We start from the raw sequence: 288,358 nt of genomic DNA on the forward strand, positions 1-288,358 counted from the left end.
TTGGCTTGGAAAATGACACTTCAGTGTCTGTAATGCATCTGTGATCATACAGGTAACCAGTGGTGCATTCCACCCCCTGATCATGTTTCATAATTCCACCCTCTAAAAGTCTGAACAATTCAAAACACTTGGGAAATTTTCAATGAAGTTCACATTGCAGATTCTGCTTCTGATTCTCCATTCTGTTATTCCTCTAGAGAAACACAAATTCTTCTATTTCCTTACTTGCTGCCTCTTGATGGCCTTCACTGTGTCCTCCCTTCCTCTTCATCCATCATGTGGGCAAATCCTTCTCCACCAACTTATCCTGTAGGAATTATTTTTCTAACTTTCATTGACTCCCAGGAAGCCCTTAAAGATCATTCACTCCCTAAGTCTTTCTAGCAGACATTTACAGTTTCTGGTTTCTGTCCTCCCTTCATAGCTTTGATGAATGCTATGCATCAGCAGGAATAAACTATATCTAGCAATGCATTATGTCTGGAATCTGCATCAAATGCTGATCTAATGTGATCAAATACCAGGTGGGTGTATGTGGCCTTGATCAAGGTTCTGAAGCAATGGGGTAGCATTTTGGAAGTAAAAATAACAGCCTCCACTTGCTCCCCCTACACACAGAACCTAGCCCAGTGAACCTGAACCAAGATAAGTGGGCACCAAGAGGAAACAATTACATAGCTCAGCTCCATGCAGGTGTGCCAGAAACCCACTCCAAATGATTAGCTAGTGCTGTTGGCAGTTTGGAGCTGAAAAACTGTGTATATGTGTGTGTTTCTTCAGTTTTATGTCAGCTGCTGTGATAAAATACCCTAACAAAAGCAACTTGAAGGCAAAATGGTTTGTTTGGCTCATAGTTCAAGATGTGATGATACTATGGATAATGGCAGGGAAGGAACGAAGAGAGCACATAGCCAGCCGAGTCACAGCAGTGCATCAGCAGTCTGCAATTAGAGAACAGTAAGTAGGCCAGACTATGAATCCTGAAACTCCACTCCTAGTGACATGCTTTCTCCAGCAAGGTTCCAACTGCTAAAGGTTCTGAACATGACCTTTCCAAACAGCACCACCAGCTGGGGACTCTGAGCCTCTGAGGGACATTGATTCCCTACTCTCCTTGAGGATCTCTAGGCAGGTTACTGGGGAAAGAGATATTCTCTTCAACTGTGTAGCCACTTAGAAGTTGTCTATCAGTGTGTTGGGCCTAAAAAGTCTCGGACATGAGGCCCAGTGTAACCTCCTGAGCCTGACTAGAGTTTGGTGACTGTCTTTGGCCTGTAACCCCCACATGGGGGTGACTCAGCAAGGTCAGATGTAAGACTGCCCCTGCCTAGCTACCTGCCAGCTTGGTGGAATATTATTGGCCCTTACTCCCCACATTACCTTACCCCATCCTAAGATTCCCATCCCCTACCTCAACCCTATATAAGTTCCTGCCTGTTGCAATAAAACAAGATCCTGCTTCAACAAGTCTCCCAACTCAGTGTTTTTCTTCCCAGTAACTAGGAGCGGGGAGGCCTGGGTCATCAACACTCATCATCCCGCTCACCCTCAGCTCTGCGTGCTGGAGAGCCCAGCACACCTGTACATAACTCCTTACACATACTCCTGTAAGTAAGCCTATTTAAACTCATTTGGGTCATACATACACACACACACACACACACACACACACCAAAATAAATGGGGTACTAGTTAAGAAAAAAGAGGCTCAGCAATGGAGAAGGCACAGGACAGGGTAATGGGGAATAACTATGATCAAAATATACCCATGTAGGAAAATATGTATAATTAATATGTTAAGATATATTTTAAAAAATATCACCCCTCTGTTTCCATAACAAATACACTCAGCTCTTCTTTATTTTTAGTCTGCTGAGATGCAGTGGCAACTTACTTGTCAGAGGATATAGCCTCTCCAGTTACTGTTTCTACTGGGAGTGATGGTTAATATTGCCAACATCCCTAAGGGTCTAGAATCACCTTAGGGCATTACCTGAAGGATTGTCTAGATTAAGTGATATGAAAAACTCACTCAAGTACTAGACTAAATATGGTGGTTCGAATGAGAATGGCCCGCATAGGCCCTATCTGACTACTTGATCTCCAGTTGGTAGAACTGTTTGGGAAGGATTAGGAAGCATGACCTTGTGAGAGGCGGTGTGTCACTGCAGGGTGTGCTTGGAGGTTTCAAAGCCCCATGCCCTTCCCAGTTCACTCACTCACTGTCCCACAGTCGTCGTCTTAACATGTAAGCTCTCAGCTACTGCCATGTCTGCCTGCCAGGTTCCATACTTCCTACCATGATGGTCATGGACTCACCCTCTGAAGCTGTAAAGCCAATAAACTCTTTCTTCTTTAATTTGCCATAGCTATGGTGTCTGCACAGCAATAGAAAAGTAACTAAAACAGTGAGGGAAGAAAAGAAGATAGCAAGCTAAGCAGCCACATTCATCCTCTGCTTTCTGGCTGTGGGTATAGGCTATCACAACCTTTATCTGCTTTGCCTTCACTTTACTCTTAAAGCATTAGCCAAAATAAGCTCTTCCTTTCTTAACATTGCTTTGTCATTTGGTCACAGGAATGAGAAGGGTAACTAATACATAATGTAGAGCTATTATTTTTTTTTAAATTTTTCCCCCCACAAGAATAGAGGACCTTTCTAGTTCTCATTGAATTTACTCACAACTGCATGTCTATCCGGTTCTGTGTTAAGACCTTTTAAAATCTCAGGCATCTATTTATAAATACGCAATACTATTTTTTAGCTATAGTTACCTCTTGCAGAAGGTCAGAGTTCATTCCCAATACCCATATCAGGTGATGCAATCCAAGGGCATTCAACATCTCTGACCTCAAAGGGCACACACACACACACACACACACACACACACACACGGGTAAACACACTCACACGGGTAAACACACACACACACACACACACACACACACACACACACACACACACTGAGATTTGTTTCTCCTATTTAACTAATTTTGTGCCTATTAACCAGTCTCTCTCCATCTTACCACCCACTTGCCTTCCCACACTCTAGCAGTGTCTCCAATAGTTTTCATATTTTTCATCCCAAATGTGTGGCTAATTCTGTACAACTGTCCTTTGCAGTGAGATTTTGCAGTGAGATAGTTTCTATGTCTCATTTCTAGGCACTCCTCGATTTAGCAAGTCTTTATGCTTTCTGGAACAAAGCAGTTCCACCCAAAGAAGTATCACCCATAAAATCATGCTTTCTGTTCATGTTTTTCATTCAAAAATTTAATGTCTTTTTAATGCATCTTAACCAAACACTTAGAAAGCACTGTGAGCATAATATTGGAGTTTGAGATTCAACAGCAAAAATAGCGTGGATTTATTTTTCTTCACAGTTTCACAGGTAGAAGATTCATTCTTGACCACAGATCTTAGCAACTATAGTGGAGAGCTTTTTCTTACTTTGTATCAAGTCAAGGAATTGTATTATGTTGTTTCAAGGAAGCACTTGAGCTGGGGATATGGCTCAGAGGAAGACCACTTGTTTAGCATACCCTAGGTTCAATAATCACTACCATGAAAAATAATTAAAAGAAACTCTTCATGGCTTCCCTTGGGCATATTCAAATTTCCCACTCTTGTGGTTTGAGACAATTATAAAAGTAACTATTACATAAACATAAACATTTCATTACAGTGAAAGTCAATTTGATAACTTAGACAATTATCAAATGACTACTGGGCAAGTAACATATATAAGTTGGACACAGTGTACAGAAGGCTGAGTCACATTCCAGGAAGGACAGAGTGGGTATACTAGGTTTTGTCATGCTACTTTGAATGACGTGAAATTTGAAACTTAGAAATTATTTACTTTGGGAATTTTCTGTTTAATATTTTTCAGGCCTTCCAACCTTCCAGTGCCCTGCTTGGAGCCTGCTGAGGCTTGGAGCCTGCACACAGGGGATCCTGTCCTGGCTGAACAGCCCATCCAGAATCTGCCAACATCACGATATTAGTCCCACCTCCACCTACAGGAAGACGAGAGCCATTGGAGTATTAGACATTCTTGGACCCACCAGAAGAGAACCTTGGACCCACACCCACTAGGAGAGGAGGAGATCTCACCTGCACCCACTGGAAGAAGGGATGGGAAGACAACAATATAAAAACACATTTAACAACAGAAAAACCAATATGACACCACCAGAGACTAGGGACTCTATACCACCAAGACCTGAACATCCCAACACAGATGAAACAAGAAAACGACCCTCAAAACAATGTTATGAAGATGATAGAGACCCTCAAAGAGGTAATGAGAAAATCCCTTAAAGAAATGGAAGAAAAAAAAACAAAAAAAATCAGTAACTGGAGGAAAAGACAAACAAAAAATTGCAAGAAACAATCCAAACAGTGCACAGTTTGAAAGCTGAAATAGACACACACACACACACAGTCTGAAGGAAAACAACACACACACACACAGTCTGAAGGAATGCTGAAAATAGAAAAGCTGGGTAAACCATCAGGAACTACAGATGCAAACATAACCAACAGAATACAAGAGATGGAAGAGAGAATCTCAGGGATTGAAGATATACTATGACAAATAGATTAATAGAACAAAGAAAATCTTAAGTCCAACAAATCCCTAACACAAATATCAGGAAATATGGGACACTGTGAAATAAAACCAAACCTAAGAATAAGTAAGAAGAGAAGGTGAAGAAACCCACCTCAAAGGTGCAGAAAACATATTCAACAAAATCATAGAAGAAAAATTTCCCAACCTAAAGAAAGACATGCCAATGAAAGTGCAAGAAGCTTACAGAACACCAAATAAAGTGGATCACACACAAAAACAGTTCCCTAGCTACATAATAATCAAAACCCCAAACATACAGAATAAAGAAAAAATATTAAGAGCAACAAAGGAAAAAGGCCAAGTAAAATATAAAGGCAAACCTATCAGAATTACACCAGACTTCTCCATGGATATTCTGAAAGCCAGAAGGTCTTGGATAGATATTCTACCAACACTAAGAGACCATGGATGCCAGCCCAGACTACTATACCCAGCAAAGCTTTCAATCACTATAGATAGAGAAAACGAGATATTCCATGACAAAACCAGAGTTAAACAATTCATATCCACTAATCCAGCCCTACAGAAAGTTCTGGAAGGAAAACTCCAACCCAAGGAAGTTAACTACACTCACAAAAACATAGGCAATAGATAATCCCACTTTACCAACAGCCAAAAGTAAAAAAAGAGGGGGGGGGGAATTCACACATAATACCAACAACAACAACAAATCTAAAACAAAGAAGAATGAACAATCAATGGCCATTAATATTTATGGGCTTAACTCGCCTGTAAAAGACACAGGCCAACCAAATGGATATGAAGACAGAATCCATCCTTCTGCTGCATACAAGAAACACACCTCAACTTCAAAGACATTACCTCTGAGTAAAGGGTTGGGATAAGATTCTCCAATCAAATAGACCCAACAAACAAGCTGGTGTAGCAATCCTACTATGTAACAAATTAGACTTTAAAATCAATCAAAAGAGATGAAGAAGGTCATTTCATATTCATCACAGGAGAAATCCATCAAGAAGTCTCAATTCTGAACATCTATGCCCCAAATACAAAGGCATCCACATTCATAAAAGAAACATTACTAAAACTCAAATCACACATAAAACATCTCACACTTATAGTGGAAGACTTAAACACCCCACTCTCACCACTAGACAGGACCACCAGACAGAAACCTAGCAAAGAAACAAAGGAACTAACAGAAGTTATGATCCAATTGGGTTTAAAAAACATCTATAGAACATTCCATCCAAACACAAAAGAATAAACCTTCTTCTCAGCGCCACATGGAACTTTCTCTAAAATCAACAACATATTTGGCAATATAGCAAACCTCAATAGGTACAAAAAATTGGAATAACACCCTGTATCTTATCAGACCACCAAGCTTTAAAGTTAGAAATCAACAACACAAATTTCAGAAACCCTACAAATTCATGGAAATTGAAAAATGTACAATTGCACCATTCCTGGCCAAGAAAGAAATTTAAGACTTCTCAGAATTCAATGGGAATGAAGACACAACATACCCAAACTTAGAGAAACGTTGAAAGCATTACTAGGAGGAAAGTTCATAGCACTAAGTGCCCACATGAAGAAACTGGAGACTAGTCACACTGGAGAATTGACAGCACAACTGAAAGCTCTAGAAAAAAAAAAAAAAAGCAAACACACCCCAGAGGAGTAGATGCCAGGAAATAGTCAAATTGAGGGCTGAAATCAGTAAAGTCTAAACTAGGAAAACAATACAATGAATCAATGGAACAAAGAGTTGGTTCTTCCAGAAAATCAACAAGATAGACAAACCTTTATCCAAACTAACCAAAAGGCAGAGAGAGAACATGCAAATTTGCAAAATCAGAAATGAAAGGGGGGACATAACAATGGACACTGAGGAAATCCAGGGAATCATCAGGTCATACTTTGAAAACCTGTACTCCAGAAAATTTGAAAAGTTAAAGGAAATAGACAATTTTCTGGATAGATATCACTTACCAAAACTAAATCAAGAACATATAAGCAATTTAAATAGACCTATAACTAACCCCTAATGAAATTGAAGCAGTCATCAAAAGTCTCCCAATCAAAAAAAGCTCAGGGTCAGATGACTTCAGTGCAGAATTCTACCAGAAATTCAAAGACGAGCTAATACCAGTACTCCTTAAACTGTTCCACACAATAGAAGCAGAAGGGTCATTGCCAAACTCCTTTTACGAGGCTTCAATAACCTTGGTACCCAAGCCACACAAAGACACAACTAAGAAAGAGAACTGCAGACAAATATCCCTCATGAACATTGATGCAAAAATACTCAACAAAATACTGGCAAATCGAATCCAAGAACATATCAGGAAAACAATCCACCATGATCAAGTAGGCTTCATTCCAGGGATGCAAGGATGATTCAACATTTGAAAATCTATCAATTTAATCCACCATATAAGCAAACTGAAAAAGAAAAACCACATGATCATCTCACTAGGTGCTGAAAAAGCATTTGACAAAATCCAACATGCCTTCAGGATAAAGGTCTTGGAGAGATCAGGGATAACAGGAACATACCTCAACATAATAAAAGCAATATACAGCAAACCAACAGCCAACATCAAACTAAATGTAGAGAAACTCAACGTGATTCTTCTAAAATCAGGAACAAGACAAGGCTGCCCTCTCTCTCTCTCTCTCTCTCTCTCTCTCTCTATATATATATATATATATATATATATATATATATATATATATATATATATATATATCGTCCTTGAAGTTCTAGCTAGAGCAATAAGACAACAAAATGAGATCAAGGGGATACAAATTGCAAAGAAAGAAGTCAATTTGCAGATGATATGATAATTTACATAAGTGACCTGAACAACTCTACCAGGGAACTCCTACAGCTGATAAACACCTTCAGCAAAGTGGCAGGATACAAAATTAACTAAAAAAAAATCAGTAGCCCTACTATATACAGATGATAAACGCACTGAGAAAGAAATCAGAGAAACATCACCTTTTCCAATAGCCACAAATAACATAAAATATCTTGGGATAACACTAACCAAATACATGAAAGACCTGTATAGTAAGAACTTTGAGTCTTTAAAGAAAGAAATTAAAGAAGATACCAGAAAATGGAAAGACCTCCCATGCTCTTGGATAGGTAGGATCAACATAGGAAAAATGGCAATCTTGCCAAAAGCAATCTATACATTCAATGCAATCCCCATCAAAATCCCAACACAATTATTCAAAGACCTTGAAAGAATAATACTTAACTTTATATGGAAAAATAAAAAAACCAGGATAGCCAAAAGAGCCCTGTACAATAAAGGAACTTCTGGAGGCATCACCATCCCTGACTTAGAGCTCTATTATAGAGCCATAGTCCTGAAAACAGCTTGGTATTGGCATAAAAGTAGACAGGTAGACTAATGGAGTCTAATTGAAAACCCAGATATAAGCCCACTCACCTATGAACACCTGATCTTTGACAAAGAAGCTAAAGTTATACAATGGAAAAAAGAAAGCATTTTCAACAAATGGTGCTGGCGTAACTGGATTCGGGCATATAGAAGACTGCAGATAGATCCATATCAATTGCCATGCACAAAACTTAAGTCCAAATGGATCAAAGACCTCAACATAAATACAGTCACATTGAACCTCTTAGAAGAGAAGGTGGGAAGTGCCCTTGAACGAATTGGTACAGGAGACCAATTCCTGAACATAACACCAGTAGCACATACATTGAGATCGACAATTAATAAATGGGACCTCCTAAAACTGAGAAGCTTCTGTAAGTCTAAGGATATTGTCAACAAGACAAAATGGCAGCCCACAGAATGAGAAAAGATCTTCACTAACCCCACATCCAATAGAGGGCTGATTTCCAATATATACAATGAACTTAAGAAGTTAGCCACCAAAACACCAAACAATGCAATTAAAAAGTGTAGTGCAGAACTAAATAGAGAATTCTCAACAGAGGAATCTAAAATGGCTGAAAGACGCTTAAGAAAATGCTCAGCATCCTTAGCCATCAGGGAAATGCAACTCAAAACAACTCTGAGATACCATCTTACACCAGCCAGAATGGCTAAAATCAAAAACACCAATGACACTCTATGCTGGAGAGGATGTGGAGAAAGAGGAACACTCCTCCACTGCTGGCGGGAGTGCCAACTGGTACAGCCACTTTGGAAATAAGTATGACAATTTCTCAGGAAAATGGGATTCAGTCTACCATAAGATCCAACAATTCCACTCTTAGGCATATACCCAAAGAATGCACATTCATATAACACAGACATCTGTTCAGCTATGTTCATAGTAGCGTTGTTTGTAATAGCCAGAATCTGGAAGCAACCTAGATGCCCCTCAACTGAAGAATGGATAGAGAAAATGTGGTACATTTACACAATGGAGTACTACTCAGCAGGGGGGGGTGGGAGTCTTGAAATTCCCAGTCACAAAAAGACAAACATGGTATGTACTCACTCATATATGGATTTTAGACATAGAGCAAAGGATTACCAGCCTACAACCCACACCGCCAGAGGAGCTAGGAAACAAAGAAGACCCCAAGAGAAGAATGCATGGTCCCTTGAAGAAGGGGAGGGGGACAAGTACCCCTGAGCAAATTGGGAGGGGGGGAGGAAGGAGGTGGGAAGGGGAGAGGGGGATAAGGGAAGAGGGGGAGGAGAAGAGGAGGTCTGAGACAGGGGAGGAATAGAAGAAGGCAAGAAATGAGATGCCTTGATAGAGGGAGACAGTACAGGTTTGGAGAGAGGTCTGGCACAGGGGAAATGTTAGGGGATCCACAGGGATGACCCCAACTAAGAAGCTAGGCAGTGGTGGAGAGGATGCCATTGATGCCCCTCCCCTATAATGAGATTGATGACTACCTTGGTTACCATTCCTAGAGCCTTCATCCAGTAGCTGCTCACAGCAGAACAGGCACCCACAGCTTAGCACTGAACCATACTCCTGGAATCCAGTGGTGGAGAGGGAGGAGAAATGAGCAAAGGCGCCAAGACGGTGCTGGAGAAACCAACAGAAACAGTTGACCTGACCTAGTGAGAGCACAGAGGCCCCAGTCGTGAAGCTGGGGAACCAGCATTGGACCAAACTAATACCTCTGAATGTGGGTGCCAGCTAGGAGGCCAATACAGTCTATGGGACCTCTAACAGTGGAGCCAGTCTTTAACCCTAGAGAACAAATGTATTTTGGGAGCCCATTCCCTATGGAGGGATACTATTGCAGACCAGATACAGCAAGGAGTGCCTGGACCCTCCCCCAAATGTTGTGACTCTCTGGGAAGGGGTTGGGTGTTGGGTTGGGGGTTTGGTGGGGAGTATGGGAGGATTCAGGGCAAGAAAATGGGGGAATGGGTATGTAAATAAGAGTGCTTCTAAAATTAAAAATATACAATTTTATAACAATTTATTATTTTATAATAATTTTATAATTTTAAGACTTCATAAGTTTATTTAATAATTTTATGATTTAATAATTTTCATAATTTTGTAATTTTATCAGTTTTATAATTTTATAACTTTATCATACTTTTATCATTTTATCATAATTTTATAATCACCTCATAATTCATAATTAATAACTCATAATCCATATTTCATAATTCATGAGTCAATTTATATTGTATATTTCAGAATTTGCATTTCATATTTTGTAATTCATTTTGTGTTTTATATTTCATATTTCACATCTAATAATTCATAATTCACATTTCATAACTCATATTTCATATTTCATAATTCATGATTAATGATTCATATTTCATAATTCTATTTTGTATTTTCTAATTTGTAATTCATATTTCACATTTTGTTATTCCTATACCATATTTCACATTTCATAGTTCATATTTCATAATTCATAAATCATAATTTATATTTGTAATTCACATTTCATAATTCATAATTCACATTTCATAATTCATAATTTGTATTTCATGATTCATAATTAGTATTTCATATTTCATAATTCATATTGTATATTTCATGATTCATATTTCATAATTCTACTTTGTATTTCATAATTTGTAATTCATATTTCATATTTCATCATTCATAACTAAAGTTCATATTTCACAATTCATAACTCATAATTCATGATCCAAAATTCATATTTCATATCCCATAATTAATTTTTATAACCCATAATTCATATTTTATGATTTATAATTTGTATTTCATATTTCATAATTCACATTTCATAATTCACATGTCATAGATCATCGTTCATAATGCACATTTCATAATTCATATGCCAGAATTCATAATTTAAATTTCCAATTTCTTGATTCATAATCACATTTCATAATTCATAATTATTACTCATAGCTCATAATTCATATTTCATATTTCATAATTCATATTTCATAACTCATGGCCCATGGTTCATATTTCATATTTCATAATTCATGATTTATAATCCACATTTCATGATTCATAAATCATATGTTGTAATTCACATTTCATATTTCATAATTCATATTTCATAACTCATGGCCCATGGTTCATATTTCATATTTCATAATTCATGATTTATAATCCACATTTCATGATTCATAAATCATATGTTGTAATTCACATTTCATATTTCATAATTAACATTTTATATATCATTATTCATATTTCATAATTCTATTTCATGATTCATATTTCATATTTAATAATTCATAACTAAAGTTTATATTTTACAATTCATAGCTCATAATTCATGTCTCACAATTCATGTTCTATATTTCATATTTTATATCTCAATTCATTTTTCATAAATTATAATTCTTATTTCATTATTCATAATATGTATTTCATATTTCATGTTTCATATCTCATAGTTCATAATCTACATTCCATATTCATATTTCAGAATTCATAAATCATATTTCCTTTGTCTTGATTCATATACATATTTTTTAATTCATAACTCATGATTCATTGTTCAAAATTAATATTTCATAACTTATAATTCATACTTCATTATTCACATCTCATAATCATAATTCACATTTCATAATTCACAATTCATGATTCATAACTCATATTTCATATTTCATGATTCATGTCAATTCTATTTCATAATTAATAATTCTAAATTGTATATCATAATTCTATTTTTATTTCATAATTCGCAATTCCCATTTTATAATTCATAATTCACATCTCACAATTCATGTCTCATATTTCATGATCCATATTTCATAATTCTATTTTGCATTTAATAATTCATAATTTATATTTTGTAATGCATATTTTATATTTTGTAATTTGTATTTCATAATTCATAACAAATAATTCATATTTCACAATTCATAGCTCATTGCTCATAATTCATTATTCATATTTCATAATCCATATTTTATATCTCATATTTCATGATTCATATTTCATAACTCAAGATCTATGACTAGTATTTCATAATTCATGAGTAATAACTCATATTTCATGATTCATAATTCATGTCATGATTCACATTTTATATTTCACAACTCACATTTCATTATTCATATTCCATAATTCTATTTTATATTTCATAATTCATAATTCATATTTCATAATTCATAACTAAAGTTTATATTTCACAATTCATAGCTCATAATTTATGATCCATAATTCATAATTTTTATTCATAATTCATATTTCATTATTCATATTTTGTTTTTTATATTTCATATTTCATTTTATTTTGTGATTCATATTTTGTAATTCATAATTCATAATTCACATTTCATATTTCATCAAACAAATGTCAAGAGTGTTTTCCAGGCCCCTCTCTCCATGTTTCCAAAGTGTTTCTCAGAATACTCACAGCCTCTATTCTGGCCCCAATCGGGATCCCACACACACCTCAAGGGGCTCTGGATATCCTGTTTTCTTTCTTAATTTGATTATTATTATTACTAGGAGAGGGAGGAAGGTTGTTTCTGAAGATGCAATCCCCAAAATTCATAGTAGACAAACACTCTTGCACTCAACCTCATCGGCAGCCCCCATGCTCCGTCTGTTACTTCCCAAGATCAGGCTTCCATCATTGGAATGCCATCCTCATTTATGTAAATCTGTCGAGGATCAGCCTTTCTTAAGTTGTTCTAATGTTTCCCCCAAGAGAGCAAGTCTGTAGATTTCATGCCCTGTTGCAAACACACAGCTGGAGTGGATGGTTGAGGGTCCCAAATTGCAACATGAATGTTTTAGGTCATATGCCTTATGTCATAGTCTCCATTCCTTTGCCTGGGAATAATTTTCCAATGCAGAGCTGCTTTTTAGCTTTGGAGATTTAAAACTTAAAAATGAATCAGTGAATTCATTATTTTAGTCATAGGCCATGAGAAAATACATTATAGTCTTTAAAATAAATGAGAAAACACAGAATGAAGGCTTAAGTTGTAAATGCAGGAATTCGTAACAGACCACTTACATTCATTGGAAATATACACTTATCTAATCAAAACATCACAAAGAGAAATACATCACTGAGCTGTTGGACAACAGACTAAACTTGAGTGTATCAGTCTATGAACTGTTTAAATGCTATGAAGAGAATAGGAGAGAGAGAGGGGGGAGGGGGAGGGGGAGAGGGAGGGAGATAGGGGAGGGAGAGAGGGAGTGTGTTTGGTTGAAAAATAAAACTGAAACAAAAGCAAAACACTAAAGCATCTTGTCCATTTCCTTTCACAACGTGGTGGAGGATTTCCTTGTTCTTATTTTCACCCTGAAGCATGTTCATCAAGATTTCTTGTATATCTTACTATTTTATATATTAGATAATAAGTAGAAAATGGATTTACTTAAGGAATATGAATGATGGGTCACAAAATCAAGGCTCCAGGATTCATACTTAAGAAAGCATCAGAAAGTCTTCTTGGCAGTGGTAACTACAGTCTACAACACTGCAAAGAACCATGGCTGCCTCTCTGACCCATAGCTACATCGATGGAGACGCTGCCTTGATGCTCTTGAAAGTGGGCATTAGTATGACTGCTACCAACAACAGATTCTCCCCAGTCCTTCTCCTTGTATTACTGCTTGCAGTTCAGTGAGTTTGCCTCTGATTGGCTGCGCTTTTATCATATGGTCATCCTCTTGAGGCAAAGTGTTATGTGACAAAACTTTTCCTGGGGAGATGCAACACATGTCTTCTCACTCCAAAGAGGGAGCACAAACAGACCAAAGTACAGACACCACCAAAGTCCAGCTTGGTGAACCGTGAGTTTATTGGGATTACTTACAGGAAGAAGGGTGAGGGGTTATTCACAGGAAGAAGAAATGACTCAAAGACAGCTGCATCACCAAAGCCCAGCCCAGCATGGGTGACAGCTCACAAAACTGGGAACCTGGGGCACACTGCATAGCTCAACAGGTGGGAGAGTGTCTTTTCTAAGTGATTCAGTTCAACTAAACCTCTTCTGGGCAGCTCAGCAGTTTCTCCTTCTTCCAGACAGCTGGTCTGGTCTCAGAGTCTTCTTTGCCCCTCATCTTCATTTCATCTGAGAAGTTATTATTATTATTATTATTATTATTATTATTATTATTAGTTATTCTCTCATAAAATATATCCCCATCCCTGTTTCTCCTCCCTGTGCTACTTCCAGGTTCCCTCCCCACCTCCCATCTCCCCCCATCCACTCCTCTTGCATTTACCTCCAGAAAAGAGTGGGCCTTCCAGGGGTATCAAACATATATGGCATAACAAATTACAATAAGACTTGGTACAAACCCTTACATCAAGGCTGGACAAGGCAACCCAGTAGGAGGAAAAGGGTCCCAAGAGTCAGAGACACTCCCCCACACTCCCACTGTTAGGAGTCCTACAAAAATGCCAAGCTAACAACCATAACATATGCCTCTTCAGTCTTTATGAGTCCCCATGAGTCCCCATGAACCCTGCTTAGTTGATTCTGTGGGATGTGTTCTCCTGGTGTCCTCCCCATCTTCTAAGGGAAGGGACCTGATGGAAATCTCTAATATGGGTTCACTTTGTACCTAATGTTTGGCTGTGGGTCTCTCCATCTGCTCCTATCAGCTACTGGAGGAAGCCTCTCTAATGACAGTTGAGCTAAACACCTTCCCATGAGTATAGCAGAATAGCACCAGGAATCATTTTACTGATTTTTTTTTCCATCCTAAGTCTCTGGACTGTCCAACCTTCAGTTCCTGGTCACCCAGGCAGGATTGGACATGGGATCTCTTTGGTAGCATGTGCCTAAACTTAGACCAGTCATTGGTTGGCCACTCCCACACAACTAGCAGGCATGACAGATTACAGGTTGAAGGTTTTGTGGCTGAATCAGTATCCCAGTCCTGCCACTGGAAGTTGCTTGGTTATGGAAGGCAGCTGGTTCAGGCTCTGTATCCTCCATTCCTAGGAGACTCTCAGCTTTTATTGCCTACTCTGGCAGGGAGGGGCCTAGTGAATCTGGTCAGTTTCAGGAACTTCATGGAGCTATTTTGAGTTGTTCACCTTACCACTTAGGGAGTTTCCCCGCAAGATGGAAATGTTCCAGTCTTAGAGGAAAACTTCTATACAACACAAGGAAGACTAGAAAATGAGTGTGTATGGCATTGTCCCATCTTTTTCGTGACCTAATCTTCTCAGCATTTTATAAGCAAAAAGGGGGGGCTCTGTACTTTTCCATACTCACCAGTGGAGAATTCAAAAACACAGTAAGGACAGACAAATTACACACACACCCTTTTACCCTTTTTGATCCCAAGCCTATATACTTTTTTAAAGGATACTTAACCAAAATACACAATAAGAACATTCATTTAGCCTCTCCATGTTGGGATCCAACTGAAAGCCCTGTCAGTCACCACAGACAACTTCATTCTTCCTTGAGTTTAGGGAAAGTCTTAATGGTAATTTATAACCTATTTGTGTTCCACAGTCAATGACACACCTTATATTGAATAATATAGAAAAGGAGAAAAATGCCTTCAACTTCATTGAAATAAATATATTCATGCAGTTAAAGGGGAAAGAGGCACTATTCATCCTATGCATTCACCAGAAAACTATCAATCACAGGGAGAAATGCTGATCCATATAGAACCTTTGTGTTCTATTAAAATGTGCACACATGAAAAAAATGAATTCCAAAACTGTTTATTTCCTGATTTATCATTCAAGTGAAAATTCAGATATAGCTACAATTTTATAATTCTATGATGTAGTTTCTCTTGAGAGATTGTTGTTTATTGTGATTTTTGAACTCATTGTTTTAATGTTATTTAATTAGATAGTCTTGCCTATGTTTTGCATATAGCACTTCAATAAAAGATCTTTAAGAATCAAAAGGATTCAAATGCATCATAAAGCTATGGTTACATTATAAATATAATAACAATAAAAAGCCACAAGTATGAAACGTGCATCTAAAATAAGTAACTACTTTAAATAAAATAGGAATATTCTTTTTAAGTAAAAAAATAAAATTTCTTAAAAATTCTTCCCAGAACTGAGTACCAAGGTTGTGACTTCATATAAACTATTGCAATTCCCAGCAATGTTTCTATATCTTGAGGAAAATTTCATCAGCAACATTTTGTTCTCTATTATGAGCAAAATCACTGCTTTAGAAACTGTAAAGGTCAATCAGGAATAGACATACCACTGGGATATATACTCTGGTCCAAGAACATATGCTTTTCTCCTTGCAGACGGCAACAAAGATCAATAGATGAGACTGGCCATAATTCCTTACAGATCTTATGATGTGTAACTCTAGAAATCTCGGTCAGTGATGGTTGAAACAGGTTTGGAGGCTACACGAGGCACAATTCCTCTCTGAAGAATCTCAGTATCTCACCTCCCTCAGTTCATCTCACATCTCCAACTTTTAGAAAACACTACAGTCTTTGGGTTTGGAATGCTATCAATCAAATGCCAACAGCACAAATAATGCCTTCTTTTAGAATATTGCCTACTATTTTATTTAGAGTTGTTTCATTTTCCTAGTTGAATGGTGCCTCATGGTTCTCAGTCTTGGTGGTAGAGTGTAACCATTTGAGGAGAGTTCAAAGTCACTGGTGTGGTTTAACCAAACAGCATCTGGTTGAGTTGGTTTCAGGTGTGGTTTGGGTATTGCTAGGCTTTTAAAACATTGCCAGGTAATTCTGGTGCTCTGTGAACTTTGGGGACTCCTGAACCAGTCCAGGGACTGTCACCCTTCTTCCACATCATTTCACAGAATAAGCCAGACTTGGAAAGCTTGTGGGCTGCCCCTCATCACCAGATGGCCAGTGGCATTTAGCTTAAGACATTGATTTGTTTTCTTTTGAGGACTGAGACCAGCGTGTGAACTTGAGACTTTGGGTAGCAGGATTCCTCTAGGATAAATCTGGATGCTGGGAACCCGTATTGTTGAATCAAAATACCTCTGTCATGCTGATGCAGATAATTTCCACTTGGTAGTAGTTAAAATTGATGTTCATATAGATTTTGATAAAAGGGTCACATATTTATGTCTTCAATATTTTAAACAAAATAGTATTGCAGTTGTCCCTACATCCAAATTATTTTCTTTTTTAGAGTTATTTCTCTTGTTTCCACACTTAAAAATGAACTGGCTTCCAGCCTCACTCATGAATTCAGTGGAAGAAATTATTCTTAAAATAAATAATGAAGAGGCTACAATCCACAGCCCCAGAGAAGCTAGGTAACAAGGACGACCCTAGGAGAGAAAGCTGGATTGCCCTATGAAGGAGAAATAGATGACATCTCCTGGGTAAATTAGAGGCAGTGGGGGTGTAGGGGATAGGGCCTGAGAACATGAGAGAATGGGATGGGCAAGTTGGGGGAGGGATGGAGAGGAAGAGCAATGAAAGAGATATCTTGATCCAGGGAGCCATTACGGGATTAGGGAGAAACCTGACACTAGGGAAATTCCCAGGAATCCACAAGGATGATCCCAGCAGCTAGGACTCCTAGCAATAGTGGAGAGGGTGCCTGAACTGGCCTTCTCCTCTAATCAGATTGGTAACTACCCTAATTGTCATCATAGAACTATAATCAGATTGGTGACTACTCTAATTGTCAAAATGGAAGTAGATGTAGAGATCCACAGCCAAGCACTGGGGCAAGCTCTGGTAGTCCAGTTGAAGAGAGGGAGGAGGGATTTCATGAGGGGGGGCACAGTCAAGATCATGACAGGGAAACCCACAGAGACAGCTGACTCCAGCTTATGGAAGCTCATGGACTCTGAACCAACAGCTGGAGCCTGTGTGGGATGGAACTAGGCCCTCTGCTATGAGTGATAGTTGTATGGCTTGCTCTGTTTATGGAGCCCCTGGCAATGGGACCAGGATCTATCCCTGGTGCATGAGCTGACTTTTTGAGCCCATTCCCTGTGGTGGGATGCCTTGCTCAGCCTTGATGCAGTTGGGAGGGGATTGGTCCTGCCTCAATTTGATGTGCCAGGCTTTGTTGACTCCCCATGGGAGGCCTTACCCTTTCTGGGGCGTGGATGGGGGTAGGTTGGAGTGAGTTGGGGAGAATTGAAGGAGGGGTGTAGCCAGCCCCTAAGTAGGCGTGGCTACAGCTTCCCCTACAGAGGGGAGGTGGGGGAACTTTGGTTTGTGGTGGTATCTTGTTTGTACTCTAACAAATAAAGCTTGCCTGAAGATCAGCGGGCAGAGCTAGCTACTGGCTAACCATAGAGGTCTGGAGATCTGTACAGACATACAGGAAGTGAGATGGCTGGGCGGAGAAAGGAATATAGGCAGGAGGAGATAGGAACTCAGTCTCTTTTCAGCTGGGATGTTGAGGAGGTAAGGTGTGGCTGTGGTTTGCTCCTTTATCTCTCTGATCTTTCAGCATTTAACCTTATATCTAACTCTGGGTTTTTATTATTTATACCTATTAGAAGCCAGGCAGTGGTGGTGTACACCTCTAATTCCAGCACTCAGAGGCAGAGGCAGGTGGATCTCTGTGAGTTGGAGGCCAGCCCGGTCTACAGAGTGAGTTCCCTGATAGCCAGGCTGTTACAGAGAAACCTTGTCTCAAAAACAAACAAACAAACAAAACCTATTAGAACTTGTGCTACAGTGGTTGGTATGTAAAATGAACTTAAAAATTTTAAATAAAAAACTACTGCTTGGAAAAATTGTGATAAAGATGCTGAAGTATAGCTCTTCACAGTTGTTGGCTTCTGGTGTAGGGGGGTAGGAAAGGATTTGGTTTTCTTTTAAGGTTCTGGCCACTGGGAGTTTGATCATGCTCCTCTAAGTATATGGGCAACACAAACTGGTCTTGATGGAATTTTGGTGGGAGGATGGGCAGTGAGTATGACTGGGGTGTATTGTATTAAATTCTGAAATAATTAATAAAATTATATTGGGGGAAAATAGTGAAAAGTATGTTCACATAATGGGGTAAATAGTTCCACCGTTGTGGCAATATGGAATTTGAAGGCTCCTTTTTTATGCCAATTTATAATGGTATTAATATAAGAGAATTTTACTTATAGTAAGATCTCCTAAAAAACAAAATCTCTTGGGAAATATTCATTAGTAGGAGTGAAATGTATCAGATCGTGTGTAAAATGGAGGTATATAAATAACCACATTTGTCAGTCCTATTCTGGGAGTGGGAGGTAATTTCTGTTTCTCTGGGAAGGCTTGTTTAAATAAGTACTGATCAGCCAGCCCACTGGCATTTAGAAGCTGTTGGCAGAAGTCCCTCAGCAGCACCAGAGCCCTGGAGGGCGTGACTGGGTTAATGGCAGATGAGTACATTCAAAAGGGCCACTCTGGACTGCCTGATTCATAGTGACAGGCATTCTGAACTCTGAAAACTAAGTCAGATATTTCACACAGTTACATATAGCAACTTTTGGTCATTAATCTAATGACGAGTGGAAATATGCCTCTCTGTGTGACACTATTTCTTCACCTCTTCAGGGTCCTTCCAGTTGCTGCCTGAACATTTGTTTCTTGTTCAACGGAAGCAAACGTTCCTGGCCATCTACCTATTGATGGATTTTGCTGATACCCACCCTGCATGGTGAGTATCCACTTATTATAGCCAGAGAAATCTGAAAACATGCCCATAAGAACCCACTACTCCACCCATTGTCTTCTGGTCATCAAGATGAGAGAAAAATGGTGTAAGAGCTTCTGTTTCCACTGATGCTATTGATTTCGAGATTGTCAGTGTCTTTGTCCATTTTCAATTGCTCTAGTGGATACTGCACAGACTGATTGACTTGTAAAGAAAAAAGGTGTATTTGACTAGTGACTTTGAAATTTCAGAAGAAAAACCTGTGCCTGGTCAGGATCCTATTGCTAGTGGGGACCTTGCAGAGACTCAAATCATATAAGAGCATACTAACTGGGTCTCTGTTTCTCTTAGAAAGCCATGGCTCTAGACTCGGGGTATAGCTCAGGGGAGTACCTGCCTCGCATGCTGGAGGCTTTGTTTTTCACCCTTAGCCCTACAAATCACAAAATAAGTAGAAAAAGGAATAAAACCCATTGTCCCCAGTTGAATTGGCCTCTTTTGACTTCATTTTACTTTAAATATCTCTCCAAAGTCCCAGCTCTGAATATCAAAGCCTAAATTACTATCTTAACCCAAATTTCAATACGAATTTTGGCAAGAACATTCAAATCATAATGGTAACAAAATCAATATGTTTATAAATAAGCATATAGATCTATGGATATATAAATTCTGTTTTTGTTTCTTAGTGAAGAATAGGGTTGTAAGGAAATAACCAAGTCAGTAAGTAATGATAGCTAAACTCTGCCCTATTCTTTGTTCTTGTGCATTCTAAATATTCTATAATGAGGTATTTTATTTCTATTTGTAAAAGAGTATATAGAATCTTTTCCTGCTGCAATATAACCATCCTGTCTTCTCCATCTGAAGCAATCTAATTACCTAAGTGCTGATTTACCTTAAAGCCAACAGATGGGTTCTTCACAGATTAAAAGAAGGTTTGGAATAGCCAAGGAAACATATTTAAAGAGTCCCAGGAAGGTTTAAAAGATATCACTGTCTATAAACAGTACCTGGTGGTGGTGAGAATGTCTGTGTCGTGACTGCTTCCATGTTGATGCCCTGACTCTGAATTTGTGCAGTGGTGTTGCAAGACTGGAGAAACTGCATGAAATGCACATGGGGCTCTCTGTCATTTCTTACAAGTATTTATGAATCTTTCATTATCTCAAAGTGAAGCTTTAAGTTTTTAATTCATATTACTTTCAGTGTTGGAGATCAAACCCAGGACTTCACCTAAGCAGTGGTGCAAGTGTTGTGCCAATGAGCTCTAACCCCAGCTTTCAAAAGTTTAACTTGGTTGCCTTCTAAGTATTTATGTGTATATCCACGGGCATGGGCTGCTCTCAACCTGGGTCAGAAGAACTTTTTGCAGAGGGCAGCAGTCAGAATGCAGGAGAATAACTGTTCAAATCGATGGCAATAAGAGACTGAGTGCCCAGTCCTACATGGGACATCTTTATCAGCCACTCACTCCCACAATCCCACTCCTGCCAAGGTTGACAGACATCCAGGAGGCAGAAAGTCAAACCAGGCAATGGGGAAAATAGTGTGAAATGTCATGCCTGGACATGACATGGCTGTCACACTTAGCAATTCACAGCAGTTACACACAGAAGATCAAACAAGCCAAAATCTGACATAGATAGGGGCGGTCTCTAAGCCCCACAACTTTGCCTTCAAGACTGAGTTCAATTCACCTCTTTCAGAGGTAAAGGTGGGCATGTTGCTGTCTGTTTAGAAACTGTTGGCTTACCCAAGCTCAGAGTCACCTCCTGTAACTCAACCCATGGTATGTGCTGGTATCTCCTGGCCTGTTATGTCAGCCTGTAGGGATTGAGTCTCACAGAATCCTATGGTGAAACATTTTCCTTCTGTTGTTTTAAATAACAACTTATCTCTTCTCTCTGACCCAGAAGTCTCATGTCTCCTACTGGTGTCCATCAGACTGCACCAGCCTAACTTGCTAACCTGTGAGGGCAAGAGCTGACCCTTCCAAGTTCTCAAAAGAATTTTGGTTATAGAGATGTTACTTTCTGCAGAAGGAAGGAGAAGAGCCCTCTAAGTCAGCTAATGTGGTCTACAAGAAGCATGTTGACTAAACTTCACAGTAAGCAGTGCAATAAATGGTCTTCCGCATGATTGCCCACAAGTCAGGAGAATTTGGTGAGTGGTTTCGGGTGGGTTCAAAGACAGCTACTCAAATAGCTAACCATCCTCTGGATGGGGGACTTACTTGCCAACCTGGCAATAGTCTTGAGTCCACTAATAGTTTAATGACTATTACAAAGGCTTGTCCTAGGTGGACAAAAGAGTTTTCCCCCTTTTGCAACAAAGGTGTCATGGAATGTGGTCCACCAAGTACAAAGGGGGACTCACGAAACCTCACCACTCCTGAAATTAAAGCAGTTAAGAAGTGCTGGGTGGTAGAGACATTTCTTCAGTGGTGTAACTGCTCATACATTGCCCACACTCCTGTAGGTAACTTGCTCCCCATCCCCCAACCAAAGCCATGCTGCTGTAAGAAAATGTTAAACTCATTGGCTTATCAACCCAGACTTGGTTTGAATCATTTCTTTGGTCTGTCATCAGTGCCATATATGGGGTGAATAGATATTTGTCTCCCTAAGAAAAGATCACAGAACAAGAAGGTATCATTGCCAACCAAAATAGAGTATTGTGAAAGCCAAAAAAATGTTGCAATTTTGCTGGCTTGAGTGGTGACACATGCCATTTACAATCACAAGCAAACAGTCCTTTAACAGACAAAGCCACTCTCTGCCTTTGTCCCAAATCCTTCCCTCCACTACTCCTGCCCCAACCATGCTCAAGAGAAAAACAGAGGAGAAGTTAAGGTCTTCCTGTACACAAGGGGCATTTGAAGACTTGGATTTTTATGGCTCTATCAAATATCAAATATGGACACTAAAGTCTCCATCCTAACTAGTATTGTGGGAGAAAGGGGCTGGGATTGCAGTGGGAACAGCAGACAAAGTGATCTTGTGCCAGGATATTTGTGCCAATTTACTGTACTGCTAACATCTAATTGATGTTGATACTAGTTGTTTTGCATATTAGAATTGTAAATGTTCATTCAGTCCAGATGTTGAGCCACAGACTTGTGACTCCTGCCATAAGTTGACCAATTTGTCTTGTGGCAATGGAGGCCACACTGCATGATGAGTCTCTGTAAACACCCGGGAGATGACATTAACTCAGTGTGTAACCTCCTCTAGGAGCTATGTGACTTTCCCAGCACTGTTGACACATGGGGTTACAGTGCTCTACTTGCATTATGAACATCTGGCTCTACACATGTCACCGCAGCTCTTTTAAACAGAGCTGTGACAAGCTTTTGGCTTCCTAGGGAACTTGCAGTCTGGCAATGGCTTGCCTATGGACCCTCTGCACTCTACAATCCCCAGCTACTTGACACTGACAGAGGATGGCCTCCTCAAAATCAAACTCAAGAATATATGTGACTCAGCCTCCTTGTCCAGCTTGCACAAGACTCTTAGGTTGTCACTGGATGTGACTGCCACCATAAAGTGATCACCATTTGGTTGGTTTCTAGGCAGCAACTTGGAAATGGGAGACATCTTTCTGTTTCAATTTAGTTTTATTTTTTCCTTTGATTAAAAATAGAATTTTTCTCACATAATATATTCAGACTACAGTTTCCCCCTCTACTCCTCCCAGTTCCTCTCAACTCCCCCTCTGATCTAGATCCATTCCCTTTTTCTCTCATTAGAAAACAGACAGGCTTCTAAGGGATGATAGTAAAATAAAATAAAGCACAATGCAATAAAATATAATAACACAAATCAGAAACTGACACATTGGAATTGTACAAACCAACAGAAGGAAAAGAGCCCAAGAGAAGGCACAGGAAACAGAGACCCGCTCATTAGCACACAAAGGAATCCCATAAGAACACTACAGGAAGCCATAATGTATGTGCATAGGACCTCTAGTATAAAAGGAGAGAAGAGGGGCTGGAGAGATGGCTCAGAGGTTAAGAGCACTGACTGCTCTTCCAGATGTCCTGAGTTTAAATCCCAGGAACAACATGGTGGCTCACAACTATCTGTTATGATGTGATCTGGTGCCCTCTTCTGGTGTAGAGATATACATGGAAGCAAAATGTTGTATACGTAATTAATAAATAAAATCTTAAAAAAAGGAGAGAAGAAAAATGAACAAAATAAAATTAAAAAGTAAGATATTTTTTTAAAGGAAATAAAAAAATCTGGTACAATATTATGAGACAAGGAAGCTCCAGAGATGCCACTGAGTTTGTTTCCTGTTGACCATCTACTGCTGGGCATGCCATCTACCCTTAAGAGTAGTTTGTTTTCCTAGTGAGACTCCCTCGACAAAAACTACATTTTCATTTGCAAATGGTTATCAATTGAAGGTTGCTTCTCCTTTCACCTCTAGGACCCCATCTGGTGCAGAGTCATGCAGGTCCTGTGCATGCTGCCACAGTCTTGTGAGATCATATGTTCACCAGTCCTGTTGGGTCTAAAGGCCTTGTTTCCTTAATGTCCTCCATCCCCAATGGCTCTAACACTCTTTCCTACTCCTCTTCTGCAGGGTTCCTTGAGGAGAGGGATTTGATGGAGACATCCTGTTTAGAAATGAGCGTGGTGATATCTGGGTTATACAAATAAAGCCTGTCTGAAGATTAGAGAACGGAGCGTACCACTAGCTAACCATCGAGGCCTGGAGATCTGTACAGGCAGTCAGGAAGTGAGATGGCTGGGTGGAGAGAAGATATAAGTGCAAAGAAGAGGAACTCTATCTCTTGTCTGCTGAGAAGCTAGGAAGTAAGTTGTGGCTTTGGCTTGCTCCTTCTCTCTGATCTCTCAGCATTTTCCTCTATATCTGACTCTGGGTTTTTATTATTTAGAGCAATTAAGAACTCCATTTACAAATGAGTGTCCAAGGTCTTTCACCCTCTGCATGATGTCTGGCAGTGGGTCTCTGTATATGTTCCCATCTGTTGCAGGAGGAAGCTTCTATAATGATGGCTGAACAAGGCATTGATCACATACCACCGAGTATGTTAAAATGTCATTAGGAGTTATTTTATTATGTCATTTTTAGAAGAAAGAATATTTGGTTTTTCCCTAGTCCCTGGGCTATCTAGTCTCAGATTCTTGGTCACCCAAGAAGTATTGGATGTGGGTTCTGATTTGTGGAGTGGGTCTAAATTAGTTGGTTACTCCCACAAAATTACACTAATACATCTTGCAGTCAGGTCACCATTGTAGATAAAATTGTTTATGGCTGGGTTGGTGCTTATGTTTCTCTTTGGTTGCATGTAGAGTATCTTTTGTACCAAAGATGCTAGAACATAGGGGTGAAGGCTCTGTGTGGACACTAGCTTGACGACTCCACTTTCAATGAGTTGTATGGGTGTTGTTTTAAGCAATGGGACCATGTCTTTAGTTTGTGAAGAGAAACCTATAGTCTTGGCAAGAACCTGGATTGTTTGGGGATTCCCATGGGCTCTGTCTCTCCCATCATTTGGTGATTTCATTTAGATTGCCTTCGTGTATGTATATATTTCAGGAAGCTTCTACTGTATAAGGTTCCCATACTACTCCTCAAATGGTCCTTAATTTTAGCTGTCTCTTTCCATTTCCCTTCCCTTATCTCCCTCTTCTGTCCTACTCTCCTGCTCCAGTCCCCACCCCATCTATTCATAACTATCTATTCTATTTTCCCTTCCTAAGGAGATCTATTTGCCCTCACCACCAGAACATTACTCTATAACAAACCTCTATGGTTCTATGGACTATAGGTTGATTATCACTGACTTAACAGCTAATAGCCAATATAAGAGAATACATACCATATTTTTCTTTCTGGGTCTGGGTTACCTCACGAAGAATATTTTTTTTCTAGTTCCACCCATTTTCCTACAAATTTCATGATTTGACTTTTTCAATGGCTAAGTAATATGCCATAAATATACCACATGTTCTTTATCCCTATATCTGTTGAGAGACGTTTATGTTGTTTCCAATTTCTGGCTATTATGTACAGAGCATCCATGAGCATGGTCAAGCAGATACCTCTATGGTAGAATGAAGAGTCCTTTGGGTATATGCCCAAGGATGGTAGATGGATTCCCATATTCCTGAGGGATTTTCATAGTGGCTGTGCAAGTTTTCACTCCCACCTTCAGTGAATGGCTTCTCTTTACTCCACAGCCTCACCAGCAGGAGCTGTCACTTGTGTTATAGATTGTACCATTCTGATGGGTAAAGTACTTTTGATTTATATTTCCCTGATGACTAAGGATGATGAATATTTCTTCAAGTGTTTCTCAGCCATTTGAAATTCCTTTTTTTTTGAGAATTCTTTGTTTGGATTGGGTTATTTGTTTTCTTAGTATCTGTTTTGAGCTCCTTACCTATTAGCACTCTATCGGATGGATGTGCAGTTGCTAAAAAATCTTTTCCCATGTTATAGGCTGCCATTTTGTCTGAAAGACACTGTCCCTTGTCATGAAAAAGCTTTTCAGTTTCATGAGGTACCATTTATTAATTTTTTATCTTAGTGCCTGTGCTAATGGTATTTTGTGCTGAAAATCTAATTCTGTGCCAATGAGTTCAAGGCTGCTCTCCACTTATCTATCAGCTCCAGTGTAACTGATTTTATGTTGAGGTCCTGATCCACTGGGAGTTGAGTTGATTTTTTGGTGTCTGTTGCTATGTCCCCTTTTAACCTCTAATTTTGTTAATTGGGATATTCTCTCCATACCTTTTAGCTTATTTGGATAAGGACTTGTCTATTGATTTTCTCAAAGAACCAACTCTTTGTTTCATTGATTCTTTTTATTTTTTATTTGTTTGTTTCTATTTTATTGATCTCAGCCCTGAGTTTGATTATTTCCTGCCTTCTACTCCTTTTGGGTTTGATTTCTTTTTGTTCTAGAGCTTACAGGTTTGTTAAGTCAATAGTTGGAGATTTCTCCATTTTTTAATGTAGGCATTTAGTGCTATGAACTTGCCTCTTAGAGACACTTCCATTGTTTCCCAAAAGTTCTTAGTTTCTTTCTAAATTGATTGCATGTTTTCATGAGGAAGTGTATTAATTTCATAACATAATGATTTGTTATGACTTGTAGTGTATTTTTGTCATATTCACCTGCTACCTTCTATGATCCTACTCCCACAGAAGCCCTTCCTCTTCCCAACTCTTCTCCTTCAACTTTCATGTCTGTTTTTTTTATTTTTAACAGCTCTCTCTCTCTCTCTCTCTCTCTCTCTCTCTTGCTCTCTCTCTCCCTCCTCCCTCTCTGTATGTATATGTGTATGTGTGCGTATGTGTGTTTGAGTGGTGTATATGTGTGGTATATATGCACATGTTGGGACTGTACACATCTATATATGAACACAGAGACAAGAGGACTTCAAGTGTTTTGATCTATCACACTCTTCCTTATTCCCTTGAGATGGGATTTCTCACTGAACCTGGAGCTAGGCTGGTGAGCAGCATGGACACACACAGACACATGTTCACACACACACACACACACACACACACACACACACACCACAAAAAAAATCATAGTCAGCAATTCTGCTTTACTGGAAATGCTAATGTCTCATAAATTAGCAGGAGAATCTGTTTGAGGCATCATCAACCTATGGTCCACAGCTGCTTTGGGTGCCACTTAAGGAGCACCAAGAATTTTAAACAACTTTCTCCAGCAGGGCACCTTTGTCTCAGGGACTGTACTAACATGTAGGCCATGCCGTGACAACTTCCTTCTGGGAACTGTGACATGTGAATTAGATAAAATCATGAAAAAGGCTTTCAGGTGACCTCAGTTCACTGGCCAGGATTCTAATAGATGACAGCATTCAGGAAGAGTTCCTCTTGGGCAATTACTAATGTTTTTGCTGAACCTGAAGCAATCACCGCTAGCCAAAGACCAAAACAGGAAGGCAATCCACCTGGATCTCTAGAGTGGACCCTGGCAGGTTATAGGATTGGATTCAACTTGATCTAAGATGTCAAGTAGAGATAGAGGGAGGTTATGGTAAGGCCAAAGTTATAATTTTGCTCTGCCTTTAGAGTCCCATGAATAATAAGTTTAATTAAAGCCTGTTTCAGACAAGCTGAATGGATTTGGTCTTAGCCCTCTCAAATAATCAGAATAGTTGATAAAGTAAGGTATTTGTGGGAAATTTACCAGAAGCTCAGATAACTGGGCTGACCAGTGACCTTCAAACAGATATCTATAATGAGCTTTTCTCTGTTCCACCAACCAGGTTCCAAATAATGACACAGAAACTTATTATTAATTATGAAAGCTTAGACTTGTTTCTAACTAGATGTTATAACTTAAACTAACCCATTTCTATTTTTTTGCATTCTTTCTTTCTTTTTATTTATTCTTTGTGCCTTTCACATCATACATCTCCATCCCATGCATTTCCCTGTCTCTTTGTATCCACCCTCTGCCTTTGCAACCTCCCCCCAAAATAAAATAAAATAAAATTTAAGAGAAAAAAGGAGAAGGAAAAATCAGTCTCATCATGGAAGTTGTAGTGTAACACACTGAGTCATGAAATAAAACCTTTTATCCATATATCTTTACTTCCAAGTGTTCATTGAAAAGAGTCATTGGCCTGGTTTCTGCTACACTATCGATACTGGTCCCTCACTGGAACTCCTCTTGGTTATCCTGCTGTCGCCCCGTGTTGTGGAAATTCTGCAGCTTTGGGTCTGAAGGACCAGTCCCTTCACATGCTCCAGCAGATCACAAATGGGGTGGATGTTGGAGTGGACCAAAACATAATCCTGATTCTGGGCCTGGGTAGTTGCAAGGTTGGTCAGCCTGCCAGCTTTCCCTTGTCCTTACCGTCAGGGTGAGCTCTCCTGCATTATCCTGGTGAGTTCACCCTTGCAGTGATCAGCAGGGGATGGGGCCATTTCTCCTGTGTTCATGACCTCAGGGTCAGCTTTACCATACCAACACCTTCAGGGCTAGGCATGTCATAGTGAGGCCACTCTCCCAAATGCTACAGCTGATGAGGGACAGGGACAGCCCTCCCGCTCTTACGACCTCATGACCAGCTTTCCCACCTGCCTCAGGCATTGATGCGGGAGGGTAGCATCTCTCTCCTGCCCAAGCAGCCACCTGACAGATGAGTAATGGGGACAGCTTTCCTATGCTCAAAACGTTGGGGCTGGCTCACCTCTGCAAATGGGGTTGGCTCTATTGTGCTGCCCACATGAGGTGCAGGGCCTACTCTCCTGAGTGTGGGAGACAGGGGCAGCTCTCCTGCCCTTATGACTCAGGTCCAGCTGTCTCATGCTGCCACATAGCAGATGTGTAATGTAACCCATTTCTACTAATTTCCATTTTATCATGTGGCTTTTTACCTTTCTTTTATTTTGTACATCCGATTCCCTCCATGTCTCGTTGGCATCTCCTGCATGCCTAGATTCTTCCTCCTCCTTTCTCTCCCTGGAAATCCCACCTATACCTCCTGCCTAGCTAATGGTCGTTCAGCTTATTCCACCAATCACAGCAATATATCGTCACACTATGCATAAATATCCCACAACAGATATCTCTTTGTGTTAATGCTCAGACCCTAGAATGTGACCTTAATTAGAAAGGGGGGGAGGGTTCCCTGCAGACTCATTATCTCAAGTGAGAGCCCCTAAATCCAACAAGATGTCCTTATGAGAGACACATGGAGGAGAGGTGTGAGAGGAGAGGAGAAGGCCATGTGAAGATGGAGGAAGAGGTTGAAATGGTACAGCTACAAACCAGGAAATGCCTGGAAGCACCAGGATCTGGAAGGAGCAGGGAACAAGACCAAGCCCTGTGAAACTGCAAGCAAACAGCTTCACTTGCTTTCAACATCCACTTTGTGGTATTTTGTCACGCAGTCTCAGGAAGCAAATGAAAGGAGTACTGGATAGTGCTGGGAGAAACTTCCTCCACGATTTCTCATGCCCCTGAACAGCTTTCAAGCAAGCTGATAACTGCCCTCCACTCTGCATTATCTTTTCAAGGACAATTGTGAGCAGGCAGTGTTTCTCTGCAGAGCATGGGCATGCAAGGCTATTGTTTCTTTAAAAGATATGGGTTCTCCTCACATGTCCATTACTCCACAAAGACCCGCACAAGGTCTAGCCATCCAGAGTTCCCTGGGGAATGGAGAAGGACTCATGAAATCCCACCCCTAGTGAAGGAGCTATTGGCAGTTTATGGCTGCTGGGGGAAGGAGACTCAGTATTTCTTCAGGGATGCAACCCCAGCCAGGTTGCTACACCTCAGGTGGTGTCTGGATACTCATGCACACATGGGCTGCACAAAGTGGACTCAGTAGATTAAGAACACAAGAAGTTTAAAGGATGAAGTGATGGGGAATATGGGAGGAGTTGGAGGGGACAACATGGTGATACATTTGACCAAAACACATTGTGTACATGTATGAAATTAATTTAATATCAATATTTTTAAGAGATGAGTTCTGTAAGCACAGGCTCCTTCCCTGTAAACCAATTGTGTGCTTGCCATCCATATCATACCACTGTGGGAAGTAGGGCCTTGGGAACAGATAGAAATTTATTGATCCCTGGGAGTTATGAATGGAGCCAAGTTGTAGAATGCCTGCCTAGCACTACAGGGGTTCAGTCCTCAGGCAGGTGGGTAACAAAACACCTTTTGTCTAGAAACCCAGGACTCTTCTGTCATGTATCCATAAAACCACAGACAGTGGCTTGTTAGAATGATGACTGTATGTCAAGCCTCAGACTCGCCACAGTTAATAGCACATATTATCCCTAAATCTTCTATAATGAGGCTGTGTCACTTAGCTGCCCCCTCACTTCTTGGAAATGCCTAATTTAATTCTATGCCTTCTCTACAATTCTCTAAAATTATATCAATGTTATTGGCAGAAGACGAATATTGTAAGGAGATTGACCTGCCATGTTGCTTTTCATGTTCATTAGTGACAAGAGAGAGGAAAGAGGAAGAATTTTACACATGAAAAGTAGCCAAATAGGCACTGGAGAGATGGCTTAGTGGTTAAGAGAACTGACTGTTCTTCCAGAGGACCTGGGTTCAACTCCCAGAACCCACATGGCAGCTCACAACTGCCTGCAATTCCAGTTCCAGGGGACCCAGCACAGAGACATTCATGCAGACAAAACATCGGTGCACATAAAATAAAAATAAATAAAAAAGAAAAGTAGCTAAATAAAAGCAAAACTATAGATGAACATAAGAAGATGGACAGCCTTTACTATCCTCATGAAGTTATAAGGAATCAGATACGCCTGGCTTAGAATATATCATCCCTGCCTGTCACCTTCAGTTAAATGTAGAGACCACTTGCTGACAACTTTTCTTCAGGCGGTAGATGTAGATTCCAGTCTTCACCTCCCAAACCCATATAGCTGAGATAAGACACCATACTAGAGTACACTGCACTTTGTGAAATAAATAACTGATACCACTTGTGGTTAAACATTGTTAATATATCATATCAACAATGCTGTCATCATTCACAACTAGGCAGAAGGAAACAGAAGGATGCTTCAGCCAACAAGCCTGAGCCAGTCAGAGAAGGCCATATGCAAAGTCACAAAGCTGTTCGAGTGTGTCTGTGGTACCATCCACTCCTATTGTTTTAGTGCCTTTCCCCCAGAGCCCCTGGGCTACCTCCTAGCAGTCTCAGCCAGTCATCTTGGTGCAAGTATTTTGATCCTCCTGGAATCTCCATAGCATTCTCAATTACACCTGACTGGGAATTTCCCAGTTGTCACTGGTGCAAACTAACTCCAGTGGTTCTTTCTTGACCTCCAATAGAGTCACTCAGAGAGAGTCCCAGAAGACCAACTGGCAACATTAGCGATTGAAAGCCACATGTTAAACACTGGAGGATATGTTCGTTGAGGGGTTGAGTTGAGAAACAGCTATTTCCTGTGGTAGTGAGGCTTTCGCTGCTGTGACCAACTACCTGAGGAAACAACCGAAAGGAAGGGTTCCTTTAAGGTCGTTTTGTCACAAGTTTCAGTCCTCAAGTCTTTAGCTCTATTGATTGTGGGCCTGTGTTGAGACAAAGTGCATGCAGCAGGAGCATGTGACAGAGGAGGTTCATCGCCTCACAGTGGCCAGGAAGTGGGGTCGGGGTGAGGAGCCAAGTTTTAGTGATACCTTCCATAGCACACTGTAAGCAATTTACTTCCTCCAGCTGGGTTGCACTGACTACCATTTCCAGCCTCTCCCCAAATAACACTACCATTGAAGAACCAAGAGTTCAGTACATGAGCCTGTGACAGACATTTCACACACAACATCCATGTCGTATCCACTTGAGCTTTCTCATCAAAGAATGGGGGTGGGGCACTAAAGAAGTAGGAAAGGGTTACAATCTTGCTACCATTGTCCTAGTTAGCTTTAACTGTCAACTTGGCATAACCTAGAGTCACCTGAGAAGGGAATCTCAATTGAAGGATTGCCTAGGACAGGTATGTCTGTCTGGGGTGGGGTGTCTTGATTACTAGTTGATGGAGGGGGGGCCCAATTCTGTGGGCGGCACTATCATTGGGCAGGTGGTACTGGGCCTGTAAGAAATCTACGTAAGCATGGATCTGTGAATGAGAAGCAAACCCCGTTCCTTGATGGGTCCTGTTTCCAGCTGCTACTTGAGTTCCTGCTCTGACTTACCTTAGAGATGAACTGTGACCTAAAATGAAAGCCAGGTAGATCCTGTCCTTCTCTAAACTGCTTTTCTTAAGAATGTCTTACTACAGCAACAGAAGGAGACAGACAGAATTCTTCCCTTGGTTTGAGTCAGCGGGGGGGTGGGGATGTTATGTTTTTGTTTAAATTAGATATAAAGAAAAAGAGGAAGGCGCAAGATGAGACATATTAACTAGTTTATTATAGGCCCGGTAGAGTAGGGAAACTAAGAGAGAAGAGAAACAGAGTTAATGACTGACCACCATGGCCGGTCGCCATAGAGAGGCAGAGAGAATGGGTAGGTAAGAGGGCAAAGAAGAGGCAGAGAGAGTAGAGAGAGAGCAGCAGGGAAGTTGGAAATTTTAAAGGGAAGACTGCTCATGAGCACTGAGGTTCCACACATACCCAGAGTCCTCACGCAGGCTGTAAATGCATGGTGGGTGATGTGGTGATGGCACGTCCCTGTGAGTGCCCTGACTGTTGTCAGGGGGCAGTGTCTGTCTCTTAAAGAGGTAGAGCTGATCAGCATTAAAGCCTGAACCTTTGGGGTGGGGGGCTTAACCACAGGCAAGAGGGCCACTCCACACTCTAGAACTCTTCTTAGCCACAGAAAGCATCACCTTCCTGAAGGACTCCTCTCAATATATGCATTCCATGACTTCCTTTTCCTGTGGGCAGGTGGTTTCGGGAGGAGGGATTACTTCTGACATCTAGAAAATGGTGTCTGTGCTTGTGAATATAGTCTTTGTTTGTCTGTCCCTCCTAAAACAGATACACTTGCTGACTCTTAATGAAAGAATTATCAAGACTCTTTCAGTGATGAGGGAACAAACCCCAGTCAAAATAGCACAATTAAAAATAGGTTTACTGACTCACTCAGCCGAAGTCCAGAGATGCATGGAGTACGTATCAAAGACTCAGGAAACTGCAGCTATGTTACCAGGTGTCCCCTCTCTCTGTCTGTGCCTCTGACTCTCTCTTGCCTCCACTTTTCTCTTTCTCCTTTCTCACTTGCCTCCTTTCTCACAGCCCATGAGCATCTTTTCTTTAAAGGGCATTAGAGTGGTCCTGGCTTCTGCTACCCTGGTGTATAACTCTAAAGGAGAGAAATGGTTCCCTCCAAGTGCTCACATAGAGAATCTACATGAACTCTCAGGTCCAGCTTAGGTCACATGACCTTTTAAGGGACCACTTTCTGAGCTACAAGTAGGCAGACTTGGGTCAGGTAACAAATGCTGTGCAGTGAGACCCTCACCACTTCTTCACAGGATGAGGAAGGCTAAGCTCCCCCAAAGGTAAAAAGAGAGTGGAGTATGGGGAATATGGAAATAGAGGTTCTAGCCTGCCAATAGATGGTCCAAGCAAGGGCTTACACTGACACAGGTCTGATAGGGCAGTTCTTTAGTTGCACAGATCTGAACACATAGCCTAGATATAAAACACCAAGGCCCATCCAAGGGACTCACTCTTTCCACTGAGACTCCACCATTTAGAGGTTCTACAACTATCCAAAACAGTGCCACCATCTGGATACCAAATGTTCAAACATATGAGCCAGTGTGGAACATTTTACAGACCAACTATAGCAGGCTGGGTGCTAGGTATGCACATTCCCGATCAGAGCTCTGCTCAGGCAAATGACCACTTCACCACTTTCTTGGCAGGGATTCAGGCTGCCAATCTTCCTGCACCCTCAGCCTACTCTGGCTCGCTAGTAGTGTTCTCATTTGAGTAGGAAGCACACTATTTCCAAAAGCTCACAGATTGGAGATTTGGCCTTTGGTTAGAAGGTAGAAATGAGTTCCTTAGACATGCTAAGGAGGCCAAGGCCCTTTACATGCTGATGCTGATTACTATTGAATTTCATGTTGTGTGTCATACCTAGTGACAGTCATTAGGACAGGGGCAGCAAATACGTGCTATGCACTCTGCCTCTCTTCATTCATATCCTCCTAGTGGATGTAACTAATTAGTCAGTGTACTTGCACACTAAGTAGAAAGGGTATCAGAGTCATTTTCTACAAATCTTCAGGCAGGCAGCAACCCCAACTGAAGCTGGAGATGGTGTGTGAATGAGGTCTGTTTATCTCAATTATACAATCAGACACTAGTTAATTCTCTGCCTCTTCCCTCTTCCTTCTTTTCCTCCCTCTCTTCTTGACCAACCAGCACAAGGAGGACCTATGTCAAATTCTCATGATACTAGAAGGATACTGCTATCATCTGAATCTGGAGTGTACCCCAGAGGCCCTGATTTAAAGACTTGGTCTTCTGTTTGGTACTATTAGGAAGTGATAGCTGGGTATGGTGGCACACTCTAAGCCCAGCACTCAGAAGCAGAGGCAGGTGGGTCTCTCCGAATTCTAGGCCAGCTTGGTCTACATAGTGAGTTCCAGGATGGTCAGAACTACATAGAGAGACCCTGTCTCAAAACACACACAAAAAAAAAGAAGGGAAGGAAGAAAAGAAAGAAGAAAAAGAAAGAGGCAGCTTAACATATGAGTTACTTTTCTCTTGTGATAAAATCCCATGACCAAAGCAAATGATATAGTCCATCATGGCAGGGAGATAGAGCATGGCAGCAGGGCAGGAAACTGAGTGCTCACCTCCTTTTCTACAAGCACAAACAGAAAGAACAAATAGTAACTGGGGCCAGACTATAAACACTTAAAGCCCACCACCAGTGACATCCTTGTTCTATCAAGGCCACACTGCTTAAGCTTCCCAATGGGGACACCAAATATTCAAATGCCAGAGCCTATGGAGGACATTTCTCATTTAAATTGCCACACTGAGGGAGACATTTTATATCATTGGGTGTATGCTTCTAAAAGAAGTTGTGAGATGTCTCTCTCTCTCTCTCTCTCTCTCTCTCTCTCTCTCTCTCTATCTCTATCTCTATCTATCTGTGTGTGTGTGTGTGTGTGTGTGTGTGTGTGTGTGTGTGTGTGTGTGTTTCTCTCTATAGCCCTGGAACTCACTCTGTAGACCAGGTTGGCCTTGAACTCACAAAGATCTTCCTGCCTCTCCTCCTGAGTGCTGGGATTAAAGACGTGTGCCACCACCAGTAATCACCAGTCTCTTTTTCTCTCTCTGTTTTACTTCATTGCTACCATAAGGTGAGAACCAAAGTTCAGCCTCACTAGAGGCCTGAAACCACAGGCCAAAGTTAACCTTTCTTCTTTTTGTGTTGATTCTCTTAGGTATTTTATTACAGTAACAGAAAAGTGACTGACACAGGTAAGTACATTTTCTACTGCTTATGAGTAATAGATTTCCAGATATTTGCCAACTAACAGTATAAATATGACCTTTCTAGCTTTCCTTAAGAATAAATAAATTGGACAGCAGTATAGTGATCAGAAACATTGAGGAAAGAGGAACAAATGGGAAAGCATAGCTCTGAAGATATATAACAAATGCACCCTTATGATAGTTTACTAGATAAATATGGAAATAACCTTTGGAAAGTAACTTCTTTGTGTCATCAACTATAAGAAAATATTAGCTTTATCCAGTAATGTGGAGCTTGGCATGGTGGTGCAAATTTGTAGTCCTAGCTACCAGGGATCCTGGGGTTGGGGGGTGGGGAATGAATTCAAGGCCAATCTGGGCAACATAGCAACACAGATCTCATTTTAAAAAAGAAATCGAATAGATAGTGAGGTGCCTCAACCTGTAGTTTCAGCCCTTGAAGGCTGAGGCAGGTGGCCTGCCATGAGTTGGAGGCCATCTTGGTCTATGTAACAAGTTCCAAACCAACATAAATCATAAAGCGAGACCCTGTCTCAAAAAACAGCAATAACACTAGCACACACACACACACGTGTTTGTGTGTGTGGGGGGGTGGGGTGTGTGTGTGTGTGTGTGTGTGTGTGCGCACAGGTAATACTGCAGGCTGAGATAAAACTGAGATTGTATCAAGAAGATAACACAAAATTGGTCATAACAAATAGTTATTTGGGGAACTAAAGAAAACAGACAATGTAGAGAACTGAATTTGAAAAGTAAAAAACAAATTAAGAGTTCCTGTAGAACTACAGATGCATAAGGACACAGGAAAATAGAACCAAACAATGAATAGTCTTTAGGTAATAGATATTGATACATATGCAGATCCATGGGTTAGTTCTACCAAATGTTTAGGGATCAGACCATCCTTATCATGTTCACCCTGCCGTAGAGAAGACATGAAGCAAAAAGTTCTCCAACTCATCTGATGGAACAGACAGACTTAATTATACTAACTAGAGTTAACAGATAAACTGTCAATGTGTTAATAATACACAACAATGAATGTAAAGAAACAAGAAGATTTCAATATTCAAAAAACATAATTCAAACCACATAGGTAGAAGAAAACACCAGGAAAGCCTACCATTTGTTCAAAAGCCATAAAAAGGATACTTTTGTAAACTAAGATTGGAAGGTAATTTCCTTAACCAGATAAAGAGTATCAGTCAAAAAACTGTATCACACATGATACTTAACACTGAAATGCTAAGTCTTTCTTTTATAAATCAGGTCCAAGGCTTCACATGGTAGTACACTCTTGTCATTCCAGAGCTCAGAAAGAGGAGGCTGGGGAGTTGAAGTCAGCCCAGGCTACACAGAAAGAACTTCCTTCAAAAAATAAAACAGAACAAAAATCAGAACCCAAAAACAGATAATAGAAATCTGAATTGTAATCAGGTACAAAGAGGACCTTAGAGATCAAAGGGATTACGACTAAAAATAAAGAAAGGAGCTGGGTGTGATGACACATGTAATCCCAGTTCTAAGAAGACAGAGGCAGGAGGATTACCAAAAGTTTGAAACCAGCCTGAGACACAAAACAAGTATCAGGACAGCCAGGGCTACATAGACCTGTCTAAAACAAACAAAAACTAAAGGATTACTTCTCACAGACAATACTGATTTCCACATGTAAGACATTTACAATTTATTAAACAGTTCGCATGGCATAGATTGCTGTATTGGGAGATTCATAATTCACAGACATTTAGAGACTGCAATGGCATTCCAGACTTTGGTCAACTTGTAGAAAAGAGAAGAATCCTGCCTTCAAAGTTTACAATCTGCTGGAGGAGATAAGCAGTTAAAATGGTATCACAGTGAGATTGGTGTCACCACAGGAGGACTGGAACGGGTTCCAGGAATCTCTGATCTTCGGAAGATATAGGGAGAGGGTCCATCGAAGCTTCCCGAAAGACCTGGGACACCACTGGGGTGTGAAAGCTGAAAAGTGGTCATGCAAAGATCCCGAGTAGAGTTTAGCTGAATGAATGGCACTCAGGGTGTGAGAGGCAAGGAGAGCTTGAAGGCTTGAGAGGGGAGAAAGAGGTGGGAGGTGAAAGGCCTTCAAAGGAGTTAGAGTGCTGTCTATCCCAAGGCCCTGGCAAGCTGTCCAAGGCAATGAAGCAGGTAATACCTTAGAAAAATAGCTATGCCTGCCTTGTAGGGAGCAAGTGTGGGGAGCAGGAGCCAGGCTGGTGCTAAAGAGACAGATTACTATGGAGAACAGGGAAGTCTATGGAGAGATGAGGATGGCTGACAGAAAGGCTGGGAGGAAGCAAGTAGGCTCAGAAGATAGGGACAAGGGCTAGGACGGGGTAAATGGGATGCATGGGAGAGCAACGACAGCCATGCTGTACATGACATCAAAGGCTGGGAGGAAAAGCACCCGAATTGTAAGAACCCCCTCTTCGCTGTAAAATTATACTTGCTTTTGTTTCCTTGTCTGTTTTTAAAAGTTTTGTATTAATTAGAGTGCTTTCACTATCAAGAAATAAATTACTGTTTTATTCTGCTGACATTATTACTATTCCTCAGTGCTTGGCTCTCAGCGCCAGCAGAACGGCTTATTACAGCCCATGCTAACACAATATCCTCTTGGGGAAAATGTTCTGCTCTTCATTGGTGACTTCGGATGGTGACTCCTAATCCCTCGGGGCTTGGTGTTTTAGAAGCTTGCAAATCACACAAAAAGGAGGGAAAGCACGGGCTTTTGCAGGAACAGAGACCTTGATTGCTAATACGTGACCGGCTTGGGAAGCCTCTTAATATCTTTAGAAATACCAACTATCGCTCTCTCAGTGCCAAGCGAAGTAAGACTAATAAAGCACTCCTCAAACGCACGCTGATGTCAGCAGCCACGTGGTGCTACCTGCAGGCTAACGCAGAAAAGCCTCTCCTGGAATTGATGGCCCTCAAAGTCCTACTCTAAATCAGCCCTCCATAGCTGTCTTTCCACCCGGCATTGTCCTTTAAACACTCCCATCAGGGCTTAGAGAGGTGGCTCAGTCCTTAAGAGTTCTTGATGCTCTTCATAAAGATCCAAGTTCAGTTCCGGCCACCCAAGTCAAGGCTACCCATAAGTGCCTGTATCGGCAGATCCAGGAGGGTTGACACACCCTCTGGCCTCTGCCGGCACCTGCTCTGTATACACAGAGGCACACATGTATACATGAAGATAAATAAAATCTTAGAAAAAAAAAAGGCAACGTGCTCAGACACTCCTGTGATGTTTAATTTCAATCTCACCCTGACTGGATACGTTATGGTCTAGGGCATGAGTGCGGCTTACCTTGTCGTGTTTCTGTGAGGAAGTTTCCAAAGAGGATAAGCTGAGAGAGTAAAACTCCCCTGAAACACAGGCACCACCCCTGAATGCAAAGGGAACCCCCAGAAAGTCAGCCGAGCAATGGCATTCCCAATTTTCTGATTACATGTTCCTGCAGACATGAACATGCAGCCCTTGGCTGCCATACTTGCCCCACCGAAATGGGAGCCCAATAAAGCTTTTATTCCGTAAGGTGCTTCTCCTCTGGTGTTCCATTCCAGCACTAAGAATAGCTGCAGTTCTTTCTTAACAAGTTATACCTTTGATTATCTGCAAAGGAAGAGAGAGGAGAGGGGGTATTTCTAAGATACCTTTTCGAATATGCCTGATGAGCCTCCATCGCGGATAACTGTGACCTGTATTGTATTCACCTTCAGGAGCCTCAAGCTTAACAGATATGATAAAGCTTAATGAATTTTGGGTTCAGTTCCATGGGCACAAATCATCCCATAAGGGCTATTTTTTTATTAATTTGTTGATTCTATATTCTTAAAAAAACAAACAAAAAATGAGCTTTATTTTGTTATTTTGCTTTGTGGTTTTCAGTACTGGGTATTGAATCTAGGACCAGTGCACGCTAGGTGAGTATTCTACCACCAATTTATGTGTTTATATCCCACGCTCTTTTTCTTTTTTTTTTTAAGGGAGATAAATTGTTCCTCCTGGCTCAGCCTCCCAAGTATCTGGGATTGCAAGCCTGTGCCAGTAGGCTTGACTAAAAATATACTATTTTCATTCATATGACCAGCTTTCCGATGGGGCAGAAATACAGGCCTATACTGAAAAGCCTCTTTACATATGCTTCTCCCCGGATGAGCTGTGTAGTTCTTGCAAGAGTGTGAATATTAAGACTCTCTGACGTGCAGCCATTGAGTCAGTATGAGCAATGCCCCAGATCCTCAGCATCTGAAGAATAAATTATCTAGGAATAACTGCACCCTTTCATCTCTTCCTCCTCTTAACCCATTTTCTGAAGTTCAAAGTAGATTTTCAGCCGTGGACACCCAAGGAAAGGAGAAGTTTCAGAACATAAACAATCAGAGAAACATCTACCATCATCGTCACCACCACCACCCCCATCCCTAAGCCTTCATCCCTTCATGCCACAGGATGACAAACAATTTTAAAGACTACATGGCCCCTGGGAAGCTGAGAATAAAAAGACTAAGCACACACAAATTAAAAAGTCCTAATACAATGTCACCCTGAAACACCCCAATTGTGGACATAGCCTGAGAACCTGCAGAAGAAGCAGCTTCCTCTCTCGGGATAAGAAAGTTGGTGTAGCAATGGCTGACAACTCCTTGTTTCAAAGGGCTGGGCTGAGATAAGGCCCAGCGGTGTCTCTAGACTCCAGCAGCCCGTCATCGGAAGGCCTGTAACTTGAAGGTGCTGACTGCCTCTCACAGCAGAAGACTGAAGGCTGGACTTTGGGGCAATAGGACACTTTTCAACGAATGTTTGGAGGGAAAAAACATCCTATTGGCCTTATCAGAGCCCAGGGAAGTAAAATTCCATTGTTTACTTTCCCCAGGAATTCCTCCAGAGTTTGCTGTGGACCTTGGGGAGCCCATTCTATGGGGCACCAGATCAACAACGTGGCCCACAAGAAGAAAAAGACTAGGCAGGTCAGTGTGATATGAGAGAAACCCTACCAAGGAATCTGGGCTGGACGCAATCTTTCTAGAAAAAGTAAAAATAGTCCTGTGAATTTCCCCTCTCTGAGATGGTATAGCTTTATCTCTTGGCAAAACAAGTCCTTCCTTTATCATTGTTTGCACAGCCCAGTGAAAACAGGTCAAACAGAAACGTCAGCTGTTGGCAATGCCAAATCATACGCTTTTTTTTTTTTTTTATAAGGTCTTACACTCCCAGGTAGCCTGAACTGGCCCTAAGTGATAACCCTCCTATCCCAGTTTCCTCAGCACTGAGATTATAGGCCTGTAGTACCACACTCAGCTTTCTTGGTATACATTCTGATGCATTTCTTGAATGTTTAAGAAATAATTTAAGAAATAATTTATTTAGACATAGGAGTGGCCTGAAAGTAACTTTTCCTAAAGGAAAAACTTCCATGATGGGCTGTAAATTAAAATAATAGATGTGTTATTTTTCCAGAGATGAATCGAGTTTCAGTGTTTAGAAGACCTCATATGGAACTTCCAAGACCCTCCAAACTATGCCTTCCTCTCACCTCTATTTTTAGAGTTAGAAGGGTGAAGACACTTGGACACTCGAGTGTAAAGAAATGAAATGAGATTCTTGAGAATTGGATGTCAGTGGGTCTTTGGGTGAGCATAGGATACAGGACAAACACGTGCCCACCTGTCACATATTCACACCAGGAGTCCAGGCCACTTAGCTGCAAATTCAGGAGAGCACGTTGCTGGCCTAGAGCCAGAATCAGGAGCTGCAGAAATGTTCTTTGGACTGCCTGGGAAGTTCCAGTTGATCCTGAAGCATGCTCATACTCCTGTAGAGGTCTTATAACCTCTAGCTGGTCCTGATCCATGTGTCCCTTCACTCTCTGGTTGGTAAACAGAGGCATAGTCCCATTTCCGTAGTCTAGTTTTTAATGGAAAACTGGGGTGATGTCTATCTCCTTACACTTTACTTACAGGTAGCATCTGATGGATCAAATTAATTTATGAGCTGAAAAGGCGTGTGCACTGCTTCATAGCTCCTTGGATGAGATGTGAAGTACAGGGGTGACACTTTGCTTGCATCAGAAGCATGATGTGCAAATCCCCTGGTTTGACATCTATCTGTTTCACCACAACAGAAAGGGCAGGACATTTGAAGCCTTTGGCAACAGAAGCAGAGCTGTTACTTACCAGCTCTGGGATGCCCGGTGAGCTACTTGCTTTCTTTGTGTGGATCAGTGTTGGGGATAAAGACACAGAGCTCCTAGGGTAACAATACCTAGTGGATAGCAGATTATAGTAGGTTCTTTTGGTAACCCCAAATTTGACCCAGTGATTCTGGAATGTGTTACTCCAATCCATTTGTTAAGTGTAAGATAAAAACCATGGGCTGGAGAGATGGTGCAGTGGTTAAGATCTCTGGCTGCAGAGAAGTTAAGGTCATGATGGGGAAACACACAGAGACAGCTGACCTGAGCTCCTGGGAGCTCACGGGCTCTGTATTGACAGCTAGGAAGCCTGAAGCCTGCCTAGGATTGACGTAGGCCTTCTACATGTGTGACAGTTGTGCAGTTTGGTCTGTTAGTGGGGTTTCTAGCAGTAGGATCAGGACCTGTCCCTGGCTCTTGAGATGGCCTTTTGGAACCTGTGGTGATATATTATTTATGATTTATTAAAGCTTGCCTAAGGATTCAGAAAGCAAAGTCAGCCACAAGCCATAGAAACCAGGCACACACTTTTAATACCAGCAGCCAGAAGCTAGGAAGTGGTGGTGAAGGGACCAGCTCCCCATTTCGGCAGCCATTAACAGCCGAACACGTACATGCCTGACCTTATCTTGGTCACTAGGAGGTCAGATGCCTGCCTTGTGGCAAGGAACCAATCAGAAGTTAGCTGGTGGTGCTATGCTTTACCACTCTGGGTGTGCTTTATGGATAAGTGCACAGCAATGACGCGCAGAGCATAGCAACCATCCTGGGAGGGCCTGTGGGCCATAACAACCAGTTGAACAATCAACACAGGGCAAACCCTCCAAGCCTGGAGACACACCAATCCTAAGTCTGTGTGTACTCCTAGACACTCCCCTTATGCTGCCCTATAAGATCTCTATGCAGAAGCTTCAAGCCATCTTTCCTAGCCACCCTCCATAGTGGGTGGATGAAAGACCCAAGCTAATATGGGGTTAGTTCATTAAACAACTACAATAAAGCCTCTTGCTGTTTGCATCAAGTTTCCACCTCCACCTGGTGATTGGGGTAGCCACGTTCCTGGACCAAGATCCTGAGGGCCTGAGCCTTCTGGGGGGTCTTTCAGTGGTACACACCTTTAATCCTAGGACTCCGGATTAAGAGATAGTCAGATCTCTGTGAGTCCAAGGCCACCCAGATCTACACAAGATTGATCCAGTCCTAAAGAGGAACAGCTCACACAAAGATGATCTCAGCACCTGGGATCATACACCCTTAATCCCAGCGTTGGGGAGATGTATAAGACAGGAACAAGGTCTTAGTATCAGGTATTCATCTCCAGTCACATTGAGGATAGGAGGAATTCATTCGGCAGCCACATTGAGGATTGTAAGACATTCAGTCTCAGGATTCAACAGCCACACTGAGGAGAGGCAGCAGGTTCAGCCCATTCAGCCCAAGGTAGTGGTAAGAGCTTGTGGCCCGCTACTTCGCTTTTCTAATCTTCAGCTTGAAGTTTGAACCCCAACATCAGTCTCTGGGTCTTTTCTTTTTCTTGTTACAGGAACCTATTCCCCATGCTGTGTTGCCTTGATCAACCTTGATGCATGGGGAGGAGCTTGGTCCTGCCTCAACTTGGTATGCCATGCTTGGCTGACTCCCATTGGAAGCCTGCCCCTTTCTGAATGGAGGAGGAGGGGATGTGGGGGTGTAGACAGGAGGTTGGGGGAGGGAATGGGAGGAGAAGAGGGAGGGGAAACTGTGGTCTGTATGTAAAATAAATGAAAAAAAAAATCTCTGGCTGTTCTTCCAGGGAAACCAGGTTCAATTCCTAGCACTTACATGGTGGCTAACAATAATCTGTAGCTCCAGTTCCAGGAATCTGACGCTTGCTGCTGTGGGCACTTAGCAGAGACATACAGGCAGGCAAAATAGTCATATACATAAAGACAGAATACTGTTACACTTCACAACTCTGTAGTAGCTGGCTGGCATTTGATCTTTGCTAAGGCCTGTGGTGATGGCCTTCTCTACTTCTAATTCTGTTAGGAAACAAAAGATTGAAAGAAGTGACTCTCAAGTGTATGTAGCCTGAGTGTGTGTCTCAGGGCGAGGATTTCCCACATTTATAAGAAGTGATCCCACAAACACACACTTTTGTCAGGAACGTCAATGGATCTATGGTAGGATTTAAATCAATGTGAAAATTAGAATTTAAATATATGTGAAAAATACTGTGAACCCCCGAGTTCCTTGGTATAAAGCAAGGCAGAAATCGTTTGGCCTGAAAAAAAATTCAAAGCCAAAGCCAAATGTTTCCTCCTAAGGGCATGAAAAACTTCAGGAGTGACTTGTGTGTTGGTGAGCAGCCCTGCTAGAGCTAAGAGCCACCGCAGCAAGTTAATCATAGAACATGCTCCATGATTCTTATCCCAGCTTTTCTCCTGCTTGCTTTCACAGCTCTGGGGGGAATCATGTCCACACCTTCTGACACCTGAAGCTCAGCAGCCCTTGTGGCAATGTCCCTCCTTCTTGTTGACAACTTGTAGTGACCTCACTTTGCTGAACAATAAAGAGAGCCAAGCTTTTAAAAAGTAATTGCCTGTGAATGGAATTCCCACAGCGCTGTTCCAGGTAGCCTGAAATTACTCAGAATGAAACTAAAGGTACTTTACCATCATCTAATGGTTTTGTTGCTGCCCTGAATACATTCATCCTTCCTTCCTTCTCCCTCCCTCCTTCCCTCCCTCCCCCCTCCCTCCCTCCCTCCCTCCCTCCCTCCTCCCTCCCTCCCTCCCTTCTTCCTTCCTTCCTTTCTTTCTTTCTTTCTTTCTTTCTTTCTCCCCTCTTCCCCCCTTCCTCCTTCTTCTCCTCCTCCTTCTTTCCATTTTATTAAACCAATTTGCTGAGCCAATTTCCAATTTCTTGATTTGGATATCTATGATTCCTACATTGATGGACAAGTTCCTGGACAGTCTTTTTTTTGGGGGGGGGCGTTTTGAGACAGGGTTTCTCTGTGGCTTTGGAGGTTGTCCTGGAACTACTTGTAGACCAGGCTGGTTTCCATCTCACAGAGATCCACCTGCCTCTGCCTCCCAAGTGCTGGGATTAAAGGCATGTGCCACCAACGCCCAGCTGCCCAGTCTTTTTGTGCCCAGTCTTTTTGTTTGTTTGTTTTGTTTTTAAGGGATCTTTCTATCTATCTATCTATCTATCTATCTATCTATCTATCTATCTATCTATCTAGTGTGTGTGTGTGTGTGTGTGTGTGTGTGTGTGTGTGTGTGTGTGTGATACATGTGGCCTGCAGACATCGGCATCAGAAGAGGGCATTGGATCCCTAGAGTTTCAGGCAGACTGGTGTGGGTGCTTAGAACTGAACTCCAGTCCTCCAGAAGAGCAGCAAGCACTCTTTTTATGAGCTATTTCTCAGGACCTTCTGGCCAGGCTTAAGATAGTGGTCTTGACACAAAGTCTGTCCATCCCTAAAGGAGTTGATCTTATTAGAGAAGGCATTTGGAGGTTCTAAAGCTACAAACATTTCAATAAGTCATTATTTCTCCAAAGGTTTTTTGTAAACAAAGTATGAACTCAGTCATTCTATGAATTGTGAGCCCACAATGACTTGGATAAACTTGGACATAAATACCAAATTAGATTGCATTTTCCTCAGAGCAGAAAGAACTTCTGGAGCAACATAAGCATGGTGCAAGATCCTTTTAGACAGGAGCTACTGTGGCCCTACTTCATTGGACGGTAAAGAAACATGGATACAGATGGAACACCGAGTGTCCTTTGCCAGATCTAACTCAATGTCCTTCACATGTTACTTCACTAAAATTGTTGACATATATGAATCTATACCTTTGAAGAGCAGGAAACAGGCTAAAGAAAATAGATAACTTTCTTGGAGCTATATGTCTAATAGCTGTAGAGCCAGAATTCACATCTGGGACTGTCTGATGTCACACTACCACAACAGTGTATCATCACTATGAGAATATTTGTAATCACTTTCATCATCTAATACAAAAACTACCAGATTAAAAATGCATTCCTCTCTCTGTGTATAGATACACTGACGTTTATCATTTGCTCTTCGGTGATGTTATTGTTTTGAGTGGAATTTTTGTTGTGTTGTTATAGACAGCATAAAATTTACTACTGTAACCACATGAAAGACACAGCCCAATACATCAGTACATTCACATTGTTGGCAACCATTATGGACAACCATTCTTTACTTCTCCCATCTTCCCAAACAAAAATCCATTCTCATGGGATATCAACTCCATCTCTCTCTTCCCTTGTGGATTGTTCGTGTAAAGCTGGATGCACATAAAACATCAGGCTAGTGACAGAGTTTAGGTCTAGATTACTCTTCTTCTTTCCCTCCAGAGCTTTCAGAGGCAGGAACACAGTGAAAGACCCACTGCTCAAGCGTGGGACAGAGCACAAACTGTACATAGTAAGGAGAATTCTTAGGAAGCTGTATTTTACAATGAATCTTAAAGCTGAAGCATGTTGGGGAGCTCTGCTCCCTCATGCGTCCCTCCCGATTTGGACTCCGGGGCCTACTCAGTTCACTTACATAGCACCCTCCCAACTGCCAGAAATGAGGGAGGAAGATCACTTTACAGGCAGATCACATGACAAGGAAGTCCCGGGCTGCCTGACAGGCACAGGTCCAACAGAGCCACAGGCTGGACCCTCTGTAGCCAAGACACATCATCCTATCTTTTAGTCAGGCAAGGCTCAGGGAATGCCAGGTGCCTGTCATGGGCATGGGAAAGGCGACAGGTGCCAACAGCCTGTATGCCTCTCTAACCCCAGGGAACAGCAAATCCTGTCCTCTTTGGAAACATTAACAAGGATGATAAATATTCTCAAGCATTTGAGTTATGCCGAGGGCATGTCTGAAAACCAGAAATAAACAAGAGGCTTTAAGTCAAGATGAGGTCACGGGGACAATCTCACAATCCCAGAAAACCTCAGGCTCATAGGATTTCAGGACTTGGTGTCCTCTCAGAAGCAGGTGGCATCATGGTCTGTCAGCAAAAGTGTGTGTGTGTGTGTGTGTGTATTCTATAAGTGTATATTGCTCTAAATATTTTTGGAGTGAAATACAATGTTTTATTGGAAAGTATTACCCCACTTACAATAAGTTCTCCCTAAACCAATTTTCTTCCTTAATTTGCACACTCTTCAAGTGGATTCCAAGTACTCACGAAGCCTTGGTGTGTGGCTGTTTGTAACTGCTCCCACATACAGTAGCCATGGGATTTTCTTTTTCTTTTTGTGTTTCAGTTGTGTAATGGTATAATTTCCCGTGGTAATGATGAGTTCACATTATTCCCTTTTCCGGTTTGATACTTTGGATCACTTTTGTAATATGCAAAGCCTTGTTATCCTTCATGAATTTCCATGGCTGGCTCTGCAGTGGTGCTGTTCTCCACCATTAGCTCCTGTAAACCGCCCCCACAATCACTTAGCTTCATTTAACACATGAAAAAAACGAAGAAAGTAAACATTTCAAATGTTAATTTGCTTTTTATACCAAGAGATATTTTCCAATTGGGATTTCCTTATTAGGTAAAATAGTTTTAAATAGATTTAGAGCAACTTTAGGTTCACACAAAAATTGGAAAGATACAGAGATTTCCCATGTAGCCCTGCCCCCATGCACACCTCCCCATTCCTAGCCTCTCTTACTAGACTGGACTATTTGTTAGATACCATGAGCCTGCATTGACATTGCCACACAACACCCACAGCTTACATTAGGGCTCATTCTTGGAAAATTTATAATGATATGTATCTATGATAAGAGATAGCTCAGATCCTCTCTGCCTATTCATCTCTCCACCCTCCTAACCCTTGGTTGCCACCAATTTTCTTATTGTCTTAATACTAGTAGCTTTTCATTTTTCAGAATATCATTCAGGTCAAGTTACCTGTGGGACTGTGTGGACTGTTTAGACAGGTATGCATTTAAAGCCTCTCTGAATGTCTTATTTATTTGTGTATGTGTTTTTATGCACACATGTGTGTATGTGGGTGCCCACAGAGGTGAGACGGTGACATCAGATCACCTGAAGCTAATCTTACAGGTTTTGAGCTACTTGATGCTGGGGCTGGGAATTCTGATTCTGACCCTTTGGTAGGGCAGTCGATGCTCTCAGGCACTGAGCCGTCTCCACAGCCCATTCTCTGGATAGTTCATTTCTTTTAGTAGCTAAATGGTATTTCCAGACAGTGGGGATCAATCCATTTACTTATCCAATTATTGAAAGATATTTTGATTTTTTATAAGCTTTGGCAATTAGGAATAAGGCTGGCTATTAGGTGCAGGGTTTTGTGTGGAAATAGAATCTATCTCCTTTGGGTAAATTTCAAGGAGCTCAGCTGCTGGTTATATGGTAAGAACATCCTTTAGCTTTGTAAGAAATTGCCCAGTTATCTTGGCTGTACCATTTTCACTCCCTCCAGTAGTGGATGAAAGTTCCTGTGTGGGAATATGCCACCCAATGTTATAGCAGCATTGTCTCAGTTAAGGTTCCCTCCTCTCAGATGACTCTAACTTGTGTCAAGTTGACATACAACTAGGCAGCAAGGGGCGAATGAGTAAATTTTGTTTTCTTTTCTTGCTTATTCTCTTACAGTAAGATAAGGTATATTGGTTTAATATCATAGTATTTAAGTCTTATTAACCTTACATCATAATATTTCAAATATGGGATATCAAGAAATGTAAATATGACCGGAGGGCTTTCCTTTTTCTGGGAAGCAGTTATTATGTTTTTTATTGTACATAAAATGTATATATTATATTAGGCAGGAATATGACTTGCTGTTACCTTTTTGTGGATATTATGGATTAAGGAGATCCCTACAAGTATCAAATTGGCTGAGATACATTTATAATGGTTAATGTTTTGGATCAGCTCTAATGAGTCAAGATGAAATGGTTTCTGTATATTTCTGTGAAGTGTATCCATGCTTCATTATAAGGAATCTGTGAGCACAATAAAGAAGGCTTCCCATTTGTAAGTGGCTGGGCATCACCCAGTCTTATAAAGGAATAGTAGAAGAAAGTGGAAGAAAGGAACCCCTGCTCCCTCTGCTTTTCCTTGCCTTACTTTTGGAGCAGGGACATCTTATATAATTTTCTCCTGCCCTCAGACTGCATCTTACATGACTGACTCAGTCCCTTGGACTTGAAGTATATCATGCCACTTGTTTTCATTATGCTACTAGCTTTTCTGGATCTTCAATTTGAGACCATATTATAGGAATTCTCAACCTCTGTCATCATATGAGCCAATTCTCTAGAATAAATCTCTTTTTGTACCTGTGGGTTCAATTTCTCTGGAAACTATTGGATTTGAAATTTGATGTTTTGACTATTCCAATAGGTGTGTATCTCACTGATGTTTTAATTTCCTTTCCCTGATTGCATGAATTACAGAGCACATTTTCACATATTCCTTTGCTATCTGTTGCTATCCTTCAGTGAAGTGTCTACTAAGATAAGTGGTCTTTTCAAGGTTTATTTTATTATTCTTAATTATGTATATGTTAAGGGGATCTCTGTGTGGGTATGTCAGTGTGAGTGCAAGTGCCCAAGGAAACTATAGGTATCAAATCTCCTGAAGCACCAGGTGGGGAATTAGAAAAAAAAATCTCCTGAAGCTTGAGTTACCAGTGGTTGTGGTAACTGATGTAAGTGCTAGGACTCAAAGTAGGGTTGTCTTAGTTAGGGTTTTCTATTGCGGTGAAGAGACACCATGACCATGGCAACTTTTATACAGGAAAACATTTAATTGAGCTGTTTTACAGTTCAGAGGTTAAGTACATCATTATCACAGCTGGTGGGAACATGGCAGCTGGGAGCACGGTGATGTACAAGCAGGCATCGTGCTGGAGAGGGAGCTGAGAGTTCTTACATCTTTACTCACAGGCAACAGGAAGTAGTCTGAGACACTGGCCAGTATCTTGAGCATATAGGAAACCCCAACTCTACAGTAACACACTTCCTTCATCAACACCACACCTACTCCAACAAGGCCACACCTAATAGTGCTGCTTCCTTTGGGGACCATTTTCTTTCAAACCACAACAAAGATAGGGGTCCTCTGCAAGGGTGGATATCCTCTTGGCCTCTGAGCCATCTCTTCAGTATCATCCTGGTATTGAACTTAGAAAAGACTTTGCATGTTTTAGATAATGGTCTTTTCAAATCCATTTCTAAATGTTTTCCCTCTGTCTGGGACCTGCTTTCTTGAAAATGTCTTTCTCAGAACAGGGATTTTTAAATTTGCTTTTTTAAAAAAAAATCCAGCTAATCAGTTATTTCTTTCATAGATTATATTGTTGATTTTGCATCTAGGTATCATTGGCAAACCCAGAGATAGCAAGATATTTTTCTATGCTATTTTAGGAGTTTCCTATTTTAGGAGTTTCCTAAATTTTTTGAACTATATGTCTGTGATCCATTTTGAATTGTTTTTTATGACAAATAAAAAAATTTGTCTGAATTCTGTTCTTTGTTGGTGTGTGTGTGTGTGTGTGTATGTGTGTGTGTAGTTGCTGTTCAGTTGTAACGTTATTATTTGTTAAAAAGACAGTTTTATCCGTTGTCTCAGGGTTCTTCTTTATCAAGAAAACTTGTATGTTTGGGGGGTTCTGTTTTGTTTCACTGATGTGCTTGTCTACTATTTTGCTAGTGCAGTTCATGTCTTGGTAACTTGAGTTTCAGCCCTCCAACTTTCTTCTCCTATAATACTGTGTTGGTCATTCTTAGACGTTTGCCTGTTGATATTAACTTCAGCATCAGTTTATCAATGTTCACAAAATCATTTGCTTTGATTTTGATTTGCATTGTGTTTAATCTACAGGTAAGGTTGGGAAAAACTATTATTTTGACAATGTTGAGTCATCCTATCCATGAACAAGGAATATCTTTCTATTTATGTTTAATTTTGTGTTTTGTTTAGGGTTTTTATGTTGTTTTTGTTTTTGTTTTATTGAGACAGAGTTTCTCTGTGTAACAGTCCTGGCTGTCCTGGAACTTGCTTTATAGACCAGACTCAGCATTGAACTTGGAGAGATCTGCCTGCCCCTGCCTCCTGAGTGCTGGGATAAAGGCATGTACCAACATTGCCTGACTTATCTTTGATTTTTAAAAATCAGTATTTGTGTATTTTTTTTCTTTTCTTCAGAATTTTTATTGTGGTAAAACATACATAAAAATTTCTATTTAATCATCTTTACTCCCCTCATAATTTTTATTAATTATTTGGGAATTTCACATGATGCACCCCAATCACACTCATTTCATAGCCCTCTCAGATACACCTTGTGACCTCCCCCTCGCCCCCCCCAAAAAACCCAGTCCAATTTGTGTTGCCCCTATACTTACTGGAGCATGGTCAAATTCCTAGTGGCCACACATTAAGAAAACTGAGTCCTTCCTCTTCCACACTCCTCCCTCAAGCCATCAGTTGTGGAGAGCTACACTTCAGCATCCTTACCATGGTTTTAAACCTTCTTTTTATTTGTTCTTTGTGTCACATCGTGCATCTCAATCCCAGTCATCTCCCTGTCCCTTCGTATCTGCCCTCTGCCATTGCAATCTCCCCGCACAAAATAAAATAAAATTTAAGAGAAGATTTAAAAAAAGAAAAAGAAAACCCTCATCATGGACACTGTAGGTATATACACTTTTGTCTATATATCTTTAATTCCATGTGTTCATTAAATAGTCATTGGTCTGGTTCGAGGGCTCTGGTTTCTTTCACACTCTCAATGCTGGGCCCTCACTGGGGATCCTCTTGACTATCCTGTTGTTGCCCTATGTCTTGAAGACCCTGTAGAGTTTTAAATGGCTTGAACCTTGTGCATGTGGCCTTACCTATCACATATCCTTTCTGCTCCCCCTGGAAGGTGAGGCCTTCCATAGGGTGTCATCAGAGTCTATCATATCCTTTGGGATAGGGCCTAGGCCCACCCCTGTGTGTCTTGGCTCAGGGAGTATTCCTCTATGTGGAATGGGCTCCCATAGTCCACACCTATGCTAGGGATAAGTACTGAACTACTACAGGAGGTCCCATAGATTTCAGTGGTTTCCTCACTGAAACCGATGTTCCTGGAGTCTGGATCAGTCCCATGCTGGTATCCCAGCTATCAGTCTGGGGAGCAAGAGCTCCCCGATGTTCAGGTCAGCTGTTTCTGTGGTTTTCAACAGCCTGGTCTGGACCCCTTTGCTCATCACTTGTCATTCTCTGCAAGTGGATTCCAGTTCAGTTCAGTGATTAGCTGTGGGTGTCTGCTTCTACTTCCACCAGCTGCTGGATGAGGGCTATTGGGTGGCATATAAGTCAGTCATCAATCTCATTATCAGGGGAGGGCATTTAAGGTAGCCTCTCCTCTGTTGCTTAGATTGTTAGCAGGTGTCATCTTTGGGGATCTCCAGACCTTTCCCTAGTGCCTGATTTCTCTGTAAACCTAAATTATCTCCCCTATTATGGTATCTCCTTTATTGTTAACTTCTATTCTTCCCTTGACTCAACCTTTCTGCTCCCTCATGTCCTCTTCTCTCCTTCTCATTCTCCTAGCTCCCTCCCCCCTCTTCCCATGCTCCCAATTTGCTCAGGAAATCTTGACCCTTTCCCCTTCTCCAGGGGACCATGTCTGTCTGTCTTAGGGTCCTCCTTGTTTACTAGCTTCTCTGGCAGTGTGGATTGTAGGCTGGTAATGCTTTACTCTATGTCTAAAATCCACATATGAGTGAGTACATACCATGTTTGTGATGGGTTACCTCACTCAGAATGGTTTCTTCTAGTTCCATCCATTTTCCTGCAAATTTCAAGATTCCATTTTTTTTTTTCTGCTGAGTAGTACTCCATTGTGTAAATGTACCACATTTTCTCTATCCATTCTTCAGTTGAGGGACATCTAGGCTGCTTCCAGTTTCTGGCTATTACAAATAGAGCTGCTATGAACATCATTGAACAGATGTCCTTGTTGTATGAATGTGCTTCTTTTGGGTATATGCCTAATAGTGGAATTGCTGGATCTTGTGGTAGACTGATTCCCATTTTCTTGAGGTCGCCATACTGATTTCTAAAGTGTCTGTACAAGTTTGCACTCCTACCAGCAGTGGAGGAGTGTTCCCCTTTTCTTCACATCCTCTTCAGCATAAACTATCATTGGTGTTTTTGATTTTGGCCATTCTGACAGGAGTAAGATAGTATCTCAGAGTTGTTTTGATTTGCATTTCCCTGATGGCTTTGGATGTTGAACACTTTCTCATGTGTCTTTCAGCCATTTTAGATTCCTCTATTGATAATTGTCTATTTAGTTCTGTACCTCACTTTTTAATTGGATTATTTGGTGTTTTGGAGACTAGCTTCTTGAGTTCTTTGTATAGTTTGGAGATCAGCCCTCTGTCAGATGTGGGGTTGGTGAATATCTTTTCCCAGTCTGTGGGCTGCTGTTTTGTCTTACTGATTGTGTCCTTTGCCTTACAGCAGCTTCTCAGTTTCAGGAGGTCCTATTTATCAATTATTGATCTATCTCAGTGTCTGTGCTACTGGTGTGATGTTCAGGAAGCAGTCTCCTGTAACAATTAATTCAAGGGTATTTCCCACTTTGTCTTCTAATAGGTTCAGTGTGGCTGAATTTATGTTGAGGTCGTTGATCCATTTTGACTTAAGTTTTTTGCATGACGATAGACTTGGATCTATCTGCAGTCTTCTACATGCCAGCATCCAGTTATGCTAGCAACATTTGCTAAAGATGTTCTCTATATTACATTGTATAAAATTAGATTGTTTGTCAAAATTCAGGTGCTCATAGGTATGTGAGTTAATATCAGGGTTTTCCACTCTATTCCATTGGTCTACCTGTCTATTTTTGTGCCAATACCAAGCTGTTTTCAGGACTACAGCTCTGTAATAGAGCTTGAAGTCAGGGATGGTGATGCCTCTGGAAGTTCTTTTATTGTACAGGATGTTTTGGCTATCCTGGGTCTTTTGTTTCTCCATATAAAATTGAGAATTGTTCTTTCAAGGTCTGTGAAGAATTGTGTTGGGATTTTGATGGGGATTACATTGAATCTATAGATTGCTTTTGGCAAGATTGCCATTTTTACTATGTTGATCCTGCCTATCCAAGAGAGTGGGAGGTCTTTCCATTTTCTGGTATCTTCTTTCATTTCTTTCTTTAGAGACTCAAAATTCTTATGGTACAGGTCTTTCACTTTTTTGGTTAGCATTACCCCAAGGTATTTTATGTTGTTTGTGGCAATTGTAAAGGGTGATGTTTCTCTGATTTCTTTCTCCACCAATGTGTCATCTGTATATAGTAGGGCTACAGATTTTTTTGAGTCAATCTTGTATCCTGACACTTTGCTGAAGGTGGTTATCAGCTGTAGGAGTTCCCTGGTTGAGATTTTGGGTCACTTACATAGACTATCATATAATCTGCAAATAGTGAGAGTTTGACTTCTTCCTTTCCTATTTGTATTCCTTTGATCTCCTTTTGTTGTCTTATTGCTCTAGCTAGAACTTCAAGGACAATATTGAAGAGGTATGGAGAGAGTGGACAGCTTTCTCTTGTTCCTGATTTTAGAAGACTTGCATTGAGTTTCTCTCCATTTAATTTGATGTTGGCTGTAGGCTTGCTGTATATTGCTTTTATTATGTTAAGGTATGTTCCTGTTATCCCTGATTTCTCCAAGACCTTTATCATGAAGAGCTGTTGGATTTTGTCAAAGGCTTGGTTTGCATTTAGTAAGTTGATCATGTGGTTTTTTTCTTCCTCAGTTTGTTTATATGGTGGATTACATTGATGGATTTTTGTATGTTGAACCATCCTTGTATCCCTGGGATGAAGCCTACTTGATCATAGTGGATGATTTCTCTGATGTGTTCTTGGATTTGATTTGCCAGTATTTTATTGAATATTTTTACATCTATGTTCATGAGGGATATTTGTCTGTAGTTCTCTTTCTTAGTTGTGTCTTTGTGTGACTTGGGTATCAAGGTTATTGAAGCCTCGTAAAAAGAGTTTGGCAATGACCCTTCTGCTTCTCTTGTGTGGATACTTTGAGGAGAATTGGTATTAGCTGTTTCTTGAATTTCTGGTAGAATTTTGCAGTGAAGCCCTCTGGCCCTGGTCTTTTTTTGGTTGGGAGACTTCTAATGACTGCTTCAATTTCACTAGGGGTTATAGGTCTATTTAAGTTGCTTATCTGTTCTTGATTTAATTTTGGAAAGTTAAATCTGTCCAGAAAATTGTCCATTTCCTTTAGATTTTCAAATTTTGAGGAAAATAGGTTTTTGAAGTATGACCTGATGATTCTCTGGATTTCCTCAGTGTCTGTTATTATGTCCCGATTTTCATTCCTGATTTTATTAATTTGCAAACAGCAAACTCTCTGCTGTTTGGTAAGTTTGGATAAAGGTTTGTCTATATTGTTGATTTTCTGGAAGAACCAACTCTTCGTTATATTGATTCTTTGCATTGTTCTTCTAGTTTCCATTTTATTGATTTCAGCCCTTAATTTGATTATTTCCTGGCGTCTGCTCCTCCGGGGTGTACTGGCTTCTTTGTGTTCTAAAGATTTCATTTATGCTGTTAATTCTCTAGTGTAATTATTCTCTTGTTTCTTCTTGTGGGCACTTAACGCTATGAACTCTCCTCTTAGCACTGCTTTCAAAATGTCCCATAAGTTTGGGGATGTTGTGTCCCCATTCTCATTGAATTCTAGGAAATCTCTATTTTATTGTTTTATTTCTTCCTTGACCCAGGAATTGTGCAATTGGGTGTTACTTATTTTCCATGTGTTTGTAGGCTTTCTGCAATTTGTGTTGTTGTTGAATTCTAACTTTAAAGCATGGTGGTCTGATAAGATACAGGTTATATCAATTTTTTTGTACCTGTTGAGGTTTGCTATGTTGCCAAGTATGTGGTCAGTTTTAGAGTAGGATCCATGTAGTGCTGAGAAGCAGGTATATTATTTTGTATTTGGATGGAATGTTCTATAGATATCTGTTAAGCCCAATTGCACCATAGCTTCCTTTGTTCACTTTCTGTCTGGTGTTCCTGTCTAGTGGTGAGAGTGGGGTCTTGAAGTCTCCCACTATAAGTGTGTGGGGTTTTATGTGTGATTTGAGTTTTAGTAATGTTTCTTTTACAAACGTGGATGCCTTTGTATTTGGGGCATAAATGTTCAGAATTGAGACTACATCCTAATGGATTTCTCCTGTGATGAGTAGGAAGTGACCTCCTTCATCTTTTTTGATTGATTTTAGTTTAAAGTCCAATTTGTTGGATTGCTACACCAGCTTGTTCTTTGGTCCATTTTATTGGAAAATCTTTTCCCGACCTTTAATTCTTATGTACCATCTGTCTTTGAAGTTGAGGTGTGTTTCTTGTATGCAGAAGAAGGATGGATTCTGTCTTCTTATCCATTCTGCTAATCTGTGTCTCTTTATAGGCGAATTAAGGCCATTAATGCTGTTGGATATTAATGACCATTGTTTTTCATTCTTGTTTGTTTTTGATTTAGTGATGGTGTCGAAATTATGTGTGGGATTCTATCCTTTTTTCCTTTTGGCTGTTGTTAAAGTGGGATTATCTATTGCCTATATTTTTCTGGTTGTAGTTAACTTCCTTGGGTTGCAGTTTTCCTTCCAGAACTTTCTGTAGGGCTGGATTGGTGGATATGTATTGTTTGAATCTGGTTTTTCATGGAATATCTTGTTTTCTCCATCTATATTGATTGAAAGCTATAGTAGTCTGGGCTGGGATCTGTGGTCTCTTATTGTAGGTAGAATATCTGTCCAGGACCTTCTGGCTTTCAGAGTTTCCATGGAAAAGTCAGGTGTAATTCTGATAGGTTTGCCTTTATATGTTACTTGACCTTTTTCCTTTGCTGCTATTAATATTTTCTCTTTATTGTGTATGTTTGGGGTTTTGATTATTATGTGTTGATGAGACCTTTTTTTTTTTTTTTTTTTGGCTCAGTCTATTTGGTGTCTGTAGGCTTCTTGTACTTTCATTGGCATGTCTTTCTTTAGGTTGGGAAAGTTTTCTTCTATGATTTTGTTGAATATGTTTTCTGCGCCTTTGAGTTGGATTTCTTCACCTTCTTCTATACCTATTATTCTTAGGTTTGGTCTTTTCACACTATCCCATATTTCCTGGATATTTTGTGTTAGGGATTTGTTGGACTTAAGATTTTCTTTGATTGATGAGTCTATTTCTCTTAGTGTATCTTCAACTCCGGAATTCTCTCTTCCATCTCTTGGATTCTGTTGGTTATGCTTCTATTTGTAGTTCCTGATCGTTTCCAGCATTCCCTCAGAGTGTGCTTTCTTTATTGTCTGTATTTCAGTGTTTAGGTCTTGAATTGTTTCCTTGAGACATTTGTTGATATCTTGTATTTTTTTGTTTGCTTGTTCTTCCATTTCTTTAAGGGATTTTCTCATGTTCTCTTTGAGGTCCTCTGTAGGGAGACACCGTAACCATGCCTCCTAAGGGCTGGCTACAGGTATTCCTGACCACACCTGTCAGGGTGTGGTCAAGGTGAGGTCAGGATGATGCCGGATAGGTTCTTAAGGGACTTCGATCACATGGGAGGCCCCTTTGCTCTGGCCTCCCTGCCTTGCTGATCCTTTCACACTATGGCTTGTGTTTGGCTGGCGTTTATCTAAATAAAGATATCTTGACCATACAGACTATGGATCATCTTCGTTCTCATTATAGTCCTCTATCATTTTCATGAAGTTTTTTTAAGGACATTCCACTCTGCTTCATCTGCATTGTGATGTTCAGGTCTTGCTGGTGTATGGTTCCTAGTCTCTGGTGGTGTCATATTGGGTTTTCTGTTGTTGAATGTGCTTTTACATTGTCCTCTTCTCATCCTTTCTTCTGGTGGTTGTAACAGGAGTCTCTTCCTCTCCTGGTGGGTATCGGACAAAGGTTCCCTTCTGGTAGATGCAAACAGTTCCAATACTCTGATATCTGTCCTATTCTCCTGGATGGAGATGGGACTGTTGCCGGGGTCTTGGCAGTGTCTGGGTGTGTTGGATCCTGCCACCGAGTTCGAATCCAGTAAGTAGACCCCTGGCATCAGATGTCCTCATTCTTCCTTCTATAACACTCTTCCATTCTGGTGTGTGTGTGTGTGTATGTGTGTGTGTGTGTGTGTGTGTGTGTGTGTGTGTGTGTGTGTAACTTCTTTTGATATGCCTTGTAAAATAACAGTGTTATCAATGAATGAGTTTCTTCAAAATTTTTAAAGATAGGTTTCATGTAGCCCTGGCTGGCCTTAAACTCACCATGTAGACAAGAATGACCCTATCCTTCAAGGGCTGTGATCACAGGAGTAAATCATGAAACCATCTTTCTCTTTTATTTTTTATTTTATTATTTTGAATTTTTGAGATGAAGTTTCACTATGTAGCTCTAGCTGTCCTGAAACTCATCATGTAGACCAGGCTGGCCTTAAGCACACAGAGTTCTGCCCACCTTTACCTCCTGAGCACCTGGGATTAAAGGTGCCTAGCTTTCTCTTTTACTTTTGAAGAGGTTCACTGAATATAGAATTGAACCCCAGAATGTGTTTCGGCCAACACTTCAATATTTCATTCTCCTACTCTTTTCTTGGTTTCCTGATTTCTGAGGAGATGTCAGGTATAATTCTAATCCTTTTTTCCTCTATAACAGAATGCTGCTTTCCCTTTCTGGCTTCTTGAAGAATTAAAACATAAGAATTTCATTTATTCTTAACTCTAAATGCTATTTATGCCCAGGTGTCACTTTTCTGCTTGCTCTGGTTTAGCTACATCCTGCTTTCTGAGATTCCCAGATCTGTAGTTTTGTGTCTGACATTAATTTGGGGGGAATTTCTCAGTCATAACTGCTCAAATACGTCCTCTGATCCTTTCATTATTCTCTGTGTGTTCCCCGTGTGCACCCGTCACAGCCTTTGTAGGGTCCATACACTCAGGCTTGGCCTGACTGCCCCCTGGGTCAGCTGCACAGCCAGACCCTTGGATTCTGGGTGTCTCTGGAGTACTCCCCTTCTCCCATCTGCTTTTCAGCTTGGGAATTTTTGTACTGAGATGTCCTCCAGCATGGAGATTCTCCCTTCTGTGTTCAGTCTACTAATGAGTCCACCAAAGGCATTCTTAGCTAGTTACAATGCTTTTGACTTCTGGCACTTGCTTTGGTTCTTACAATTCTCACCTCTGCCTAAATTTTCTGCAGAGTCTGCTTTGTCTATTATGTCCCTTAGCATATTAGTACATGGCTTATTTATGCATTTATTGTCTTTTTCTCTTGAGACCGAGTCTTACTCTGTAGCCCAGGTTTGCCTTGAAGACACTATGTAGCCCTAGCTAGCCTTCAGATCACTGTGATCCTCCTGCCTCAGCCTCCCAGGTGCTGGCCTTAAAGCCAGGAGCTATCACAGGCAGCTATTTGTGTTTGTTTTGAATTCTCAGTCTATAACTTCATCATTTGGGCATATTTGAAACTGATTCTCACTCATGCCTGCTTTTCCTTGTCACACCGTGCTTTTCCTTTTCATATTTCTTGGACTTCACAGGTACTTCTGAACGCTCCACACCCTTGGGCAGAACGAGATGACTAAAGTGAGCTGAGTTAGAAAGTTCCCTTTCCTGGGCTATTTAGGCTCAAAGGAAACCCCAGCTGGCTGGGCTCTGCCCAGACAGACATTTCTCCCAAGGCAGGCCTTGCTAAGAAGAGTGCAGCACTTGGGATATTTTTGAATATTCCTTTCCCTTCCCCTGCAGAAGCAGAGGGGGATTTTCTCTGGCTCACAGGGTGCTAACCTTGTTGAGCCAGAGGGGTGGACTCAGTTTCCCCTGAGTTTTTCACTCTCTGATTGGTTTGCATAGAACTTCCAGAAGTTTATCAGTTATAGTTCAAGTTTCCCTGTCCTGGTTCTGGCAGAGATTATGAGCTTGGGAGATCTCCTCACTTTCTCTAATTTAGGGTGGTGGTTTCCTGGTGACTTCACATCCCTAAGTTTGCTGCTTAGGACAGAATGGCAATACCAACATTTCTATGTTTGTTTGTTTGTTTGGTTGGTTGGTTTGCAATTAGTGAAGGCAGAACAAACATGAAATCTCAAGCTTTGAAGGAATTCTGAAACCTGAGAAATCTGAATTTGAGCAAAATTTATGCATTGATTGGCCTATTACACAAGTCCTATCTCAATTTTCAGAGACTAGTTTGATTTCAACTTGACCCAGAGAGTTTGGCTCTGAGTAGGGTACATTCTGAATGAGAGCCTTGGACGATCTAATTACATCTTAAATGGAAGTTGGCCTGAAGGGCTCGGGTCGCTTGTCTTTTATCACATTCCTGAATCCATCCATTTTCCTGTACATGCCATTTATCCTATGAAACACCCTATCCTGCAGCTCTACACATGCACTCAGGCTTGGCCTGACTGCCCCCTGGGTCAGCTGCACAGCCAGACTGTAGCCACCCCGCCCTGGGCATTTGGTTTGACACAATCATCCTCATACTGTCCTTTGTTTTACTCCCTTACATGTGGGAGCACCTCTTCACACACCAATTCAGAAAACAAAAATGAGGAACTAGGCATGCTGGTGGGTATCTGTAATTCCAGAGCTAGAGAGGCTGAGGCAGGAGGATTGTTGAGTTTGAGATCAGCTACACAGGGAGACCTTGTTTCAAAAGCAAACACAAAAATACCTCAGAGGGCTGGAGAGATGGCTCAGAGGCAGGGGATTTGCTGTTTTTGCAGAGAACTCGGATTCCATTGCAGGACCCACATGGTGGCTCACAGTTATCTGCAACTCCAGTTTCAGAGGGTCTAGCACTTCATTCTGGCTTTCATGGACCTCTGTACACATGTACCTATACTCCACACAGGCAGGCAGGCAGGCAGGAATGCACACACGTATGCGCGCTCACACACAATTAAAAATAATAAAAATAAAACGTTTTTTTAAAAGTCCATTTTAGGGACTGCTTGCAGTTCTAGAACTACTAAGTTTGCCCAGCTTCCTCTTTGTCAATAGATTATCTGGTTATAGACATAGCAATATATTTCCCATGGTTTTGTCACACCCGATAGATGTGGACCTCAGAGACTCTTCCCCCAACTCAATGTAATTTCGAACTCATTCTCAAGCAGACCCTTGGAGGGGGGGGGAAGAGGAGATGACAGCCTTGGGTGATGTGATAATATTGCATGGAAATAGCCTGCACCTTGTTATCCTTTAGGTCAGAAAGAGTCCAGGGTCCAAGAGAAACCTTGAGGCAAAGTTTAGCACTATGAAATTACTAGAAAGAATTTGGCCCATGAGTTCCACAGACAAAAAGGAGAATAGCCTGGCTGACCAGGATGGCCAGAGTTAGCCTGGAGCAATAGAGGGAGGCTGAGTAAATTTGAATTCAGAACAGTGATTGCTAGTTCTTTCCATATGTCTTCCCCATGTAATATGTTTTGCCCAGCAGCCCCCACCTGTCTCTGGAAGGCCTGTGGGTTCCTTGACTGTTCGGGTGACACAGTTGGTCAGTTAGCATGTGGGCTGAAGCTTCTCTTTCATTGAGGCTGGGAGAAAATGAATATTTGTTGATAAGGAAACTGGGGAGCAGGGATATTCAGATGAGAATTATGTTGGTGATGTTGGGTCTGTTTACATGGTTGGAGACCACAGAGACGCCTTCTTGTGGGATGGCTTTGCTAAGTCCTGGTTCCATAGTCAACAATACAGCATAACAACAACAACAACAACAAAAACCCCAACAATGCCAGAAAGGGGGCGGGGTGAACAGAGTAGCTCAGAACACACAGCTACTGGCAAATTAGAACAGCTTGAAGAGAGCTCAGCAATGTGAACAATAGGGGCCTGGAATGGTGGCTCAGTGGTTAAGAACACTGGCTGGTCTTCCAGAGGACCTGGGTTCAGTTCCCAGTACCAACATGGCAGCTCACAAATGTTTGGTTTGTAACTATTGTTCCAGGGAGATCTAATGGCCTGTTCTATAGGGAAAATACTCATACACAAATACACACATACCACTATGAGCAATAACAATGATAAAAATGATAAAAAAGAATTGTTGCAATCAAAGGTAAACCACTTTAATTTAACATATGGCTTTCAGTTTAAAAATACAGCATATATATTTTAAAAAGGCATGCCAAATGTTGACATAGGATGAGATTTGGAAGATCAAGCAAAAGAAATCTTTCAAAACAATAAACTTACAAAGACATAGTAAAAGAATGTTATCAGAGGATCTGGAGATAGGTTCAAAAGTTGGAACAAGAATTTCATGAAAATAAAAAAGTAATCGAAGGAGGAGAGGCAATATTTAAACAAAGAGGTGAGGGGGGAAAAGTTTTCACAAAGAAAACTTTATCTTCAAATTGAAAGACTTCTTTGAGCTCCAAGGAAGTGGGGACCAAAAAAAGAGCCCACTAGAGATCCCAGGCCAGTGTTCTAATTCCAGAGACATATTTCTAGCCTTCCAGACAGGAAGAGCTGGTTATTTACACAGAAAAAGAGTCAGGCTGCTTGAGATTGCAATCTGCAACTCCGAAATCAGAAAGCAGCAGGATAATGTCTACTGACAACTGTCAGTATGGTTTAAAACTCAAAACCCAAACACATGTCACTTAAGAGACCCACTCTAAACAAAGCCCAAAAGGGAGTTTTTTTTTTTTTTCCCCCAGAGGTTGTATAAAGAGATACCACCATGGAAATGTAAACTAAAAGAAGTGATGTCAGACACCATTAATATCGAACAAAACTATGGCACAATGATAAAGGAAATGTGAGTGTCACAGACATTGGCCATGACCATCATTTTTCAAAGGACCTAATTGTACAAAGCAAAATCTAGTAGGAGAATGAAGTCAAAAATACAATTATAATAGGATATTTTTCATACACACCTTGTTCATACTTAGAAAACCCAATGGATAAAAATGAATAAATAGACATACAGAAAAAAAAATACAGATCAAATTCACAAACATGATCTAAAACATGCACGGAACCGAACAGTCCATCTTTCATACACATCGCCTTTTCTTCCCTGAGACAGGTCTACATAGCTGGCCTTAAACTTGCAGAAACCACCTGCCTTAGCCTTCTCCAGTGCTGGGATCATAATATTTGCCACCATGTCCTATATTTCTTTTGCTTTTTAATGGAACTCATAATACAAAAGGTTAATTCTGTCTATGATTTCAAAGGACATTAAGCCAATTTATGAAAGTGGAAATTTTCTGGGGCTTATTTCCTGATTGCAGTTTATGATAGAAGAAGGGGGATGGGCAGGAACAAACAGTAAAAAGAGACTCTGCTCAAAGCCATTTAATTAAATTACAATACAAAGCTGTTTTTTACTAAAATGTAAATGAACCTAAAATTACCAACCTCACAGAAAGCAATAATGGAGGAAACCCCCACAAAGCATACATGATGCTTTAACCCTATTGGGAAGTCGTAGCTTTAAATGATCCCTATTGGGAATTCATAGTCTTAAATGCTTTTTTTTTTTTTTTAAAGAATGTCTTTTTTTTTAAAGAATTTTATTTTTCTCTTTTAAAGAGAAAAATAAAATTCAATGTCAGGAGTAAGAACACCACCAAAATGAAACAAGCAAAATATTGGGAGACAATAAAGAAAAACTAACAAATGGGAGGCAAGGAGGAAAGCAGGCAGGACAGACACAGCTGACATGTATAAACACTCACACACAGAGGAAGCCCCAGCAAAGTGTTCAGAGACTTAATAACCAGCAAAATCAAAAACCACATGGAGAAAGAACCAGAGTCTGATAATGTGATGGAGAAGGCACAGGGCAGGCAAGAGAAAAGTAAGAGAGCGGGCTGTGGTGGCCCTTTGTCCCCACCTCCCTGCCCCACAAGTGGAGCAACCTTGGTGGGGAAGGTATGTCCGGTCCTGTCTCATCTCTCTCTTGGAAAGCAGAGAACCCAGCCTGAGCTGGGAGAGAGGGAAAGCTTGGGACTGGGTTATATACTGAGTGTTTGCCTCACATTTGAGGGAACACCATAGCATCTAAAACTGGGCTTGAAAGTGGCTAAAAAACCATGAGGTCTACCAGAAGTCACTAAGGGCCAGGAAATGTTTCTGATAGAAAGTAATAGTGACAAGAATGGAGAAAAATTTTTCTCCCTGTGCCCCCACTAAGCCTAGCCAATTCAAATTTATGTTTTTCCCATTTGTGGTCCTGTTCCTTAGTTTTTTTTTTTTGTTTGTTTGTTTTTTTGTTTTTGTTTTTGTTTTTTTTTTTTTGTCAAATAGAAGAAAAAGGAAACATTAAGATAAAAATGCAGTGAAAAACCACATACACATGGACATATATAGAAAGAAGTTTGATAAAGGGATATTTACTTAGTCTCAAAGTGCTCCCCCCCCAAAAAAAAAAAAACCCACAGGGAGAAAAAACCCTCATCACGAGGAGATTGAAAGACTACTACCATCAAGTCACCAGCACCAAATCCAGGCATGTGTTACTGGATAGGCAGCCATGACACCAAAAGTACATCACTGCTGTAGCACTTTGTTCAGAAATGGGGCCTGGAGAGATGGCTCAGTGGTTAAGAGCACTGCCTGCTCTTCCAAAGGTCCTGAGTTCAATTCCCAGCAACCACATGGTGGCTCACAAACCATCTGTAATGAGATCTAATGCCTTCTTCTGGCCTGCAGGCATACATGCAGGCAGAACACTGTATGGAACTAGAAGAAACCATTCTGAGCGAGGTAACCCAATCACAAAAAGACAAACATGGTATGTACTCAATCATATGTGGATTTTAGACATAGAACAAAGGATTACCAGCCTACACTCCACACTGCCAGAGAAACCAGTAAACAAGGAGGACCCTAAAAGAGACAAACATTGTCCCCTGGAGAAGGGGAAAGGGTCACGATCCCCTGAGCAAATTGAGAGCATGGGAAGAGGGGGAGGGAGCTACGAGAATGAGAAGGGAAGAAGAGGAAGGATGCAGAGGTCATGAGGAAGCAGAAAGGTTGAGTCAGGGGAAGAATAGAAGAAAGAGTATGTGATAGGTAGGGTTTTAGTTGAGAGGGTGGTAGGGGAGGACGGGAGGGAGAAGGGAACCGGGATTGTCATGTAAATCACTCTTATTTCTAATTCAAATAAAAAATGATAAAAAAATGGAGTACATCTTGACAATTGCTTACAGAGTCTGTTATCACCATGTACAATGTATTGACGTTTAACATGCTAACTTGAACATATATGATTACAAATAATCAAGAAATCTGTTCTATTGATATGTTTTAAGATAAAAATATGGATTGTAAAAGTTATGGAGCTGAGTGAATAAAAGGTTATATTGATATGTCAAAAAAAGAAATAATACAGAATATTTTCAAACACAGGTTGTACAAAACACTTGGTCTAGACACTTTTAAAAAATTCAAGAGTGAGACCTGACTTCTGGGGTGAAGGCACGTGACATCTGAAAGCAATTCATGAATCCTCATGGGTTGGGATTTTGCTCTGAAGTATATTGAGGGGTACTGTGGAATATTAGTTGAAGATATGTTACATTTGTTTATGCTGTGGACCATTTGTTTAATGATGCAAAGATGTGTTGCATTCTTTTATGTTGCATGTGTTTAACTCTGAGAAGCTATGTTACTTTGTCTAAAACACTTTATTGGTCTAATAAAGAGCTGAACTGTCAATACCTAGGCAAGAAAAAGGATAGGTGGGGCTGGCAGACAGAGAGGATAAATAAGAGGAGAAATCTAGGAAGAGAAGATCAAGGAATAAAAAAAAAAGGAGAAGGAGAGAGGACAACAGGGGCTAGCTACACAGCAACCCACAGAGTAAGAAGAAAAGAAAGGTATATAGAATAGAGAAAGATAAAAGCCTTGAGGCAAAAGGTAGACAGGATAATTGAAGTTAAAAAAAAGCTGGCTAAAAATAAGCCAAGCTAAGGCTGGACATTCATAAGTAAGAATAAGCCTCTGTGTATTTATTTGGGGGCTGGGTGGCAGGCCCCCAAAGAGTAAAGAGTAAAAAAATACAATAACTACAGATGGGTATTATTACTAGCAAAATTTGCTTATGTTAATATATGAACACTAATATTCCAAATTTTAAAATATTTAAAAAAATTTATCTGCAAGCTTGTGTGCCCCATGAGGTCATGTGCATCACTTGTGTGTAGTTGTTATTGGAGGCCAGAAGAGGACATAGGATCCTGCAGAACTGGAGTTACAGGTGGCTGTGAGAGGCATGTGGGTGCTGGGAGCTAAACCCAGGTCCTCTGTGGTGACAGTAAACTCCCTTAACCACTGAACTAATGTCTATCCCCCATATCCCAATTTTGATGGCAATTCTATGGCTATATAAATGAATGTCTGTGAGCTGATAGATATTCATATTAGCAAATTATTTCCAAATGGTTTAGAAAAATCAAAATTCTCTATATTGTAACTTCAAATTTTCTGTAAGTTTGACGATGTCAAAAAAATTTTAATTAAGAGATTATAGAGAAGGTAAAAAGACTACCTACCCATTAGGAAAAACTTCAGCATAGTGCTAATATCAGATAAATAGTTAATATTTTAATGCATAGAATGTTTTGTTAAACTAAAGGTAAAAAGGTAACATATTCAAATAGGAAAGTGCAACGACAAATATACCAAAAAAGGTACTTCAACAGTAGTCAAGATAATGCAATTTAAATATTAATCAAATGTCATAAAGTACCTACCAAAATTATAACCATTTCAATGCCAGCAAGGGTGATTTGGAGGACGTTGACTGATTGTTCTCTCACTTTGATGATATATGGCTAAGCTCTTTGATTTTGTAGTGTGAATTTGGGAACATTCATCAAAAATAACTATTCATCTTGACCCAGAAATTCTACCCTGTAGGATCTATTTATTTAATAAGGAAATAGAAACAAGAATATTTATTCCATCTATGTTTTTAGTAGCAAAACACCCAAAATTTAAAATGACAACTAACTATTAGGATAATGGGTGAAATCTAACTATTCCAAGATAACTATGTAACCATTTCTGTTGCTAATTAACCAAAATTAATTCCATATATATGTATGTGGGTCTACATGTCAATATTTGTGCATATTCCCTCCAAAGGGAAAGAAAACTATGCTGAGAAATATATACAATAGAATAGTTTTGCTTAAAACAGTATATATGTACATATATGTGTTTACAGAAATTCATAAAAAAATTAAAAGGAATCCACATGGGCTATTGCATCCATTAGGATGGAAGAGTTTATACAAAGATAGAAAAGATTAAAGAATTTTCATGGTATTGTACCATTTTCTATCACTCCCTGAACAACTTGTAGCTGATCATCAAGACTCCTCCCATTTGGATGAACTAACTAAGGAAGAAGACTGCTGTGAAAACAGTGGGAAGTATTGGCTATAGATCTACTGCCAAGCTCCAACTGCAAAGATGAAATCTGAGAAAACCAGCAGTTGGAAGCAGGACAAGTAACTAACAAGCTCAGAGAAAAATATGTGAGAATGGAGACCAAAAGCATGGGTAAAGATCTGTATGCCCAAATCGAGAGGGATGGCATATAGGAAAGGAAGATTCCCAACACACGAGCTAAGCAACAGAGGGTACCGCTGGCTGTCCTAGTTAGGGTTTCTATTGTGAAGAACACCATGACCGCAGCAATTCTCAGAGGAAAACATGTAATTGGTTGGCTTACCATCAGCATGCAGGCAGACATGGTGTTGGAAGAGGTCTTGGAGAAGGAGCTGAGAGTTTTGTTTTTGTTTTTTTAGAGACAGGGTTTCTCTGCATAACAGCCCTAGTTGACCTGGATCTAGCTCTGTAGGTCAGGCTGGCCTCGAACTCACAGAGATCACTTGCCTCTGCCTCCCAAGGGCTGGGATTAAAGGTGTGTGCTGCCACTGCCCAGTGAACTGAGAGTTCTTACATCTTGACCAGCAGGCTATAGGAAGTGGTCACATTGAGTGAAGCTTGAACAAAAGGTACCTCAAAGCTCGCCCCCACACTGACGTAATTCCTCTAACAAGTCCATACCTACTCCAGCAAGCAACACCCCCTAATAGCTCCACTCTGTTTGGGGGCCACTTTCTTTCAAACCACCACACTGGCTAAGAACTGAAAAAAGACTTAGAGCAGGGTTTGCTTGCTGTTGTGTGAAAGACAGGGTCCTGCTACGATAGTCCAGATTGGTCTGGGAGTTACAATACACTCTGGAGGAGCCTTGCAATTGTGATCCTCCTGCCTCAGCTTCCTGAGTGCTGGAATTACAAAGTATGTGTCAATGTGCCTGGCTCAGGAGTTAGTTGTTTTATTTACTTATTTTTCCAGTTTGTTAATAGTTTATTGTTACTAGTGTATTAAATTTGCCATTTGGCAATCTCATGCATGAATGTAAGGCATGTGAAAGCCCTCTGTCCCTCACTTTTCTTACTCTAACACCTGTTTATCCCCACCCTTCCTCGCTACAAATCTTTCACATATTCTTATTCGTTTTTGTTTTTGTTGTGACTTACTGATTTTAACCAGGGCTGTCTGTATAACCAGGGCTTTGGAATTATCCACTGGAGCCTGGTGGGCTCTGCAATGAGCATAAAATTGAAGGTAACGACTTCACCTCCCTCAGAACCCTTCATTAGCCTGTAGTTTAGCAGGAAGAAGGTAGGGTTCCAAGAACTCTTGGATCCATGCATAAAAAGCCCGATCTTGTGTGGGCCCCTGGCAGACTCCTGAAGCTCCTAGGAGATCATGTTTGCAAAGGCTGTATCGTGTGTGTCCCCCCTCCCCCCCGCCCCCCAGGACAGCATTTCACAGCTCTTCTCCTTATCTTCCAGCTCTTACATTCTTTCTGCTTCCTCTTCCACAATGTTCCCTGAGCTGTGGAGGGGTGATTGAGAACACTCAGCCCTCACTTATTCTCAGTACCTTGTGCAGCCGCTGAGTCTCTGCATTTACAGTCATTTGTTGCAAAGAGAAGTTTCCTTGATTGATGGTGATTAGCATTTTTCTTTGTGTCTAAACATAAATATCTGGAAAGTTGATTGGTCTGTGTCATTTAGTTCAACAACAGTAGTAATTCTCTCCTAGGGTCTATGAAACTCAAATCTAATCAGGGAGCGATTGGTGGTCCCCATAACAGCTGTGCCTCTGTTTTACCAGTGGGTACATCATCCCTGGCAGGTTGGCATTGTAGTTCATAGAGTTCATAGTTGCATAAGATTGTTGAGTCGGACCCCGACCCCTGCCCCACCTCCTGGCACTATGAAAACTAGGCAGCAGGCAGGAAGCTTCTAGCTCAGACGTAGATTGAGTTCTCAATATCTTGCAACTGAAGTATATGATATCTTTAGTAAAAGGCTCTTATTACCTATTTTTGATGGGAAATCAAGAGAACTGCCAAGTGTCTATATTATTTTTGTGGGCCTCTAGTGCTGCCTAACCAACAATTCATAAGGAGGTATCTCATGCCTGGCAATGGGAATTTTGCTCAATGGCTTCTAGGATCGGGGCTATTCAGCAATGGAAGATATTGCTCTTGTAGATCTTCTTCTAAACTATGATATTTATTTATTGGGGGGGATGCGCGCACGCGTGCATGCGTGCTTGTGTGTGTGTGTGTGTGTGTGTGTGTGTGTGTGTGTGAAAGCACAAATGTTGTGGGAGTCAGTCCTGTTTTTACTGTGATGCCCCAGGGATTTTACTCAGGTCATCGGGCTTGGTGGCAAGTGAATTTACCCTTTGAGCCATCAAGAAAACATGCATCTTTAGTGTTTCTGGCAGGGTTTTTTCTTTTTTCCCTAAATAATATCTCACTGTGGACTTTTCTTTGGCAATCCCTGTGATTACCTAGAGGCTCCAAATGAGTATACACTTACTATGTAAACATAAAACTTGACTCCCCTAGTAAGAGGAATGTCTGCTTGTGAGAGGCAATGGACTTTCCAGATATATGCAATCTGAAAAAGGCCCTCCCTGAACCCTGCCCCCACTTCTCTGGTATTTCATAGCCGGGCCCCAGAAACGACTTGTCATAAGGATCTCCCTTCTCCCAACGTTTTGACTAAACATTCCTTCATTTTCCCAGAGTCAAGAATATAATTCTAACCTCTTCCCTGATCACATTTCTTCCAAAATGTCAATTTAGCCGTAATTGCTTTGCAGATCTAACCTCTCCCTAACCTCCACCACATCCCCACAACTACATATAACAAAATGCACAGCTCCTTTTCATTATCAAAAGAAAGAGTCCTGGGGGGTGGGAGGGAGAGAAGATTTGACAGCCCCTGTTATAAGATAATTGTAATATTAAAAAATTAAAAAGAAAGAGAAAGAGAAATGAGACAGATGGTGTACACTGGAGACGAGACGTGTGAAAGTTTGCTTGAAAAATAGCTTCAGAAATTCAATTGAGACTGAAAGGGAATTATGCAAATCATCATTTTTGCACAAAAGCATCATGGAAAACAAGGAAATTGTCTTGGTCTTTGGTCTCCCACAATCTTGTCAAAGAACGACCGTCAACTGGGCCGATACCAGACTGAATTCTGATTTAAGGAAACAAAACAAATTGCTTTGGCCACTCATTTGAATCCCTAGGCAAAGAGATTATTTGGAGTGAAATCATCAAGCATTATTTTCTGTATTGCTCTATCTAATTTTCATTCAGTACCATGACCATCACTACATTCTTTGATGAGGTCCTCTGTATTTGTATTACATATATTACACAGAGGGAATGATTTATAATAAACTTATCAGATAGTTCATTAGATTACATTATGTGCCATTAAAACATGATGAAAATTTTATTTTATAAATTATGCTGATTGCTTTAAGAAATGATTTTCAAATTGCCCTCTTCAACTTCATATGCTCGCCTAATTCATGTATTACATGAAATTTCAGGAAATGTAGAAAGAAAGCATGTACAATACCTAATAGCAGTGATTCTCAACCTTCCTAATGCTGAGACCCTTTAATACAGTTCCTCATGTTGTGGTGATTCCCCAACCATAAAGTTATTTTTATTGCCATCTCATAACTGTAATTGCTACTGTTATGAATCATTATGGAAATATGTATTCCTAAAGACTTAGACAACCCCTAGGAAAGGGTCTTTCAACCCCAAGGGTTGCAACCCACAGGCTGACAACCACTGCCTTATAAGACCAGAAATTCTGAGGAATAAGGCAAATGCTGGGGGGAAAATTTTTGTAATATAGGTCGTTTGAGGAGAACAAGGGACAGAAAAATAATAAGAAAATTTATTTCAATGAGTGAAGAAAAAAAAAAAAAACAATCTCAGGCTGGTTTTCAGAAAAATGTGATTGAAGTGTAGTGTGATCAGTGTGCTAACCACTATGTTTTTATGGGTGTGAATAACCATGTGCTTTATTTAGGACGAAGAAAAAGATGAAGTGAAGAATTACTTATAAAGAAACAAAATGTTCCCATGAGCCCATTTCTACTTGTGGCAGCACACAATATAGGTTTCTGTTTTATTTTACCCAAAACTTAGGGTGGGTAAACTGATAATGTCCATGATTTTCCCCTAATACTATCTTTGAAAAGAAAAGAAGAAGGAAGGAAGGCTGGCAAAAGAGGGAGGGGCAGCACAGTGGTGGACACCTTTAATCTTGGTACTCTAAAGGCAGAGGCGGGTTGGGGTGGGGTGGGCATTTCCCAGTGCTTCTGGCCAGCAGAACCTACATGTTCCTTTCAGGCCAGCTAGGACTACACAGTGAGGCCCTGAACCTTTTTTTTTTTTTTTTTAAATTAAAATGGTTAAAAGAGTGTATTCCTCTTGCAGGAGACCTGAGTCATGGGGGATATCTTTCTGCATATACGTTTCTCTTATTGGTTGATGAATAAAACAGTTTGGCCTATAGAGTCAGGAAGTTAGGTGGGACTAAAAGAATTCTGGGAAAGATAGGCAGAGTGGGACCATAAGAGATGTCATGTAGGACAGGGAAGATAGGACATGCCAGGCTTTTTCCAGTAAGATAAGGCCATGTAGAAACACATAGGTTAGTACTTATGGGTTAATAATTAAGACAGATAACCAGTAAGAAGCCCTAGCCATCGGCCAACAGTTTATAATTAATAAAAGTCTTCGTGTGCTTATTGGGTGCTGAGAAGGTCAGTGGGACCTGGCAGGACAAGAAAAACCACCAGCAACACCCGAGTTTGGTCTAGCACTCATGCCAGATGGTTTCCAGCTACTTGTAACAGCAGCTCCAGGAGACCTGACACCACAGTGGGCCCATGCATACACCCTCTCTTGCCTAATTTAAACAAACAAAAATGCTTTTAAAAAGAAATAAACCTGTTTATTTCTGTAGGCTAGTGCATTTCTGTACTTTCTCCATGTGCATGCATTTTTAAGCTACCTACTCACCAGCCTTAGAAAGGTCTACATTTATCTTTAAATTTTATCAAATAGAAAGAAGGCTGATAAATAATTTTTAATATAAAAAGATAGTTTACCAAGGAAGATTATGAAATTTCATTTCCCAAAGATGATAAAGTGATGGGTATTTATCAAGTTTCTAATAGCTCGGATTAGGTGACATTTTCTTGGAAGCAAAAAGGTCTCCTTCAAGGCTTTAACTTTTCAAATGATAATGGGATTTGACAAGATAAAGTATTTCTAATAGGAATGAAGAAATCCTATTATTTTTTCTCTCACATAGGTTAATTTTATTTTCCAGTGAACTTGCGACCGAAAACATATTAGGGGCATGCGTTCTACAAATTTTAAAAGAACTAAGCAAAATTATTTTCCGAGGTTTGGTGTGTGTACTCGAACCCACTTTTAGGGTCCTGGTGTGAGTTTGGGTCCAGCCATGTGTGTTAATGTTGTAGCATCCCTTGAAAAAATCCCTTCAAACATGTGTTCAACATTTACTTCCTAAGATAAGATAGCACCCACTGGAGGATGGGCAGGGCACAGCTGCAGACAGGAATCTAAGGGGGTAATAAAGTGTAGTTACTCTTATTGTCCTTGGCTCCAAAGTTCTTCCCCCTTCTCAACAAAGCCCAAGAGCTATATAGTCCTTTCTGGCCTAGCTCCCTTGGTCAGCACTTGAGTTAGTTCTCTGCTGAATTTCCTGGGGTGGGGGTGGGGAGGCTCCACTTGCATCACCTATGTTAAAATCATCTGACTCTCAAATCCAGGCTGGACCCACTCCAGGGATGAAGCTGGAGTATCTGAACATTCCACAAGTGACTCTGATTGAGCTGAACCCGGGGAACATTGCCAAAGGCTGGCTAGTCAGTTCAGAGAACTCCAACTCTCCCCAGGTATTCTGCTGGGAAACAGCTCCCCAAATGTGCAGACCTGTTTCAGAAAGGCTGGCTGGCAGAAGCAGCAATTCGACTGCCTCCTACTTACTCATCTGACTCTCTCTTACACCCACCCCCCATCCCACCCAGCTTCCTCTCTGACTGAACCAAAATCCTTGGGAAGTGGTGCTTATAAATACTCCATCTGCTCAAATTTTTCGCCAGACAGTGAAGTCGGCGCCATCTTCCCACTTCAAACCAAAATAGCCTTTCAGGGATTGTCTAACTCTAAGAGCCCCATTTCCTGATGATGGTGGCAATTCATGGCCACTTGACTTCCCACAAGAGGGACTCCCCTGCCCCTGATGCAATTAGGAGGGAAATAAACTCTTAATTGGGGAAAGAATGTTTATATGTCTCCCAATAGATCTCTAATTTACATAAGCAGGTACAGTCAGGTACAGAAAAAGGCAGGAAGCAAACACTATATTGAGTGCCTACTATGTGCTGGAAAGGTGCTGTGCTGAGTCCTCAACAAGCTTTCACAGTAGATATTATATCCATTTGTATAAATAAAGAAGTTTAAACTCAGAAAATAAAATCAGAAAAGTTATTTAGTCAGCAGAGATTAGATTTATGATTGGACCTAGGCTTTAATAAAAATTAATGCTATTTGTAGGTATTGTGCACACCTCTAATCCTAGCACTCGGGAGACTGAGGCAAGAGGACCTTCAGTTCAAGGCTAGCTACATAGCAAGATCTCTTCCTAAAAAACACAAAACAAAAAAGGAAAGCAATCTCCTAAACATATTGCTTATTGTCTTAGTCTTCTGTTGCTGATGTCAAGAGACATCATGACCATGGTAATTCTTATAAAGGAAACCATTTAATTGGGGCTGGCTTACAGTTTCAGAGGTTTAATGCTTTATTGTCTTAGTGGAAAGCATGGCAGTCTGCAGGCAGACATGGTGCTGGAGAAATAGCTGAGAATTCCACATCTGGATCCACAGGCAACAGGAAGAGAGACCCTGAGCCCACCCCCAGAGACACACTTCCTCCAACAAGGACACACCTACTCCAACAAGGCCTCACCTCCTAATAGTGCCATTCCCTGGTGATCAAGCATTCAAATCTATGGGGGCATTCTTATTAAAACCACCACACTTATTGAATACTTATGTTGGACATAATTCTGAACATTAAAAAAATTATGTACAGTTGCCACAACCTCTTGAAGTGGTCTTATGCTCATTTTACAGAGGAAATTTTGGCACAGAAGACTTAGAAACTTTTCCAGGATCACCAAGTTAACGGGTAGTACTAGATTTAACTTCTATGAAACAAATGCTCTGGGAGCTGGCTCAGCAGTTAAGAGCACTTTCTGCTCTTGTAGAAGACCTAGATTGTCTTTCCCATTTCCGGGGATCTGATGCCCTCTTCTGGCCTCTATGAGCACTACATACAACATGGTGTGTGTATATGCATACAGGCAAACACTTGCATACATGAAATGAAAATAAATAAATTGTATTTTAAAGACTCCTTTAAAGGATCAAGTATCTTGAAGAGATAGGGTTGTGCAAATAGTTATTCTCTAAGCAGGATGGGAATAAGGATTGGGAGGTTGGCAAAGTTAAGAAGCAACCTTGAGGGAGAGCTGCTGGGCTGACCAACCCAGCTAGCAGCCAGGCCCAAAACCAGAGCTATAAATTGATCCACCCCAATATCCACATCATCTATGAATTGTTGGAGCAGATGAAGGAGCCAGACCTGCAGATCCAAAACAGCAGAATCTCCATGACACAGGACAACAACAGGAAATCTAAGGGGAACCCCAGTGAGAGCCCTTTATTGATGATGTAGTAGAGGCCAGAAACCTCTTATCAGACCAGTGACTCGTGGCAATGAACACTGGCTAGTGAAGGTGAAAGGAGTAAAGGGTGAACTGTGTGATTCACCAGACCACACTGCAACTTCTACGATAAGATTCCCCCACCTCCCCAACCCCCCCTTTTTTTTGCTTTGTTTTATTTTGTTTGGTTGTCTGTATTAAAGAACTGGTATTCATATTTAGCCGTTCCTTCAGTTTCACTATGAAATACAAGAGGAAGAATCATTTCTTTACTGATGGAAAGATTATGACAAAGATGTTTAATGAAAGTTGGGATATTGCCTGTCTGATTTCCTGTCTATAGGGCAGTGAAAAACTACACACATATTCACACATACATATGTATTCACGCATACATATGCATATATAGCCTCAGGATAGCAATAATAAATATAACCCTACTGGATTAACTCCTCGGTTGAGAATTACTGATCACTGTCACGTGTTGGCTGTCAAAGGTGTAACAGTAACAGAGACAGACCCAGCTTTTGCATTGGGGATGCTTTCACATTCAGACAAAGGCAGGCATTAAACAGGTCAGGAAGATTAGCAGAAAGCTCCATGAAGAAGAGAAATGGGACAGTGTGCTGGAATACGGTGGCAGGAGATCCGAGAGAAGGGAAGATTCTCAATTTCCATTCTACTTATGACAGGAAGAAATAAATGAGTCTGAGCAAGGGAGTGACATCATACTATCCATCTTATTCTGAGATGTCACTATCTTCAGGGCAAGCCATGACAACAAAAATGGAAGGAGAGAGGCTGGTTAGAAGGGCCAGAGATAAGAGGTGACAGAGGCTTAAATAAAGATGTGATGGAGTCCTAGTCTACGTTCCGTTGCTCTAACAGAACAGTGAAGACTGGGGGATTTGTTCATTTTACCAGCATTTGCATGGGTTCATGTGCACACGTGATTGTGTGTGGAGGCCAGGGAAAAACCTCCAATGTTGTTCTTTAAGCATTGTCCACTTCTTTTGAGATGGGGTTTCTCACTGGTCTCGAACTCATCAAGGAGGTTAGCTGACCACCGTGCTCCAGGAATCTATCTATTTCCTCTTCCCCAGTGCTGGGGTTAGTAGAACGCACCATCATGTGTTACTATAAATCTTTTCGCCAAAAGCTGCCTGAGCCCCACCACCACCACGTGTGAGCTTTACGCCAGCCGCCCGCCCGAGTTCGGCCCAAATGAATACATAAAAACTTGTATTAGGTTCAAAGCTGCTTGGCCAATGACTAGGATTCCTCATCTGTTAGCTCAGTCTTAACTATCATAATCCTATATATTTTATAAGACTTATCTTATCGGACGCCTTGTTGGCGTCCTTCCTTGCCATTGGATCACATCGTGCTGCTGGAGGAGCAAGGGGAAAAAGGACCCTTTCTATGTCACTTCCTGCCTGGATCACCACTTCTCTACTACATTTCCCAGAATCCTCTTTGACTCCTAGTCCCATCTAAATTGCTGTCTCATTGGCCAAACAGTATTTTATTTAACAATCAATAAGATAAACATACACAGTACATTCCCCATCATCTCCTCTTTTCTTTCTAAATATAAAGAAGGATAACTTATCTTTTATAATAACTGAAGAAAACTATAACCATAACTATCTGTCTTTAACTCTATCAAAGACCACAGAAGGAAAATATATAAACTCTAGAATTGACAGAGACATCTGCTACCTGGACAGTTACCTGAAGTTCCTCTGTAACGTTGGGGCATCCATCTTCAGCCTATAGGCCACAGTGTGTCTGGCACACTTCTCCATTTCAACAGGAACCCTTCAGTACTGTCTTGTTTTGTAAGTTCAGCAGTCACTTTCTTGTTAAGTATGTATGTCTAGTTAAGTACTGTATGTCTAGTTTATTCAGCAACAAACAGTACAGGCAAGAGCAGTTTCTTGCCCAAATGGCTAATCTTGCCATGTTGAAAGCAAACTCCATAATGAGTTTCTTCGATGCCCATCCTCCTTTCTGAGGTAATTGGTGTGCCAGGAGCAGTTGTGTCTTACTGCCAAGAAAAACCCTAAACCATTTAAATGCCATATTTCTGTAGGTCTTTGAAAGGTTTGAAGAATACCTATCCATCTCAAATACATCTCTGTATATCTAGAAAACCTAACTAACCTAATTATATAAACAAAATACCTACATACCACAAAATTGACCTTAAAGTTGTATCAATAAATGAAAATCTATACCAATGCAAAGTATTTATTCCTATATCCTATTCCCCTTTTCTTTCTTTAAAAAGAGATTGACTATGCTCATTATCATTTAAATGAAAACAAACATTTATAAACAATATTTGGGGATATGGACGTCGTTCTTTCTAAACTACTTTTTGCTGATTGGGGGCGATGTTCATATACCATAGGGATCATGATAAAACATAGAAACCTGACCAAGTCCTCGTTTTTGTAGTCTGTAAGAGTGTATCTGGAAGGAATCCATAGCTTTTTATTTTCTGTGGAAATACAAGCAAAACCTTTATTTCTAAGTAGCCTGTCCTTAAACTTAAATTTTGAAGTTAGAGTATTTTTAAAATGTATAAGTGGGATTAATTTAGCAGCATTTATAATCAAATGTATTTTAGTAGCAGTAAGTCTTTCCTTGGCAATCAAACAATTTAAAGACAACAATATGGCATATCATATCCAGATTCTCTGTGTATTTTCCATCTTTATGTGGCTTTTTTATTACTTTTACTTTTTTTTTTTTTCCGAGACAGGGTTTCTCTGTGGAAATCCGCCTGCCTCTGCTTCCTTCAGCAAATCCTACCGGCGCCATCACAACCGGCTACTCTATTTCCTCCTGTTATTTTTTCTCCCACAAGCCTATATATATTTTTAAATGCAGTGTAAACTTTTAGAGGTTTTTCTTTATCTGGATCTGTCTTTATCATTTTGGGAGTGCCGAGTCTAAACTCCAGGAGCACCGGGACGGTGCAAGCATACACTGACACCAATTATACATGGATTTTATTTATTTATTTATTTATTTAAAACATGGGTCCTGGGGAGTTGAACTTACGTCTTCATGCTCATAGAGAGTGCTTTACCAACTGAACTCGCTCTAGCCCCTTATGACTTATAAAGGAGAGATTTATTTGGGTTCATGTCTTTGGTGGTTAGAAGTGATGGGCAGAGACCTGATAACTTCATGGATTCTGGTAAGGCTTGAGCTGCATCTGAACACACACACAAAGGGACAATGCACCAGGTACGGCTGACTTATAACATCCACTCTCACGGGGTAACTAATTCTGCAGGAATGAGAAGGCACTCAATACTTCAGGGATTATCTCAGTCTCATTTAGAGTGGCATTAATTCAGTCATGACCCAAATGTTTGTTTAAGGTTCTCCTGGGCTGTTCTATTGAGGACCAAACCTCATGAGTTTTGGAGAGAACAAACCACATCCAAACGATACATGAAGGCAAAGTTCAGTAGGTAGACTTGCAGTATGTTTGGTGAGATGGTAGAAGGCTTGTTTAGGGAAAGAGGTAGACAGAGAAAGGGGGAAATCAAGGATGGCCTCTAGGTTTCCAGTTTGAACAACTGGATAAATAACTGGTGTCCCTTGCCGGTATCATGACATCAAGAGGAAGAAGAAAATTTGAAGAAAAATGATGAGACACACTCATGTGCATGTAAAAAGATGTAAACACTATACTAAGGCTTATCAGGTTACCGGAGACTGGGAATTTACAAGTCTGGTTTGAGTTAACACTAGAGGCAAAAGCTTCTCTTGTCCTCCCCCTTCCCCTTTCCCATCTGAAACTCGGGGATAATTATATGTCTTGCTGCTTTGGAGGGATGCTGAGAAGATACATGAGATAATACACATGAAAAGACTTTGAAGTCTTTGGAGGATAAGAAGCTGTCATTATTATGTCACAGAGTGTGCTTCCATTTTTCATGTATCTGTTCAAAGCCTCACAGGTTGTAAGCATAACAGACATTCTCTCCTTCATGCTCCCTTCCCCCAAACAAGATGAGCATGCTTCTCTTGCCTTGCTGTCCCTTCCCCTCTGGAATCACTCTATGGGACTTTCAGGCACAGACATTTTAAAATGTGGGAAGAAAGGGCCATAACTGCAGTGTTAGCTGTTAGTGATGAGGAAACTTCTGTACAAATTACAAGGATCCCCAAACATTCCACCAATGTCAATTGTCTTATCATCCCAACACACCTTTTTTTTTTTTCTCTCTATTTGACAGAAAATAGACCAAGAAATTAAATCCACGTGTCCTTCGGCAGCGTAACATTAGCAGAGTTCTGCTCCAAAAGTCATAGTTAAAAATCCACCCAAGTGTGCAAGGAACACAACTACATCTCAGATAATATTCATGGAAGGTATGCGCTTCTTTCTTTGATCATGGCAGTTTTGGAAAACATTGTCGTTAGTTTTTTTGAAAATGAGCCTTCAGGAACTGTGTTATCCTACTTACAGCTTTTTGTGTTGTTCTCTCTACAGACAAGCACGTGGTGGTGCCGGGGTCTGGTGGTACACTCCTTGAAGTCAGCACTCAGGAGACAGGGACAGATGAATATTTTCTTTCCTCCTTCTCCTTCTTATTTTTGAGCCAAGGTCTTCGTGTAGTCTTGGCTGTCCTGGAGCTAACTATGCAAGCCGGGCTGGCCTCAAATTCATAGGGATCTCACCAGCCTCTGCCTCCCAAGTGCTGGGACTACAGGCATGTACCACTCACCACACTTGGCCAACAGGTGAGTCTTTATGAGTTCTAGGCCAGTCAGGGCTACCTAATGAGATTTTTTATGAACAACAAACAAAACAAAACGCCAAACAGGTGGAAATAAGAAATAAACTTTCTTTAGGTTTTGAGACACTATGGCTTGAATATGTCTCCATGAGCTCATATGCTGAGGTCTTGGTTGTAAGTCCATGTACTTTGGGAAGGTGATGGATTCCCAGGGGCTTTGATCTAATCAAGGTATGAATCCCTTTACGGATTTTGGGAATAGGTACCAAAAAGGAGGTGGGGCCAAAAACCCCTTCTTGGGTTCTCTCTCAACTTCTTGTCTGTTATAAGATGAACAGCTCTCTTCCACAGTCATGCCTTATGCAAGTGCATGGGGCCAAGTAATCCTGAGAGAACCCTCTGAAACTGTGAGCTAAAATAGCCCCCTCCATTTAAATGGTTTTTGTCTCGTATTTGGTCACCACCATGCAAAGGTAAGTAATACAACAGATTAATCATATGATGGAGCTTTTCCTTTTCTTTTGGAAGAAACAGCATCTTGGCCTCTAGTTTTGCCTATGGTTCATGATATGATGGGTAAGACAAAGGTGAGAGTCCTGAGCTGGGGAAAGAAACTGGTCTTTGGAGTCAGGAGAGCTGGAGACTTACTGTGTGATGGAGGGAAGTTACTCAACTTGATTTGCAGTTTTAATAACTACAAAACGGGTGTTTTCTGACTATGTTTTCTTGACCTTCATCTTCGTAGTTTCAAATGCAGAGCTAACTGGGCCCAAAAGTCACTTTCAGAACGTTGTGCTTGTAGAAGATTATATACTCCCCCAGTCTATTCATCCTTTCTTTCCCTTGTCTCTTTCAGCTCAGTAGGCACACATACTTCTTCCCTTGTAACCGAAAAGGAAATGGGCAATTATTTTTGGCATTCATACAGTATAACTCTCAGCATATTAATCTCTTTAGAACGGAGCTGAGAAAGGATGACATAAAGGGCTGCTTCGAGAAATGAATTAATATGTATAAGTGTTTAGCACCGTGCCTGGCTTAAAGTGAGTGATAATTGTTGCTTGTTATAATTTTTCTCTTAACTTAAATGATCCTCATTTATCTCAAATGGTTTAGCTGTGGCTCTAGTTGAAGACTGATAACATGAGATTCCTCTTCAAGTCATCAGCTTGGTTGGTGGCCTTGCAGGAATTTCTTGCATAATCTCTTGCAGCCCTCTCTCACTCTCTCTTTCTTTCTCTCTCTTTCTTTCTCTCTCTCTCTCTCTCTCTCTCTCTCTCTCTCTCTCTCTCTCTCTGTGTGTGTGTCTGTCTGTCTGTCTGTCTCCTAGTTTCTGCCCACTTTAAGCTATTTGAAGTAACTTTTGGTAAACTGACAGTAGTATAAATGTAGTCACGCACACTTTGACCACGTTTTAACTGGTCTCTGAAATAACTTTGACAAACAGGCCTCTCCCCACCCCCACCCCCCCCACATCCTTGGACACCACGTTTTTCAAGCCCACACTTCAGAGTATACAGGTGTGCGCTCGGGGCATCAAAAACAGATTACAGTGATGATGATGGCTGCCTCCAAGGCGCAGATGAAAGAGGTGCCTCCCAGCCAGCTTCAAGGCAACGGCCCACCTGGGTCAGACTTTGAATTCACCCCATTTTAGACAGGTACAAAGAGCCTACCCGAGGCGAGCTTTAATATCACACCAGGTCCCCCCACCCCCCACCATCCGCGCGCCATTCTCGTTTGGAATTTTGGGATCAGCAAGTCTCCAAACTTGCTTGGATTTGTGTCCCGGGCTGCTGCAGATGTGGGGCGCAACGCTGGGTGGAGGAGGCAGCACCCCCGGGATCCGCAGGGTGACCAGCAGCTCTCACCCCAGAGCTAAGGGTTCCTACTTCTCTCTGTGTGCATCTTCACAGGGAGTGTGCACGCCGAGCAAAGCGTTCCCGCCAGGGCCGCTCCCTCCCTGGCCCTGGCCATAGGGAAGAGTCAGTCTTTGGGCACCGGACAGGCGGAGCCGGAGGCCGGCAGGGCGCCCTTGTCCCAGCCTCTTCCTGGTCCCCTCGGCGCCACTCCCACCGCCCTCCTCCCGGGTAGCTCCGATCGCTACAGGCGCGCGTCCTCCGGGTGAAGGCGCGGTTCCCCGAGCGTCCCTCCCGTTGCTGCTGTCCCCAAGGCCGCCGCCCGCTGCGGGGTCCCACGCTGGTCCCCGAGCGGCGGGTGGCGCTGTGGCGCGGCCCTCCAGCCCCGGGCGCCCGCTGCGCACGGCCTCCGCCTCCTTGGCCGCGTCGTGTTCCCCCGCCCTCGTCGCTGGGCGGGTGGGAGGCGGGCGCGGCGGCGCGGCGGCGGCGGCGTGCTGTGTGAGCGCGCGCGAGGGGGCGGCAGCGAGGAACCCGGCGGCCGAGGGCGGCGGCGCGAGGGGTCGCATCTGCCGGCGCTGCGGGGCCGCGAACAAAGACCAGCCGCGGAGGCGCGAGGTAGGGTGCGCGGCGAGTCGGGGACGCCGGGTGCCGGGTGGTGGCCGGTGGTGGTCGTCGCATCCCGGTCCTGTGTGGGGGCCGGTTCCCGCGCTTCCCCCCTGGCTCTCCCGGACCTGCCGGGAACGAGCCCCGCGGCCTCACTCGCCTCTTCCGAAGCTGCCCGGCCTCGGGGCCGCGCTCTCCCCGGACGCAGCCCTGTGCCTCCTTCCTCCGGGATGGCAGTCTCCAGGGACTGTCGCTGAGCTCATCCCCGCGGGGTCACTGGTTTGCTTCCCGCCGCACTCTGTGGCGCTGACTTTCGCCAACTTAAGGCTGCATCTTTATTTTTCTTAAGTCCTTGAAAACTTCCAACAATCGGTGTTGGGCAATTTTTGCCCTGGTTTTGACCTAAAGGGAGACTTAGAGGAGGCAGTTGGGTGAGATCCCCTATTCCTGGAGCGACCCGGCCTCAGCCTCAGCTCCAGCCCGGGACTGTGTTCTCTGTCGCCCATTGGCAACACCTGGCTTCGGGGTGTGTCTGAGGCGAGCGCCACGCTGAGGGATCGGGGACTACCTGTGCCCCACCGCGGCAAGAGGGGCGCATCCTGGCTCTCCCCAGAACCGACTAGCCGGGGACAGCTGTTAATGCAGCCTCCAAATCCTCTCACCTCCTCAAGGCTTCCACATTTAAACACTGATTGAGGTGGTGGTTGTGGGGACAGCGAACCACCAACTGGCTTCAGATACTCTTTCTATCCCCCTCCTGAACGGCCCGTTTTTCAGATCCTACCCAGAGTTTTCAGCCCAACATTCCATCGTCGAATTCTTGGTGATCATTTTGCTGTATTTTCTGAATGGGATTAGCACAAGCCGTTCAGAAATCTGCCTCAGAGTTTGTCAACCCTGCCGGGAAGGGCGGATATGTTTTAGCTATTTTCAAGCAATCCTTGGTTATATCTTTTAGAATTGCCGACCATCAGCTCTTTTTTTGGGGGGGTGGGGTAGGTGTTGGATAAGATTAAGATGTTCTGTTTTTCAGACAGGAAAGAAACATATGCATTTAATATTGGGATCATTTTCTGCAAGGATCACCCAAGGCATGGCTTCTTAAAAGATAACGTGGCTTAACAATTAGGACGTCGTAGGATTTAAAAGTATTATTTTGGATAGAGGAAACTTCCAGTCGATTTTGCTTAGCTTCTCTAGTGAGTCGAGGACTTCATTAGGCAGCTAATATCAGACCTTTACTGCTTTCTCATAAGTCCTGCTTATTCCTCACTAGTTATTTCTGCCCATTGAGGTTCTAGATGTCTTCAGGGATTAATTCTGAACCGTTTAAGAAGCCTGTTTTGTTTTTAATTGTTGACTTTGGAGTTCAGAAACCGCATTCCAAAGCCAAGCTCCACCATGCAGAGGAAGCACTTTTGTGTACTTTTTGGTTCTTGGCTCCACTGTGAACTTTTCTCCCAGATAACAACACTCATTTTTCTCTTTCCTCCCTCTCTCCCCATAACTCCAGAGCAAAGTCTGCAATGGATGTTACATGAATCACTCTAAGGGCTGCGCACGACTATGAACGTTTTGAAGCCTTTCTCTCAGTAAAGTAGATCACCATGGATGAGTCTGCCTTGTTGGACCTTCTGGAGTGCCCCGTGTGTCTAGAGCGCCTGGACGCTTCTGCCAAGGTCTTACCTTGCCAGCACACGTTTTGCAAACGATGTTTGCTGGGGATCGTCGGTTCTCGGAATGAACTCAGATGTCCTGAGTGCAGGACTCTTGTTGGTTCTGGCGTTGAGGAGCTCCCCAGTAATATCCTACTGGTCAGACTTCTGGATGGCATCAAGCAGAGGCCTTGGAAACCTGGCCCTGGTGGGAGCAGCGGGACCAACTGCACAAACGCATTAAGGGCTCAGGGCAGCACTGTGGCTAATTGTGGCGCAAAAGATCTGCAAAGCTCCCAGTGTGGACAGCAGCCTCGGGTGCAAGCCTGGAGCCCCCCAGTGAGGGTGAGTAGCTTGTAGAGGCAGTTGGATGAATACGGTTGGTGATGACCACAGCTCTTCTTTATTCTTAGCTTATTTCCTGAAATCAGCTCATTGCTCAAGAGGCCACACCTACCTGGGCAGATAGGAGATTAAACCTCAGGATCTCATTTTCTCTTGAAATGAGGCTGGATACGGCAAAATAAATGTTTTAAAAAATCATCTCTGATAGTCTCTATTGTCTGGCAGGATATATTTTTAGGAAGCAGGTATCAAATGCAGCCTGAACAGCAGCTTTGTACTTTTGCCTGTCTTAAAAGGAAAATTTGGTATGGTCTCACCCTTTTGATGGCATTGGGAGAATCCTGTGTGTGTGTGTGTGTGGTGTGTATACATGTGTATGTATATACAGTAAATATACATGTGAGTAAACCATAGGTTAGAAGGCAGACCTTAATTTTTATGCTGCTTAGAGCCATTCTGTTGGTTTTATGAATGCACAGCACAGAATATACTGGTTGGAGGAATTTTTAACAAATCATGGCCACAGGTAGCAGCTTGGTTGCTGTAGCAACAGAATGTCACATAGGACTACACTGTTACATCTAGCTGTATGTTGGGCTTTGTAGCTAGTGAAATGAAATACTTCCAGCAAAATGATTTTTTTTCTTGGTTTTGGGTAGAAATACTTTTAGGTAAAGTTAAATGTTTATACCTTTACCACAACTTCATTTTGTAAATGGAAATTCTAAATGAGTAGGAATTCCGTTTCACTTAATGGTTCCTTGATGAGATGGGCTTTTGTTGTTTTTCATAAAAAGAGGCAGTCCTTGGCATCAGCTAATGAGAGTCACTCCATTTTGTTGGAAGAAGCAGTTTTGATAATTGGCCATATTTTTGGCAATTGAATAGATTTTATAGTCTATTAAAATTTTATTGTTTTAGATTTCAAAATTGTTATTTGTCTGAGTGTTTTGCCTGAACAGATGTATGTGCCACACATGTGTACCTAATGCCCATAGAGGTCAGAAGAAGGCATCGGATGTCCTGAAACTGGAGTTAGGAATTGTGAGCCACCATGTGGGTGCTGGGAATTGAACCCCAGTCTTCTGCAAGAGTGGCCAGTGCTCTTAACCACTGAGCCAACTCTCCAGCCCCAAGTCTTTTTAAAGAACAGTTAAGCTGGCTGAGATTTTTTTCACCCAAATATTTATGTAGTCAGAACCTACAACTTATGACGTTTCATTTAATGAAGAGCTGTGCACCTGATGAAATTGCATAGTATGAACTCACACACTATCAGACAGCTCATCACTGCAAATGATATAAATGATCAAAAGTATTTACATCACTAGATATGAAATATAGAAAGTATCTTAATCACTGGAACTGTTTGTATTACTAGAAAGCAGATTTATCATTAGTCTCCCTGGTTTCTTTTAATTCATATTTATGATTATTAATATGTATATTAAAAATTGGCCTAGGATGGCTTTCTTCTGTCCTTTCCTCTTCTTTCTGTAGCCTAGGCTAGCCTTGAACTCACTGTATATCCCAGGCTGGCCTCAGATTCATGCTTGTGCCACAGCCTACCAAGTGTGCATGAGTCACCCTACCTTTGGGAAAGCTTTAGAGTTCTGGTATGGTACAAAGTTTCCTGGCCCTTTGGTTAGTACATATGGACTCATGAATATTTTAATCCCATAACCAGTGATCAGGTTGATCATTTCTGAGACAGGAGCCAGGTCTGCTTACCTTGGGTAGATTTGCATCTTTGGAGGGGTTTTGTTTCCTGTTAATTAGATCTGGAGACAGTGGCTTCTGGCTATGAATAGGAGTGTCCTAGTTGTTGCCTTACCTGTTGGGAGGAATGCGATGAATGTCTGATTGCTGATAAAGAGGAACTTAAGGAGAGGCTGAAGTCCATCGGCTTTCAATTGTCCTTTCTAAAGTAGACTTGACTAAGAAATACTGTAAGTGGAGGCTCCCATGTCTGAGTGGCTACACTTCCAAAATCGACTTTCACTTTTCTTGGCTATTTGGAGGTTTTGATCATCTTGATATTATTTTTCTGGTTTATATGATTCCCAGTTTGCTTCCTGTTTTCCTTTGGCATATGACAAAGGATTTCCAAAGAAGAGCAATTGAATGTGAGCCTTATGAGTTTGAATAAAATCCTTGAGGACTTTGCAGAGAGTGGGGGTGGGGAAAAACTGACAAGTAAAAGCATTCAGACAGAATGAAAGTAAATGATGTCGTCATTGTTAAGAATAAACTCTTCCCGGGTGACTTTAGCATTTATTAGTACCTTTTGTTTTCAGCTAGTCAGAGCAGCTGAGGCTTCACATGTGTAGAATAAGCACCCGAAAGGTGAATATGTCCCCAGAACATATCACTTTCAAAGTTAGAAATCAGTAATGTCACCACATGGAGATTGTAATGTGCCCTCTTGCATACTTCCCCAAGGTGAGGGACTATAATAAACCCCCAACGTTCATCCTCTTTGCTTAGATGTTCTGACACAACCAAGTGGTGCACTGAGCCTGTTTCCACATGTTGTGCAAAGCTGAAAGTGAGAACATGTGGAATGTTGCTTCGGCTTACTAGCGTTGTTCCTGGTTCGGTTGTGACCATGTGGCTTCCTCATGTTTCTAGCCGAGGTAGATTCAGGATTATCAGCAGACTCAAACATTTCCAATGAGTGGCACACATCTTATTCCCAGAATTTTAGTGTTTCCTGCTTAATATGAAGAGGGATGGAGTCCCTCCCTGTTGGATTGGAGTCACCATGAGCCCTGCCAGTTCTTTAGTTCAAGCAAAGAATTCCTGGTGGGTTTTGGCCAGAGTCAGATGGAAGAATGAAGCACAGGAGGAGACTAGATACTGTTTCATTGGATGAAAGGTGCCCCTATGGGCAATTGCAGCTGTCTAATCGTATATACTTTACCTAATGAATATGTATACATAGGGATGCTGCAGAAAATAAAACATGTTTAAGTCATTTCTATAGAATTGTAACTTACTAGGATAAACTTTTGCCTTCTGTAGTTCATTTGGGTTTGTTTATTGTTGCTATTATATTATTATTATTATTATTATTAATTTTTAAGATGATCTTGCTATGGAGCTCAGGCTAACCATGAACTTAAGCCAAAGCTTTCTGGTGCTGGGCAGATGATGATGGGGAAGCCAGATGTGGATTCTGTTCATGAACTTCAGAGTGTGTGGTCATCAGTCTCATGGGAGAGATTAACAGCATTACAGCAATGCCGGGGCCTAATAAACATGGCAAGTTCTATGCCTGAGAGCTCACAAGAGGGCATAGGAGAAGGGCCCCGAGCTCAGAGTGTAAGGAAATATGTGAGGAAATATGACTTTATATGTGAGGTCTTCAAAAACTTCTTCAAGGAAGGTGTTTGAGATGACATGAATCGATAATAGAGTGAGTTGGGCTGGGCAGGGGCAGGGACAGAAGGGAGGGGCTTTCCAAAAACATTGGCTTAGAGCGAGAGGGAGCTTGTCTCCTAGGAGAACTGACAGAAGGTGAATGTGAACTAAGGGACAGTGACTTAAGACTAGGCTTCCAACGTGAGAGTGTAGAAAGATGGATACATTTGCATGGATGGATGAATGGATAGATGGATGGCTGGAAGGAAGGAAGGAAGAAAGGAAGGAAGGAAGGAAGGAAGGAAGGACGGACAGATGGCACTCACAGAGGTGCTCTGGATTTGGGTTTGAAAAGACAAACCATTGGAGTAGCAATGATGAGTAAGGCTTTAGAGCAGGTAGAGGACTAGAGGCTGAAATCAAGAACTGAGACTAGTGGGAAATCTAGATCTGGGGTCAGAGGTCACATTGCCTTCCTGCTGAAAAGTGCTAGGTATGCTTTTATTTCTCCAGAGCAGCAGTTGTATTCCTTTGTCTCCCTTTTCAGGTTGTTTGTACAGGCTGGGGCGTCGTGTTGCTCTAAGTTCCTCTTGTGGAAGTACTAGCTTTGGGTACCTCAGAATGTGACTCTGTGTAGGGAGATAACTGACTTCGAGTACCTCAGAATGTAGTTCTCTGTGGGGAAGTACTAACTTCAAGGACCTCAGAACGTGGCTCTGTGTGGGGATAGGACCTTTAAAGTGGTGGTGAAGGTGGTTAAAATGAGGCCACATGTGTGGCTGTAAAATCTAGTATAATTGGTGTCTTTAACGGAAGAGATCATGACATGTAAAGTCACATGGAAAAGGTGGCTGACCTCGAGCTAAGTGGAGAAGCATGAGAAGAAACAGTCTTCCTGGACCTTATGCTTGTTCCGTTGAGGCTCTCCGGTCTGTGGTGTATTATGGCAGTAGCCACTACTAAAGTAAGCCCCTTGAGTGACTGACTCATCACTCTGCTGTCCTTGTCTGGGATGGTCTGACTTGTCAATCAGTCCTGGTTGTCCACAGAAACTTGCCATAGTCCATCCAGCCCGTTTGTGTCTTTATTTATGCCACAGAACCCATGAAAAGTTATTCAGGCCCTCTCTACCCCTTCAACTGGCCCAAATTGCTTGATATAATTCTGTAAGCTAGGCCAGGGATTTCATGAGAAGATTGGTGATTATGTGATAGTGTGCCAAAAAGAAACTTTTGTAGGTGGGAGAAGGACTCCTCTCCTGTCTCCTGTACTCTGCCTTCCTCTGTGACTTGAGTTTGTGGAGACTGGTGGATTGATGCACTGTTGTCTATGGCGTCAATAACAAAGCCAGCGGGAAGGGAGTTGAAAGCAGGGTCTGGGAAGATCTAGGTAGAGGCGGGAGGTGTTGAGGTTGCCCCCGAGTCTGGGTTTGGCATTCCAGGAGGCAGCAGGTGTCTGTGGAGAGCTTTCTAATTCAGTTCTGTGCTGTGATCTCTACTGTGCTAGGACAAAGGCAACACATCCATGCTCGGACTTGTTGAAAACATTTCCACAGGGTGGTGGTGGGAGGTAGGTGGAATGGTAAAATTCACAGGAAGCAGCCAGTAAGCCACCATGATTCAGAAGCACCAAGCTTTGGAATAGATGGAGAGAGTCTATGTTCAAGGTTTGTGTTCAGTGGTCATCAATTAAATACTCCTAGTGGACCAAGCATGGTCTAGATGTGCAAATTCTGTTGCGTGGAAGGTTCAATACAAATACTGTTGCAGGAACTGATGTCTTTGTCTATTAGTGGGAGCAAGAATCTTAATAACTCCTCCTTGATTAAGAACAATATTTATGGAGTTATGTAAGTGAGGGTGTTTCAGAATTGCCCAACGGAAATAGAAAAAGTAAGTTTTTTTCCTATGAACATTTGTTACAAGTGTTGACCTTGTATTTTATTTACCCTTGACACCTACCCTGTGACTTCTGTAGGTTTCCTCCTAGAATTTCATGGTGAGGCTCTGAGATGCGCATCCCTTCCTCTTTTGTGATGCTGTAGGTTGAACCCAGTACCTCTCACCTGCTGAGTAAGCAATCTACCACTGAACTATTCCTCATACTTCTAGCCCTGGGCTCTGGGGTCTTCAGTGTTGTAGAAGACAGGAATGGGGAGAGGAATCTTTGGTGTTCGCCTATTGATAATTTAAAAAGTGAAATGCTTGAAGTCACACCCACCTTGTGGTTAACAACATCTGTCTGGGGGCAGAGTGTATTATTTGAAAATGAAACTGTAAATTTCAAAGTAAGTATTTAAAAACAATTTTGTTTAAAAATGTCAGTGTTAGGAAAGTATATGTTACCAAGTATGTGTGTGTCTCTGTGTGTATATCTATGAAACAGTCTAGATCATCTTGTAGATCTGTGTATGTATATACTTACAGGTTTGGGCTTTTTACATAAATACTTGCTGAGTTGCTAGAGCATTTACTCTCTCTGGAATCCTCTCATGTTGGAGCACAGATCAACTTCATTAGATGATTTGTGTATAATAGACATGCAGAGACGTGCACATAATATAAGTGTGCCACTTGTGAGTCACCATGCTCCATTCTTTTTAAAATGACAAGAGTAGATTTCTTTCTGTTTTCAAAATTGAAAGTAAAATAGGCTCACAGTAAGACATTCAGTGGCAGGAAACGGTGCAGAGAGGATAATTGAAGCTTCCAGTCTTTGTATTCCTAATCCAAGGTGTGAGAACTCTAAAGAGGCTCGTGTACTCCACCCCACATCTCCCAGAATGAGACATGAATAGAGATGGAAGCATTTCACACATGTTACTCTGCAGGCTGAGGCTGTCTATTGAATGCTATTACTTGGCAAGCTTTCTGTGTCTTCTCATAGCCAAACTATAAGAAGGCATTTTCTATTAGTACTCTCAGATATAGATATAGGAAGGATAGTTAGAGTCCTTCTAATAACGTGTCTGGGTTCTCCTAGCTGGTCAGTGGTGGAGCTGGGATTCCACCTTGGTCTGTGTAAGCCCAAATGTTCCTCTTCAGACATACCATGTGGGTGGGACACATTCTTCTTGGGGCTCCCCAGCCACAACTAGCAGCAGTTCTCTTCCCAGGGTACTTGCTACCCGTGAGTGTTTTGTTGTCGGGAAAAGAAAAATGTGTGTGTTTGGCTGTGGGGAGGGTACAAATAAAACTCAGCCACAATGAAAATGAAAGCAGTATATTTTGGAGGTTACAAGCTGCGCCTCTGGTTCCAACACTGCAACCCACCGGGCTTCATTTCTTCAGCATGCTGGTCCAGTACCTCTAGTGACTTAGAGACCTGCTTCAGGTGGGGTAGAGGATGACACGGTGATGAGGGCATGCCATGAGTTGAGCTGAGTTAAGCTCGTTAAACAACAATAATAATAATACTTTAGTTTTCTTCTTTGACACATCTGTACATGTACATAATACCTTCTGAGTACTCTCTTACCCTACCTCTCTGGGTTACTTTATTTTCTGTCCTTATCAACCCCGCTGCATAAGACCCTATTGCACATCCATGTCCTTTTGTTTTTCTTTGTGACTACTGCATTTATCCAGGGCTCTTTTGTTTTGGCAGGGGGTCGAGACAGGGTTTCTCTATAGGCTTGGAGACTGTCCTGGAACTCACTCCTGTAGACAGGCTGACCTTGAACTCACAGAGATGCTCCTGCCTCTGCCTCCTGAGTGCTGGGATTAAAGGAGTACCCCGACACCGCCCAGCTTATCAAGGGTTCTCTGTTAGGAACTATCCACTGGAGCCTGGCGGACTCACCTGTGGGGACACAAGCAAAAAGCAGTGACCATGTCTCCTCCAGAACCCTCTAGGGGAGGGACATCTTTGATTTTTCAGAATCCTTTCTAGCCTGACACAAGGGGCATACTGTAAAGGGGCTTGAAAGTATTCGAGGAAGAATCAGGGGACATGAATGCCAGCCACTCTCCAGAGAGCCACTGTGGGACATTCTACATTTTAACCTGTGTATACTAATTTTTTTGGTGTCGTTTCCCCACAATGTGTAAATTAAGGATGGTACTTGCTCATCTTGTTGACAGGTAGTTTTATGGACAAATGAAAGAATCTTGGCATGCTGGGTAGTGGTGGTGCTTGCCTTTAATCCCAGCACTCGGGAGGTAGAGGCAGGCGCCTGGTCTATAAGAGTGAGTTCCAGGACAGGCTCCAAACCCATAGAAGATCCCTGTCTCAGAAAACTAAAAAAAGGAATCTAGGCACAAAAGTTTTGAAGATTGTAAAGACTATGCAAATGGATGTATTGTTGGACAATTAAGTATTAGTTTTCTATTTGGGGTGATGAGAGTCTGAGTAATTAAAAAAAAAGGGGGGGGGATAATCACAAAGGGGTAGAAATATTTGGGAGCAGACCTACCCCAATGGGAATATGAGTTAGGTGTTTGTTGTCACACAACGTGGGAACAGCCAGACGGTCGTCCGTTTTCTGCCAACTTCTGGGGTTATTTTATTTTCCCTGTTTACAGTCATGCGCTTAACGATGAGAAATACGTTGTAAGAAATGTATTCCTGTGCATTTTGACATTGGGAACCTCATAGGGATATAGGTCAGTCATTCAGAACTTTCGATGCAGTCAAAAAACATGGTAGAAGAGTATGCATGCGAGCACATGTACACACACAGGTGCCTCCTATGTGTGGAAGCCAGAGGACAACCTCAGATATAGTCCTTGGGTACCATCCTGCTTCGCTTCTTTCTTTCTTTCTTTCTTTCTTTCTTTCTTTCTTTCTTTCTTTCTTTCTCCCTCCCTCCCTCCCTCCCTCCCCCCCTCTCTCTTTGAGCCCAGGTCTCACTTTGGCTTGGAACTCATCAAAGAGGCCAGCCAGCCCCAGTGATTGCCTGTTTTCATCACCCCGGTGCTGTGTTGCAACCATGCACCATCCATCATTCCCAGCTTTGTAATTAATCAATGAATCACTTAGTTAATTAATTTTTGTTTTTCAAGTCAGGGTTTCTCTGTATAGCCCTGGCTGTCCTGGAACTTGCTCTGTCAACCAGGCTGGCCACAAACTCACAGAGATGCGCTTGCCTCTGCCTCCCGAATTAAAGGTACTCGACACCACCGCCCAGCCGACACTTAGCTTTTTAAACATAGGTTCTGGAGATGGCGTTCAGGTCCTAATGCCTGCAAGGCAGGAATTTTACATACAAGCTGTTACTCCAGCCCTGGTAAAAATGTTTTATGGTAAACTTTTCTCTAAGTAGAGGACATCCTAAATATGATAAAAAGTAAACTGAATCCGTAAACCAGGAAGTCGTTTGTTATCATTGTTGCATATTATGTGCTGTAGGTAAGAGCATTTTTAAAAATAGGACTGGCAGTATCATAGCTCTCTTTACACTGGCTCCGTGAGTAGTGGGGACACTAGGGTATTATGACAGCTTCAGTGTTATTAGACAGGAGGAAAAAATCTCAGTCCCATTATAATCCATTGAATACGCACGTGACTGTTTCTCACTGCTACCTCTGGCTCCTTTGGGTGGCTGAAGGAGGGAAAGGAGAGAAAAGATTGACTAGGAAGGGAAAGGAAAACTAAAGACCTGCTCTGGCCAGACATCCTCACTGTCTGGGGGGTGTCCCACCTCTGTCCAGTCACTAGCTCCAGCCCCCACTCATGGCTTCCACCTCCCCAGGAGGGGAAGCAGCAGTTTGTTTGCTATTCGGTCTCCCATCCTCCTGTGCTGCCCTGTCCTGCAACTATGGTTTGCTCTTTGCAAGTGTCTGGAAGGGTGGGGATGAGGCAATAGGGAAACAGTGGAAAACAGTGAAGGGGAAGGCAAGGAGGAGGGCTTTTGCTTGCTTTGCCCTGTAGTTAGTTAATGGTCTCAGAAGGAGAGGTCAAATCGGACATGTAAAAAGGCACAGGAAGGGGCAGTCTGTCAGTTCTGGCCTCTATTCCCTCCCCCATGGTTTCCTCCTTCGCCTTCCCAGAGTCCCTTGCTCCTATTGCAAACTTCCCTTCTGTAACTCTTTCCCCTACCAGGAAGAACTGCTTTCCCCCAGTGTAGTTGAATACTCCATTTAGTCCTTCATCATCTCTCCAGTTACTTAGTAAGGTTTAAGTGAATCCATGAGAATATATGGAAATGCTTTTCATTTAAGGTCAAAAGGCAGAGCACATTATAATTCATTCTATAGCAGAATTCCTCATAAGGATCCATAACTGTATAGCGACCTAGTGCACGTTACATTGTGAGACCAAATGAACATAGATGGTGCATATAACATAGTGAGGGGTAGAGGAGCTCAGGCAGCAGGCACACCTCAGTTACACAGCACAGGGTAGAGGGAGGGGCTCAGGCAGCAGGCGATCTCAGTCACACAGGGTAGAGTGAGGTACACTTACTATAGAAATAGCACCATCACAACTAAGTAGAGTGAGGAACTCAGGGGGCAAGCCTCACTTACAAGCAATATAGTAGAGTGGGATAGCAGGGTAAAGATACTGTGCTCAGAAATAGCTGTGTCAATAAGTCTCCCTCTGAGCCCAAGGCACCCTTCTTGTGTGGGTCCCCAATCCTTTCCAGGACGTATGCCTGCCAATGCCTAGTCAAGGGGGTGGTAACAGTTGCTTCGTGAATGATGACATATGGGTTGCTGTAAACACAGCCATTTTAAAGATAGATGTGTGAGTGGGCTCTCAGGGGTATCTGGGAAGGAGTGGAGGTGCCACTTCAGATGTTTGACAGTAGCAGTTAAGTAGATTATTTGCGTCGTGAAAACACGGAAAAAATGAGCAATAGCAGTAGGTGCAAATGAGCTTTTAAGTCACATCAAATGTAGTGCAGAAAAGCAGGGGCTGTCGAGTTTGAGTATGTCCCAGTCAGCCTAAGGAAGTATATTCTTATGGTTAAAAAAATATTTATGTATTTTAAAATTTTTGCTTAATGCATATTTGTGTGTCTCTCTGTGTGAATGTGTGTGTTTGTACCACATGGTTACTAGTACCCTCAGAGGCCAGAAGTTGTTGGAGTCACAGACTGTTGTTAGCCATTTGACATGGGTGCTAGGAATTGAACTTGGGTGCCCAGGAAGAGCAACAATGTCTTAATTGCTGAGACATCTCTCTGACCCCTAAAGGTTTTTTTTTTTTTTTTTTTTTTTTAAGAAAACTTTTTGAACTATTGCATTTTCACTATTCATAATTTATCATTCAGGAATGAAGGAACAGAAATGGTTTTCATAATATTAAATGTAGTAGTGTGTGGTCCCTAATCAGTGAGAGTGATGAAGAAAAGAGTTTGCTGTGGAGTATTTCATTTCTTGCCTCTCCCCGCCCCCAATACTTTTGAGACAAGGTCTTGCTATATACCCCAGATTGGCCTTGAACTTGCTTCAACAGTCTTTCCTCAGACTCCCGAATGCTAGGTTTACAGGAGTGAGCCACCATACTCATTCCATATCTAGTTTAATTTAGGTAACGGATTAGTCACTTGGCTTGTTGCCATGACAAAATATTTGACAATGGCACTTCAAGAAGGGAAAGGCTTGCTGGGCAGTGGTGGTGGTGGTAGCCAGTGGTGGTGGCGGTGGCAGGGGTGCACACCTTTAATCTCAGCACTTGGGAGACAGAGGCAGACAGATTTCTGTGATTTCCAGGCTAGCCTGGTCTATAGAGCGAGTTCCAGAACAGCCAGGGCTACACAGAGATTCCTGCCTTGAAAAACCAGAAAAAGAAAAAAGCTGATGTTGGCTCATGGTGTAAGGGTACAGTCCATAAAGACTGGAATAGCCTAGAAACAGGAAGGATGCTTGTGTTCATCTACACTGCCCCTTTTGTGCAGTCTGGGACCTCAACACTTGGAATGATGCTGCCTACTTCAGGGTGGGTCTCCTCACCTCATTTAGATAATCTATAAAGGCAAGCCTGGAGGCTACCCTAAGCTGGATAACTTTTTTCAGGCATGCTGCCCAGACTTGTCTTATAGTGATTCTACATTCTGTCAATTTGACACAGTGTTGACCATCACAGGTGTTGTACCCCAGGCCCATGGAGGAGCATTAGAGTAGAAAATGCAGAAGGTATTTTATTTGTTCAAGTTTCCTGCAAGTATGTTTGAGCACTAACCATTGAGAGCTGATCATTAGATGTCTTATAAGGACATTTCTTTCATATAGCACTAAAAATAGACTCCTACAGTTTGCATTTTTGCCTGTTTTTTAGTCAGCTTGGGATGGCGTCAGACTCCTCAGTTGGTCTTGAACTCTATTCTCCTGCTTCAGTTTGCAATCCCAGGTATGATGATATAGGCATTTGCTATTAAGATTCTCGCTGTCAAGGTGGCTACAGTTATGAAACAGTAAAAACATAGTTTCAGCATTAATAAATATGATAAAATTACATTTCACTTTAAATTTTGATTTTTCAGTCAATCCATTTAGTATGTTGAGATTTTTTTTCAAGGCAGGGTTTCTCTGTGTCGCCCTGGCTGTCCTGGAACTCGCTCTTGTATACCAGGCTGTCCTCAAACTCACAGAGATCTGGTGAGTGCTGGAATAAAGACATGCGCCACCACTGCCTGGTTTATTAAGCTTATAGTATAGCCTATGATCACTCGCTGCCAGTGTTTTGTATGTTCTTACTTCCCCCACAGTGACACACAGTAGAGGAGCCCGAGTCTATGAGGGTAAATATTTTTGGCAGACCTAATTACTTTTATTTTGCTAGTGTCAGCACTCTCATTGTTATCTGTTTTTATAAAACAAATCCAGACTATTGGAAGATACACAAGGTGTCAATATTGTATAGACTCCTGTTGCTGCAATAGAAGTTGCTTTATGGGCGCCACCATGTCACGTATTTCAAGGAAGCTGATGTTCTCTGATCTATATGTGTGTGCTGTGGCTTGTGTGTGCCTACACTCCCAGATTGGGGGGGTGGCTTTACACACACACACACACACACACACACACACACACACACACACACACACTCCACAAAAAAGTAAAACACACACACAAATTGACACAGCATCTGAAAAATTGACTCTCCATGTTTGGGGCCTGTGTTAACACTATTTGCCAGTGTGACAAAATACCTGACTGTAGCTGGAAACTTTTATTCTTCCTGCCCAGTCCCACAGCTGCTTATAAAACAATCACTCTGAGGCTTAATATTAATTATAGTTGTTTGATCAATGGCTCAGGCATATTACTAACTAGCTCTCACATTTAAATTAACCCATTTCTACTAATCTGTGTATCACCCACGTGGCTGTGACTTACTAGTAATGCTCTGGCATCTTACTCCTCCGACAGCTACATAGCATCTCCTTTGACTCCTCCACCTTTTTTCTCTCCATATCTCTGTTTGGATTTCCTGCCTAGCTATGTTCTGCCTGGCCATAGGCCAAATCAACTTCTTGATTAACCAGTGGTAATAAAACATACTCACAGCTTATCAAGGGGCATAGCACATCACCTGATACAAGCAGTGTGAGAAAGGGTTGATTCTGGCTCATGATTTCAGTCTATCGTGTGAGAGTGTGGCTGGGCAGACCAGCTCCCATGATAGCTGCCTGGAAGTAGAGAGAGAGAGAATGGCTGCACTGCACATGGTCTCTGTTTTTCTTTTACTCTCTGCAGGTCCTTAACCTATGGAATAGAGCTGCCCATATGCCAGGCAGGTGTTCTCCTGCTTGGTTGCTTGTGTCTGGAAACGCTGTTTGAGACACGTTCATAGATTTACCTCACCAGCCTCCTAAGAGCTCTCCAATGCAATCCAGTTCATAATCAACGTTAACCAACCATCACAAGGCATGAAAATGGACTAAGTTGAGGCTCTCCTTCCTGGCTTTGTGATTTTAGGCCATATTTTCTTTTCATTAAAGGAGGCTTAAGCGAAGATATTCCTTTGTAGCCCTAAGGTTTTAAACATAAGCCCTAGGGAAAAGCTGACTTTGAAATTGGATATTTATTTTTTAATTAATTTTTTGTCTCTTTTTAGAAATTAGCATACAAACTGTCCCCTTTTGCTTCTTATTGCTGCGATAAAACACTGGCTAAAACCAGCTTGGAAGAGTTTATTTCAGCTTACAGTTCACATGCTATCACTGAGGGAAGTCAAGGCAGGAACCTAGAGGCAGCAGCCGAAGCAGAAGCCGTGGAGGAATCCTGCTTACTGGTTTGCTCCTCCTGACTTGCCCAGTTGTTTCTTATACAACTCAAGGCCACTTGCCCAGAGGTGGCATCACCCACTCACAGTGGGCGGGGCTGCCCCATATCAATCCTTAATCAAGACAATACCCTACAAACTTGTCTACAAGTTAGTCTAATGGAGGCATGTCTCAGCTGAGGTTCTCTCTTCCTAGGTAGGCTCTGTCATGCATGGCCATACCTCCACCTTCTCTTGTTCCCCATCACTCTGGTTCCTGTCCTCTCCCTAAGCAGTCCCCCTTCTCACCTTTTATATCGTGTGTGTGTGTGTGTGTGTGTGTGTGTGTGTGTGTGTGTGTGTGTGTGATAAGCATTTAGAACAACCATTGGTATCTCAGCATCATCCTAGAAAACATGGTCTCTTATGGTCACGTGCATTCCCTTTGGAAGCCCTCATGGTATCTGCCACAGGAACATTGAGATGAACCTTTGATGATCTATCTGTGCATTTAAAAGTGTGTGTGTGTGTGTGTGTGTGTGTGTGTGTGTGTGTGTGTGTGTGAGAGAGAGAGAGAGAGAGAGAGAGAGAGAGAGAGAGAGAGAGAGAGAGAGAGAGAGAGAGAGCCTGACTTAGGCTCAAGCTCCATGCAGATCTAGTTTGGCCTGCAGCGACTGACCTCTATTCTCCGTAAATATCATCTTTATGTAAAGTTGTGACACTGAAATTCCTACAGTTAGATCTCATCGAAATAGGCTGTTGCAGTTGGGATTAAGTTTGTGACATGGGAGCTCCAGGGATACATTCAGATAGCATCTGGTTGCTGAGTGGAGGTGATTTGGAGGGAGAGTGTGTGCGTGCGTGTGTGTGGGGCACATGTGATGTTGGTTATTGACTTCATCATCTACGGTGGGACACTTGTGAGAGTGTAGAGGGGCGCTGTTGATAATTTCACAGAGTCAGAAAGGGTAAGCCAGGGCAGTCTGGGTCAAATAGGGCCATATGTTCCCCCGAGCATACAAGCCCGGGAGACAGAAGGAAGTTTCATCAAATAAAGGGATGTGTCAAAGGGCACGGAGTCTTTAAGAACGAATTTGAGGGAGTGGGTGGGGAAGATGCTGAAAAATTGATTTCTTCCTCTGCTTCATTTTTTATGAACTCTGCTTCTTGCTGGGCAGAAAATGTAAATCAGGGAGCCAGGGAGTTTAGAGTTTAGTTAGCATCACACAGAACTTCTAAACCTCTCTCTCTCTCTGTGTGTGTGTGTGTGTGTGTGTGTGTGTGTTCATTTGACTGAAGAAGAATTGTAAAGAGCCTTGGGCACTTGGCACCTAGTACTTGTCCAGAACCTTTTGTTTTACCTTTCCAGAAATGAGAACTTCAGTTCCATATGACATTGCACTATAAAATAAACTGTGTGGGGTCCTGGTGGTTTAATTGGCTGACATTTGCAATGTTAATGTGGTAAAGACCTTTTATACTGTTTTAAACAGCCAGGTTAAACTTTAGGTACTCAACGGTTTATAAGTTCATGACTACAAGTGCTAATAAATGTGCTGCTTAGTTGTGGTTCTGCTAGGGGTTGTAGAAGGACACTGGTTGAGTCGGCCTCTGTGGGTATCCTCTGCCAAAGGAGATGAGGCTGAGCAACCTTGTTGGGGACCTCTTCCTTCCCCCTGCCCTGTGAGGTCTGGCCAGCAGGATTCACCCTCTGTTATGCTCTTTCTGACTGTTGTCATCCTCTGGTCCCTCCTCGTCCCCCTTCCTTTCCTTCCTCACTCCAGGTGATGTAGGTCAAGAATAAAAAATAAAAAGTGCTCCAAGAGTTTACGATATGTATTACTTAATTGTTTAGAATAAAGTTAAAAAGACTTAGGTCCATGCCTGTGAGTCAGCATCTCTTTACCATGACAACATACTTGAGAAAGTCAGACTAACACGGTTATTTTGACTCTTTTTTTTTGCAGGGGTCTCAGTCTGTGATCTTCTGGGGCTGTTGCTCTGGGCCTATGGTGGCACAGTATACTGAGGAAGGAGTGCCTGGACTCCTCACCTCATGGTGTCTGGGGACAAAGGAAAGTTCAGGAGCATACTTCTAAACATTTTACACCTAAGAGCTTCCCAGGCCGAAAGACAAGCCTTTATACCCCTATCCCCCAAGCCTTTGGGCCCCTTTTCCAGCAGTCTCTGTATCTTTCTATAAGGGAAGCTATGTGTGCATTGTGATGCCACTTAGATTTTCTCCTTTTTATTACTTTTTGAAGCCCAAGGATGATTTTATTGGAGTTTTAAAAGAAAAACATCACAGAGCAGCAAGCCTTAAATCTCAGCAGCTGCCCAGAGGAGGAGAGAGAAGGGAAAAACAAAACAAAACAAAACAAAAAAACAACCCCAAAAAACCATGCTGTTTGGGTTGCTATGTTGAATGGCTGTTCCATGGCAGTAGGCAGCCACATGGCCGGGAGGGGTGCTTAAAGAAGGAATAAGGAAACCTGAATTATCAGAAATGTATGTATAGGTTCTGGCTAGCATTCAAAAGAGACGGGGTGGGGGGTTGGTGGGCAGATGGAGCCTTTCTGGGTTAGAGCTCTCTATTAACCCATGTTTTGATGGCTTTTGCATCCCTCATCTACAATGACTGCAGGATTGGTTATCTGTCTGTCTGTCTGTCTGTCTGTCTGTCTGTCTGTCTGTCTATCATCTATCATCTATCTAATGTGACTGTCACTTTACTGGTCTTACATATAAACCAGTGCATTTACATAATTGATTCATTTCTGATCAATTTTGGAGCTGCAGTTCCAGTGGAGAGACCCGGTGTGGGTGTGCTTCAGCTTTCAGTAGCATTACATATTTTCCAATGACCTTTTATTTATAGTTAGTATGGTCCCTTACTGATTTTGTAGGCTAAGAGAAGACACTGGGGTGGGGTGGGGTCACTTTATGACAATAGCCACTACTGTATTTTTACAGCTTTTTAATAAAGGATGTCTCAAAAGCTTGTTGGTATTTTGCCCCATCAGTCACCCTGGCCCAGGAGTTCTTTTTGTGTCGGGTTTACATTCCTGTCCCTGCCCTCTAATCTCATCCCCGTCCTATTCTCATGGAAAGGAAGCTCCCTCTTCTCTTGTCTGCTCTTGATCTTGCAGGCCATTTTTCCAGCCTTAGCTCCCCCTAACCTCCTTTATCTCCACTAAGTAACTGTTTCTTTTATGCGTTCCCGAAGGACTCTGACTGCTTTTGTCATTTCAGTCACTCACCTTTGCATGTTCTCCAGCCCCTGCTCATCTTTTTGGGGTTCAAGCCCCCAAGTGTTCTTAGTTCGGTAATAGAGTTCTGAAAAGTGCTTTAGGTTGTCATGTGAGTCCCAGGCATGTTTTCACAGAGCACCTCCTTGCTGATTCTGGCTTTGCCTAGACCTCAGATTTCCTTTTTTACTTAAGTTTAATTTTCTGTCATCACTTAAATGAGTCCCCCCTCCACCATCTTTTCAATTAAATCGTCCCCTGCTGTTTCTGTAATCTTTATGGTAACACCAGCAATTTGCAGCTGTTAGCAGGCATTGAAAAAAATGTCAGTCTGGGCTGGGGAGATAGCTCAGTGGTTAAGAGTACTGGTTGCTCTTCTGGATGACCGGAGTTCATTCCCTGCACCCACATAGCTGCTCGCTACCGGCTGTAGATTCACTGCCTTCTTCGGGCCTGAAAAGGCACTGCCTACACATGGTGCACACACATGCTGGCAAAACACCCATGCACATAAAAATAAAAAAGAAAGATTAAGAAAAACATGTAAAGAAAAATGTCATCCAATGCTGTTTCTTGATAAATGTTTGTAATTGTTGGATGCTTAGTTTTAAACACATATGTAACACTTAATACACTCATTGCGTGTCCTCTGCCAGTATTTGAAACCAAATTGTTCTCTAATCAATTATGTTTCAGTTTTGTCTCCTGTACCCAGTTGTAAGGAACTCTAGAGAAGTAGTAGTTTTTTGTGTGTGTTTATTCTATTTTTTTATGCTGTTTAATTTTGGGGGAGGCTACTGGGTTTGATTGAATTCAGGGTTTTACACATGCTAAGTATGTCCTCTGCCACGGAATAGCCTCAACCCATTCTTCTCTTTGTATAAAAACTCCTAGATATTTACTTCAGTAAATACTTCTTGATGGAAGACGTAGAGCCCCAAGATGTGTTTGGTCAAGTTCATGTCTTCCTAAGTGCAGAGTACCCCACCAGGCATGGGTTTTTAGTGAGCTTAATCATACTCACTTTTCCATTATTTGAGTCAACTGTGAAAGTCTTTCCCAGTGGCTGTGTAAGTCCTGGAGAAACCTGATTGTAATTGAACCTGAGTTACGGTTCTCTTGAGGATGGCCCTTGAAACATTTGTGTTGCACCCACCATGGTGGTCTAGAAATCATGTTTTCCTAGTTTATTAAAAAAAAGTTCTGAGTTGAACTGAAAGGTAGGATATGTGATGTGTTCTCGAGTGTCTGCCAGACAGCCCATTCTCATGTAGAGGAGAGTGAAATCAACCTAAATACCATCAGGCATCTTGGTCATTACAAAGACTTTATGATTTCTGTTTTGGAATGAGAGTGAGTAAATGCCTCTGTTTCAATGTAGGCTGACTATATACTAAGTAATTCCTGGGGTTAGTAAGTCCTTTGCATGGTTGGTAATGATGCAGTTAGCAACAGCACCTCTTCATTTTAAACTCCATGAGGGACAATGTGTACATTCAAAATTAAATTAAAATTCTTGAGAATGAAGAGAAAGAGGGAAGGAAGGGACAGTTAGAAGTATAAATTAGTCTCCAGGGTCCCTTTCCAATTCTCACATTAGAAGCCAGCTGACTATGATATGAAACATGACAAGGGCCCAGGGGCTCTAGAGTGAAGATACCTGCAAGGCTGGTTCTCTGTGATCGTTAATGTGTCACGGTGTTTAACTATATGCAGGAAATACCTTGGGTTAGCATTTCTTCTCCCAGGAGAGTAAGCCGTCTGATGCCGACAGGTAAGTGACACTAGGCCTACCTGACATTTCATTACAGATTAAAGAGAATGGCAGGTCTGGCCAAGGAGCACGTTAGAGGAGGGCCTGGTAACTTTAGAGATATCAGGCTGTGGTTTCCTAGGTATGCTGTGAATGAAGAGATTTGTGTGGAGGGAGTGGGAAATTCTAGGTGGCTATTTGTTATGTAAATCCACATGTGTTGCTATATTTATCTGAATCTAGGTTTGTTCTTTGTAATCCACACTTTGATTTCCTTCCTGGACTAAGGGGAGTTTTCTTGTTCACACTGACCTTATATATAGACTCCCCAGACTCCCATGCCCAGCATTATTCTTTGTGCAAATGATTGGCACCAGACTAGTATTTGGGCAGAGGATAGTTCTCATTGACAATGACTATCTAGTCTTTTTGTGAGGGTCTCCATGTTATAGTCACTCATCCTGTCTGCCAGCTCTGGGCTGTTGACAGCTTAGGACTTATTCAAAATGCCTATGTTCAATGTCACACACACACACACACACAAACACACACACATATATATTTAACTTTAAGATGTATGAAAAACTGTGTCTTGGTTATGAATGTGTCAGTGCACCAAAACAGATTCTGCACCTGGATGGAAAGGCCAGCATTTCTTGGTACCATCGCCAGACATACTGGGACCATAAGACAAAGAACTTCCAGTAGGTGGGTCAAGATAAATGGAGGCAAAAATTGATTTATAGTTTGATAGCTAAATCTAGTGTTAAGTCAATTGAATGCTATTTGACAGCTCTACAGTTTCTGTGCAGGTAGGTAGATAGCAGCTGGGCCAGCAAGATGGCTTCGTGGGCGATGGGACTTGTATGGTGGAAGGGGAGAGCCAACTCCTGAAAGTTGTCCTCTGATTTCCCCATGTACACTGTGTTGCATGTGTGCCACTCTCAGCAACCATTTATTGGTAATTTCATAATAAAATCAGCAATTGGCAAGTTTGATAGGTAAGGTCAGGAGAGTATTTTAAGAGCCAATTCTATGGAATTTTTTTATATAATTTATTTAACTTTATTTTATGTGCATTGGTGTGAAGGTGTCAGATCCCCTGGAACTGAAGTTACCGACAGTTGTGAGCTGCCATGTGGGTGCTGTGAATTAGACTTGGGTCCTCTGGAAGAGCAGTCAGTGCTCTTAACCTCTGAGCCATCTTTCCAGCCCTAATTCTATGGAATTTTGTGGATCTGACTTCAGAACCAAAGTCTCCACTTATTACCGTGGAGAGATCATGTCACAAAACGTCATTCTGTGTTAAAGAAGGAAGATGGATTCTTTAGCCATGCTGTGTCTCTTAGTTGCACCTGGGTTTGCCGTGAGTGAATGCACGATTCTCAAAGCTCTTGTTTTGTATTGCTGTCACTGCTTGACGAAAGAAGCATTGAAAATTTCATAAGCTGGTGACCCAACAGGCTGTGAAATGTGTACATGCATCCCTCCTTAAGTGTGGCTTGTAACAGGAATTTAATTGCTGTCTGCCACATCTCACAGCATTCTCAGCTGTCTGGATGGGTACTCTAGAGCCCTCACTCTTGTAGGCCTACAGGCCACCACTGACAGTCTCTAGCCACTGAGTATGCACCTTCTTGGCACTGATGGCTGTGACCAAAGGTGATCGGAACATTGCATAGCTTTCATTAACGATTACACAAGGCTTTTTTTTTTGTTTTGTTTTAACATTTGAGCAAGGAGTGATACCACAAGCAGTTTCATTAATAAAATAAATAGAGGCTAAAGAACAAAGCTGTTGGGATGACTATCCAACACTAAGTCATTCACCAGTAATGAAGTTGCTGTCTGAGACAGGATTGGGTTTCCTTAAGAAGGAAGCCACCTTTGTTTCCAGTCACCAGTGCATTTCTTATAGGTGAGGACACACTGCTCTGCTGATGGCTCCCTGGTTCCTAAGGAGGGATTGCTGAGGCTCCCAGTGCAGTCCAACTGTCACAGCCCCTCCAATGAGGCTTAGATGTACCTGTCCACTAAAAGCTTTTGAAAGACAAAGGCAACCTCAGAGGCTTTGTGAGTCGTGAATTGACAATAAAAGACAGTATTCGGTGTTTTTTTTTTTTTTTTTTCAGATAGCCTCACTGAGAACAAAAGAACCATTCACTCGGACATGACTTTCATGTCGTTATGTGAAAAGGAGGCAGATGGCCATCTTGCCATGTGCGCAAGTGCAGAGGCTGCTTGACTGAGATTATTTGAAACAATAGTTTTCAGTTATTCTGATTTAATGAAGTCATGGAGAGGAATTGTTAGGGGGTGTATGTCTACTTGTTGCCACTAGACAATGAAAATTAAAAAGTAGATTCCCTTGTCCCTCATATAAAACCCAAGGAGCAGAAATGTTCAGTGAACGCCAGCTTAAGCTGTCTGTATTGAAATAGTTTCCTCGATGATCTTGTTCCGCTTGTGTCTTTTGTTTTATTTTTTGAGACTGGATCTTGCTGTGTTGCCTAAGTTGGTCCTGAATTCCTGGCCTCAACTGATTTTCCTTGTCTCAGCTTCCTGAGTGCTGGAATTATAGGCGTGTCTCACTGTTTCGTCTTGGAGAAGTGTCCTCTGACCCCGGTTCCCGCCATTAGTGTGACACGTCACTGTTTTAACACAAAGTTACCTGACGTAGTGACCTACCAGGCTTGAGCAATACAGCCAAGCCTTGCCTTTTCTTCTCCCTCATCTCTTCAGTTTATATGGTGTCTTTAAGCCATAAAAGGCTGTTCATGAAGCTAGGAGGGCTATGGGCGGACTTTTGCTTTGCTCCAGTTCCCATGGCTTCTTTTTATCTATTCTGTCTCTTCTCAAATGTCACTGAACAAAAAGGTCACCTTAGACCACTGTTCCCCACCCTATCCCCCAGAAAGCCCCCCCCCAAAAAAAAAACTGGGTCCTCAGGTTTTTTGTCAACCTTCTAGACCTTCTTTTTTTAATTTTCTCTATGGCACTTAATTTTACCCACCATGGCCCTCGTGTGAGGGCTAGGACTGTGACCAGGTCTGCTCCTCTCTGTATTGCCAGAGACTGGAACATGGCTGGATAATGTGTCTATGTCTTCTCATTTCGACCATAAATACCTACAAATAAGTGTCTTAAGGGAGGATGTGCTTGCATTGGCTTTCAGTTTGAGGAGATGCAGTCTGCATGGAGGGGAAGGCATGGCCACAGGCAGCTCAAAGGGGAGAGAGGTGTACAGCTGTGACTCTTCACATCCTCAGATCTTGGGAGAGCAGGAGGTAGACAGTAGACAGGAAGAAGGGCCTGTTTCAAATCTTCAAAGCCCACCCTTGTGGTCTACTTCCTCCAGTGCCACTCTTAAAAAGGCCCCACAGCTTTCCAAAGATGGGGTACCAGTCATGTTCTGACTATGAATCTTCCGATGGGCATTTTATTCAAACCTCAGTTGCCTGTATGTATCATGTAGTTTACTCCTTTAAGAACTCATCAAATTAACAAGCTAGTAATTAAACCCGACTTGGTGTGTATTGGTGTTAATTATTCTGAATGGCATGCTAACATGTGGCAAGCAGGAAAACAACTGTTAGCCTTCAGCTTTAACTGGCTCATGAGTTTTTGTTGTTTAAAGTGTGCTGTAGGCTTCTTTGGTAGTTCACTATGCATTGCTTTATGAAGGTCACTGTGGAAGGATTTCAGCAAGTGATGTTGCCATGAGCAGTTTTTTTTTTTTTTTTTTAAACCCAACATCAATACAGAGCTAAACTATGGCAGCATCTGTTTCTAGCTCCCAGAGATGAACACACCTCCTTTATTACTGGTGACACATTGGTGTGCTTTGGCTACCAAGAGCACTCGATGACGAGGGCATGGATGGGAACACTTTCCATTCGGTTCTGCAAGGTTCTATGCTTGACATATTCTTGAGAAGTGACATTGTTTTCTGTACCTAAAACTGTTTAAGGAGTAGGTGGAAACACCTATTAATCTTGGCTGTGTCGTGACTTGAGCATGTTTCTGCGTATGGTGTAATATAGATTCAAATTAGACTTCAGATATCCTTTTCTTCCCCCTTTGTAAAATAATACAACCACATCGGGGGTGGATTCTTTTTGAGTATCTGGATCCTGATGATAGAATGAATTTCTTTTTCTAATAAGATCATTTCTGTTCATATAGATTCTATGTAAATTTTCTTAACTACCCCCTTGGAGACATTCTTAAACACGGCCACAGTCATGTGTCTTCAACACTTACCAACTTTCTTGCCCAGGAAGTCACATTTTGCTGAAAATTTATCCTTTCCATTATTGCCTCATCTGTGATCAAAAGAGGAATTGGGTGCTTGTGTGCTTTATGACGGTCCTCCCATACAGAATTAGAAGGTGATCTCGTGGTATCCCACTCTGTTTCTGCTGTTAGGATGTCTGAGGTCACTTATAGAGACCAGACACTTATTTCCCATAGCTTAAAGTCTATGAAGCCCAAGCTCCAGGCACCTATAGCGTTAATCACCTGGTAAGCGCTTCTCTATGCTTCGAGTTGTGTTCCTCTAGGAAAAGGTCTTTCTTCGAAGGCAGAAGGCAAGCTGCCTAATGAATTCTGTCTTATGCAGGTCTTCCCTAATCCTATTCACATAGGAGCCCTGCTCATGATCCAATTACTTCTTCAAGGTACCCACTCTTAATACTACCATCACATTGAGGACACTGGAACTTCCAAAGAGACCCATTTAAACCATAGTGTGGAGAATCAATCAAAATAGTGTGAATTAATTTTGGGAGGTCACCAAAAGTAATGTCTCTGTTCAGGTGGGAGGAGCTCCTGCCTCTCTCTGTGTACGGTGGTCACAGACTGCTACCAGGTAAAGACTGAAGGCTCTATGTTGAGAGCCCTCCAGATTGCAGCCTTCCTCCTGACCTTGGGCAGACTGTGGTGGCCTTCATCTGTTCTACCTTCTCCAGGCTCTGTCTGTGAAGTCCCAGCCTTCATCCAGGCCTTTCTGAACTCTGCGCCATCTGTCACTTGACACTTGCTAACACTGTGGACCAGGTATCGCCTATGTTGCAGAGTTTCACACTTCACCAGTCCTGTGGACATTAATTAATTGGAAAGACGCTTCCTCAGCTATCGAGTGCCCCTCCTGTTGCCCTCTGCACGTCTCTCTCATTCTATTAGCTTCTTTTTTATTTCCAACCCCCTTACTTTTAGTTTACTTTTAACTCGTCCCTCCCAACCCTTCTCCAATTTTACTATGTGAACTTTTGTGTTCAGTCATGACTCTTTTTCCAGTCAGCACATCTTTTTACTTTAGTAAATTGCAACCAGAAGTCCTTTGTTACAGTTCCTTGATTATTTCGATTCATGGTAGAAGAGCCACTTTATAAACACAATCTGAGAGATGACTTTTCATAGCACGCAGCTCTCCTTTTCCTGTACTATGGGATTGACTGCACTGTTTTTAGACAGAGAACTAGGGGATTAAGAGTTTTGTTTTTGTTTTTGCTTTTTTTCCACAACAGTTTTATAAGACTGTCATATTTACCGAGGGATTATTTTATAGATGAAATAACTTAAATGAGCTTTTAGTTTTAGAGCAGAATAATTGCTGGTTAAATGACTTGCAGTAGAGGATCAGACCCAGTTAATGTAAGTTTGTATCTCTCTTAAAATAAAAGTTGAAAAATTAAATTTGTTGCCTGGTGATTTAATTTGTAGGAAGTGGGGGAACAAAGGATTCCAAACCGGGTTTTAAAAATCAGTTCTAATTAATTGCATGTGCAGATGCACCAGCTCAGATTGGGAGGCAATTAGTCTAATTACGTTTAAAGTACAGTTGCATGAGTAAATAGATAATCACACCCGCAGGCCTGCCTATCTTCTTCCACTCTCTCTTCTAGGCATGTAGTAAATTTTTTGGCCATTAAGCATGACCTCCTCAGAGTCTGCAGAGCAGAACAAAGTGACAGCATGCATATGGCAGGGTCGCTTATACTCCTGGTGAAGTTTGATACTCTAGTGACTATCTGTAGAAGGTGCTAGACGAAAACTTTGATACATGCTAGGGAAATTTTATGCACTCCAGCTAACTTTTACATTTTATTTTCTTATTTTGGGTAATCTAAGCTTTGTGTGAAATATCTGCCTCATGCTCCTATTTGCAGTAAGCTGCCCGGCACACTGTGTTATACTGTATTTTATATGAGTGTTATGAGATCATTTGACTTTCGGAGAGAAACTTTAATGACACCTTACCTAGTCACATCCCTGTCTCACTAAAGCCCATTGAGCTCAGAAGGGACAAGTAAATTATCCCCCGGGCTCCTGTTCTGACCTGCCAATTGCTTCAGTTGCTACCACTCTGTAACAGATGTGACAGACAGTTTTTTCTTTTAGATTGAAGCAGTTAGTATTTGAAAAAATGGCTGTTCATGATTATTTTTGCCTAAACTTCCTTAAGAACTAGTGTGACCTCTTTTTAGCAGATTGGGTTTTATCAGCAGGATCTGTTGAAGGTCTCATGCCGACACTCCCCCATGGCTCTTCCTTTGGTTCCTTATAACATTAAAAATGATTTACAAATTACACTTTGATTTTATAGACTATCCAGCAGTTACAAGACTCCAGTCTTCATTACTGACCTACCACAGAGAGTTTGTACTTTATGGCCGCTATCCGTGGCCATATTTTACCAGCAGCAGAGATTTACTCTCATTGCTTTATCCGTATGGTGTGATTTGCCCAGTACAGTAGTCAAGCATGAAATCTAGGTTGCTAGAGAGATTGGGACAGTCCTGAACAAATATAAGTTTGCATCCTCGGGCTGATTAGTTTTTTCAGTGTAACACAGACTCAAATTATCTAGGAAGAGGGAACCTCAGTTGAGAAAATGCACTTATTATTTGCATTTGGGCAACTCCGTGAGGTGTTTTCTTGGTTAATGATTGATGAGGAAGGACTCAGCCCACTTGGGATGTGCTACCTTCCCTTAGACAGGGAGTCCCAGGTTGCATAAAAAGCCAGGTTAGGCAAGCCATAGGGAGCAAGCCAGTCAGCAGCATTTGGCTGTGGCCTCTGTGCCAGTTCCTGCCTTTAGGTTCCTGTTTTGAGCTTCTTAACTGATGTTCCTTCATAGAGGACAATAAACTATAGGCTGGAATGAATCCTTTCTTTTCTAACTTGCCTTTGGTCATGGTGTTTATAGTCCAGCAGTAGAAACCTAACTAGGATAATCCTCTATGTGCTATCAAAATATGATGGATACAAAAGGAAAAAAAAAAAAAACTATGGATGCATTTAGACAGGAACTTGACATGGACATTTGAGAATATGCGTGATTGGCTAATACATCTTGTGGAGTGACTCCAGTGTACACAACTATGAGACCTTTATGTTCACACTTCATCCACAAACAGGCTTAACTCCTATCGGATTTGTTCAAAGGAGACAGTTCAGGTTGGCTATCTTCTTTGAGGCATTCCCGTCAGAGTTGGGAATGTGTTTAAAAAGTAGATTCTTCTAAGCTGCTCTTTTAGTAACATTAGACCTAAGAAAATTCTTATAGTTGGGCATGGTGCCGAACGCCTTTAATCCCAGCACTTCATAGGCAGAGGCAGGCGGATCTACAGAGTGAGATCCAGGACATCTAGAGCTGTTACACAGAGAAACTCTGTCTCAAAAAACCAATAAATAAATAAATAAATAAATAAACAAATAAATAAATAAAAATAAGAAAGGGAGGAAGAAAGAAAGAAAGAAAAAAGAAGAAAGAAAGGAAATTCTTGTCAATTTGAGCTAGTTTAAGATTTGAGTTTGTAAGGTAGTAAGATGAAAGTAATTGTTCTGGCACATATTTGATGTTAGTGATGTCACTGATGAAATGCTGTTTGGTGTTCTCAGCTTGGTAGAGATATATAGGCAACTATTTTTTGTTGTTTGTTTTGTTTTTGTTTTTCAAGACAAGGTTTCTCTGTGTAGCCCTGGCTATACTGGAACTCACTCTGTAGACAAGGGTGGCCTCAAACTCAAAGATCCACCTGGCTCTGCTTCCTGAGTGGTGGAACAAAGGCATGCTCCACCACCACCTGGACAACTGTTTTTTTAATACTTATTTTTTATTTTATTTTGTGTGTATGTGCCTTGATGTACATATGTATGGGTACCATGTTAAATCAAGAACTCATGGAAGTTAGAAGCAGCATCAGACCCTCTGTAACTGGAGTTACACATTGTTCTGAGTAGTCATGTGGTCCTGGGAATTGAACCTGGGTCCTCTGGATTAACAGCAAGTGTCATTTACCACTGATCCATCTCTCCAGCCCCTGCAACTGTTTTCACAGACGTTATCCTAAGAAGTGGATGCCTTCTATTTTAGGTTATGATTTTACTTCTTCACACAGAACCCATTTGCTTCCCATTGGTGAAATGCTAAGTGATAATGCAATTTATGGGTACTTATGGAAGTTTCAAGTCACAAAAACAGCTAAGTATCACTGGTGAAGTTTAAAATACTCAGCATTGTAGGTATGGCATTGTACACACACACACACCCCATACACACGCATTTCCCCACACTCATACACATACACACTTAATTACACTCTTACCCACCACCTGCATTCATACTCACACTTACACCCACCCACTGCCACACTCAGCCCCACTCATACTCACTCATACACACTCAAGCCCACCCCATTCCTCCCATCTCATACTCACACATACACATCCACACTCATACCCACCTCCCGTACACCCACACACAAACATGCCATTTTATGTATTGTTTTATTATATGCCTTCCTTCACGTATCAGTTTATGTTACATATTTCCATATTTGTTTTGGTTGATCAGGACACTGGGTTTTGTGTTTCTCCACTTCAAATAAATGCTGGTTTACTTAGTCGAATTTAAATTATTAATTTACATGTAGGAGATTGATTGGCATTCGCACATTGGGCAATAACGTGTTCTTAGTCCACAAAAAAGACGTATTGTCTGTGTTGTGGCTTAAGAAAGGGAGGAAACCCAGGAAGAGCTTTCTAAAAGCAGCAGGAAGTGCTTGCTGAAGCGGTGCCGGTCCATTGTGTGGAGGGGTTTGCCGATTTTCAATTAAGCTGCTTCAATGCTCACAGTCTACTATTCACATGGAAAAAAATTTAAATGGTGGTGTGTGGGGGGCACGTGTACATCTGTGTGGCTTGGGCAGGGCAGGCAAGTACAAAGACCTGACAGTAAAATTAGAATTAATATGTGCGAGCATAGCAAGGAAAATTGAAATGGGGGGTCTTTGAAAGGGGAGTAGAACCCCACCCCCTGAGTCGTTCCACATAGTCTTGAGATCAGACAAAGGGATGGCCACAAGATGATGGGGGCATGTAGAAGCCTGTTGCTAAATCAGAGAGCAACAGGAATGCAGTTCCAGGCTTCATTTACTACTCCTTTAGTCTGTTGCCCTAGAGACAGACTTAACATATTGACTTTGGCAACCCCAGGGTAGCTTGCCGCGTCTGCAGTTATTGAAGAAACCTATGACTTAAAGGGTGAGTTCACTGTAGTCCGTGCAACAAATTACACTTGTGGTTGAGTGGGGTATCTCCAGGTTTTTACGTCACGTTTTGGAAAAGAGTGAAATGATTAAAATTGATAAAAATTACTCACTTTCTGGAAAAGTTCGTATGAAACTTGCAAGCAAGGCTTGTTGCAATCCAGTGCTAGAGGCTGTTGAGGCCAGAGTTAAATTTCAGGTGTACTCTGTTCCTAGTCTAAATGAGGTAGAACTGGAGAATGTAGATAACAAAATTAACAGTCAGGGGAGTATTTAAATATTATTTAAGGATGGTAGTGAGAGAATTAGCCTAGAGTGATCAAGATCTCAGCCAGTTCTAATTTTAAACGATTCCTGAGAATCCGATGTTTTCTAGTTTGCTCTTGTTCTAGTGCGTCTTGCTTTTGATACAGTTATTTTTCAGTAGTTGTCCTGGGAATAACGATTCAGAAATCATCTTTGAATCACAATAATCTAATTGTTTGAAAAATGAAATGAAGTGAACAAAACCTAGCATGGAAGAGGGGCTGGAAGACTTGACAGCCATCTCAGAAATGAGTTCCAGTTAGTGTTATTTCCTCCAGGGCTGGTCTGAGGTCCTCTGTGCTACCATAACCTGCTGGATCAGATTTCCTGAGGCTGACCTAGACCTAGGAATCTTGGGTTTGTAAGTTCTCCAGGGCATTCTTTGATTCTGTGATAGTGCAGGAGGTGCAGCATTTCCACGATGTTTGCAGGATTCCTAGTTGTGAGGTTTAAGGTTGCAAGTCTTCTCCCACTGTTGATAATTTTGGAAATATTTTATCTTAAAAATAATGCTTGATAGGAAAAGTTGCAAAGGTGCTGGAACAGGAGTCATGGCCGAAAGCAAGGTTTTGGAGTGGGAATTTTCATATTTGTGTTTGAAGTACACTCAGATTAAGTTTTAGTGTGGGTGTAATAGTTTAACAGCGAAAAGTAACCTTGGCAGATTGGAGCCAAGGGACACTGCAAAGTCACACCCAGAAACAGAGCTTACGTGGGAGGTTTATGGAGTGGTGGTGGTGGTGATGCAGAGAAGGCCTCTGAGCTAGAGTAGAAAGAAGAGATAGGGGCTCCAAGGGCTTGCTTTTTATAAGGGGATATAGCAACAGGTGCATAGGGAGAGTTCTCCACTCAGTGGCGGCAGCCATCACAGTGTCACATCTTGGCTGCTGCTAATGACATGTCCTGCTAGGTCCCTAGGCAGACCGGTGTAAATGCCTGAATACTGACAGTGGGTTTAGCACGAGAGAACTTCCCCTTGATGGAAGAGTGAAACAATCATTTAGCATTATAGTTTTGGTTCGTGTAAAAAATGTTACAAAAAGGGCTAAGAGTCTATATATTCTTCCAGTCTCACCAAAGTATTACTTCGATGTCTAATACTCTATAGTATATAATAACTGCTCATATAAGTATATATAATTATCAGATTTTATTTAAACCAGAAGGGCTGAAGAAGTGGGAAATCCAAGGCTGACTTTGCCAAGTGTTCGGAGACTTCCTAGGAGGGAGCCATCTCTCACTACCCAGATGGTACAGTGTATCTCAGTGGTTGAGCTGTAAGGTCAACGGTCCCTGTAGGGTCCTTGCAAGACCTCAGCTTCTGCTTTTGATTTTTTTTTTTAAGCAATAGTCGAAATCTCCCCTTTACATAGATGTATTTCTGGTGCTTTATAGCCCCAGCTTGGTCCTCTAGTTGGATGAACTGGCTTCCTTTACTGCCTCCTTGGGTGGAGTTCAGGAGTGCCGATGTTGGCTGTGGGCCTGTGCCAAAGCACATCTTGTTTGTTTAGATGCCTCTAACTCTTCTCCATCCCTCGGGCCCTCAATCCAGCCTGAGATAATTTAAGATACAAACAGAAGCCTCCCTCCTCCTTCAAATCAGATAAAACAGCCCTGTGCAGGACCAGGGATAACATTTTCGGCATTCCTGCCAGAGGATTGTTTTGTTGAAGAAAATCTATTATCTCCATTTTAGTTCTTTGCCCTCTCCCTGGCTTTTTGTTTTCTAAGACAGGGGTCTCACCATGAAACCAAGGCTGGTCTCAAACTTCATATCCTCCTGTCTCAGCCTCCTGAATGCTGAGATAATCAGTGTGAGTCATCATATCACAGCTTTAAGTCCCTTTTAATAAAGCAATGTATGCATGCATTGATTTGAATATTTAAATTTGGGTCCATTTTGCATGGAGTAGAACAATAATAGCATAGGCTTAACTTTCTTAGCTCCAAATAGATGGGAGGCTTTACTTCTTTCACAAAGGCTTCCCAGCAATGACAGGGAGGCCTGGGGCATGGACCTTGAGATCCAGTAGTGGATCACTGCACTGAAACGAGCTGTGTACAGATAGTGTAAGTCAGGGAATGAGCAAAATAGGTTGTGGCAGCACAGTGCCATGACTAGTTAACAATTATGCATGACTAACACTGGGAATTCCTGAAAGCAAAATTGGAATGTTATTGGGACAAGAAAGTACAGTCCTAGGCTCACTAATTAGAGGGAAATTGAGATGATACACGTGTGCCTCTTTGTGGTTTGATCCACGTAGATGTTGTGAAGTATACTTACACAAACCAAGATGAATGCAGTGTCAATAAATGACAAGTTAAAGGACCACTGTTTTATATGTGGCTTATCATTGGTGGAAATACCATTGCGTGACACATGGCTGTGTGAGGTGACGGACATACCAGTTAATTTGAGATGGTCATGTGTTAAGACATCATGCAATACACTCTTAACAACTTTTCACTTGTTAGCTATGAAACCAAAAACTCCACCCTCATACAGCACAGTAGTATCTGTGAACACGATTTTTCTTCTTCCTTTAAGAGTTGAATCTGAGTTTATTATCAAATACCTTGGGAGTTTTTAATTAACGTTGAAGAAGTCAACTGACCAGGGTTCACATACGTGTTCCAGAGTTTTGTGCTTCTCATACATGTTAGCTTCTCTCAAGGGAAAATTTCTCCAGACTATATCTTAAGGGTCTACTTTACACTTAATTGCAGTTATTCTGTCCTTTAAAGTAGTGTTCCTGTTTGCATCAATATGGAAATATTTGAAAAGGTACATTGCTGAAGGGAAAGTGGTCCACTGTTTTGAGGCCACAGACCTTGCCTTTTAATTTTTCCAAAAAAGCCTTGGGCGAAAATAAAGTTAATTTGGGGGCTGGGGATTATAGGTCAGTGGTGGACCACTTGCCTAGCATGTATGAGGTCAAGAGTTTGAGCCCTAGTGCTGTCAAAAAAGAAAAAAAAAGTTCCCTTCGAGAAGTTATTTTCAATTACAGCCCGTCTGTATACAGACGGAGTGGCAGTGACTGGTCATAGATGTCTTCTTTCATTCCTGAGCAGCTGTGTCTCAGAATTCACTTCATTAACCGCTCATTACTAGCCCCCTTTCCTGCCTGTTGCTTGGGTTCTTGGCCTTCAGCGTATTTTAATAAAGATATGTGATGATAACAAAACTATTCCCCTTATACAAGGTAGGTGGATTTATAACCAGTCTTGTTGGCACAATCTTGGCAGAAACATCCATCCACATATGGTTGTGAAAAGGCAAAAATTCCAAGGAGGAAGGTAGATAACAAAAAATATTGGTGCAGCATTATGTACACAAGACATGTGTATCTAGCATATTCCACTGTATGGAAGTACCGGCCAAGGCTGGTACTAAACAGTTAAGCCTCATTTTTGTGGAGTTGTGGAGAACTGACCCTGGATTGTACACAGATAAAGGATGAAACAAAATTAGCTTTGAAGTTCTTTAAATGACATTTTTTTTTTATGTCTGAAATAATTAAATAGGTAGTTTCAAAAGTCAGCTAGGAAGAAAACAGGGTAGAGAAGCTGCAGAGGGCATGCCGGAAGTGATGGCAGGAGGGAGCAGAGGGAAGATGGTAATAATAAAGGAATTTCTTTCTTTCTTTCTTTCTTTTTTTCTGCAGCAGTACATGAGGGCAGCCAGCATGTTTACATTGTGGGAGTGAACATTCACAGAGCTGTCAAGCCTCTAGTAATTTTAGTTAGCAGTTAGATGGTGTGCAATGCAAGCCCTAGCTGTGTGGTTGGCCAAGTTGTGACAGATGCAGGAGGCAATGGCTCACTCCCAATCAGGGCAGTTCGTCACCAGTGTCACTGCTCATCTTGGGAAAGTTACACACTTGATCAGCTGCAGTTCATGACCTTGAGCCCTGTGTCTGTGAGGACAGCTTGTAAGAATGCAGCCAGCTCTACTAGCCCAGAGATCTGCGCTGTGCATCTAACTCAGAATTGGTGAATTGGGGGTAGGGGGGCGGTCTTCAGAGGATCTCCCTAGCTCAGTATTCTCTTTGCTGTCAGTGAACATGATTCCAGGCTGCTTTTCCTGAGCTATGTGGGAGTTGCACATACTTCCTGTGTGCATGGCACTGGTGGCTTCCTGCCTGCCTTCCCTGCAGGGCTGAGCTGGCAACTTAATGCTGACTAAGCCTGGAGATATTAAAGGAAAATTTATCCTTACACTTACTAAAATGGTAATGAAGACTTTCGGGAAGATTTGTGCGTGTGGATACTGCGACAGAAAGGATATCAGGCTCGGCTCGTGGTGTGGCAGAGATATCAGGGATCTATAACCAGGGAGCAGAGCAAGGTATCGATGTATAGAAAGCCACTAAGGGCAAGTCTCAGAGTCAAGGATGGAGTCCTTCTCCCTGAACTGACTCTTTTTAAGCCTGGCCTGTGATCTCAGTAAGCTCATTCTTGTTTCCACTTCAAGATGGCAGCAAAGGGATGCTCTCTCTCCCATCTTATTCCATATAGCCACTTTTCTGTCTACTTGTGGCCTCCCGCTCTTCCTTTTGGTCCATTATTCAGTATGAATGACCTGGCAAATCTATATGGAAAATGCTTCCAAAGCACAATTTGTGAACAGTTTTTTTTTTTTTTTTTTTTTGAGACAGCTTTGGAACCTGTTCTGGCATTCAATCTGTAGACCATGCTGGCCTCAAACTCACAGAGATCTGCCTGCCTCTTCTGCCCAGCTTTTTTTTTTTTTTTAACATGGTAGGATGTTTTCTTAAGCTGTAAGTCTAGCCCTTCCCACCACCTTTTAGGAAGTCTTCTGTATTTTCTCCAGTAAAATCACTGGACTCAAGACTTTCAAAACTTGTCCTTTTGATCTCTGGTCATTCGCATGGCCAGCTACACTGTGGTCATGCCCAGGCGTTTTCTTCTCTTGCAGTCATCTTAATTCTCCTCTACTTATATAAGAAAATGCCTGTTGAAATCACCATTGCAGGCCTGTATACCCGTTGATGGGTTCCCTGATTCCAAGAGTGGTCTGAACCCAGTCCCCCCTTGGTGTGTGGGAGCATCCCAGGTTGGTTTCCCCATCACATCGAGTCTGTTCTGCTCATTGCCTTAGCAGTTGCTAGCTGCCAGGGGCTGCTTTTTGGGTAGACATCACTGTGCATGTCACACAGCCAGTTGGCACCACGTTTTGGCTCCTTCTGTGAATCTCTTTCTAGCTGGCTGGCAAGGGAATCTGTTCATTGAGAAGCGAGAGTGTGTGTGTATTTGTGTATTTGCGCTTGTTTGCTTGTGCAATTTTGGCAGAGGGTGAGGCAAAAGCAGAAGTCGGGTCAGTTAAATACAGCCATCTCTCTTCTACCTTTTGGTTCTTATTAAAAAATTTTTTTTTCCCCTTTCCTGTGTCATCTTGCAGCAGAGGATAATCTGGATTTTTGTTAACCACTTTGGTGTCTTCATCAACAAGGTATATGTATGCATTTAGTGAATATTTATCATTTTTTTATTGGAATAATAAAAATAAGATAGAAGAGTTTATGTATTGACATATCCATTCCTTGAATTGTAGAGGCCTGTGACCATAGCGATGCTTCAGGAAGTTAGGTTGCATGAGGACATGCAGGCTCATAGTTGCCGGGTGATGTTCTGGATGCCGAGTGCACACTGGCTTGCTTAAGTTTCACAGCAGCAATATGAGGTAGCCATTGCTTTTAGTGGTACAGAAACAGATTCAGGAAGGTTAAGGAACTTGTTTAAAGTTACATGGCTTATAGTAAAAATATCACAATAATGTTAAATTGTGGCACAGGAACCCTGAAGCCTGGAAGGTTTAATGTTACAGAGCATAATTCTCACTTATGACACACATCTCCTGAGCCCCTGCTCCTTGTGGGCAGTGTACTCACTGGGGACTCAGGCTGATATACCTTCATCTCAGCCCTGGCTTCAAGGAAAGCAGCTGGTGGCCAAGTGCCGGCTTCGTCTCTTTCTGGAAGTCTTATATTTTACGTCTCACATTTTCTTGTCTGAAGCAAATTATCGAGCCGTAATTCCACCTAAAGGAGGTGGGAAAGTACAGCTCTGCACGTGACAAGGAATGTTTGTGGCGGAGCTGGAACTGGAATCTAGGCAGCTGGACAGGAGAAGTGGTGCCAGGGGCTGGGCTGGGAAAATGCATGGCAGGTGTCCTGAGGCCAGTATTAACCAGGGCAGCTGTGGCCCACTGGATGCAGAAGAATCTTCAGTGGAAGAAATTAATAATATTTCCTATAATATACTTATCCTATGGGGTTTTGTAATTACTAATATGATATTATACGGCAGGCATGTAGCACAACAGGTAAGAACATAGCTGCATGGCTCCCTCCATGCCCTCCGCCCCTCTTCTGCCTCTTTTTATTGTCCTCCCATACTGGGCATTGAAGACTGAACTCAGAGATGTGCTAGACAGCTGCTTGACTGTTGAGCTACATCCAAATCCCATGGACATGGATTCTTCAATTAGTGTGCATGGGCTGGAATGCCAATACAGTTACAACTTTTCCAAGTGACTGTGGGCAAAGTCTTTGCCCCAACACTTCGTTGAAATGGGACCTATCTTATGGATAGGGATGGCCCAGATTTTAAAGATTGTATTTATGTGTGATACTATGAAAATAGTGGGTGGAGTACACACTGAATAAATGTAAGGTTCTTTTCCTTTACCATAAATTTTGTCGTGTCCCCGAGGAAATGACATCTTAAAAAAGAACTACAAACAAATCGGTTGGATGTTTAAAGTGTCTGTGAAGATACCACTGTGCACATAATTGGACTATAAGTGCCGTTCTGTGTTTCAAATTTTAGTATTTGGAACCTGGCTTGGTGTCACAGGCCAGAAATTCCAGGACTTGTCAAATGCAAGGGATCTCTGGTCTCTCCCCACCCAGGCAGCAACCTCGTCTCTTTGTTCTACTATGTGTCATCTGGAGGACAAGATTAGCCCCATAAATCAATGAAATCTGTGCAAAGTTTTATTTTGATTGACATTCTTTAAAGAGAATTGCAATTTTATCGTGGAAAAACAAGAACACAGAAATTTTGTTTCGCTTTTGTCCTTTTGAGACAGGGTCTTGAGTAGCACAGACTGGCCTTGAACTCCCAACCATCCTGCATTTGACAATGCAAACAGATGGAAACCAGTTTACTAGGAATTGTGGTTTTTTGTTTTGTTTTGTTTTTTGATAGGATTTCTCTGTATTGCTTTGGAGCCTCTCCTGGTCTACTTGCTCGGTAGACCAGGCTGACCTCAGACTCACAAAGATCCACCTGCCTCTGCCTCCCGAGTGCTGAGTGCTGGGATTAAAGGCGTGTGCCACCAGTGCACCATGGTTTCTCAGCCTTGTTGACCCAGTGTGTGTGTGTGTGTGTGTGTGTGTGTGTGTGTGTGTGTGTGTGTGTACACACCCCCCTACATATTATATAATGTGGTTTTTGAGAGGAGGGAGGGTGTATCTTCTGTGCATTGCACAGTGTGGCATCCCTGAACTCCACCTGCCAGATGCTAGTGACACACTTTTTCTTAATCCCTTGATTAAAAGTCACAGTTGGGGCAATCAAAATTTTCTGTGGGGAGATGTGCCAGGAGTAAGAGTGGGCAAACTTTCACTGGAAATCCACTGTCTGGCATTTAGAAGAGGGCTCTGCTTACCCCAGGTGAATGTGTGCATTAAATGCAGAAAATAGGAATTAGCAGAGTGTGGCAGGGAAGGAAACTCTTAACAGGCAAGCAGGACTGTTCTCCTTATACTTCTGGGTTAGGAAAGTGTGGTGCGGTAAAATGGCATTTGGAGGGGACCTCAGAATATAGGCTATTGTAACAGCCATATCTAACAGGGACAGACACTGTTCTCTAACTGCTCTGGGGTAGGGGAGAATAGAGGAATTATTGGGAAAGGAAGAGCCTTGGATGTACCTGAAAGCTAGATTTTCAATTATTTCTCTTAATGAAATGTCAGCTTGTAAGGGCAGAGCCGACAATATGAAAGAATAATGGGTTTGTGGCATGATGGGATGGAAGGAGGGCCTTTGCTGATTAAGTTGCTCATTATCTGCAGGCTACGGAGAAAAATCAGTCAATGAATTATTATGGTGAAATATAACTTTAATTTTTACAGACACTCGACAACCAAGGCAATCTCAAATAACTAGATTTGTTTTTAATGACTTACAAGAACTCTTATCAAAAACGAAGGAAACTGTAATGCAATGAGTTAATAGGAATAAATCATGTGGAGAAGTATCTGTCCCACCGTAAGACTTCACTAAATGTTAGTTATCGTTGTATATTACAGTGAAGACCCTGAATAAGCATATTCAATATGTTTTAGCCTTAAATTTTTTTATTATAATTCTCTGAAAATTGGTAATTCTTTTATTATATATAATATATATGTATATATAATTATATGCTAACTGCCAGATAAATACATTATTAAATTAGTGGGATCATCCCACTTACCAGATCTTCCAAGTCAAAGCTAGAATTTTTAGAATGTGAGCGTGTGTGAGTGAGTATGTGTTTGAGAATGTGTGTGAGTGTGTGTGAGTGTATGAGAGTGTGTGTATGTGTGCACACTCCCATGCATAAAACAGGGTCTTGTTATTTTGCCTAAGCTAGCTGTCACTCCCCTTTTCTTGCCTTAGAGGCAAGTTCCATTGTGCCTGTCTACACCACAGTTTTAACAGAATTTGCTGCACATGAAGGCTTAGTATTTACAACCAGACCAGTTATGCTATGGAATGGCCCGGTTAGTAGTTTTTTTTTCACAGTTTAGGGACCGGAGTCCTGTTCAATTGATTGTTGGGTGTTAACCTTATTGGGGCTTTGTTTTTATTTATCTTTATGTGTATGGGTGTGTAGTTTGCATGAAATCCACATGGGCATGGTGCAGTGGAGGCCAGTAGAGGACATTGGATCACCTGAGACTGAAGTTACAGGCTGATGTTAGCTACCATGTGGGTGCTGTGAATTGAACCCAGGTCCTCTGGAAGAACAGCCAGTGTTCTTAACTACAGCATCATCTCCCCAGCTCCTTATCTGAGGCTTTGTGATACATGACTGGCAATGGCTAGTGAAAATATCCAGTAGCAGCTAATTTTCAGGACTAAATCACAGCTCCTCAAAATAAACTGATTTGTGGTGTATGTGTGTGCACGTATGTTGTAAGCAGCAAGTTATCCAATCATCTTTAGTTTATTTGCCTCAGTTATTGCCCAGGGAAATGATATGACTGAAATATGACATTTATTTTAACTTCAAAAGACTGGAAAGTCAGGGCCAGGAGAATGAAAATACAATTATTTCTAGGGTTCATTTCAGCTTTTTAGCCACTAATTTGTGACCCTGGGGAAGTCTTTGAATCTAGTTGAGATGCTATTTCCTAATCTGTCACCTTGGATCCCCAGAGCCCATCCAACAGGTATTGAGAAACTGAAGGGTTTTGAAGGTTCTTGCTCAGTCCTCCTGTCTGCAGCTTCACCTTCCTTCGTTTCATTCTCCACATTGTTCAGGGATCTTTCTCCAATGTGGGCGTGGACATTTAACTCTTAGAAATTCCTTTAAAGTCCACTTTCATACCTAGAACAAAATCCAAGTATTTCAGCATGCTCTACGGCAGCCCAGTGAGTTGATATCCTCATTGGCCTTGCAGGTGCTTCCCTATGCCCTCATTGGTTATCTGGGTCATGTGGTGCTCTGAGCGGGATCCCCTGTGCATTGTCCTCCTAGTCATGCCTGTTTGGCGAGGGTCCTGGCCTCTCACAGCTGTGGCTTTTTATCCTAAATACAATTCTGTTGTAAAGTTCTAAAAACTGTTGACTATTTCTGCTTTTTCTTTTTTAAATTTCATTTCAAGTTTTTTGTTTTTTTTTTTTTTTTTAAATTTCTATGTATATGTCTGTGTTTGAGCATGTGTTTGAGGGCACCGGTGGAGGGCATCTGATCTCTTGGAGCTGAAGTTATAAATGGTTGTGAGTCACCCAGCTTGGGTGCTGGTAACTGAACTTAGGTTTTCTGCAAGAGTACCAGCACTCCTAACATCCAAGCCATTTCTCCAGCCCTGTCTTTTTTCTCTTTATGAACTGGATGGAAGTCTTTAAGGTCATGACTTGGACTACTGAAGGATCTCAACTTCAGGACATGCCTCATCATGTATGTGACTGCAGATAGGGCGCTTGTCTAGCATGGGTGGAGCTGTTTCCCCAGCACCACATAAATGAATGTGGTATTGGTTCTCAACCTGTGGGTTGTGACATATCAGATGTTTATATGACATTCATAACTGTAACAAAATTACAGTTATGTGGTAGCAATGGAGTAATTGTATGGTTGGGGGTCACCACAGCAGGAGGGTTGCAGCATTAGGAAGGTTGAGAACCACTGCTGTTAAGGTGAGCTAGAGGTAGGAGAAAATTCAAGTCGTTGTATTGTTATATAGTTTAAGGCCAGCCTGGAATACATGAGATCACAATAGATCTCCCCCCAACACACACACACACACACACACACACACACACACTACACAAATAGAAGAAGACACTACTTGGGGCATTGGCAGTATTTTCATAGTTACTACTTTTAGGTTAAAGAAAATTTAAAACTTAGGTTGTAGAATTTGACGGAAAACGCAGAATAAAAGTCATTTAAAATATTTCCTAATGTTTCAAAATGCACTTTAATTTCTTTTAGTTGAATTCTGTTGCTTGCTTATGAAGAAGGACACTTTACAGGGCTTTCAAAAAAGCCTGCTGGCTGGAGAGATGGCTCAGAGATTAAGAGCTCTTGCTGTTCTTGCAGCACCTATAGGGCATCTCACAACTAACTGTAATTCCAGTTCCAGGGGATCTGACACCCCTTTCTATCCAAGATGGCACCAAGCACACAGGTGATGTGCATACATACAGACAAATGCCCATACACATAGATAAAACTTTTTTTTTTGTTAAAAAGTCTGTTGCTCAGATATACTGAATGGGGGAACCATACATGACTTTATCTAAGGAGCAATATTTTGACCAAGATGCGTTTGCAGTAGTTACAAACATAGTCAAGATTATATGTAGACTTGCCCTGTTGAAAGCCCGACTGAAGTCTGCATTTGTTTTTAAATGATAGGCAACAGAACCATCTTCATATTTGTGTTGTCTAGAGTAAATTTTAATCATAGTTGCAATTTGGCTTTGATCCTGCATTTGATATTTGCAAATGCTTTTCTGTTTATTTATCCCCTACACACTTAGAGGCTAAGCCGGGGTTGGCTGAGTTCCCAGCTGGGATGAGTAAGTTGTGAGTGCTTCCTCAATGAGAAATCCTCAGGGGTGGGGTAGGGGGTGGGAGGGGAGATTTACTGGTCATTTCCTTCTTCTCCCTGGCAAAGGGGGATAAGGGGACAGGGAAACTTTCTGAAGAAACTGGTGTTAAACTCAGAGGCTTCGATGCTTCAGGATTTCTGACAGTGTGCATCGTGGCCCTCTAACAGGGAGGCGCAGTGGACATGCCTCATCATGTATGTGACTGCAGAATAGCTATTTTTTTTTTAATGGAAGTACATCCATCCATATTTACAAGTTTTTTAATGAACATACTTTGAAAAAAAAGTCATATGGTGGCATTAATATGTTCAGATGCTGCCTGAAAACATTTTTTATTTTTTAATTTTTTAATTTTGGTTTTTCGAGACAGGGTTTCTCTGTGTAGCTTTGGAACCTATCCTGGCACTCGCTCTGGAGACCAGGTTGGCCTCCAACTCACAGAGATCCGCCTGCCTCTGCCTCCTGAGTGCTGGGATTAAAGGCGCGTGCCACCAATGCCCGACGAAAACACTTTTTACATTAAAAAATTTAAAATTACATTTGTGTGTGTATGTCTGTGTATGTGCACATGCATGCCATAGTGTGTGTGTGTGTGTGTGTGTGTGTGTGTGTGTGTGTGTGTGTGTAGGTCAAAAAACAGCTTTGAGGAGTTGGCTCCCTCCTTCACCCCTGGGGATTGAATTTAAGTTGTGAGGCTTGGCAGCAGGTACTTTTGCCCACCAGGCAATCTCAACAGCCTGATTTACACTTCATTTATTACAGTGTGATTGGGTATAGGGCCATTGTGGTTCTTAAAACTAGGTTGAGTTATTTCTGGTTTGCACCCTTGGAAACATCTAGAATTTTTTCCTTTAAGGATGCATTAAAAAAAAAAAAAGGCATCTGTAGAAGTATTCATCAGAATTAGCCTAGAATTCCTGACCTAGACAGGGAACTCTAAATAACTTGTGTGTGAGCATGAAGAACGTGTGGATGTGTGACTGGTTACATGGTAAAGTGGAATTAAGGGTGCTAATCGGCTGACCTTGACGTGAGGGGCCAGGATGGATTAGGGGTCCTGGTAATTAATTACAGGGCTGTTTTGAAGTGAATGGAGGCAGAGGACCAGGTTAGGATGGTGCCGTGTGATGAGCCTGCAATGGAAGAGAGAGGAAGGAGCCACACACAGAGCTGTGCAGCCTCTAGACGCTGGCAAAGTCTAGAAAATTAATTCTCCCCAAGAGCTTCCAGCAAGGAATGCATCCCTGTCAGCATCTTGAGTTTAGCTCAGAGGGACCCCTTTCAGAAATGTGACCTCTAAAACTCTGAGTTAATAAATCTGTGTTGTGTAAAGACGTGAAGTTTGTGGTAGCTGTCATAGGAAATGAGTGTTTGAGCACACACTTGACAGCTGTGCATGTGGACCATCTATGTTTGATGACAATCTCTTTATAAAGGAATTTTTAATGCAGTTTTGTTGTTGGTGTTTTATTTTGTTGTTTTGTTTTCAAGACAGGGTTTCTTTGTGTAGCCCTGGCTGTCCTGCAACTCTGTAGACCAGCCTGGCTTCCTCGAACTCACAGAGATCCACCTGCCTCTGCCTCTTGAGTCCTGGGATTAAAGAACCTACCATGCCTGGCTCTTTTTCTTTTCTCTTCTCCCCTCCAGTGCTGGAAGTGGAACCCAGAGCCCACATCCTAGCCTAGGGCAGAGTTTTAACCCTTAGAGAAGAATCCATTAAGACTATATCTTGAGCAGTGATCTAATTACAGCTTAAAATGGAGAATAGGACTGAAGGAGGATAATAGCTCAAGTACATGGTATAACTTTAAAAAGACAATACATTTATTTAATATTTGTGTGCACACCCACATTTGGGTGGGTGGCTTGGTGCAGGAGTGCAGGTCAGAGAACTACTGCAGGAGTTCAGTTCTCTCCTACTATGTGGGAACTCAGGTCATCACACTTGGCAACACCGCCTAGCCACCTGTCTGGCCTGTTATGTAACTTTTATAGGAGGTAGGATCCTTAATGAAATTCTGCTCAAGCTTTTGGGATGCTGAGTCCACAGCTGGGCTGGTCCATTTATTCACTCCTGATTCTGCTTTTTAACTTGCCTGAGGCGAAGCTGTTGGGAATGCAAGGCACTTTGCTTATATATCCCTGTATGGTGTGTGCTCTTCTTTGCAATGTTCCTGTGACCGTCCCCTCGCCTTTCGCAAGCCTGTGACAAGCACTGGGTTTGCCTGTGCAGGCATGCTGTAGCTGGAGATGTTTAGAGTCTACCGGCCAAGTTGTTTCCAGCCCATGGGTGGATCTGGGTGCACGGAGAGTGATCTCAGCCCTATATGGCAGTGTAGTAAAATAAATAATGCATGGATGTTGCAGAACACTCAGGAATCCCAGCCACTCTGGCCAAATGTTTCTGTGGCTCTGATACAAGTTATAGGCATAAATTCTGCTCAGCACCTGACACCTGTTAGGATGCCCACACCACATATTTCTGTAGTCTGTGGATGGTCTCTGTGAATCATTTTTTCATATACCTATCAGGGAAAGATGAAATATCTGATGACAGATACAGTTTGTTCAAGGGGAACATTTTTCAACATGAAATGGGGAATGGTGTTTTGTTTTTCATTTGTCATTTCAATGTTTTGTAGTACCTAGAAATTGAGGTTTTTGGAAGGAGGTTATTGACTGATGGTAAAATTTAATGATTTGTACTTTTTTCCCACCATCTCTGTTTTTCTTTCTCTTTTTCGATCTTCTGCAGTGCTAGACATTGAACTCAGAGTCTTTTATACACTAGGCAAGTGCTCGACCAAAGGACTGTATCCTCAGTACCCTGTTATCATTTTCTAATTAGAAATAATACCTATTTCTAATATATGTATTAGATATAATATAATACATATATTCATAGAAATATATGTCTAATATATATTATATACACATTTAGATCTAATATGTATATATATATATATTAGTTACTGTCTTACATAGATCAGGCTAGCCTTGAACTTGTTACGGAACCAAGGCTGGTCTCAAATCCTCCATCCTGCTGCTTCATAATCCTGAATCTGGTATTATAGATGTGTTCCACCATAACGATGGTAATTGAACTGTGATTTTTCCCTGCCTCTGAAATGTGTTTTTAAGAGCATTTAGGAAACTGAAATAGTACAATGTAGATTTAGATTTAGGGGGTGACTAATGGCAGCTTAGCTTATTTAGTCCACCACCTTGTCATGGTTGAAAGACTAAACTCATAGGCAATTTTGTCAAACTATATTAAATAGATTTATAAAAACAGGTTTTCATTATCTACATCAGTCAGTTATAAAATTGATAGATGATTATGGAGAATTATTTTAAAAGCTACTGGCCTAGTGACACTTACACCTGCTGTTTGCTTTCTTAGTGTGGTCTTCTCTTGGGGATTACATGAGTTAGCATGGGCTACAATGATCTCATTCATTAGCAAATTGGTATGTTCCATTCTCCCTTAAAAAAAAATCAAGCTATGTTAGATTTATTGCATTTTACATATTTTGTTTTTCACTGCTGTGGAATGATTTTGTTGTGGTGGCCAGAAAAAACAGTTGACATGTAGGTAGTTACCACAAAGAGCAGAATCATTTTGATTTATGGAGTTGAAACTGAACTGTAAATGGCAAGTGATTACAGAAGACATGCCCAGTGGGAGCTGAACTTAATTTCAGAAGCAAAATATCCTCTTTCATGCAACATATGATTTGTGTTGTCTGGAAGGTTCTTCTTCATTCACGAACCAAAGTTGCTCACTCACCCACCTCCTTCATTCATGCTGAGTACACGAAACAAAAGAGACAAACTCTGAGTCAACAGTTGGTTGTTCCAGTGTCACGACACTAACTAGAATAATGGCGTTAGTCAGAATATTGTTTCTTCTAAAAGTGACTTTGGAAGCGCTGCTGCTGTATATAGCTCAGCCTTGGCTTCCTTCAGAGAAGGCTCTGAGCAACAAGGCAGCTACTGAGGGTCATGGGCCTCTGTCTTGGCTTCAGAGAAGGCATCACCCTTCTTTTGGAAGTCTCTGCCTTTCTCTTGGCTTTTCTCATTACGTAGTAGCCTGTGCCATCCTGTAATTTTAGTCTCTCCTTTGCAATGGGTTCTTCTCTCTAAACATGTCCAATTAATAACTAACTCTCATTCTTAGACACAGACACAGCCTTCCACCAGGTATGCTCTCCCTCAAGCTGCACACCCCTCCCTCTTTCCTTTGAGAAGCAAGCCCTGGCAAACCTCTGCCCTCATCTGCATTTCCTCCCACTGACTCACTTCCACTGTGTGTTGTCAACAGTTTCCAGAGTGCTCTTTGTCATGAAACCTGTCCTTTCTTCTCAGCCTGGACTCTGTGCCATTCTTGAAACTGCCTTGCTCCTTCCTCCTGTCTCCAGCTTTTACCTAAGGCTTTCCCTCTTCAGTCTCCTTTCTGGCTGGGTCTTATTCTAATCTCCAGTTAGTGGCTACTCCTGGCCAATGGCTTGCAGACCCTCCCCTGCAGTCCTAACTTAGACTTCATCTCTGAGTTCATTCAGCCAGCTGTCTTTGCTACCTGGAAGGTTGGCCAGCACTTACACCTGGTGTGTGCGAAGATGGTCACACATACGTCCTTGGTTCTCAAATCCTCTCCTTACTGTAATGTCTGCTTTTGCTTCTGGTCTTGTCCTTCCTCTGTTGCTCAGCACGGAGGCTCAGGGTCACCCCGCCATTAGCCACAACAACTCCCCCCCACTTTTTTTTTTTCTTCTGAGACAGTTTCTCTGTGTAACAGCTCTGGCTGTCCTGGAACTTGTTCTGTAGAACAGACTGTCCTCGAACTCAGAGATCTACCTGCCTCTGCCTCCTGAGTGCTGAGATTAAAGGCGTGTGCCACCACACCCAGACAGCACCTTTGTTTTTTGTGATGCCTTTGGAAGTTATCATTGCAGAGCCTTGCTCTCTTTACCCACAGGGATGTGGTGGCTGATCTCATCTGTCAGCCAGTTTCCCGTTTTTTTTGTTTTTTGTTTTTTTTTCTTTTCCCCTCTCTCCCATTCAGGCTTTTAGGTCATCCTACATCAAGCATGAAGCCCTTCGGTGGCACGGTGTTCTCTGTAGCATAAGACTACATACCTGTGGGCTGGTTCCCTAGGCCCTCAGGAATCTGGTTACGATTTTCCATTTCTGTCTCCTCTTTGATTTTCAAAACTCTGCTCCAGCCGGCTGAGTCACATTAGGGGGAAATCCCAATGGCAGGCTCTTCAAAGTATCCCCAGTCTTTACCTAGCGCATCCACTGCCAACACATGACTTCAAGCTGTCAGCATTTCCTGGCCTCCTGCAGCAAGCAGCCCTGTGTCTGGCTAGCCTGTAGGTACGTTTGCCTTTTATTCAGTTTCCATGTAACACATGGAATTCCCTTTACTTCCTCTTCTCCCTCATCCCCCCTCCTTCTCTTCCTTCTCCTCTCTTCTTTAATGGAGCCTTACTAACTTGCCTAGGATAACTATAAAATTGCAGTCCTCCCCCCTCAACCTTCTGGGCTTATAACTTGTGACTCTGTACCAGCCAGAGGGTACATGTAAGGGTAAAACTTGGATCAGAGTACTATAGACATAGAATATATACCATTTTCTCTGTTTATAGCTCTCCAGTAACTTCTCTCTGACACTTAAAACTCTTACCAATTATTTATGGTGAGTCCATATAGGACCTTTCTCACTGGGGGGCATTCCTTCCTCCCACAAGGAAAGGCTTAGAAATTAGTGGTGGTTTCTTTGATCATTTCAAGGTGATGCTATTGGATAGGATGCTAAATGGGAACCAGGTCACATCATTGGGCCAGGAGCAGAAGTCCACCTCACTTGGGAGGTCAGGAGGATCCTGCATTTGAAACCAGCCTGGGATATCTAGCAAGACTCCTTTCAAAAAAAGCACTGTCATTGCCCTGCACCAGGTGCTAATGGTGTCCTTGATTGAAAATACATGTCTGCTACTTTGGCATCTGGCTGTTCTTAGAGCTTAGCAAGCTGTTCTGCCTCAGGGCCTTTGCATGATCCTGTCTTTTGGATCATTCCCCCCTCATTTGACAGTAATTCCCTCCTCCCCAGTTGTCTTCCCATTGATCACTCTTAGAGAATCCTCTTCACTCATTGGATCCTGCCATTGTTTCATGAATGTTCTTAGAACTTATCGCCATCTATCAACTTCTGATTTTCTACATTGACCTTTCTTTTTCCTTCTTTACATTGCTAGAAAGAGAGCTCCATGAGAGCAGTGGCCACCAGTACCGTTTCCAGTGTGTATGTAGAATCCAGAGCACCAGTAGATGTTTGTGGACTGAGAAAATGGCCCTGTGTCTTGCCCTTTCCTGTCATGTACCCTGGTGTTTGGTCACTGATTTAGAGGGCTCTTGATGGTTTGAATCCCTATCCAGAGCTGTCACGTCTTCAGACTGCTTTCTCTCATCTTGTCCCCTCCTCGGGACTTCCTGGAACACTCTCCATACCTCTTAAATGTGCTGCCCTGTGTTGGGAAATGTGGCTCCCACTTGTGTTTCTGTCTTCCTCGCTGGTCATGTGCAGTGACCCCCGTCCTGGCCATCCTGTGTGGTGAGAACAGTCTTTCATGCTGGTCATGTGCAGTGACCCCCATCCTGGCAATCCTGTGTGGTGAGAACAGTCTTCCATGCTGGTCATGTTCAGTGACCCTGTCCTGGCAATTCTGTGTGGTGAGAACAGCATCAGGCAGTTGATGGACTTTCATCACCTGTCAGTCAAATTGGTCTCCTTGAAGAAATGCCCCCTGTAAGGATTCATGCCAGGAGACCCAGGAACATTGCTTAAAGGCGGGCTGATTCCCTTGAGAAGCTGGAGGTAAAATAGTGGATATTGGAATGTTGTAAGGCTCTCACCTTGGGGAAGCCATGCGGGCTGCCATAGTGCACCTCCCTCAGATTGGCCCAAGGACAGCAAGGTTGTCTCTGTTGGCATTTGTGGGCTTCCTTGTCAGACAGTTGAAAAGTCCCCATTTCTGGACTGTGTTCTCAGCTGAACTCAAGTATTAGAAGTGTGGCTCGGAGCAGGAACGAATAAACATGTTCTGTGAAAGTTAAAGTGTCACAAAATCGGGAGTTGTTAAAGCAGGTTTTTTGTTTTTTTTTTTCTCACTTTTAACTATAGAGTGCATTTTAGAAGGTGAAAGATTAACAAGGGAAGCCGTAAACGGGTTGAAATTTGTCCTCAGGTTACCATTCCACTTGTATCGGAGCAGACTTTGTTATTATTTTATGGTATTTACCTAACAGTGCTGCTAATTTGGAGTTAAATTCCGGTTATCTTCAGTTTCTGTTAGGAAGTTGTCAAGGTATACAGAACAGCTGTTGATATATCATTTCAGAATATAATAACCTCCACCTCCAAGTGCTCTGTTGCAGAGTCCTTTTTCCTTGGGGTTGCCACCAGGTCAACCTTAAAATAACTAGACAGATGAGTTCAATATATATTGTTGTCACGTAGCAAATAGCCATATTTGATAATGTTACAACGGAAAAGAAAACTTTTTTTTTTTTTTTCTGATGGCTGAGGAGAGAAAGCTTACTTTTAGAGGGGGTGTTTTATGGTTTGAGTACAGTCTGTTTACTTGCTTCTGTAGGAAGATTATATAGTTTAGCTTAGCAGTGTACCATGTAGTGACTTTGGGTCCCCATAATAACAGGCTTTTAGAATGGTAGAATTCAGATATTCCATGAAGAATGAATCTTAAAATTCTTAGCAAATATCCGGGGCTAGAAGGTGAAGAGTTACGCCATTTTGGATCGCACAGCTGCATTCTTGTGTTACACAAAGCATGTTCTCTTTAATCGTAGATTATATGGTATGTCACAAGGAGTGTGACACTCATATGCTACAGTGAAATGGTGTCACGAGAAGCCTTCTAGCATTTGGCTGGACCTTACTAACCAGTGTTAATATTTTCTAATTTTTCTCACAAATGTTGTCAGTGTGACGGATTATGTTGTGTATGAAATTATACTTTGTCTTTGGTGAGGATCAAACCCAGCAAGCTGGACAATTTCAAGCTTGATTTTGGTGGAAATTAGGTCTCAACATTTTCCGAATCCATGTCAAAGGGCGAGGACTCAGCTGGTGGATCGTCTATCACAGTTGGTTGGAAAGATGCATTTTTTGTTTTTTCTTTTTTTTGATATGTTCAAATGATTCTCAGAGTTGTGTTTATAAATGTTGTCAGAGGCTGAGCGCATTGGGAACCTTCCACTTGAAAGGAAAATGACAAGAAAAATAAAATCAAGTTCGCCTGCCTGCCCCCCCCCCCCTCCATTCATGCTTGGCCCCTCTTCAGTTCCATGAGTTCCTTGCTCACTGGAGAGCCTGGAATGCGGCTGTCTCAGCCCAAAGTGCCACATGCACTCTCGTTTCTGATTAACTACTTCAGGTATTTCCCCATTAAAGTTAACTTGTGTTTTAGCTGCTTCCACACGGTGTGTTCAAAGACCGAACACTTAAACTGACCCAGAACTGGTTTTCTGCCAAACTTGCCTTTAAGGATAATTTAACCTGTGCCTGACCTCCAGTCTTAGTAATTTTAACAATAATCAAGACCTTTTCAAAGACTTGGTGCTTTTGTGTGTGGGTGCATGTGTGTTTGGGAGTACGTGTGTGTGTGTGTGTGTGTGTGTGTGTGTGTGTGTGTGTGTGTGTGTGTGTGTGTGTGTGGAGAGACAAGCCTCGGCTGTCCATCCTTAGAAGCCCCACCCACCCCCAGTTTTCAGAACCAGAGTATGGCCCTTTTGCCTGAAGCTAGGCAGGCTGGCCATGAGCCCAGGGATCTGTTTATCTCAACTTCCTGGGTGCTGGGATTCCCAGCACTGGTCTGGCTTTGTGAAATGTGGTTTCTGGAGATCACGCTCATGTCCTCAGGCTTACACACAGAGAGCTTCACCGACTGAGGCATTTCCCTGGCCCGTGACTTTGTTCCTGAAGATTCTAAATGCAGTTTCATGTGGTTTCAAATTACTGTGCTCTTTACCCACCAGTAAATACTAACAGGTTTTATGTTCCAGCTGTGTTACACACCAAGGTGACCTGGAGAGATTGCGGGTCAGCTATTTGACGGGCGATTCTGAGGCAGTGAAAGCCTGTCTGATTGAACCCCACAACCCAGCTGGGTACCCAAACTACTGGGAAACTTCCAGTACTGGGAATTACTCTAGTATCTGAAAAGCAGACAGTAATTGCTCTTGGAACAAAGCCTGTTTTCCCACTGCTGCTACCTGCCCCACTCCCTACCCCTTGCCAAAACCCATTCGCCAGAAACATTAGAAAAATGAAATTTTATTCTGTGGAAAGAGAATCAAACGAAGTTCATTTGGCTCATTCACTTTTGACTGAGGAAAGCTAATGTAAATATTTAATCATGGAACATGTGAAATGACACGTATTTAAAATGGGATTTATAGTTCATCAGTGTTCATGTGTAGAGTCAGCTATCTGTGGGCAAAAGTGATGTTTTTCTTCTGGCTACATGAAGTTTGTAGTGAAGATGGGAAAAATATATCAATTTCAGTTTTGTTTCTGTAATAGTCTAAATCACTTGCAGCAGATAACAAAACTATTTCCTGCATTAGTTAATTTTTTTTCTGAGTTACAGATAAGCGGTGAGAAAAGAGGCCTGCCAGAGGTAGATGATTCATTCTGATTGGAAGTAATTTCTTTGAGGCAGAAACACAAAGTTCCTTTTTTCCCCTCTTTTCTTTTTCCTTCTCCATCTGTCTTTCTCCTAATTTAGATGACCACGTGCTAGTTTGAATTAATTGCCTGGAATGTGGTTGCCAATAAGGGCCTGTCTATCCGAGAGTGTCATTCCAGTCATGGTAGACAAAGTGAGAACCCCGGGTGTAAAGAGTGTAACGTGTGAGCGAGTACGGTTATTTTATACAGAGCAACAAGTCAATATTTGACCCTGATGACGGCTCAATGAGAGAGGGGTACTCATGAAGAGATGTTCCCTCTTTCCAAACACAGCGCACTGGCGTTATCGACAGGAACGCATGAATACACAGTTCTTGAGCTACCAGAGCAGCTGTCTGCTGGCCCCCAGCCTACAAACAGGCCTGAAGGAAATGGAAAACACTAGACAGAGAAGAACAAATACGGGCTGCCCCTTCTGCACCATCCCTCAAATATTTGGCTAGAGATTTCGGAGGAAGGAAATGAGTTTTCTTAGCAGATAATTTTTGGTCTTTTGAAATAGTTTCTTTTTGTAGGCAAAACAAAAATAAATGAATGATTCCTTTATTCGACCTTGGTTAGGCAATAAGGGAGTTCTCAAGGGTGTACATTTAGCTAGCTGGAGTCTATTTTCTATGTCAAATACCAGGACCTTTTAAAATTTTTTGGTAATTCTTGTTGACTATTTTCTGAAATAGATCTGTTATTTTTCTGCTTTATTGGACAAGGACCCCAAGGGTAGCATATGCCAACCCTCTTCTGACAAGTTATGATTGCCATATATAGGTTCAGTACTGCAGTGTGGCAGGTCAGATCAGAGTCTCTTTCTTTCTTTGACCTTTGTGGAGGTCAGATTGTCACCTGTTGCCTCTTTCACTGTTGGTCTCCTAATTTTGACCAGTTGAGAAATGGGGTAACTAAGCTTACCATGAATTACCTGCCAGGCTAGGAGGGATTATTACAGACATGGAGGCTTCTTGGGAAGGTGTGGCGGTAACTGGACTGGAGGGGCCTTGCTGCTTTTCTCAGAGCTGTTTTAGAGCAGTGGTTCAAACAACACTGTCATGGGGGTGGCATATCAGATATCCTGCTTATCAGATAATTACATTATGATTCCTAACAGTAGCAAAATTACAGGTAAGGTGTAATTTTATGGTGGTGGGGGGGGGTCACCACAACATGAGGGACTGTACTAAAGGGTCGCAGCGTTAGGAAAGTTGAGAACCACTGTTTTGGAGGGTTGGGTCTGTCAAAAGGGTGACTTGTCTCTCTCTTTTTGTTTTTGTATTCTTTGGTGTTTCGAGACAGGGTTTCTCTGTAGCTTTGGAGCCTGTCCTGGAACTGGCTCTGTAGACCAGGCTGGCTTTGAACTCACAGAGGTCCACTTGTCTCTGCTTCTGGAGTGCTGGGATTAAAGGCATGTGCCATCCTGTTAAAAGTGTGATTTCTCAATACTGGACCAGTATCTTGAAAGGGTAGTTAAGACCCATTCACCTAAAGGGAAGATTTACTTCTAGATTAATTCAATGTGGAGAATTGTTGTGTGGCAATGATTTTAAAGGTTCAGGGACATTGAAGAGACCCAGTGACTTTCATCACTAATACTAGAAAAAATTTTTCCTTCTTTCAAAAAAATATTCTCCTTTTTTTTAAAAAAATCTATTTTTATTTTATGTGCATTTGTGTTTTTCCTGAAAGTATGTCTGTGTGGGGGTATCAAATCTTGGAGTTACAGACAGTTGTTAGCCTCCATGTGGGTGCTGGGAAGGGCAGTTGGAGCTCTTAACCCCTGAGACATCTCTCCAGCACCCCTCCCCCCCCACCTTTTTTTGAGATGGGATCTCACCATGTAACTCTGGCTGGCCAACTATGTAGACCAAACTAACCTAAAACTCATAGAGATACTCCTGCCTCTGCCTTCAGAGTGCTGGGATTTAAGGTTTCTACCTCCAAGTGGGGCCAGAAATGCTGGTTCCCCGTTCCACATTCCTGTCTTAGTCCCTAATGCTGCCCAGAGTCTCAGCCTCAGCCTCTTCCCCCACCCTTCAAACCTGAGCTTTCTGTCCCCAGCTCTCCTTTTAATTACCCTTGAATTGCAAGCCAGTGTCTTAGGCCTCTTGCTATTGACTTTCCTTAACTTTACCAGCTGTTTCTTCCTTATTCTATGTTCCTTAGATGTGGTGACAAATACCCCTTCCATTTAAAACTTTATCTCCAAGCCAAAGCACCGCTGCTCCCATTACCTCCTAATCTACCCTGGCTTAATGCTTTATTTAACTAGCATCAGTGCCTGGATGGGCTTGGAGGAATGAGACTAGCCTGCAAACAAAACAGCCAAGTAGCTGCTTTGCAAGCTTGCACATTTGAGCAGACTAGATGCATTCCTTGTGAGTGGGTAATGCCACGTTGTAAGGAAATATTCTGTTTTGGAGTGTTTGATTTCAATTACATGGGACAATGTTAGCTTGAATTTTGGAAAGTGTGTCAAAACACTGACAACTTCTTAATCATGAGAGCAGGCTCATGGGAAATCCCAGACATGCCATCCGGTCATAAAGAGGAATAGTGAAATCCTGACATGTTCAGGGAAATGGTTGAACTGGAGGATGCCATAATAACAAACTGGACCCAGAAAGTATGGCTCACTCTCACATGTGGGAATGAAAAAACAGGAACAAATATGAAACAAAAGTCAGTCCCCTCCACACCTCTCCTTTTTTCTTTCATGTTTTTTCTCCCCTTTTCTCGAAGCCAGGGCTGGCCTTGAACGTCTGATCCTGCTGAGTGCTGGAATCACAGGGGTGCACCACCATGCCCAGCTCTGAAAACAGATTCCCTTGGCAGTGACAGTTTGGCTGGACCAGTTCTCTGTTGCTGGGCCTCTGGCTTCCTGCTTTCTTCCAAGGCTAGCATGTTCTTCCTTTACTCACACTTACTCCAGGTCAGGTCTGGTGCTAGCCCTGTCCTACCAACCCATGGCAAGGCTTGTCTGTCATGGGTTGGATTATAAGGCAGATTTTAAATTCAAACTAGTTTCTTTTATTGAGGTGTTGCTGGAGTTTCTTGTCCCACCAGATCTTGCTGCTGTTTCAGCCCCAAATAAGCACACAAAGACTTATATTAACTATAAAAACTGTTGGCGGATGACTAGGGCTTCTTATTGGCTAGCTCTGTCTTAATTATTAACCCATAAGTACTAATCTATATATTTCTACATGGCCTTATCTTACTGGGGAAAGCCTGGAGAGTCCTATCTTCCAGGTCTCTGCATGGTGTCTCTTTGAGGTCTCTCTCTCTCTGCCTACCTTTCCCAGAATTCTCCTCGTCTCCTAGTCCCACCTATCTTCCTGCCTCTATTGGCCAAACATTGTTTTATTCATCAACCAATAAGAGAAACATATACAGAAGGACATCCCCCATCATTGAGGACTTCGGGGAGCCTGCTGAACAAAGTACTAATGGTAATTAACTTTACTACCTTACAGTGTTAATTACCAGCTTTTCTTACATTCTGGATAGTAAGGCATAAAATGTGTAGTAATATCACACTGAAAAGGCCCCTCTGTGTGACAGACTCAGGAGCAGCATCCATCGAGATGGGGGTTTTAGACGAGGCCAGCGAAATTCAAGTTTGACTGGACTCTGGCAGATTTCCTTGGCACGAGGTGAGATAGAATTTTAGAGTACTTAGAAACCACACTGGTGCATGTATGGTTTTTATCTTGACCTTTAATTATGAAAAACATTTCTAGAGCATAGATCTTGACTTGAATTGTATAAGTTTTCTTAGTCTTAAACTGTCACACCACTGTGCTGATATGACAAACCTTCAACTAAAGTCTCCCTAGAAGAGGCAGCTCGGTGCTGTTTGGTTTAGTTCTTTTAGTGAATGATTTGAAAAACTGAGTCCTTCAAATCCAGGGACAGCAGGGACTTTTCATGGGGTTTTAGGTTCAAGGGTATGTCTTAGTTAGGATGACTATTGCTATGATGAAACACCATGACCAAAGCAACTTGGGGAGGAAAGGATTTATTTGGCATATAATGAATAGCACTGTTCATTATCAAAGGAAGTCAGGGAAGGAACTCAAACAGGACAGAACCTGGGGCAGGAGCTGATGCAGAGGCCATGGAGGGGTGCTACTTACTGGCTTGCTCCTCATGGCTTGCTCAGCCTGCTTTCTTGTAGAACCCAGGACCACCAACCCAGGGATGGCACCACCCACAGTGGTCTGGGCCCTCTACCATTAACCACTAATTAAGAAAATGGCCTACAGCTGGTTTTATTGAAGTTTCCTCTTTTCAGATGATTCTAGCTGTGTCAAGTTGACATAAAACTAGCCAACATGGTATTAATACTATTGGTTTGTTTGTTTTTCCCCCGCATTGTCTTCCTAAACCAACTTGTTCTTTTTAGATCAGTTTTTTAATGCAGGCTGGCAGACACCACTGCCTTAGTTTTTTTTTTTTTTTCCTTATTCAGTGATAAAATATCATGATAAAAGCTACATAAGGGGGAAAGGGTTATTTGCCTCCCACCATTGTGAGGAAGAAGTGAAGGCTGCAGGAACTTGAAGTGGCTGCTCAGAGCCTTGTATCCACACCTAGGAAACCAAGAGCAATGGATGCAAACTACTAGTGCTTAGTCTGGTTCCCCCATTTTACAGGGTCCAGGCACCCCTGTCCAGAGAATGGTCCCCCCCATAGTTAAGATGGGTCTTTCCAAATCAATGAATGTAATCAAGATAGTCTGTCACAGGCATGCCCAGTGACTATAGATTCTGTCGGGTTCACAGTTAACTAACTCATCCAACTTACCATGCCCAGCTTAAGTAATTATGTCTTGAGGAAATGATTTTTGATAACATTGACACAGCGTGCGCGCGCGCGCGCACACACACACACACACACACACACACACACACCAATCATGTAAAATTATGGATTTTATTTTGAAAAAATACTCCATATGAAGTCAATGTAGTTCTACTTCAGAATTGTTTTAGTTTTAAAAGAGACTTCACCTCTCTTGTAAATAACCATCTTTTTGATGTTTCACTGTAATTTAGAAAATTGGGTTTATTCCAAGTACTGCATCATTTTAGACATAGTCATAAGTTTAAAAAAAAACTAGAGCAATCATATAAAGTGTTTTGTCTTGCCATGAATCAGGAGGTAAGGTGTGGTTACAATGGTAAATGCTCCTTTGTGGTAAGAAAATGAAATAAATAAAGGAAACAAAGGTAAGTGGGAGGGAAAGAGAAGTGAGAGGAGGATGTGGGGAGATGCAGACTCAGCAGAGAAGTACCGAAAGGGCGGAAGGCAAGATAGGACCTATCATAATGGAGAGATAGCGGTGGGCAGGAAAGTAGTTCATGTTCACTGTGTACCATGGTTGCGCTAACTCCAGCATGCTGTATTATTACGGTTCTTATGGTCTCCTCTCACAGGCAAAGGAACTTGTATATCTTCACAGTACAGTGGAACTGAGAATTTTATGTTAATATTTGGTGACTCACTGGACTAAACTCTACCTTGAGGATGCTATTGTACAATTTAGATATCATTCCCACCTCATGCAGTCTATTCCAGTAGGGAAAGTGGATAAGTAATTGTTTGCTTATCCCTGCTGCAGATTGGGGGTGCAGGAGGAGAACTTGGTTGTTGACAAGACCTCAGAGGAAACAGGATGCCCAATGAGGAAAAGCATCCTGAATGAAAGTCCTTGTTCCAGAGTTGACCAAGACAAAGACCACACCCTTTTTCCACAACACACTGCCTTACTTTTTATGTTGTTTAATTTTCCTCATCTTTTCCCTTATTCCTTTTTATTTTTAATTCCCTTCTTATTTTTCTGCCATGGTGATGTCTTAATAAAAGTTTGCAGATGTAACTGGCAGATCCTTGGGCCTCTCCAGCCAGCTTAGCTTACTTGGCAAATCCCAAACCAATGAGAGGGAAAAGAAAATGTGAGAGTGCCTGAGGAAGGTCACCCAAGCTTGCCCTCTGTCCTCATATGCCCACGAATGTTCACATAAGCACACACAGAGAGATGGATAGATAGATGATAGATAGAAGGTAGCTAGATGATAGATTGATGATAGATAATAAGAGATAGATGCTAGATGTTAGATAGATGATAGAGAGATAGATGATAGATGCTAGTTAGATGATAGAGAGAGAGATGCTAGATAGTTGATAGAGAGATAGGTGATAGATGCTAGATAGATGATTGATAGCAAAAGGATAGATGATGGGTGATAGATGCTACCTAGCTAGCTAGATGGATAAAAACAGAGGAGGGAGTGGGGCATTTTTATTAATGTGTAATGGCTTCTGAATAGTTATGAATGAGTTCTGGTCATTTTTCTTTAAATGACAAAGGACTTTAAATTACTTTAAATTACAAATTAACTAGTGTGTAAGTTTCTAGGATCTGGACCTAAATGAAAGAGAGAGGAGGTGGTGAGAGATAAGGAGTCTCAAGTGGGTTTTAGGATACTCGTTTGGTGCCATCTCTTGCCTTTACGGTGCCAGGATTGAATGGGTATAATTAATATGGCCAGTTGTAATTGCTGGCCTTGTAGGTTATGTTCCTAACAATTAGAAATGAAGACAGTTCTATACTAAATCATTAAGACAGAAGTATTTGGCTTACTGTCCTCCCACCCACGCCTCTGTTTCCAAGATACTTTCCTGTTTTATTTACAAGAAAGGATAATTATAGTATTGAATTTATCCCCCCCCCCACACACACACTGTGTTTCCTTTGCTGATACGGAGTTTCTTTCGGGCATATGAGTGAAAGTAAGAGAAACCAAGGGCACCATGGGGGTTTAGTGGGTAACAAAAGGATGAATGAAATTCCTTTAGAAGATAAAGTGGGTGGAAGGCCAGAGGTCATTTAAACTCTGGAAGGAAACTGCTGTTACTTGGGGTCAGCCAGTGAGGGGAGGGAGAGGAGCTGTTAGCAAAGGAATGTATTTTCTTTTTAATGGAAACAAAACCCCAAAATTCGAAGCCTTAATTTGGCAACCCTAGGCTGGGTCTTTACACTTCTAAGTTTGTTCTTTCCTTCCTTCCTTCCTTCCTTCCTTCCTTCCTTCCTTCCTTCCTTCCTTCCTTCCTTCCTTCCTCCCTCCCTCCCTTCCTTCTTCCCTCCCTCCCTCTCCCTCCTCCCCCTCCCTCCCTCCCTCCCTCTCTCTCTCTCTCTCTCTCTCTCTCTCTCTCTCTCTCTCTCTCTCCTGTTTCATCCTGCTTCCTGCATAGGGTCCAACCTACAGACAGAAAAGGCTGGCAGATTCCAAGAGAAGTCTCTGGGTTTTATTTGCTTTCCCCAGGCCTGGTGCCCATCTTTGGAGCAGGATCCACCCAGCAGGGCTCCCCATGGCTTCACCAGGCCTCTGATGTGTGGCCAGCTCTGTGGGAGGGAGGGGCTTGCTTCTGTTAGGGCCTCTGGAAAGTGGCACCTGTATAAACAGCTCAGTCTCTTGTCCTCTGCTGAGGCTTAGCAGTTTCTGACTTAGGAGACTGGGAGTTAAGAGGAAAGGGAGCTTTTGGCTAAGTGTCTTCCAAACAGCCATTGCTGTAACTGGTCCAGCCATCACATTCCATCATTGGGTTTATCTTCCCAGCAAAACTGGCAGTAGCCAGAGCCTGGAGGGCTGCCCCTCAAGAATGTAGAGGGTCACTGTGGAACTGACCACTTATTGCAGACAGAGTTGCAAACTTCTGGGATCTCTCCAGACTATTGTTGACTCTGAGGCTGGTGTCTAATCCTAAAGGGTCTTAGTGCATTGTTGAGGCTTGTTTGAAAAATGTAGGGAATTTGGTTTGAAGGATAGCATACTATCTCGAAGTTAGCAGACCCTTCTTCCACTTCTGATCTGTTCACTTTGTCACCGACCTTCCTGGTTCTTGATGCCCCACTGGTAAACTAAGACAGTACTGAATGTGATCTTTTTGTGTCTCTCATGGCTTTAGTATCCTGAAAATATGGGACCAAGGTCCTCTGCGAACACTGCACATAGCTTTCCAATGTGTTTTCCAATGTCCTTACTATAAAGTGATTCCTTTGAGGGTATTGTCATCAGACCCCTGGCTATTGTGACCAGCATGAAAACAATGGACCTTCACTGACCCATCCTAGGGGAGACTTTTCTATTATCATAAATATTACAGCACTTGTGGATTTCCCAGCGTATCACTGTTTATCCATTCAGAAATATGAACTAGAGCTGAGGAGATGGTAAAGTACTTACCATGTATGTTTGAGGACTTGAGTTTGTTTCACGAACCCATGTAACCAGCCTGGTGTGGTGTGTGCTTGGGGAAGCAGAGACAGACAGATCCCTGGGGCTCCTTGGCCAGCCAGCCTCACCTAAAGTCCCAGTGAAAGATGCAGTCTCAGAAGAACAAGGTGGATGTCTCCTGAGATATGATACCTGAGGCTGGCTTCCTCATCTATCCATGACACTGCCCCCCAATGAAAAATATGAGTTAGGTGTGGTGGCCAATGCTTGTAATCTCAGCTAGCCAGAAAGCTGAAGCACAAAGGTTCTGGGTTCGGCCATTCTGAGATACATTGCAGGACTGTCTCAACAAACAAACAAAAATGAGTATGTTATTCTTATAGTGAAGGCAAGAACAACTTGTAAAAGTCCCCAATTCTAGGCATCACTGAAATATAAATGTCTCACAGATTATGGCTCCTTTTTTTTTCAGAGAGCAATCTGCCAATGCAATGTCAGAATGCCATTTAGTCGGGTCAGCTCTGCTTTCTTGACAGGCAGTGTGTTTTGTGTGTGTCTGTTCTGGCTAAGGAATTCTTTTTTTTTTTTTTTTTGGTTTTTTGAGACAGGGTTTCTCTGTGTAGCTTTGGAGCCTATCCTGGCACTTGCTCTGGAGACCAGGCTGGCCTCGAACTCACAGAGATCCGCCTGCCTCTGCCTCCTGAGTGCTGGGATTAAAGGCGTGCGCCACCAACGCCTGGCTTGTTGTTGTTGTTTTGAGAGAGGAACTTACTTTATAGTTGTGACTGGCCAGGAACTCATTATATAGACCCATCTGGCCTCGTACTTGCAGTAATCCTATTTCTGCCTCCCGAGTGCTGGGCTTAAAACTGTGCTTCACCATGGTGGGCTCTGTTAAGCAATTGTTTAAATATTCTTGAACATTTTCATTCAATATTGGTGTGGTGTGTTGGTAAATTCTGACAAAAGGAAAGACAGAAATGAATTAGTCCAGCTAATGTTATCAGCCTCACTCAGACCGCCTGGGTGAGAAAATACATGGAGGATTTTCCCAACAAGGTGAGTGTCTGTCTATCAACACTTTGATGAGAGCAAATGTCTTAAAAATAACCCAAGAAGGACACTCTGTGGGCAGCGCTCTGCTCTCCTGCTTAGGGCTGTTTGTTTGACATGCCTGGAAATTCACCTGCATTTTTCAGTGATTTCATCTTATTTTCCCTAACTCAATTATTAACAGAAAAGAGACAGTGGCTTGGGAGCATTTCCCAGGCTGATTACTGTCTTATCAATGGGATTACAGAACTATAAATTAGTTTCTTTGATACAAATTGCACAAAACATTTCTGTTTCTCCGAAGACATACATGTGGTGTTAATTTTGACCTGATTCATAGTTCCGCTGATACCCTGAGACATAAAAGTCATCCATAAGAAAGCTAGACTTACTGGCATTAGCCTTTTTATTGCTCTTGCGAAAGGAATACTGTGTACGAGATCTGACTCTGGTTTCAAAACAAATGTCAAAAATTTAAAACACTGGACTTAGTGGAACGTAAATAGTTCATTTAATGAAGTCGTTCCCCCGGTCTCCCGCCTTACCCTGTCACATCAGGTAATTCCTTTGCTGGTAACATCAATGTTAGTGTAGGGTTCCTCTGTTGTTGCCTTAGTTCTCTGTGGGGTGAGTGACACGGAGGAAGACACTTCACTCCCTTGTCAGGTTTCTTTCTTTCAGTCAGCCAATCACCTTCTTAATTTAAAAAAAGTTGGTTCAAATAATAGAAAGAAGAAACAAGGCTATCCTTGCATGACTCCTACCATGTGGTGTCACAGGAAGTGGGTGCCTCCAAAGAGGAGAGCGCAAGTGTTAATTGTCAAGGCTGAACACTTGACTTCATCCTCAGCTTTTAGCAATTGAAACGTGAATCCTGGCTTACTCCTGGAAATGTAGGGGTTGCTGGAAGAAAGAGGTTTTGTGCTATTTGGTCATAAAAGTATGCTGTTTTGATTGGGGGGGGGTGGTGGTGGCGATAAAACCTTGGCAGAAAATGCAATTTAATGAAATACACATTGGAAGTTTTGTTGATCTAGTTTGATTAAAAGAAGATGTACACCTCAAGACTTAAACAAAATAGTAATTAAAAAAAGAACCCTGAAGTACTTAAGGCCTTTGAGCCTATGGAACCCAGGGGAAGCATTAGGGGATATAGTGTTACGCTTGCAGAGGCTAATTCTTTCCTGAAGATCCCTTGCTTGTTTTCCTTTCCTCAGCTCCTTTGACCATCCACAGTGAAGCTCCCTTTGCCTCAGAGCCTGTCAGGGTGAAGGAAGTTAGAGCGAGGAGAGTGAAAGGTGTTTTCTGAATCCTTCTGTGTGCCAAAAATGTGCTGGGCCCTCTTTTCACCCCTGAGCTGTGGGCTAAGAAGTATTAATTCCTACTTAGCAGAAAGCCACCATTCCAGGTCACACACCTCGTTAGTGCCATCAGACTATGAACCCTACCTGTTCAGTATCAAGGTCAATGTTCTGTCTTCCACGGGGTGTTCCTTGGTGTGTGACTTCATAGTGCCACATGCCTGTGCTACTACTTGGACATAGAGAAGAGACTGTCAAGTGTCTCTCACTAGAACTGAGAAAAACCTGGAGGGCTGGAGCAGTCAGTAGCATGCTTGTCTAGCATGCGTGGCACTAATGGGAAATGGTAGCACAGACCTGAAATTGTAGCTATTGAGGGATGGAGGCAGGAGGATCAGACATTCAAGACTATCCTTGGCTGTATGGTGGGCTCAAGGCTAGCCCAGATTCTGTGAAACCCTGTTTCAAGGAAGGAAAGATAGAGGGAGGGAGGGAGGGAGACCAGTCATTCATTCAGGAAATATTATGCCTTTCTTCCCAAGAGCCATCCCCCTAAAAGAGTTCAAGAGAACATGCATTGCTATCCAAATATAGAATGCTTCATTTTCCTTTTATTTATTTTATTGTCTTCTTGCTCAGAAAGTGTACAGTTGTCAATATTTCAGGTTCCTTTCATGGAAGACTGCGCCAGCATTTCTAATGGTAAATTCCCTGAGCTTTACTTTAGGTGCAATGTTTAAATTGCACTAAGCAATTCTAAAGGGTTAGGCTTCCCTTTTGCTATAAAGTGCTTCATGATGTTGGTAGATAAAATTATTATTGTGGTTGATTTTTTTTTTTTGTAGAAACAGGCAGTTATCCAGGCATGGAATTAACTGATACTTTGGTTTCTGAAGGTAGATATTTACTTCCGTTGTACTTTTAGAGGTCCAGACAATTGTGACTATGCTTTAAACCCAAATAATAATTATAAACAGGCTGGAAACTGAACTTTTATTCATTTTAATTTATTCTTTAGGAGCTACAGATGAGATGAAACACTGCAATAGTACTGCCCAAGCCTGTGCTTGAGTTCTTGTCCACACAGAGACCTACTGTTTAAGGTTGCTAAATGTGTACTCTATTTGCCTGGGTGTGTGGGCACAAGAGAAATAGAGAGGGCAAGAACCAAGGTTGATCTGAAGCCAGAAACCAGACCTCTGCCGAGATTAGTAAGCTCTGAGCTGAGGCGTCGGGTAAAGAAATGTTTTTTGATAGGGCCCAGGCACTAACATTCTTCCTATCTTTGCAGCACGAAGGACACTGTGTTGCACAAAGTAGGTCCTTTGCAAGGTGAAGACAAAGATGCCACCCATTCCAACTCATTGTTCTGGGGCCAGGGATAACTAAGTTCTGTGAACTCTCGCTGTGTTTGCTTTTGAGTTTGCATTGATCCTGTGCGGGGCTGGCATCTGATGTATATTGTGGCAAACCAGACCTCGAGAACATTAGATACTGTGTATCTCACAGCTGGTGGAGCCTGGACATGAACCCAAGCCGACTGTCCATGGCATTTGAACTTTTGACTGGGATCCTGGCTTCTTGATTTTTCCCTCCTCACCTATGGTGATGGATGGAGAGGTTCGGTTGAGATCTCATCCTCAGCACTAAGAATAGTAAATCTCTGGTGCACTTTGGAAAATAAAATCAACACACTGGCTCAGCCGGGAGATGGGAGCTGTGGGAGAAGTCAGCAGTGTTCTCTCTCTGACATCACAGGGAGTTGCCATGGAAATGATTATGGTATTATGAATACAAAATTATAGCTTTGAGCAGGAAATAAGCTGCCTGAGGAGGCAGAACACCGAGGAACAGCAACATCATCGTGAAAATGCCTTTTAGGTTTTAGATGAACAAATTTAGCAACATGAGGTCTGAATGCCTGGTCTCTTTCAACATTCCCGAAACATCAGTGTTAAATTATTCCTTTAACTCTCCTCGATTTTGTTCCTGCTTTCAGAACTTGTTGAAAGTAAAACAACTCCCATGTGTGCCTATGTGTTTTTAGTTTAGCAAATATTGTTTTTTAAGATCCTCCTTGCCTCAGCCCCCATCAAATCCCTTCTTCAAAATATTCCCAGTGGAGACAAACTGTTTCCTGGCTTTTTCATCAGCAAATCCACTGCAGGAGAAGTTTGGGGCTGGCATTAGTTAATTGCTAAAGCCAACTGTAGCAATTGGACTGGAAGGGTATATAATAAAAGTCCAAATACAATTTTTCTAATAAAAGCTTCAATTCCCAATTTCATTATCCCTGTTACTCTTTATGAAACAAAATGCTTCCCAAAAATGTTTGTTTAGAAAATGTTGATCGTATTTTAAAACTTCCCATAGGAAAGATGTTTCCGGTTGCCAGCCATCAGAAGTGGCGACATCTCACATTAGCGTCTGCCATTTTCTTTACGTTTCGAAGAGTGTGGTATTTTTATTTATTTGTCTTACTGGCTCCGCACACGCACTGAAGACAGCTGTTTTCTCACTGGTGGCATTTCATTTTGAAAGGGCCCTGTGTTCTGCACAGGGACTTCATAATTGTTCTGGTCTACTAGGCTCTAGAATAGTGTTTCTCAACCTGTGGGTCGCGTCCCCTTCATAGGGGTCCCATACTAAATACCCTACATATCAGATATTTACATTACAATTCATAACATTAACAAAATTACAGTTATGAAGCAGTGACAAAACAATTTTATGGTTGGGCGATTGGGCTTTATCACAGCATGAGGAACTGTATTAAGGGGCTGTAGCATTAGGAAGGTTGAGAATCACTATTGTAGACGCTTTGGTATCTGAACCATCTTTCTCATTAGACTATTTTGGGATTTGCCATATCTTCTCAGTCTGTGAATAGGAAGAAAATGGGAAACACATTCGAACCAACAGGGAATTTTTAAAATGGTGAATGGGTGTTGGGAGGGCAACTCAGTGATAGATCCAGTAGTCCCCAGCACTGCTACTAAAATAAAATAAACAATGGCATGAGTTGGTAAAGGAGCACACAGAGGTAATTGACCTGGTCACGATGTGGGTGACAATGCATCCTGTGTTAGTAATAATTAAGATGTATGGATGATAATGTAAGTAATATTTGGAGCATGCAACTTGCCTATAAATCAGGGAAGCTACCACTCAGTTTCAGATCATTCCTGATTTTATTGTCCCGTTCTTACCATTCTTTACCATCTCATGTTTATCATTCATTTGTCTTGTAAAAAGAGTTTATAGTCTGTTGCACAAGTGCTAAGTTTTTGGGAACTGTAACACTGGCTGTGTCACTTTTTACGAAGTCCAGTGTTTCCAATTTATCCATGTTGTAGTGGGTGTGGCTCATTGCTACCGATGTGTACATTTCCTTTCCAATTTCCACTTTGTCTTGTGGGTTGTTTAGAAATGATTTACAATTCTCTTGCAACATATGGAAACTTAAAATTCATTTTTAGATTATTGATATTTTAATTGCTTTGTGATTAAGGGGCATGGTCTATATGCTTTCTATTCTTGGAAACCCATTGAGACTTTTTGTGGCTTACCACACATAACGTTTAGAAAATATGCACTTGAAAGTGACATTAAAGTCAGACGTGGCACAGGCCTATAATCCTAGAACTCAGAAGACTGAGGCAGGAGGATTGCTACAAGTTCATGGCTAGTCTGGAGAATCTAGTGGGATCCTGGCCATCCTGGGCTGTAGTGTGAATGAAATGTTGTGTCCAAAACAGAAAGCAAGCAAGCAAGGAGATAAAAACATTTGATGTGCTACCTATTCTCTACTCAAATATGTTTTAGAGCCTCCTACTACTAACAGATTCAATTCCTCATTTAATATTTTCATTAAAATTTGCTATATACATAGATAGCTGGAATTTTTGGTTTCTCTGTAGTTCAAGCTAGCCTGGAACTTACTATATAGACAGGGCTGCCTAGATATGTGATCCTTCTGCCTCCGGCTCCTATGTGCTGGGTTCACACCCGTATGCTGCCACACCTAACTTCCTGAAGCTATTTTAATTGGTGTATGTATACATGATGGAGTGATAGTTTTCTGTTAAAATCTTAATCCTAGATGATCTCTTTCCTTTTTTGGCCAGAGGGTGTAATCCACTTATAAAATGATAAGAATGTGAGTGTTGGGACTTATTAGGTTCTTCCTATGCTGTTTTTTCCCCCATGTCTGTGTTTTACATGAGTTTCTTACAAATATGGTATTGCTGGATTTTATTTTGATGCTTTTAAAATACATTATAATCTGATGTTTAACAGATTAGTTTGCAGGCTTGAGAGATGGCTCAGAGGTTAAGAGAGCTGGCTGCTCTTCCAGAGGTCTTGAGTTCAATTCCCAGCAACCACATGGTGACTCACAACCATCTGTAATGAGATCTGGTGCCCTCTTTGGTGTGTGGGGATACATGCAGGGAGGACACTGTATACATAATAAATAAATATTTAAAAACAGATTAGTTTGCAATTGTGCTATTATTATTTTTGTCATCATCATCATCATCGTCATCGTCGTTATTGAGACAGGATCTCACTGTGTAGACCAGGCTGGCCTCAAACTCACAGATTTCTGCCTCCTGAGGGGTGGGATTAAAGGTGTGTGCTGTCATATGTTCATCTCACCTGTCTGTCCATCAGGGTTACTCTTGTTGTCTTTCTTTTACTGTTATTGGTAGATTCAGAAGCTCTGGTAGAAGTTCCAAGCTGCTTTCTTAAATGTAGTAGTCTTCACATACTGTCTCGCTCATGTGCACCGAAGGTGAGATCACGGGCTGTTAGTGTACCATGTGACTGGGATCTAGCAGCAGATGTGAGCTGAGTGGTATATGTTGTTTCCAGGAACCTCTTTGGGAGTGCTTGAAACTCATCCAATGTCCCGCTCTATCTTCTGCCTGTGGATGCAAAAGATAGGACAATGCCAAGAATTAAATCTCAAGAGTAAGAACCTGTGTCTTGGGTCTCTGTGTAGAAGAAAACTTCTTGCCAGCTGGTCACTAGACTGGAATGAGAATGCCACGTCAAGTCGCCAAAACCTGGGGCTTCTTACAGTGCTTGGTTTCCCTTACAGTGACTGGTTTCTTGGAGAAATTACGCACTGATTCACTGGAGGCATCATGCACACTAGAGTCTAAATTTAAACCCAGTACTGGATTCATCTCTTGAGGCCCACAGATCATAGAGCATAGCTCCAGTTTCTTCCTGCCCACCTCATAGATTGTTTAACAACACAGCAGACCAACAGAAAGAACCTCAGACATACTATATAATACACATGCATATGAAATGCCAAGTGTTAGCTTTGCCTTCATTTTACAAACACACTTGCTTGCCTTTTGTGGTTGTCCCTGAGACCTGCTCCCCAGGGGGCCTGTGCTGTCTTGAAGTATGTGCTTCAGAAGCCACAGATGGCGAGGCATTGCTGCTGATCCTGCCTCAGTGCTCATTTCACACAGACCTTTATCTTGTTCTCTTGGTTTCTTTTCTTAGCTTTAAAGACGTTTTCACAAACCTTTGGCCTCCATTGTTTCTGTTTTCTCTTGAAGTTTATTTGCATCCTATTTGCCATTCTTTTGGTGAATTATGGGCCCTTCCCGATTTTTTCTGTGTTTGGTACTTTGTGGTTTCATTCTAATGAATATAGATGTGATTTCTTCTCACATACCCTCTTTAGTATTCATTTTGGTAAATGTATTAAAATGCACATTTGTAAAGGTTTACACAAATTGATGGTTCAAAAAAACATCATTTGGTTGATTTCCCTAGAGAATGTATTATTCCTAATAACATAAATTTGTTTAAAAATACACACATCAGAATGCTCGGCCTGGCTCTTCTATTATATTTCTCATAAGAGGAAGAAAATATAACAAGTATATGTGTACTTTGTGATGTTTACAAAGGTGTATATTTTTTAGCAGAACACTGTTGTGACTGTAACTGGGCTTGTTAGGAGTGTTCAGGGTGCCAGCCTTTGAGAGTTAGGTCTTTCATAAGGGGTTTACAGTGGTAAAGGCTGTAGTAACCTGAAAAACAATTCCTGAACATGGAAAGTATATGAAAGGTGAATCCATATGACCTTGGACTATCCTGTAACTCACTCAGTAAAGAAAACAATTAATGTAGTGGATATTTAATCTTGATCAGTACCTACAGTCCCTAATTATTAGGGACTCTCTCTCTCTCTCTCTCTCTGTCTCTCTCTCTCTCTCTGTCTCTCTCTCTCTCTCTCTGTCTCTCTGTCTCTCTGTCTCTCTCTGTGTGTGTGTGTGTGTATATGTGTTCGTGTGTGTGTGTGTGTGTGTGTGTGTGTGTGTGTGTGTGTGGTGTATGTATGTATGTATGTAAGGGGGGTTACATATCCTTGCATGCAGAGGCTGCATCTGAAGTCCTCCTCTGTCACACAGTACCTTATCCCATTTAGACAGTATCTCTCGATGAACCAGGAGCCTGCCACTGTTAGTGAGGCTGGCTATCCAGCAGTCCTGGGCAGCCACCCCCATATACACATCTCCCTGTCTTGTTGACCAGCACTGGGATTACAGGAATGTACAGCAACAACAGGTTTTTATGTGGGTCACTGGGATCTGAACTGACGACTTCATGCTTGCACAATAAACCCTTTACCCACTGAGCCATTTCCCCCGGCCCAACAACCCACATTTTAGCCATATTCTAAAGATAAGAAATACTATCATGAGCAAATGATGTTAAAGAAATGGCCCTTGTATTAGTTGAAGGATTGCTGGATCCATAAATATGTGATGTCAAGATAAAAATGCCAATACTTTTATTTATATTTTTAGGATTGACGTGCTATTCCAGTTGCAATTTTTTGTATAAAACACATAAGAAGCTTGGCTATTGTTATGGGCAATATTCATTATCAGTTGGATGGGGTTTAGAATCACCATGGAAACACACCTGGTGTGTGTTGATGCAGATGCTTCTGAAAAGGTTTAACCGAGGAACGATGGCCCTGACTGTGGGCCACACTGTGCTATGGGCTAGTATCCTGCCCTGAATCAAAAGGAAAAAGGCAGCTGAGGACGAGTAATCTGCTTCCTTCCTGCAGATCTAAGTGACTGGCCACCTGGTGCTCCTAGTCCTTCCCCTTCCCACCATCATAGACTGTACTCCTAAATAATAAACCATAAAACTAACCCTGTCTCCAAAGCTGCTTCTTGTTAGCTATTTGGTCATAGAAACAGGAAAGACAATTAATGGAGATATTATAGGGTGAGTTTTCTGTTATTAAGATAAAAGTAGCAAAATTAAAGATGACTTCTTTGAGTGTTTCTTAGTCCTTTTTCTTTTTTAAAAATTGTTTTTCTCTCTTTTTATCTTATGTGCATGAGTGTTTTGTCTGTGTGTATGTCTGGACACCACATGCATGCAGTGCCTGCAGAGGCCAGAAGAGTCAGATCTCCTGGGACTGGACTTACAGACAGACAGTTGTTAGCTGCTGTGTTGGTGGTTGGAGTTGAATTGGGTCCTTAGGAAGAACAGCCAGTGCTCTTAAGGGCTGAACCATCTCTCCAGCCCCGTTTTAGTCCTTTTTTTAAAAATGCAAAATAGTTAAAACTTTTTAAGGACTTAGCAAATAACATGCCTTATCAGCTAAATTAATTATAACGGAAGACCAGTTTTAAAATGTTATATGTGGAAAGAGTTTGAGAGAGAATGAAAGAATAGCTTGTAATAATAGAAGGCAAAGCCAAGAGTTAGATTCTTGTATTGGAGGACCAGCTAATTTGGGTGATCCTTTCTACTCAAGATGACGAAAGGAGCAAGGTAGAGTATAACAGAGTATTTGAAGGTACAAAGATTTATGGGGCCACAGTTAGGGAGAATGTTCCCTGAAGTTAGAGCAATCCCCACAGGTATCTGTCAGAATGAGATGAAATCACCTCTAGATAAATAAAGTGTTATCCTAATTCTCAAATTGCTCTATGAGCATTTTTATAAAAACCATGTCTGTTAGACAATAAGGAGGAAAGAAAACAGCAAAACCAGGGAAACATTAGCAATAGAAAATGTGTTAGAAGGCTAGAGAGATGGCTTAGTAGTCAAGAGCTGGCTGATCTTTCAAAGGACCTGGGTTCAAGTTCCAATACCCACATGGCTGCTCACAACTGTCTGTAACTCTAGTCTTAGGGGAACCGATACTCTCTTCTGGCCTCTGCAGGTGCCAGGCACACATGTGGTAGACAGACAAACATGCAGGCAGAATACCTACATGCATAAAAATAAATAAGTAAAATTAATTTTAAAATGCATTAGGAATTTCAGAAATTGGCACTATGGATTGAGATTTTTAAAATTAATGAGTTTACTATTTTTAGAAAAGACAAGAATTGACAACATGGAGAGTAAAAGAGAACCAAATGAAAATTCTAGAATTGCAAATTATAGTCACCATAGTGAACAGTTTGCTGAGAGGGTGCTGTCTAAAAGTGGATTAGATACAAACAAAGAGACAACCAGCACACTGAAGAATAGGACAAAGGAAATATGTTAAAAGAAAACAGAGGAAAAAGATGGAAAATGCAGAAGCTAAGAGATGAAGCAAGATTTTAAAATATAGTTGGCATCTCAGATGGTCAGAGGTGAAATGGATCAGGTAACGTCTGATGGTTTTGTCATGTTGGCATATGAACTGCATGTCCAAACTCAAGATGCCCTTTGAACTCCATGAAGGATAAGTCAAAAGAAATCCTTGCGTAGACATGCCCCGTTTAAAATGATGAAAATAAAAACAAGGTTGGAGGGCTACAGAAAGTGTCAGTTCTGTGGCCCCAGTGGTTGCCAGGGCCCTGTGGTGAGACCTAATCCTCATTCTATACAGGGAGCAGTCTGTTCTAACAGTGCCCAGAGATAGGTGCATTGTGCACAGTCATACAATAGACAAAGCAACCAGGTTGGAAGGGCACAAATTTCTTTCCTAGGAATTACAATTCTAGGAGTCAGGGAAATAGTGGCATCTTTAATGTGCTGAATGAAAACAACTGCCAATCAAGAGTTCTGAGCCTAATAGATATACCCCACACCGTCTACAGGTGAGAGAAAGATGTTTTCAGAGAGGCAAAACTGGAACATTCTATGAGCAGAATGAACATTTCCATCAGAGGCAGGGTGGAAGGTGTAGTTACTTAAGAGAAAAGCTATTTCAAAGGGAAGTTTAGAAGTCAATATTGACTGTGTAAAATAGAAACACTATTTGTAAACACCGTTGAGTTTTAGTGTACATTTTTTTCTTTTTGTTGGTTTTTTTTTTTTTTTTTTTGAGACAGGGTTTCTCTGTGTAGCTTTGGAGCCTATCCTGGAACTCACTCTGTAGACCAGGCTGGCCTCGAACTCACAGAGATCTACCTGCCTCTGCCTCCTGAGTGCTGGGATTAAAGGTGTGTGCCACTACAACCTGGTTTAAGTGTACATTTTTAAAAAACACAAGGCATTTGAAAAAGTGCAAAGTGTTCTTCAGCACAGAGAGAGGAGAGAAACCCCAGGGAGACTGTGTTACCCACCCAGTTTGACAAGGACTGGAAGCACCTGGGGTTTTCATATGCATTTGTGAGGCACATGCATTGTTTCAGCTGCCTTGGGCTCTGTGATGATACAGCACTTCCACTCTGTAGAACACAGTTCAAAAAAAAAACTAACTCAGACAAAAGGTATGCTCGAGAACAGTTGTAGTGACACCGTCCATGAGAATGAAAACCTAGGGATTCAGCTGCTCAGTAGGTGACATAGGTGACTTGTCATGGTCATATGGTGGAACAGTAATCATCAGTGACAACACTAGGTAGGCACCAAATTCACAAGCCTAATGCAGAGCAAAATGAAGCTATGCAGAAGATAACACCAACCACTGGAATAGCATTTAAAAAGTCCAAACGAAAATACAGTGTCCAAAGAGGCATACTTAGGAAAACTCTGGACGGCAGTTTCCCTTTGGAGAAGAGAAGAGTGGTGAGGGTCGGTTCTAGGTTCTAGCGAGCCCTACTTCTTGTGGTGATGGATATGTATTTCCTTTGGTGAGAACTTGTGAGCTACACATCTTGGGTCTTGTGAGTACTTTATTTCAAAGTTTAGAACAGGTTAAAGTTCTCACTCATACAATTTTAATATTGAATTTGCTGCACAGGATATTTTCTAGATGGAGAGATATCTTCATGTCCTACTTCCTGGGAGTGTGTTCTCTTGTTTCTCACTTACAAATATTTTGGAGATTTGCTTGGTCTGATTTTTAACAGTTGCCAGGCCGGCTACCAAATAGCCTAGCCCTCTTTTCCAAGTCTAGCCCAAATATGAGCAGATTTCCCGTTCTATAGGATTCTTTAGAGGAAAAAAAAAACAAAAACAAAAAACATAGTCTCAGATACCCAGGGAGGAAAAAGCAGGGAAGAAAATACCATAGCATCCAAAAAAAAAAAAAAGAAAAAAAGAAAAAAGCATCAATCTGCAAATGTGTCCTGTGCAGAGAGAGAGAGGTGGTAGATGTTGACCCTAACCACAGCTCATAGGTTCCTGAAGGTCCCAGAGGCTGGCTGTTTCTACCATCAAGGGCCAGCTGCTAACAAGAGTCCTCACACTCCAGTCCCCAGGCCACAGTGGCCAGCAGGGCTGTGTGGTGAGACTTTGCTTCCTCATTCTCTGCTGGGAGCAATATGTTCTAGCAGTACCCAGAGAACAGTATGCTGTACTCAGCCATACAATAAAGCCATAGCATCCTTAGTAACGAGGCATAAAATCTATTTATTTGTCCCAAAGGGAACAATTTTGGAACGGCAGTTTTAACTTGCAGGCTTAATATCTGTGTATACCAAAGTAGAACATAACAGTCCTGAAATAGCTACAGGCATTTATTTATGTTAAAAGGAAAAAAAAAAATCCTTCAAATAACTCTGTGGGGGTGGAATCCTCGTGCCTTGTTTTGGAGGCTGACAAGTCTCCAGTGTTTCTTGCTCAAGGTTAACACTTAAGTCTAACTTAGCTAGAGGAAAAATAGAGGAGCCAATGTAGCATGTAGCAGGCCTCAGGAGTGTTAGCTGCATCCGGGGACTTGGTCTCCTTCAGCATCGCAGTGCTTGAATGCAGAGTCTGAACAAGTCCAGGCTAAGCATGGGTAGGGCAGGTGGGAGCCAGGCCTGACTCTCCCAGAGCTAAGCAGTCTCTCTGTCCATGCCTCTTTCTCTGACCATTTAGGGGTAATCCTGATGTGACTATTAAAATATAGGGCCCAGAGCTGAGGCAGCTTGGTCAGTGAAAGTGCTTGCAATTGTAAACAAGGGCACCTGTCTGGTTAAAATGTGGGCGTGGTGATGTGTGCTTGCCGTCCCAGCACAGGGGAGATGAAGCAGGAGGAACCTTGGGGGTCTAACTGGCTGGCTAACCTAGGTAGCCAGTGAGTGACCCCATCTCAGACACATGGTGAATGTCACCCTAAGGAACCTGCCTGGTGTTGACATCTGGCCTATCCACTCTCCTCCCTTCATGCCACCCCACAGTGTACCCGCTTCTGCAAATGATTCTTTCTGCCCTAACAGATCTTAGGCCAGTTTCCCCATCCAGAGCTGTGATAAGGAATAAGAACGCTCACACTGGACCATGTGACTTCTGTCACCTTGCTGATCCCAGGCACTGTTGAGACTAGAGCACCACCATTCCTTTAACGGAGAGAGTTCATGGAGCCAAAATCGGCAGCCCAAGGTCAGCACGAGGTGCAAGGTGTAGAGGCCGCCGCTTGATGACGTAGTTGACTGGTGGCAGATGCAGGTCATGTTTTCTGAATGGGTTTAAACAGCTGGGAGGGAGGACATTACACTTGTATGTTGAGATAAATTTGCTTCTTGTGGGTACACTATTCAAGGGGGATAGAATACCGAGACCCCTAAGGACTGCAGGTGAGATGTTTGCAGAACACTCCACTTGAACCAGCAAGTGTCTCCAAGATGTTTTAGCTTCACTAGACGAAGAGGTTAGTTTTATCCCCTGCATTTCCAGTTGATCCCCCACCCCCACTTCTATTCTATGTAACTTTTTGAAGATGTCAAGGTGACTGCCTGTCTAAGTCCATTGGAAAAATCAGCTACAGGCGTCAATAGTGGTTGACACACTGTTTCCTTTGTGATGCAGCCACCAAAATATTGGAGAAGGAAAAAGCACATGTTTAACACTCCTTGAGGAGAGCTTGATGCACATACACAGAACTGATATAGGGAGTATGGAAGAAATTATTTTGCCAGCGTTGACCACTTGTGCACAAAGCTTTTCATTTAGGATTTATTGAACTGTGGCAGGCAGGTTGGAATTGTTAAACAAGCCAGAAAACGTTGAAAGACTCAGTGTTTTCGGTGTTTTTACATGTGGGCTTTCCCCCCTGTCAGATTTCCAGTGAATTATAATGATTGCAACAACGTTTTCATTACTCATTTGCCGGCAATAAGAGGAGGGCTTTCCAAATGATTAGGAACAGGACACCCTTTCTTCCTGGTCCAGCCATTTAGGGGTGCAGTCTGTCTGTGCACACGGCCTCTCCTTGTTGCAGTTAGGTTTGGTGTTTACCTTGAAGCGATCTGGGGCACTGTGCTTCCTGAATGTGTGGGCAACCTGGTTTACAACATGAGGAAGGAAGCATGAAGCTTCATCAGGACTTGCACTGGTCCTGTGTGTCTTTGCTATGGCAGCATTTCACTTTAAGGATGAATGGGTCATGGGAATACTGTTTTTCTCCAATCATACCTTTTAGTTAATGATACTGTGATTTTCCCAGGGCTGTCATAAGTAATTATCACAAACTGGATAGCTTAAAACAGACATTACTATCAGGGTTGTGGAGTCTAGAGGTCTGAAATGAAGGCTCTTAGGAAGAATCCTTTCTTCGTTCTTAGTTTCTGGTTGGCTCCAGCCATGTTTAGCATTCCTTGGTTTTAGCATCATCACAGTATCTGCCTCAGTCACTCAGCCTTCTTTGCTCTGATTATCTCTAAGTCTTCTCATGGATTTCTTATAAAGACATTTACTTACTACACACACACATATTTGTCATTAAAATACTATTCAGACAAGCTGTCTTTTAACTAGAAAGTAGAAAAGTAGTTCTAGCAACCCTGATAGTTTGAAATATCACAAGGAATCTTTCTTTATGTAGAGGCTGTGAGCCTTTAAACATGAAGTTACTTTTTTGTGTGTGTCGAGACAGTTAAGTCTGAATTATTGTCTGAGCTACAGCCTCACCTATGTTAAGCAGGCACTCTGCCAGAGTTGTATCCCCAACCCATACAACCTGAATTTAAAGGACAAGTTCTTTTTTTTTTTCTGTTTCTTTCTTTTTATTTTAATTAGAAAGATTATTTTACATACCAATCCCAGGTCCCTCTCCCTTCCCTCCTCCCCTGCCCCCCAACTAACACCCTACTTATCCCATACCCTTTCTGCTCCCCAGAGAGGATGAGGCCTTCTGTAGGGGGTCTTCAGAGTCTGTCATATCTAAAGGACAAGCTCTTTATTGATAAGATACGATAGGATATTCTAAAAGGCAGGATTCTTTGTGGTTATAGAAGTTTTATTTTACTATTGGTATCAGCATTTTCTTGAAAAACATTTCAGTGAACTCAAAAATTTATTTGTTTTAAAATTATAAGAATGCTTTAGTGTATTTATTTTTTTTATGTGTCTGGATGGATGGATGGATGGATGGATGGATGGACGGATGGCACTGGGCATGCCACAGTGCATGTGTGGAGGTAAGAGACCAACTTGTAGGTCTCGGTTCTCTTTCTCCCTCTATTTGGGTCTCAGGGATGGTGCTCAGGTCTTCAGCCTTGCAGCAAGTGCCATTATCCACTGAGCCATCTCTGCCTCCAAAGTTCCTTTTATAATAATTTAATTATTTAACTGTTTTGTGTGCCTGCAGGCACAAGAGATTTTATAGTGGAATCAGAAAGAAAACAGGATTTGATACAAGCAATCATTTTATATAGTCAGTCTCTGAGAAATACTAATTTTAATAAAGTGAGCCACATAAACCCTTTTCTTTCTTTTTTTTATTTTGGTTTTATGAGAATGGGTTTTACTGTGTAGCTCTGACTGTTCTGGAACTTGCTCTGTAGACCAGGCTGGCCTTAAACTCACAGAGATCCCCCTACTTCTGCCTCCTGAGTGCTGAGATTAAAGGCATGGCCTGGAGAGCCACAGAAATTCTCAGCTGTGAGTCCAGCACTTGGAAATGCCACTTTCCTTGAAGCTTTGTTAGTGTCTGGTCAGAAAGTGGCCCATCATGCCCCCTGAGAAGTTACTATTTCTTATACTAAACTGTTCCTAACTGGTGCAGTTTTCTGACATTGCTGTCTCTCCTTAAATTTTATTATAATTTTATTTTAAGTGTATGGGTGTTTTGCCTACATATATGTCTGTCACCATGTGTATGTCAGGTGCCCAGAGACCAGAAAAGGACTTCAAATCTAATGGGGCTGGAGTTTCTGATGATTGTGCCACCAGGTAGTTGCTGGGACTTGTACTTGTGCTCTCCGGAAGAGCAGCCAGTGCTTACTGGCTGAGCCATCTCTCCAGGCAAACATTGCTTTCTTTACTGATACGAATGACCCGAATGCCCATCCCACATACTGTGGGAGGTCCAGTGTCCTCCTGAATGTTTGTGAGTTGAGAGTGGGCGATGGACAGTGTGGGGGTGAAGGCCTGTGTGAGGGAGCTCAGCTGTGCAGTTTTCAGGTTTGTCCAACGTCACGATCCTATTTGATCCTGTGCAGCTCTCTCTATGGCTTTGATTGCTGCCTTTTTTTTTTTTTTTTTTTTTTTTTTTTTGTCAGCACATTGCTTTCCCTGAGCAGGAAATCTTCCCAGACTCTCATTTCTCCAGGCAGCATTTATTCTAAACTGCTAATATAGCAGTTGTCGCTGAGGACTCTGGGGACAGAGGAGGCCGACCTAGGGATATAGTTTTAGATGGGAAAGTTTGCACCCCCAAGCTCCTATGGCCTTTGGAACCTCCTTGGGTCTTGCTGTGACTGGGGTATGGTCTTTTGCCTCTGGCCTCAACCCATTTCCTTTCTTCTTCTTCCTCTGTCTAAACTTTGAAGATAGGGACAATTAAAATATTTTCTCACTAGAAAAAAAAGATAATGTTCACCAAGAGCATGTTTCTTGTTCTGTCTGAAGATGTCCGGGAGATTAAACACACTTTCATTGCTTGTGTTGGAGAGCTACCCATCCTCCCTGCCCCGTTTCTCTGTGTACCATTAACCTTCCTTCAGGTGGGGGCGCCGGTCCACAGAGGCCGTATTTGCCTTGTTCATCATTTCATTCTCATGTTTGTAGCTTGGCACTTTGGCCTCCTGGTAGGACCCTAATAAATACTTGTGGGACGAATGGAAAAAATGAGAGAAGAACCCTTTTAGATAGTGATCTTAGTAACCCAGAAGGGAGGAGGTCTGCAAATTCTTCTCAACAATGTGTGCTTTGGAAGGGAGCATCATTTCAAGAGCCAGATAAACTCTTGGTCACACTTTCAAGATGCCAGGAATAAGGGCGCCTTTGCCCACCTGGTCCTGTAATACCACTACTTGAAAAAGATGCCTCGGGTTTGAGTTGGGAAATAAAACCCCTTATCTCACAGATCATTGCCCATGAGTAGTCTTGTCCACTTCTATCCCCAGCGCTTAGTCTCCTTTTGTCCTGTTATTATTAGTCCTGTGTTATTCAAGGAATAATTTAGATTGTACCTCCTAGCACAGCCTTGATCTTGGCCTCCTCTACCTTAGCTGGTGTGCAAAAACCAACACAACTCCTCTCACCGTGGGTTAAGGAGAAAGTTAGGAATCTGTGCCTCTGGCCTGCCTTGTCTTCAAATCAGGATCCCTTTCCCATTAGCTCATAGTTTATTCATGGTTGCCATAGACTCAAGATTAAGGTCATGAGGTTCTCTTCCAATTATTATTACTCTGTTAAATTTGAACAGCTGTCTTCATGGGAGAGTCAGGGAAGTGGAGGAACTTGGGATGAATTGAAGCAACCTGGATTCTGGCCCGGGTCCTGCTTCATAGGCACTGTGGTTTTTCTAGAGGCTTCCAGTAGGGAAAGCCAGGCCCCTTTGGTATCTGCCTATGCGATCTTCTCATGGATCTGCCCATGGAGCTAGAAACTTCAAATCTGAGAAACATTGGGCAAAGAATGTACCTGGAAAGCAGTCAGCAGCAGAGTTTGCTCTGTCCATGCAGATGGTCTGCATGGGACTGGCTGGACTGAATGGATGCCAGAGGTAGGGGCTGCAGCGTTGCAGTCAGCCTTCCATGGGTACACCCAAGGTTCACACCTCCTATGCACTGCAGTACTCCTGTGAGTGGGTTTTCATTAGCCACCAAGGATAGTTTGCTAACAACTCCTGCCTCTTCCTGCTATAGCCCAGGTAGCACATTTCAGAACAAAGAATGACATCAGCTCTTATTGCTTTAAAAACAGACAAAGCTCCCTGGGAGCCACACGGATGGAGACAGTCTGGTAGCTTTATCCTTGTAGCCTCATAAACGTCCTGATTTTATAGACGTGGAGAAAAAAAGGCTCTTTCTGTATTTCTATTATTCTAGCAAACATTCCCAGCCACAGTGGTACCTTGTCTTATTTCCTGTTGATATTTCTTTTAGAATTTTCCTTTTGTCTTTAAAAACTACTAAAAGCTACCTGACTCTTTTATGTTAGGGAAAAGTAGTTCTTTGTTTAACATATCTACCATCTAGTATAATCTCTTTAAGGGTGCAGTAAAATTGTCCTAATATCTGGACGGTTAAATATATTGCTGTTCTTTTCACCTGAGCACTTTATCCTTTGTATGCCCTTCTGCATTTTAGCCTACTATGAAGAGAGTCAAGGAAGACGGGAGGATGAATGATTAACAGTGAAATCAACCATTTGTGCCTATGAAAAACATTTCCCACAAGACCGATCTAAAATCACAAAATCATTCTGTAATGGAGACCAGTAAAATTCCTTCAATTTAGATGTTAGGTTTTATGCTTATCTGGTTTATATCCTCCAATTGTCCATCATAATATTATAAGAAGTTTCAAGTTTCCTTGGTGATACTGAGAAATTAAGAACAAATTGGAAAAAGACTATTTTGGTGTTCTTAACTAATTATACCCTGTGTAGAAACATTGTTTCCTTATATAACAATAGTTACTTAATATGTTTTTGTTGTCTTTTGTGTTGTGTTTTACCTGCATTGAGTAGAAAATTGGTTATTTTTAACAAATCAACTGAGATAATGCACCATCTTTTCAGTTATAAAGTGCAGCTAGCTTCAAAATTAAGTTGAATGCATTGAATAAAGGAGAGCTAGTATAAATTCCACAATTACATGTTTGTATTCTCCCTAATTTTCTGTATTTCTCCCTCCAACACACCAGTCACAAAAACTGCAGCTATGTGCCAGGCACAGCTCTAGGCACTAATAATACAGTAATAGAACAAATATACTTCTTTTCCTTATAAAAGAGGAAAGACAGGCAATAAACACCGAAAATATATAACAAAAAAGCCTTTCTGTAGGTAGACATGGAAGACAGCTATAAAGAAAAATAAAAGCAAGATAGCTAATGGGATTTGCATAGCAGTGGCTGGTAAATATCAGGTCATGTATGTTGGGCCCCACAGCCACTCTTCTGTAGCGCCATCATCTAGAATAAAAGACCAATAGTGATGAAGATGGTACCTAATAAACATTGAGCATGAAAGCAGTATTAAATGTACATATCTGCATATATAGTTTCATGCATAATATACATGGACCATGTTGGGAGACCTTTACACAACTGGCACATCATCATTGTGAGTTTAATTGCTTGGGGATCAGAAAGATTTTATTTCTTAATCTTCGGAAATGAGGACTTGGAAGTTTGTTCAAAGTTAGTACTTGCTCAAGAACATTGGAGTTATGGTGTCAGAACAGGGAAAGGAAGACGTAAAGTGGAGGTCTCAGGCGATGGAGGAAAGAACCAGGGTATGTACCACAGAGTGGCTGTCATTCTTAAGCATGGCTGCCTCAGAGGAGCAGGGCAGCAGCCTTCTGCCCTTACCCTGGAGAAGTGGGGGAAAGAACCTGTTTCATAGCAGTCACACTACAGGGCCCTGTGTTTTCATTGCAAGAGGGGAGGGTTCTCTTTTGTAAAACAAGAGTGAAGTAGGTGATTTCTGAGTTTCCTTCCAACTTTAGCAGTTTGGACTGTACTCTTAGACCAGTGGAAGGAAGCACCTAATGTCCCAATGAAGATCTGGGTGCCTGTGTCCAGTGCATCTAAGTTTTGACTTCTGGGACTTATCTGAGTGCCTGGGTTTGGCTGTATTTCAGATGTTATAGATTTGACTAAGGAAAGAATATAGCACCCTCCAGTCCCCAGAGTGAATGTGTGAATAAGGAAGAGAGGGTGCCTGCAGGTGAGGCTTTCTCTGGCAAATGCTGAGGCTGTTAATAGGTTTTGAAACTGTCTCAGGAATTGCTTTTAAAGGTATTTTATTATTTATTTAGGCTACAGTTTGTTTTTTAATTGAAGAAGAAAAGTCTCTGAAAGTGCACGGCTTAAGTGTTTTTGCGTATGCTAATGTTTATGGTTTTGAAAAAATAGAATATCTGAGTTTAGGGCAGACAATAACCTTCATGCGACTGTTTCTTTGTTACTAGTTCACAGCTTATGTGAGGCAGTTGCTGAATCTTATTTACTTTAGGCAACAACCAAAGGCTAGACTAACTAAATAAAAATAAAGAACAGACAGGAGTAGACTAAATACCCCCAAACCCCCAGTTCTGGATGGGCCAGGCCCTTCTTGTCTTGCTCTGTGGTAGTCTGCGTACTAAGCCCTCATTTCTGTTTCTTCCTCACGTTTGCTTTGAAGACCCGCACAGATGTAGCTGGTGATAGGCAGTTCACCAAAGTAGTTAAAATTCCTCCAGTTGTGGCTGTGTGTTAAGCTGCAGTGTTATTATTGTAACAGGATAATTACGTAATGTCAACAATGGGATGAGGCGGAGGCTCCATATTCATATAAACCAGACTGGGAACATGAGCCTCAGGCTCTGCTTTGGGCGCATTTTTTCTCTGTAGGTATTCAGTTTAACTCCTCCTCCCCTCTTCTGTTCACTTTTCTACACTATATTCTGTGTGGGAAATCTCTTTTCAGATTGTGACGTGTTCTGCTGGAAACTGGAAGGAGTCTATTAAATCTTGGGTTGTGTCTTGCTGAATTTGCCATCGTGGTGATGGCCTGACTTTTGTTGCTCTTCGCTAACTACAAGTCTGGCTTTCCCCTCCTGTGGTATGGAAATGTTGTTGATGCGGTCTGTGTAGGTCTCTTCAGCACTACCTGTAAGGCATTTCATCCTTTCCTCTGAAAAGCTTATTGCAGAATGGAGACGGAAGAGATTTGTGTTCATGAAGCCATCTTCTGTGATTACCAAGGCTTCTGGTATGACTTAGTGGGTGGAATATGTCTTAGGAAAAGAAAAATACATAATTCTGACAAGATGCTTTTTGAAAACTCCAACCAGCTGTTTCAAGTAGAAGACTGTAAAATTTATTCAAAGTAAAATTTGTTTCTCTTGGAAGCACATGCAGTTCAAAGAATAGGCTAAAGTAAACAGTCAGATTTAACTTGTTCAAAGTTTGTGCACTGTTGTCTTTGTCAGGTTTTCAGGAGCCTCCGGTTCTGTTGTCAAGCTGTTCACCATTCTAAAGTTTTATCCTCATAGAACCTGAAGATGGTGGGAAGGACCTCAGAAGTAGAAGGCTGGATTTCTGCCACAGACTGGCCAGATGAACATGATGGCTGTTGGCTGGTGGGGCTCTAAGTTTCCTCTTGCTTCTGAAATGAATTCCAATGAGCTGAGTGGCCTCAAACCACATTGATTAACATACCGTTTGATCAAACATCTGACGTGGGTCTTCCTGAGCCAGAATAAAGGTGTAGGCGGGTTGGCATTACTTTCTGGTGGCTCTAGGGGAGAACACCTTTCCTTGCATGGTTTATGGTTCTATTCTAGCATCTTCAAAGCCAGCAAAGTTGCATGTGTTTGAACATGCTTCCCTGGTCACATGGTCAGTGCAGAACTAGGCTGGAACTGTCCTGATCTTAGAGCCTGTATGATTTTAGTGCACCCAGATGGTCCAGGACACTCTTTGCTTATATAAAGTCCCTTTTGCATGTAGAGTAAGAAACTCACAGGTTCTGGGGATTGGGGTGTGGGGGCATTTGGAGCCATCTTTGTTTTTATCACCTATGTGGAGGGGCTATTGTAGAATTTATTTTTTTTCCAGCAACTTCCCATGCTTAACAAGAGTATTAAGCTATTCCTCTTCATTGTTAAAAGAATAATTTTAATGAATACAGTCAACATCCTAAGGAATTTTGTGTAAATTGTGTGTCTAAAGACAAGAGGGATACAATGGAGGAAGTCTGAGATATAAGGGAATAGCCAAGAAGTATGTTTTTGTAACACCGTGTGTGTGTGTGTGTGTGTGTGTGTGTGTGTGCTTAATTGCAATACTAACATAGAAAGTAATACTCTCTTCAGTGCTGTGGACATAGAAAATAGGTTGTAAACACTTTCCTGACCATTTAATACACTTTCATAGCATTTACAGAGTGTGTTTGGTCAAGTCGTTATGGGGATCTTTCCGTGCTACAACCGAGGTAATGAGGGAATGAAGAAATGACAGAGACACTGGCTCACAGAAGGGTTAGGGTCTGGTGAGCTGTGTGCTCTCACGGGGGAGTACCAGCAGACTGGAAACTCAGCATGTTTATATTGTACATCTGAATTGAGCAGGCAGGTTTATTGTATACAGATGAACAAGAAGGTAGGTGTCTGTGGGGGTGCCCTCTCTGGTCATAGTCATCTGGGAGGAGAAAGCTGTGGTTAATACTTTCAGATACACTGTCAGCTTCTGCACTGAGCCCAGGGAAAGGCCTTGCCACGCTCATGAGTCTGAGGCATTGGCACTTTGACATGGTGGTGCTCATGTGTTAACAATACATATTCATGCCGGGTGTTGGTGGTGTATGCCTTTAATCCCAGTACTTGGGAGGCAGAGGCAGGCGGATCTCTGTGAGTTCGAGACCAGCCTGGTCTACAAGAGCTAGTTCCAGACAGCCTCCAAAGCCACAGAGAAACCCTGTCTCAAAAAACCAAAAAAAAAAAAAAAAAAAAAAAAATTACATATTCATTCAGGACTTCATCTGTTCCCCACACGTTAGTGTTTAATTTTATACTATCTTTGTTTCTGTTCCCACAAGTCTTGGCTTTTGTTTAGTTTATATCTTAGAGAATAAAAGATGTTTCCTTTGTTACAAGTGGGTGTTTGTACAAGCTGAGGGTGTTGTTAGGAAAAGATGCATGTTGTCTAAAAGAATTTAAAATTGGAGGACACGGCGATAAGTAAAACCATAATAATGAATGCATTTCTGTCTCCCAGGCAGTGGCGTGTGCAGCTGACATCAAGGGTATAATGCCTCCTATTTGTTTTAGAATAGCTGAATTGTATAAAAGTGCTGTACTTAAAGATGGCTTAGAATCCTTTCAAATGTAACTAGCCACCATACCTTCAAAGAGCTGTAAAAAATTACCATTCAGCATTCTTTGCTCTGGGTGTGAAGTGTTGTTGAGTGAGCAAGGGTAAATAAATGGCTAAAAAAATAATGCTGAGAAGAGGGGACCCCAAAGTTCCACCAGGCAGCACACTGGTGGGTGGTGAGCTGGTCTCTATGTTGATTGGCAGCTTATGATTAGAGAAATTCCTCAGCTCTGACACTGGAAATGAGCTTGGGCCTTGTGTAATAACTTCCTTCTGTTGTTTTTGTTTTAGTTCTGGAGCCAACATGTGATTAATAGTTTAAAGGTTGAGATATTTTACATTTTCACAGTTCTAGAGACTAGGAAGTCCAAGATCAGGGGTGTGTGCACATTTGCCTGTAGGAAACATGGCCCCAGGACAGAAAGCAAGAAGACCACGGGGAGAGCTTTGTTTGATTTTTAAGTGGGTGGAAAGCTACCCTGAGACTGACAGACAAGAGACAGGGTAGAATTTGCCTGGGGGAGGAGCAGGAGGTGCCACACAGAAGCAGTGCTGTTCGCTTAGGCTGGCCGCCATGGAGGTTGTAAGATGTGGATGGGTGCCCCGTTTCTTCGGAAGTTAGAGCCAGTAGGCTTGCTGAGGGACTGAGAAAGAACAGACGTGGGGCCACCACAGTGAAGCACAGTGTTATGGCCAAAGTGTGGGGATGGGGTGGGGAAAACTGGTAGAGGGGCAGGTGGAAATCCAGAAGTCTGTTTTGGACAGGCCAGCTTGCGGTAAGCTATGCTATGAGGAAGACTCTCAGAGCACAGGTGAGGAGTGCTGGCTGGGATACATCTGGGAGGTGTCGTGTGGTGGGCCAGCAGTTAGGTGAACCAGACATAGTTATTGGTCTGTGGGGAATCATCAGGAGCTCTTGGAAATTCACAGGCTGCTGACTAACCTAAAGATGCCTGTTTTTAGCTGGTGTGGGGCCTCAGAAAACTTTAAAAGGAAGAGGAAACCAAAAACTACCTAATGGATTCTAGTACATAGCCATGATTGAGAAAGGCTTTCAAAGAAGGAACTAGGTGAGATCATCATCTTAGGAGGGAATTTAGGTAGTAAAAGGACTGAGAGATGGAGGCTTGAGGCAACTGAGAAAGAAGAATCAGCAAAGGCATTTGGGAAGGAGACTGACTTTGCTTCCTTTGTGGCTCAAATTGTGGTTCCTGGGACAGCATCCCCTTGAAATGCAGAAGCCACACACCCCGATTTATTAAGCAGGTTCCAGACCTGGGCTGATTTTGTTTAGGTAGGAATCTAGTTCATTCATTCTCTTTCTGCTCTTACACACAAACACGAATGCATACACGTATGCACACATGCATGCAGGCTGGCACACACGGACCAGGCATTTGACTTGGCATCCTCTTCTTAAAAGGAGTATTGTATTTTGATCTGTATACTTGCATAAGGTGGCGGTATTTTTGCAGGTGCCATGTCAAGTGATTTCCATATGTTCATAAGTTCAGTGAACTAACTCCTTTGGAATCGAGGGAAGGTATTTAGGCTTCAGTATTTTTCCCAAAGCTAATGTGCTTAACCCCCAGGCTTCAAGCTCTTCTATGCCACTGGATCACACTGTCGCCATAAGCCCTAAAGTGAAATCATACCAATGAATTATGTCACATGGCCCGCAGAAACAGAGCACATGATCATGGAGACAACCTGTGTCCTGGTTTCCTTTTCTTCCTATCTTGTTATTTTTGTTGTTGTTGTATTGTGTTTATTTAGTACTAATTCCCCCCCCCAATCCATAAAGGAACCTGGCACAGCAAAGTTGAAAGTCTAGTTATTATAGAGGGAGTCTGAATAATGGGGGGAGGGTAGTGGGCATTCATCTGAGGCTTTGATACTGCCTGAAAGTTGTCAATTGCTTAGTGCAGCTGAATATCCTAATTAGTTAGGAGCAGTTTGGAGTGGGACAAAGAGGGACATTTACAGGCAGGGGTCAGCTTTTCATTTCTTCTAAGCTTATCTACTGTATCACTGGAGATGTCAAATGCAGTGAGATTCAGTTGCTTTTAAAGTGTTTTGTTTCTCAAGTAAGGTGGGGAAAGGTTACCCTTCATAGTATTGGTAATCTTTATGTGCATTTATTCAAAAAAGGATCTATTGAAATTTATAGCCAGGACGTTAGAATGTCACACACCGTATTCCTCCCGGTGCCGGTTAGTTTTAAAGCAGAGGTTGTTTAAGATAGCACATGAATGTTTCTTCTCTCTCACACCAGAACCTGCCCACCAGAGGCAAGTGTGTATATGCTCTCTGTCCTTTGTTCTACTTGTTGTTATTATATTGTCAGAAAATATATTCCTGGTGCTGGGGAGATGTGCAAGTCAGCGCTGTGCTTGTTGTGCAAGCATGACGCCCGGAGATCAGATTCCCAGAACCTAAGTAAAAAGCCAAGTGTGAAGGCATACACACTTGTAATATCAGCACTCAACAGGCAGAGGCAGGAGGATGCCCAGGGCTTGCTGGTCAGCTAGTCTAGCTAACCAGGTTCAGAGAGAGAGCTTGCCTCAAAGAAGTAAGGTGGAGAATGAGTGCCAGGGTGCTCCCTTTGGCAGTGTGCTGTGTCATCTGCTATTGCTGCTGCCCCTGTGCTATGTGGCGGTCACGTGAGTTTTATGTTAAGTGCTGAATAAGAGTAAACAAACAAATGTGTAAGAGCCCAGGTCAGTGATGCATGCATGCCTGCAGTCCCGGTGCTCAGGAGATGGAGGCAAGAGGTTCAATAGCCTGCACTACATAGTAAGTTTCAAGCTGACCTGGACTGTAGAGCAAGACACCAACTCAGGAAATGAAAGAAAGAAAAGGAGAAAGGGAAAGAAGGAAGAAAAGGAGAGAAGAGGGAGGGAAGGGAAGGGAGAAGGAAGGCAAAGAAAGAAGGCAGGAGGGAAGGGCTCCACGTCTCAACTCCCCACTCTGCACCTCATAAATATGTGCAAAGGACCATGGGAGGGAGAGAGGGAGAGGAGGGGCCCAGTCAGGGTAGGGGAGGGTGGGAGGAATGAACTCGTGTATGTAAACCATTCATTTTGGTTGGAGACAGCATTAATTTGTATCTCATTGTCTAATTATCTAGAGTATGATGGGTGCTGGAGAACTAGCTTAGTCACTAAGCCTTTGCCCCCTTCGTTGCTTTATTTCTTTATTCTTCATTGGAGGTGGTTGTCATTCTTCGGCTGGCATCCTTTTTTTGAAGGCATGCTCCAATGAAACATGCATATAGCTGCTGATAAAGTTGTCCATTGCACTTGGACTCCAGTTTTTCATTCCAGAGGAAGTAGAGAGTAATGGCTATTAGCATCTTCGAGTATTTTCTTACCACAGAATGTTTCTGAAGTATTTTCCAAGCATCATTTCCCACAGTTGCAGGAAGAGCTCAGCTGGAAGAGCACTAAGGTCATTTGGCTACCATTTTTGTTACTCCATTTTGAAAATCAGAATGGCAAAACTTATGCATGTATAGGATTTGGGAGTTGGGTTTTTTGTTGTTGTTTTTTAAACAGGAAGAGACTTAATTGTATTTTAAAGACCTTGGTTCTGTATTGGGGCTTTTATGGGATAGATTTTTATTGTCCTAGTAATGAATTTATTTGAAACTAAGAGGTTGTTTTTCAAAAGTAATTATTCAGTCTTTGCTCTGTGGCTCCACATTTAATTGACTGCCAGAACATGCCTTTGAAGAGAGGCATGGTGATATATGCACGCCCTGTGTGACTGGTTCATGGCTTAAATAAGTAGATAAAAGGCAGTATGGCTGGCTGGCTGATGACAGCATGCCCAGATTTCCCTAATGACACTGTAGCAGATTACAATAGGTTTGAAGGATCCAGGCTGTCTAGAGTTTGTGTTCCTGTTAAGTTCAATGTCTGTTTTCTTTCTAAGTGTATCCTTGCCGACCTCCTGTGACCCCCTGTACCTTGCTCCTGTGATTATTGTCTTAGGTACTTTCTGCTGCTATGACAAAACACAGTGCCTAAGAGACCATCATCAGGGGAAGCCAAGATAGGGACTGAAGGAACATTGTTTACTGACTTGCTCTCCATAGCTTGCTCCAATTACAATTTTATACCACCCAGGGCCACCTACCTGTCCTGGAGTGGAACCGTCTCCAATGGGCTGGGTCTCGAACATCAATCATTCATCAAGACCATGCCGCACAGACTTACTTACAGGCTATTCCGATGAGGGCATTTTCCCAGTTGAGTTTCATTTTCCTGGATGACTCTAGGTTGTGTCTAGTTGGCAAGAAAATAAAACAAACAAACAAACAAACAAAAAAACAGCCCACAAAACCTTACTCTTGAGTCTACCATTCAAAGAGAAATAGAACAAGAATCAATAATAGTTTTTCAAATCGTTTGATTGCTGAAGAGCTCATAGTATTCCTAGAAACCACTGCCAGTAGGCAGAGCCGGGCTTGTGAGACAGTCCTATCTTCACAAGTCTCCAGTGAAGGAGCTATCATAATCCATTGCAATATTTAACAGCTCTCCCTGCCAGAAGACTCTTTTATCCATCTTAAATAATGCATGCATCTGTCTAAGCTGTGTTTCTTCTTCAGTGACTAGGAGCCAGTCTTGCTCTCTTTGTGTGAGACCTTTTCATAGTGTTGAAAGCTGAACTCTGAGCACCACCCTATTAACGCATCTCAGTTCTGCGGCTTGTCCATCATAATATTTCCCATCCTTTCATCATCTTTGATCTGCCCCCGAATGACGGCGCATGCTGTGGTTCTCTCTTCCTTTGTTCATAAGATTTAGAGTGTATCTTGGACGGGTGGAGAGGCTGCCAGGTGCTCAGTGCAGGGTCAGATTGTAGCAGACATTCTATATTTCCTATGTTCTTGCCTGCTTGGAGATAACTTTCCTTTTGGAACAGTGTCTGTTCTCTCAGGTGTGTCCACAGGCAGCCCCAATGCCACCCACAGCCAAGGAGAGATACGAAAGTGGTGCAACTCAAAGTTCGAAACTTACTTAAACATTATGAGATGTGTGTGTGTGTGCGCGCACGCGTGCGCACGTTTGATTATGTACTTTTCAAACATGAACACTGAAGGGGACAAAGTCATGGTGCATGTTGCACTACCAAAAAGTTGGTCATGCCCATCTCATGCTTCAGAGTGCTTGTTTTCACAGCTTTGCCATTCTGTTGATGGGCACTATAGCTTGTTCACTCTGGAGTTTCGAATTTCCTCCTCTGTATTGGTGCATGCCAACATGCTTGGTGTATTAGGTCATTCTTGATTTTTTTTTTTTAATCTAGGTGCTGCTTCTGAGTCTTAGCTCTAATTTGTTTTTTAAACTGAGGTAACAATTACATGTGAAGTATGGCTCACAGGTGAACAACCTATTTCATTTTGATATGTGTTCACCTGGGTACCTCGTGTCCCTGCCAAGATGCAGAATGTAGTCTTGAAAATCTTTCCCAGGCCTCTTGCTACACACGTCCCATTTCATACGGACTTGCTATTCTGATTTCTGTTATAGTTGGTTTGTCTTGCTTATTCCTGAGTGCTTTATCAGCAAGATCGATCTCATAATACCTTATGTGGTTTATTTGCACTCAAGTGTAGTTTATTAAGCCACTGTGGTGGTGCTGGAGGTTGAATCCAGGGCTACAGCATCCTAAGCCAATGGTACCAATTAGCCAATGGTATCATGAAACTGCACCCACAGCCCCCATTGATACAGTTGGGGAGTGTTCCATCGTCCGTTTTCATCCTGACGGACATTTGATTATTTTTGATATTTATAAACAGTGCCCCAATGAGCATTTTTTGCACAAGTCTTTGTGTGGACATAATGTTTCCATTCCTTGTTAGTTAATATAGAAGAGTGGAGCTGCTAGGTCATACAGTAAACTGTGTATGGTTACAAGAATTAGTCTTGTGCTGGGCCTTGGTGGTGCACGCCTTTAATCCCAGCACTCGGGAGGCAGAGGCAGGAGGATCTCTGTGACTTCGAGGCCAGCCTGGTCTCCAGAGCGAGTGCCAGGATAGGCTCGAAAGCTACACAGAGAAACCCTGTCCCGAAAAACCAAAAAATAAAAAAAATTAAAAAAAGAATTAGTCTTGTAATCTATGCAAGTCCCAATTCCTTCTTGTTTTTGACTATTCATTCACTACTCTCTTTATTGTTGTTGATATTGTAGCCCTGGAGAATGAACCTAGAGCTTCTCCATGCTGGGTGAGTGTTCTGTCATTGAGCTGTAGCCCAATCGTTCTTAAATTTCCATCAGTTCAATAAATGTGAAATAATATCTCACTCTAATGATATTTTGGATTCCACTATTATTCAAGGTGTTGGGTCTGGATCATGACCTTATAGTACAACTCCCTTTTCTGCATTTGGATCTTCAATTTAGAAAAAAGAATAAGGTTTACTTTTATCATTTTTAGTTATGTATGCATACACTTGTATCTGCATGTTGGTATACGCTCCTGAGTGCAGAGTTTTGAAGGCTAGAGGCATTGGATCCCCTTGGAGTTGGAGTTACAAATGGTTGTGAACTGCCTAATGAGGGTGCTGGGACCTGAATTCTGCTTTTCTGCAACAGGTGTGTGAGCTTTTGACTACTGAATCATCTCTCCAACCTCCTTTTTTCCTTTCCAAAAGCAAATGGCTTGCTTCTGGTTGATTTATAGGAGTTTTTGTGTTTCTGGATTGAGCCTTTTGTCAGATTTTAACACTGAAAATATTTTCCCCTTGGGCGGTGGTGGCACACACCTTGAACTCACAGAGATCTGCCTGCCTCTGCCTCATGAGTTCAAGGCCAGCCTGGTCTACAGATGGAGTTCCAGGACAGGCTCCGAAGCTACACAGAGAAACCCTGTCTTGAAAAAACAGAAAGAGAAAGAGAGAGAGAGAGAGAGAGAGAGAGAGAGAGAGAGAGAGAGAAAGAAAGAAAGAAAAAATATTTTCTAACTCATTACTTATAATATTTTATCTTCATTGTGTCTTTGGATAAACAGAACTATCCATTTTTTTTCTTTTTTTTAATTTAAATTCTTTAATTACCACACATATTTACATATCCATCCCCCCATTCCCTCGCCTTCTCATCCTCCCTTGTTCCCCACCAACCCTCCAACCCATCCCCCCAACTCCTCCCCGGGGACAGTGAGGCCCTCCACCAGGGATCTTCAAAGTCTGTCATCGTTTGGGGGAGGGCCCAGGCCCTCCTTGCTGTTCTGGGCTGCAACAGTATCCCTCCATAGGGAATGGGCTCTCAAAGTCCATTTGTGCTCTAGGGTTGAAGACTGGCTTCACTGTTAGAGGTCCCATAGACTACCCTGGCCTTCTAGCTGGCACCCACATTCAGAGGGCTTGGTTTGGTCCAATGCTGTTTCCACAGCTTTATGACTAAGGTCTCCATGTTCTCACTAGGTCAGCAGAACTATCCATTTTTAAGGAAGTCTAGCTTATGAACTTTTATGGTTAGTTTTTATTTTCTCTTTCTCCTAGTTCATTACTAAAATATTGTTTCTTTCTCCCCTAGAAAGCTTTAAAGTTTCTACTTTCACGTTTGACTATGGAAGTCATCTGAAATTAGTTTTTTTTTTTTTTTTTTTTCACATGGTATGAGATAGGAGTCAGGTCTCATCCCATCCCTGCTCTAAGACCTTTTGATAAGCTTATCTTTTTTACAGTCAAATAGCCTTGGCACTTTTGTCTATTGACCACATATGCTTGGATCAATTGAAATGTTGTTTTACTTGTGAAACTATTGTTTACATTCATTGTTTAAGTAATGTGGGCCTACTCCTAAAACATGGAGACACACATGCACAAATACAAGATCATGTTATCAGATTTGATTTGGATTTTTCTAAGACCTTTACAACAGCCCGGCCTACTCTCATGCCTTGTCCTTGCTCTTCCTTGCCTGGGTTTCTGTGAGGACATGCAGAGTTCCTGGTATGTCTCACGTCTACAGACTACTCCTGTCTGTCTAACCCTCAGCCCCAGGCCAGGTGACATGTTTAGTACAGGGCAGGGAAAGGGCAGCTGCTTTACCAGGATCCAGATTGCTTTCCAATAGGCAGACACTTAACATTTTGCCAGGAAATATTTCCCATCATGCCTTGAGTCTTCAAGCTAGTAATTCAAGTCACTGCAAGGGATTCCCCCAGTAAGTTTTCGTGCTCTCTGCGAAATACAATCACAGTTATGGAGCACATAGTGAAATAGCAAAAGAACATTGGGGACAATGAGTGACGTGAATTTCCTGCATTTTACTGCAGGGAATTACATCCTCAATTACTGTATTCCCTTAAAGACGTTCATAAGATTTGTTTTAGAGTTTTGTCTGTCAGTTGGGCACTCCCCTTTTAAGGCCGTCCAAGAAAAACCTATAAATCAGCTATAGGACTCTTTCCTCATAACCACTGAATGAATTTGCAAGGAAAATATTTGTTTGCTGTGGTTTGCTACATAGTCTGCTTTACATTTTTCAGATTCCAGCAATTTGCTTCACAGAAAGCATTCAATTGTTCGTGTCCAGAATGCTTTCTGTACTTGGACGTGGGTCTGTACGTGGATGTGGCTATCAATTAGCAGGACTTGTTCACATTTCCCTAGGTGTCTCTGGATCATTTCTGAGGGCCTCGGGTTTCCCAGAACTGCACGAGTGGAATGCCTCCTCCTTTAGTGTTTGTATGCCACTCACATTTCAGAATCCCATGCCTACCATGTAGCACATACAGAGGATGCCTGGAAGATAAGTTCAAAAGGACAACATAACAGTCAGCCCTGGAGACTCATAAATATATGACTGTGTGTACTGTACCGTATATCCAAAGCTGGAAAACCTATCTACACAACCCTCTTTTGACTTGCTTTTCCTTGGATATAATTTTCTTCCACTTGTCCATCCACATGTTAGCAGTCAGCCCACCAGGGACAACAGCATTTATTTTTCATTCCAGCCAGAATTTATTCACAGACACTGAGGCAGGGGCTCAGGGTATCAAGATGGATAATGCCTAGTCCCATAGTACAGGATGCTGTTGTGGGGGTGGGGACGGGTCCTACACTGAGTGAATTGAATACTGTGACAGTATGAGTAGGGCAGTCTGGGTACACATAGGGACAGAACCTCTGTCAGATGGGGTAGGGAAAATCTTTGCAAGGAGACAAAGTCTGGACCACCTGTTGACCCACACCAGAACCGGCGCTCTGAGCCTGGCCTCATTTATACCATTACAAACAACAGAAGCAGTCATCCCAGGTTAAAAAAATAAGAATGCCAGCAAAAGAAATGATGTGTAATTATCAGCTGCAGGTTGTAGGGAGAGGTTTTTGCCAGTGGTCAGCTCTGTCCCTCCAGCAGAGTCCCAAATAACCACACAGAGGCAAATAACCACACAGAGGCTTAATTGTAAATGCTCAGTCCATAGTTTAGGTTTGTTACTAACTAGCTCTTACAACTTAAATTAACCCATGTTTTCATCTGTGTTTTACCACGTGGCTCAGTACCCTATCTTAGTGCGGCATGTACATCTCCTGCTTTCTCAGGACTTCCGAGACTCTGCCCCTCTTCTTCCCAGCATCCTCCCAGTCTGGCTGTTCCTGACAAAGGTCAGCTATAGGCCAGTCAGCTCTTTATTAACTAATGAGAGTAATACATATTTACAGTGTGCAAAGATTGTTCCACAGCAGCACGTAGACAGTGAAACAAACCTGGCTAAGTGTCAGGGCTGCAGGGCAGGAGACATGGGCTGCTCACAGTAATTTCTGGTGGTGGAGTAATGGTGTGTGTGAGCCTGGAGGTGATGACAGCAACTGCTTTGCTTGCTGGGATAGAAAATATGAGGTGGAACGGTCAACCCAAGCTGAGGGCCATAAAACCAATGATTTAGAACATTAATTTGATTTAAGAGGTCACTGGGAATCATCTCTAGATTGTAAAGACATTGTTGATGTCGACAAGACCATGTTTCAGGAGTTATTCTTGCTACTGTGGCTTCATTTTGCTGGTTCTTTTTACCTCTTAGTTTATATATATATATATATATATATATATATATATATATATGTTTTTTGTTGTTGTTGTTGGTTTTTTGTTTTTTGTGTTTTGTGTTTTTTGTTTTTTTGCTGAAGTGTCCTGTTATCCACCCTATTAGGCTGGCCTGTACCAGTCCACATTCTTGAGGTGGAGTGAAATTGGAACCAGGTCTGGAGTACGGGAGAAAGGTTGGCTAGAAAAGGAGGCTTGCTTCAAGAGAAAGCTGGAGAAAACAGCGGTGTGTGTGTGTGTGTGTGTGTGTGTGTGTGTGTGTGTGTGTGTGTGTGTGTATGCTAGGATAATAGAATGGACAGAATGGATATGCGTAGGGTTGGGGTTTGGCTCAGCAGTAAAGGGCTTACCTAGCATGGACCAGGCCATGTGTTGGTTCCTGGGCACCCTAAAGTAAAAATAAAAAATAATTAAGTGGGGAAGATTTTTCCTCTAAAGTGCTGATCATTTACAAAGCACTGGTAGGTTTTAAGTTATGATAGGATATTTGGAGCTTCCAGGTGCAATCCATCACTGCAGAGTACTTACACACAAGTTTTTATTGACAAATTTGGGGAGAGTGAGATTGCAGAAGCTTAAGGAAGTACTAAAAATCCTGTAGCACAAAAGTTCTCTACATGTAAATGTTAAAGTAAACATCAAATAATACATGGTCTAAGAGGACATTTTAAACTCCCAATACTTGCCCCCCTCCCATTTTGCTTTGGAAATATAGCTTGTAGTAATTATTGGGGCATTCTATTGAAATTGAAACATTTCAAGTCAGAGCCCAGTCATATCTGAGTAATTGTCTGACCTGGACACCCTGAGAACAAAGCTTTATTCTTAATGACTAATAAGTATATTATATTGGATCAGTGAGATGGCTCAGTGGGTAAAGGAGCTTGCTGTTCAATGCTGGTGACCAGAGTTCAATCCCCAGGACCCCACAAAATTGTTCCCTGATCTCCACATGCTTGGAGAGGTCACACATACTCAAACATGATGCACAGATGCACATATACGCAAATAGATGACTTAATTTTTTAAATTATTTTTTAATCCACCGTGCTGATTGCTTCTCTGTGTGTAGTAGTGTGTCTTATTTCTCTGTTTTTCAGTTTTTTTTCTGACAAGTTTTTGGAAGTTGAGCTAGAATCGGGCAGAGTTAAGTGCCAATTTGGATATAACTGAATTCCCGTCTTATAGCTGTCCCTGCTGTAAGAGTGTCTTTTAGACTTTCCTTTCAGTAGGTCATTGAATCTGTTTTACTTTATGGAGCAGTAAGAAATGCACGAAGGCACCTGAATTTAGAGAGGCTGCCTTGCATGTGTATCTGGGCCCCGGCATTTTGAGTCCATGAAATAAATTGGCAATGAGTGTTTTATTTACCTGTTGGACTCTCAGCTGGCTCATCAAGTAGCATTTTGCCAGATATATTGGACTGTGCTTGATGGTGCAGAAATAGAAGCGGAAAGCATTTAATCACAAATATTTCCGTGCAGACCGAGCGAGGGGTTTAATGTCATCCACAGCAACTTGAATGTGTAACTCAGAAGCAAACATTAATTGCAAAGTAAAGTGGATCCACTGCCCTGCTCTTTTTTTTAATGAACGAAACAACAATTCAGCATTTACTGAAATTGCTGCTGACAAAGAGCTGTTCTGATACTTGGCCCATCTCTGCCGGCAAACGTTTTGATAAGGCTGGCTGCCTGAGTGACAGCCGCACACCCCAGGTTAGACTGCAGTGCGGTTTCGCTCTGCCTTTCTCTCCTTTTAAGCCTCCCTTTCATGTGTAGCCAAGTGAAAGTCTCCAAGTGAAATCTAAGCCCTGTGGTTCCTCGGGGGGCCTTGGCCTGACGTGAGGGCCCAGAAGACAAGCAGCTGAAGGCACAGAGGGCAGAGGCCGGGTGATGACATGACTCTCAGACCTCTCTGAAGAGATGAATGGGAAGGCCTTGCCTCCCTGGGCTCGGGGTGTATTTTACCCACAAGACTAGTCTGAGGATTTTTTTCAAACTGATTGTTTTGCCTTTTTCCTTCAGATGTTGCAGGAAAATGTGTTCTTTTATTGCTCTTCCAAGTCGTTAAACCATTTATCCTTAATCATCTGCAGTCTGTGTGGGAATAAGTTTTCTAAAGATCACTGAACTTTGCTCGATTTGAAATCAGGAGAGAATACGTTTTATTTAATGTGGGAAGCCTTTCTTTTGAGAAACTTGACACAAACTGGCTTTTTAGTGTCTTAGAATTTAATTGAAGAAAGAGCACCATAGAAAAACACTACCAGATGCACAAATGTCTGCTCATGGGTTCGGTTGCCATAAGCTTTATGACCCTTTCTCTGTGGTTATTGATCACTGGAATAACCGTGGCAGTCAACATTTAGCAAGTCAGTGTGAATTAATGAAGTTTTGGTTGCATGGGGGCCAGTAACCCCGGGCTAACCATAATGCATAGCGCCATCATCATAATAGGTTTTCCCGTTGCTACTTGTTCTATTAAGGATGCTTGATGATTTTAGGAGCACTTAATAGATTCACTTTGTGGAAAAGTTAATAAGTCCATTAGGCCACTGGGGTGTGGAAATGATCTGTAAAGAAATAAATTCCCTCCATTTCCACATCAGCATATCACAAAAGCTTTATAGATCTCTTCAAGGAGCAATTGAAAATGGTTTCTAAGAGCGCTACATCTGAATCTTGGTGTGTGGATTTGTCTGGCATGAATCTGGGGTAGAGCCGGCCAAACAGAGCTAATTGAGGTGTGTGTGGTTGAAATTGAGAGAACAGGCCATAATGGTGAATAGAGTTATTTGTCACTGAGTTTGTAATAGGATTTCCAATTAATTCATGCAGGCTTCCAATGCCTTACATGAGCCCTGTCAAGATGAACTACAGCCACATCTAAAATGCCATCCCCTATTAAACGGTGCATGTCAGTGAATTTGTAATTTCTTCTGTGCAGCCAGAAGATGAATGGACTCGTCTCAGAAAACAAATGTGTGCTTCAGAAATGCACATTTCAAATTCTTTAGCACTTCCTGGGAGGAACATTATTTGCATCATTGTACAAAGAAAAATACAAATACATGTATATAGGTATGTTTGTGTGTATATGTGTGTCTGTGTGTGTGTGTGTATGTACACATATATACATACATACATACATACATACATACATACATACATAGTAATTGCTGTGTGAATCCATCCAAAAGGAAAAGGGTCCAGCTACATGAAAACAAATGCATTGTCAAGCGCCCCATTTCACTGGTGACCAGGCTTTCCACATTGATCAAAGATGATGATGATGATGATGATGATGATGATGATGATGATGGTTCACAAGTGAAGCATTTATTTCCTTCTAGGCTCTTTTGTGAAATTTAAATGCAAAAAATCACCAAATCCTCACCACAATTCCTGATGACACACTCAGGGTACAGGGAAGCTGACCCACCCAAGGTCACACATTCAATAAGCAGCTACACTGATGGAGCCTGTTTCTAGCTGCTATGGCCTTTCACAGTCTCATCAGATGTGAGAGTTAGCTCCGTCCCTTGTCAGTCCTTTGTACCCTCCTCCCCAGCAACACTTATTGCTATGCTATTTTACATTTATTTCCTCAAACTGGCTTAGGAAATATTGCTAAGCTGCGATAACCAGGTTTTGAGAAATACTTATTATAGTAAAGAATGGAGTGAGGATAAATGAAGCTTTAAATTCTACCTTCCACAAAATTGGGTGTTGAATAGAATATAATCAGGGTTCATAGCATTGTGAAGAGGGTGTGGGAGGAACCAGAGGGCACAGCAGCAGACGTACTTACAAGGTCATATCAAGGTCAAGCAACAAGAGTTATGCCAATAGAAGCTATATCTTAAGGCAGAATTCAAGGGCATGGGGACATCAGTATTTCTAGAAGGCTCAACTCATGTCTTCCAAGGATACTGATGTTCAGAGCCATTTTACTTAGTATCACATGGACCAAGCCAAGGCAAGATGATCACCGAATAGCATCTTGAGAGAAAGAATTACTATTTGCTTTAATTCAAACAGAAATATTTAGCACAGAGGTTTGGGTAGACTGGTTATAAAACAATCTAATTATTGGAAACAATTCTAAACCTTTGTTCTCATCAAGAGTGTTAAAGGTTGATCGTCTTTGTATATATGAAAAGAGTGTGGAGAACACGATCACACATACTTCTTTACTTTCTTGGAAAGATTAAACTTTAAAAAAAATTAAGCCATTGTATAGCTCGATCTACCTGCTACCCTATTTTCTATTTTTTTCTGTTAGCCTCATCTGCCTGCACCACAGTGTGACATATTCTCTCGGGCTTCAAACCCTTGAGTGTTGCTTAAAGGGAACTATTGATCCAAGACTGTTCACAGTGTCATTCAAGACCCACTGTAAGCTTGATACCATTAGCCTCTCTTGAACCTTATGCCATTAATGCTCTTTCTGTGCCTGTGTCCCTGCTAGTGGTCCTTGCTAGTACTATTCCCTCTCGGTGGAATGCTTCCCATTTTCCTTTTTACCCCCTTAGCCCAACTTTGTTTAGCCAACCCCTTAGGTTTCCATGAAGTCTTGGGGAAATATTTCATTTTTCCCATCTGCCAAGCCCCAAGTTCTATCTCCCTATTGTCAATGGATGTTTCCATCATTGAATTCACACCACTGGATTATCATGACTTCACCTGCCTTGTCCTTCAAGGAGGAGAACTATGCATTATTCTTTTTAAAGTCTTTAGTAGTAGCACATTGCTTGATGAAAAAGTAAAAGCTTGATGAGTGTGTTCCGTGTGGATGGATACTTGGATGAAGATAGGAGGAGCCGAAGATCATAATCTAATTCTGTGAATTATTAGAGATGTATTTGTTTCAACGTTTATCCTCTATATCAGTGATAGGCAGCAGTGCTCCAGGGAGGCCAGGCATTTTAAAGTGCTGACTAATGTTCACAGATGGGCACCAAGAGCCATTGGGAAGTGTCATAGTGAATTCATTAGATTATTAAATGGTCTTGGAAGTGCACTCATTTTTTAATTTCCTTTTTACAACCAGATTGCAATATTTAAAATCTCATTTCTGTGCTTCTCAACCTCACGGTGCTATTTAGCCAGGAAGAACATGTTGAATGTCTTAAGTTGTAAAAGACCATGTCTGAAAACTTGTAGATTATAAAGCTTGAGAGGCCAGTGTTCTAGATTCTTTTCTGTTGCTGTGATAACATTCTGGCCAAAAACAATAAGTAAAGGATTTATTTGGCATACACCCTGGATAATAGTCAAAGAGAATTTGAAACAGAAACCATGGAGAAAAACTGATGGCTGACTTACAGGATCTTCCTTAGCTAGCTTTCTTATACAGCTCAGGAATTCATGCTCATGAAATGGTGCTGCCCATAGTGGACCGGACTCTCTTATGTCAATTAACAATCAACAGAAATCCCAAACAACCAACCCTTAACAATAAAGACAACCCCACAAAGACCAACCCTTAACAATCAGGACAGCCCCATACAGACAAACCCTTAACAATCAAGACAACCCAACATAGACCAACCCTCCACAATCAAGACAGCCCCATACAGACCAACCATTAACTATCAAGACAGCACTGCACAGACAAATCCTTAACAATCAAGACAGTCCCTCAAAAACCAACTTTTAGCAATCAAGACATTCGCCTATGATGCACGCAGAGCAACCTCATAAAGTGTTCAATGGAGACTTTGTCAGGTGACTTTAGGCTGTATCAAGTAGTGCTAACTAGTGCGCTCAGGTTCTGGGGCAGTCTTAACTGCTATATTCCATAACTGGCTGTAGAAAGGAGTCTTACTACATACATACTGAGTTCATAACAAGATCAAGATCTGATGCCCACATTAAAAGTCACATCAGAAAAATGCCCAAAATCTAATCTGCTTAGGAGAAGTTATGAAGCTGATAAATTAGGCTTTGGTTTAAATTTTTCTTCTCCAACCTTATCATCCATCTATCTTGATGAATAAACAATTCATATAAAAACTAAGTTGTTTTTTATGAATTTTTGAATTTCATACCAGGAAACAGACTTAGACAATAATCCCAGGCAAACAAAACCAAAGCTTCACTATATTAAATTTAGGCATAGAGGCTGTACTGTGGATAATACAGAGATAACACTCTCTTTGTATTTGTATTGTAGTAAATGTAATTAGGTTTTTATGTAAGATTTTCTTCTAAGGGCCAAGTTGGTGGATTTGATCTTGACTTAAAGACAACAAGAATATAATCATATTTTCAGAGATGTTTTCTGACTGTTATTTCACTCTTTCTTTAAGGGTATACCTCAGTTACCATGTGCCAAAGCATTATATAACTACGAAGGAAAAGAGCCTGGAGACCTTAAGTTCAGCAAAGGCGACATCATCATTTTGCGAAGACAAGTGGATGAAAATTGGTACCATGGGGAAGTCAATGGGGTCCATGGCTTTTTTCCCACCAACTTTGTGCAGATCATCAAACCTTTACCTCAGCCCCCACCTCAGTGCAAGGCACTTTACGACTTTGAAGTGAAAGACAAGGAGGCTGACAAAGATTGCCTTCCCTTCGCAAAGGTGAAGTATCCAGGAGATTGCTTTCAGCTTTTCTGGTTATTCCCTCACACCTGGAATAGGGCTGGTATTTCATCTTGCAAAAACAGAAAATAGTTTGTGTGAACTCTGTCACTGTGCTTCTAAAGATACTAGGAAGTAGGCTTCAGGCCACTAGGAAAGTAATTTTGTGTGACGACTTCTACAAAGGATAATTTGGGCCAATGTTATTCTTTGTAGCCTCGTTTTCCTGTTTAGAGTCAGTTGATTTCTGAAACATCCAGGGATGCTGAAGTATAATTCCAAAGAACAAATGAAACATCATTACTTCTTACTCTCTATTTAAATTTCCTTGCTTACAAGCACACAGGAATATATTTACTGAATTAATGAGATGGTTTCAAATTTTAAGCAGAAACTACTTTTGTGAAGTGAAACAATAGACTGTGTTTCAGTGAGCATTTTCTGAGTTATCAAATATATCGAGAAATATCTGAGAACAATTTAAACAGATGTCTAAGATGCTAGAGGGATGGCCTTTGCAATTTACTGCTCTAAAAATAAGCATCTGGCCTCTTGGTAAAATTTGTAGTTTTACAGATGTTTAAGAGGACCCTAGAGTTAGGCAGGTGTCTCAGTTGATGAAGGCACTTGCTGCCAAGCTTGACAGGTGACCTGAGTTTGCTCACAAAGACTCACATGGTAGGAAAGAGCCCCTTCCCCCATGTTGCCCTCTGACACCCACATATTGCTTGTTCCCCACCACTACTACAGTGAATGTAAAAACAAAATTTAAAAGACATCAATCAGATTGACTGGCAGTCCTGTTTAGTTCATGAAAACATTGTATTTTATGTACTAAAGACGAGTTACAGAATTCATCTCCTATTAAAACTTCAGTCCCTTTATTTAGGATGCTAATTAGCTGATAAATTTAATGTGATCAAAGAGACTCGTGATTTGTTGTTTCTTCAGGATGACGTACTGACGGTGATCCGAAGAGTGGATGAAAACTGGGCTGAGGGAATGCTGGCTGATAAAATAGGAATATTTCCAATTTCATATGTTGAGGTAAGTTAATTTGTACAATCTTGAGTCATATTCAGCTTAGTTAATAAATCTTAGTTATGCACATTAGGTATTTTGAGATACTTGTGGCTCACGACACTGGCAGTGGCTTTGAAAGGCTCTACTGTTGGATTGGAAAGACTTCCTTCCTTGTGTCCTGCAACTGCTGAAGATCATAAAATGTGACTCTTTATCACATTTCTGAAACCTTCCCCTATGGCTTGTTAAAGAGACCACATACCCACTGTCACCTGTGTGTTCTAAAGGGACCCCATATTCACTGTCCATTACCTGTGTGATCTAAAGGGACCCCATACTCACTGTCCATCACCTGTGTGATCCAAAGAGACCCCATACTCACTGTCTGTCACCTCGATCTGGTTTCTGCCTTGAGTGGTGAGGATCAAGAAACATGAGAAGTTAATATATTAATTTTATTTGTTTGCTTATTTCTCATATTTTTATTACACTTATTAATTAATGTATGTGTGTAAGCAGTAGGTCAGAGGACAACTTTGGGAGCCATTTCTTTACACCATGTAGGTTCAAGGGATTGAACTCAGGTGGTTAAACTCATTGCAAGCACCTTTTACCTGCCCTTGTTTACTTACATATTCAGTCACATCAACCTAGAACAGTGATTCTCAGAGCAGTTCTTTGATATTATTCACTAAGTAAACGATGCCTTCTCCTTCATACCCCAGTAACTTCTTAGTCCCCTTTATCATTAGTTAGCATTGTTCAGAAAGCTTTTGACCAAACCAGACTGAAGAAAAGTCTTTTTAAAAAGTATATATAAAATTGCATACTCATTCTGTGGTGATATATTATTTATGATTTGTTAAAGCTTGCTTGAGAATTCAGAAAGCAAAGCCAGCCTCAAGGTATAGAGATCAAGCAATGGTGATACACACCTTTAATCCCAGAAGCCAGAAGCTAGGAGGTGGTGGTACACACCTTTAATCCTAGGACTCAGGATTAAGAGGTAGACTCTGTGAGTCCAAGGCCACCAAGATCTACACAAGAATGATCCAGTCCTAAAGAGAAACTGCTCACACAAAGATGATCTCAGCAACTGGGTCCACGAGCCTTTAATCCCAGTATTGGGGAGGTATATAAGACAGGAGCAAAGGAACTCATTCTCCAGCCACACTAAAGACAGGAAGACATTGAAGTCTCAGAATTCTCCAGCTGGGCTGAGGAGAAGCATCGTCTGAGGTTTGGTGAAGAGCTCAGGGAGACAGGTTCAACACTTTCGGTCTGATGTAGAGTGAGAGCTAGGGACCAGATGCCTTTCTTTTCTGATCTTCAGCTTGAAGCTTGAACTCCAATATCTGACTCTAGGTTTGTGATATATCATTCTAAATAAAATCAAATTTAAAAATGAATGGGGCGGGGAGGGACTTGGGGAGATGTCCAGCCGCTGGTAAAGTGCTTGCCACATAAGTATGAGGACCTGAGTTTGACCCCTAACACCCACTTAAAGAGGATGAGCTAGGGGCTGGAGGGATGGTACAGGTTAAGAATATGGGCTGCTCTTCCAGAGGACCCAGGTTCAATTCCCAGCATCCACATGGCAGCTCACAACTGTCTGTTTACTCCAGCTCCAGGAGATCCAACACCCTCTCACGGACATACATGTGAACAAAACATCAATGCACTAGAGTAAAAATAATAAAACAAATAATTGGAAAAAAAGAAGAAGATGAGCTCAACAATGCACAGCTGTAATCCCAGCTGTCATTGGAATCATTGGGGTTTGTTAGTGGCCAGCCTGGGTTCAGTCAGAGATTCTGTGTAAGGCAGAGCAGAAATTGAGGAAGATACCCAGTACCAGTCTCTGGCCTCCATATGGACACACGTTCATGTGTACACATGTGCAGACACACACACAAAATGAACTGGGCAGTTAGCATTAGGAGCAGACACTGATTACATCATACGTCCTGAACTGTCAGCTGGTAATAAGCATTTCCTGCTGAAAACAAAATTGAGGGCATTGTTTGAAGAGTGAAACCACCAAAGCCCAAACAGCCATTCCGAGTTGCTGAGGTCAAGGAAGACTTTGGGCAAGAAGTTGGTATCTTGCGATGTTTAAATAGATGTTAACTGAGAGAGATGAGAAATGCATTTTCCTGTGAGCAGGAGGAACACCCAGGTGGAGAGGCCTGCATATGCAAAAGCCAAAAGACAAGAGAGATCTCAGACTGTCTGGGGAATTAAAGGCAGTTCTGTCATCTAAAAACATCAAAGTGTCTATCATGAGCATGTAAAAACGTAACAATAAAAAAACCCCACTATCACTTATTCTGCCATCTTTTTATCTGAGACATTTGTTTCGGCATGATTCTGAAGGCTAACCTGGCAAACTGTGTCACGGTAACCAGCATCTAGTGTCTCTCTTAGACAGCAAAATTGCCAGAGCTCCATAAAACATAGATGTGTCTGCTGTGTGTCCATGAGAATTTAACCCAAGCTAGCTACATCTCCTGAGTGCCATCCATGTATTCAAATGTTCCTGTTTATTAAGATCTTTTTTTTCTGACTTAGAAGAAGCCAACAGAAAAAAAAAAAAATCCTTAACCAGCAACCCTTTCGGTGTATTATTTGTGTGCATCCTAATTGTGGGTTGTGGAAAAATCCTGGCATCTCCAGGTATTTGAACAGTTATGCTGAAGAGTGTGAGCAAACACAGCTTAATGAAGAGCCTGTCCCTACTTGTCAGGTGTTACCACTGTTCCTGCTGAGGCTTGAGCTAGCATGCATGAAAGGTAGTGCTACGTGGGGTTTTTTGTTGTTGATATAGGGCAGGTGTAGAATTGTTCAATAAGCATAAAATGATCCACCCACAGAGAGGCCAGAGTCACTTACAGTCATTGGAGTCATAGGATTATTTACTCTGACTTAAAGTGGAAAGGTAAACTACACAGGGGGAAAGTGTTCCCATTCCCCGCTCCACCCCGCCCCCACCCTCCACTATGAACGTTTTCCTTATTTGAACCAGAACTTTTCCAGCGAAGACATGAACCAAATCATCTGTCTGTCGAGCCTGTGAACAGCCTTTGATGTCGAGCTGTCACGCTGAAACTCCTGGTGGGGAGCAGAGCACTGGGGCTGAGTGACATCTGGTTCAGCCTTCAGGGCCTAAGTGGAGGCAGGTTTTAGTCACGGCCAACCTGAACCCCGATATCTCAGTCGTGGACAGTGTCTTAGGCCAGTGTCCATTGAGATAAAACAAAGTATACAGACAAAAAAATGAGGCTTTCCCCTAAATAATGCTTCCTCTTGCTCTGTAAACCTTTCCTATTTGGCCAGCTTGACAAACAGAGCATGCCCGCTTTAAACACAGCAGTACTACTAAAGTTCACGTGTAGATTTGCTTTTAAAGGATGGAAGTGTGGTGGGGTGGGAACAGATCTGTCTATGTAGCCCAGGCAGTCCCGGAAGTCACTGTTTAATCCAGTCTGACTTTGAATTCACCATCTGCCTGCTTTAGGCTCCTAAGTGTATAGGAGGCTTATAGGTGTAAACCACCATGCTAAATATTTTCCTTGTATCTTATAAACCAACTTAGTCTGCCAGAGTATAGCTATGGCCAAATAAATGATCATTGCCACCACGCACCATGACAGGATACTCTCAGAACTGAATTTGGAGTCCCAGAACCATGTCTTTCCTTGCACTGTCCTGCAAGCAAACACACCCCCAATCCCATCAAAGACTGACTAGAGGGCTAAGGATGAAATTCAACTGATAGAGTGCTTGCCTAACATGCTCAAGTTTGAGCCCCAGCCCTGCATAAAACCATGTACAATAGTGTGCACTGTCATCTCTGCACCCGGGGAGAGGAGTCAGGATGATCAGAAACCCAAGTCTGAGGCCAGATCGGGATATTATGAGACCCTGTCAGTTCCTTGGAGTCTCTATCTAACTCTTATGGTAAGAATTCTTGTCAGGTAGTTGTGGTGGTGCACGCCTTTAACCTCAACACTTGGGAGACAGAGGTAGGGGGAATCTCTGTGAGTTCAAGACCAGCCTGATCTACAGAGAGATTTCTAGGACAGGCTCCAAAGCTACAGAGAAACACTGTCTTGACACCCACCCGCCAAAAAGAATTCTTTTTCTTGACTCTGATTCACTCTTCAGTTCGAAGACCACCTATGTGGCCACACCTTGTGGGTTGTAAGTTGTGTTCTATCTCTTCCCTCCAAAGACCACCCGTGTGTGTGGCCACACCTTGTAGGTTGTAAATTGTGTTCTATGTGGACAGTCTCTACTTTGGCTTGAGAAAGCTGGGAAGCAGCTAAAGATAAGAGATTCTTGAAGCTCAGGAGATTCTTGAAGAAACCACCCCAGGATACGTGTCAAGGACTGATCACAGTCAAAAGGAAGAAATTAGAACTCTGTTGCTCTTTGTTCAAATATACCAGTTGTCTGCAAGGTGGATGGGAAGATTGTAGCAACCCCATTAATTCTGTGCTGACTCTCTTGGTTTTAGCAGTCATTTGGACAAAGGTGACATGATTCTCAGCAAGCAGAAAGTTTGGTTGAAGACAGTGCTGAATATGGAATTTGGGGTATTTCTCAGGCATCATTGTACATTGTAGACTAATAGTGAACTATAATTTTTTACTGAGTTTCTCATTTGATTTTGATTACCAGTCCTTTGTTTGCAGTCTCTCTCAACCCAAGGTCTTAAACAAATAAGTTGTTTAGCTCCTTGATGTTTTTTTTGTCATGGGTAGTTTGAAGATGCACATTCCTGCCTTCACAGATGGCATAGAGCAGAGTGGCGTGGCTTAGGAGATGGGTGTTCTTATGGTTCCATTGCTGCCAGAAGGAAGGCTGTAGCTCATTCTTTAGGCACCTTCCAGATGTTAATCTTTGGACATCATTGCCTTACCTTTAAACTTAACCTCTCTGTACTTGCTTTATCTTAACAAACACCACGTGGCAGAGGGGGAAACTGGGAATCTGGAGCCAGGTAGCTGGGATGGAAGTGGTGGCCCACTAAGTGACGCTCTATGCGACTGTGGGCCTTGTCTTCTCATTGCTAAAACTATAGATGTTAAAACTATAGTTAAAACTATAGAGCGGAGCCTGGCCCCTTTGTGGTGCCTGTGACCAGTAGTCACCATTGTCATTTTTCCTCGCTCACTGTACTTTTTCTGCCTGTAATCTTTGGATCATGTTTTCTGCTGTAATGATTAACCACTGTTCCCCAGACTCCCTGCCCCCATCAGAATGGGAGTCCTTGTGGGAGTCCTTGAACTATATAGCTTATGGCAGTTTCCCAGGTTCTCATCAAGGGTTGCTCATGGCAGGCTCTCAGAAAATACTGCTTGAATGAATGAATACATACACAATCTAAGAAATTAGTAGAACAAAATTTTCTAAGTCCAAACCAAACTAGTTTGTAAATTTTTTTTTGTCCACTTTAAATTTTTCCAGCCTACAGTCTCATCTTTCACTACCTGGTATATATTTTGTTACTGGTTTATCTTGTCATTACATTAGGAAGTTACATGCCTAGTAGCCATTGGGTAGGTGTGTGTGACCCTGGTGAGGTCCTTTGTTTGTTTCTCTACTCCAGCTAACCTCAAACATGTTGTGCTTCCCCGCACCTCCATTCTAGGTTCACAGATAGGTGCCACCATATACAACCGTCCTTGGTGGGATATTTTCCTACTTTTTGTTTTTGTTTTGTGTAACTAGGCTGCAGTTGGGTAGGTGTGGCAGTTGTCTAGGTGCGGTGGCATATTTCTAATCTAACCAGGAGGGTCAATGGTTACAGGTCAGGTTGGGCTTCTAGCAAGATCCTGTCTCAAATAAATAAAATTAAAACAACAGCAACAAAACCCTGAGAATAATAAATGAAAAAAAATTTTAAATGTAGGCTGAGAATTTAGAATTTTCCCAGGGCTAAAATAGTAATAATCACATTCCAGATTAAATCTGGAGCTCCTATTGTAATATAGAAAAAGAATTCCCGGTAGTGAGCAGGGTTGGGGAAACATTAGTCAAAGGTGGTGAAACTTTAGTTCAAAGGGATAAGGTCTTCAGGCTGTGGCATTCACTGTGCTGTCTACTTCACCAAAGAGAAGCCAAATGTACTGACTTATTACAGATGGCTCCAGCCTGGGATCCTAGCACCTCCCTTGGTACTGTAAAGTCTGGGGTATTGTTCTTGTTTCTAAGGCGTGGAGGTGCCTGTGCAGAGTTTGATGTTGCCAAGATGATCTCAGTAGAGCTGAGAATGGCATTGTTGACTTTTTATTATGATTTATTCTGTTAAAGCCTCTTTCTAGAGAATAATAATAGAGGGGCACATTAATAGTCTTTAATCTAACAATCAAAGAGTTGATTGAAGTATATAAAAAGATTTCCTATCATTTATATTTTTGATGTTTTTCCCTTTAAAATTAAAAAGCATAATCAATGTTTATAAAAGCAATTGAGGGAAATTGTCAGAAAGTTGGAAGGAATATGACTATATTGATTAGCATCCAAGTTTCTATTACAATTCTGAAGTCGGCTTATTTTTTAATGGATGAAATTTAGACATGGCTGTGAGAAATCAGAAAGGGAGAATTACTAAATTGTTAGCACAATCCTTTCTTCTTAATTCTGGATGACCGGGAGGGTATCTTCCTTGGGTGTACCTCTGGGGAACTTCTTTTCCCATAGGCATGGTGGGCTACATCCCATGGTGTGGGTGAGGTACCAGCCTCATATAGGTGGTTGTTGCCTTTATTTCTGCCACAATGATGAAATGAATATGAGCACTGACTCCTATGGTAGAAGCGAGACCAGTGTCCTGTGAGTTCCACTGACAGGTCCTTAGGCAATGTGGCCAGAAAGGGACTAGCTGAGGTTTGGTAAGGAGGTCTTACAGGTAGGTTCACACTCCATCAGCAGCCGCCTACTAATTTAAGAGTCCCCATTAGGAGAGCATCCAAGGAGTGGAGAGTATAGAGATCCATTGATGTTGATTGAGTCTCACTGCAAGAATGGACAGTTTGTGATACCCCAGGCAGTTTTATAGGACATACAAATGTAGATCTCCTGACAAGCTTTTTTGTTTGTTTGTTTGTTTTGTTTTTCACAGACAGGGTTTCTCTGTGTAGCTTTGGAGCCAATCCTGGCACTCGCTCTGGAGACCAGTCTGTCCTTGAACTCACAGAGATCCGTCTGCCTCTGCCTCCTGGTGCTGGGATTAAAGGCATACACCACCAATGCCCATCGTCCTGACGAGCTTTAATCAGAGCCTTGAAATAATGACCAAATATTATTATCTAATATGCACCATGATTCCCCAAAGGGTCCCCAGATTCTTCATCCTGGCCATTCCCCTGCAGGGACAAGGATGCGAGCCAGGCATTGCTACTTGTTTTAGAGTCACACTTTGGAACCGCTGACTTGTGCACCTGGGATGTGTCTTTGCCCGTGTCCATATAGAAAATCACCCATTCTTCGAGATATAAGTAGATTCAGTCAGTTCTTTGGAAGCCTTTCTTTTTAATTCTTCCATTCATCAAGATATATCCTATGAAAGCCAATCCAAACATCCCTGTCCTTGAGTCACCTCCATAATACTAAATTTGCACCATCCCTACAGGCCTGGTGTGGCCTATGGCTCTGGTAATGTGTGTGGTTTTCTTACCCTAATTGCTTTGAGGATATAGTCATATACAGAACATTTTAAACATTTTACTCCTATAATATAATTATAATCTAGAAAACATGAAGAGAAAATGAATAAGCCTAAGTGGATCACATAGGAAACTAAATAAATATCCCTTTTTTTTCCATTATGTTTTTACAATATTACATTGTTTTGTCTTTCTCCATAACATTTGCAGTACCAATAGCCAATGGTTTTTAGCTACATAAGAAATAATAGGTAGTCTATAACTTATTTATTTTTACCACTTTTAAGACAAGTGTTTTTGTTTTGAGTAGTTGCTGAGTGTCTGCTCTCTAATCTACCCTATGCTCTTGCCTCAGTTGCTGTGGAGAACATCTGATAAGTAGCCTTCCTGATGGTGCACAAAACCATTATCATCCAGCTTTGCTTAAGTGGATAGAGATTTTTACTTTTCATAAAAATATGAAATGATTCTAAGTTCTAGCATGAAAAAGGTTCATCTTTCAGAATGATTAATTACTCAACTTCAAAATCTGAGGTTGCCTTTGTTAGAGAAAAATTACAAATTAGTCACAGCCATAATATTTTGATATGTGTTAACATCATTTTAAAAATAGATTTGTTATATTGTTATATACATCCTAAATATTGCTGGTAACTAAGGGTTTACTAAGCAAAGATATATTCAATTTGATCTTTTATGGAGAAGAACTAAATGGATTCTTTATGCTTTTCTGAGCACTTGTGTATAGATGTGTTGAACAGAACCCTTGTATACAGATGTGTTGTGTACAGATGTGTTGTGTATAGACGGCTTGAACAGAACCACTCTGATGATACAATCATTGGGAGCAAAATCTTCTCCATAATGAGGTAGAGTGCTCCAGAAAAGCTTTTCCCTAAGTGATGTAAAGCAATGTTACTTTTTATAATACAAACCTCCTGTCAGCGCGCATCCTAGACACACACATGCTGTGCAGAGCATCTCTGTGAAAGGGGAAGCCATAGGCAAATATGCTGTTTCAGTGCTCACCACCCCCAGTTCTTTTCTTTTGTAATCGCCCTCCCATCCCCACCCCTGTATATCTCCACATCCTCACACTGTAGGAATCTAGGATGGAGGATGCTTGCTCATTGATTTATTAACTGTGTACACATTGCTTTGGAATTTCTGTCTGTGTGTCATTTCTCATTGACTAAATTTTACTCAGAATTTAATGGCAATTCCATGCTCTTTACCTCTTGGGAGATATGTATTTCCTCTGTTGTGTTCCTATGTCTGGTAATGAGGTTCTAGAAAATAAAATGTATTGTTGGAATATATCCTCCTAGTTAATAGGTGTTTCTGATTTATGATGCGTATATGTATATGAAATAGAAACACATACAGACCACATGTATTGCCAGTTCCTCTAGAACAGGGACATCAAATGATCTCAATCTTAAGGTTGTGGGCTGGCCTCTCTTCCCAGCACTGTGGCTAACTGTGGATGTATTGCTTCAGGACTAGTGGGTACCAGCAGCTCCTGGGTCCTAATTGGGCTTTGGGGTTGTGCTTGCATCTGTCTTGTAAGCTCTTCTGTGCTTTGACTGTGAGCTGCTTCTCCTGCTGTGAGTTTGCTGTCTTCCCCAGGCCTTGCATCCACTAGGAATCTGATCACATCCTTTATATTTTCTGTGACACCTGCCACTTGTTTTCTTTCCCTTGGTTTCCCCTTAATATGAGAACATGATCTTCTTTGACTCTCCTGAAAAATCTGTCACATCAACTTATGTCTGTAACCTCTTCCCCCCACATAATGCTCAAAAGGTCTACTTAACTCACTGTCTTTGCCTGTTTGTATCTGTAGTTAGGTTTTGGCCCCTCTGGGCCTGAAATGGCCACCTTGGTTTTCATTAACTCCCTTCTTAGCTCTTCTTCTGTCCCCTGAATAACATCTACCACTAGTCTTAATCTCATTTATGACTGTTGCCCTTTTCATTTCTGGGGTGTTGTTTTGCTGCCCTGTGGTCCTGAGTGCCTTGTAGTTTTCTTCCTATAGTCGCTGTTTTCTTCTTCACCTTCCATAAAGCAGAGACCACCCAAGCACAACTCTCAGATGACTCCCATGCTTGCCCTGCAAATGGTTGTATTATAATTGCTTGGTCAGGTATAGACTAGGGGGTGTAACAATAATTCTTTCTGCAGCCGCCTGAATTCCACTGCCATGTTAAGGCCCCCAAATAACACACAGAGTCTTATATTAGTTACAATGCTGCTGGCCAAGGACTAGGATTTTTTATTTGCTAGCTCAGTCTTAATTATCAACCATAACCATTAATCCATATATTTTTATAAGGACTTATCTTATGCTGGCCTTATGCGTCCTCTTCCTGGGATCACATGGAGACCCTCTTTACTACATTTCCCAGAATCCTCCTCGACTCCTAGCCCCACCTATCTTGTTTTCCTATTGGCCAACAGTGCTTTATTTATCAACCAATAAGACAAACATAGACACAGAAGGACTTCCCCCATCAAGGGAGATTTTCATAAAGCTTATTCTATAGCTTTCCTTTTTCTAAACAGAAAGTCAGCTGACAGGGCCAAGCAGTGGCTCTCGAAAGGTTTATACACTCTCCTAGGTCACCAAATGTGTCTATCACTCCATGTCAGTCTTCCAGCCTTTACTGACTCACCTGCTTGTGCTCTGCAAACATTGAATGTGTATCTTCCAACGCTAGTGTTAAGAACCTGTTCGGTTCCCCAAATCCTCTTTTCTCATGAGTCAGAGAGGTGTGTCACTCTCTCCCACCCAGTGCTATGCTTTGGCTTATAATAGTCACTCAACAACAACAAAAAAACACTGACACAATTGATTCCTCTCTCTGTTTGTTCTGAGTCTGGTCCCACATGGTCCAGGCGCTCTAAACATGACTCGGAGATCTGTCTCTTGAGTATTCTGAGGGGACTTTTGTGTTTGGGGTGAGGAAAGGCAGACTTAGGAATAAAACCTTACAATTCATGAACTCTAATGCCATGTTACATAAGAGACATTGGAAGCATGGTTCAGAAAAAGTGACTTGCCTGAGGCCACAGAGTAAGTGAATTATAAGTAGGGACAGAGTCATTAGAAGAACAATACTTCTGGACTGGATTTTACAGGTTGCAAAACATGTTATCCCGTACTCATTCCTATATGAGGTACTCAGGGGCAATGCTACATTTACTTTTATAGAGCTTAGAAGACTGAAGTCAGGACAATAAAGTTGGCTCAGCCAACAAGGACAGAGAGCAGACCCTAGGTTAACCCAAATTCAAGGATCTCTCTGTGTTTTTTCTCTGACAGTACTGCCTTCATTAGGTTTTCAGTGGCATGTACTTTTCCCTTCAAAATCAGAAAGCTGAAAAACAGTTCTGATTTATTTATTTATTTATTTAGTTAGTTAGTTATTTAGTTATTTGAGTTTTAGCAGCTGGGCCCAATAGCAGTGAAGGCTATTATGATAAACTAGGAATTACTTACTGGCCTTAGGCTTTCCACTCAAAGGGCGCCGGTTATTTTGCAAACCCCCTTTCCATGGCAGGCTCTGGTGAGGTTTGTAGTCACTGTTGCTTGGCATCCTGCTACTTACACAAGTGATTCTTGTCCTTAAGATTTCTTAGGGCTCAGAACTTAGGGCTTAGGCTTTGGGAGCTCAGGGATAATTCAAGAGATCAGGGGTAACCTGTGGTGGACAACTCCCTTCAGCATGGCCTCTTTCCCTTTAAGAGCTTTCAAGGGACTAGAGCTGAGCTACCAGTCCATAACATCACTGCTGAGCAAGCTGAGAGGTGACCAGTGCACACAGACATGGGGTGTGGATACTTGATGGACCTCCATTTCAGATACCAAGTACCATTTTAGGATTGAAAGCAGGATCTTGCACATGTGTCTTGGTGTACTGTTTGTATTGAAATGATAGTACTTTGTTTATATTGGGATAGATAAAATATATTATTGAAACTACCTAATAATATTTTATTTATGTTGGGCTAGATGAAATATATTATTGAAATAATAATAATGATATTTTGTTTTATTGGGCTAGATAAGATATACTATTAAAATTATCTCATTGTTCTTTTTATTCTTATAAATGTGGCTATTTGGGAAATTGAAATTTTCTATAAGACTTAAGTTGCCTAGTGGTGGCCCAGAGGCAGACCTCAATTCTAAGAGCTGTTTTTTTTTGTTGTTGTTGTTTTTTTTTTTTTTTTAAATCACAAACATTTGTAGGAGCATCCTAGCCTAGGGGAAACTCCCTTCCCAATTTTATAAAACTGACGAGTAGTGGCTCTTCTCCTATGTGTGAGTCTTGTAAATGAAGGTTGGACTTGCCTTTTCTGTTTGGGCAAACACGAAAGCTTGGTATCCAGATTGAGGGGAGCAAACTAGAAGACTAAGGGGACCTGAACTCCTAAGGCAGTCATTTAAGAAGCATTTGCAAAAAACAGTGGTGTGAGGCTAAATGTCATTTCTTTGAAGAAGTTGGACTTGAACAATGATTAATAAGAATAAAACTTGGAAAACAGCATCAATGGACACTTCTTTGGGATTCAATGTGACTACTTTTTCAAAAGCTTTTAGGTGTACACATTAATGTAACAATTTCAATTTTAGGAATTTATCCCGTGGATATGTTGCTACAAGCATGTCAATAATATAGTAAATGGTGGTATTTCCTCTATATAGTAGAAAGCCGTGCCTGTTCCTAGGGGCATGGCAAGATGCACACAAGCTGTTAGATAACAGTGTGCTTTGCCTGGATTCATCTGTGGTAAAGAAATTAGTCAGGTAGATGATTATGTGGCAGCATTGCTTAAAAAATTTATAGAAGGTTGTGCTGTAAATTGTTAGACATAAATGCATATGCAAATGGATTGGGAAAAGACAGGTGTAGGGCACTGACTAAGATCTTGGTTTTATCCCATAATATTCTATACCATTTGCTTCATTTTTAAAGGTAATTAATCAATCTTTTGTTCCTTTGAGATGGAATCTCAACCTGTAATGAGGCCTAGCTTAGAAATTGCTACATAGACTGGACTGTCCTTGAACTTGTGACATTTCTCCTTCCAGACTACCCAACCCCACCCCAGTGCCACAATCACAGGTGTGAACTACCAGGAATGGCTGTTTAATTACTTTTATAATGCACTTTACAAGTTTTATTTGCCTTTGGGAAGAAAAAAGTTCAGTAATATTCTGCCCTAGTGGATTGTAAATTACAATAGTTTCCTTTCAAACCTATTCTTGGTGCTGTATATCCAAAAGCCAGAGACCTACTCTTATATAAAAGTTCTGATAAAACACTGACTACCAAAACTATTTGCCTGGTCCTTTAAAAGACTATATTCTCTTTAGCAAAGAAGTCAACCAGACACAATTAAATTTTAATATTGCCTTGGATGTTTTGTTTTTATTAACATTTTTTGAGTATTTCTTCTCAGATTTATCCAAGGTTTTTCCTCAAAACATAAACAAGAAGGCTGGGAGTATAGCTCAGTGGCATAGAACTTGCCTCATGTGTAAGACCCTGTGTTTAATCCCTGGCACCACAGATGTAAACAAATTAGTTACATAACAGAAAAAATGTGAAAGTTCACGAGAAATTTAAGACCAAAGCATCTCTTTAGACCCTTCTGTTTAGCTCTAGAAGGCTAAGCTCTACTTTGAGTCCCACCTGAGTATCTTTTCTGCCTTGACCACACACGAAAAAGGTTTTTTTTTTTAGGGTTCGAGTTTGTTTTGCATGCGATGAGTGCACTTACTTGTAACTTTTTTTTATTATTTTATTTTATTAGTTCAAATTAGGAACAAGCTTGCTTCAGATGTCAATCCCTTCTCCCTCTGCCTCCCCTTCCCCACAACATCCCACCGCCCCTAGCCATCCCCCCTCCACTCCCCAGGCAGGGTAAGGCCCTCAAAAGGGGCTCCCCAAAGTCTACCACAGCATCCTGGGCCAGGCCTAGGCCCTTCCCCATGTGTCCAGGTCAAGAGAGCATCCCTTCACATGGGATAGGCTCTCAAAGTCCCTTCTTTTTTTTTTTTTTAAGACCTTACATATTTAATACAGTGCATTACCCCTGTACAAATGGAAAAAAATTAAGTTCAACATTTCTAGAACAGTATGGCTGTTAATTTTTGTACAATGCCACTTGTAACTTTAAAGGTCACGGTGAGATAAATGTCAGAGGAAGCCCACACCCACTGAATGCAAGCAAACATTCATAGATTTTATCAAAATTCCGTGAAAAGTTGTCAGACCCCTGACTCCCTGTTGTTACAAAGGTTATGTTATACTCACAACAGAAGGCTTTTTAGACTTCTGCCAGGTTTACCCGAGGCTCCACTCTCTAGCTTTTTATCTCATGACTTTTCTCTGGAATCTAGGAAAAAGCCATGGAGCTGTGCTACTAACACCAACCTCTGCCGTTCCAGAAAAATTTAAAGTAATTTTAAAGGATGAAAACATCTTGCTAGCAAACATGATTGTCACATGTAAAAATGAAATTCAGGGGAAATAAGCAGGCTGTTTAGAGGACAAGAAATGAAACAGGAGATTGAGCTATGTCCTTTTAAAGTGAGAAAGTAAGAGGGACATTAAAGTTCTTGGCCTCTTTGTATTTACTCCCCTGTCAGTAAGGAGTTGTGTTCAGCAGCTGAACAATGGCCACCTTGGGCACAGAGTTGGCCAACAGCTGTGCCAAAACTAGAATTGTGGTCCTTTGCCAGTTTACTTATTCAGCCACACCCTGTTAGGTCTACCTGTATACTCATGCTTTTGCAAACAACTGTATTATTCTATGTGGGGCTTTGTGCCCACCAATCCATATGTACATGTTTTCCCTCTGGCAGCATTGTTCTCTGTAGGCAAAATCTATTGGAAGATGACAGGGAGAAAGTTGATGGACAAGTATAGAATTAAACACAAAATGGGTCTTTTACTGCAGTTGAAAAGAAAAAGTATTTGATTCATTGAGTAATGTAGATAAACTGCTGGATGTCATAGATTACAGAAAGCATGCCCATTATTTTTATGTCAGTTTATAAACTCCTTCAGAGGACTTTAGAGATGGCTCAATGATTGGCATTGGACGTTCTTCCCAAGGACCCTGGTTCAATTCCCAGCACCCACATGGCAGCTTAGAACTGTTTATAGTTCCAGTTCCGGGGGATCTGATACCCTTATACAGATATTCATGCAGGCAAAATGCCAATGCATGTAAATTAAAAATAAATAAATCATTTTTAAAAATTCAAAACAAAACTCCTTCAGCGCGTTTCTCTCCATCTGTAATCTCCATCAGCTAGCCATTTACTCAGCATGCAGTGTTCTCAAGTTGTACTTCATGAAGGACGGATGTGGAAAAAGACATAAGAGGGACCCAGTATTGTTTTCATGGCAGACAAGCAAGACTTTTATCAGAGCACAGCATATGGAAACCAGCAATGTTAGCCTGGTATTAACTATAACTGATAGTTGTCTAGGTAAAACTTTGACAAGATTATGGTAATGTTTCACAATATTTTAAAACAGGTGGTCTGGCGAGATGTCTCAGCAGGTAGAGGAGTTTACCTTCAAGCTTGATGACCTACCTGAGTTTGGTCACAGGACCCACAGGTTTGAAGGATAGAACCAACTCCTGTAAATGATTCTCTGACCTCCACAAATGTACCATGGCATTTATATAGCCACCCATATGCAGGCCAAATATGTAAGTGTATTTAAAAGAACAGGATCAGCTAATGATTTGGCCACAGACTTTATTTAAATGTGGTATTGGATAGATTCGGTGGTTTCCTTTATTAATTTTTTTTGGCTCCCATGAGAAAAAAACTTCTGGTTTATCCCGTTTCTTACTCAGCAGAACAGGCATGCAGAGCTGATTTTTCACACACTGCATGCTGACTCTAGGGTCTTGTTCGGGAAATTTGTGGTATAGGGATGAAGGTAATGGGGACAGAGGAGTCCTGCCTTGCTGGGGCACTACCTCACCTTACCTTTCATGTCAGAGTCCTGAGCTTGGAGTGGGAAGAGAAGAAACTCTTTAGCCTGCTTGACTATGTAGGAAAGGTGACTGCCCCACACGGCTCACCAGAGTTCTCAGAGATGGTCTTCCATCAACACAACCAACACCATGATTGCTTCTTTGGGGCATTAGGTCCCCTGAAGAGGGGGTTACCTAGATCACAGTAAGATTTATAGATCGTGGATCTCCTGACCAAATGCCATCATAATGCTCCCAGTGGATCTCCCTTTTATAATGTCCCTCTACCCTAAAACACATCCTAGTTTCATCTTTATCATCCTCCTCTTCCTGCCATTTCGTTCATCATCTTGTTGGTAACATATGACTGCCTCTTCTGGAAACTGTCCCACACACACTCCTTTTCAAAGGCTAAAGAAGATGCTTATGTTTACAAAAGGGTTGCCCTGCTAACTATGTCAGACAGGCCATCTGACTTCCAGTCCCCATGGAGCCACAGGAACAAATTGCCAGTCGATTCAGGGTTATGTATGGAAGCTCTGGCTACCAGGCTGCAGTTAACCCTGTCTTGTGGCCGTGGGAAGTACTTCTATTTCCTCTCTAAATATCGACCCAATGGCTTTCCTCTTTCTTCAGAGGGGAGTCTCATTAGTAGGGTGAGAAGACAAGGTTTGAACAATTGATATGCATAGAAAAACGTTAAAAGTTGTTACTCTGCATAAAGCCGGTCCTGCGGAAATGAGTATAGTGTTGGGCAAGCCTCCCTTGGCCCTAATAGTACCATTCAGAAGTATGTGGTTCATTTTAAGTTTCCTATATTTCATCTCTGTATTTTATATACTCTATAGTTTCTCATCACAGGAGTTTCTAATATATGAGCCTTTCATCACTGAGGCCTTTCCGGACGTGTTTTGTTTTACTTCAGGGAAAGCAAACAACCTAATGTTCTTTCCTGTCGATTTTATCAGTCCAGCTCAGTACTTTGTCCCCTTATACTCTCACTTTCCCCTGGGACTTCAGATGACCAGTCAGAGTAGCAGCTGGATGGGAGTTTCAGCTCTTAGTTTGCTATGATTTTGAGCACATGCGACAATAACTGACGAAAGTCCGAGGAAGTTAAAAACAGCACCCCCCCAAAAAAAAAATGGAAAGAAATTCAACCATTTGTGAGAATCCACCAAAATATACAGAAAGAAACAAGCGGAATTAGCTTGTTTGGGAGTACATAATCTCAGTATTGCATGGTTTTACTCTTTATTTCCTTTTTGTTTGTACCAAACCCACCAGGTGTTCTTCTAGTATTCAGTTCTGAGTAAGTCATTATTCAGGACCAGCATTCAGTCAGATGAATACTTGGATTTTGGGGTGGAGTTTGAGACAGGGTTTCTCTGTGTATAGCTGGATGTCCTAGCCCAGGCTGGCCTCAAACTCACTGAGATCTGCCTGCCTCTGCCTCCTGAGTAACTGGGATTAAAGGCCTGGGCCACCACCGCCCTGCTGGGCTGTCCTTTTCATCACTCCTCTCTCAATTCGATCAGTGAGCTGAACTCTTAAAACTGGCAAATGCCCAAATTGAACATCCCCCAAATTCTTAGAAACGTTTCCTTATCTTTTCAGCCTTACAATAGAACTATTTATTTTTAGGTTAATAACTATCTGTGGCATAGATCCTGTGAGATCCCATTATGAAGACATGCCACATGAAAGAAATATAACTTGCATAATGCAGGTGTTAACACAGTGGCTTTGAATTATAGATTAAAACACTTGAAGAAAAGCATTCACGTTGAACCCCCGAGAGCTGTCTGACCTTGTGTGTGCTATGCTGGTTGCTTCTGCAGTTTAACTCGGCTGCCAAGCAGTTGATAGAGTGGGATAAGCCTCCGGTGCCGGTGGATACCGCAGAATGCCCGTCCGCAACAGCGCAGAGCAGCACTGGAACAAAACACTCTGACACCAAGAAGAACACCAGGAAGCGACACTCCTTCACCTCCCTGACCATGGCCAACAAGTCTTCCCAGGCATCCCAGCACCGTCACTCCATGGAGATCAGCCCTCCTGTGCTCATCAGTTCCAGCAACCCTACAGCCGCAGCGCGCATCAGCGAACTGTCCGGGCTCTCCTGCAGCGCCCCGTCTCAGGTACAGGGCAGGGTCTGCTGCAGAAGTGAGCGGGAAAACTTCTGAAGAAGGTGGCATTCCTTGCTGCCTTTTTCACGTTCTTGTCTTAGTTACTGTCTCACTGCTGTGATAAAGCGACTTGAGGGAGAAAGGGGTTATTTTGGCTTACACTTACAAAGAGATGTGGTTCATTGTGATGGGAAGACATGATAGCAGGCGGGAAGGTGTGGTGGGCAACATTGCATCAGTGCTTAGGAAGCTTAGCATAAACAGGAGGTGGGGTCCAGCTACTAAGCCCCAAGGCCCTCTCCTAGTGATCCATTCCCTCTAGCTCCGGGTCTCCTAAAGATGTTATAACTTTCCCAAACAGCACCTCCAATTGGCAACCAAGTGTTCAAACACAGGAGCCTGTGGGTGTCATTTTACACTCAAAGCACAACAGTATTATAAGTAGAAAAATGGAGAAGGGAAAGCTAGCTTAAGTGTATCATCCCCAAACTGAGGACTCAGAGACAGTATTGGAACCTACAAAGTGTGTAAAATACTGCTATCGATTTCAGAGCATTCACTCCGTTTTACAAAACTCCCCATGGCTACACTGGAAATCTCATCATCGAGAACTGTCTCTGTTCACATTCACGGTACTCAGTTTGATGCTCACACCTGCAGCTTCTAACACCTTGGTATCTAGGCTTCCCATCCAAATAAGAGAGCAAGAAGAGAAATGAGAGAAACATTCAATTAGTAATTGACCATTGTCGTTTTGAAAATCTCTGTTACTCGTCAGGGACTCAGGACTGTATCCAAACATGGCCACGTGTTATTTGTGTGTTAAAAATTTATGTGTTGATTGCCAACATTCTCTCATTCATTTGGCAATTGATTTGTTGAATGTTTTATTATTAGCCTCTCGGGCACAGTGTGTAATGAGATATATAGGATACAGGTGTTCCTTGTGGAGGCCTTGCTCTGATCTAGTGTGGCCCTAATTGTGGCCATGTCCCACAGGGAAAGGACAATGTCATTAGCCACTTAGAGAACAGCTGCATTTCTCCCAATCCGGAGGTCAGAGAGCAGTGTCCAAAGGGGGATGACACAGCAGGAGAATTTCCCTGTAGGATTCAGTTCATGCAGATTTTATTTCACAATGTAGCTTTGGGTTGCTTTTCCTTAAATATAAAAAAATGAAATTCCCATTAAAGAAAAATCAAAGTAAAAAAATACATAATCCGGATCCCAAAGTTTATATGGTTTAATAAGTCTCTGTATGGCATTGCAAACTAAAAACCGAGCATTCCTGGTTAATTTTATTTATTGATTTGACATCTCTGGATTGACACAACATGTCAGGAATTAAATGCATTTACTCTGACCAGGATTATGGTTATTTACTTCTTTTGATTGATTGATTGATTGATTGCAATTGATAAAGTTACAGAACTTTTTATTTTAGTGAAGAAAAATAGAACATACAGGGATACATGAACGTGAATGCAAGGAAGTTAGAGGTCTTCGTTTTGCTCACTGACAACATTGCATAAGGCATACGTCAGCAAGCACTCAAATGCTTGTTCAGTGGATGAGTTGCTCAAAAACTAGATGGAGAGAGAAATGCTCTTAGCTTTCCCATAACCAATGGTTACTCTCATGAAAATAGACATGGGGTTGGAGAGTTGGCTCAGTGGTTAAGAGCACTTGTTGTTCTTGTGAAGGACCTAGGTTTGATTCCCAGCACCCATGTGAGGCTCATCACTTCCTCAGGCACCAGGCATGCATGTGGTACACAGACATATGTGAAGGGAGAGCACTCATGAATAAAATATATGTGAAAAACCACAAGAATGAAAGAAAAGAAAAGGCATGGGTTTAGACCAGAGCATGGAGTCAGACTGTAGGTCAGAGTGCAAGTACCAAGTAAACTGGGGAGAGTCAGACAGATTCTTGAGTATGGGTCTGAAGAAGGGGTTTGGTAAAGATCCACTAACAGAAAATAAACCTTTTGAATGAGTTTGTTTTGTGTGTGAGAGATACTAGCAACATTTGCACAATGAGATTTTCTTGGCGTAGATTGAAGCTCTTGTGGAGCATGCTGACAGTCCTGAGGGGGAAGAGCTTTTCAAGAGTGGACTGTGATTTTTGTGGAGAAATTTAAAAGGAAAAGGAAGGCAAGCAAAGTGTTGCGTCCCACAGTGAACTCAGCAGCCAGGTGTCAGGCGTGTCTGACACTGCCACACCACAGCTGGGGATAAAGGCTATGAAAGTGGGGCTATTTTTGTGTGGATTTGAGTAGTTTAGGAAACAAGGCTCTTTCTGTTTTCTTGAAACAGTTCCTCCTTCAACCATCTCCCCCCCTCCTCCCTTCTGTAACCAGTGAGTTGTTTTCAGTGGTGGCGTGTTGCCTCAGGGAGAAGTTATTTCTAGCAGAGGATGGGAGGTGTGTGAAGTGCTGCCTGGCTCTCCCGCTGAGGTTTACAGAAAACACCACTTATCTAGGGCACTGTGTGCTTTGGAGGGATCCTTGGTCCACAAGGAAGCTTGAGTGTGTGAGTGTGTGCCTGCTCAACAGGCACACACACAGTCCTTATCATGGAGATGAGTGCCTGTGGGGAAACCACAGGAGAGGCTGCTTCAAACAGGCCTGCCCAAGAGACGCTGCCCCGGAATCTGTCTTTGCCACTAGTACAATCTCTTCAATTTCCTTACTCATGCTCATCTTTATTTTTTTAAGGTTTTTTTTTTTAAGGATTTATTTACTATGTATACAGTGTTTTGTCTGCATGTATGACTTTATGCCAGAAGAGGACATCAGATCTTATTACAGATGGTTGTGAGCCACCATGTGGTTGTTGGGAATTGAACTCAGGACCTCTGGAAGAGCAACTGGTGTTCTTAACCTTTGAGCCATCTCTCCAGCCCCTCATGCTCACCTTTAATTCTATTTTCTTTCATTCTATTTTTTTCTCTTAAAGTGTTAGTTAGGCTTTGATTTGGTTACGGTTATTCGAAAATAAAAAGAAACAGACCTTTAAAAGTCCATATCCATTTGTTTCTCTCATCTGAATGAGATCTCATAACTACAGGTGCATAGGTAGTTGAGTGCCAGTATAAGGGTACTTAGGAAATGGGGTGACTTTGACCTCAGTTCCCCATCATATGAAAAGTCCATATCTTCATGCTGTAGGTGATGATGTAAAGATCTCATTGTCATATCCAGAGTCTCCATCAGCAGGATGGCCAAGTGACAAAGGGTCAGAGGACTTGCTTGCCATTGTATTTAGTGGCTGTTGAGTGAGGACTGAACTTGAAAAGGTATAAACTAGAAATGACCTCTGAGCTGTGCCGAGCAGGTGGATCCCCAACACTCACATTCATGTGTATCTGTGACTGACATCCATCAAGCACATGAAGACATTTTGTCTGCCCCTGAGCTTACCTATGATACTTTTGGCTTGTGCTATCCAGGGGCATGATTCATAATGGCAAGTGTTTCTCAGGCATTTTCATATTGCCCTTATCCTTGGGAGAAGCAAGAAGGCCCATCCGATCACCCGATTTCTCTCACCAACTTCTCCTGTTTCCCTAACCATTTCTTGTACGAGGGACTGACTGATGTTTGAGGTTCCATGGAGGCACAGGGGCTGACCAACTGCATTGCTATACATGCTGGAGGACAAGACATCCCATTGGGATATCTACTCTTCCCATGTCTGTGTAGGACCCCCAACATTCTGCAGTTGCAGCTGCCCTGCAACCTCAGTGAACCTGATCAAGTAATGGAGGCAGTGAAATGACCAAAATAACTCAGTTTCTTTCTAGTAAATTAATCTTGGGTAGTATCCTGGATGACACCTTTGAAAATAATTTGGTTTCTCATTGTTTTTTTTTTTTTTAAGGTTCTATAATGGATTCTTGGCTATAGGCACGTCTAGGCAACTGTATTTTCATTGCTAGTCCTTGCTGAATGATAGAAGTCTGAAGGCATTGTCTTGAAAATAGCAAAACGCCTAAGAATTATATATAGATTTGATGGATCAATAGAGGGATGAAGGTTGAGCCACAGCTTACCTAGTGGGGTTTTCATGGAAATGTAAAGCTAGTTTAGCCCCAGGCTGACTGTCCAAACAGTTGGGTTCAGGGTAGCATATAAAATACAGTAGCATGTTGTGTGAAATAGCACATAGCAGTGACTGGCATTTCTGGTATATACTAGGTCATTAAAAAACTTGGAATTGAGTACAATGGAAAGGATCCTGTCTTCCCCAAATAATTTCATATACAGATTTCTTTTTTCTGTGAGTCTGCCAGTAGAATCTGGTGCTTTAAATATGGTGAACTTGGGTTGGGGAGATGGGCTCACTGAAGCACTTGCCATACAATCCCAATGGCCTGAGTTCAGAGCCACAGAACCAAGATAAAGCCAGGCACAATACATCCATAGTCAGCTTACTCCCACAGGAAGGTAGGAGATAGAGGTGGGAGAATCTCCAGGAGCTCACAAACCAACTTGTTTGGCATAAGAACCTGTGAATGAACAAGAGGCCCTATCTTAAAGTAGATGGTGAAGCCAGAATCAGAGATTATCCTGTGACGTCCACATGGCACTATGGCACATGTACACACACACACACACACACACACACACACACACACACACACACACACACACACACGAGGGGCAGAGGCAGGGGAGACAGACAGACAGAAACAGAGAGAGACAAGTTTCTTTTAAAGGTACGGCTGTCTTTTTATTAAGTTGTTTCCTTTGACAGGTTCATATAAGCACCACTGGGTTAATTGTGACCCCACCCCCAAGCAGCCCGGTGACAACTGGCCCTTCGTTCACATTCCCACCAGATGTCTCCTACCAAGCTGCCCTTGGAGTAAGTATCATTTCTGTGTCTTTATTTATTTGAGGTGTCTAAGTCTTGATGAGCTGGCACATTCCAACCAATACCTGCAGCACACACGGGTGCTTGCTAGGTGGGACCAGCATCTGCCTTTCGCCTGTTGTCTCTGCAAATCTCAAAAAAAAAAAAAAAAAAAAAAAAAAAGTTAGGCGCTTCCTTGCCAGCCACCCGCAAAGTTTTTAATGCTGGCAATCAGTGGCCTGAAGCTATGAGAACTCTGAAAAATACATTTAATTTTGTTGAAGTGCAGTTTGATTTCCCAGCGGCTTAACTTTTATTTCTTTGGGGTTTCTTGCTCTTGCTTATTCTTTTTGAAGATTTATAGGATTCTAAAGACACTGATCTTCCCAGGCTAGGTGGCTTGATTTCATTCACACAATAAATTCATGCCAAATGTCTGCTTTTAGGATCCATCTCTAGTTTCTTTCCTCTGTAGCTTATGGTGATTCCTTCAAGGTCCCCGCTGCCCTGGGAGGGTCCTGTGGAGTATGTTGGTTTTCCTCTTTAAAAAAAAAAAAAAAAAAAAAAAAAAAAAAAAAAAAAAAAAGCTTGCCATCCCATAGATAGACTCTAGTAACCATCAATTGCATAGAGACATCTGATGGGATGTGTTGGCCTGGAGAATCACAATAGGCAGGGGAGATGACTATAAAGAAGAGCTCTGTGGAAAAGAATAAGTGAATACACCCTTGGGTAATAGAGAACAACATCCCCTTGCTACCGAAAACCACAATTCAGTGAGCTGCAAGGAACTGGAGAATATGAGACATCTCTCACTTAGGCTAATGTCTTGGTTACACGGTCAGACTATTGGCTCCTGCACCCAGTAGAATGAAGACATCATTCAATCAGACTGCCCAGTATCTGGATCATGGCATCACCCTCCCTGGTCCTGCACCTGCAGTGTCTGATGACCCTCTCTGGGAAACAATGTGGCCCTTTGAAGGGTTTTAGGCTTGGGATGGGGCAGACTTGGGTTTAAGCTCACTTCAACCTTTTATTTGTCACATGACTCTGGAAAGCTTACTCAGCATCGTTTAGCCTTGGCATCTGTGCGTGTTAGCTTCTGTCAACTTGGCACAACCCTAGATGCATAGGAAGGTCAATTAAGGAACTGCCCTCACCCTCTGGTAGTGGATCAGTATTTATCCCTAGCATAGGAATAGACTTTGGGAGCCCACTCCACATAGAGGGATACTCTCTCAGACTAGACACATGAGGGAGGGCCTAGGCCCTGCTCCAAAGGATATGACAGACTTTGAAGATTCCCCCATAGAAGGCCTCGTCCTCCCTGGGGAGCAGAAAGGGGATGGGATAAGAGTTCTGTGCGGGGCAGGGGAGGAAGGGAGGGAGAGGGAACTGTGATTGACATGTAAAACATGCCTGTTTCTAATTTAAATAAATAAAAAAAGGAACTGCCCCCACAAGATTGGTCTGTGGGCATGTCTGTGGGGCATTTTCTTGATTACTGATAGATGCAGGAAGGCCCAGCCTGAGGTGGAAAGTTCCAGCCCTGGGCAGCTGGTCTGGGCTATAAGAAAGGTACCTGAGCAAGCCACAGAAGCCAGCCAGTCAGCAGCCTTTGCCCATAGTCTTTGCTTTAGTTCCTGCCTCCATGTCTCTACTTTGAGTTCCTTGGAGCCCTGACTTCCCTCAGTGATGCAGTGGGAGAATGCAGAGTGGGGTGGTCACTGTTGCTCTTCTCACTGGTCTCTACCAAGGACTCTTTCAGGTGGGGCGGGTACATGTGACATTGGTTACCCTAAGGACGCCATGGAGAGGCTGGTGTGCTTGGGTGTAGTTTTCTCTGTCCTCTGTACCAGTCACAATGAGGCTTCTAAGCAGCTGGTTGATTTCTAGGTTATGGATTTTATGTGTGCTGTAAAGATATTTTCCTACGCTAGTTTCCTTAAAGTCACATTTGTAGCCAGGACCTCCCAAAATATTGACTCCATCTACTTTTACTGTCTTCTTTTTCGGTTTGCTTCATTTTCTTTAATGTCAGTTTTGATGCATTTAAAACAAGGTTGGGTATAAATAACTGCAGCTATTACCTAACTTCATTTAGACTTTTAAAGACATTCGTGGAGTAAATCATTATCTTCTATTTACATGGGCACACTGATGCCTTCTACTCACAGGTTAAAGTTGGTAGGGTTTTTTGTTTTTGTTTTTTTCTTTTTTAAAATGCTCCCTGAGCAGTTATAGCTTCCTTGCTAAGACAGCTGCTTAGTGAAGGAGACACGGCTTTGATTCATCTGGGGAGAAGATGAATCTCAGTGATCATTTATTAAATGTGGTTTCCATACTGTTCAGTTAGCCAGGGATGTTTCACTGAAGCCAAATTTTGTAACCCACCTTGGCCTTCAATCTCCAGGGGAGTGACTTTTTTTTTTCTTTCCCACCAACAAAGCACATCCAACCACAGTGTGCTTTCCGTTCTAGAGGACTCCCATGTGTGGAAGCATTCCAACTCCGTGTCTTAAGGGGGAAAGGGATGGCTGACTTTTCTGATCTTAGAAAAATTAATTAGTGTAAAAGATACAAGGCTGGCCAAGTTTTAGCCCTTGTGAACTGAAAATTTTATAATATAGTAAATGGCCAGTTCTTTGCTAGGGAGTGGACTCTAGGGCAAATCAGTGGAATAGGCCACAAGAGAGCATATAAAAATTAATTCATGTTCAGTCATTTTTATCCTAGGATTTTTATGAGAAAGACTGTATATTAAGCAAGGGAGAGATTTATTAAACACTGTCTACTGTGCCAGTTCCATTTAATGAAAAACTAATTATAAACAGGCTTGCCTGTCATCCTAAGAGATGGGTAGATCTCAAAGTCTCTGATAGGTTGGTAGAAATGCTGTGGATTTAATATTGGGTTTGGGTGGGAAACTCCATAGCACATGCTTTCGTGTCCTTGGTAGCTCCAGTGAATTGTGACAAGGCTTCTGTTTAAAATCTGCAGTAGTATTTAAGGAGACTTTCCTATCATAACACTAGTATATAACTAGGTAGGAAAAACAAAAACCAAAAAACAGGCTTTTCATAGTATGGATTTATAGGAAGTAAGTGCCACCTCAGGATAGGAAATAAAAATTATTTCCAGTGCTTTTTTCGTAAATTGAGACTTTTAAATCTTTTATGCAGAATGAAGTTATTTATGAGCATATGTCTCCAACATGTCACATGCACCAGTGAGAATGTTAAGTCTCTTCCATCAGGAGCAGGAGAAGTATCACAGCTGTCTGAGTCAGGCAGGAGCCTATTAATAGTAGTAGCTGGTTGTTGTTGTTGTCTTGTTCTGTGAGATGATGAAGGTAGAGATCTTAGTCCTGTATCTCCAGCCCAGGGGTAGAAGGATATCCCTAAGCAGTAATTGCTGATACTGTGTGATGGGTTTAGCTGCAAAGCACCACCAGGCAGCCAGGCTATTAAAGGCCAAACACTGCCTGCTTAATTCTATAGATGTAGAAACCCTGTTTAAATTTTCCCTCCTCTTCTTCCTCCTTTTTGAGACAGTATCTCATGTAGCCCAGGCTAGCCTTAAACTCACTATGTACCTGGGGATGACATTGAACTCCTGATCCTCTTGCCTTTACCTCCAAAGTACTTGGACTCTCTCTCTCTCTCTCTCTCTCTCTCTCTCTCTCTCTCTCTCTCTCTCTCTCTCTCTCTCTCTCTCTGTGTGTGTGTGTGTGTGTGTGTGTGTGTGTGTGTAGAATTAGGGTTGTGGCTGTCTTTCAGTTGGTAGACTGCCTGCCTACCATGTATGAAGACTCAGGTTTGGACCCTGGTAATGGAGAAACTAGTGGCACACACCTGTAATCCTGGCACTACAGAAATGAAGGCAATAAGATCAGACAGACGTTCAGGGTCACTCTTAGTGACACTGAGTTCACCCTGGGCTGTGGTTTTGTTCAGTAGAGATGTCAGGTCTTGAAAAATAGCCAACTGCCTACAGCACAATGCAGGGCGGATCACCTTTTGAACTTCCACTGTGCCATTATTGTTTTTAAAGCAACCCACAGGCCTTCCTGCTGTATCACATGGCTCTTATTCAGAGAGCCCTATCATTTTCTCAGCCCACGGGACCAAGAAGCATCTAGGACTCGGTTTTAATCAGGAATTCTCTGACTAACACATATTCACTGTGTTGAGAGGGGTAAAATCTGCCCAGTGTTATGAAAAGACCAGCTCTTCTCTTTCAAAAACAAAGAGAGATGACTGTATTTCTCTTAGACACCAGCTTTGGGTCTTTCCGTGTGAATATTCCCTTTTCTGCCTTCTCTCAATGCAGAACTCTTCCTTCATAAGCAACTACATTTGCTTGCTGTTTTATAACAAGCTGTGACCCTTTGTTATGTTTTGTTAAAATGTGAAATCTGTTTTTTAAATCAGGTCCACAAGTGGATTTTGTTTTTATTTTTTGCCTCTTTCTAAGACATAATTTAGCCCAGTTGCTCTTTTTAATTTTTTTTTATTATATTTCCTTGTTGAACTCATGCCATCTGGCTTCTTCTGCCTTTCCATAGTCATACTTTCTTGAGACTGGGTTTAGAAAGATTGAAGTGATGATCTGTCCAATAGTGATTTCCTGATTTCTCTGTCTATTCCTGTGTGGGCAGTTAGACCCAACCCATCTCACCCGTCAGGCCTCAAACATGGCGTTATCTTTGAACAGCACAGATCACATTTTCTCACTATTTTGCCTAGATTATCTTTATTTTTCTCGGCTTTGTCACTGGAAGTAGGCCAGACAGAAAGAATGCTTGATCCTTCACTTAAAGGGTCAGGACGCTGGGCCTCAGAACCTGCAGTCAGTCTCAGGGGCATAATGAACCGAAATGCTGCCCTTTTTGTGTGGTGAGCACCAAGTGACTTCTTCATGACTTTTTGAGCACAGTCTTCTCCAGGCTGGCACTCTGTAAGCAGTTCCACGCCTCATTTACTTCTGCACTCAATGGTCTGTTGCAGTGTGGGAAAGTCCTCACCAAAAGCCACGTTAGCAAAAAAAAGTAAATACAACACGTGAAACAGTTACAGGTCTCCTAATGTGTGAATGTCTGCAATCGTGTACTTTAACAGATAGATGAGTGTTAATGGGATTCAATTTTCATTTCAAAAATTTGAAATGGGATGACTTGAAATCTGCCTTAACACCACTGGGTTTTTCTCACTGACTTCTCTGAGGTGAAGTGAGGAAGCTGTTTATACTTCCTAGGTGCATTCTGTCTTCTCTCCACTTCTCTTCTGATTCAGTGTTTACCTCTCAGAGTTCAAAGATTTGGGGAGGGCGAGGTAGGGGTTCAGGCAGGCTTTATGCGTGTTTTCCCAGGAGTTTCAGTATACAGTCCCTAAAGAATTGTCTGGGGTTTACAGATCAGAAGGTAACAATTGCTCCATTGATTTTCAAAGCCATGGAGCCCTGTGGGCAGAACCCCATTAGACTGTGCCCATAAAGGACCCGGCGGCTTTTCACTGGTGTGTGTGTTAAAGATTACCAGCCTTGATAGTCCTAAATTTCAAAAACTGGCAAAGTGGAGAAAAGGAAAAGCAAAGGTAGCAACAGTAGCCTTGTGACTGTGCCTTGCCATTCTTTGGGCTCCAGAGAGATCAGGCATCAAAAGAAACGACCGCAGGCGGAATATACAATGCAGCTAAATTGTTGTGTGTTGTATTTAAGTTTCAGGTTACAAAAACCCATCATAAAATTAATTCTGATCAACAACATGACATTATAGCAACTCCCTTGAAAGGCATCACAATGTTGTCCAAATCTCTACTTATTTTTTTAAATTTTTAATTATTATTTATTTTATGTATATGAATGTTTTGCCTGTTTATGTGTATGTCTGTGCACCATGTATGTACCTGATGCCAGCAGGAGCCAGAAGAAGGGGTTGGATCACTTGGTTCTAGAGTTACAGATGGTTGTGATCTGCCTTGTGGGTGCTGGGAACCAAACCTGGGACCTCTAGAAGAGGAGCCAATGCTCTTAATCACAGCCCCGATTCTGTACTTCCGTGTTTTATGAATCTTAAACTTTTACACAGTCATTCCCCCCCCCCCCGCTCCCCTCAAGGCTGACGATTTACCTGTGTGCTGAAAAGAATGCTGTGGCTTTAAAATTGAATTTTAAAAAGGGTGTCTCATGAGTAGCCCTCTGGTTCTGTTGTATGTAGATTTTATTCTGTGGGTTTCTGATTCTTTTCCCCCTTGCACCTTCCATAGAAGAGATTCCTAACAGCCAGGGTTGTTACACAGAGAGACCCTGTCTCAAAAAACCAAAAAAAAAAAAAAAAAAATGAAGAAGAGATACATAAATATTATTTATGCCCTCCTCGACATCTTTTTTTTTTTTCTGTATTAGACTATGAATCCTCCTCTTCCCCCACCCCCTCTCCTGGCTGCCACTGTCCTCTCCTCCACATCGTCGGGCACTTCTGCTGCTGTTGCTGCTGCTGCTGGCGTGGGACCCAGGCCTGTGGCAGGATCCACTGACCAGATTGCACATTTACGGCCCCAGACTCGCCCCAGTGTGTAAGTGAGGTTGTCTTTTGTTAATGTTCAAACGAAGCCCAAACAACGGAGATCAAGAAACACGTGTCTGATGTGAGCTGGTGACGAGCTGCTTAGAGCTCACCAAGTGCTTTGTGTTCTGGAAACTTCTACCTGGCCATGCATATAATTAGGAAGACACTTCATTAAAATGAGCCTAACATGAGCCTGGTAGATGGCTGTGCTGCTGAGAAAAGGCCTTTCACGGTTTAGGGAAATTTCTGTTCTTCTCTTTATCAGTTGTCTGCATAGAGAATGGCTCTTTTTTTTTTTTTTTTTTTTTTTTTTGTCCCACTCCTGTGTGACCTTTTTGTCTTCGTTTTCATTCCTTGCAGCAGGATCTTAAGGTGCAGGAAAGTATTGCATATACATCAGGGCTTCCCTGCAATAAGCACGTAGAAAGCTGTAAATTCCCAGCAATAAGAAAGGTCCAATTGCCCTGTGCAGTTTGCTGCTGACGGAAGGAAGACTTCCACTCTCTGAATCTGCACTCGTAGGATTCCAAGCACTGGCAGTGCTGTAGGTCCTTTGCCTGCCAGGCTTCTCTGTGTGCACAGGCACCTTGCTGTGGGCAGCTGTTTTGTGCTCTCTACCTCCTAGACTTTGCTGTTCCTTTGGCTTTCTCTAATGCAATCAGCTTCGTGGTGAGCTCAGACATGCAGGTGTGCCTAAGCCTCTGTGTTCAGCATACATAGAAGGCAGCATATTGGGTTTCCCAGTGGGATTTTTATGCTGCACGTCCTCATCTGGAGCTTGTTCCCAAGTCTAACAAGTGCCATTTAAAGAGCTCAGTTTCCCCAGTGGGCTACTAACCCACAGCACTAAGGTAGGCTCTTTTGGAAAGGGCATTAATTCTTTTAGAGCACACGTATACCATTGGGTAAGATAATCACTCCCACACCAGGAGGGACACTCTTAATCAGAAAGGCCTCTGCCTGCGTTTAAAGTGTAGACAGCAAAACCTCTTTCTATGGAGACTTGCCAGCGCTACTAGCAAGCTAAGGTTTTACATCCTGTCTACTTCTGTATAAGATGCTTGAGAACTTACACCAAGCAAGAGTTTGGAGATCTTAGGGTTTGTCTGTTAGCCTGAGATCATTTCTTTTTCCCCCCCGTTCTAGGTATGTTGCTATATACCCATACACTCCCCGGAAAGAAGATGAACTAGAGTTGAGAAAAGGGGAGATGTTTTTGGTATTTGAGCGTTGCCAGGATGGCTGGTTCAAAGGGACATCGATGCACACCAGCAAGATAGGTGTTTTCCCCGGCAACTATGTGGCTCCAGTCACAAGGTATGATGATGTTGAATCAGGTTTTCTAAGTTCCAGACAGAGGCTCTTTGTTCCTCCCCAGGCTTCTCAGCCTATTCAGAGCCCTGCTCGAATTATAATTACCTGTTACATAGCCAAAGTTTGTAAAATCCATATCCATATCTGCTAAAATCCCTTCTAATACCAAGATTCTTAGCTCACTTTTCATGTGGATATGTGTTGAAATTATAGGTTTCTACCAATCAATGTACTGGGGTGTAATCTCTTTGCTTTAATTTATATGTGAAAAGACTCAACTGTTCCATTTTCAGTATTCTTCTAGTAAAGAAATAAAAGGCATAGTATTTTAAGTGAACAAAAGCTATATTATTAATGCTTACATGTCTGTGCAGTGTCTGCTAAATACACCAGACAGGCAGATTTCTAAACAATACATTATTGGCTCTTGGTCTTTAATTCACTAATGCAATTGCTTTTTATCATCCCCCCACTTAATAAGTGGGGAAGTTGAGGCACAGGGAGACTAAATAACTTGCCTGAGATCACAAAGCAAAGAAGTGCTCCAACCCACACAGGCTAGGTCTGACTTTATTTCATTAACTTATTAATTACCTTTGAATTCTGGCAATTATTTCTTTGAAATGCAGTCAAAATTCCTTAAATATGGCATAAGTGGATTTTAAATTAAGATAGTTTTTGTCCTCAAGAGTTATTGCCAATACCTGCACATATTTTTGAGTCTTGCAATTGATGATATGCTGGCATTTAGTAGGCAGAGGCAAGGGATTCTGACGAATTCTCCCATGTGTGGGGTAGCCCCCCCACCCCAATATCCTCTCCTATCCTTTCTGTTGTTGGAATAAAATACTCTGACCAAAAGTAAATTAGTGGGGAAAGATTTATTTTTTGCTTACAGCTTCATGTCCCAGTTCATCATCGAGGAAAGGCAGTCAGGAACCTGAAAGCAGGCTTCCTTGCTATCCCACACAGCCCTACACCAACTGGGGGACTGACTTCACACCAAAGAAGTCTGGCAGGTACCATGGTGGATACTGCTGGCTGGCTTGTAAACAGATATAAATGTAGCTATCTTTTCATACAGTTCAGCACCACATGCCCAGAAAACTAGTCTGCCCACAGTGGTCTGGGCCTCCATTAACGAAAAAGGTAATTCCTCACACATATGATCACAGGCTACCTGGTCTAGGCAGTTCCTCAACTGAGGCTCTCCTCTCAGATGCCCTTAGGCAGTATCAAGTTGATAGTAAAAGCTAACCAAGATGCCCTCAAAAGGGAATAATCTGGCCCATTATGTCAGTCAGGCTCAGAAACCCTGATGTGTATATTACATGCATGCACAAACGCGCGCGCGCACACACACACACACACACACACACACACACACACACACACACACATGTGTTTACATAACTCTGCCTTTTTTTAAGTGGTAGACCTTCTGGTCATTGAGGAAAGTAGCCTGAAAGCTGAAAGAAATGAAATTAACATTGCCCCAGATTTTGATCACTGGCTCTTAATAAGCAATCCAGGTCTAACTGTGTTAAACCATGTCTCCAGCCTCCTGATTTTAAACAAATGGCTTAATGAACTGACATGTTTGTCAGCTGTTGTCCTTGATTTATAGGTTGGCCAGCAGCCTAATCAAATGAAAATCACTATTGTTGCAGATGGTGACAGAATGTTAGCTTTAATTTGACTTGCAAATTTTTAATCAATATGAATTTTCTTTTCTGTACATGTTAAAATATACATTCAGGAACTGACATATCCAGAAAATGGCCACCAGAACCTTCCTGGTGCAAATATTTATATTTATGTATATATTTTATATATACCTTATACATAGAAACACACATATATGTATTAAACAAGAGAAATGCAATAAGCAGTAATAAAAAATGAAATCAACAAAGGATCACATTTTTGCAAGAGTCAAAAACATGTTAAAAGTCTGTTCACATTTAACTCTTGGAGAAAGACTTGTTTATAACAGATGCTCTGTAAGTCACCATTGTGGAAGGATAATCTTGTTAATGAAGCGTCAATTGTAGATTAATGATAAAGTAGCTGTACACAGAACAGCCACTGAAATGAATTGAGAATATTTGAAAGTACACATTACACAAAACTGCACAATACTTGATTAAACTCTGCTAGTAAGTAACTCTTTAGAACCGAATATATTGCTGTAGCTGAGAATAATGATGGAAAGAAAGAACCCTTGTGCACTGGCCTGGACTCCAGAGAATTTTTATGTTGGGAGTCGGTGCCAACAGGAGAGCAGTGTGTGGAGCATGACAGGGCAGCCGCATGCATTAACTCCCAGTGTGACTGTGTGCTGAAGATCAAGCCAGCCCAAATCCCAGCATGGATGGGCTGGCTAGGGGTCATGACCCCCAGTCCTCGCTGAGGAGCTATTGGCAATTGATGGTAGGGGAGGGAGAGTCCAGTTTTCTTCAGGGACACAGCCCCTGAGGGGCTATCCGTGCTCCAGGAGGTGGTTCTACAGTCTCGCTTATAATGGGAACACCAAGTGGACTTGGTGGGTTTAAACAAATAAACAGCAACAACAAAAAAACAAAAACAACAGCAGCACATGAAGTTGGGACAGAAGCAGTGGGAAAGATGGGGGAGGATTTGGAAGTGAGTTAGTTTGAGCCAAGCGTGTAAGAAATTCTCAAAAACGGTAAAACAAAAACATACCATATTTGATAATCAAGAGTCAAGCTGTAATCACTTCATGGAGTACACAGCCAGAAAGAAGGAAGCAGTCTACAGGAAACAATTAAATCATAAGGCTTAACTTGAAATGATTGGATCTAGAGCCGGGCATTGGTGTCGCATGCCTCCCAGCACTCAGGAGGCAGAGGCAGGTGGATCTCTGTGAGTTCGAGACCAGCCTGGTCTATAATAGCTAGTACAGCCCCCAAAGCCACAGAGAAACCCTGACTCGAAAAAAACCAAAAAAACCAAAAAATGAAAAAAAAAAGAAAGAAAGAAAGAAAGAAATGATTGGATCTGTGCTGGATCTTGAACTTGAGATTTGAGCTACATCAACAGCAAAAAAGCTATAAGGGCCATTCCAATAGTATGCATAGTATGGGGTGTGTGTGTGTGTTGTGTCTGTTGTATATGTGTGTGTGTGGTGTGTTTGTTTATGTGTGGTGCATGCATTTGTATGTGACTGTGTATAGGTGTGGTTGTGTGTGGGTGTGTGTTGTATATATGTGTGTGTGGTGTGTGTGTTGTATATGTGGGTGTATGTGCTGCGCGTATGTGTGCATGAATGTGTATTGTGTATGGTATGTGTACATCAGTGTGTACACGGGCACTTGTGTACTATGTTAGAGGCAGCTTGAGACAGTCAAAGCAGGAACAGCATGATGTACATGGTGGGTGTTGCTCAGGGTGAAGTAGGAAAACTCAGGGTTTGAAATTCAGTGGGGCTGAGTGACCACAAAATGAGAAGCTGACCCTAGTCACTGTATTCTTAGGCAGAGTGTGACATGTGATTGTGACTGGTGACTCAGAGGATTCCAAGACCATTCTCTGTCTCAGGGCTATCATTTCTTTGAATATGCTGTTCTTAAACCGTTGGGAAAAAAATAATTCCATTCATTTTTTAAAATGTTCTGACTTTAAAGCTCTGAGTCATTTTTCTTGCATTAATTGTTCTGTCTCCAACTTTGCTGATAGATTGGGTTTTCTGTCTGCTTCTATCTCGGCAGAGCCGTGACAAATGCCTCCCAAGCTAAAATCTCTATGTCTACTGCGGGTCAGGCAAGTAGGGGGGTGACTATGGTCAGCCCTTCGACTTCAGGAGGGCCTACCCAGAAGCTCCAAGGAAACGGTGTGGCTGGGAATCCCAGCATGGTTCCCACGGCTGTGGTGTCAGCAGCTCACATCCAGACAAGTCCTCAGGCTAAGGTCCTGCTGCACATGACTGGGCAGATGACAGTCAACCAGGCCCGCAATGCTGTGAGGACAGGTAAGAGGGCAATGGGACTGGAGCACAAGAGGAAAGGGCTTACCCAAATAAACAGCTCACATGTGACAGGTGTTGAAAAAAATAGGTATGGATTTAAAATAATTGCCACCATTGAGAAATTGACACTAGCAAACATATCACTAGTACCTCTTCATCACTGTGACAAATGCCCATGACAGAAATAACCAATGGGAATGTTTCAGTGGTTGCCAGACCCTATCACTGATGGTCTGTGGTGAAGCAGAACCTAACAGAAGGGAGGGTTTGGTGGGGCCGGGATGCCTCTTTTGTGTTGGCCACGAAGTACACTGAAAGGACAAAGACAAGCTACACTGTTCTGAGATATGCCTCAGTGACCTACTTATTGTAACCTGGCCCACCTCCTCATAGCCCATTTGATGAAGTAAATATCCTCATGATCCAGTCATCTTTTGCTACCACCATTGGCTTCTGACCAAGCCATCAACATGTGGAGCCTTTCAAGGAGCATCTTATGTCTAAACCATAACAGACGTTTTATACCTCTTTGCTTGGGCTAAGGACACCTGGCACATTAGTTCAAAATGGATAAATTTAAATTCCAAGAAGAATTAGGCTGATCGTAAAAATTCGAGTGGTGTGGTACTTGAAACTTGACTTTCGTAGTCAAGATCTTGTCTCCTATCTCACGGTTCCTAGCTGTGTGACTGCTGTGCCATTCTCCACTAAGCCATGCGCCAGTTATTTTTGATGAACTTAGTCACAAGTCTATTTTAGACTCGATCGGCATTCAAGTGCCTTTCACAATTCTGTAGCATTGAAAACCTTCCAAGAGTCTTGGGTAACAATAGTGGAGTAAATGAAGTACACGTGAATTCTATCAGAAAGAATGTGCAGGAAAATGGCTAGTACAAAAAAGAGAGAGAGAATGTGTTGTTAAGTCAAGGACTTTAAGACTAGTATTTGGTTTGTTGCCATGGCGAGCCATTGGAAACTGGCCCAGTGTCTCCAATGCTGTCGAAAATGATTGTTCATAACTGAAGGGCCTTGGGGGTGGTGATAGCATGTCCCCTAAGTCCTCAACAGTCTCAGCTGCTCACCTGGAAGGCAAATATTATCTAGGGATCCAGCTAGGGCATTAGTGTGTTAAGCTAGTCTACATCCACTCTTTTTTTATCACAATAAATGGCAGTAGCGGTCTCTCATTATGGTCTGACACAGTGAAATGACTCACATTTTGGTAGGCAGTGTTTATTAGGCCACTGACCCTTTCTGTGTTCCCTCCTGTCACCCGCCAGTTACAGCACATAACCAGGAACGGCCCACAGCAGCAGTGACACCCATCCAGGTCCAGAATGCCGCCTGCCTCGGTCCTGCATCTGTGGGCCTGCCCCATCATTCACTGGCCTCCCAACCTCTGCCTCCAATGGCAGGTCCTGCTGCCCATGTTGCTGCTATCAGCATCAATCGAACCAATGCTCCCCTGGCCTGCGCTGCAGGTACTTCTCTGGCCACCCCAAACATGACCACTGCCACTTTGGAGACTGAACCCAGTGGTCGAACAGTGACCATCCTCCCTGGACTCCCCACGTCTCCTGACAGTGCTGCAGCAGCATGTGGGAACAGTTCAGCTGTGAAACCAGACAAGGACAGTAAGGTAAGAGTCCCTCTTTCTCTGCTGTCACATCCTGAATTTCTCGTCAATGGCAGGACTCTTTGTTCCATGCTGCATCGGGTTCTTAGCATGGGCAAGTTCCTGTGCCAGGAACACAGTGGTGCAGAAACACAGCCACTGCCTCAACCTCATATCTGGATTGTGATCCCCACAAGTTGCCAGGCCCCCTGCTGGGTCATAAGGAGACCACAGTGAGTAGGACTCAGTCAGCCTCAGCTTGTAGCTTGCCGCCTCAAGAAGGAATTTCTTCTCTTCCAAAACTCTTTCATCGTTTTGCTGTCCTCGAGTTTTCATGTCCAGTGTTGTTGCTTATTGGCAACTCCTTATTTAAAAGTATTTTCATTGATGAGAGGTTGCAAACTGTCCATCAAAAATGTTATTTGCAGTCAGCTGCATAAGCGCATTCCTGCACTTATGTAGGACCCAAGTTCAGTTCCTAGTGTTTACGTCAGGTGGCTCACAACTGCCTATAATACCAGTTCCAGGGAATCTGATACCCTCTTCTGACCTCTCTTGACACTGGGCTTCCATGCACAAATGCTCACACACACACACACACACACACACACACACACACACACACACACACACACCTAAAAATAAATTTTAAAAATGTTTAAATTATTAGCAAATTTATTGTAGTTTCAACCATAAATTGGCAGGGTTCCTTGAGAGATAGAACCTGGAATATAGGGGAAAAGTATTTTTTTCTTTGGGACTTGGCTTCAAATAAGTGCAATGGGAAGCTGTTTTGAAAGACTTCCCTGTGGTTATGCTTGGAGATGGGTGGTTGAAGAAAGAGAATAAAATGGATAGTGATTAATCATGGATAAAGTCTGGACTGTTATACCTAGCTGTGACTTTTTGCTCAGGGTTCCATGCCTTTCCCATAGAGCTATGAACCAGGGCTCTGAGCCACCTGGCTCAGTGATAATGTATGTCGCTCTACTTAAATGGCTAGAGAAGCCTGTAAATAGAACTTTATATGGAAATAAACTTTATAGCCTGTTGACAGGTTAATATTTAATTAACTATTAACGTGAACTTTAAAAAAGATCAGTATCTGCTCAGTGTTTATAATTAACTATGTTAAACTTGTACTCAAACTGACATATCCAACTTTGTATTTTCAAAGAATCATTTTAATAATTTGAACTTGGGCACAGTGTCCTCAGTCACCTAGAACAAGGAAGGGCTCTTGGGTCCACTAATAGAAATAACTGACCGGTACCCATGGTGTACATATTAATGGCCCTAAAAGACATCCTCCTCCTGGTCCCAGGATCCACTCTTACTATTTGTTGACTAGCAAAAAGGACTTTGCAGATGAAAATAAATGAGGGCTTATCCTTTTGGGTGGACCCAATGTTCAATACAGGAATCCTCCTGAAAGGGGACAGGAGGACCAGGGCACTAGAAATGGAGATAGGTAAAACACAGGTGGAATGACATCAGAAATATGACCCAAGCCATGAGATGTAGGAGGCTTCAAGGAGCTAGAAACAGAGGTCAGGAAGCAGATTCTTCCCTCTCCTTGTCCACATGGAAGGTCTCTCTGCAACATCTGGATTTTAGGAACTGGTTTTCTTTTCCCCCAAAGTTTGCAATATTTTATTTCAGTAGCCAATCGAATTTCAGTAGCCACTGCCATCCCTTTGACTGCCCATCACTGAAAAATGGCGATTGACCTCTTCTTGGGCATACCAGTGATTCCAAGGACCCCATCTCTGGATGACTTTCTTGCCCTTTGCAGTTAATTCTTAACTTAACAGAAGCTCATCGAGCATGTAACTGTCTCCCAGTGCTCTCCCTTCATTTTCAGAGCCCTTCGATGTCACTGTTTTACATAATGCCCTGAGGTGTTTTCAGAATTGAAACTGTACTCGCTTAGCTTTTCATTTATTCCTCCTGTCACAGACTTCAACTTTCCCTTCTTAAACCTGCTCCAAAGTCACTGTAGACACTTCTGGTGGTATTAATATAGTAATTCCGCAATTACCATCACTTACACAATCATGAGCACTCAGGACTGAAGCTTCACTTGGCCCACCTCTCATATCATAAGAGATGTCGCCAGGTGTCACTTTGAGATCCAATTGTTGTCCAATCACTTCTGCTCTTATTTATTGGTAGTAAAGTCTTCTGCAGGAGTCCCCTCTTTAGAGTCTCATTTCTGCCTGGAAGTGCCTATAAACCTTTCCTTTAATGCCAGCCAAGAGTCTCCCAGATGGTCTGCAAATTGCCATAGAGCAGCTAGTAAGCCCATTAGAAAAAAACCTCCTGGTCAAGAAACAGTGTCTTTAGCCTGCATGGGGTCCTAACTTCCTAGCTGGGTGGGTTAAGGGGCCACCCCTAGGAAGGTGGGCTCACCTTAAGTCATGATAAAGAGTTATATGGAATAGTTATTCCATTAGTCAAATGCTGTGGTTTTCCTTCCCAGAATTCCTACCCCTGGCTCAGTCTCTACAATTTGCAGTGAGGTTGCTATGGGGTTAGGCTGGGTCGTTTGCCTTTTTCACTCACAAAGGTACAGCTCTTCCTTTCTTATTTCTGTCTCTTTCCAAGAATGCTTTCTCTGATGCTTCCAGCTTCCTTACCCTTTCTTTCTCTAAAGCCTCCATCCCTGCATTGTCCACTGTGTCTGACTTACAAGTCTGCTATCTCAGAGGTGTGGCTTTTTCCCTTCTCTACTCCAGGAATCTGCTTCAGCTAGAGCTGGTCTGCCTGTGTTTTTCTTTTAATCTCTAATATAGTTGTCTTCAGGCTTCTGTTAAGCCAGTTCTTAAATTCTTTTGCTAATGAAACTAAGAACCGCAAGAGGGGAACCCGATTTTGCTGGTATCATCTGGTGACCACAAAGAACTCCCCCCCCAAAAAAAAACTACTCATAACACCTCAACTTTTTGAAAATTGGAGCCGAACGTACCCACCTTTCCCTATTGAATAGACCCTGATTTCAGAATCACCCAAATTGCTCAGAAATTATTAGTTTGCTCCTCCTCTGTTAATTTTCTGTGTGTGGACGTGAGTCTGTTTGAATCTCTTCCCTTCCTGGATCAGGGTTTGGTCCCCCTTCTAATACCCATATTAACCTCCCCTTTCTTCCTCCTACCTAAGAGCCCCTGTTCACCCCAGACAGGAGGTCTGTGTTCTTTTTGTTTCAAATGTAACTTTAGAATAGTCTTTTAATTTTTATCCCTTAGAATTTTGGGGAGCTTAAACTCATTCTTATTTTGAGCCTTCTTGCACTGCTGTGGGCCATGCCATCTTCTTTGTGGCGGGCCTTCCTCTTGATCTTTTTGTGCATGGCCTTTAAGATATTTTGAGCCCATTATACCATACCTCGGGGGCTCACACCAGGTCCTTTTAGAGGCTCTCCATTTTCATCTGCAGGATAATTTGCAATTGTAGAATTTCATTTTTCGGGTCCTCCCATTCCACTTCCAACACTTTTTCCTTTTGAACTTCAGGCTATGCATATGTTTTCTTTAAACTTTTAAAATCGGTTCTCTGCAACTTTATCACAGGCTTCTGTTCTTTCAACTTTCTTCTAAGTTCTCTGAATTTCTGCCTCTACAGTTTCATCATAATGCCCCCCTCCACGCACATACACACAGTTGATCAGAATTAGAGCCGAAGCTTCAATTGCCTCTGCTTTCTGTGGGGTTAATGTAGAGGGAAGTCAAAGGGAAAGTGAGTAGGAGGTGGACATGGGAGTTGAGACTTCGGGCTGAGCTCTGGGTATCTGTGGTCCCCTCTGTTCCTGTCTTCCCTTCCCTTTTGTGTCATCTCCATCCACCAGGCAGTATATGAGGAATTCTCAAATGATGGCTTGTGCCCTGGTGACGATAGCTCTCCAGACCCAGATTATCAGTGGGCTGCCACTGGTGTACCACAGTAGGAATCATGTTTGTATGTGTTTGCACTCTCGTAATTGGACCATTCCTATGACTATTTATTTATCTGGGAGTCTCCTCCCACAAAAATCTCAGGTCAGGGAAACAAGATGCTGTATATTGTTCTGGAGTCAAAACCCTAGTCACCTTTGATTTATTTACTTCATTTGATGATAAGCTCCTGAATTATGTTTTAAAATATCATCTCTATTATGCCCTATTTGAAGTCCCACCCACCCCTGCCATTATTATTCCTCTGTCCACGGTTCTCCTGATTCCCTCCGTAGTCGCTGGTTCCACAGCTTTGTCTGGATACTTTCCTTGGATTTCACCCGTCTTTGTCCTCTAATGATGAGAGGATGCACAGCCATACACAGCTTTTCCCTGTGTTCTGAGGGTTCTAACTCAGGTCCCCATGTCCACACAGCAAGAACTCTCCCCACCTGAGCCATATCCCCACTGTCAGACATTTTTCCAGCAGTGAGCACACAGCCACCACTTAGTGCCTCAGATCCCTCAAGCCTCTCATGCCTGGTGATTTTCTACCTTAGGGAGACCTCAGGCTTCCTGAGCCACACTTGCCTGTGAAGACCTCTCCAGGAATTGTCACACAGAAGAGCCTGTCAATTTTGTCTTCTCTTCTGCCCTCTTTCCTGGTTCTTTTCTTTGCCCAGATGATTTTCATTCTTTCCAGTTCTATTGTGATGTCCAAAACAAGCTCGTCAGCCTGCCTTGTCATGGAACTTTCTTAGGGATCTATAAATGGCCACATTCCCTGTCTCTGCTGGGATCCAGCCCTGGTCTTCATAATGCCTGCCTGTACACAGAGTTCAGTGGGGAAGTGTGGGAAACGTGTGGGTAACAGGCCTGGGGGTGGGGGAGTTTGCTCTTATCCTTCTGCAGAGTAGAATCTCATTTCTACCCCTTGCTAGCACAGTGATTTTAGGCAGGCTTTCAGAGCTTCAGGCATCAGGAATAATTAATTCCTACCTATCAGGTTGCTGTGAAGACTAAATATGGAAATCCCCCTGCTAGCATTTAACAAGACTTGAAACTGGTGGTGTTTAGTCATCCCTAGCATTTCAGGAGGTTTCCTTCAAGAAGCCTTTCCTGCCCTGCCATGCCCCCACTGCCCTTCAGACTCATCCCTTCCCCTGCTTGGTTCTTGGGCAGAGGGCCTCTTATACAGCCATGCTTGTTGCTGCCAAATACAAACTGTCCTAGACACATCACTTTCCCAGAGCTAAGCACATGGCCTGCTTCATGTTGGACACTCAGAAATGTTTGCTCAATGCATGAGAGATTTTTTTTTTTTGAGATTTCTTACCTAATTATTGAATTGTTGACCTGTGGACCCCCGGGAAGACTCTTGCTAATTTCTCCATGTACCTTAAACAAAAGGAAGGAAGGGAGGGAGGGAGGGAAAGAAGAAAGAAGGTAGGAAGGGCATGTTGTTAATTTTGAGTTGCTTAAAATATTTAATATTTTGCTTGTGAAAGAGCCCAGATTTAATGTTTCCTGTACTGTATTCATCTTTTATTATATATCTAGTACTAGGAATTAAATAGATGATCAGGTCTCTCTGGTTTTGTCTGTGCCTCCCACCCCGCTGCCTTGGGTGTTAGGGACTGACCCAGCACTCTGACATGTCAGGAAACTGCTCTGTTGAATTCTATGCTTGGCTTTGTTTTGTATGCTGTGTGTGTGTGTGTGTGTGTGTGTGTGTGTGTGTGTGTGTGTGTGTGTGTGTCCACGGCGCGCTCGTGTTGGTTGTGTATATAGGTGAAGGCCAGGCATCAGTCTCCAGTGTTGCTCCTCAAGAGCTGTCTACCCTGTTTTTGAGATCGATCTCTGAATCTCTAATGGGCACAGGCCTTGCTGATAGGCTAGGTTGACCCTCAGCTTCAGAAAGCCAGCTGTCTTCACCTTCCCAGACCTCAGAAGGACCTTCTGAGGACTCCTCTCAGATTCTCATACCTGTGTGACTGGTGCTTTACTAACTGAGCTGTTAGGCGGCTCAATTTGAACAGGCCAGCCTCCGACTTGGGATCTCCCTGTTATCAGTTTTCCAAGCTGCTGGGATTTTAGGAGTGTATCATCAAGTCCAACTAGAAACTATTTCACATAGAAAAGTAACTCTGGTCATCAGCAGATGGGTTTTGGATCCAGATAGTTCCTTTTTTACATGTGGTACTGTTTTAAATCATATCTGAAATGATTCTAACAGCATCATTTCATCTGGCAATGGCTTCTAGGCAAACCCCCCAAGAGATGAGTTACTGAGTTTCCTCAGAAAAGATACGCCCCATTTTTCATATATGCTAACATTATTTTCTCCAGATCACTTTACCAAAGTGTGGACTATTAACTCTTGTATGTTTTCCATCTGTGCTGTTGGGTTTTGAAATAAACGAAGGTGCCCTTGGATAATAAGTGTGTCTGAACTTGCAAAGTAATTTCTCTCCAGTGGCACATTGTTCTTCTAATACAGCATCAGAATATGATATAAATAGCACAGCTCCTCAATTTTCCTGTGCCAGCTCCCTACCTCCTAACTTCTGCACCCCACCACGGTTTCTAATCCTCTGCCTTCTGCTCCATGGGTAGTCGGCATTGGTTGATGATGATAACGCATCCCTTAGAAGTCATTAAGGCAAGTTGTGTTTAATGCGTTTAATCGTTTTCAATGAACCAAGTCATCTTTCTTCTTAATCACTTTAGAAGCTGCTCCCTGAGCGTAAATCACTTATCTGATACTCTCCTGAGTGCCCAGATCTGGGCTTTTAAGTAGCATCTTTAGCCTTGACTTGCTGAGGTTGTAATTTATCAATGGACTTCATGTTCTCAGCCAATCTGTGGGGTCCAGGGATAAGACTGTGATTTCTCATACCATGAGAGGAATAGCTGCATCTGGCAACCTTAGGAGTCGAAGCTATCAGCATCCTCTCTCTCTCCCAGCACAGATGGCTCCACCAAAAAAAAAAAAAAAAAAAGTGTTGCCCCAGAATTGGTGATCAGGCTACTTCACCGACCACTATTTTATTTCCCTTGGATCTAGGAAACCCAAAACACCCTGCCCTGACACTCAATGACTATTTTCCATTTCTCCCCTTTATCTTACTCCTTTGCAATATTTTCTCCGGCCTCTCCACATCAGTGGTGCCCTACGCTGTCCCAGGCAATGAGTGAGATACAGAAGTCTGCGTGATAACTGTCCTTACACTCAGGCAGGCAGTCTAAGTTTGTGGGGTCATTTATTGGAAGGTGCCTTGTTGAGCCTCAGAAAATGTGACATCCAATAAGAGAATGAAGCAAAACCCAGCAAGATGAGTTGAGATCAGATGAAAAATGAGAAAGGTTCATCCTCCGTGTGGGGGGAGGGGTGAGGAGCTGGCACTGGCTCTGGTCATCTGTAGCCCAGGTCAAAAAGGCAGGGAGATAGATGACCCTAGCTCCCACTCCTAGCCCCTCCCACACTTTGATTTTCTGTTTCTAGTCCATGGAGTACCACACAGTCTGAGCAGTGTTTATAACTGGAGACTGTGTGGTTTCTCAGGGATCTTTGCTCATCATCAGATAAATGGCTGCTCTGGGCTCCTCCTGTTTTCTGCCATTCTGTCTCTAGTGGAATCATGTTATTGTAGACAGAGATTCATTCCCCAAGAAGGGGTTTTATTGGGTATGTCTAACTCATATTGCCAAGAAGAATTCCTCAGTGTTACATCTTCTTTTGAGCCCTTATTCCATATCTGCTAGTGGGCTTTAATTCTAAAGCAACACTTCTCTGTGAAACATGTCATTTTCAGGCAGGCAGTGTTGCTATTCAGAAGACTTAATCGAATCATTGACATCTCGGTAAAACAATTTCAGAGATCTGACGATGACTGTGTTAAACCCGGTGACTGGAAAGGATAGTGGCAGATTTTGTGAATAAAGTAGTTAGCTCAACATCTGGCTCTCTTTGGAGAGCAGAAAAAGAAAGTGTTAAGAGACAGATTCAGAATATGGTTTTTAGAGCATGAGCCTGTTTTCGGAGGGCATGGGGGTGTGCATTTGCTTGCATGACAGAAAAAAAAAAGGCATGAAGATACCAGTGCACTGAGACTGACCTTAAAATGTTGTGGTCCTGCTTTGGGGTTTGTAATCAAGGAAGTACTTTCACAGTAGGAATGGTTTGGCTCCTGTCACTGTGACTGCTTAAATTTAATCAAGGTGGTGACACATAAGAAGTACTCTAGCCCTTGAGTCTGATTAGGGCATCGTTCCTAAGAACGATAAGGCTCAAACGTGTTGATGTGGACTCGAGTGTTGTCAGGCTTCTATTAACTCAGGATACAGTTGGCTCACATACAAGAATCAGGGGACAGGCAGTGTTTCAAGACATTAAACTCGTAATCTGAAATTTCCACTTTATTCTGCGATATCTATTTGTGCTTTTATTATTCCGTTGATTGAGTTTAGTACGTGCATGTGCATGTGGGCTCTTGGGCCACCGTGCTTGTGTGGATGTCAGAGGACAGATTGTAGTTCTTGGTTCTCTTTCTCCCACATGAGGTGTGGGCATGGATCAGCTCTTCTGACTTGTTGGCAAGCTCCTTAACCCACTGAGCCATCTCACTGGCTGGCTACTTGTGCTTTTATCAAAGTAAAATACAAATTGGTTTCAAAAGATTGTGTTGTATCTTTTTAATCTGTTTATCTTGCTGCCCCAGTAGAAGATTAAAATGAACAAGAGAATGTTCAACACAGACAGAAGCAGGCAAGCAGAAAAGGAGAAGTAGTAACAAAAGGTCAGGTTAACTTCACACAAAGACTACCCAGGAGGTAATGAGTAACCGTGATGCAATCAAAAAGTGAAACAGTGAGCTGGAGATTACAGAAGCCACACAACTGCTCACCTCCAACTAATATCCATGTTTCTTTTTTCCAGAAAGAAAAAAAAGGTCTACTGAAGCTTCTCTCTGGCGCCTCCACCAAACGCAAGCCCCGAGTCTCCCCTCCAGCGTCACCTACCCTGGATGTGGAGCTGGGTGCAGGGGAGGTGCCCTTGCAAGGAGCAATGGGTCCTGAATTGCCGCTAGGGGGCGGCCACGGGCGGGCGGGCTCCTGCTCCACAGATGGAGATGGCCCAGTGGTCTCTGGGACAGCATCCTTAGCTCAGGATGCTTTCCATCGCAAGGCAAGCTCCCTGGACTCCGCAGTGCCCATCGCTCCACCACCTCGGCAGGCCTGCTCCTCCCTGGGTCCTGTCATGAATGAGGCCAGGCCTGTTGTTTGTGAAAGGTGAGTGAGTCCCTTTCCTCTCAGAGAAGGGAACGCGAGCTTTAGGCTAGACATTTTATTCTGATCTAGAAGATGATCTTCTACGAGGCTGTAAAACATCAAGCCAAATTGGTAATGACATTCAAGCATAGGATTTGTTTTGCTGCTTGCTACAGCAAACCTGTCTAGTTAATGGCTCCAGATTGATCAACACATGACATCTGCTGATCACTGTCTAATCCAGTGGTCCTCAACCTTCCTAATGCCATGACCCTTTAATACAGTCCCTCATGTTGTCGTGACCCCCAACTATAAATCTTTGTTGCTACTTCATATCTGTAACTGTACCCCTGTTATAAACGTAAGTATTTTGGGAGTTAGAGGTTTGCCAAAAGGGTCGAAACCCACAGGTTGAGAACCACTGGAATCCTTTGGTCTATTAAGAGCTCCCGGACCTTTGTGCCACATCAGAGAATTTTTTTCCCTGTGTCCTGTGCCAAAAGAACACAATGTAAGTTCAGGTGGCACTCCTGGTTCGTACACTCAGCATGATAATCATTCTTTTAGTGATTCTGGCTTTGAATAGCGCTTACAAGTGGGAATTCTGTTTCATGCAGTCGAGGGAGTCTAGGCATGTGTTAGGGAAGAAATGTACTTAGTAAGACACTTATCTACCAGGACTATAAAAACTAGAGAGCTAACTGCTGCTCATTGCCGAAGAAAACGTCATGCAGTCCATTCAAATTACTATTCTGTTTTCGTATGATGAAAACACTTAAGCCTCATCTGTTTCTGTACACTTCCTTCTCTCTAGACTTGAATGTTAAGAGATAAACAAGTTTCTAGTTTTTTAGAGGTTGACATGGTCTCAGTCGCAGAACTGGTGATAGTGGGAGCTTTAACATGTAGTTATGACGTCTCCTCATGTTGCCCTGGCTGGTCTCAAAGTCCTGAACTCAAGCAACCTTCGCCCCAGCCTATCACGTAGCTAGCTAACACTACTGGGGTGCACCACTGTGCCTGACTTTGTGTTGCCCATTGGAAAAATTCACGTGAAATGTTATCATTTAAAATGATTTAGGCTCAAGAGGTGGCTTAGCTGTTAAAAGCAAACACTTTTCTTATAGAGGACCTAAGTTTAGTCCACAGCCCCAGAGCAACTGACGCCTCTTGCATTCGCACACACCCATGTGTATAGTCACACACAGAAATCTTAAAAAATTATTGTTGTAACAACATCACTTAAATGAGGTTTCCTTCGTATTTCAAGTGGAACTACATGATCATGTGTATTGAAGCCTCATGATTTCCTGGCACATTTTCAATGATAAGTAAACTATAAAAGTGGAGGATAAACATCAGATAAACAATGTTTATAAAGTACTATATTATGCGTTTTCACAAGGAGGTAAAATAATTTTCTATAGTTCTGACTGACATAAAGGCAGTTTTGAAATGACACATGACCCTAAAAATGTCCACACACACACACACACACACACACACACACACACACACACACACACACCTGCACACAGATCCCTCTGGGTTTCTCCTCAGCCAGAAAGAGAAAATGTTCTCCAGAAAGCTTTGAAACCAAGTCCTAGCTTCTCTCACACTTTGATTCTGGAGTCCACTTTTCTCCTGCAGAGTTCTGCTGCTGCTTTCCAGGGACAGCACAACCTCCTGCCCCTGGAGCTAGTCCAGTTAACTTGTGGACTCACTTCCAGTCACCAAGACTCCCACTCTCCTGCCAGACCTTGATCTGCAGTTTTCCCTCACACCTGGGGGCCCTGTACTGTTTTCCCCTCCTCCTCTGTGGAATCTGTGTGACTGTTCGGAATGGTGGTTCACTTTGCCCACAATCTCCCTAGGCCTTGGCTGGGCACCGATGCCTCATTGCCACCCCCATTATGCATTCCTTTTCAATCGCCAGATGTCCCCAATCTCTGTGGCTTCTGTATTCCTGTTCTTTCCTCTTAAAAAGTGCTTTCTAACAGCGGGCTCTGCCTTTTAGGCCATCTGAAAGGAGAGCTGCTAACCAGACAGGTGATGGCGTGTGGGGAGTGAGGGAGGCACATCAGATAGGGAACATGAAGAACTTAATGATGAGACAGATGGACCCGGGCACTCTGGAAATCTCTGGCAGGTTTTTATATTGCCATTTCAATTTTTAGGAGAGGGAAGGGGGTCCTTAGGAAAGATTTCAGCCCAACTTTATATTTTTATAATCCATATGCTCAACGGAATATTAAATGTAATAGCCAGCCCTAGCAACCTTTGCCTTCGCACAGTGCTGGTAATGGTATTTATTTAGCTTGGATGCTTAAGTCTGCCTGACTGTAAAAACAATGGGAAAATGGTCTGTTCGCTGAGGGGAATGGGGGGTTTGGGTTAATAGAGACCTAGCAAGTGTTTCATTTAAAGATTACCTGTTTGTATATTTTGAAACTTTGAACACAAATGGAGGAAGTGTGATTCAGAATGCACTTGAAGTGCTTTGTCCCTTTGCTCAAAGGGTACACACCAGCCCTGGATTCCTCCTGTGGGACTTGGTCTGAGGGACTTTCATGAAAACGTGTTTCAGGGTGAATGCCAGGACAGAGAGAGCCCACATTCATCCGAGGGATACTGCAGGAGCTAGTGGAAAGGCCCCTCTCCCTCCACGGCCCTATTTCATAAATGGTTGGGTGGGAGCAAGCAGGGGAGGGGATAAAGTTAAAAAAAAGTGACTGAGGCAGCCATGTGTCAATGAGAAGGAGCAGTCACATGGCATGAAGAGGCACCGTCTCATAATGAGGAAGGATGAACCTTGAAGTGTGTTGACAGGTCTTGGTGTCAGCTGAGAGAAATTCTCCTGGGGAACAAAGGGATTCTTTTGTGTTTTGAGAGAGACCGCTGCAGAAAGCAAGCAAGAAATAGCGTGGTATCCTGGAGACAGAGGATGTGTAGTTGACGACAGCACAGATAATAGAACAAATATTTTTAGGCTCTATTTTTACAGAGATGGAGGAAAATAATTAGGAAATTGCAAAGCAAATGTAGAAATAAAATATTTCAGATGAGATGGAAAATAAAAGTACGTGTGACTTGACACACACACACACACGTGTGTACAGATGGCTTAGAGAAGTATAGCAAGTCTCTTTTACCTGTGTGTATTTTGAAGTTTAGGAATTAAAGCAATAGCCAATACCATAAATTGGGAAGGAACCCATGGTCTTTGATCAGGGATTAAACGGGCACTCTTAGAAACATACAAATTGGATAGTGGTTGATTTACTGAGAGGCAGCCGGGCTTAACCACCATGATTAATTTCTTTGAGTCAGTGACAATGAACCCACCGGGTGAAGCAATGGACATAATTTATTTGGACCTTGCACATGATACAAAGCCAGCTAGTGTGGTTTTGCCAGTAAAATACTTAATTGGATCTTAGATTGCTGTGGCAACTGGCAGGAAGCAGTAAATGGTAACTCACACAGACCAGGTTGAGAGAGTGCTTCTCAGAGTCACAGGGGGACTCACTGCAGTCATATAAGGGCAGATCAGAAAGGACAACGTGGGAACTACAGACAGGCAAAAAAAAAAAAAGCTAAAGAAATAGAAAACTAACAAAAGGCTGCCGGTTAGAATGCTATGACCCAAACCGGGAGTTTGTCATTGTCTGTAGGGTACCCTCTTCATACAACAAGAGTCTTTCTCCATCTCCATCCTTGTGCCTGTCACAGCCTCCTAGAGGTAGAAGCCCATTTAGAGCTGAAACAAGCCACACCCAGTGTGCTTTGTTCAAAGGGACCAATGTACTTTCTAACAACCAGAGTGTTTGTCAGCCCTTCTCTCTCCTCCCCCAGCTCTTCCCTTCTCTCTGACATCCATACACACACCTGACCCATGCTGTCTTGCATTCTTTCACTCTCTGTGGGCCTCTTTCCTTTTTTCTAATATTCCCACTATTTTTAGTTGTTGATTCATCTCATTTTTTTAATTGTGTAAAATATAGTTTGCCCACAGTCAGATAGAATGCAGAGAGCAAGAGATCTTGGAACACTGAGTCTTAAATGAGATGTCTTCATCAAACCCCTCCCCCAGGGCCCAGGGAACCCTGCAGAAGTGGAGGCAGAAAGAGTGTAAGCCAGAGGGAATGGAGGACACCAGGAGAACAAGGCCCCCTAAATCAGCATGAGCAAAGCTCACATGAGCTCACAGGGCCTGCTCGCTTCTGCACCAGGTCTTCTGCATATGTTTTATGGCTTCCAGTTTGATGTTTTTATGGGACTCCTGAGTGTGCGAACAAGTGGGTCTCTGATTCTTGTGCCTTCTCTTGGGCTCTTTTCCTTCTATTTCTTTGTCTTGTCCAACTCCGATATGATAGTTTTTGTTTTTTCCTACTATATTCTGTTATATTGTATTATTATCCCTCAGAGGCCTGTTCTGTTCTAATGAGACCCAGGGAGTGGATCTGAATGAGAGGGGACGTGGGAAAGAAGGGGAATGGTAGAGAGAAGGAGGGAAAACTGTAATCAGAATATATTATGTGAGGATAGAATCTATTTTAAGTTAAAGGAAAAATAAAATATAGTTGAAATTTGCCACTACTCAAGAGTGAAATCCGATGTGCTGGGTGTCTTTACATTGGTCATCCTCGCGGTCCATCTCTAGAAATTTTCCTCCACCCCACACTGAAACTGTATCCTGCACATCTCCCCATTTTTTTCCCCATCCTGAGGCCCCTGTAGAGACCATTCTGGTTTGTCTCTGCATGATGGTTCCTGAGCAATGGAGTCCTAGAACGGCTTGCATTTTTCATGTGGCTTGCTTCTTGTAGCATCGTGCTGTCAAGGTTCCTCCATGTTGTGGCATACCTCAGGATTTCATTTATTTTTACAGAACATGGAACATTTTTTTTTTTTTTAATGCTTGCTATGTGATTAGATCTCTTAGTCATTCGATGTGCTCAGTAAGAATCATCTTGTGTTCTACACTTGGTAGTGTGAGTTGGATAGAGTGAATTTGGCATCGCCCCACAAGCAGAGAGCAAATGAGACAGGAACACAGATGGTAAAAATCCAGGGTGGACTGAGCTGAGTGCCATGAGAAATACACACGGGGTCCTCTGGGATTTAGTCAAGCGTGAAATGACTTCCAGGTACGGGGCCAGAGGTTTCACAGGGGAGATTTGGAGCCAGATCTTGAGAGATTGATAGGGCATAGATGGAGAGAGAGATTGTCAAAGCAATTCCCAACGCAAGGAGCTGCATGAGCCAGTATGTGGAGTAGGAGAAATGAGGCTACACTTGAAGAGACATATTGAGGCTTCAGGGAGTGTTTAGAATGTTTGTGGTGAGGAGAGCGGCTATAGCTGCAAAGCCGGAACGAGGCCAGATTGTTGAGGGCTTTGTGTGGCAGTGTGAGGATTACCCTTACAGACGTGAGAGCCTGCTAATGGTTTCTCACAGTGGGTACCTACAGGTGGAGTCACTTAATAGAAATCTCGGAGTTGTGTGTGGAATGGATTGGGGACAGGAAGAAACATGATGCAAGAAGAAGGGGGTGGGACATAGTGAGGTCGTCAGCCAGGATGGTGAAGATCACAGTGAAGAGGGTGGATTGGGGTACAGGCTTTAAAGGAGGCTCAGCAGGTGCCACAGATGGTGCAGAGAATGTGGCTTTGGTTCAAGGTATCCAGAAGATCCCAGGATCTCTATTCCCACAAATGCAAGCATAATCCAGCAAGACAGAGGGTAGGGCAGCAGACGTAGGCCTCCACAGCTGTGTCGTACATCTGTTTGCTGGTCTCTGTAAATATTCTGCTTGGCAGAGTTTTTTGGTGCCTGAGCTCACTGGGCTATCCTGCCAGCATTTGGCTTTCGGGGTCTATGTGAGAAGTCTCAGTACAAACCACCCCACAAGGCTCAAGGCCAAGGGCTGAGCTGGAAGGCTTCTAAGTGGAGTCTGTCACTGCTGCACCTGGCAGTCCTCACACGATGAAGACTGTGTCACAGTTTCCATTATGCACGGGGTTTCTCACTCCACCCCTCCCCCTCGAGGTCTATAACTTAGCAATGAAAATTTGCTCCCACTGGGAACTTGGCAGGAAGATAATGTTCTTAGCCCAGCAGCCATTCTAGCTCTGGATTCTCCGACAAAATTGGTTTAGTGCATTTTTATAAAATGCAAATATTAATCTAATTCACTTCGAGTTTTTCAGACTATTTTTGTTCCATTTCACCTTAAAGCAGCTTGCAGACTGCCAGTCAGAAATGTATCTCGTGAGAGATGTACTTGGAATATGCTTTCATTCAGTGGTACATTCTCCTCTAGCACTGCAAAGCTTGGCTTAAATTTTAACTCGCCCCAAATGGCAACTACATCATTGCTTTTTTTATGTCGATGTTTAGCCCGTTGGCATCAGACCTGAGAAATTACATCTGGGCCCTTCCTTGAGATCAGCCCACAATGAAGTTGTGAGTTTGCTTTTAAAGATGTCAGCGAAAGGATTCCAAAACTCTATGTCATTCTAAAGTGTGTGAACTCTCAGTGTCGGGATGTTCCTTAGCTTGTGGCCTGAGTTCATTTGTTAGTTACGGGCTAGCCTAGGCCTTAAAATTCCCCTCCAGACCCCTGTGACTTCTTGACTAAGCCACATGCTCGAAAGTAGAAGCTGACCTTCTGGGGTGGAACTATGTGTGTCACCATACTGAAGACATCACTTACAATCTCATTCTACTGCTTGTGAAATATATTGCCTATATATTGCCCATTCCCCAGGTGAGGAAACTGAGATAGTATTAACCAGCTGAAAGTTAAGATGCTCTGAGGGACCATAAAGACTGTCCGTTCCCTCCACCCACCGCACCTTGTCTCTTCCCCTGCTCTGCACTTTATTGACCTCGTCTGTAAACCCTTGTGTCTGAGTTGGCTACACCTTTCTTGGAAAGGATGAACCAACCCATTGCAGACTTCAGAGGCTAAATTGGTTCCTGTGCCCCGGGGAGCGGAGTAAAATTGTTGGGCAGCTGCTTAGCTTTTGTGAAAAATGAGACCCCCTCACTGTGATCTTCCCTAATGTGGGTAGATCCTTGCTGCTATGGGATTGGGGACTGGGGACTGGGGACTGGAGGAAGAACCAGGATGTACAGATGCTCCCTTGGGTTGGAGGGTCCAGGTTTAAGGTGGCTCCTTCCGGTGACTGTTGACTTATTTGGGGAAGACGCTTCAGTTCCTCATGTGCTGCCCTCCTTGGGGCTGTCCAGTAGCCTCACTCATGCCAGATGATTTTCCCTATCTTCAGTTACTTAGCCTCCAAAATCACATTGTCACAGGACGTCCCTATGCATTGTAGAAGGCAATCATGTCAGCGGGAGAGCAGCAGAGGCCAGGGTGACCGAAAGGTGGCTACAGTACACCATCGCCACTACCACCACCCACTTTGATTGAGAAAAGCAAGAGGGAATAGAAGCATGAGGCTGCTCGATGCCAACCCACAAGACTGCTGGGGAATTTAGGCTATACCTCCTTCCACTCAACATCTGAGTTGGGAACCAAGGACAAGCAAATAGGTTGGGACTAATGGCGGTTGGAATGTCAACATCAATACTAATGGTGGAGGACCAAATTTGAACCCACAGTTCTCTGCTCTCTGTGTGGACCTTGGGACCTTCTTCTCAACAGTGGAGTAGGCTGTGTAAGGCAGGCAAACTTCCAAAGAGTCACTGCCCCCTGGATATCAAACTCAGTATAAAGATACCGAAGGGATCCCTCCAGGTCTATACCCAGGCAGCAGACCTGACAACCCCCCCACCCCCGGCTCATTGTGTGAAGGCTGGACAGAGCCCAAAATCGAATCTACTCATCTCTTCCTGGAGTAGAGGGTAGGACAGAAATGGTTCCCCTATTAAGATTCATACTAGGGCTAGAGAGACGGCTCAGAGGTGATGAGCACTGGCTACTTTTCCAGAGGTCCTGAGTTCAATTCCCAGCAGCCACACGGTGTCTCACAGCAATCTGTAATGAGACCTGGTGCCTTCTGGCCTGTAGACAGAACACTGCATACACAATCGATCGATCAATCAATCAGTCAATCATTCAATTGATAATTATATAAATTTAAAAAAATAGAATCCATACAAAACATAGCCTTTGATATTGCCAAGATACAAATACTGGAAGTAGACAAAAATTTTCTTCCCTGTGTAGGCAACTCAGCCATACCAGCCTGGCCATCACTAGTGGATTGGATCGAATACCCAGACTCAGTCTTTGTTAATGCCAAGCCTGCTAAACAGAGATTCACCATATTTTGAGTTTTATGAGCCTTTGTAAATGGTGTATAAATCCTGCAGACTGGCGGTGCCTCACTTTTACTGCTGATCTGAATTGCCTGCTTCTCCTTTGTAGGCACAGGGTGGTGGTTTCCTATCCTCCTCAGAGCGAGGCAGAACTTGAACTCAAAGAAGGCGATATCGTGTTTGTTCATAAAAAGCGCGAGGATGGCTGGTTCAAAGGCACGTTACAAAGAAATGGGAAGACAGGCCTTTTCCCGGGGAGCTTTGTGGAAAACATCTGAGGAGACGCCACACCGAGCAAGGGTAACATCGCATCACATGACTAAAGAGCACAAAGCAGCGTCATAGGAAGAGCACATCTGTGGACTTCCAGATCTTCAGGAGCTGAGCAAGGATGGGCACCTGACTCCAGATTCCCGGTGGGCTACCCCAGCGGGCAGAGTGAAGGCGGCACCTGTGTGGGTCCCGCCCCCTCGGGGCTTCTGATGTGTAAAGTGTGCCTTGTACTGTCTAATGGGCTATACAGAGAAATGTTTCTTTTTTTTTTTAAGATGTATAACTAAAATGGACAATTGTTTACAAGGCTTAACTAATTTATTTGCTTTTTAAAAAAACTTGAACTTTCTTGTAATAGCAAATTCTTTGGATTATGATTTTTAAAAATTATTAATTTATGAAATGATGGTGAAGCTGGATTCTCTCCCATTGAGAGCAAGAGATTCTTTTTGACATAGAATGCACCCCCTCCCCCTGCTCGCTGCTCTCCTCCCCCCAGTTATATTTTGCTTCTTTGAGACAGAAATGATATTTTCCAGACAACTGAATCAGTACCAGCAAGGACCTGGCGTGGGGAGACAGTGGCTCCCAGCTAGAAATGTTAGTGGGTCCCCATCTGTCTGCTCTGATCAGAAACCACCCCGCAGACCTAATCCTCGATTTCATTTGTGGGTTTTTCATTTTCCCAGAATGAAGTGGGTGAAGTAAGGAGGAAAATAAAGCACAAATCGTTGACTAAAAATACGTATTTGTTTGTTAACACAGGCAGCCCAGTGTGTTGGCTGGGAAGTAGGAGAAGCTGAAGTTGTAGTTGCTGTGTGTGAATGACTTTGAAATGTAATTTCCCTGTTACCCTCAAGTGATCTGCATGCCCAAGACACAGTAAAAATTTGTGAGACAGTGGTGGTAAGAGATGCACTCGTGTTGAAGTCAAAGGCTGTAAGAAACGCTGTGAAAGTTCCCATTGATCCATTGTGATTCCTCCGCCATCTTGCATGTGTTACCGGATTCCCACAGTGATATGGACTGTGCATGGTGTGTATATGTCATCCCAGTTTTCACTCAGAATTGACCTATACAGGAGGTTTAAAAAAAAAAATAAACAGCATTCTCTTGTCTACACACCACCACTACTGACCGGGATGTCTTGAGTGTGCTTGCTCGCTCTCTGGTGAAAGGCATATGCTAGGCAACACACCAGTGGGTAGTTAAAATGCTCTTTCATGTGTGCCCTCCCAGCTGACTGAAGTGAAGGGTGAGTTTATCCAGGAGACCACTGGCTCCTGTGACTGTTGAAGCTCTGCAAGGCTTGCTGGGAGTGGCTGTGCCCACACCTTACAATTGTGGCAGGGTCCAGCCGAGCCCATCTTTTTATAGCCATCCTTTGATGTCCAGCAGTGTCTTCTTCCAGTTTCCTCCCAACTGTGGGTCTGGTAGCCCTGAAAACAGCTGGAAGAAAGACAGCCTGGTAGTGAATGGGATTGTTCTACAGTTCTCTTCTGGGTCAGTTAAGTAAGGAAGTCAACATACAACCAACCTTTTCCTTTTTCTTTTTTAACTTTAAGAGAAAAGAAGCTGGGAAATATTGACATGAACTGAAGAATCAAGTAATGGCAAGAGATTTTATTGTCTTAAAAAGATATGTAATGTGGTTGGAAGTGGAATCATTCCTGTTAACCATTTTTTTTATATATAAAACACTGTATATTATGTTCCTTTGTGTTGAATTTTTTTTAAAAAAATACTTTACTTGGATATTCATGTAATATATAAAGGTTTGGGGAAATGAACTTTAGTTAGGAAAAAGCTGACATCAATCAGCTTTCATCTGTGTGAGTTGACACCAATGTGTCATAATATTCTTTATTTTGGGAAATTAGTGTATTTTATAGAAATTTTAAAAAAGCAAAAAGACTACTACAAGTTAAGATGATTTTTTTTTTAACCTGTCTTTTCTCCATATTTTCAGCTATGTGACTGAAATATCCCTGGTAATAGTTTCCTGGTATAAAGTTGGTTAAAATTTCATCTGTTGGTAGATCATTAGGTGATATAATGTGTGGGCTTTCTGTTGGGTTTTTTGGCGACAGTAGATGGATGTTGTAACAAGGGCTTGTTACACAGTGGTGGTAATGATAAAATTACAATTTATCATTCCTTTTATGTTAATTTTGAGGACTGGATAAAAGGTTTCATTATTAAAACTTGATGTTCAACCCTTCTATGCCCTTTGTATCAGTCTTTGAAGTATTTGTTCTTTAAAATGAATAAACATAAAACTCCTTGGGGCTGGAGGGGGTAGCTCGGCTGTTAAGAGTGTGGCCTGTTCATACAGAGGACCTGAACTCTGCTCTCACATTGGTCACCTCACAGCTGCCTGTAACTCCAGCTCCAGGGGACCCAGTACTCTTCTGACCTCTTCAGCCATTGTACTTGTGCGTGCACGCATATACACGCTCAAATGTGTGTGTGCACACATACACAGGGACGGACAGACATGTGAGAGGTAGAGGTCTCATACCAGCAACACAGAGAGAGAGAGAGAGAGACAGACAGACAGACAGACAGACAGACAGACAGACAGACACACACACACACACACACACACACACACACACACACACACAGAGACAATTTTTAAAACTCAGTCACTTTTGCCTCAATTTCTTTTTTAATTAATTTATTTATTCTTTGACTTAATTTCTAAATGATAAAGTCTTTGCATGCAGCTCAGACTGGAGGTGCCTCCTATGATGATCAGTTTGATGGGTATGATTTATTTTTCCTGCCAAACAAACCTTAATTGCTTAGTTCCCCAAGAAGTTTAAACTCTTCAAAGAGTTTCTGGGTCTCAGAAGATAGTATGTAACACTTGCTGAACTTGGTCCCTCCAGGGTTCCTAAAATAACTTAGCAAGTGCACGATTTCTAAGTGTGGGAGCAGCAGAGCCAGAGCCAAACACATGGCCACCACAGGTCTGGTGTGGCGTGGGAACACTGTCCCTCAGCTCAGCATGATTTTAATCTCCCAGGAAATGAAAGGCCCACGGAAGTCTTGTTTAAAAATATGGTTTTCTATTGACTTTGGGTTACCATATCAAATTACTTGTAAGAATTAAAGATCAGGAATTCTAGGTGGTACTGTAGCCACGCCAGAAGCTCCCTTTGTAATTGCCTGTGTGAGCCAATTATGACGTCGTCCCTTCCTGCTCTTGCCCTGTGTGTCGCACTGGTCATTGTGAGGAGCAAAGAAGAATGTGTCACAGTTTGAAAAGTCTAATCTTTCCTTCTCTCTTTCTTTCTCTTTCTCTCTCTTTTCTTTCTTTCTTTCTTTCTTTTTCTTTCTTTCTTTTTTTATTTTCCTTTTTTTTTATTTTTTGAGACAGTCTCTCTATGTAGCTGGCTAACCTAGAATTTGCTATGTAGACCAGACTGACCCCAAACTCTCAGAAATCTGCTTTCCTCTGCCTACCAGAGTACTGGGGTTAAAAGAAAGTGCCTGCCATATTGTGTTTAAATGTGCAATATTAGTTTCATCAAATTTAAATCAAAATCTTTTACCTCCTCCATGTAGGGCATATGTTATAGAATAAATGCCTTTCAGGGTCTAAGTGTATTCCAAAGGAACAGACTAAGGCCCTGTTTACAAGTGCTGCACACTTAATTTTCTGTTCCTGTAATAAAGATGGTATTTCATCATGTTGGCCAGGCTGCCTTTAAGCTCCCGGGCTTAAGCGATCCTGACTTAGACTCTAAATCTCCCCAAAAGCTAGAACTCTAGACACGAACCATTGTGCTAAATTTAGGGCAGAGTTTGTATTGCCTGTAGAAGTCAGAACAACACTAGAATTTACCTTTGGAAAGGGCTTTTAAAAGATGCTTAAAGTTATTTAACTCCTTGTTTGTGTCCACGGGAAGTTTTGTATTGTTTTCAATAGTATGTGGTGTGTGTGTGTGTATGTAGTACGTGTGCCACAGCATTAGTGTGGAAGTCAGATGACAATTTTGTGGAATCAGTTTTCTCCTACCTTTACATGGCTTCCAGGCATTGAACTTTCCAGTTGGCAGGCTTGTATGGTAAGCACCTTTATCTGCTGAGTCATCTCAACTAATTATTATTATTATTATTATTATTATTATTATTATTATTATTATTATTCACATGCACACACAGGGCAGGGGCATGTACAATGATCAGAATCATTTCTCCCACTGTGTGTTCTGGGTTTTAAACCATTAAACTGCCCTTATCAAGGAAAGCCCAACTGAAAATACTCCAAGAAAGGGAACTTGTCTGCCTCTGAAAATAAACCCGAGTATACTTACAAAGGGGATTAGCCAGTGTCTAAGTTTGGCAAGGGGAAGTGGCTCTCCTGTGGATCCAGACTGTGGGGAGTGTCTGGGACTTTGCTCTCTGCCTGCCGCAAGGACCCTTATCAGCAGACACAGGAAGGAGCTATTAGACTGAATAGCGACCAGCCAAAGTCAACAGCGACAGCTTTAATATACATGTCTCTGGCTGATAGATTTGTGTTTCCTATTACAGTCAACCCTTGAACAATTCAGTTCTGAACTGGGCAGGTCCACTGTATTTATAAGATTTAGAGATTTGTAACAGTTGGGGTGGGAGACAGACCATAAACCCTAGTAATACCAAGCAAAACCAAAAAGCATACAATGTATGTAGATAATAGTCTACCATTTACTACCATAAAATACACACACAGACCTGTTTATTTTTTTTAAAGTTAAAAATTTATCAAAATTTACCCAAACACAGACGGTCCAAGGCACTAACTGCAGCTGAAATGAAGAAATGCAAAAAGAAAAAAAAAAAAAGAGAGACACACTCATAGACACAAGATGCCGCATGAATCATAACTGTATCAAAGTGCCTGCAGTGAGCCTGTGGCCACCTGCTGGTGCTGTTGCAGTGAGCCAGAAGCCATGGCACCTGCTTAAACCACCTTGCAACCATGTGATCGACACGTGACCCTTCCTCTTGCCAGGAAGTGAGCAGCCGTCAACACCGATGGCCCACGATGTTTGAACATATTTTTCACAGTATAAAACATGCAAGATAATGTGTTAATCAGCCGCTGATGTCTGTTGAGAGGCTCCCAGTCCTCTGTAAGCTATTGGTAGCTGAGATTTTGGAGAGGTATATGTAGGTTTTCGACTCCATGAGGAAATTGGCACCCCTGGCACCTATTTTGTTCACACATCTAAACACTGATTTGCCATGTGTGGTGACTCACACCTTTAATCCCAGCACTTGGAAGGCAGAGGCAGGTGAATCTCTGTGAATTCAAGGCCAGCCTGGTCTACAAAGTGAGTTCCAAGACAGGCTCCAAAGCAACACAGAGAAACCCTATCTTGAAAAAACAAACAAACAAACAAAAACAGCAACAAAAACCACTCTGATTTAGCTTAGATTTCCATTTCAGAACACCATACAGAACTTGCTCAGTGTGGATTCTTGTCTCACACAAGAGCCAGGAGTCTGGTAATGATGTGTAAAGGAACTGCAGTTGACATTAATCTTTGAGTCCCCATTCCCTATATTTGTCCAGGGTCAGACTGAGTAATACTATGGTACTATTAAGTCTCCAAAGATAAGGGAATTATCCCAGCTAATAATCCCAGCTAATCAGTGAGCCAGATACCACTGCTATTGCTTTCACCTTAGATAAAATATTTGGTTCCCAGAGGTTGCTGACCTTGGAGTTGAATCTTTCAAGGTTGAGAGGCTTGTAAGGGAATAATAATGGGAGTGGGGGGGGGGGTGAGAAAGCCTTCCTAAATTGGACTCAAACCCAGAATCTGTAGAAGAGAAAAAACAAAAAATACTGGTCAATTCAACAACAGAAAATTTGAAGTATCTACACCATAAAAACACCATAACCAAAGTCAAAAGAATGATGGGGGAAAATGTAATTCAGCAGTTCTCAACCCATGGGTAGAGATCCCTTTGGGGGTTGAAAGACCCTTTCACAGGAGTTGCCAAAGAAAACACATATTTACAGTTCATAACAGTAGCAAAATTACAGTGAAGAAGTAGCAACAAAAATGACTTTGTGGTTGGGGGGGTCATCACACCATGAAAAACTGTATTGCAGAGTGGTAGCATCATGAAGGTTGGAAACCACTGCTGTGATCTCTGGCAGACAAGATATTGCCATTACATGTAAAGAGCGTCTAAGGATCAGAGCAAAATCCCAAAAGTGAAATTGACCAGTGACTTGACAGAACCTGCCTTTGTCTCATGTCTTTTCTTTTCTAAAAACTAGCATCTGGGGCGAGTTTAAAAGCTCATTTTCCAGTCCTCCAAATCAGATACATATGTCTTCCTAGCTAGGCTTGGTTGTCATTGTGTGAGGCACAGTATGGATGTGTAGACCAGGCTGGCCTCAAACTCAAGATCCTCCTGCCTAAGCCTCCTCAGTGCCAGGATTGTAGACATATGCCACCCATCATGTCCTGGACTCTACTGGTGTTTTCTGAGATATAAGCTAGTGTTCAAAGAAACTTCCGTTAGATTATCTTTGGGGGGTGGGTGCACATACCCTTTGTCATTTTGTGTACCTGTTGCTTCCTTCTCCTTCCTTCAAGCATACCATGAAGCCAGGATGACAGTAGATCAGCAACTATCTTGAGCTACATTTTTTATTATGTTTGTTTGTTTGTTTTTTCACTGTGTAGCCCTGGCTGTCCTGGAACTCACTCTGTAGACCGGGCGGGCCCCGAACTCACAGAGATCCGCCTGCCTTTGCCTCCTGAGTTCAGATAGAGCTACAAGCAGGGCCAAGGGATGCTCAGCAAAGTCCTGTTTCTTATACTTACACTCTAGAGAATTCAAGAAGCAGGGTGCAACCCTCAAGGCCATTAGAAGAAAAAAATAAAAACAAAGTAACTTGGAGTGGTCAGGAGGCAGAAGAAAGGAACAAAGGAAATATTTAGGCCTCTGCTTGTGTTGGATTTTTGCAGGAAAGCCCAGTTGCAGGGGATGAGCACTTTAAGTTAAGCAGCTTTAGGCTGTTGGGGTGGTCTCTAGATGCCTGGCACCTGGCCCTGGGCAATGAGGCAGAGGAATGCTGGGGTGCCCCTAAGTAGAGGAGGTCTGGGCACTAGTGTGGGTGGCTTAGTTTGTATATCAAGGCTTGTTCCCACAGGCCCTGGATTACATTTAGGAACTGCTAATCACTTAAAGGAGCAGTGTCTAATAAACCCAGCAGACAGAGGGAGAGAGTTGTCCTGTGTACCTGCACAGGCCCACTCACGGGAGTCCATTCTCTCCTATTGTATGAGTCTCAGGAATCACACTCAACTCATCAGGCTTGATAACAGGCAACTTTATCCACATAGGCATCTCATAAGCCACCCCCCTTTTCTAGATGCCAAACACAACACAGAGATGAGTTGTAAGTGTGTACAAACTTCAAAGTACCCTTAAAAGTGGGAGATACTCATGTACTGACATGACAGAGAAGAGCTTGAAGCCAAACTTACTCCACACCGCCCAGTGATGCAACACTCATCTGGCACACCAGAGGCCCTGGCTTCCAACCCCAGTGCTGGGGGAATAAAGTTCAAAGGTGCAGGCATAATACAACCTAAATTATTTTTCTCTAGGTGGGCTGTATATGATGGTAAACTGTCGGGTTAAAGCCACTGTACTCTGGTCTCTTCCCACCATCAGTCTATTACTCACAGAAACTGGCAGTAAATTGAAAATAAATCAGTTGTGCTCTGGTGGCCCATGCCTGTAGTCCCAAGAGGCATGAGGATTCCAAATTAGAAGACAGTCTGGGCCTATCTCAGCAACAAGAACTAGAATAAGATTAAACACTTCAGCCAGGCAAGCAGGCGAGTGAACTTCGCCTCTCCCTACACTCCTCCAAATCCAATTCCCCAGTCTCTAGCTCTGCAGGAGAGCACCCGCTGAGGCCTCCCTTTCCTCCCTGCCCCCATCTTCAGTGGATCACACAGGTGTCTCCTAACATCCCTTCCACCAAGCATTGCTTTATTATGAGCCCAGCTCCAGCAGGCACTCCCTGGAACCCACAGGCCACTCCAGCAGGCAAATCAGGCAGGCTAACTACAGATCTTTACTTCTCCAGCCATCCATTCCTCTAAATCTAATCCCCTGGTCTCAGCTTTGACCTCTCCTCACTCTTAACCCCCATTCCCAGAACACTTGCTCAACCATGTTCATTGCTGCTCTATTTATAATAGCCAGAAACTGGAAATAGCCTAGATGTCCCTCAACAGATGTAGGGATAAAGAAAATGTGGTACATTTACACAATGACATATTACTTAGCTGTTAAAAAAATGAAATTCATAGATAAATGGATGAAACTAGAAAAAAATCATCCTGAGTGAACTAACCCAGACTCAGAAAGACAAATATGGTATGTGTTTGCTTATGTGTGGATATTAGCTGTTAAGTAAATGATAACCAAGCTACAAATCCATAGAACCACAGAGGCTGGTAATAGAGTAAGGGCCTGGTGGTGGGGTGGGGGATGATAGATATCCCTACAAAAGGGAAATAGAATAGATAGTTATGAATAGATGGTGTGGGGATTAGAACAGGAGAGTGAGACAGAAGAGGGCGATGAAGTAGGGATTATGGGGAAAGAAAACTAAAATTAAGGGCCATTTGAGGGGTAGTATGGGAACCTTATACAGTAGAAGATTTCTAATATATGTGTGTGTGTGTGTGTGTGTGTGTGTGTGTGTGTGAGAGAGAGAGAGAGAGAGAGAGAGAGAGAGAGAGAGAGAGAGAGATCGAGATCTAAATGAAATCACCAAATAATGGAGATAAAGTACCAACTAACCATCTCTTGCATATGGGATGGTAATGGGAATGAATTGCATCTAAGTGAGTTGTTGGCCAAAGGGATTCCATGGGAATCCCCAAACAAACAAGGCTCTCACCAAGACAATGGGTTGCTCTCCACGAACTGACAGCAAAGCCCCATTGCTTTATTGAAGTTAGTATGGCCTTGTTGGGGAGAGTTTTTCCCTGTAGTGAAAAGGCTTTGAGGTCTCATACATGCTCAAGCCCCACTCAGTGTCTCAGTTCCCTTCCTGTTGCCTGTAAGATGTAGAACTCTCAGCTACCTCTCAAGTATCATGTCTACCTGCACACAGCCATGTCATGTAGGGAGAAACCCTGATTACGAGTACCGCTGACCACGCCCAAGGCCAGCACTTGAACCTCTCTCTTGCTAGGCTGAGCCTACTGGGAAGCATTTCTGGGTCCGTCCTGCTCAGGTGCAAACCTGGTCACTGGTTCCCTTGCATGAGTATTTTCCCCTAATAAATTATGGGTTATTAATCTATTTCTGACTGCACTTTGTATTCATCTATAATGTCCCATCATGATGATAATGGACTAAACCTCTGAAAGTGTAAGCTGCCCCCTCAATTAAATGTTTTCATTTGTAATAGTTGCCGTGGTCATAGTGTCTTATCACAGCAATAGAAACCCTAACTAAGACACTAGACTAGGCTGAAATTTACCATCCTGCTCCTTGGGCTCAAAAGTGCTGGGATTAAAATAATGACCTATCTGCTGGCATATATGTAAAATATTGGAAACAACCTGATTGTCTCACGATTAAAGAAAAGAAAACCTGTTAAGGACATATATATGTCCCTTTATGTTTGAGATACCACACAAGGCTGTGGACTGCAGAACTCTATTTCTAATTAGACTTTATTTAACTAACTCAGAATTAAATATCCACATGAGACTACTTATAGAACTGGATGAGTGCAGTTCTAGCGAATACAGCTCATTTGCATGTGTGCCGTGTGGGGGACTGTGCTTATGCAGGGTCTTGCACACACTGCATAAGCACCCTACCACTGAGCTGCACCCCAGCCCTTTCAATTTTATTACACAAGTCTACCTAATGTGCCCAGGCTGGTCTCTGACTTGGAACCCTCCTGCCTCTGCCTCTGAAATATGCTAACCAGTTATAAAACTCTAAAGTATTGCTTGTGGAAGGGAAAAAAAATCCACCCTGCATGCAGCCACTTTTAGCAAGGTGCAACTTAGGCATTTTCCAATTTTCACCTTGCTGGGACTTGAACTCAGATGTTCATGCTTTTTACTTGAGTGATCTACCAACTGAGGTGAATTCCTCATCCCACCAATGTATACATTAAGGATTACAGAAATCTATGTGTTAGAAACCCTGCCTGATATGTGAAAACATTGAGGATTATTCTTTGTGTGTATGGGTGTGTGTGTGGGGGGGTGTGTCTGTGTGTGTGTGTGTGTGTGTGTGTGTGTGTGTGTGTGTGTTGCTGGATGTGTGTGTGTGTTGCTGTGTGTATTGCTGGATGTGTGTGTGTGTGTGTGTGTGTGTGTTGTTGTTGTGTGTGTGTGTTGCTGGGATGAGACTTCTACCTCTCACAAGTTAAAAGCATGTTTGATGCTGACCTCCCCAGAGATTGTTGAATTTTGAAGAGTGTCTGCCTCCCCATGTGCTCCACAAACAAGCAAAAAAACCACATTCAAGGAGAGAAGTGGGGAGGGCTAGCACTATAGCTCAGCCAGGTAGATACTTGCTCCCAAGCCTGATGGCCTGAGTTCAGTGCCAGGGTCCACCTGGTAGTAAGAGAGAACATACTCTGGTAGATTGTCCTCTGACCTCCACACATGTGCAGTGGCACATTCCCCTCCCCGTACATTAATAAACAAATTGTATTTTTTAAAAATTGGCCGGAGGGGGCAGAGGGAGAAATGATAAGTTCTACTACTGCAGAGTTCAGTTTGTCTAAGTGGACCGTGGATGCCCGAGCAAACACAGATGGGCAATTTCTCACATGTCAGTCGTATCTCTTCCCGCCTGTCCCGAGTTTCACATTTACTCTGACCTTTGGTCCACTAAAGAGCCCAGGAATGAGCATGTGACTCCCCAGGCTGCTGGGGTGATGATCACATGATCCACCCACTGTGAACAGAATGGACATGTTTTCAGCAAATTGACACGGGGCTTACAGAGGGGGGACAATGGCACTTCAGCCTCTAATTAAACATGGACTGACATCTCTGGCACAAAGGCTTGGCTTCTTATTCCCCGACCCTGGAGCAAGGTCAGGGGAGTGGAAGGCCAGCTGCCTGCACCTTATCTTACAGTCCCATCTAGTTCATTTCTTTTGCCAGTGGAAATTGAAAGCTTAATGGAATTACCTCTCTCTCTCTCTCTCTCTCTCTCTCTCTCTCTCTCTCTCTCTCTCTCTCTCTCTCTCCCCACCCCCTCCTTCAAGCACTCAATGGTGCTACAACATGAAGCAAAAATGTCCTTTTAAGTAAAACCAATTTCCTTATAAATTATATCACAAACACACATTCAACAAACTCCCTTATGGCAGAACAATGGTATCTTGCAGCCAGCTCACTCTTTAATACAAGCTAATTCAACCATCCCCTGTGGTTTCATTTGTAAGTCCCCTTTATTTTTCCTTTCCTACCAAGGTTTTGTAAAGAAAAAAAAATCCAGTTAGAGATTGTCTGACTGCAGTAGCTCTGAGGTACAGCATAGACTTAGGGTACGCCAGGCCCTCTGTCCAGTTCCCAAGACACACAAAAAAAATAAAGAGCAAATAAAAAAAAGTGGCTGTAATTTTGCATTTGGAATTGGTATGGTGGCAGGGACTCTATGAGTAAAAACTCCTTTTAAGGATTGGATATGCACTAATAGTGCCACCAAGGCTTGTGGGGTCTTTTATCCAAAAGCGACTGCTGGCTTTGGAGACTGTATCACAAAAGACCACCTCGGTGGTTGAAACCCTCCCTGTACAGCCCAGAGAGCTGGATAAAGAAAGGAATTTAGAAACTGAGCGCTTGAAAGCACCTCATTTGTTAAATTGGCCCCCAGGGTGTTCAAGCAGCCAAGCCCATGAAAAGTAGCAACCTGCAAGGACACAAGCCTGAGAAAAGAAGGGCAGAGGTCCTTCATTCCTGACTGCAAGGAGAGAACAGACTTCTGCTGGGTCTGTGGAGGCTCATCCAGCTGGTTGCCTCCCCTCCCCTGCTCAGCCACCGCAAGCAGGAGGGCAGTCTCCAAAGATAGCCACACCACCAGCTCCTTGTAGTGGGGTAGCAATTGTGGATGCCTGTGATGTGGTGATGGCTTATGGAAATCAAAGTCAGGATTGAGTTTCTACCCTTTAAACTGAAATGATTCTTTCCTGTGGCTCGTGTGCCCCAGACAGATTGTGGGATGGGCATATTATCATCCAAGCCTTATAATAAAACTGGAGTGAGTGAAGCCTTGAGAATGGGGAATCTTGGGAGGAATGCACTAGTCTCTTCTGCCCACTGAGTTCACATTGGCTTCGATCTAAAGAAAGCAGACCCACAGCTTGAGATTCAGATGCGTAGCCTTTGGTCTTGCCCTATCCCATATGCCAGACAATGGAGTCTTCTCTTTCCTTCTTAAAACATTCGGTATTCTGTATTGCTTTGTCCATTAGTACTTCTCCTTATGTCACCATCTCCATCCCTCTCCCAGGTCGCCATCTCTGTCGGTCCTGCCTGCCTCATCACTCCTCAGCCTCAAGCTCTCATTGGCAGTCATTTTGGGTAATGAAGCTTGATGTGCCCTGGAATCATCCATAAGTTAGTGTCCTTGTTTAGAATGGGACAATCCCAGCTGTTCCCTGTAAATTCAACATGCAAAGACTGTGATGGTGGGCCGGCGGGCAGGTTTCTTTGTTGTTTGGGGCTCTTTTTTTTTTTGGTTTTCTATGACAGGATTTCTCTGTGGCTTTGGAGCCTGTCCTGGAACTAGCTCTTGTAGACCAGGCTGATTTCAAACTCACAGAGATCCACCTGCCTCTGCCTACCGAGTTCTGGGACTAAAAGCATGCGCCACCAACGCCCGGCGTTTGGGGCTCTTTTTGAGACAGGATCTTACTATGTGTTCCTGGCTTGCCATGAAATCTAGATTCTCCTGTCTCAGCTGCCTCCCTCAACCAATACTGAGATTACACATGAGTGCTGTCAGTCTGGACTCAGTTCCAAGCCAGCCTCGAACTCACGAAGACCTTCCTGCTTCTGCCTCCTGAGTGCTGAGATTGAAGGTGTGTGCCACCAGGCCTAGCTACATCCTGATTCTTATAGAGCTTAAAGATGTTTCTATTTGCCTGATATAAACTCACAGGTGCATTACTATATTTCAAACATATTGACTGCATTCTGTTTGTTTGGCGAACAGTAAGAACTGCTGTGAAAGACAGGAGAAATATGTGAAATGTTGAAAGACCTCAGAAGAGGTACTTTCGTAGAAGGAGACCCGCTCCCAGGAATCAGCGAAACCACGAACTTTGGATGCAAGAGTAAGAGGCTTTATTAATAACACGGATATCCGGGGCTTAGCTTCTGTTTTGCCAAGCCCCGAGCCCCGGAAGGGGGGTCCTTTTTATAGGGGAAAACAGGCACAGTACAGAAGCGAAAAGCATCAAATCAGCATTTTCTCAAGGTTTAATAGTCAGGCGAAACGGCCTTATCTTCTGCTGGTCCAGATGGCTGGCCTTGGGACGGAGCGATCCGGCGGGGGCCGGGGCTGGCCTTGCGCGGCAGCGGGGAAGTGCCGGCAGCTGTGGGGATCAAGGGTCTGGGGTGCATGGGAGGATGTATTCCCCACGCGCTGCGCCAGCTGCGCGCGGGGAAACTTAAAAGAAAAAGCTAAGGGCGGGGGTCTTTCAATGTTTTTGTGACATTTATTTATAGTGTACGTATACATGCATTTATAAGTGTGTGTGAGTATGTGTGTGTCAGAGAGAGAGAGAGAGAGAGAGAGAGAGAGAGAAGTTGAAGGATTTGAGTCTCTTCTGTTCTCAATCCCCCTCCCAATCTCTCTCTCCCCAAACCTTGCCCCATTCCAGAAAGCTCACCATTGGTGGCTCCTTCCCCAGAGATGCTCAAGACCACTCCTATAGGGTATTTAAACTGTCCCCCAGAAAACAGATACATAGTTTTTCAGTCTCTCTTTCTGTATCCTCTCTGGGGGCTGGAAAACCATCAGGGAGCATTATATTCATTAAACCTGGGTTTTTCTAATTGCGGTTTGATTTGGTCTGATTTGGAATGTTGCGCTAGCTGAGGGGTGTATAAACTTTTCTTCTGGAGGTCCCATTGAAGGGCTGATTTTCAACTTCCACTACTGAGTTCCCAGGATCAAACTGAGGCATCACTGCTCAGTCATCCCACTTGCCCAGAAATACTTTTTTTTTATCTCACAAATGGTTGTAAATGATTTACCAGAATATAAACACAAGGATGGAAAAATAAAAATAGATATGGATTGGGGAAAATCAATAGGCTCTCATGAAGGGATAACCAAAAGTGAATGACATTGTCCTTGCCCTCCAGATTAGAATGCATTGGAGAGGCAATACACACTCAACAGTGTAAGAAATATTAGGTCTAAGTTGTGTCTCACTGGCAGGATAATTCCAGTTCTGGGCCTATGTTCAATTTCCAGCACAGATAAAAAAGGAACAAAGTGACAGAAGGGAGACAGGAAGGATGGAAGGGAAGGAGAGAGTGAGAAAAGGAGGGTAGAGCACTTACCTGGCATTCACAAAGGCCTGGGTTCAGGTCATAAATTGGATCTGGTGGCACACTAAAGCATCTAGCTAATTATTCTTCATCAATACAAACTGGGGAGTCAGATGTCAGGGTAAGAACATGAATGATCAGAGAAGTGGCAGAGAGATGACCAGTGACCTCCTCTTTCTCTGTTTCTCAAGCCAAAAAGGGCCGAGACTCTCTCGAAGCCCTGTCCTACTACCTCCTGTGTCTCTTTAGCTGTCCTCAGTCCTCCAAAACCTCTGTGGCTAATTTTGGTCAGCTAGTAGCTAGCTCTGTCCTCTGATCCAAAGTAAACTTTATTGGCAGTCTCAGGAATGTCAGAATGCGATCAAAATATCCCACAACACCACACACCTGCAATTCCAGCATTAGGAAGGAGGAAACGGGTGAATCAGAAGTTCAGGGTCATCCCTGACTACATAGGAAGTTCAAAGCTAGCCTGGGATGCGTGCGACCTTGAGGGAGGAATAAAAGCATTACATTACAGTATATTATTCCCATAAGTTCTAGGAGAAGACTACAAATGTAATACAAACTCTAAGGCCAACAAAGCTATGAGCATGGTTGTTCTTTGAATAAGAGTGCCCCACCATAGGCTTATATATTTGGATGCTAAGTCACTAGGATATGGAACTCTGATAGTATTAAAAGGATTAATTACGGGGTGTGGCCTTGTTGGAGAAAATGTGTCACTGGAGATGGGCTTTGAGGTTTCAAAACCCCAAGCCAGGCCCAGAATTATCTTTTTTTTCTCTTTTCCTTCAGATCAGAATATAGAAATCTCAACTACTTTTCCAGAACTGTGCATGCCATGCCTGTTTCAGGAAACAGGACTTTCATCTTAATGCCGAGACAGATTTCCTAAAGAGAACACGGGGAGAGTTAACCCGTGGAAGAGTAGAGCGATGGAGACCACCTAGTGAGGCTGAGGGTCAAGGAAATCCAGAGAAGATGGGGGCTATGATGCAGGGATGAACTGATGAGTAGAGCTAGAAGAGGCATGTGTTCAGCATGAGAACCAGTAGGGATGAGTGGCTGAGTGAATACAGGAAATGCAGGAGGTTAAATGCAAGTTGAGTATTCTAGTACATATCTCTAACCCCAATATTTCCAAGGCTGAGGCAGGAATGTTGTGAGTTCAATGCCAGCCTGGGCTAGGCAGTGAAACCAAACCAAACCAAAACATAGGTCAATATAACACTTAATGTCATATCAAAAGGCTGTGGCAATAATTGAGCCTTTGAAACAGTTGCACAAGTTGTGTAAGAAATGTGTTTCCCAGCTGACCTGAACAAGGATCCCAAGACTGATATCTGGGAAACCAGCATAGGACTGATCCAGACCCCCTGAACGTGGGTGTCAGTGAGGGGGCCTCAGCAATCTATGCAGCCTCTGGCAGTAGATCAGTATTTATCCCTGGTATAAGAATGGACTTTGGGAGCCCATCCCACATAGAGGGATGCTCTCTCAGCCTAGACACATGGGGGAGGGCCTAAGCCCTGCTTCAAATGATATGACAGACTTTGAAGATTATTCCATGGAAAGCCTCATCCTCCCTGGAGAGCAGAAAACAGACAGGATAGGGAGTTAGTGGAGGGGCAGAGGAGGAAGAGGGAACTGGGATTGACATGTAAAACAAGGTTGTTTGTAATTTAAATTAAAAAAATAGAAAAAAAAAGAAATGTGTTTCCAGGGTGAGTTTTATTTTAGAAATATTGTGGTTGAAATGATACTGTGGCCTGAAACTAAATGTCTTGTATAAAGCTGAACATGTGAAATTTGAATTCATGTGGGGTGACAGATGAGTACCAATTGGGTGAATTCGAACTCCTAACTTTAAAGTAAAAGGGTGTATTTATTGGTAGAGTGCTTGTCTAACATGCGCATGGCCCTGGATTCAGTCTCCCACAGTATATAAACAGAAAGTGCTGGTGCATGCTCATAATGCCAGCACTTAGGAGGGGGAGGCATCCTCAGCTACACATGGAGTGTGAGGGAAGCCTTGGCTACATGAGACTTGAGGACAGCCTTGGCTACATGAGACGAGACCGTGTCTCAGTGAAAAGCAAAGGCACTGGGCGATTAAGAGTGCTTGCTGTTCTTCCAGAGGACCCAAGTTCAGTTCTCAGAGTCCACATTGGGCAACACACAACTGCCTGCAACTCCAGCTTCAGGGGATCTGATGCCCCTTTCTGGCTCTGCAAACACACACACACACACACACACACACACACACACACACACACACACACACACACCACACTTTTTCAAAAGAATGGGCATGGGAAGTGGACAATGGCAGCAGTTTGAAATGGTTTCAGAACATCAGAGGAATAAAGACTGGGACCATCAGAACATCTCTGGGAGCCAGGGCAAGAAAAAAGGGATCAGGTGAGCCAGCTAGCTGCACATCAGAAGGCTTCAGTGGGCTCCCCTGCAGCAGAGAGAAGAATGAAAAATGACTTCCACCTTACCAGTCTCTTCTCTGAATCCCTCAATGGGATGTCCCACTCCTGAGAGATTCTAAGCCGAATGCTTCGGAAGCAAGCCAAGCCCTCTTATTAATTACTTCTGTTTAAAGAAAAACCAAAATCCAAACACTGCTATTTCTCTTCGGGAAAAGAATGCAAGGATCTTGTAGACCCATTCAGCAATGAAATGCAGTTTCTGTGTTCTTCCCATAATGTGGTTGTGTAGTGATGTGTAAATCCTGCTTGCAGGTCATGAGGGGTTGACATCTAAAAAGGATGTCTTTAAAATCATATACCCCCCCACACACACTGAACACAGCGTGTCTGATATGTAAAGAAGACAATTATTTTTCCTCACATTGATTGTGTGTGTGTGTGTGTTTGTGAAATAAGTTCATTTCTGAAAACAAGCACATTTCACCCTGCCCTATGGTACTGTTCTAGGATGTGTGTTGAGAACTCACAACTGCAACATACACTTGCTGCTGCGGACACTTACAAATATCCCATTTTCTATTTGGGTTTGAATCTTGGCCAGTCGCTCTATCTATGTGATTTTTTTTCCATCTCTAAGAAATAATTTTCTTTGCTTCCTACATTGCATCTCTCATTCTGGGCATCTGGCCACATGGGTGGAGGGAGGGAGCACATGCTGTTGATTCTGTGGGGCTGGTGGGGGGGGAAGGAACGAACGTTGATAATGGAGGGGGCAGCTGTGGTGGTATTTGTTAACTCTGATGGTGATTTCCTGGGATTAAGAACATGGGGTGACTTCTGAAAATGTGGTTTTGCGTATGTGAGTGTGTTCGTTTGGTTGTTTTTGTTTTTGTTTTTTGTTGTTTTCTGACAAATGGAAAAGCTACTGGAACTGTTTGTTTCTCCTTGCAGGAAAGAGAGATGTCCTGTCCTGGGAGTAAGAACATCCTTTGTTGATCCCCAAAGTTAGCAAAGCAAGGTCATTCAATTTACACAAATGTGGAACACCATAATTTCCATTGTGGGACCAGCTTTGTTCTAGGTGAGAAGACCTGGGAAGGGGTTATTTGGTGAGACTCACGATCCCCACCAGAAACCCATTTTTTATCTATTTCTTCTGCCCTGGGTTAATTAATGACTCAGTGAATTCCAGGAAGTAACCTATGAAGAGTTAGCTTGGATAAGAACTGTCCCTTTAAAAAGCTAGTGTGTTAAGCATTTGGCTTCAACCTACTGGTACTATTGAGAGGTGTTTTGGTCATGAGGGTGCTGACCCCATCAATGAATTAATTATCTATTGACTAGTTCAAACTGATTGGATTATTAGGAGGTGGGGGCCCAGTTGGTGGAAGTCAGTCACTCAGGACATACCTTAAAAGGATATATTTTGTCTTTTTTTCTTCCTGTCTCTTTCTGCTTCCTGGCCACAATTGGTCACCATAATATAACAGCTTTCTCTCCCGTGCCTTTTCCTGAATGATGTTTCCACTTAGCCACAAGTCAAAAGGCACTGGAGGGGCCAGAGAGATGGCTCAGCAGTTAAGAGCACTGATTACTCTTGAAGAGGATCCAGGTTCAGTTCCCAGAACCACATCGTAGCTTACAACCATCCATAACTCCATGGGCATCAGTCAGCCTCCATACACATAAAACATAAACTTAAAACACTTTAAGAAGCAATGAAGCTAGCTGATAAATACTGACTGAAACCTCAGAAACCTTGTGCCTACAATCCACACCACCAGAGAAGAAGGAGGACCCTAAGAGAGACATACATGGTCCCCCAGAGAAGAGGAAATGGACAAGATCTCCTGAGCAAATTGGGAGCATGGGGGAAGGGGATAGGGAACTAGGATAATGAGAAGGGGAGAAGAGGAGGGGTGAGGAGGACATGAGGGAGCAGGAAGGTTGAGTTGGGGGAGGAATAGAGGAGAACAAGATAAGAGATACCATAATAGAGGGAGCCATTATAGGTTTAAAGAGAAATCAGGCACTAAGCCAGTGTCCAGAGATCTACAAGGATGACACCAACTAACAATCTAATCAATAGTGGAGAGGCTACCTTAAATGCCCTTCCCTGATAATGAGATTGATGACTACCTTATACACCATCCTTGAGCCTTCATCCAGCAGCTGATGGAAGTAGAAGCAGACACCCACAGCTAAACACTGAACTAAACTGCAACTCTCCAGTTGCAGAGAGGGAGAAGTGATGAGCAACGGGGTCAAGACCAGGCTGGTGAAACCCACAGAAACAGCTAACCTGAACAAGGGGGAGCTCATGGCCCCCAGACTGATAACTAGGAAACCAGCATAGGACTGATCCAGACCCCCTGAACATGGGTGTCAGTGAGGAGGCCTCAGCAATCTATGGAGCCTCTGGTAGCAGATCAGTACTTATCCCTAGCATAGGAATGGACTTTGGAAACCCATTCCACCTAGAGGGATACTCTCTCAGCCTAGACACAGGGTGGGAGAGGGCCTCGGCCCCGCTCCAAAGGATATGGCAGACTCTGAAGATCCCCCATGAAGGCCTCGCCCTCCCTGGGGAGCAGAAAGGGTATGGGATAGGAAGTTGGTGGGGGGGAAGAGGGAACTGGGATTGACATGTAAAACAATCTCGTTTCTAATTTAAATAAAAAATTGGAGTAAAAATAAATAGAAAAAGAAAAAGAACTAGAGGGAAACAGACCTAAGCTAAGGCCAAGATTTCATAATAGTGAGTCTCCATGTTGCTTTTTTGTGAGCTGGAGCGATAGAGAGGACTTGATACACATAACATCTGTAGGCAAACCCATAGGGCATTTTCTTCATTAGTGACTGGTGTGGGAGGGCTCAGCCCATTGTGTGTGCTGTCACCCCTCAGCTGATGGTCCTGGGTGCTGTGGGAAAGCAGGCTGGGCAGGCCGTGGAGAGAAAGCCAGTAAGCAACACTCCTCCTTGGCCTCTGCTTCAGTTCCTGCCTCTAGGTTCCTGACTTGAGTTCCTGCCTGACTTCCCTCCCTGATGGACTGTGATCCAACATGTGACTTGAAATAAACCCCTTCCTGCCCAAATTGCTTTTGGTCATGATCATAGCACAGTGTTAGAAACCCACACTAAGATGCCCTGAACTTACATAGGGGCCATGGTGTCCAGGAATGAGGCAGTGTCTCCTACAGAAATTTGTCTCAGATTGCACACCCTTCTCTTCTGGCTATGGACCTCAGCAAAGGAAGACATGAATGATACAGGCCCTGGAGCCGGTGAACCAATTCCTTGTCAATAGTTCATGAGTCGAAGGTGCCACAGTCTAGAAGGCAGAGACAGCTGATGGTTAGGGACAGGATTGAGTTTTCTCAATAGAAGGGACGACGCAGCAGTTGAATCTTTCCTGGAAGTCTATATCTTCTCCTGCTGTAATCTCTAGCCAGCAGTGAAGCTCTTTTGCAGGAATTGTGCAAACACTGACACCCTAGAACAGGTTGTCTATGGATTATCTCCCTCTTCCCAGGCTCAAAGTATCACTCACTTCTGCCTTCTCAGAGAAAAACATCCCTCAGACCAGAAACTACAAATCAAACATATAGGATGACTATATGTTTCCCTAGAAAGGATTCCAGGATGTTGAGGGAATTTGCAGATATGATCAATAACCACGTGGGGATCTTTGGGATAATCTCTGAGGAATTATGAAATGGAAGAGCCACAAAAAATAGGAAGATCACTCTAATTTTCTTTCTTTGAGACATAGTAATCTCAAATGATGCCACAAAGTTGATGATGGTCTTGAACTCATGCTGTTCCTACCTCTACTAGTCAAGCGCTGGAATATAATTGTGTGTCACTATAGGCCTCCTATATTGACAGCAATAGATCTAGAGCTTCTTGTATGCTAGGCAGGCATTCTATCATCTGAAATACATCCCGATTTCCTTATTGTATGTTTCAAAAGCAAAAGGGAGGCAGATTCTAGGAAACATGGACTAGTGAGCATGATGTTGGTCCTTAGTGAGTTTCCCAAAGAGAATGCTATAAATGCTGGGTGAAGTGGTTCACACTAGTAATCCAAGCTCTGTGTAATCCAAGCTATGTGGGCGACAGAGGCAGGAGGATTATGTATTTGAGACCAGCCTGGCTACAGAGTAAGACCATGTCTCAAAACAAAATAGAAAAGAAAAGAGAAAAGGCCAGCTATTTCATCTTTGCTGACATAATTATTCTGCTGAGATGCTAGAGAAGTCGATCTGCATGGAGTGTTTACATTTCTGGCGGGAACCTGATACGGCCACTCCAGTACACTGGGGATGAGGTGGAGCAGGGAACTGTCACTTGCATTTACGTCAAGAATAACAGAAGCAATCTCAAGTTAAATAGTAGGGGATTTTACAATATAGGGGAGGCAGCCAGGCTTAACTGTCACAAACTGGAACCACACCCAAACAGCATCATAGTTTGCCTAGCTGACGCCACTGGTGCTGATATCCTCCAAATGGCACACAGCCATCACCACTCTATCAAAGCAGACTCCTTAAATCCCCATTTGTTTGCATTTCTACCTCCAAGCTCTGCAGCTTGTGTAGCCTCCCTTTGGCTGACCCCAGAAGTCACAGCTCAATGTTAGCTTCAGGGGTGCTGGGAAAGTCCGTGGCTGACAGGTTCCTCTATCTTAGTAAGAAATTTACTATTTTCTCTTTTTTAAAGTATTAGCTCTTTAAGGGTTTCTTAGTGTTTTGGTCATATGCTCCCTCTCTCCACCAACTCTTCCCAGATCCAGCCCTGCCTCCATACCCACCCAACTTTACATTCTTTTTTGTTTCCCCCAACCAAGGCCAATTTTTGCTGCCCAAATATTGGCTTTATACTGTTACTCTGTTTTCTAAAAGACTCCTAAGGCTGATAATTCTCCCAAGTAGAAAGGGCATTCAGGACCTAGGCTGCCACAAAGAGTAGCTCGTGGGGTGTTGAGCTGGTTTTGATAGCTATTTGAAGAATTACAGCCAAACACTGTTTACTAGTCAGTCTTTTTTTTAAAATCTAGGCTTTTATTCACATACATACGACTTTGCGTTTTTGTGCTACACAAATATGATTTTTAAAAAATCATTAGCTTGACCAAAGACCCATACTAGGCTTATTGTATCTTCAGGTGACACAGGGCTAATGTGGAATGACAAAACGTTCCAGAGAAAAATCAAAATCCCCAAAGATCTTTAAAATGATAAACCAATCAGCCCTGGTTTCGGGGAGGGGGCCATGTAGAGTTCTTTCCTAGCATGCTTGGAGTACTGGGGACCATATACAGCATAGGAAAAAACAACAACCAGAAACACAACAAAACATCAGTGGGAAATGGCAGGCTCTGGGGTTATAAAAACTATCTCCTCAGCCATGTAGTTGCTGCTAAGAAACAAGGCATAGTTTAATGTGGTTGCCAAGAAAGCTAATTAAATCCTAGGCTGCTTACCAGATACGTAGTATTTAGAACAAAGCCTTCTGCCTTGATCTGAATTCGTGAGAACACAGTTGAACCCTGTGCCAATTTTATGGCGCTGCAGTCTAGAAGGGACTCTAGTAGTTGGGATCTGTCCTAGGGTCAGGCCATCAATGTGGCCTCCCAGCCAGTACAGAAGGAATGAAGGAACTGGAATACTGTTGTTTGAACAGAGGCTTGAAGGGAGGGTAAGGCAGTACCTGTAGCCTTGGGAGTGACTTGGGAGGTCAAAGAGGAGGATCGCTTGAGTCTAGGGATTCAAGGCCACCATGGACAACAGAAGGGGATTTCGTTTCAAAACCAGAAAATCAAGAATGTACTTAATTGGGACTTCAGCTCAATGGCAGAGACTGGGTATGTTGTGCATGAGGCCCTGGCTTTGATCCCAGGAGCAAGAGCAGCAGCAACCAAGATAGGGGCTTCTAATTACTGATAATCTGTCACATGAACGATAGATAGGCCAGCAGAAGCAAATTGTAGCCTTCAATTCCAAGACTTTATCTGAGCAGTCTGGAAATGGCTCCGCCCATTTGGAGAAACAGTGAGTTACCATTGCTGAAATAGATCAGAGGGAAAAAAAATCAGAAGGTCAACATGTAAGGGTGCTGTTGAAGGGACTGCAAGCTGTGCTTAGACAAGTGAACTTTCAGCTTTAAGATTCATTATAAAAATAAGGCATTTCTGAAGGCGGGTGATAATGAGTTCACTAGACCCAAGATAAATGATAAATGGGTGTTTTATTGGTGAACAACTTACACAGATAATAATAAAGAACCTTGGCAGCCTTTCTCGGCCCTTCATCTGCGACCCAAGAGAGAGTGGGCACCAAAGAGTGAGGCACATCTCAGGCTTCCCTGTTTCTGGTTCCATCCCATCTGAAGCCACGCCCAAAGGGGTATGGCCACCAACACAAATTCACTGGCAAGGATAGATGTCTATATGTTTTTAGTTAAGAAAGCTAGCTCTGTAAACATTCTTAAACTTTTTCCCCCTTTAACACAGTGTCTCCATTTGTGGCTCAGGCTAGCCTGAAACTTCTCATCCTTCTGCCTCAGCCTCCTGAGTGTAGTTACTATTAGAAAAAACTAAAACGTGAAAAGCATTAAAATGTTTCATGCGTGAGTGGAGGTTGATAAGACGGAATAGGAACACACACAGGAAGCTCAAAAACAGGGAATGTGTGGCAATGGGAGCCTTGGACACGCCACCAGGGAGCCTTCCTGGGCTTATTTGGTTTGGACTCAGTGAGCATGCGCCACAACAACCAAGAAATAAATTGTTAGTAATTTAATCCTCTTTTAAAGAAGGATTCGGAACAGAGCTGTGGCTGCTGTCCCAGGAAACAGAGTGTTTTCTGGCAGCCCACATAAGCCAACAAGCTATTCCTTGGGGGCACTCCAACCAGACAACCAATAATCTCCAGTTCATTCCCCACTGAATACTTGGCTACACCCAGTGCCTAAGACGATAGCTGTTTTACCTACATGCTTGTAAGGTTTTGTGTTTGCTTGTTTTGTTTTTTCCAGTTTCTCCTGAATCATAACCCATAGGCCTGTGGATTGATGTTTCCTCCTAGAGAGGGAAAAAAGAATAAGTGAAATTATTGCAAAGAGAAAACACAGAGCAAGGGCATTTGGCTCCAGGGCACTTGAGCTCTGTCTGAACTTCTCACCCATATACCCAGAGATAAATAATTCAGAGGCCAAACAAAGGGAAAAACAGTAGTCATTCTGGTTAAACACCTGCAGGACTGGGCTTAGCCTGCCATGAGTGTGGGAGTGTCTGTGAGGTGTTATTATCTGTTGTTGATGGCATTTCTAGATGGTAGCTGTGGCAATACTACCTTTTAATTTCCGGCTTCTAGGTTATCAGTGGGACAAAGACTGGGAGGAGCTCAAGCTTGACCCAGTAGAGTAGCTGATCCCTCCTAACGAAAGCCTTTTGGAATTCCTTGGCCAGATTGGGATTTTAACTTGCTCAGGTCCCTTCTCCCTTCACTCTCTGCTGGGTGAGCACTGGCTACCCTCTCCTCTGGGTGAGCACTGGGTCTGAGCCCCTCGTTTCTTGTTTTCCCACTCATCTTGGCCATGGATGTTGGTCTTCGTCTCTGTTGCCTTCATCTCCCTCTAGGAAGCAGATGGTGACTGCTCCCTGTTGTCCCAGCCTCACCTTGCCATGGCTGGTGGTATCCTCACATACTATTTTTTTCCTTGATGCTTTTCATGCTCCTCAAAGGTATGCAGTGCTTTTTTTGTGTTTCCCCACACAGAAAAAAAAAATGATGCAAACACATGGACAGTGGCTGTTTAAAGCCCTTTCTAGTCCAGGCCATCAGGCTGCCCTTTTACTCTCCTCCTCCCTATTCTACAAGGAAGTGTAAGAGCATTTTAGAAGGAAACAAGTCCAAAGTCCTTTGTCCTCTCTTTCTGTTCCACTCTCTTCCTTCTGCCTGTCATCAGGATTTCAGCTCTGGGGGTAGGCCCATAGGTCCCCTGTGGATATGTGCTCATAATATATATACACCATATACTATATAATATGCAATATAATAAGCCATACTGTGTGTGTGTGTATGTGTGCATACACATATATCTTCATAGCTCATCGTTTATTTCTCTGGTCTTCCTGGCCTTTGATCCTCAGCCACCTCTACACCTAGTCAAGAAACCAGTTTTATTACTTTGCTTTGTGAAGGAGAAATGACCTTGTATCATGACCTGCATCCCTTAGATTATAAACATGACGCTCTGGTCCCTCTAAGCCCTTACTTGCATCTTAAAATGAAGCCCTTTTGGAATTCAAAAAAAAAAAAAGTGCCTCTCTCTCACACACATGGCTAGCTCTTTCAAGTCACACTGACTTCAGACAATCACAAATTACATGTCAGTTTGGCACCTCCACTAACAGCTTTGTTCAACTTGTTCTCCTTGAGTAGTGACAGCCATGGGGCGACTGGGGGCAGAGCCAACCACTTTGAGAAAGAAAAGAAACTCTGATTAAAATTTAAACATTATTTTAATTTTTGATAATTCTTATGTCTCTACTCCAAACAAAGGAAAATCAAAATATGTGACTACAACTCAAGAGGACATCAATCTAGTTGGTCCCAGTCCTAGTGTGGTTTAAGGAAGAAAAAGCAGTTATCTCCAGAAGTCAAATGCACTTGTGATGCTTGTTAATATTCCACCATTGTTAAACCACCCATGAAGAAAATTTCATGAAGGCTTCACAGCCCTCCCCAAACTCTTATGGCAACTCATGCCAAGTGAAGTCCTCTTCTCACACATAAAACAGCTGTAGATCTTTGAGCACAGAAGCCATGCTGTGTTCTGTAGCCTGGGACAAAGACTTTCTATCTCAGGGGTTAAGGGCCTTTCTGCTTTTTGAGTCTTCCTTGGTCTAGTTTCATGTGTTCTCTACTGTGGCTTCTGTGGATACCTCTGGTGTAAATGATGGGTCAGTTTGGTGCAAGGTCCACATCCATGGTGACTTGGAAATCTGCCCTGCCTCTGTAACCTTCAACAAAGGGGTTTCTCCCAGTGTGTATGTCACCAGAGAAAGGCCCCCTCATTCCTAGCAGCCATTTTCTGTCCCTTCCCTAGACACAGCACCTTGGCAGTTTGGATCTTTGTAGGGGTTTGGAGACACCTCGAACAGTTCTGGATTCTGGTGACAGGTAGAAAAATTGTTTAGGAGGATGCTGCCCTAGGGCACCCCCAAATCATGTGAGCTTGATGAGAGCACAGGCAAGGGGTGTGGATACATCAGAGAGTGACTAAAAACTAGAGGATATGGTTTTCTCCCTTTTCTAGTTGTCATGTGTATGTGCTTTGTGCATGTTTGTGTTGCATGTTTACATGAGTTGAACACATTCGTGCAAGTATACATGGAGGTTGACGCTGGAAATCATCGTCTGTCACTCTTCCACCTTCTTCATGAGTTGGGCCCCTGAATCAAACCCCGCTGGCATGGGTGGCCTCTCTGGCTAGTTAGCTTTGGGGATCCTCTGCCTCTTTAGGCTGGAAATGTAGGCAGGCTGCCACACTCACCTGGCCTCTACATGGCTTATGAGGATTTGCTCTAGTTATCATACTTGTACCAGAGGTGTTTTAACCATAGAGCCATCTCCCCAGACCCAATGATAATATTCCCCAAGAGGACACTATTTTGAATGAGGAAGAAGGAGTTGTGCTTAATTTAGCTAACATTGAGAGCATTTTGCTTTCAACTTTCCACAAACTCTGGAGGTGGAGGTTGGTCCAGGTTTCAGAAATATGAAATTTGCACAGGCCATAGGGGTGGGGTGGGGGGCCTTTAACTAGAAGAATACAGAATTATGTATATACTTAGTTATGGCATACTGAGTAAGGAAATATGAACAAATTATGTACTATAAAAAGTTGACAATGCAACATCATAAAACAGACTGTTTTATGAATTTAATTACCTACCATATAGCTATTAGACTCTCTCTTCCACTTCCTTTGGATTCATGCTTTTTGGTTTCTTCTTCATTAAGAAGAAAATTTTGTAACTACATCTCATGGAGTGATTACATCTTTCCCTTGTTGCAGGGTTGATTGAAATTTGCTTATGTAAAGTTGCAAAGTTTGGCTTGGTAATGCCATTCAAATTTCCAGGGCTGTTTCTGAATTTGGAATAGTTTCCACCAGGTTCTCTTTGCTGCAAACTATCAAATTTGCCTTTGACTCCACATTCCAAACTGTTTCAGGTTGAAGAGCCGATGTATACAGTGCACCAGCCTGTTATACATTTATACTGTGATACAGACTGACCTTCATGTCACCATGCATGATGACTGTATGGGACCCCTCCTGGAAGCCATTGCTACATTGCGATGACCAGAAATAACTCCATACAGAGATGTTCTACAACCAGAAACTTAATCTCACGACACAAGTCAGCAGTCCCTTCCATATGGCCTCACCATGGTGGTGCTGAGAGATTCAGGTAAGGCCACTGCTCCCTAGACTCTGGATGCTGAAGTCACTCTATGTTTCTTTTGTGTTATGATCCTTCTTTGAATGGCTGGTCAGACATGGTGCTCTTCGATAGGTCTATGAACACAGGGTGTGCTCTGACACATATAAACACAGTGCCACTCCTGGATTCAATTGCGAGAGATTGGAGGAGAGCACGGTGACTGAGAGGCCACCACAGCAGCATTTAGTGGAGGAATTACAGTTGTTACTCTTCAGGGTGTATTTTACTTGCCTGGGAAAGTTAATGTGTTTCACGGTTGCTACCAGGAAAGGACGTGGGTCCTGGGAGATCTTGGCTCAACAATGGCTGTCTTATGAAACAGTCATTGGCTTTATGGCTACCTAAGGGACCATTAAAGAGGTTGAAAAGTACACAAAGCTAGCATGAAAGTACCTTTTCTCCCTTCCATCCAGAAGGGAACAGATAAGGATGCACAGATCTGGGGCCTGTTCCTTAATGAACATCCCCAATTAATACCAAGGCCATTAGGATGCATGAGAAGTCACTATGGAACAGTGAACCTGAGTGGCTACAAAGCAGCTGATCCCATCAGTGGCCATCCATTTGTTGCAATCAGGACTGTTTTAAGTGCTGTTCCCTTCAATGCCACTTGAATTTTAGGAGTGATGCATAAGTACTTCCCCCCTCTTTCCTTCCTATTCTCTCTTTCCTTGAATTACTGCCAAAGTAACTAGAATCATATAACTGTAGAGCTACGAGCCCAAGGAGGAGGTTGGGATGCTGATGAGGCAAGCATGGAAGAGATTTAGCAAAGCAGCCTCTGAACAGAACTCCGTGGCTGGGCCCACACATTGACTTCATATTAGCTGGTGCTGGCAGAAGCTTGTGTTGGAAGGACTGGGACTTTCCATGCCCCACAGAGCAAGATAAAACCCCAGAAAAGGGGTGTTGATTTAATTTAGAGAGCTCTGGGTTTTATTAGATACCAAACAGATCGTGCCATTCACAAGTTCTGTGACACTTAAAGATGTTTAGCAGTGATTTTTAACATGCTGGACAAAGGTCTGTGGGAAACTTCTAACAGGACAAAGCCAGGGCTTTGAAAGCAAGAAGGATCTGCAAATAATAAGCCTTGTATCTGTTACCTGTGGTTTTTTCCTTCCTTGGTACTGTTGGGTCCTAGCAGCCATTATGCAGCATCCTCATTCTGTCCTGAGAATACTCTTATTATATTGCCTATTAGAGGGACAAGAGATGGATGAGAAGGCTAAGCAGAATTGTTACTCCCAAACATGTTGGCCCTCATTCTGAACTTTAGCATTTGTGTATGTGACATTTGGTGACCTCATCCAGGACAGAGTGGTGACAATATCCCACAGTTTTGGATCTGAAAGCTCACAATTTTTAAATCTTTTGGGTTAGAAAACAGAACACACTCTGTGGGTTTTCCCATATTCTGCAAGATCTAGTACATCTATCATGTATATCAGTAGGCACAGCCATTCTCTACCTTGCCAGTAAAATGAATAACATTCACAAAAAAGTCATTCTCTCTTCTGCTAACTGCACAACCAGGTTCTGTTCCTATGCCCTGACCTCCCAAATAAGCAACAACATTCCACAGAAACTGAGTCCATTATATTAACAATCAATATAAACCTGTGCTGCCATACACCTTTAATCCCAGCATTTGGGAGGCAGAGGCAGGCAGATCTCTGTGAGTTTGAGGCCAGTTTGGTCTGAAGTTCTAGGACAGCCAAGGCTACACAAAGAAACCCCAGTCTTAAAATAAACCAAGTGTGTGTGTGTGTGTGTGTGTGTGTGTGTGTGTGTGTGTGTGTGTGTAAAATTCTTCGTATTGAGTCCATGCTAGCATTAAGTGCCAGTCATGATAATAGAATACCATGCCATTTGCATGCTATGATGGACACACGATTGGCAAGAAGATAATACTTGTTCTTAAACGTTATCCATGAAGGAAAACATGAAGAAAGAGTGGTAAGCAAGATCTATCAGAAGAAACATATGTTGGTAACTTTCCAAGGCTCCTCAATAGAAATGAGAATTCAAAGACAATGGCCTGCAAAGCCTAAGACCCCAGTAGGCAATGCTCTCCTAAGGGTCCCAGAAAGCAGATAATGAGAGCTACAGTCCATATGGGCTTTTAAAATCTCTGATCACGAATCTCCCTGAGTGAAATTTGGGACTCAGATGCTTCAGTGGAAATGAAGCAGACTTTAGAAGGTCTGGTTTCAAGGGTGCTCCGAGAGCTGAATGTTAAATTTTTATTTGTTCCAGAAAGTGCTGGCAAGTTGGTATAGCAAATTTGATCAGCACCATACGTCGTCCGACCTGTCTCAGTAACAGTGCCATGAGTGTGACTAGGCTGCAAAGCAGCTTGTGTTCGTGAGGGAAGTGACAGGCACAGGAAGGAGAGGCTGCCGACTCTGAAACTGTTCCTAATAATTGTGCATAGGGGAAAAGGGTGCTGCCAACTTTCGGAACATGTGATGGCTGGAAAAAGGGATTGATCAGCAGCACTGGCAGAAAGAATGGAGACTAGTGACAGAGAGACAGTGATCTAGAGAAGTCTGGATCAGAGAAGACACACGAAACCCCAAGACAAATCGATCCACTTTCTCTACATGGGGGCTGGTAGGGAACTCAAAGAAGACTTTTGTGGGGGTTTGGGGGAGGGCTCTGTCTTCAGGGAGCTGAGCTGTGAATTAGATGTGAACATCAAAGGCAAGCTTGCTTCTACTCCTTGAAAAATTAAGAGCATTTCCTTCAGTTCTGGATGGAAAGAAATGACCCATTCTCCTCCTTCCTGAAACTGTGTCCTAGTGGAGGGTTAAGCAGCACATGTGTTGTCTGGGTACAACCTTCTCTTTAAATTGGAATTTCCGCGTATTCAGAGTGAAAAGCAGATTTAGTGGAAGACTGACATCAGCATCTGTCTCACCTGGTGTATTCGTTAGGGGTTCTATTACTGTGAAGAGACACCGTGACCAATGCAACTCTTCTAAGGAAAACATTTAATCAGGGTAGTGGCTTATAGTTTCAGAGGCTCAGTTCATTGTCATGACAGGGAGTAAGACATCTTGCAGGAAGATGTGGTGCTGGAGCTGAGAGTCCTACCTCTTGACTCAAAGGCAACAGGAAGTTGACTGACTGTCATACTGAGGGAAGCTTGAGCAAAAGTTACCTCAACCACCACCCCCATGATGACACACTTCCTCCAACAAGGCCACCGCTCCTGACAGTGCCACTCCCTTTGGGGGCCATTATCTTTCAAATCACCACACCTGTTTTGGTGTGGCTGAGGTTTACTGGACATTTTGGACATATCCCATGAGGGAGGGACAAGTAGAAAAAAGGAATGGTTGCTGACTTTGGGAAGTGCTAGTTTCCCACAACAGAGGGAAAGCCTGCTACAGAGACCACTTTGAATCCATAGATGATGCACTTCATTGCATAGAGGAAGACAGTGGAGGTAGAAATATTCTGGAAGGCTTATTATCTGATCCCTTTTCTACCTTCCCCATGTCACAGGGTCCTAGTGGGAAACATTGGTTTCCTGAGAGTCCCAGAATGCTTTGGTGTGTGTGGTAAACAATACTAGTTGTCAACTTCTAGGATCTTGAATCACCCAGATGACACACTGCGGGCATGTCTGAGAGGATGTTTCTGGACTGGGTTAACTGAAATGGAGAGACTCGTTCTGACTGGTGGGCCCACTTGAATACAAAAGAAGAGAGTTGAGCACCAGCATCCAACTCTCCACTTCCTGACTATGGGCACATGTGACTGACTGGCTTACATTTCTGCTGCCATGCCTTCCTCACCATGACAGACTGTACCCTCAAACCATGAGCCAAAATAAACCTTTCTCTGGTGGTTTTAATGAGAATGAGCCCCAGGGGCTCTTCTGTTTAAATGTTTGGCCCCTAGTTAGTGGAACTGTTCAGGAAGGATTCAGAGGTGTAGCATTGCTGGAGTAGGTGTGGCCTTGCTGGAGGAGGTGAGTCACTGGTATGTGCTTTGAGAGCCAGGCTCTCTCTCTCTCTCTCTCTCTCTCTCTCTCTCTCTCTCTCTCTCTCCCTCCTGCCTGCCAGTTGGGACATAAAGGTCTCGGTTACTGCTCTAGTATCTTGCCTGTCTTCTTCTTGCTGTGATCATCATGGGCTATCTGAAATTATAAACAAGCCCCCAATTTAAATACTTTATTTTATTAGCCTTGGTCATGGTGTCTCTTCACAACAATAGGACAAAAACTAAAATAGCTTCCTTTCTTAAATATTTTTAGCGAGTATTTTGTCACAGCAATGAACAAAGTCACTAGTTATAATATCACTGCTCAGAAAAGCACTATATATTGAATGATATAATGACCCTGTCCATAGGATTAAGTCTGGGCTCAGAGGTACAGTGTGGAGTAGATATAGACAAGGCTCCTCTGTTTCCATGTTTAAGGTATAGTAATTCTGGAAGCCGTAGTGTGTTGACTTCTAACTACCAGTGGGGGGTTGTGACTTCCTGAGCTGGGGCTGACCTCCAGAGGGTTATTGTAGACACTATGCAATGCACATCCTGAGGAAAGAATTTACTCTCCAACTCTCTATCCCATGCCCTCTGGTCCCCACATGGCCTTTTGTTCTTGGAGAGGAAAGGGACTTTGGAAGCAGGGTCACACCATTGCTTCCTCAGGTCATCTTCCCAGACTTATTTAAGCCTCACAATCTTTGCTGTGTTTTGCATAACTTATTTAGAAAGCTTTTAAGGAATAATTTGGAATTACTGTAGTTCTAGTACACAGAAGAGAATAGAGAGTAAGACAATATGACCACCCATCACCCAGAGTTTTAAAAAAACTAGCAGTTTGCCTTACTGTGTTTTTATAATTGTTAGAAAGAGATCCTTGCTTATCTGTTCTGGCTGTACAAAGTGGCTTCCTTGGAGTCTTCAGATAATGAAAAGTGTGGATTTGTGTAGAAGACATGTGATGGCTAATCTTGGTTGTCAACTTGATATACCTGGAGAAAGAGAACCTCATTTGAAGAATAGCTTGTCTATGAACATGTCTATGGGACATTTCCTCAATTGCTGATAGATGCTGGAGGGCCCAGCCCACTGTGGATGGTACCATCACTAGGCAGTTGGACCTGGGCTCTATAAGAAGGGTTAGTCGAATGTAATCCTGAGAGCAAGCCAGTAAACAATGTGCTTCCAAAGTCTCCGCTTCAGTTCTTGCCCCAGGTTTTTCACCTTGACTTCCTGTCCTGGCTTCTCTGGATGATGAACCTGTAAGCTGAAATATATCCTTCCCCCAAGATGCTTTTGGTCATGATGTTTACCATAGCAACAGAAAATAACTAGGGCGGCACCTGAGTTCCAGATCTCTGCTCAACCACATGATTTCCAATAGAATGTCCATTCATTCTTTGAACAAATCCTCTCAACCTGTCACTATGGATCTTTCTTGGCTACTGCACCAAATGTCTATAGCATGAGAACTCATCCCAACCCAAATTAGGAGCTCCAGGTCTTCAAACACACAGGTGTAACAAAGTGTCCCATAACCTACTCAAATTTTGCACCAGAGGATAAGATGATATTCATTTTATTTTAATTAAACAACTTTCCAAACATTGTTCAAAGAATTTTAGTATGCAGAGCAGCTGAACCCCTGGATAAGCAATAATTCACCGCTATTGTAGAGGCAAGGTAAGTGTTCATGAGGAGGCAGCGCTCTTGATTCTTAGTCGTGGGTTTCCACTTCAGTTCATCTCCACTAAAATGCACTGTAAATGGTTCAAGCTTGAAATGCCTTAGGCCAAACTCCTCTCTTTCCATCCAATTATCTCCTCTTTCTGATTCCTCTCACCACCCCCATCATTCCCACCCCACATACCATGATTCTTCCAGACACCCAGCCTTGGAGCTGTCTCAATTCTCCTGTCTCATTTGCTTTTGAGATCCTGTAATTCCCCACATTTGAGAATTGCTCCTAGAGATATTTCTTGTATCTGTTAATTCTAATTCCACCGCCACTATTCAAGCTGAGATATTTTACACCATTTTGCTTTGACGACTGCAGCAGATTTTGCCTCTTACCTTCTTCTAACCCATTAGCCGTATCTGATAAATCTCAAAGGAGAATTTTATGTGATCCTGCTCAGCATAAATTCTTCCACAATCTTGATATGCCCACCTTCCCAGACACTCCCACTGCTAACTCATGTGCCCGTGGGCACAGAGCCCTGTTTATCTCACTCCTCTGATCCTGCCCTCAACACTCACTTAATGATACAGGCTCTCACTCTGTCTTCCAAGATGGCCTCAAACTCATGGCAATCCTCCTGCCGAGTCCTGGATTACAGGCATGTGCAACCATGCCCGGATTCTTGTTTAATTAGTTCCTCAGTCTGAATCTTTGCTCCCTTCATCCAGTAAACAAACTAGCCCTCATTGGGTACTTAACACAAGCCAGATCGAAAGATACAGCCTATGGTGCAACAGAGAGCAAAACAGCAGCGATGCTTGCTCACCCAGGCCTTGTAATCTCACAGAGAAAACAAGAGTAAGTAGGCAGCCAGCATGCCAGGCTGAACAGAGACAAAGGCCTCAGCTCCGGGCTTGTAGGTATTCTAAACAGACTTCCCAGGCATGGCTTAGTCTTCCTGACGGTTAGCTAGGTGAACAAGAGAGAAAAGCCTTGAGAGCGGTGGGAGCTGTGCTTCTCAGACTCCACCCATGCTTTGACACCCACTTCAGATACCTTCTTGCCTGCAGAGGTCGGGTGCTGTGCAAGCACAGGCTCTAGTCCCCTGGGTCTAAATTTCAACCAGACCCTGCCACACGCTGCTTGTTGTATAAATGACTGTGCAAAAGATATGTAATCTTATGGGGAGTCAGTTTCCTTACTTGCAAAGATACTAACTCTGTTATCACAAAGTCCACTCATTCAATACATATTTATAAAGTGTAAGGTCAAGATGCTCTTTGTGGTGATGAGGGAAAACATGAGAAAATGACAGAAACCCACATCTGATGTTAACAGTTTGATGGGGGGCCGGGCAGACAGTAAGAGAACAAATGTATAAACTGTAGGAAAAAATTGAGGGTGGTAATTCTCTGGAGAAATGAATCAGATGGGGAATATGGAGTGTATGCAAGGAGTTTCCTTTCATTCATTTGTTTCTTTATTCTTTAACACATTTGCTCGCTTGGATGAATGAATGGTGAGAAAAGCCTTCCATAGGCAGACACTGCTCTGGGCCCCAGGTGTAGCAAAGAACATAGAGAAACACTTGCCCAATGGAGAGTGCACTCTGATAGAAGAAAGAGGCTATGAATCAAGACTTACGATAAAGGGCTGTTGGGAGGTAAATATGTCAGTGTTGATCTGGGAGATGGGGAAAGTGAGTAGATGAAGTTTAGTGGAAAAGCAAGAGTTGACTAGAGAGGTGGAGGAAAGGAAAAGTGCCTTCCATTGCAAACCTGAAGACCTGAGTTCAGATCCCCAGAAACTATGCAAAAAACCAGGAATGGGAGTTCACAACTGAAACCCCAGCCCGAGGGAAGTGGCTCAGACGGGTGGGAAGTACTTTGTGATGGTCAATCTTGATTATCACCTTAATGGGATTTAGGAACATCAAGGATACATGCCTATGTCTATGATGGTGTTTCTGGAAAAGTTTGGCCAAGGAGGGGCGTGTGATTGGCACTGTCCTATGGATTGGGGTGATACCCTGAAGAAAAGGGGAAAGCAAGTTGAACAGCAGAGTTCACTTCTCTCTCTCCCTCCTGACCGCTGATGCAATGTGACCAGCTGCCTCACCCTTGGACCACCATACCTTCCGTTCCATGCTGGGCTGTATCCCATCTTAAATTGTTAGGCAGAACAAACACTGCCTCCCTTACATTGCTTCTTGTCAAGTATTTGGTCACAGCAAATGAGAAAATTGATGTCTACTTGAGGGGACTGAGGAAGGAAAACTTGAGACAAATAAATGAGATGGTGTTTGAGCAAGTCCCTGGCACAGTCCAGGGCCAAGGGAGCACAGGCTGGTCAGCTCCGTGCATATCACAATCCCATGCTCGGGTGTGGGGGACAGGAGGAAGGTTGTGACAGTCTCGCTCTGGAGGGAGACTGGACCTTGTCCACTGCAGTTGCTGAATTATGTTTGCCTGAATGCATGAGAGAAAGGAAGACACTATAATCAGTCATGGAAACTCCTCCAATCAGCTTCTCTTTCTCCTTCCCTTCCAAGGAAGAGATCCCGGCCAAACACTCTTGCAATTGGAGGGAGGAAAGTAGAGGTCTGTACGCTCCACGCTCTAGCTATCATTCCGTAACAGACATGTTTGCCGAGTCCTTGGAAACAAACATGTAAGTACTACCGACGCTAAAGAAGGTGACCTCTCATTGACATTTTCCCTAAGCAGCAGATAATTTCTGGCCATGATGTGGTGAATTACAACCGTTCTGCAATTTTATGATAATGTGTGCTCATCACCTAGTCAAAGTGATGCAGTTGAGTTAGACCCCGGCTGGCTCACATCCCCACACACATTGTCAGGGGATTGCTTCAGCCAAGGGCCTTCTGCCAAACACCACTCACTTGAACTTTTGCAGCTTGAGGAGAAGTCTGAGGGAACACATATATGCTACTTTTCATCTTATTCTAGAAGTTTCCAAACAATGAGTGCAACTCCATCCATCCAATGTTCTTAAGAAGTAGGGGTAGCACATTTCTTCAGCTATACTGACTCAAGAAACTTGGTTTCTTCCCGTAGCTACAAATAGGGCTAAAAGTCACATGCTAACTTTTGGCAACATGGGTTTTTTTTGCTTTTGTTTTTTGTTTTGTTTGGTTTTGTTTTTCAGAATGGATCCTTTATGGCCCATCTTCCCAGGCCATTGAAATGCCAACTCTTGGGGGCAGTGTGAGTGTCTTCCATTGCTTTCTCCGCAGAGCCTAAAAGGCTATCGGACACACAGTAGTCATTCACTAAATGAATAAATCCATTTCACTTCCTGAAGCAAACAGCCAAATTTACACACATCTCCATCTGTGGAGTATCACTGTTTCCTGTAGTTTGCTTCTGCATTCTTCTCCCCACCAGTTAACTATCCCCTATATAAATCTGTGCAGTCTTCACTTTACATATAACTTTCTGGTGACCCCATAAAAAATTGGCAGAAATTCTCAGAAAGGATGATATTGTAATTGGTCTTGAGGGGGATCCATGAAGGGATAAATTTCACATTATTCATGTTTCCAGATGGGCCTTAGTCCCCAGGGCAGTCATTCCAGAACCTTTTCTCAGCGTTAAGTTTATTCCAAGAAATATAAATAGTGATTTAGGGCTTGATTGCTCCCACAAAGGGTTCCCCTGTCTTGGTGCAGGGTGGGAAGTAGGGTAGAGGAAAATGCAGCTGGGAAGTAGGATGGTGGCCTGGGGTCCACAGGGAAGGCCCTGTGTGTGAGCAAGATATTGGTCTGCAGTGTTTCTCTAGGGTATGAGAGCTGAGGGTGGGAAGCAGTGGAAGGGGCAGGAGACTAGCAGACTTGTCCCACAGGCAGGCAGTTCCTAGGGCCATGAGCAGCAGTAAGCCTTGGATGCTAGCATGCCAAGGTTGGACTAAATGGTGGTCCATCCCTGCTCTTCCCTCTAAACAGTCTTTAAACCTCAAGACTATACTGACAACCCTGATGATCAATGAAGGTGACAGATAACACCAGTTGCCCTCTGGTCCCTAAGGCCGCTTCCAGGTGGTTAGGATACTACACTGATGAAGATGGATCATAGTATTGCAATATGTATTGTAGTGCTCATTAGACATTTATTGCATGCAAATACATGCCTGTAGCTCAAAATGTGTGGAACTCAGAGGACAACTTTTGGCGTTCAATTTTTGTCTTCCACTTTGTTTTGAAGGCAGGGTCTCTCTTGTTTCTGGAGCTCTGTGTAGCCAGGGTGGCTGGTCCACACTGTGGGTGATTCTCCCGTCTGCCCATTGCATGCACAGTAAGAGTGCTGGTATTACAGATGTGTGCTCCCAGCTTTTGTTTTTATTGCATTTTACTTTTAATCTCCCAGAGATCAAACTCTGGTCATCAGGCATTCATGACAAATACATTTATCTGCTGAGTCATCATCCTGCCCTAGACTGGCATGGTAACATGTCTGGGTAGGGCTCTGCCCTGAGTAATGGGGATATAGCATGATAAAGTGTCCCAAGCGCCATTTTTACCAATAAATTTACCAAATTTTGCCTCTTGTCAGACATTTCTCACATATCTGGTAGTGCTTCCAAATGATACACTCAAGATAGATAGGTCAAGATTCATTTTTCTAGAGCTCTCAAGTCTGGAATCAGTGGAATCCTGGTATCTGAGGATATAATGATTCAATTTGTGAGAGAAAACCATCCAGCTAAACACTCAACTGGAATCTCATCATGGACCTGGTTAGATTCTAAGTTCTTTAGTGAAGAAGAATGAGGTTGCTGTACAACATCCATCTTTGCTTCCTCTTATACTCTGCAGTGCTTTTTACTCTCTGCAGTCAAAGTTTTATCATGCTTTGGCTGATAATTCTCCAATAACTTCCTCTAGCCATCTTGAATTCTGTCTTCTTACAGCTTTTCCATGACTCAAATGGGCCTGGTCCTGCTTGTATGTGTGAGTTCCCCAGAACTTGCTGTGGTCTACAAGTAAGCCTGGATCTCTTCCCTTTGCTTGCTTCACCACCCATCATTCAGGGCTCAGTTCAAATATTTCCTTAGAGAATTTCCTGGCTTCTCTATCTTCCATATATATATATATATATATATATAATATATATATATATATATATATATAGAGAGAGAGAGAGAGAGAGAGAGAGAGAGTTTTGTTTTTGAGTCAGGGTTTCTCTGTAGCTTTGGAGCCTATCCTGGCACTCGCTCTGTAGACCAGGCTGGCCTGGAACTCACAGAGATCCGTCTGCCTCTGTCTCCCAAGTGCTGGGATTAAAGATGTGTGCCACCACTGCCTGGCTATTTCACATTCTTACAGCAGGAATATCACAGCAATCTATAGCAATAAACAATTATTGAATGAATTGATACGTATCACAGTTTCTAAACACCATAGGGGTTGGAGCAGATGTCTGTGACTGTTAACATCTTACAGATGGTTTGACAACACTTAACACAGTACTTATGAACTTTTGTTAAATTAACCTGAACCAAGCACCATGTCATGCCTGGGGACCATAGAATCCCCTTGTTCCAGAGAGTGACCTAGGAAGAAGAATTCTTAGTGGTGCTGGTTAAAATTACTAGTGTCCGAGGAGAGGATGGAGCTAGGTTGACAGAGCACTCAAGTCCCAGGGTTTAGCCCTCACCACTGAAAAAAGAAATTGCCGGTGACAGGATGCCATTTCTTATTTCCTAACTGGAAACACAGTGTGTGAAGGCTCAGGGGGCATAATGCCAGCCAGGACAATAAAGAACAACTAACAGGGGCAGGGCTGACTGAGACATGATGGAAGGGTGATGGCACAGCTGTCCTGGCCTGGGTGTCATCTTGAGGCTGGCTTCTGCCCTTCTCTAATATGGTCTGTAGCTATGCTGGCTGGATTGACAGCCTCCCTGCTGAAAACTGACAAGGAGAAAATTAAAGTTCGCCTTTCTTTCTGGTCACACATGAATAGCCAACGGGGTCTCAGCAGCTGGTTCCAATTCATATTCCCCTTGTCAGGATTTTTAGCAACTGTGAAGATCAGGTTAACATCAGTCTGCATTCCCTGTGCTAACTAGTGAGCACCATTTGCATTTCTTTATATAAGCACCCCCTCCCCTGTGGTCCACTGACAGCGCAGTATCAGAAGCACGTTCCATCTTCACAGATGTTCCGTATTGGAAAGCCCTCATATATAAATACAAACATAAAGAGATGCTTTGTGTTTGTCTAACCCTCTTAACAACTTCAGGTTAAAGATTATTTTCATTTCCCAGAATCCAGTGTCAACAGGAGGTTTGCCAATCACTAGGAATGTGAGCGTTTTGCTAATCGAGTTTGCTAATCCTTCAAGAAAGGAAAATTCCAAACTCCACTAAAGAGTCTACTGTCCGTGTGGATCCAATCACCGACCCTAAACCAGACGGTTGTTCCACTGCCTCATGGAAAGGAAGACATCAACCTTGGCATGTTTCCACACCTGTGAAACACCTGGCAATGCTGTCTCAGTCCCGTCTCCCTCAGCTCTGTCAAATGATCAAGTCTCAGAGCTGCAGCAGACTGATAACCTTCACCCATTTCTTCTTGTCTCGTCTTGTCTTGATCCACGACTCCCACAGAATGATGAAGGAGAGCCATGTCCTGCCAGCTCTGCTCGGGACCTCCTTTCCAGAGGGGAGGAGAAACCAATCGAGAATTAAGCAGCAAGTCTAGCTTTCTGGAGCCAAGCCCCGAGAACATTGCTGCCTGCCCCTCTGCATGGGGATGAGAAATGGGGAACAGGATATGAATTCTCCTCACCTCCAAATCACTCCGGAGAGAGGCTCTCTTACAGGGAACTTGTTTTTGACCTAAGGGTCAGACAATAGCTTACCAGGAATTTTAATTGGCTGCCAAGAAATTGCTAATTCGTTTCTTACTTTGACAGAAAGAGCTAAATGTTAAAGAAATGAATTTAACCCAGAGATTTTTTGTATAGATTTTATTTATTTATTATGTATGCAACATTCTGCTTTCATGTATATCTGCACACCAGAAGAAGGCACCAGATCTCATTACGGATGGTTGTGAGCCACCACGTGGTTGCTGGGAATTGAACTCAGGACCCTTGGAAGAGCAATCAGTGCTCTTAACCTCTGAGCCATCTCTCCAGCCCTAGCCCAGAGATTTTTATTTGTTTTATTTTCTTGTTCCCCATTCTCTTTTTCTTTCTTCCTTTCTCTTCTCCCCTCTGTATTTCTTCCCTTTTCTATCCTTCCCTCTATTCTTCCTTCTGTCTCTGCCCTTCCCTCTACCATCCAACTTCTTTCTTTCCTTTCTTCTTCTCCTTCCTTTCTCTTCCTTCCTTCCTTCCTTCCTTCCTTCCTTCCTTCCTTCCTTCCTTCCTTCCTTTCTTCCTTCCCTGCAATGCTGAAAGCTAATGAGAAGATGGTAACTGACCACAAAGAGCCAGAACAATTGCCAAGGCCATCTTGGATTATAAATCTCTCATACCAACAAGCATGTTAATCTGCTCCTGCCTAAGATTACTCATTTCCCATCCTTGTGGGTATCAGAGGACACATCTCTGTCCACTTGTGAATGTTTCTCTGCTCAAATACATGTTTTCTCCTCTTACTCCTACTCACTATCATTCCTATTTATATACACACACAATGTGAGCTATATTTAAGACTTATAGTTGAATTATCAAGCATTTAAATATCCGTACAAAACTGAGCATTCTCCTTGGAGCTTGTGATGCTTAACAGCCAATGTCCATCTTGTCATTTGCTCTGCACCTTTGCATTTGTCGTTCTATTGTAGTCATGACAGAAACATCCTCACTGGGTACTGTACTCCTATATTCCCAGCACAGGGTGATAGAGGTAGGAGAATCTCCTGGTCAAAGGTATCCTGGGCTACACAGCAGGACTCTGTCCCAAAAACAAACAAATGAACAAAAACAAAAACAAAAGTAAAGGTTTGGGATGTAGCTCAGTTGGTAGAGTCCCTGCCTAGCATTCGCAGAGCCCTGGATTTGAGCCTTAGTGCTTCATAAACTGTGTATGGCACTTCACACCTCTAATCAGAGAGGCCAAGAGAAGAAAGGCCGGACGAGTCTGCATCTTGGTAGTACTGATGAACTCCTATAACAGCTTTGGGCTAGAGATCTTTGTCTTACTTGTGCCAGAAATAATTTATTTTTTAAAATGTAGTTAATTCATTGACTTCCTTGTTATTATTATTATTATCATCATCATCATCATCATCATCATCATCATCATCATCATCATCATCATCAATGTGTGATGTGCATGTGTGGTTGTGGACGTGGAAGTGCCACAGTGAGAGGACAACATCCAGGAACTGGGCCTCTTTTTCCGCTGAGGGTTCTGGGGATCAAACTCAGGTCATTAGGCTTGCATGGCAAGCCCTGTTCCCCACTGAGCCATCTCACCAGCCCAGAGAAAGAAAGTTCTTCATTTGTTCTTCAGTACACACGCAAACTCTTTAATCTTCTTCCCGTTTTAGTTTCTTTCTCATTGCTGTGATAAAATGTTCTGACAAAAGTGACTGAAGAAGGAAGAGTGTTTATTGTGGCTCACGGTTCTGGAGGCACACAGTCCATCGCGGTGGGGAGGACATGGCAGCCGCAGGGAAGGCATGCTGGCAGAAGCCTGGCTGGTCACATTGCTTCTGCATTCAAAACCAAAAGTGTGAGCACGAAGTTCAACCAGGCTGGACATCAGTGGTTCTCAACCTTCCTGATGCTGTGACCCTTTAATACAGTTCCTCAGGTTGCGGTAACCCTTAACTATAAAATTACTTCTGTTGTTACTTCAAACTGAATTTTAACACTGCTGTGAATCATAATATAAATGCCTGATATTTCTGATGGTCTTTAGGCAACCCTTAGGAAAGGATTGTTTGACTTCCCAGAAGGTCACGACCCACAGGTTGAGAACCACTGCTCTAAAGCCTCAAGGACTGCCCCCAATGATTTATTTCCTCCATCAAGGCACCACTCCTAAATGGTCTATCACCTTCCCAAACAGTGCCACCACCTGGACACCATGTGTTCAAACATGTAAGCCTACAAGGGACATTACACATTCAGAACACAACACCATCCGAAGAAAAAAGTGTAATTCCCCCATTTTTACTGGATCCGCTTTAGCTCATTGCTTTAACAAATAGAATTCAATGGTCATGTTCCTAACTGCAAAGGGCCCGCATGAGCAAGAGTGTGAGCACCATGACATATGTATCTGGTAGTCAGAGGACAACTTTTGGGAGCTGGTTCTCTTTTCCTGGGTTCTAGGGGTCAAACTCAGTTTGTCAAGCTTGGAAGCACCCACTGAGCCATCTCACTGGCCCTCATTTTGTTTTGTTTTTGAAATAGTCCAGGCTAGCATTGAACATCTGACCCTTTAGTTTCAGTTCCCCATGTGAACGCCATGATCCACATAATATGTTTCTTTGGGTAAAACTCACTCTTATCATCAAAAAAAAAAAAAAAAAAAAAAAAACCTCAAGTACAGCAGAGAGCCACTACCTCACATTTTCTACAACACATGAATATATTATTACACATTTTCATTAATAGATTGCTATAATTAAACACCTTGGTCATAGCAAATGCTTTTTCTTTACTCGTTCATGATCAGTATTTATATCCACTCATGGAGAACATGCTATGAGCTGTATGCTAATGGAACAACTGTGGAGCTCATCTGTTTTCTCAATATTAGATGAAGGTGAAGCATTTTTAGCAAGAATACTGCACAGATGCTGGGCCCTCCTAGGTACAATGCATCCCACGGGGTTCATTATTCCACAGAAATGATTTTTTTCTTGGTCATAACCTTAATCACTTGGGAACAGTGGAACCTGCTGGGTCTCTCCTGATTCAGTGTGGTTATTATGGATGTTTGAGGCCACACAAATGACTGGGCCTCCTCAAACTTTCCTTCACCCATTTTAGCCTCTGTTTATGGGGTTTGCCTACTACCCTTCATCCTACTTGAGCAAACCGACATCTTTCCTCCTACTGTGGTGTGGTTTGAGCCGGATGTTTGTCCACTGATGATCTCTAGAAGCAAGCAACCTCCATCACAGTACTGGATAAGCAATCTAAGTCGTTCATGGATACTTTCCCCCCCACCCTCTAAACCCCTCTTTACCAAGATAAGGTTTCTATTGGAATTTGTGATCCCTGGATTATAATTCCAAGATCTCAAATAAATGTCTTTTCACTTCACCAAAAAAGAATATATTAATATTATAGTTATGCATGTTATGAAGTCACTAGTGTGGGAGCTGAGAGGGACATGAGAACTAGGTAGTTTTGCTGTAGCAGAACTGCCAGAAAAAGCATCTCTTCCTCGACCCTATTCAGGAGGCATAAATAAAGACACCAGCCACATAGCATTCAGGGGTAGAAATGTTCAAGCCTGGGGATGTCATAGAGCTCTTGCTTAGCATGCTTGAAATCCTGAACTGGATCCCAGCAATACCCACACACCAAGGCCCTGACTGCAGGGTAGGCTTCACAGGTTGAGAGGTAGAGACCAGTGGCAAGTGGGGGAATGGATGGGGCAGGCATAGACAGATTGCTCCGGCTCTGGACAACAGTTGGGGAAATTTGGAGTTGTTGTCAATAAGTGTAGTGCTTAGCCATGGAACACTCTAGAAAAGGTAATATCAGGGTATTACTTCCAATTTGACTTTATATTTTTAGAGTCACCATATAAGGCACTGCATTACATGAAGGCATTTTATACATGTATATATTTCACATATACATGTATTCTCCACACTCCCAGTCTCCCCTTCCCATCCCTCACCCTTCACTTTAGTCCTCTCTGTTCCCCTAGACATTTTTGCAGCTACTTTTATGTCATATATGCATAATGATTTTGTGTATCTTTAAGAACATTGAGGACTCTCATGTGAGAGACAACATGATTTTTGTCTTTTTGAGACAGGCCTACTCTAAGGACCTCCAGTTGCATCCATTTTCTGCAAATTAAACAATTTTGTTCTTCTTTATGACTGACAAAAGACCCGCCCCGCCCCACCCCGTGTGTGTGTGTGTGTGTGTGTGTGTGTGTGTGTGTGTGTTTGTGTGTGTGTGTGTGGTGTTTTCTTTATCTATTCCTGCCTAAACTGGCTCCATAGCTGAGATATTGTGAATTGTGCTGCAATAAACACTGATGTGCCAGTATATCTCTGTGACACCTGGACTCCACTGATGACGACACACCCTGAAGTGTACAACTGACTGTATGGAAAATCTACTTTTAATTCTTTTAGGAACCCCTACACCGACTCCCACAGTGGTTGGCTTAGTTTGCACTCCCACCAGCAGTGTGTGTGAAGGATTCCCTTCATCCTCATCCTTGCCAGCATTTGTTGCTATTTGTTTGACAACTTTTAGTTTTGAAAAAACAAAAAAAACACTGTGGAGAGCAGAGTCCCAATTAGAAAGTTGAAACAGTAGCCAGGATAAAGATGCCTTCAGGTTGCATGAATGCTGGCAGCAGAGGAAGGCACCGTGTGTTTTTGCTGTATACCTGGATGTGTGTTGAAACAGAGCTGTTGGAAACTGTGGCTACAGGGCAACTGGGATCCCACATCCACAAGAAAGTATTGCTACCATTATTTCTAAAGCTCGGTGACTTGGTCATTTGTCCCCCATAGGCTCAAATGTTTGAACACTTGATGGCCAGCTGGTGGCACTGTTTTGGAAGGTTCTAGAACCTTTGGAAGTGGAGCCTTGGTAGATGAAGGGAGCCTTAAGGTCCCTCCATCGGTGCTCAGGCCCACTTATTTGTTGGCTTTTTCCTGACTGCAGGCACATGACCAGTCACCCTGCACTCCTGCTGCCATGTCTACCCAACTCCAATGACTATTCCTTTGAACTGTAACCCAAAATAAATTCCTTCTCCTTTAAGTTGTTTCTGGTCAGGTAATTGGTCACAACACATGGAATGTAGCTAATACAGCCTGTTGTGGCATTTGTCAGAGAAAGTAAAGGAGCCAAGGGGCTAGACACCGAAATTCTAAACATAAAGCCTGAGGGGGCCAAAACATTCTTTCAAGCAAGTGTGTATAACCCCTGCCTTCTTTGGCTGTGCTGAAGCAACCTCTTTCTGGTGTCATTGTCAGCTCCAGGCTCCTTTTGTTTCAAATCATATCACCAGGATTTGGTTTATGTAGGACTTAGCATGAATCATTCTTGTGGGACTAGGAGGATAATGAATGCTAATTAGCTTGCTAAGTATTCTCTGAAATGAGAGGATATTTGGTTGTAACTAGCCAGCTGAGGTAATGATCTCTTTATTATTCATGAATCTTATTACATGATCCACCTGGGCATTCAGGACTAGTTAGCTCAGATAAATGATGCACGGGTACCAGCCAAAGACAACATCACCATTCATACCCTGTAGCTTCCTCCTACTTTGAGGGTCCTGGGCTCCCTATATTGTGGTGCAAATTGGTTCCCATATCTGCAAGCACATATGAAACTGGTCCATCATGTAACATTAATAAATCATTCAGTCTGTGTTTATCTGGGTTTCAAGAAATGGTGACCACAATAGGCACAACTTGTTCATATAAGTTGTCTTCTAGAGATTCTGTCTATATTAATTAACTCTCTTTTCTATCTTCAGATGATTGGACAAGGGGTGGATGCTCAACTCTACCAAGGCAAATCAGATACTTTCCCCAAAAGGAAAACTGGAGTCAGCTGAGCACAGTGGTGCATGTCTGTAATCTTAGAACTTGGGATGCAGAGGCAGGAGGAAAAGTTTGAGGTTGGATTAATGTATGTAAAGTTCCATGCCAGTGCTGCATAGTGAGACCACAACTTGGCGGGGGGGGGGGGGAGAGGAAGGGTGATGGGGGATGTCCTTCTGTATATATGTTTCTCTTATTGGTTGATGAATAAAACATTGGTTGGCTGAATGGCCAGGCAGGAACTATAGGCAGGGCTAGAAGATGAGAATTCTGGGAAATGTAGGCAGACGACGTTATCATATAGAACCTGGGAAGAGAGAGTGCACCAGCCATTCTCTGGTAAGCCAAGACTATGTGGAAAATACATAGATTAATAAAAAATGGGTTAATAATTAAGACAGAGCTAGCCAATAAGAAGCTCTAGCCATTGGCCAACGTTTTGTAATTAATATAGCATCTGTGTGTTTATTTGGGCTCAACGGCTGCAGGACCAGTCAGGACAGAAAGCTCTAGTTATAGGAAGGAGAAAGGGAGAGTATGAGGGAAAGGGAGAGAGGGGAGGGAGGGAAAGATAGAGAAAGAGAGAGGGAAAGACAGAAAGAGAGTGGAGGGAGAAAGGGAGAGAGAGAGGGAGGGAGGGAAAAATAGAGAGAGAGGAGAGAATGTGGAGTCAGCCTGTCTTTACCTATGTGCTCACAGCTGTAGTTTAGCCATATTCAGTATTGCTGACAGACAAGCAGAGAAGCCTGGATTCCTGTATCAGAAATGGAACTGCAAAGAAAGGGAGGAGTAATGTGGGAAATTACCAATATGGAACCAGGTAGAAATACAAGGGATTTTAATAGGGAAAAAGCCTTACTTACAGAGCGACCTAGCCACCCAGCATGGCAGCAGTCTGTACAGCAAGCCGAAAACGAAACCGAAAATCAAACCAGACACCTGAATGCCTCTCACTCTAGGACACTCTGACCACGCCCTTGCAGGTGGTCAGGCACACCTGTAGACAGCCCCTAAGCAGGCGTTGCTACAGCTTCCCCTACAGAGGAGACTGATCAAGATGGCCTCTTGGTTGGAGTAGAGGTGAGGGTAGAGATTGGGGTGCTGGCGGGGCTCAGCAGTTAAGAGTACTCTCTGATCCTACAGAAGACCCTGGTTCTGTTCTCAGGACCTACAGGGCAGCTCATGACCATCTGCAACTTCTGTTTCCGGGGATCTACTATCCTCTTTGACCTCATCAGGAATGTGGTAGTTTGAATGTAATTGGCCCCGATAAATTCATAGGGAGTGACACTATTAGGAGGTATAGCTTTGCTGGACAAAGTGTGTCACTGAAGGGTTGGGCTTTGAGGTCTCCTATGCTGAAGCTATGCTCAGTGTGACAGTTCACTTTCTCTTGCTACAGATTAAGATGCAGGACTCTCAGCTCTTTCCCCAGCACCATGTCTGCCTGAATGCTGATAGTGGACACTGAAACTATAAGACAGCTCCAATTAAATGCTCTCTTTCATAAGAGTTCCCATGGTCAGGGTGTCTCTTCACAGCAATAGAAACCCTAAGACAGGGTACCAGGCATGGATGTGGTACACAGACATATGTGCATGCAAACACTGATATACATTAAATAAAAAACAAATGAATAATTTTTTTTAAAGAGCCTCGTGGGTTGTGTGTGATGGTGCACACCTGCGGCCCCAGTATACTTAACATGAATGCAGGAAAATCTACAGTTTAAGGTTAGCTTGGGCTACATAGTGGGATCCCCCTTTCCCTTCCCCAGTCCACACAGAAGCATTTTGGAATACTTTCATCTCCAGCTCATAAGACCTGAAAGCACTCTTGCCCATGGCAACACTGCTGTATCTTAGCATCAAACTCCCTGCGTGCTCACACAGGGATCAGCTGGTTTCTGTCACTTGCCCCTAGAGTCTGAACTGACATGACTTTATGCCTCTTATCCTGTCTCTCCACGGGATGCTGTTGATCTTCAGGATTGGAAAGGAATATGCAGAGAAGAATGACACTATCCTCACTGTGGTGGGAAGAGCTAAGAACAGTGCTTCTAGAACACACCATAGTCTATTTGTATATAAAGGGTGGTCCATCCATCCCACAGGCCCAGAAAAACTTATTCAGTGCCAAAATGGACTCTTCTGTTCTACTCAAAAAGAGTTTCCTGGATGGACAAACAGGAGAATTTTCTGTTTGAAGGACAATTTCAAAAATAAGATGCCCTGGATAACTGGACTGCCCCCATACAGAGTCCCTCAGGAAAACTCTCTTGAGTGTAACCAAAAGCGAACCATCACCACTGTGTCTCTCTTGATGAACAGTTGATGCTCCTGGTTCTTGAAGGGTTAGCAGCAGAGAGGCAATAACCCCTCTTTCTAGTCTTGTTCATAACTGTGACTTAAGAGGGCTGTGCAACAAGCAGCCCCTCGAAATGACAGATGACATTAACCGCGAACGAGAAATGTGGCAAGCTTGAGTTCATGGCCAGCTTGGGTACGTAGTGAGATATTGTCTCAAGAAAATAAGTAAATAAATAAAACAAAGATAAAAGCAAGCTAGCAGAAAGGCTGGCAGCTCAGGTGGCTTGGAAAAGGAAGCCAGTGCTGTCCATGCAGTGATGAACAGAGAGGGACAGAGAGAGCCTGTGTCTCATCACTCACAGGACATGAATTTGTTTAGGTCCAATTCAAAGACTATACTTCTCTTGAACGTGTTCACCAGGGTAGATTTTCATGTAGTCTCTGCTTACACAATTAAAATACTAAAAGCTTGTCAGGTGCCACAATTAAGACCCTTGCACTGCTTGGGATATAGATATTAACACAACCACAAGACCCTGATCTTCTCATCATATACATGAAGAGCAGAATTGGTTTTAAACCATCTTTGTGGGACAGTGTTCCCCCTCTCCTCCCCTCTCCTTCCTTCCACTCCCCTCCCCTCTCCTCTTCTCTCTTCCCCTCTCCTCCCCTCCCCACCCCTCCCTTCCTCCCTTGCCCCTCCCTTCCTCCCTTGCCCCTCCCTTCCTCCCTCCCCCTCCTCCACTTCCCTCCCTTTCCTTTGTTTGAGTAGGGTGTCATGTATTCCATGCTGACCTCAAACTCCATAAATAGCCAAAGATCACCTTGAACTTCTCAAGTTCAAGTGATCCTCCTGCCTCCATCTACCAAGTGCTAAGATTACATGCATGTACTGTGACACCCTGCTTTGTCCTGGGGATCAAACTCAGGGCTTTGTACATGCCAGGCAAACACCCCACCACCTAAGCCACATTCCCACCGCAGGGCTGCTCATTAATATTCTAATGGTTGCTCTACTCAGTAAAACATAAGGCAGAGGCAGTGTCTCTGACCTGGTGTCTGCAGTCTGGTGCTCACCCTATCTTGGGGCACAGGAAACCACCGTCACCCTTTTAATTACAGTCTCTAGAAGAAGAGACTGAATCTCCTCTGATTTGAAGAAAGCCTTTCTTTTCTTTTCTTTTTTTTTTTTTTTTAAATCTTATTAACAATAACGTATCCCAGCACTGCAGTAATTACAGGCCTATTCCTGAAGCAATCAAATTGCTTATTTGCAAGAAAGACTGTTTCCTTTCCCTAATGAATACTAACGGTGCTCCACAGCCTGGAGGTGATGTGTGTGAATGCCCCACTGTAACAATGAAAAGCGATTATAAATAAATGACACAGGGCCGCTCTGTTCTTAAAAATCACCTCGTGATCAGTTTGAGAGACACGCATGGAGATGGGACTCGGGAGATTTTGTTTTAATTATTCTGCCCGAAGGAAAATGGTACTTTGTTCTTTGCTGGCACCATCCTACCGAGAAGCTTAAAGAGACTTGGAAAGCATGAGCCTATTAATCTTTCTCAAACCACACTGGCAGACACAGGCACCCTCACTTTCGGGGGGAGGTGTGTGTGCAGACTGAGGTGCAGATAGACGGGTGTTTCTGCTCTCAGTGGGATGTCTGAAGGCTCGTTATCATCGCGTCCCACAGATGTGTCTCTATGGAACTGCTGTGACAATGGTTTGCATTTGAAAACCCACCAGATGAACAAGGTGTGGAAGGGAATTTTTAATGTTTTAAGCTGCCCCTTCCTCGTGTGGTTCTTCAGTGAAGTTTGTGAGTGCGCATAGACATGTTTGGGGGATGTCTTGGTTTGGAGTCAGGAGATGGGATGGGAAAATGGATAAGCAGAGAGAATTTCATTCCAACAACTTCAAAATGGACGCTGCCCCATCCTGCAGGTTAGTATATGTGATCTGGAGACAGATGAGGCTATAGTTCTGTCAGCCCAGGCAGGACACTATGGAATGAAATATTTCAGACTATAAATGAAGGCCTGTTTTTGAGGTGGCACCTGATCTCATCTGAAGCCCACCACTGCCTAGAATGGCAGTTTACAGCTAATTTGTACTGGGGACCACAGTGCAGATGAGCAGGAGAACATACTGAGAAATCAACATCTTACCATTTGTTGTTGAGACAAAAAGTTGAAAATTCATTCATTCATAATTCATGAATGAGAGGCTGCCATTTTAGAACTTCCAACATGATAAAGCAGAGAGTCCCCAGGAGACAAGCGATTTATACTCGCAGACATTCTTTATGGCAGTGTATGTTATCTGGTCTTTCTAGCTGGCTTTCTTGATGCCTTCCGCTGATGCATTTCTTTGTATGACTCATCAAGAGTTAGCAGAACACCCCCCCCCACACACACACACATACATACACAAAATCCTAGGAGGCTTGTTTCTGTTTAGTTTTGGGGGGAAAGGTGAAGTCAGAAATGGATAGCAAGA

At 42.5% G+C, this 288,358-nt stretch overlaps 1 protein-coding gene across 2 annotated transcripts; it reads left to right on the forward strand.

Moving 5' to 3' along the window:
• Positions 1-82,198: 82,198 nt before the first annotated feature.
• Sh3rf1 (SH3 domain containing ring finger 1) lies at positions 82,199-239,804 on the forward strand. 2 transcript variants are annotated; one of them, XM_027394074.1, is made up of 12 exons: positions 82,199-82,271; positions 83,773-84,259; positions 182,358-182,633; positions 183,585-183,680; positions 201,181-201,480; positions 206,229-206,339; positions 212,736-212,905; positions 214,045-214,215; positions 217,944-218,203; positions 219,481-219,839; positions 228,684-229,036; positions 237,417-239,804. In XM_027394074.1, exons 2-12 carry the CDS (start codon positions 83,867-83,869, stop codon positions 237,583-237,585), a joined length of 2,658 nt encoding a protein of 885 aa, XP_027249875.1. In that variant the 5' UTR covers positions 82,199-82,271; positions 83,773-83,866; the 3' UTR covers positions 237,586-239,804. The 2 variants fall into 2 exon arrangements, with proteins under 2 accessions (XP_027249875.1, XP_027249876.1); XM_027394075.2 differs by lacking the exons at positions 82,199-82,271; positions 83,773-84,259 and adding an exon at positions 166,687-166,782.
• Positions 239,805-288,358: the final 48,554 nt, after the last annotated feature.

Source organism: Cricetulus griseus, assembly GCF_003668045.3.
Source record: "Cricetulus griseus strain 17A/GY chromosome 1 unlocalized genomic scaffold, alternate assembly CriGri-PICRH-1.0 chr1_0, whole genome shotgun sequence".
NCBI classification, from domain to species: domain Eukaryota; kingdom Metazoa; phylum Chordata; class Mammalia; order Rodentia; family Cricetidae; genus Cricetulus; species Cricetulus griseus.

Excerpts from the sequence above, each read along its gene's own strand:
- Sh3rf1 (XM_027394074.1), top strand. The coding sequence starts at position 83,867 with ATGGATGAGTCTGCCTTGTTGGACCTTCTGGAGTGCCCCGTGTGTCTA. Across the intron at positions 218,204-219,480 it reads CCGCAATGCTGTGAGGACAG|TTACAGCACATAACCAGGAA; the intron begins GTAAGAGGGCAA and ends GTCACCCGCCAG. Across the intron at positions 229,037-237,416 it reads AGGCCTGTTGTTTGTGAAAG|GCACAGGGTGGTGGTTTCCT; the intron begins GTGAGTGAGTCC and ends TCTCCTTTGTAG.